Source organism: Oryctolagus cuniculus, chromosome 6 (assembly GCF_051225735.1).
Source record: "Oryctolagus cuniculus isolate XC-2025 breed Fujian yellow rabbit chromosome 6, ASM5122573v1, whole genome shotgun sequence".
NCBI lineage: Eukaryota > Metazoa > Chordata > Mammalia > Lagomorpha > Leporidae > Oryctolagus > Oryctolagus cuniculus.
This window is the reverse complement of record NC_142872.1, coordinates 2,773,152-3,052,605: the sequence shown is the minus strand read 5'-3', so window position 1 is coordinate 3,052,605 and position 279,454 is coordinate 2,773,152. Positions and strand designations below refer to the sequence as shown.

The following is a 279,454-nucleotide window of genomic DNA, read 5'->3' as shown; positions in this document are numbered from 1 at the left end:
GCCTGTCAAAAAAAAAAAAAAAAAGAAATCTTAAAAAAAAAAAAAAGAAGAAGAAGAAGTAAAATAAATCCTAAAGGAAAATATTGGTGGGCTGATGCTGTGGTGTAGCAGGTAAAACCGCTGCCTGCAGTACCAGCATCCTACATGGGCGCAGTTCAAGTCCTGCCCGCTCCGCTTCTGATCCAGCTCTCTGCTATGGCCTGGGGGAGCAGAGGAACATGGCCCAAATGCGTGGGCCTCTGCACCAGTGTGTGAGATGTGGAAGAAGCTCCTGGCTTCCGATGGGCCCAGCTCTGGCTGTTGCAGCCATCTGGGGGGTGAACCAGTGGATAGAAAACCTCTCTTTCTCTCTGCCTGTGCCTCTCTGTAACTCTGCCTTTCAAATAAATTACTTTTTAAAAGGGGGGGGAAAGAAAATGTAAGGGCTGGCATTGTGACACAGCTGCTAAAGCCTCCACCTGCAATGCTGGCAACCCACATGGGTGTCAGCTCACCTGGATGCTCCATTTCTGATCCCGCTTCCTGAAAATGGCCTGGGAAAAGCGGTGCACGTGTTTGAGCCCTGCCACCCTCTGGGAGGCCCCAGTGAAGCTCCTGGCTTCAGCCTGTCCCAGCAGTGGGCACTGTGGCCATGCAGATGGAAAACCTCTCTCTGTCATTTCTCCCTCTCTCTGTAACTTTCAAAGTGAATAAATCTTAAAAAAAAAAAAAAAAAAAGTTAATGTGCCTTCCATATAGTTTGGGTAAAGATCTTTTTCTGACACTTTTTACAATATTTACCACATATATGTAATTTCCAGGTTGTGTCCCAATTAGTGCGAGTGGATCGGTTTACAAAATGAGCACCGTAACACTGAGACAGCATCGTTTTGGTCATCGCTGTCCAAAATCGCGGCACCTTTTGAAACGCAACAGACCCCAGGACTCAACCAGCCCCCAGGGAAGTGAAGGACACGCAGGTAGAGGCAGAAATACCCAGGCCAGACGCCGGGACTTCGCGGGGTCAGATCGACGACCTTAGCGCAGACCAGCTGAGGGCTGGCAGCGGCAGAGGCGGACGAGGGTCGCGGGGCTGGGGAACCCGGGGGTCCGATACGCACCAGAGGCTGCACGGGAAGGCAGCTGCAGAGCTGCTGTCCAGGATGGAACCGCGAGCCCTTACAGGACAACTACGGAGACGCAACCCGCACCGCCGCCGCCGGCCGCAACATCACCCGTCCCCGGCGGAGGAGCAGGTGGGGTCAGGCCGCGCCACACTCGAGGGAGCCACGTTCGCTCTGGGGGTGCGCTCACCCCGGGGCTGGGGAGAGGGCGAGGGGCCGCAGGCCCTCCGGACGGCACGTAAGGGAGCCGGGCGGCGCCCCGCACAGCCCCAGGGTCCGCGCCTTACCCCACCGGACGGGAAGCCGCCCTGGAAACCCACTCGGCGGCTCAGCGCTCAGCCCCTCGCCTCAGGCAGCGGCAGCCCCGGCCACGGCAGCCGGAAGTCACGAGCTCATTTCCGGCGTCGCCCCGCCTTCCTGGGCGTTCCCACAGCCAGCGGCCCGGGGCCGTAAGGCAAGATGGCGGCGTCCGCTCCGCGGCGGCGAGCCGCCCGATGGGCTTTATTTCAAACACTTTCCTACTCCTGATTCCTGCCACTCGCCCGGGTCCTTCTCACAACCGCCAGCCTGTATCTTTATTTCACTCAGCACCGGTGGGAAATGGGCTGCACGCAGCGTAAGCTGAGGCTGAGCGGCGTCCTGTACGGAAAGTACGGCGAAGGCTGGGCGGGGTGCCGCATCCGGAAACCCTCATGAAGCCCCGCGGGCGGGGGCGCGGCAGGGGCGTGGTCACCCAGTGAGGCACTTCCGCTTCCGGCCGGCCCGGTCGTTTTGGTTGGGCCGGCTTGTTGTGAGCAGGGCGGGGGAAGATTGTTTGCAGCCGCGGAGCTCCGCGGCCGGGAAGGTAAACTGAGGTAAGGCTACGAAGGGAGCTTTCGCGGCGCCTATGCGGATTCCTGGGGCAGGGCTTTGGGGGTGCGGAGGGGTTGCGGCGGGAGGCGGCAGGGCTGCTCCGCAGGCTTGGGGCGAGGGGCGTGGGGCGGGGCTGGGGCGCCGGAGAGCGGGCCCCCGAGGGAGGCGTGCAGGTGTCGGTTGGGGTGAGAGGGGCTGGCGCGGGGCCGGGTCGGACCTGAAGTCCTTGGGGGCCCGGAAGGGACGTGGCGGGTGCGCAGGTGGGAATGCAGGGGTGCAGCCCTGGGAGGCGGGAGGTCGGGAGGGGCTGGTGGCCGCGGTTCTGAGGCGGACTGGACCAGACGCCGGCCCTTTGTCTCCCCTGCAGCTCCCCAGAGACGCCCGCCCCGCGGCCTCTGCTGCGGCTCAGCCTTCTCTCCCGCCGCCGCCACAGCCTGGAGGCGCCGCCCGCCTCCACCCTCCCGAATGGTGCTCCTCTTCGCAGGCCTCGGCCCAGGATCCAGGCCGCCTGTGCCCCCTGCCTCGGAGCCGCAGCTCCGGGTCTCCCTGCGTGGACTCCCGGCGGTGAGGAGGGAAGAAGGTCTGCGCGGCCGAGGCGTTAGCTCCAGCAGGCCCGCCGGCAGCGTGACGTTCCGCCTCTAGTCGGCTGCGAGGCTCTGCCTCCTGCCGCCTCTGCCATCCAGAGCCCCCCAGGCCTCAGGCTGGGGCCCTGGTCCCAGCATGGCAGTCCTGCCTTGTGCCTAGGGCCCTGCCCTCTCCCGGGCCGCATGGCGGAGTTCAGACAGGCTCCGGGGGGGCGGGAGACCCCACAGGGGGAGCTGCGGCCTGAGGCCGTGGAGGAGGAAGTCCCCAGGAGCCCAGGCGCAGAGGAGCCGGGAGGAGGCGGAGGCGGCAGCGGCGAGGCCAAGTTGTCCCCCAGGGAGGAGGAAGAACTGGACCCTAGGATCCAGGTGAGAAGAGGGCCAGCTTCGGGCCTGACACCTGTGCCCCCACGTGCCGGGCGGGAAAGGAAATCAAGGTTGTCAGCAGGCCCTTGGGAAGGTCGCGTGGCGTGTCCAGAGTGTGGTGTGCTGCAGAGAGGCCCAGCCGGGGAGCCTGGAGCGCAGGGTGTTCGCGTCCCTGAAGAAGCGGAGCACCCAGTGGACGGCAGAGGCAGAAGCACACTTCTGCGGGTGGGAGTGGGAGTGGGGAGGGGTGGGGAGGGGACGGGAGGGGGCATGGTGGTGTACTTCCCCGCAGCCAGCTGGGCTGGTGATCAGTAATGCTGTGTGAGTCGCTGGGTGGGTGAAGAGGCCGTTTTGAGGCTAAGGGACTCTTCCCACTTCCTGCCTTCTCAGAAGGGAATGTTTACGTCTGTGAATGGTGAGCCTTGCAGCCGCTTCATAGGTAGCATCAGGGTTTGGCCTGTGGAGGTTTGTGTTAGTCATGGTCCATTTTTGCTGCACATTCTCGCCTCTGTGGACAGTGCATCTACCAAGGGAATGCAAGAGCAGTTTTTTTTTGCCTTGGAGTGTTCAGTCTGGTTGGCGGGACAGGCAGGTCCCCGAGGAGGAGCCACCCGGCAGCTGAGGCTGGGCTGTGGTGTCGCAGGATTGGGTGAGAGGGTCCCCGGGGCAGCTGCTGGGGCAGGGGATGACGAGGGGCCCCTGGGTGGTCAGGGCCCGGACTGCGTCTCCACTGTTGTGGAAGTGACTGCCCCTGTGCGGTGAGCGGAGCGTCCTGGGCCCCTGTCAGCAGGCCTGGACTGGGCTCCTCCAGTGAGTCCCAGAGAGCCAGAGGCGGCGTGGGCTCGGCTCTGTGTCCGTGCTGCCGGTGGAGCAGTGGCGAGCCCTCGTCTCTGGAGTGAGTCGGTCACGTATTCTCTGCCGCGCCCCGTGGACACGGTGGAAGAGGACCAGAGGCGGCGTGGGCTCGGCTCTGTGTCCGTGCTGCCGATGGAGCAGTGGCGAGCCCTCGTCTCTGGAGTGAGTCGGTCACTTATTCTCTGCCGCGCCCCGTGGACACGGTGGAAGCAGCGCAGCTTCTCCAGACCTTTCCTTTTGGCCACTGAGGGGAGAAGTGGCCGTGTGCAAGCCTTGGGCTGAGCGTCCGCAGCCTCCAGCCCCGTGGGTTGTGATTTTGGGGCAGCTCCTCGGTCTCTTCATCTGTAGAGGGAGATCCAGCTGCTTCACCCGTTCTCACTCTGCTCTGACGCAGGGCCCTGATTCTTCTCTTCCCAAACCTTTTGCACACAGCTCTTTGGGGAAGAACTGTTCCCGGGGAGGGGGCTGTGTGGTGCACCTGTCGAGGGTCCCTGCAGCATTGGTGGCCTGCCTCACCACGGGGCAGTCTGCAGGGCGGGGCCCTGGGGTCTCTGCTCTCTGCTCCCTGCCTGCTTTTCCAGGGGCCGCTTAGGCAAATGGAAGAGAAGGAAGAGATGTACACTGCGCTGTCAAAAGGTAGCCGCCAGCCGCGTGTGGCCACGTGAATACAATCAATTGAAATTAAATGCGATCCCCTGCACAGTGCTGACAGGGCCGTGCTCAGTGCAGAAGTGGGACGGTCTGGCATCTGGCAGCTCTGCCGGGTGCGGGCTGCCAGTTGCTGGTGCCACTCTCTCCGGCTGACCTCGCGGCCTTGTGTGGAGGTTGGGGGTGGCCTGGGGAGGAAAGGCCTTTTTGCTGCCTCGCTTGTTCAGTGACACAGGCGTGGCGAGAGGGCTGCGCCCTCAACACCTCCCTGCCCAGAGAAGAGGCGGCCGGTGCCAGGGACGCCCTTTGTGGAGGAGGCGGTGGCATTTCACTTTCCTGGTTGGACTCCTGGTCGACTCCGAGATGAGGGTGTGTGTCTGAGGTCCCCTGGTGGTGACAGTGCCCTGATAATGCTGCTCAGCACTCTGAACAGGCACTGCTTCAGGTGTCGGTGCATTTAGTGGGCCCCACCCACGGACCCATCACAGGGAAACTAAAAACCCGCTCTCCTGAGTTCCACACGAGGATGCCCATGGTCTGGGCAGGGTGAGGAGTGGTCCCGTGAGCAGTCAGGGTGGAGCCCACTGGGTCAAGGGCATTCCGAAGGTGGGGGCTGGCTGCCCTTAGGGTCAGACTCCTGAACTCGCAGGCAAGCAGCTCATCCTCCCATGTCTACTGGGAGGCCTCTCGGAGTGGCTGGGAGACCACTGGCCCCTGGCTGCAGGCTGGTGTCCTCCAGGGGAGGTTACGGGCTGTGTCTCCGTGCTGTCGACCTCACTGGGGAGGTCTCTGTGTCCTGCACACTGCTTCCTTAGAGAGGGTGCCAGTGGAAATGGTGGGGGGGGGGGAGTGCTGGCGTGGGCCTGGGGCTGCTGCCCTTCGTGGTGGTCATGCTCTCTCCTTGGCTGTGCGGATGCACACGCTCAGCCGCTTGTCTCCGTTCTACAAGGGACGGTGCAGCAGTGTTGGTGACAGGACAGTCGTGTCACCCCAACCCCACCGGCCTGAGTCTCTTGATGGCTGCAGTAGGTGGGGCCCTGAGCTCCGTGGCCTGGCAGCCATGGAATGCCCTGGTGTGCCCCGGGAAGGTCGCCCTCCCCGCTGGCTGCTGGCTCTCTGCTGACTGGTGCACGCTGACTCAGACTCTGTCCTCCCTGAACTCCATTGTAGCTGGGGGCCAGGAGTCCCTCGTAGAGCGCTCTCCACGGAGTGTGCAGTGGACGCTCCAGATGGTGCTCCACGTGCTCGGTGGCTTCCCCTCGCCCTGCCCTGGGTGTGCTCCAGCCTGGAGCCCCCTCCCCTGCTTCCCTGGCCCTCGGGTTTCTCTGTCCCCGGGCGACCCCCGTGCAGAGCTCCACAGACGGCTGTTCTTCCTTGCTGGGGATGCCGTCGGGGTGCTGGTTCCTGTGGAAGGATCATGCCTGCTCCTGCTGCCGGCTACCTTGTCCTTTTCCAGGGAGGACAGCTGAGGCTGAGACATTCGTGTCCTGGGGTTGAGAACTGGAAGCACTTTGGGCTGTGGAAACGATTGGGCCCTGACCTTCAGAGCTTGGTTTGCTGATGAGAACGCAGCTGTAGTCTCTGTCCACTCCTTGTTTGCCCTGCAGTCAGTGTGTGCCCGTTCCTGAGGCCTGTCCATTTGCAGCACTGCTCTCCCAGGGGTCCGTCCTGGGACAGCCTCCGTTCCAGCAGGTTGGTCACAGTGTCAGAAAAGTGAGACCAGACGCTCACCGCTTGCCAGCACCGTTGTTTCTCATGCGTTGTAAGTGAGTGGATTGGAAAAGTATTCCAGGCAGGGCTGCTGGAGGGACCAGTCCTCTCACAGAGCCCGACACCCAGGCCTGAGCTGCACTGCTGCAGCTGGGCCCACCCCTGATGGGAGCTGCCTATTTGAGGGCCCTGTGGTGTGCGCCCGTCAGCTGATGTGTGGTGGTGTCGGCGCCGCCCCCAGACCTCCTCTAGGGTCTATGGAGTGAGCCCATCAGCTGATGTGATGTGTGGTGGTGTTGGCACTGCCCCCAGACCTCCTCTGGGGTCTATGGAGTGAGCCCATCAGCTGATGTGATGTGTGGTGGTGTTGGTGCCGCCCCAGACCTCCTCTGGGGTCTATGGAGTGAGCCTGTCAGCTGATGTGATGTGTGGTGGTGTCGGTGCCGCCCCCAGACCTCTGGGGTCTATGGAGTGAGCCCATCAGCTGATGTGATGTGTGGTGGTGTCGGTGCCGCCCCAGACCTCCTCTGGGGTCTATGGAGTGCGCCCATCAGCTGATGTGATGTGTGGTGGTGTTGGCACTGCCCCCCTAGACCTCCTCTGGGGTCTATGGAGTGCGCCCGTCAGCTGATGTGATGTGTGGTGGTGTTGGTGCCGCCCCCAGACCTCTGGGGTCTATGGAGTGAGCCCATCAGCTGATGTGATGTGTGGTGGTGTCGGTGCCGCCCCCAGACCTCCTCTGGGGTCTTTGAGCTTTGTGGGCTTCTGTGGTTCAGAGAGGTTTGCTGTCATTCTATGGACTGAGTTGTGTGACTAATCTGGCTTCCCGCCCACACCTCCCACTTCCCCATCGTCCAGTACAGGAGCCACTGTCCAAGCTGAGATGGAAGCTGAGGGCCAAATGCATGTGTTCTGTTGCTGTTGTTTTAAGATTTATTTATTTGAAAGGCACAGAGTGGGGGTCGTGACAGATCTTCCATCCGCTGGTTCGCTCCCCAGATGGCTGCAACAGCTAGAGTTGGGTCAGGAAGAAGCCAAGGGACTCCCTTGGGATCTCATGGGAGTGGCAGGGGCCCAAGCCCTTGGGCCATCTTGTCCTGCGTTCGCAGGTGAATTAGCAGGGAGCTGGATCAGAAGTGGAGCAACCAGGACTCTAACCAGTGCTCTGATAGGGAATGCTGGCTTCACAGGCGGTGGCGTAACCCACTGAACCACAGTGCTGGGCCCTGCATGTGGGTTTTGACTTTTGTAAACAAGTGAAAGCGTGGTTGATAGTATTATTTTATGCTTACTGTATACATAAATGATAATCCTGCGGATGTATATTAGGGTAAATGAAACATTGTTGTGATCTCACCTGTTTTCTACTTTGAGAAATGGCTGCTAGGAAACTGAACGTGGCTGAGTGACTCAGGGTGTCCTGTTGGGCAGCCCCCTGGAGAGCGTCCTGAGCAAAACCTCAGCTGCCCCTCCTGAGGCGCGTTTCCCATCCTCACTCCTGGTCCCTTAGCGATCAACACCTTTTCCTGTAAGGGTGCTGGCTCGTGGCCTGTGTTCTTGCTGACTCAAGGCAGAGCTGGGGATTTAGAAAGGAAAGAACTGAACGGGATCACCAGAGCCTACCCAGCCCCTCTGCAGCCGGCTAGGCAGCCGAGGGAGCCAGGTGGGGGCCCAGGTCACCGCTGCGTGAATGGGACAGGATGGTGGTGTCGGTCATGTCTGGACAGCAGGCTGGGGTGCTTGGAGAGGGTTCTGTAGCTGAGTGCCAGGCATCTCTGGGGCATCACCCTTGGCACAGGGCGGCCTTGTTCCTCTGAGTGTCCTCAGCTCACCAGCAGCTCTGGGAACTTGGGTGTTTTCCCCGGGTGGGGAGGATAACTTGAGGCCAGCATACCCCACCTCCCCCTAGCTCTCTGACTTCATGGAATGTCAGACCAGCCTGGTAACATCTCCCTAAGCCCCTCCCTTCTCCCCGGGGATCTGCTGTGTCAGGGCGTGGGGTTGCCATCACACATGGCTCAAGTAGGCCCAGAGGCCCTTTGGGGCCTGTGCTGTTCTTGGTCTTGCTCTGATGTCCACCAGACCTTGGGATTCTGTGTCCTGCATGTCTGTGGTGTCTGCTCTCTCCCAGCTGGACTACTGCAGGCAGCCTCCACTTCCGTTCCCCAGCCCCCCTGGGCTTTCCTTTCCTAGGCCCGCTGTCTGCCTGTACCATGGCCTGTGTGGCACCTGTGCCGTTGAGAAAGGATGTTGTCTCCTCCCCAGCCTGCTGGTCTCGCCTGCCAGCTTGTCTGCGTCCCTTCCCTGGTACTTCTGTGAACCTCTGTCGAGTCCTGGCTGGGAGGCAGGCGCTCTAGGCTGCTGCTGCCCACAGGGCCCCTCGGCCCCCCACACCCTTCATGCACTGAGAGGGCTTGCTGCCTTCTTGCTGGGCTTCTTCAGGGTCCCTACCTTGTGCCCTCTCTCTCGGTGTCAGGGTCCATGAGCTGATAAGTGTGCAAGAAACTTGGATTGAGGGAGGGGCTCTGCTCTGGGTGGGAGGAAGTGGGAAGAAGTGGTGCCATCTGATAGAGCAGAAGAACTCGTGCCTTTGCATTGTGTGCATAATAGTGTTGCAGGGGCCGGCACTGTGGCTTAGCAGGTAAAGCTGCCGCCTGCAGTGCCAGCATTCCATATGGGTGCCGGATCGAGTCCCAGCTGCTTCCCTTCCGATCCAGCTCTCTGCTATGGCCTGGGAAAGCAGCAGAAGATGGGCCAAGTGCTTGGGCCCCTGTGCCCACGTGGGAGACCCAGAAGAGGCTCCTGGCTTTGGATTGGTGGAACTCCAGCCATTTTGGCCAACTGGGGAGTGAACCAGTGATGGAAGACGTATCTCTGTCTGTCTGTCTCTCTCTCTCTCCCCACCAGCCTCGCTCTCTTCCCCCTCCCTCACTGTCTCTCTCTGCCTCTGCCTCTCTGTAGTTCTGCCTTTCAAATAAATAAATAAATCTTTAAAAAAAAAAAAATTTGCGGCCGGCACCGCGGCTCAATAGGCTAATCCTCCACCTAGCGGCACCAGCACACCAGGTTCTAGTCCTGGTCGGGGTACCGGATTCTGTCCCGGTTGCCCCTCTTCCAGGCCAGCTCTCTGCTGTGGCCCGGGATTCAGTGGAGGATGGCCCAAGTGCTTGGGCCCTGCACCCGCATGGGAGACCAAGAGAAGCACCTGGCTCCTGGCCTCAGATCGGCGCGGTGCACCAGCCATTGGAGGGAGAACCAACGGCAAAAAGGAAGACCTTTATCTCTGTCTCTCTCAGTGTCCACTCTGCCTGTCAAAAAAAAAAAAAATAGTTTGCATTTTCCAAACCTTGCTTTCCTTATCCCTGAAATGGAAAAAAAATGGGTGTTTTACCCCCGATGCGAGGTGGAGCTGTGACGACTCTGACAAGGAGGCCTTCCACATCTCCCTTCCTGGCAGCTGGGTATCCTGCCTGCCATTGCCAAGGCTGTGCAGTTTCGCCAGCACTCTAACTACTCCTCTCGTCTCCATGGCAGGAGGAGCTGGAGCATCTGAACCAGGCCAGCGAGGAGATCAACCAGGTGGAGCTGCAGCTGGATGTGAGTGTTCTTGGGAACGTCTCTCCTGTCCCTCCCACATCGAGACAGCGGTGGGCGGGGGCATGGCTGAGACACAGGAGGGGCCAGGACCCACACCTGCCTTCTCTCCACTCTGTCCCATTGCCAGGAGGCCAGGACCACGTATCGGAGGATCCTGCAGGAGTCGGCAAGGAAGCTCAACGCTCAGGGCTCCCAGCTCGGGAGCTGCATTGAGAAGGCCCGGCCCTACTACGAGGCCCGGCGGCTGGCTAAAGAGGTATGGCCGCTGAGCTGCAACAGAGCCTGGCTCAGACCCTTCATCTCTGTAGGGCTGTGGGGCGGGGTTCCAGACCTGCGTGCAGGGCGCCCTGCAGGCCTGGCTCTGCTCTGAGCCAGCTCTGCAGGCTGAGAGGTTCCTGTATCACCACAGGCCCTGAGTCACGTTCTAGAAAGTGATGGGGCGTGCTCAAGGGTTGGCTCCCTGATGACGCTTGAGAGTCTTGTGTGTGTGTGAGGAACCGGGCTCCATGGTGTATCTGCTTCCCGGATGTCGCTCTGACGTCCTACTGTCTTCATCTTGTCTTGTCCTTTGTTACTTCCCTGTGGGCCATGTCTGTTTCTGCAACATTTTTTTGCTCATGCCTCACCTCTACACAAATTATCTGTGTTCCCCATCGGAAGGCTATAACAAGAAGAAAAACAAAATTGCTTCTAATCCTACCTTGCACATTTCAAGCCTTGTGAACTGGGTCTTGGTTTAATCTGTGGAGTGAGTGACAAGCAGGGTCCCCTCTGCCTTGAAGTTTATTCCCCAGGAAGGGACCTGCTGTGCTTCGCTTGGCCACATGGGGGAGCACCTGGGTCAGTCGGGGACAGCAGCCAAGAAGGAAGCATGGCTCACAGCCTCAGCTGTGGGATGGGGCAGGCAGGCTTTGAAATACAGGGTTGCTGGTTTGGATAACCGGGGTGAGGGCTATAGGGGCAATCTGCTGTCCGTTTCCTGAGCCTGGGAGGTATGGCTTGGTGTGAGCCAGGTAAAGGAAGTGCTGGGGGATCTGGGCTTTGGTCAGGTCAGACTGCCTGTGAAAGATGGAGTCACTGGGGGTTCAGTCTAGGAAGTGATCAGCCCTGCCGGAAGCAGTCCCTCTGGCCAGGGAGGCCTCCCTGGTGTCACAGCATCATTAAATAGAGAAAATTTAAAGAAAGTTAGTACAGCACAGATAACCATTTAATAGGTGATTTTAGCATATATCCTGCCAGAATGGCTCCATGTCAGTAAGTAGACACCCATGCTGTTGGCTGATGAGCGGCTCCCCCTGCTCGGTGCACTGTTGCTCATGTGGCTGGTTCCTGTAGTAGAAGCTTATTTGGGTTTGTGTCCAGGTTTTTGCTTGGTTGGTACAGGTTGAATACCTTTTGTCTGAATGCTTGAGACCAGAGCTGTTTTTGATTTTTTTTTTTAACTTTTTTTATTTTGGAATGTTCATGAGCTATCTTGGGGAGGGGACCTGAGTCTGAACACAGAATTCATTTCTGTTTTCCGTTTCTACACCTTACTCATGCAGCCTGAAGGTAACTTTAGGCTATATTCTCCATAATTCCGTGCATGAAACAGAAATGAATGGAATTATCTGCTGGGGCATCCTGCTGGCGCTCGCAGTCTTGGAGCTGGGAGCATTTCCGAGTTCAGGTGTTTGGATTTCAGACGTGTGGCTTTGTTGAATGTTGCTGGCACTTGTCTGGCTGTGGAGTTGACGGCCCAGGGGCACACTTGCTGTGAGACCAGGCCCGTGTTGTAACCACCTTTCAGCTGCATATGGTCTGGCTCCCCTTGTTCTCCCTGGGCAGAAGGGAGCAGCCTCTGAGCTGGGTTTCACCCCACAACGCGGTGTCTTTCTTTACCCTGTCTGTTTCTCTGCCTACTTCTCCTGGTCCACACCCTTGTGACGTGTCCTTTGGTAGTGTTCTGCCTCGTGGCATTCATCCTGAACACAGTTTGGGAAACAAAGCTAATGTTACCAGTTGGCCTTCCTCTGCCTTGTCCTTACCTCCTTGAAGGGCGGCTGTGGGTGGCGGGAACGCCCCGCCCCCGCCCTGGCGCCCTGTCCTGACGGCCGGTGCCTGCAGGCTCAGCAGGAGACGCAGAAGGCAGCGTTGCGGTACGAGCGGGCCGTGAGCATGCACAACGCTGCTCGGGAGATGGTGTTCGTGGCTGAGCAGGGAGTCATGGCCGACAAGAACCGACTGGACCCCACGTGGCAGGAGATGCTCAACCATGCCACCTGCAAGGTGAGGCCGGCCCTTCCGTGGCATTCATTCCCTTCCTCACCTCGGCTGCCCACGCGTCCCCGTCCCCAACCCTCCCCGCCTCGACTTTGATTCAGTCTCAGGCCGACGCATTCTTAGCCCTCTACCCTGTTTGGCTGTGATGCCTCCCACAGTCCAGGCCCTCTGCCTTTGAGTGCCATCTTGGGCACCACTCGTGCCTGGGCTGCGGGGGTGGCATCAGGCCACACAGTTGATCCCTGGTGGGCACCTGGGCTCAGCATTCTTAGCTGTCAGGATACCTTGACTTCTCAAGCACAGTTTCTGTCTCACTGAGAAGCTTTGGAAAGAGGACCCGGGAGGCAGGGAGCAGCAGGGTCTCTGCCAGTGGCTCCTGCCACCTTTGGTCTGTGCGGGGCGAGTGACTGCTCCTGGCCACGTGTCCTGCATTTCTGCATGCTGCACGCACAGAGCAGCCACTGCTTCCTGGGGCCCCTGCAGGCTGGAGCACAGCAGGTCGGAGGAGGCGTTGAAGGGGGCTCTGGTGCGGGTTTGCCCAGAGTGTGGTGCAGTCAGCTGCTCCACAGACCAGGTGGCAGGTCATCACTTGCTCCCTTGCTCAGGTGTGGCTCTGGACTGCACAGTAAGGTGTGAGAACCCAGTACGTAAGTGACTTTTCATACAGGGACTCCTCCTGCCCTTGAGCCCTAACTGCTGGCACTGAGGGCACCCCCAGGATGTTGGTGGCGGTGACGTGCAAGGTGTTGAGAGTAGAGTGGGTGCGAGTGCCATTCCAAGGCAGCAGCAAAGCTGGGGAGAGGTGTGGGATTGTGCCGGCGACACCTGGCAGAGCCCAGGGAGGAGGTGGCCACCACGCCACGTACCCCAGACCTGGTCCTTGAAGGTCACCTGGTCGCCTGCGGATCCTGAAGGGAAGGAAGGAAGCTCCACCGAGGCTCACCAACGCCGCGTTCCTGTGTCCTGGGCTCGGCAGCCGTCAGGTTCCCTGAGGTGACCTTAGATTGGCACCTGGACCAGAAGCATGGGTCCCTGCTCAGTGATGTGTGTCCTCTGCCCCCCGGGCCAGGTGAATGAGGCGGAGGAGGAGCGGCTTCGAGGTGAGCGAGAGCATCAGCGGGTGACGCGGCTGTGCCAGCAGGCGGAGGCTCGGGTCCAAGCCCTACAGAAGACCCTCCGGCGAGCTATCGGCAAGAGCCGCCCCTACTTCGAGCTCAAGGCCCAGTTCAGCCAGATCCTGGAGGTAGCTGAGTGGGAGGCAGTGGAGGGAAGGGAAGCCAGGTGTGTGGGAAGTGAGGGCAGGTGGAGGGGCTGCTGGTGTGCCCCTCTGGGCCATCCTGGTGGGCTGCGCAGGGCAAGGACAGGGACGCCTGTGCTCAGGGTGACCCTGCAGGAGTAGAGGCTAGACCAGGGCTCGTGCTTGTGGAGAATATACTTGCAGAAGGGAGACAAGCTACAGTGGGACTGGGTGAGGACCAGGGGATTGGTTGAAGCCTTGGCAGAAGTCTCTGAAAGGTGGGACTGGGGTCAGAAGTTGGCAGGATTGTGGCCAGGGACAGCACGGGGAGCCAGGATGGCAGTGAGGTGTTGCAGGCCTGTGGGGATACTCGGGGAGAGGTGGCCACAGATCACGCCCTGCCTCGCTCTCTGCAGGAGCACAAGGCCAAGGTGACAGAACTGGAGCAGCAGGTGGCCCAGGCTAAGACCCGCTACTCGGTGGCCCTGCGCAATCTGGAGCAGATCAGCGAGCAGATTCATGCGCGCCGCCGGGGCCTGCCTCTCCACCAACCTGGCCCACGGCGCTCCTCCCCTGTGGGGGCAGAGGCTGGGCCTGAGAGCGTCGAGGACGGGGACAGCGGGATCGAGGGGGCTGAGGGTGGGGGGCTGGAGGAGGGCAGCAGCCTGGGGCCCGGCCCAGGCCCTGACACGGACACGCTGAGCCTGCTGAGCCTGCGCACTGTGGCCTCTGACCTGCAGAAGTGCGACTCCGTGGAGCATTTGCGAGGCCTCTCGGACCATGCCAGCCTGGATGGCCAAGAGCTGGGACCCCGGAGTGGGGGCCGCCGGGGCAGCGACGGGGGAGTTCGTGGGGGGCGCCACCAGCGCAGCATCAGCCTGTAGCCTCTCGTGCCAGAGTGCAGGCTGGACTCCCCCCAGGGGCTGATGGAGGCCCGCAGGTTTCTCCTCCCTCTGCTCTGGGCCCTGTGTTCCCTGAGGTCTCCTTTCCCAGGGCCCTCAGGAGGCAGCTGTACAATGCCTCGCCCATCCTGCTGGCTCCTGGAGTCCGTCTGACACCATTGCTCTCCCATTCTAGCTTCCCTCTCTCCCTCCATCTGCCTGGTGTCTCTTTCAGGGAGCGTGGTCTAGGAGGCCCAGGAGCGGGCAGAAGAGATGGGTGCAGGGCAGAGTGGAGGGCCAGACATCACAGCTGTGGTCCCTGCCCAGCCATGTGTAAGCGTGAGGTGTGTGCACCTCTGGAAGGTCCTCTGTCCGTGCTCCCCTGCTGATCCGGAGCAGAGCCAGGCCCACACCAGCACAGGGAGGGTTCCCAGCTCCTCAGGGCTGGCAGGTCCCTATGGGGCAGGGTGTGGTGAGGACAGGCTGTGGCCTGCCATCACTCTGGCTGTGGGGCTGCATTTGCCTTTCTTGGGTAGAGGAGCTGAGCCGCAGCTCCAGTCTCCTGCAGGGTGCGTCAGGGAATTTGGTGCTCAACTGCTCTGCCTTGCTCTTCCCCAGCCACACCTGCTCCAGGGTCCTGGAGTGGGGTGCTCAGGTAGGCTGCCAAGCCTCTTGTGTCCCCTGCTGCGGGGGGCAGGGTGGGCTGGACTGTGGGGCTCAACCCTGCTCAGGGAGCTCTTCAGGTGCCCAGTGTGGCTCCAGGGGAGCCAGCAGGCTCTGGGTGCCTTGGGAGAGCCAGTGTGGGGGAAGCCGTGGGCCCTGCATGGGTGCAGCTGTCTCCTGGTGGGAAGAGGGCGGTCACAATGAGAGCCTCAGGGTTTGAGGTGGCCGTGCAGGAGAGCAGGGAGGGGAGGACCTGGCTGTGTGTGGGGATGGTCTGCCCTGGTTTTATTTAAATAAAATAGTTTCTGTAACAGTGATGCTTACTGTCCCTGTTGGGGGAAAGAGGAGAAGGGGCAAAGGTGAGGAGGTGGGCAGGGAGAGAAGAGCAGGCTGAAATGGGGGCTCTCCATGGAGAGGGGCCAAGGGAGGGTGAGGCCCTGATGGAGCCGGCCAGGCCGTGTGAGGGGTGTTAGAGGGCCCCACAGGCAGGTGTAGATGCCGAGGGGTCAGTGCCCCTGGGTGTGCCGTGGGAGGCGCTGGCTTCTGGGGGCGGAGAGTTTGGGGGCTGAGGCACCTGTAGAGCGGAAGAGGGAAAGGGTGAGGCTGCCAGCTGGGTCGCTCCTGGGCATAGCCCTGTGAGCTTGAGGGAAGAGCGGGGTGTGGTGTCCCAGGTAAGTTACAGCTGCCACCAGCTCCTCGGCGTGAGAGACGGCAGCATTTGTCCCTGCCAGAGCTTGGGACGTGCTGAGCTGAAGGGCTCCATCGTGCATCTGAACGTCACACTTCAGCTGGGCTGTCACTGGTTGGAAGTGGGAGGTACTTGAGTGCGCCTGGCCCACAGGGGAGGCACCTGTGCAAGGCGTGGTGGGAGCAGCTTGGGAGGAGCTGCAGGCTTTGGCCCCAGCTGCCCCTTGATGTGCCGTGTGTGCAGCTGGGTGGGGAGGGTCAGCCGAGGGAAAGGGGGGGATGGTACAGCCAGGCAGCTGGTGGGGAAGGCCGCGGGGGGCAGGGTGAAGCCACGATTCAATCCAGGCGGGGCCCCTGTGTGCCCTCGGTGGGAGCCAGCAGGCTCTGAGACCATCTTCCCCGCCACCTCGGAGCCCAGAGGCTCCCTGCCTCACTCTTTCCACGCACTCTGACGGCACAAGGCAAGTGACGGTTTCTGGAGGAGTGCAGTTGTTTGCATTGAAGGGGTACAGCGTGAGGTTTGATGGGCACAGCCAGAGCTGCTGCGCTCAGATCTGCATATTCCTCCCGAGCAGGGCTCTACGCCGCCTTCGTAGTGGCCGGAGCACCGAGGTCTCTGGCGAGTTCCCAGGGTGGGAGGCAGCACCGAGGTCTCTGGCGAGTTCCCAGGGTGTGAGGCAGCACTGTGATTGCAGTTCTCTCCAGGGGAGCTAACAGTTCTGACAGCACCGTCCCTGGCTGGGGTGGCGAAGCTCCGGGTGCAGAGGAAGGAGCCCAGGGAGGGCTGTGCCGTGCGGATGGACTCCAGGTGAGGCAAGAGCCAGTGGTGCTTCCTCCAGTGGAAGGGAGCAGAGGCCCAGCAGGCGTGCCACCCCTTCCCAGCAACAGCAGCTCCTCCTCCCCACGTGCACCCCAAGGGCCCACACACGCCCAGCACATCATGCATCTGGGTGATTCCTGTGTCCTCAACCAACACGATGCTTGCCCCTCACGGATAATGAACAAAGGTGTGGTTGTCCTTTGCCCTTGGGGCCCTATCTGCGGCTTTAGTGTGCTTAACCTGGGAGGGAGGGAGGGCATTCTAGAAGGCTTGCGTCTCCCTCCTGGTCTGCTTACAGCCTGGCCCCGCCTTCAGGATGTACCCCTCACCCCCACCCCGGCCTGGGAGCGGCACGCATGTGACAGTTTATTAGCAACGGCTGACCGGAATCCATCAGTGTTCAGTGCATGGAACAGTGTGGGAGGGCTCGTTAAGAGACCCACAAACTCACGCCGTGGGTGAGGCTTGCAGGTGTGTGCAGGCAATAAAGATGAGGGACTACAGAGGCCTGCCAGTGGAGGGACTGGGAGGAGAGAACTGGGAATTCCAGCAGGCGCAGCTCTGAGCCAGCCCCTCAGTCTGACTGGTCGCAGGAGATCCCCTCCCATGTCTTGGGGGCCCCTGCTCCATGCCCCTTTCTTGGAATCTGTTCTGAACCCGGCATCCAGACCCCATGTTCTCAGGGCTGGGGACTGGGCACTGTTCGCTGAGCCTCTGTCCACTGCCTGCTTCTGCCTGTGCTTCCCTTGGCATGCATCTCCCCCATCCCTGTGCCCCTGCAGCCTGGGGCCTTGGGCACCTGTGCTTCTGACCCAAACTAGTCTCCAGTCCCCATCACTCGTGACCCCTTGCTCGTGTGACTTTACTGAAGCCCAAGGTGTCACTGGCTCGTGTGTTCTGTTGGTCCTGACTCCATCCCACCCAGCATGAATGTGGTACAGTAGACATCATAGGTGCAGTGACCCAGGTGTGCTGTGGTTTGTCATCTAATCAGGACAGTCAGGTGTGGAGGGGCAGGTGTGACCAGGACACCTGGCTGCCCTCCTCCTAGGCTCAAGGAGCGTGGATTAGTTTTGGAAGCACTGATCCCATGTCCTCCGGCCGGGGGGCAGGGCAGGCAGGAGAGCACTTAGGTTCTCTGCCCGCTCAGGGCGCTCAGCTGGCAGTGGGAGACGGGTGTGGGAGGGGCTGGATGCTTCTGGCTGTGTTAGCAGAAAGGGGGAGGAGAGCTGTGAGCAGGGCCGGGGCTGGGGAAGGCCCAGCCTGTGGCCGCGAAAGCTGCTGCGGGTTTGTTGGGTGCCTGGAACCTGGGTCCGGACGGGCCCTCCTTCCCATGGTGGGGGCGCCCAGTGTGGGTGAGTAGGTGATTTCTCTGTGTCCTTGGAGGGCGGGCAGGTGAAAATGGTCTCTGCCCCAGCACAGAAGAGGAGCATTCTAACACAGTGCAGGAGCAGGGCTGGGAGTTGAGTGGAGCAGGCAAAGCCGTCCTTGGAAACATCCAAACATACATGTTTAGCAGAAATTTAAAAAGAAAAACCAACTAAAAATTCATATGGAATATCAGGTGACCCCAAATAGCCAAAGGCATCCTGAAAGTGAAGAGCAAAGGGATCCAAGTATTTGAGCCAACACCTGCTGCTTCCCAGGAGGCACTAGGAGGAAGCTGGATTGGAGCCAGAGGGCTGGGTCTTGAACAGGCAGCCCAAACGGTGGCTTAACCTGCTGTACTATAATGCCAGTCCCTGAGATTCTTTTACAGGTTAACAGAGCGGCCCCAGTATTGTGACACGGGGTTAAGCTCCTGCTTGTGACTCTGCTGTGACGAGTACGGGAGCAGGGCGGGGAATTGAGCAAAGCAGGCAAAGGCTCCTGGCTCATTGCTCCTTCCTGCAGGGTCTGCACAGCAGCTAAGGGCAGGGCCTGCAGAAGGAGCTGTCAGGGCTGCCCTTCCTGCAGGGGAAGCAGGAATCCTCGCAGGGGCTGGGCGGCGGTGCACTGGTTCCCAGGGGACGGGGAGAGGCTGCGGCTGACACCTCCCCTCCCAGCCCAGGATAGCTGCTGTCTCAGCCTGCCCTGCACCCCTGTGGGAGGTGAGGGTCTCTCACTGCCTTCACCTGGCTGCCGCGTTCTCTGGCTAGGACTGCAGAAACTTCTGATCCCCCGCCTCTGTCCCCTCAGAGGGTTGCCGGCAGCAGTAGGGACCATGGCTGCCAAGGTGTGGGGACCTGTCGGCAAGAAAGTGTGGGCCAGGGTGGGCCCAAGAGGGAGCACCCACAAAGCCAAGCTCAAGGTTTCAAAAATATACACCAATATTTTCTCACCTGCTGCTGTGGCTACACATTTTCTTTTTCTCTGAGTATTTTGTTTTTCAAGACTGATTGGTTTATTTGAAAAAGTTTCAGGGGCCGGCCCTGTGGCGCAGTGGGTTAACGCCCCAGTCTGAAGCACTGGCATCCATATGGGCACCGGTTCTAGTCCTGGCTGTTCCTCTTCCTGTCCGGCTCTCTGCTATGGCCTGGGATAGCAGTGGAGGATGTCCCAAGTCCTTGGGCCCCTGCACCCACGTGGGAGACCCGGAGGAGGCTTCTGGCTCCTGGCTTCGGATCTGCATAGCTCTGGCCATCACAGCCAACTAGGGAGTGAACCAGCGGATGGAAGACACCGCCCCCCTCTGTGTGTGTAACTCTTTCAAATAAATAAATCTTTAAAAAAAGAAAAAATGTTTCAGACAGATATCTTCCATCTGCTGTTTTACTCCCAGATGTCTCCAGTGTTTGGGCCTGGGCTGGGCCAAAGCCAAGAGTCAGGAGCTTCACGTGGGTTTCCCGCAGGGCTCCAAGCACTTGGGCCATCCCCCCGTTGCTTCCCCATGCACTTTAACAGGGAGGTGGATCAGAAGTGGGCCAGCTGGAACTCAGTGGCACCCATATGGAATGCTGACGTCACAGGGAATGGCTTTACCCAGCACACCACCTCGCTCTCCCCTTCTCAATGTTTTTAAACCAAAAACTTTAAAGACACATGCAGAGAGAACATGAGAGGAAGAAGACATCGAGAGTCCAGCGGCGTGAACTGGAGGCGGAGATGGAGGTGGTGGAAGAACTGGAGCTTCCGTGAGGGAGTCCCGGAGGATGCTGACAGCGCTGAGGGAGTGCAGCGGCCGTGGACAGAGGGCCCCTTCCAGGACACCCCGATTTCAGCTCTGACAGAAGAGCTCAAGAGTTGTCACTTTCGTCCTCACACCAGGAAAATGCTGGGCCGAACGGAAATAGTGACTTCCTCAAACCCATCAGAGACCAGAATTTGGAAACAGGTAAGTCCAGAAGACACAGCTGAGATCCGCTGAGCTGGAAGGCACAGAGCCACACACTGGTGGGGACCAGGAGCTGCAGGTGGGTGTGGACGAAGGAGAGGGGCAGAGCCTGCTGGGGCTGCAGTGAGGCACCCCCGGAACCCCCCCCCCCCCCCCCGTTCTAGGATGGAGATCCGAGAGTCTCCTCAGTAGTCGGCAGCAGGAGGGGGCAGGTGCCACCGCCCCGAGCATGTTCCTGCCAACTGGCCTCCAGGGGAGGAGCTCCCACAGAGCCTGTCACTCAGGGGTGTTCTCCCATGCCACCCTCTCCTGCCTTCCTGAACACAGAAATTGTTATGTAAGAAGAAAGAAGATCCCGGGGCTGGCTCACTTGGTTAATCCTCCGCCCGGCGCTGGCATCCCATATGGGCGCTGGGTTCTAGTCCCAGTTGTCCCTCTTCCAGTCCAGCTCTCTGCTGTGGCCCGGGAGTGCAGTGGAGGATGGCCCAGGTCCCCTTGGGTCCTGCACCCGCATGGGAGACCAGGAGAAGCACCTGGCTCCTGGCTCCGGATTGGCACAGCACTGACCGTAGCAGCCATTTGGGGGGTGAACCGACGGAAGGAAGACCTTTCTGTTCTCCCTGTCTGTAACTCTACCTGTCAAATAAATTAAAAAAAAAAAAAAATCCTTATGAGTCCTTACAACAAAGAAACTTTAAATAGAGATTCTGACAAGTCAAAAACTAAGGACCAGAGACATAGAAGGCAAGTTAGCACTAAAGAAAGGATACTGGGGCAGTTATACTAATTTCAGACAGGAAAATTCGAGCCATGAATGTTATCTGGGAGAAGGAGGGGCACTGCTTAGCGATGATGGGATGAGTCCTGTGAGAAGCCCCTGCAGTCCTATGTGTGCACATGCTGACAACAGTCACAACGCGTGAACTCTGCCCCAGTTGGAGACTGCAGCACTTCCTGTGAGTGACATCGCGAAGCAGAAAGTGAATGCGGTGTCACTGACCCTGTATTCACTGAGTTGCTGTCAGCTGGATCTGATCGGTGTTCACGGGGTACTCATTGAGTACTCCAAGCTCACAACAGTCACCGGAAGACCACATTCTGGTCGGTAAAGCGTAGCTCGGCGGTGCCACTGCTGAGTGCACAGGCAGATTGGAAGCGGGGTCTGTGGCGGTGTTGGCACACTCAGGTTGACAGCAGCAGTGTCCCAGAGCTGAGGTGTGCATCAGGGCCTCAGCTCGTTCATCTGCTTTGCAGTGAAGCGGGGCCATGGGGCAGGTGGGCCTCCGTGGGTTGGGGGAGGGCCTGGCGTTTGTCTCCAGAAGGCATGTGAGGTGTTCCTGCGCTCTTTCCCCCCTGGGCAGCTGTGAGAGCTTTGGTCTGGAAGACCCAGGCCTGTCCACAAGCACTGGGGCTGCGCGGGGCAGGTCCCCGCGCCGAGGGACTACAGCTCAACCCAGAATGCATGAGCGTCTGAGGAAGAGAATGGCGCCACAGCCCTCTTCTCTCCTGCCAGCTTAGACCAGATCTCTGAGGACAACCGAGCACGGTCAGATGTGTAAGGAGATCCGGTGGTTATTTTCCTTTTATTTGAAGAGAGAGGAGAGTCAGAGATGATCCTGCATCTGCAGATTTAGCCCCTAAATGCCTGCGACAGCTAGGGATGGGTGAAGCCAGGAGCAAGGAAGTCAGTCCAGCTCTCCTACATGGGTGACAGGCCCCAGCTGCTTGAACCATCCCTGCTGCCTCCCAGGGTGTGCATTAACAGGAAGCTGGGTCAGAAGCTAAGCTGGGACTTGAACCAGGCACTGCAGTGTGGATGTGGACAGCCCACTGCTGTGCCAAACGCTTCCTCTCCACCTCCATGATTTTCATCCACAGTGAGGGCTGACACCCTTAGCTGTGGCTCCACACAGTTCCTGCCCTTGAACTCCCACTGCGATCAGCTGTGCAGGAGTGTGTCTGGGAGCCGTCTGTGTCCTCAGTGAGCTGAGAGGGTGTGCAGGTCATTTGCAGAAGGAATCTGAAACTGCATTTCAGGGTTGGGGACCCAGCCCCAACCTTTGCCTCTGGACTAGTCTCCAACAGGAAGGGGCTTACCCCAACGGAGCACCCTCCACGGACCCTGCCCGGTGTGAGGCCTACCCCAACGGAGCACCCTCCACGGACCCTGCCCGGTGTGAGGCCTACCCCAATGGAGCACCCTCCATGGATCCTGCCCCACGTGAGGCCTACCCCAATGGAGCACCCTCCACGGACCCTGCCCCACGTGAGGCCTACCCCAATGGAGCACCCTCCATGGACCCTGCCCCACGTGAGGCTACCCCAATGGAGCACCCTCCATGGACCTTGCCTGGTGTGAGGCTACCCCAAAGGAGCACCCTCCACGGACCCTGCCCCACGTGAGGCCTACCCCAATGGAGCACCCTCCATGGACCCTGCCCCACGTGAGGCTACCCCAACGGAGCACCCTCCATGGACCCTGCCCGGTGTGAGGCCTACCCCAATGGAGCACCCTCCACGGACCCTGCCCCACGTGAGGCCTACCCCAATGGAGCACCCTCCATGGACCCTGCCCCACGTGAGGCTACCCCAATGGAGCACCCTCCATGGACCTTGCCTGGTGTGAGGCCTACCCCAATGGAGCACCCTCCACGGACCCTGCCCCACGTGAGGCCTACCCCAATGGAGCACCCTCCATGGATCCTGCCCGGTGTGAGGCCTACCCCAATGGAGCACCCTCCATGGACCCTGCCTGGTGTGAGGCCTACCCCAATGGAGCACCCTCCACGGACCCTGCCTGGTCTGAGGTCCTGTGGCCGTGGCCATTGATGACTTGGAGTCGACGAAGATCCTGTCTTGGCTTTGCCCTGTTTGAGCCAATGACGGGTAGTTGCAGCTAAAAGAGCACTGACCTGACTGTCCCCTCTCGATTTCTTCCCATCAGCGTGTGAGTCACTCCCGTCACCCAAGCTCAAGGCCGTGGCTCCTTCCTTACTGGGGTTTTCCTGCTCATTTTCTCGCGGTTTCTCCCTGATCCACACCTGCTCACTTCAAAACCCGAACCAGGCTTGCCAAGTCGGTCTCAGCAAAGGCAGTTCACAGACTGACAGCATTTATAGATGAGAGGAAATCTCATATCAAAAGCAATTCCTTGCAGAAAAACTCAGTTCTGAAGTTTGCCTAAATGAATTGACAAGATTATTTACAAAAGCACAAATGGGACTGAATTGCTCTGCTTGCTTGGCGCATGTACTACACAAGTCACACAATTCACACCCACACCTGCTGTTGACATAGGCCTTGCACAAGGTGATGCAGGTATAATCCTTGTACAACATCAAGGTCAGAGGAAGCAGATTACAGGTGGTCCTTTTTCCGTGAGTACCACGTCCACGGTGAGAGCCCTGCCCTGGGAGAGGATTTCTCCTGACCAGACAAGCTGAGCTCAGTTCCTCACGGTGCAATTTTAAAAGGAAACCTTAGGGGTGACTATGCTCAGTGCTTTGGAGCTGAACCGGGGACCCCTTGAATCTGCAGGCTGCCCATGTGAGGACTGAGTGTGCACTCCAGTGTTTACTTTTTTCACACCAAGAAGCTGGAAGTGAGACCCACGTGGCGACAGCCTGAGGCTGGAAGAACACACCAGGCCGCAGAGGAGAGCCTGGATACCAGAAGACCGTGCGTTCCAGAGGGAAATGCAGTTGTGTTTTCCTCGTCCTCCTTTTTAGGCTAACGGAGCAGATCCCAAACTTCCCAGTTCAGTCCAGCTCGTAGCCACGGTAACCAAGGCAGCGTCACTTCCCACTGCACCTGCCGGGGGGGTGGTCACTGCCCACTGCACCTGCTGGGGGCATTGTGCCTCACTCCACCTGCTGGTCCTGGCAGATACTTCCCAACGCCCATCCACCCTGCACCTGCCTCCCCTCTTGGGTCACTTTTCTGCTCAGGAACATAACACTGGCCATATGAAATGGACTTAATGGTTGGTTAATGTGGGGAGCAACTCGGACTAGACTAAGTTACTGGAATTAAGACTTATTCTATGCATCTGCTCTCCCACAATATGGCGCTGGGAGAGGAGGAAACAGCTTCTACGCAGCTGCCTCTTGCCAACTTGAGTGATGACCTCCAGGAGCTGATCCTGCTCCTGATTGGAGGAGAGCAGCGTACTTGGCGTGTGGGTAGCAGAGTTGGGATTGGTGGAAGAGGACTATAAAGGAGGAGAGAGACAACATGCACCAGGAACATCTAAGGGGAACATCTATCTGAAGGAACACCTGTGCAGCCCCCGAGAGAGCCGGCCGGCGGTGTGCCGCTCCCCTGCGGAAGTGGGGAAAGTGGCCAGGGGGAACCGCCCTTCCACGGAGGTGGAAGGGACAGTAGCCAACCCGGGAAGAACCAGCAGCAAACCCGGGGAGGGCTGAGCAGACGAAAGAACAGCGCAGGGTCCTGTGTCGTTCCTCCACGAAGACGGGGAGCGACAGGTTAATGTTTATTTAATTTAGTGTTAATTGGTTAGGTTAATAATTTAATGTATGTCAATGTTAATATTAACAAACTCAACTTGGTTATGGGATCTTGGGACTATTATTTTTTCCTTAAAATTCCTTTTCATGTCCTGCCTGCCTCTTTAAAGACCACCTCAGTGGATAAAGGTTTTTACAGAGAATGTATGTTTGGTCCCAAGCTCAGAGTGTAAAGTTCATAAACTCAGAGCATAGAAGCTCCTAGGCAAAATGTGCAACGAGCCCCAGAGGTCCCACAGCTGGTCTGAGCGTTGCTGGGGAGACAGCCACTTCTATGAGCTGTCGGACGGTTGGGTGTAGGGTTCTGCACCAGGCCAGAGCCTCCCTGCCTGAGTTCACTCCAACCCCTTCTGCAGCCTCTCCTGTGCGCTGTGCTGTTTCCATTCTCAGAGCCTCGGTTGCTCCAGCCGCGGCGGCGGCGACAGCTCCACCACATTGAGTGGTAAGTCTTGGCTGCTGCTGTTATTATTAAGTGCCTTTTTGCCTAGAAGAGGCCTTTGAGCCATGGCAAGGTCAAGGATGTGAAGGACCAACAGGAAGGCGGGCAGGAGAGCGGTGCTGTCGCACAGGTGTGCACAGGGCAGCTCCTTGAGCACGGCCTGGGCCACCGCCTCTGGTGTCTGCCTGCTTCTGCGAGGAGCGTGTGTGGCTGCTGAAGCTCCACCTCTTGAATTAACCCCAAACCCGGGACCGGGGTGGGTGTCCTCATGCTGGTGAGGCCACGCTGGTGGCTTCTGCATACACCTGCAGCACCTCCTGGTTTCCCTGCAGACCCTGGAGGTGGGACTTGGCCAGACAGGGTGGGGCCCAGGCCCATCTGAGTGCCGCTAATGTCCCAGGTCCTTAGCAAGGCAGTCCTGGTGCCCAGAGGGAGAGGACACATCGGGGACTTGGTGCAGGTGCTCAGAGCCCGGGCATCCTGGTCTAGAGCCTTCGTGAGGAAATGTGAGCAGCCTCAGCCCGACGCCGGGTCCTGGTGAGAAGCGCCGCGGCTCGGCTCTCTCCCGTCCAGGCCCTTCCCGGGTGCCTCCCGCTGTGACCGCCTTGTTTGCACCACCTCACAGGACCCAGAAGGGTGTGGTGGTTTGGAGGTGCTGAGTGTGTTTGCAGAGGCTCCACTTCCTCCTCCACCTGTCCTTGGAAGACATTTAAATGCCATCTGCCCTTATCAGGGTGGGACCAGGACACACCCACCCAGAGATCCTGCTCTGTTGTGGGGGACGGGCAAGCCAGGGCCGGACAAGCAGACACATCCATGGGGCTCTGTGGTTCTCACAGTGGGCAGAGGGGAGTGCACCTGGCCGGACAGTGATGACACAGCTTCTCCCTGGCCTGGCGTCTGCCCTCCCTGCCCTCTCTAGAGTGAAAACTTGGGTGAGACCCTTCGTCCTTCTCGCCCATCTCCCAGCCTCCCCCCGAAGCAGCTTCCCTCTGAACAGCGCAGGGGTCGGGTCCCGAGTGTCCCCACCGCCGGGCACAGCCTCTCGCCCATGTTCTGCCCCAGCCTTCCTGCCGCTCCTGCTCCGTCCTGGCCTGCGTGTGGCATCTCGAGGCTGTCGGGGCAGAAGCAGCAAATTCAGGATTCTGCTCTAGCACGAGCCCTCTGGCCGTGGCCAGCAGTGTGGACAGCATGTGGGAGGAAACAGCTGTGTTATCCTGTGTCTCGGGCAGGACAGGCCAGGCTATAGCAAATGACCCCACGGTGCCAGGAGCTACGAGGTGCACAAGTTACTTCCTGCTTATGTCATCTGAGCTGGCTCCATGCCATCTCACCCTGCGACCCAGGCTGGTGGAGAATTACTGCGTGAAGAATTGCCGTGTGTCTCGGTGGAGCCAGAAGAGATCAAGGCAGAGCACACGTGTTCCCTGCGTTTCTGCCCCTACTGCCCGTGTGCCCTGTGCTCATGGCTCACCCCGCAGTGCAAGTCCTGCCGCTAAATCTGACATCAACCTGGAGGGGCCCCAGGGCAAGTCCATGGCTGTTCCTCTGAGAGGACAGTGCTGAACCTTGGCTGGCTGCCCCATGCGGATGGCAGTGGTGTGGGCGCAGTGGGCCCTGGGGGTCAGGACAGTCAGGTCCACTCTCACTTGGCTCTGCTCCAGTTTTTCACCTCGGCGTCTCAGATTCCCGACTGATGATGGCTGCCTGGAGAACTCAGACCTGTCAGGAAAATGGTTCCTGGCCCCATCGGGAAAGGGCAGGCGCCTCTCCCCAGCAGCCCTCCATGGGGACCGGGCGGTCACTCTGCGCCGTGCCCTAATGACTTCCTCCCCGAGCTTGGGTCTCCTCTACTCTGCTTCCTCAGCGTCTGCTGCTGTCTTTCCTTCGAGTTCTCGCAGTAGGGAGAGTGGCTGCCAGTCTTCTGTGCTTGTGTCTTAATTACTTGAAAGAGGAGAGAGGTCGATCTTCCACCTGCTGGGTCACTCCCCAAATGCCTACAGCAGCCAGGGCTGGGCCAGGCAGAAGCTGGGAGCCAGGGTTCCCCATGGGTGGCCCTCACCTGCTGTCTCCCCGGGTGCACATCAGCAGGGAGCCAGGTCAGAAGCAGAGAGCTAGGGTTCAGACTCAGGCACTCGGGTGTGGGACGCAGGTGTCCCAAGCGGCAGCTTAGCCTGCTGTGCCCCAGCGCCCCCTCCAGCCATTGTCACTTTTCAGTGGGAGCTTTAGATGCTGGTGGTTCACCACATCCTCCTGTGGCAGCCACAAGGGTGTGTGTGTGTAAGGCCACGCCTGGTCAGGTGGGCCCTGGGCATGTGAGGGACAAACGGGAGCTGCCACCAGGTCTCGGGTGTTGTGGGGAGGGGTTGCTGCAGCACCGCCCAGACACATGACAGGGACCCAGGGTGGGCTCGGGGGGACTCATGTCCTGGGGCCCCGTGCCATCAACTCCTACCCACTCACCCACCAGTCTGGGTTGCCGGCTACTGGGCTGCTGCTTCCGGGGACCAGCCAGGCCGCATCTGTTAGCAGGGAGGTACCGGCCCCGCCTGCCCCGCCGGGGCCCTAGGGGTTGGGGGCCATCACAGGGAGGGGGAAACCAAGATGTGGGGCAGCCTTGGGGACAGTCCTGTAGGGGTGTCATCCCACAGCCCTGGGAACTCCAGAGTGTCTCCGTGAGTGTGTGACTGTGAGAATGAGTGAGCGTGTATGTGAGAGTGTTGTGTGTGTGAGTGTGGATGTGAGGTGTGAGTGTATGCAGTATGTGGGTGTGTGAGTTTGTGAGTGTGGTTGTGTATGAATGTGAGTCTGTGAGCAGGAATGAGTGTGAATGTATTAGTGTGTGTGTGTGTAGTATGTGGATTGTGAGTGTGTGAGTATGGTTGTGGTTGTGTATGAATGAGTACATGAGTGTGAATGAGTGTGATGTATTTGTGTGTGAGGGTGTGAGTGAGTATGGTTGTGTGTGAGTGAGTGTATGAGTACATGAGTGTGAATGAGTGTGATGTATTAGTGTGTGAATGTGGATGCATGTGTGCACATGCATGGCTCCTGGGTGTGGTCTTTTTGTTCTGTTCCCTGTGTTCTGCCCCCTGGATGCTCACATGGCTGTGGCAGGAGCCCGTGTGGGCACTGGCAGGGGAGGCCCCAGGCACAGCCTTTAGACTGCAGTGGTACCGTGCTGGTCCAGCCTCCAGAGACGGGGCGGGGAAGCCTCTCACCCCCTCTGGTAGCAGTGGGTGTGCCCTGTGGACACTGCTGTCCAGGCCTGGATCTTCCAGGCTGTGGGCCCTGGTGGGTGCCGTGGACCCCATGCCCCGTGGGACTGAGTCAGTGGAGTGACAGGGCCGAGTGCAGCGCCTGCTGCTCAGCACACAGGAGTCCACGTCAGAAACACTGGGCACAGGGAGGGAGAGAGGGCCTGGGGGGGCACGGCAGGGCAGGTGCAGGAAGCCTGGGGGAGAGGCAGGTGCGGTGCTGGCCCTCAGGTTGTGGAGAGAGGCTGCGTGGGTCCTTTCAGAGGTCATCCTGGCAGGACAACAGCGTGGGCTGGCAGGCTGGGGAGGGGGGTTGTCTCCTGCAGGCACCGTGCAGGAGCAGGAGGGGCTGGCAGGGGTGGGGGAATGACCCAGGTCTGGGGTCTTCACCTACCATGGCAGGGAAGGGGCTAGGCTCGCTGGAGTCCAGTGGAGCCTCAGTGGGTGGTCACGTTGGGGCAGGGGGAAGGTAGAGGCGAAGGAGGTGCACTCAGGAATGGGAGAGGTTGAGGGTGGAGACCGTGAGCCACTGGCTCCTTAGTGATTCGTTACAGGGTGTACCCCTGTGTGTATCCCCCTGTGTGTCCCTGTGTGTATCCCCCTGTGTCCATCCCCATTTGTGCCCTTGTGTGTGTCCTGAAGCAGGTCTCTGTGTGTCCCCATGTGGGTCTCTGTGTCCCCGTGTGTGTCCCCATGTGGGTCTCTGTGGGTCCCCGTGTGGGTCTCTGTGTGCCTCCATGTGTGTCCTCATGTGGGTCCCCCTGTGTGTCCCCGTGTGGGTCTCTGTGTGTCCCCATGTGGTCTCTGTGTCCCCGTGTTTATCCCCATGTGGGGTCTCTGTGTCCCTGTGTGTCTCCATGTGTGCCTCCATGTGTGTCCCCATGTGTGTCCCCTAGGTGTTCTGTGGTACCCCATGTGTCTCATGTGTGTCCCCATGTCCTGTGCCATGCAGCACCTTCTCCAGGTCTTCAGTGCCAAGCCTGACATGGCCCAGCCTGGCCCTTGCCACACTTTCCCTTTACACCAGGGCCCATGATTTGATTGTGGGGCTGTGGCCAGGAATTCCCAGAGGAGGCCTTCCCTGTGCCTGGCCCCTGACTTCCCAGTGACTGTTGTAAACGGAGGGGAGAGGCTCAGTGATTAAGTGATTAGCCTGCCCTTCCCACCCTAGGCACGCTCAGGGAGTGGGGGGGGCTGGGCATGGGGCAGGTGTGGGGGCTGCGGGGGGGCTTGGTTGTCAGGGGCCCTGCTCTCCTAGCTCTTCCCTGCAGAGGCCTGGATGTGTCCCGTGTGACGCCCCCGTGCTCAGCAGACACGACCTAGAGTTTGTAGTGGGGGCCAATGCTCTGGAATTGCTTCAGTTCTTTCTACCATGAGAGGAAGCAGGTGAGGCCACAGTCAGCAGGGAGATGTGACCCAGCTGGAGACCACCAGGGCAGGACAGCTGGCGTTAGCCCAGCTCCCAGTGTTGCGCCAGAGCCTCTCATTGCCTGAACCTGCGTGGAAGTGTTACCGGAGAAATTGCAGGGTGCGGCAGGCCACGTGGACTGGATAGAGTGCAGAGAAAGGCCATGGTCCCCCATTTACAGGGAAGACTGCGCATACCGGGGCCTGGCAGGACTGGCCGTGGGGTTGGGTAGGTGCACCTTCACCAAGAGTTCTGGGAACCTCCTATAATTCAACCAAAGCCAGATCAATCAGGACTGCTGCAGACACTCAGTCAATTAAAACAGATGGTTGACTTTAGCTCCTTTCCAGATTCAGTCCTCAGACAATCAAAGCTTAGCAACAGTAACAGTGCACAAAAACGTTAAGACGCACAAGAGCTACCATAAGCTGCAAACCTTCTACCAGGTTGGAAAGGGTTAACTGGTAACAGCTTTTCCCCAGGTGGAGAGACCTGTGGAATTCCCTCTCCCTTTCTCCAGGCCAGCAGTAGAGGAGAGCAAAAGAGTGGGGGAGGGAGCCCCGGGAGGAGGAGGAAGGCAGAAAGTGACAGAGGACAAGATGTGGGCGACTGCCCTCACCTTCCCCTACGAATCTCAGCTGGAGGAGAGCATAGGGAAAGGCCCTGATGTCTGGGGGCTGAGTGGCTATTCGAAATCTCCTATCGCTCAAGATTGCCCTCTACCTAGTTGTCCGAGTTTACCTGGAGGGCAATATTAGCCTCCACCGAAGCTAAGCCCTGCTCGCGTAGCAGTAGGCAGCGTGACCAGGTGTCCCTCCAAGAGAGAGACCTGGTCCTCGGGTTGCATTCCGGCCACCGGGAAGCCAAAGCGAGCTCAGAGGGTCTCCAGGCTCTCAACCAACTGCCCTTCCTAATCTCCCTCCTGTTCCTTACAATCCCTCTGGAGTTTCGGCCGTAGCTAAGCCGTGGCCGGGGGGACTCCATGTTCTCGGAGAGCTGTGGGGTGCTGGACACTCAGTGGTCACTTCCACAGATCCAGTCCCACTTGAGGGAAGGAATACTGACCTCCGATGTCTTCTCAAAATCCCTTCGTGGTTACCAAAATTTTACCGGAGAAATTGCAGGGTTCTTGTCTTTGCGCAAGAAAGAATTCAGGCCTGAGACAGAGTAGTGGAAAGTAAAAGTAGCAAAGTTTATTAGGGAATGGACATCCATAAGAACGGATGGGCACCTCTCCAGACAGGACCTGGGAGAGAGTGCAGTTGCTCGGACTTGGTTGGGGGGGGGGTGAGGAGCAAGGATACAAGGTTGAGTGGAGAGAGTACACCGAGTACACCTGGCCAGACCAGGTGAGCGGCTCTGCAGAGGCAGAGGGCTGAGCAGTCCAGTTGAGGCGGGGGGGGGGGGGGGGGGGGTGTTTAAGGAAATGGGTCTTGCTTCCCCACCTCTGCTCCTCTTGGAACAAAGCGCTTTTTGGATGTAAATAGAAAAACTTCTCAGTTTTCCCCTGAAGGTATCAGACAAGAGGAAGGCTAGCTGGCACCTTCCTGAGTTCAGAGGAAGGGTGAGCAAGACCCCCTGGAGAATGGGGGTCCGGAGCAGGGTGTTTGAAATGCAGGTATTGGGCTGCATCTGGGAGACTGTGGAAGATTTGTCAGGCAGAAGGGGCGGGGACCTCCACCTGGCAGGTTATCAGGTAGAAGGGGGCAGGGCAGGATGTGAATACCGGGCTGCCCCTGAAACATTGTCAGCAGATGCATGTGCTGGACATAGATGTCTTCTCTTTAGGCCTTTATGTCACACACACATAAGCTCATAACTGACTTCCTACCTAACAGAAGTAGTGGGGTAGGATCCCAGGAAACAGACTTCGCAGGGGAGGAGGGAGAGGCTCACAGAGCTAGGGTCTACAGATCCAGGCTTCCGGTGTAGGGTCTGTTGGAAGGAGCTGCAGTGACAGGACGACCAGCACACACCCTGCACCTCATCAACGCACAGGCAGGGAGGGGCACAGCTGCAGGTGACTGTGTGGTCCCTGCCAGCACACCCCAGTGTCGCTCCCCCTCTTCGTGGAGGAACGACACAGGACCCTGCGCTGTTCTTTCGTCTGCTCGGCCCTCCCCGGGTTTGCTGCTGGTTCTTCCCGGGTTGGCTACTATCCCCTCCACCTCCGTGGAAGGGCAGTTCCCCCTGGCCACATTCCCCACTTCCGCAGGGGAGCGGCACACCGCCGGCCGGTTCTCTCGGGGGCTGCACAGGTGTTCCTTCAACTAGATGTTCCCCTTAGATGTTCCTGGTGCATGCCGTCTCTCTCCTCCTTTATAGTCCTCCTCCGCCAATCCTAACTCGGCTGCCCACACGCCGAGTACGCTGCTCTCCTCCAATCAGGAGCAGGTCCTGCAGCTTGTCAAGTTGGTGAGAGGCAGCTGGGTAGAAGCTGTTTACTTCTCTCCCAGCGCCATATTGTGGGAGAGCAGATGCATAGAATAAGTCTTAATTCCAGTAACTCAGTCCAGTCCGGATTGCTCCCCACACCCCAGGTTCCCACCAGCTTCACTGTTGATGTCCTACAGGCTGGGGCTTTGGACAAATGGGCACTGACACTGCTGTTATAGTATCACACATAGTGTCTCTGAATCTTTTTAAAATTGTTGTTTGAAAGGGGACAGAGTACACACTCATATCTGTTGTTTCATTTCCCAAATGCTTGAAACAACCAGGACTGGGACAGGTTGAAACCAGGAGCTGGGCACTAAGTCTGAGTGTCCCATGATGGTGCAGGACCCAACTACTGGAGCCATCACCTGTTGCCTCCCAGGGCTCACAGGTGCAGGGAAGCTAGAATCGGAACAGCAGCTGAGCTCCACCCAGCCCCTCTGATACGGGATTCTGGCGTCACGGATGGCATTTTAACCCCTGTGCTAGTGCCTGCCCCTCTGGAACTTTCTGTTAAACTGCCAGCCCCTTGCAGCTAAGGACGTGGCCTTCCCATGAGCTCTGAACGAGGAGCAGTGTCAGAGCTTGGGCCCCTGCTTCCCAGGCAGCCGGGATAGGAAGGGTTGTTGGGATAACTAAGACAGGCGTCTCGGCTTATGGCTGAGAAGTCTGGGTTTCCAGAGGGCCAGCGGTGGCTCCCAGGCCACCCTGAGAGCCCAGGTGGGCCTTTCCCGGGAACCGTGGAGGCTGTCCACTACTGGCAGGTGTCCACCAACGTCAGTGTTGAGTGTTGGCCAGGGTGTGGGCCCTGATGGCTGGCATGGAGAGCAGCCTCTCCCCATCCCTTGTGTGCAGGTGAGGGCCCACCCAGGTGTTAAAGTCAAACCTCCAGGATGAAAGGTGACAGAGTCCCTACCATGAGCCAGAGGCCAGGCTGGGTCTTCGAGCCTCACCCGGTACTGCCCAGTCTCCCACCCAGCCACTCCCTGGCCGCCATGCCCTTTGAATTCTGCAATTGCTGCCTTTCCCAGCTCCAGGAAGAGGACAGGGGAATGCTGGTGGCCAGGAGGAGGGGCAGCAGCTGGGACCTGTGCATCTCTGCTCCCTGACTGTGAGAGAGAGAAATGAGAACAGCGCCCTCCCATGCCCCACCCCCTGCCACGGCTGGCTCTGGCTGAGGACCTCTGCCAGTGTGTGGCTGGCGCTGGGCAGGACAAGCCCTCCGCCTCCCCTGGGGACCCTGGGGACTCTTCCTTGCAGGTTCTCCCTCTTCCACATCTTGCACGTCCTGGGGTCGGTCAGTGGTGATTCTGTCCGACCCGCGAGTGCACCCTAAGGCCCATTTGCTAATCTGTTGCCAGCAGTTGACCTGGTAAACCACAGGTGCACGTAGGTGTCTGCTCAGGATCTAACAAATGACATTGCCTTTAATATGTCAGTGTCGGCTGTGAAGGAAACAAAACACCTCTCAATATTCCTAGGGACTCCAAGCCAGTCTTACAGCTTCTCCTTCAGCAATGTAACCTCTTCAGTGCTCAGAGAAGGCGCGCAATCTTGGAGTCCACAAAGAAACCCCATAACGCCTAGCTGTGAACCGATTCCCCCAACTCTGTCTGTATGCTTGCCTGCCCTGGGCATGTGGTGTCCGCAGAACCACGCAGTGTGTGGTTCCCCTGTGACGGGCTGGTTTCTCTGATGTTTTCAAGGCTCGTCCACGCCGTACCTTCTGTCAGTAGTTCAGGCTTTTATGTCTGTGTAAGATCCTTTCGCACGATAAGCCACATTTTCTGGGGCTGTCCGACAGTGGATATGTGGGTCGTTTGCACCATGATTACTCCCGTGCGCGTTTTTGTGGGGATGTTTTCAGTTCACCTGGGTGCACACCTGGGTGTGGAATTGCTGGGCTGTGAGGTAGCTCTGACTTCTCGAGGAACTGCCAGGCTGTTTTTCAGAGTGGCTGCACCACTGCGCGTATCTACCAAGGAGAGGAGTTCCCAATTTCTCCAAATCCTGTCCAACACTTGTGTTTCTGCTTTCTCTTCTCTTCCTCCTCGGCCTCCTTCTCCCTCCTCCTCCTCCTCCTCCTCCTCCTCCTCCTCCTCCCCCCTCCTCCCCCTCCCCTTCCTCCTCCTCCTCCTCCTCCTCTCTCCACCCTGGTGGGCATGGAGTGGTATCTTGCTATGGTTTTCATTTGCTTTTTCCTGATCACTAATGCTATTGAGTGTCCTTTTGTGTGTGTTGGCTGTTGGTCTGGAAATGTCTGACTCCTTCGCCTCTTTTGAACTGGGTTATCGTCTTTTGATGGCTGAATGGTGAGAGTCAGTTACACGTTCCGGCTACCAGACCGCAGCAGAAGCATTGCGGACACTGGCCCCTGTCTGTGGGTTTCCTGGAGGCACCGTGAACAACCTTGGATGCAGAGTTCTGCTTGCTGGAGTCCACGTCACACGTGTTTTCTTTTGTTGTCCTTGTTGTTGCTGTTCTATTTGATAAACCCTTGGCCAATACAAGCCCACAAAGGTTTCTACAACTGTTTCTTTCTAAGACTTTTCTAGATTTTGCTCTTACACTTAGGTCTCTGATTCATTTTGAGTCCATTTTTCTATCTTGTATGAGGTATGCATCAGTTAAGTCGTCTGAGTGGAGGGGCCAGTGGTCCTGGCACCCTTTGCTGATGCAGTGTCTTTGCCCTGCTGAGGGTTTGGCACCCTCATCACAGATCATTAGACCGTGCGTGTGGGAGCTGCTTTCTGAGCTCTAGTCAACTCTCTGGTCCGTAAGTTTGAAACCAGGGAATGTTATACCGTCAACTTTCTTCATCGTCATTTTCTGCTTCTTTTTAAGATTTATTTTTTTAAAAGGCAAAGCAATGGGAAAGGGGGAAAGAGATATGTTCCATCAGCTGGTTCACTTCCTAAATGGCCACAAGAGCCAGGTCTGAGCCAGGCTAAAGCCAGGAGCCAAGAACTCCAACCAAGTCTCCCATATGAACCCAAGTGCTTGGGCCATCCTCTGCTGCTTCTCCCAGGTGCATCAGCAGGAAGCTGGCTGGGAAGTGGAGCAGCCAGGACCTGAACTCGCACTGTGATACGAGGCAACAGCACTGTAGGAGGCAACTTTACTTGACTTTACCCTAACACTGGCCCCTGCTCTTCTTTTTCAAACTGTTTCATTCTTCAAGGTCCCTTGAGATTTCCTATGAATCTTAGAAAGGTCAATCTGTATGAAAGATGCAACTTTTAATTTGGTAACCATTGTATCATTTCTGTGGGTCATACTGGATGGTGTTGCTCTTAACAATATTGTCTTCTAATTCATGAGCCTGGGTGTCTTTCCTTTGTTTGTGTTCTCTCTAATCACATCAGCAATGGTGTTTCCAGAGTGCAGTGTTTTCCCTCCTTGGTTGAGTGTATTGCCCAGTGTCTTGTTCCTTTAGATGCCATAATGGAGTTGATTCTCAGTTTCTAATCAGAGTGTTCATTGTCAGGGTGTTATTATTCCTGATATAATTGTAAATTAGATCATTTTATTGTAAACTAGATCACTTTTACTGTCAGACTGTCATTAGTGTTTTGTAAACGACAGTTTCCTGTGTTGATCCTGAACCCTGCAGTTTTGCTGAGCCCTGAGTGGTTAGTGAAGTTTCCTCTACGTCAGGTCACGCCCTCTGTGTACAGATCTGTTGCTCCTCCCTTGCAAGCTGGATGCCTGAATTCTCTGTTTCCTCTCATTGCTGCAGCCAGGACTTCCAGCCCAGGGCACCCTCGAGTGGAAGTGGCCAGAGTGGCCTGAGGTGCCGTGAGCTCTGGCCTGAGCAGGGTCACTGCATTTTGTGTCTGAACGACCTTTAGTCATTGTTTGTCCCTGAGTGTCCTCTGTGTTTCTACCCATTGGCACAACTGCTCTCTGCTCAAACACTGGCCTCTAGGAATGGTATCATGAATTTATCACTCAGTGTTTACATGAAGTGCTGGGATGGTGTGTTCTATTCCCCCTGAGATAAGGGTGATTAACCTGGCTTGTTCTGGCTTCTGGAATTAACTTGGCTTTGTAATGAACTCCCAGCAGATGTGGCTTTTGCCTTTGTAATCTTACCCCTGAGTACAATGAAGGCCACATGATTTGGAGAGCACATGCCCCCCACCTCCCTCCCCACCCCCCTGTGCCCTGAGACTTCGGCGTCTTCTGTAACTCGCTGTGCCACTGTCCCGAGGATCACAGCCTCCTTGGTACCAAGAGCTTCCGTGTGTCTCCAGTGTGCGTTGTTACCTGTGGGTGTCTGTGAGGCCCCACAAAACACACCAGGCACTGGGTTAAGGGAAAGGTTTGTTGTCAGGTGGGGGAAGCTTGAGTTGTGGCGGGGGTGGTGAGAGAATAAGAGAGGGGGAGGGGGAGAGAGGTATCAAGAGAGAGCACGTGTGTGAGGAGCAGGTCCTATTATACCTTTGTGGGGGTGGTGGCAGGGAAATAGGAGCAGCAAATCCCATTAGAGTGAGGGTGAAATTCTAGCAATGGCAGCAGGGCCAGAGCCTAGGATGGTGTCCGGGAAGTGTATCGCGGCACAGATAAGACCTGCCCCATTTTATTAACATTTTCCATAAATGTCTTAAGTTGGATTGGTGAAGGTCATTTTAAAAAAAAAGGTTTATTTATTTATTTTAAAGTCAGAGTTACACGCAGAGAGAAGGAGAGGCAGAGAGAGAGAGAGAGAGAGAGAGAGAGAGAGAGAGAGAGATCTTCCATCCACTGGTTCACTCTTCAAATGGCTGCAATGGCTAGAGCTGTGCCAATCTGAAGCCAGGAGCCAGGAGCTTCTTCTGGGTTGCCCACACGGGTACAGACCCCAAGGATTTGGGCCATCTTCCACCACTTTCACAGGGCATGGCAGAGAGCTGGATCAGAAGCGGACAAGCCAGGACTTGAACTGGCGCCCATATGGGATGACAGCACTGCAGGCCTGGGCTTTAACCTGCTGCGCCACAGGGCCAGTCCCTGAAGCTCCCTTCTATGTGAGTGTGTCACATGATTTTTTTTTTTTTTTAATGCAAGGGAATTGGATTGTGTAAAACAATTTTCCGGGCCGGCACTGTGGCGTAGTGGGTTTCCCTGGCCTGAAGCGCCGGCGTCCCATATGGGCGCCGATTCTAGTCCCAGCTGCTCCTCTTCTGATCCAGCTCTCTGCTATGGCCTGGGAAGATGGCCCAAGTCCTTGAGCCCCTGCACCCACGTAGGAGACCCGGAAGAAGCTCCTGGCTCCTACCTTTGGAGTGGCGCAGCTCCAGCCTTTGCGGCCATCTGGGGAGTGAACCAGCAGATGGAAGATCTCTCTGTGTCTCTACCTCTCTCTGTAACTCTTTAAAATAAACAAAATAAATATTAAAAAAAAATAAAAACAATTTTGCTTTGGATCATTTGAGATTATCGTGTGTTTTTTTTTCCTCAGCTTGTTGTTTTGGTGTATTACCTTCATTTTGAACAATAGTTAACTTGATTTTTTTCAGAGCGTTTTCAGGTGTATGTAAAATGTGAAGAGAAAACATAGAAAGTTCCCTTGTGTCCCTGCCTCCAGGGCACGGACTCCTTCCTCCACTAGGAATTTGCGTCAGGGTGGGAAGGCGCTGTGCTGGATTAATCAGCATTGATGCACTGCTGTTAGCCCCACAGTGTACCATGCTGCTGGACAAACACATGATGCCAGGGGCAGCCATCATGGTGTCCTAGCGGGCTGACTCGGCCTGCGGTCCCAGTGCCCTGCCGCCCCTCCCTCCCCCACCAGACCTGGCAGCTGCGGCCCTTCTTCCTCCTGCAGCTCTGCTTTTCCTGCCACCGCCCTCCGCCCTGCCTTGGCTGCACCTGGACTGTGGATTTTAGCGTCCTAGCAAGTGCCCCACTGTCTTATTTGCAGCTTGTTTGATGTGGGTGTTGTCCTCGGTGCTGAGAGGCCTGATCAGCCCTTTTGCCCACTACTACACTGAGTGCTTCATTTTGTTACTGTTGATTTGTAGACTTTGTTTTTGGTATATTTTTGGGAAAAGTCCCTTATCCGGTATGTTTTTCACAAATATTCACTCCCGGTCTGTGACTTCTCATTCTTTTTACAGTCTCTCGACAAAACAAAAGGTTTTAATTTTAATGAAGTCTGACATCTCTTCTCCCTCCCTACTTCCTTCTCTCCTCCTCTCTGTTTGATTTGGTCAGGTCAGTAGTAATATCCTCATTTTTATTCATTATCTTGGTAATTTGAATATACTTTCCTCTTTTTCTCTCAGTATAGCTAAAGGTTTTTTTTTCCTCCAAGGGCGAATTCCTAGTTTAGTATATTTTCTGCATTCTACACAGTTTTACTAAGCACCATTTGTTTAACTTATACCTTAATTTCTGTTGTGTACTGCCTCCTGTTGCTTTAGGATTAGTTTGCTCTTCTTTTTCCCATTTTTCCTTTTCAAGGTTTATTTATTTAAAGGGCAAAGAGAGAGGAAGAGACAGAGGAGATGTTCTGTCTGCTGGTTCACTCTCCAGCAGCAAAGCCTGGACCAGGATGAAGCCAGCAGCCAGGAACTGCATCCCAGTCTCCATGTGGATAGCAGGGACTCGGGTACTTGGGCCTTCTGCTGCTGCTTTCCAGGCACATTAGCGGGGAGCTGGATGGGAACGAGAGCAGCAGTTGGGTCTCGAACCAGCGCCCATTTGGGATGCCAGTGTGGCCGGTGATGGCCTAACCTGCTGCACCACAAAGCTGGCCCCAATCCATGGAAGTTTTGAGACATCTTGTTTGCATAGCTTTCATTTATTCTTGAACCAAACTAAACTTTCTCTCTCTCTCTCTGTCTCTCTCTCTCTCTGTCTCTGTCTCTCTGTCTCTCTTTCTGTGTCTCTCTCTCTCTGTCTCTGTCTCTCTGTCTCTCTCTGTCTCCCTCTCTCTGTCTCTCTCACTGTCTCTCTCTCTGTCTCTGTCTCTCTCTGTCTCCCTCTCTCTGTCTCTCTCTCTCTGTCCCTCTCTGTCTCTGTCTCTCTGTCTCTGTCTCTCTCTGTCTCTGTCTCTGTCTCTCTCTCTGTCTCTCTCTGTCTGTCTGTCTCTCTCCCCCTCTCTCCCTTATTTACTGTTAAACCAGAGTACTTTTATTTGTAGAGTTCTCAAGTCGAAAGTCGCAGTTTCCCATCCGGATTAGCAGAAAACCCAGACCATCTGCTGAGTGGGCCCTCCTCTGAGGGGACCCGTCTCTCCCTATTTAGGTGCTCAGTGTTGGGGCCCACCACCTACAGAGGGCTCATCCCTTCCAGAAGACATTGTCATGGAAATGCCTAGAATCAGGTCTGACCAAATATCTGGGTGTCCTGGCCCAGCCAAGTCGACACATGGACTCAACCACTGAGGGGTCCGTCCACTTCCGCACATTTATTGGGCACCAAATCTGCGCATTTGTTGATCTCTAGGTGTATTCCCTGTGGTTCAGCAGTGCCGGTCTCCTGGAGCCAGGCCGTGCAGTCCCCTGTTACACAAACACCTTCTCCTGTCAACCTGCACCCACTCCACATGGAGGCGGTGACTCTGGCAGAGCCACCAGAGGAAACTGGCCGAGACCCTGAGCCCGACTCGGCCACCACCCTTGGGGTCCGTGGCCCATGGTCGTTTCCGGCTCCACTTCACCCTCTAGAGGGAGGTGGCAGCTTTCCCTCACCCCAGGGTGGCGGTGGGGGGACCAATTCCGCAGACAGGGACAGCGTGACCCAGGAGAAACGTGCACACACGGCGGTGCACTGCAGCACCAGGTTTGCCAGCAGGCCCTGAGCTCTTTGCCCACTGTGCAGCTGCTGGGGGAAGAACCAGTGTAGGACCTGGAATCAGTACAGGAGGAAGGGTATGAACATGACCTTTTAATTCTTCAATAAACTGGGAATTCTTCCATAAACTTTGAAGTCTCCAATAAAACTTTGGTCCATTCCTAGAGCAAGACACACTGCTCTGTGTCCCGGAGCTGACGGCGCTCATGATCTGGTTCTCTTCCTGGAACTGCCCGGCCTGCCTCTCGCCCGCCCCGTCCCTGCTCACCCTCAGGCAGGGCGCCCCGACACACGCTGCACCACCCCCACCTCAACCCCAAGTTTCCCGCCTCTGCTCCCAGCACACTTCCGTGTGCTTCCTTGGTACTTTTAACTAAAATCTCTTTACTTGTTTTCTATAGTTGTTTTTACTTAACTTCATGGGGTCCAGGGCATCTCCATGCCCGTGCCTGCTGGAAAGGCATGGACACTCCTTTGTTGGATAAATGAGCGCATTTCAGATCCCTGGGGGAGAGGGACAGGAGGGAGGACGCAGGCCTTGGGCTCTGTCTCACACGGAGGTGCTCTCTTAGCCTTTTTGGAATCTCCACCTTGTTTTTCACAAGGGCCCTGTTCACAGGGTACAGTCTGATCTCCACACCCTTCCCAGCAATTAGATTGTTTTTTATTAAAAAAAAAAAGTTTATTTATTTATTTGAGAGATAGTGTGACAGATGGAGAGACAGAGAGGTTGTTGTGCAAAGATCGTCGGACCCCAAATGCCGCCAGAGACTTGAACACAGCGAAATGCAAGAGCAGGGTTTATTTCGGAAATACAAGCTGCAGCAGGGCCCCTGTCTACTCAACCGTGCAGCGGAGGGCAGACGAAGGCCCCGAGCCATGCTTGGGAGCCTCTTTTAGCCCGGTTACGTCATCGAGGTTTGTGGGGTAACAGTGGATTTGCTGGGGTCACCTCTGGTACTTCCTGATCTAACACGGTTGTTCCTGATTGGGTCAGACCTAAGGGCTTTCCTTATATGGTGAACCCTAGCAAGCTGTTCCGTGGTAACTTTCGGTTTCCCCAGAGTGAGGCTGCTTTTGGGGAAGTTGGGCCTGCCTCTCCAAATGGAGGCACTTTTTTGAAACATAGTTACTCCGGCCCTTCAAGGTTCCATCCACTGGTTCACTCCCCAGTGGCCACAGTGGCCAGAGGTCAGCCGATCCAAAGCCAGGAGCCAGGAGCTCTTTCCAGATCTCCCACGTGGGTGCAGGGGTCCAAGCACTCGGGCCATCTTCTACTGCTTTCCCAGGCCACAGCAGAGAGCTGGATTGGAGGAGGAGTGGCCAGGGACACAAACTGGTGCCCATACGGGATGCTGGTGCCACAAGCAGGCAGAGGCTTAGCACTGTGTTGTAGTACTGGCCCCTAGCCATCCTTTTTAAAGATTATTTATTTGAAAGGCAGAGTGCAACAGACACACACACACACACACACACACACACGGACACACACAGAGATCTTCTATCCACTGGTTCACTCCACAAACGCCACAGTAGCCAGGGCCATCAGGGTCTCCCACGTGGGTGGCAGGGACCAAGCACTTGGGTCATCCTCACTGCTTTCCTAGGCCATCAGCAGGGAGCTGGATCCTAACTGAACAGCTGGGGCTCAGCTAGTGCTGCACCGTGGGTGCCCACATTGCAAACAGAGGCTTAGCCTGCCGCGCCATCACACTGCCCGAGAATGGCCGTCCTGAACTGCGGTTTTGACCTGCCTTTCCCTGACACCACCGTGGTGCAGCCTCGGCAGGTCGAGGGGGTCCTGAGGAGGGGAGGCGTTGGTGAAGAAAGAGACGGGAGACGCGGTGTAAGGAGCAAGGGGAGGCCTCGTTCTGCTGCTCATCTCATAGCTTTACTTTACACTCTCTGTACACATAGTTCTCATTAAGCTTTCTTCCTCCTAAGCCTCCGTTCTCTCTGAGAAAAAACACATCACAAGCGTTCTACGTGTCCAAGCAGGGGTGTGACGCCCTAGCCTTTGTCAGAACGGCAGTGCTGTCCACCCACCCACTTGCTGTGATATTAACTACGCACCTACCGTTCTCATCACACACTCCTGGGTGACAGGGGGGCTGTGGGAGCCACTCCTCATCACTCATGGTCCTCATGGCATTGTGCTCTGGACAAAGTTTAGGAGAGTCCCTCTATTTCTCCAGTCACCTCCTGAAACTCATTTTTTTTTTCACAAGGAACAACAAATTCACCTACATGGATGTCCATGATTCCCACACCAAACCCAATGACTACGTCATTGTTAACCCTAATAAAAACAGCAGAGAGATGGCTCAGGTCAGTCAGGGGCTTCCCGCCTTGCGGAGTCCCCCTCTCCAGCTGTGACTGTGTCACACAGCGTGGATGGCATCGCCTCCGCCATGACCTCATTTCCTGAGCGCTGCTGTCCATTTGTTCTGGCAGAGTCGGGAGTGAGGCTGGCACTGCTGCCCTGCCGCCCTCCGCAGCCTGGGTGCAGCTCCGTGGCAGCAGGTCGCACAGACAGTGAGGGGTGCAGCCGTTCTCCAACCCTGCTGTGTGCTTGCAGCCGGGAGAATTTGGGAAATTGCTGTGTCAAACATCTTCTGAGATGAACTCGCGTGGTCACCACACCTGTGGCTGCCACCAAAGAAGCCCAGCTGATGGGACCGTGACCATGACTGGGCCAACGACCCTCACAGCAGAATTTCCTTGGACTGGATTTACCACGTTTCAGTGCTGTACATCGTATGCTTTCTTCTTAATCATTTTTTTTTTTTGTACCAAATTGGCTTGCTCGAAGGTATTGAGCAGCTGCAAGACTTCAAGTGGATGTTTTGGTTCAACTTCTTCAAGTGGCCAACAGCCCCAACACTCTGAGTCTGTGCAGTGCATTGGCTGTGGAAGCCGTCACTTGCTCTTGGGTCAGTACACTGAGTGCAGACACGTCCACCCACCCGAGGTGAGGCCGTGTCCCAGATCCAGGCCAGGGCTGGCGGGGGTGCTGGGTGCTGGCCTCGTTTCTCTCTCTGGACAGTGAGTGGGGAGACCCACAGGTTCCCGGTGCAGCCCTCATTGCGTGTCCCTGGCTTTAATCCCCTCAGTCCTGTCCCTCCACCAGGCCCTGTGCAGCTGTGCAGGAGCCCAGGGCTCAGGGAGCGGGGGCTGTGGCAGGGGTAAGCAGTGTTCGTGGAGCCCCGAGTGACTGATGGCTGCAGGCCGTGTGCCTTCCCAGTCAGAACAGCGCTTCAGAGGTGGGTGGTGGTGTTCGTCCTGTGTGAAGAATGGGGAGTCCAGGACAGGCACATACCTTGTACAGCCGGTCACTCAGCCCGGGACACGTACCTTGTACAGCCGGGCACTGAGCCAGGGACAGGTACACTGAGCCAGGGACAGTCCCACACCTTGTACAGCCGGGCACTCAACCCAGGACAGGCGTGCACTTCTCCAGGGAAAGCTGTGCTGAGCCAGGGATGGTCCCACAACTTGGACAGCTGGGTTCTGTGCCAGGGACAGGCATTCACCTTCTACAGGTACATTGAGTCCAGACAGGTGCTCACCTTGTACAGCCGGGCACTGAGCTCATGCAGGGGCATACTTTGTACAGGTGCACTGAGCTGGGACTGGTGCTCACCTTGTATAGCTGGGAGCTGAGCTGGGATAGGCCTACACCTTGTACAGGTGCACTGAGCCAGGACAGGCACCCACCTTGAACAGCCAGGCACTGAGCCAGGGATAGGAAGGCACCTTGTATAGCTGAGTTTTGAGCCTGAGAGAGGCGTGCACTCAGAGAGGGACAGGCAGACACCTTGTACAGGTGCACTGAGCCCGGGATAGGCAGGCACCTTGTACAGCCGGGCACTACTACAAGCTTTTGTGTAAGGCGCGCACATTTACTCCTTGGTGTGGCCGGGTCGGGAGTCTCAGGCACTGTAACTGCACTGTAGCCGGATCTTATGTTGCTGAGCTGGAGGAATGAGCCCCTGAATGGAAGTTTCCAGAGGAAACCCAGCAGCATGTGGGCAGGCTGCATGCTGGCCATGGGACCTTCTGTGAGTTCTGGGCCTGGACCCTGCTGCAGGCGGGGTTCCTCCTCTGGACGTTCCGCCCCACCCTGCACCCTCTCCGTGTATCTCTGAAATGGGGTAGACACCCCTGACCACCACGTCTGGACTCTGCTGGACAAGCCCACTCCCCACCGTGGCTCCAGGCTCACCCCCAGGCGGACTCTGACCCACTGAGTGCTGGCTTGCTGTGGCCAATCCTCTGCAGGACAGCAGACGGTGGAACTGGGGCCGGATGCCCGAGGCTCTGTGGGGGAAGGGTGACCACGGGGCCTCCCTGGCCTGTACTGTGGGGGGGGGGGCGCCATCCTCATCTGCACCGTTCCCAGGCCCTGGACAGGGAGGGGGTCCAGGATGTCAGAGTCCTCAGTGTCCCTGGTGACCAGTGGCCCCGGGGCCCCACCTGGGAGCAGCTCCACGTGCCGCTATTGAAAGGTCGCCTTGGGAAGCCCTGGTGGAACAGGACGGGAGTCCAGGAGAGAGAAACTCTCAGCAGGTCTCTGTAGTGCCTGGTGTTGCATTCAGGGAGCAGGAGCTCAGGCCAGAGAGCACGGGACGGGGTGGGCCAGGCACTGACGAGTGCAGAGCCGGACTCCCTGCTGGTCTGGGGGATGTTTGTGTTGAGCCTGGCGCTGACCCCATCAGCCTGTCCTTCAGTCCCGCCTCCTGGGGCTGTCAGCTCCTCAGTGGGCTTATGGGACCCCGGGGAGGGCGGGGACCCTGAACCAGAGAGGCCAGGACTCCTGCCCCAGGGGAACTGACCCGCTCTGGAGCTGGATTCTGAGTTCCAGCCTGCCCCTGTGGGTGCCACCGGGACCCTCCCACGTTTCTGTCCTGTACCTGGGGCTGCTCTGGGAGGCCTGAACTGGCTGTGGGACCGCTTCCTGGGCCACAGCACACAGTGGGTGCTGCCAGCCTCACACCTGCCCCCTGGCCTGTTGGCCGCAGCTGGCCTTGACGAGTGTTGCCGGAATCCCTCTGCTCTCAGGTCTCCGAGGGCACAGGACACAGCTGGCAAAGGGTTAAGCTGCCCATGTCCCTGCTGTCGGTCAAGGTACAGTCTGGATGCAAGAGGCCCCTCCCCAGAAGGCAGCACCCTTCCTGACTGTGGGCACTGGCTATATAAGGTCCTCACACCCCTGTACCTCCACAGACCCACCTGGCCCGGGAGTGTCTCTGGCGGGATCATCAGGTGGGGGCTGCATGGCTGGGGCTGAGCCTGGGGGAAGCTGAGACCCAGGATGGGCACCCAGGGCCGGCTCAGGTCCTGTCAGGCTGTGCCCAGACTGGTCATTCTCATGGCTTGTGCTCTGGCCTGTGCTCTGCTGTTAGCAGCTCAGGACAGTGGGAGCTGGAGGGGCGGGAGGGTGTGGGCTGGGGCGTGCTTTGTTGTCATTAACTCTGAGTGCTGTGTGTGCTGTGTGTTCTGTGCTTCCTCTGTGTGCTGCCCGTGTGTGTGTGTGTGTGTGTATGTGTGTGTGTGCCATCTCTATGGGCGGCCCTGTGGGTGCTGCATCCTCACAGCCCCTGAGCTGCACTCCCCTGTGTGAGAGACGCCAGCCTGCGTCATGGTAGGGCCCTGCCGGGTTGTGGGAGAGCTCGGTGATGCAGTTGGTGGTGGGAAGGCATTCTTCTCACCTCCAAAGGGCCTTGCTATGACCTGCAGCAACCCCGTACTCCTCGCTCATGGGGTGGCCGTCAGGGCCCTGGGTCCCACCACACGGTCACCTCTGTCTGCGTGTTGACCATGTGCCCTGGGCTGGGTGTGGCCCCCGGGCCTCTGAGGATGAGGCTGATCAGCAGGTACACACCTGGGGGACACGTCCTGTGCCCTCTAGGCTGGGAGCCCACTCAGCGTGCTCAGGTCTCCTGCACTCAGACGAGACTGCAGAGGCCTGGAGGGGGGCCAGCTCAGAGGGCCAGGGCGTGGCCTGGCCACAGACTGACCACGCGTGCTGTGCCCTCTCCAGGATCCCCACGAGGCAGGGTTTCTTGTGGGGGACAAACGGGACCTCCTGCTGATGGGCTGGGCCTTTCCTCTGCCCTAACCCTCAGTGAGTCAGGGTCACGGTGCAGTATGAACAGCAGGTGTGCGGCTGTGTATAAAGTGTAGGGCACAGCTGTGGTGTGTGGTGTGTGGTATGTGTGTGACATGGATGTAGCATGTGTGGATGTGGCATGCAGTGTGTTGTATGTGTGTGGTGATTGTGGTATGTGTTGGGTGTTTGGTATAGCATGTATATATGTGTGGTGTGTGATGTGTGCATGGCATGATGTGTGTTGTGTGTGGTTCAGCATGTGTGTTGTGTTTGTGGTGTAGTGTGGCATGTGTATGTGTGGTATATGTGGCATGTGTGTGATGTGATCTGTTTGTTGTAGCATATGTGGCATGTTTGTATGATGTGCACGTGCAGCCTGTATGTGTATTTGCATGTGATGAGTGTGCTGTGGTGTCCATCTGTTTGGGGTGTTGTGTGATGTGATTGGTGTGTCTTGTGTGTGTTGAGTGTGACTTGTGTGTTATGCACGTGTGCATACATATGTACATGTGTATGTGGTGTATGTGGTATGGTGTGCTTGTGTGGGATGATGTGAATTTGTGGTGTGGCATGTTATGGGATGTGCATGTGTGGCCTGAATTTATAGCATACACATGTGTGTGTGCTATGGTGTGCATGTGTGGTGGGTGTCATGGGATGTGATTGGTGTGTTTTGTGTTGTGTGTGACATGTGTGTCATGCATGTGTGCATGCATATGTAGATGTGCATGTGATGTATGTGGTGTGTGCATGTGTGGTATGATGTGAGTGTGTGGTGGGGCATGTGTGTGTGGTGTGGATGTGTGTGGTGAGGTGGGAGGGGCTTGTAGCTCCCCAGGGAAGGTGGGCTCCTCTCCAGAGGGGCACAGCTGTCCTGGTCACACTGGACCCGGGATGTGGGAGCAGCACAGCTGGGTGTGTGGCAGTGGCTCTCCCTCCACACTGCGGCTTCCTCACCTGCGGAGCGGGACGAGCAGCCCAAGGACGGCAGCAGCCAGGGGGCTTTCTGCAGTGGTGGGGGTGCTGGGTGCCCCTGCCCACCCCACACAGTGGCTCCTGAGCCCTGGGAATGTGACCTGTGCAGTGGGAAACAGAGCTTCCCATGTAGTGTCGATGAACTTGACCTTGAATATCTGTGTTGCTGTGGCCACAGTTTATGGAGTAAATGAGTAATGAGGCAGAGCACTGCAGGGCCGGCCGCCTGCTCTTCCAGCTGGATGACAGGAGTTGGTGGGCGTCGGGTGGTTGACAGGAGGGGTGGGCGTCAGGTGGGTGACAGGAGGGGTGGGCGTCAGGTGGATGAAGGAGGTGGTGGGTGTCGGGTGGGTGACAGGAGGGGGTGGACAGGTGGGTGACAGGAGGGGGTGGACAGGTGGGTGTCAGGAGGGGGTGGGTGTCTCGTGTTGGAAGCAGTCAGGGCTCAGGAGGTGGGTGCCTGTGGTGGTGGGGACAGAGCTGCTGAGTGCCGAGTGAGTGCAGTGGGGAGATCCCAGCTGAAGACAGACCCTGAGGACAGGGCCAGGGGTCAGTCGCCTGCCCACGTCACACCCGAGTGGCTCCACGGGCCGTGCCCCGGCTGGGTCTCACACGGGCGCGATGCCTCAGCAGCCGTGGAGGCCGGGAGCTCCCGGCGCACGTGAGAGCAGGGTGGATGGGTGTCGGGCTCTGTGCTCCTGTCTGCACCCCTGAGGGCGACAGGCCCCCGCCAGCCCCGGGCTGCCTCCCCTGTCCCTCCAGGCTCCAGGCTCGTGGCCCCGCCCTCAGGAGGCTCAGCTCCAGCACCATGAAGGGCATCCTGGTCCTCGGTCTCCTCGCAGCGCTCGCTGTGGCCCCCGGAGGTGAGAGAAGCTGTGGGGGCCCCACTGGGGGATGACAGGACGGGGGGTGAAAGAAGGGGGGCGTCTGGAGGATGACAGGAGGGGGGCTTCGGGAGGTGACAGGAGGGGGTGGGCATCACCAGGAGCTTGCCTGGGGGCCTGGCCTTCTCAGGCAGTGGCCCGTGGGTGGGTAAGGCACCCCGTGCTCCCCGCCTTTGGAGTGGCCCCGCCTGTGGGATGGTGAACAGATGGGAGCTCCTTGTCTTGTCAGTCTTGGGGTCCCCAGAGGCGGGGGACGTCATCCTCCTTCACCCTGAGTGGGCGTGGTCTCTTTCTCACCAGATTGGAGCCACGTGGGCTCTTTTGTCTCCGCAGGGTCCCTGGACTGTCCGCAGTGCTCCTTATTTGATGCCTCCTGTGACGGCAGTGTTGTCTCTGAGTGTCCCGTGGATGCAAACGCCAGCTGCATCGCTTCCTATGCCGGCTGGCCTGCAGGTCAGCCTGGGCTGTGTGCCCCCCACCCTGGGATTGGCCCTCAGCAGGGTTGGGGAGGGCGGCCAGGCTGGGAGGGAGGCCTGAGATGAGGCCGGGCTGTCATCTCTGATAAGAGCTTTTAAATAGACATGACTAGCGTTCCGTTATCATAGCTAAGACATTAACTGTAACTCTGTCATTTTTCTAATACTTGGGCCATCTTGAGACTCTCTGGGTTGTTTGAAAGACACAGTGATGCTGTGATTAATATGCAGGCTAGGTCTCCGCATTGCCGTTTGCTGTTGGGATTGATTTTTGTAACATCTCCTGTTCCATTCTTGGTTCCGTCCCAGGATGTGTGGCAGAAATGGGTGCATCCGTCCGCAGCCGCCCTGCTCCGACTCTGGCTGGTTGCATCCTGTGCTGTCATTCAGTTGTTCTCCTGTTCTTGGTGTTTCTTCCCACTGGCCCAGGGCCGTCAGCGGTACTGTCTGTAACCATGGAAACATCTACATCAGTGCCATCCTGTACAGTGTCCACGTGCGGCTCCTGAGCGTTGCTGCACATGCGGCTACTATGACCGAGGAACTTAACTTTAAATTTAACTTGATTCATCTAAATTCACCTTATTCAAAAAAGGACTTATTTATTTGAAAGGCAGAATTACTGAGAGGGAGTGAGAGACAGAGGGAGACATTCCATCCATCTGCTGGTTCACTCCCCGAATGTCTGAAACTGCTGGGGCTGGGCCAGGCCAAAGCCAGGAGCCAGGAGCTGCACTTGGGTCTCCCCCGTGGGTGCAAGGGCCCAAGCTGCTCTCCCATGTGAGTTAGCAGGGAGCTGGATTGGAAGTGGAGCAGCCAGGACATGGACTGGTGCCCGCATGGATGCTGGCATTGCAAGCAGCGGCTTAACCAGCTGTGCCACAGTGCTGGCCTCTGGATTTACATTTAAGTGGGCACTTGTGGCTAGTGGGCACCAAACTGGACAGTTCTGGCCCAGGAGCTTGGCTGGATCTGGGTCCAGTTCTCAGGCAGAAACACCTGGGTTTGCACACAAGGTGTAGCAGATATGTTTGATTATTCTCATTTTTTTTTTCACAGGCAGAGTGGACAGTGAGAGAGACAGAGAGAAAGGTCTTCCTTTGCCATTGGTTCACCCTCCAATGGCCGCCATGGCTGGCACACTGTGGCCGGCTGGAGCACCGTGCTGATCCGAAGCCAGGAGCCAGGTGCTTCTCTTGGTCTCCCATGCGGGTGCAGGGCCCAAGCTCTTGGGCCATCCTCCACTGCATCCCGGGCCACAGCAGAGAGCTGGCCTGGAAGAGGGGCAACCGGGACTGAATCCGGCGCCCCGACCCGGACTAGAACCTGGTGCGCCGGCACCGCAGGCGGAGGATTAGCCTAGTGAGCTGTGGCACCAGCTGATTATTCTCATTTTTAAAAAAGATTTATTTATTTATTTGAGAGTCAGCGTTACACACAGAGAAGGAGAGGCATAACAGAGAGTGAAAGAGAGAGAGAGAGAGTGAAAGAGAGAGAGAGGGGTCTTTCATCCACTGGTTCACTCCCCGAATGGCTATAACGGCGGCTGCTGCACCAATCTGAAGCCAGGAGGCAGGAGCTTCCTCTGGGTCTCTCACATGGGTGCAGGGTCACAAGGAACTGGATCTTCTTCTACTGCTTTCCCAAGCAATAGCAGAGAGCTGGATGGGAAGTGGAGCAGCTGGGACTTGAACCTGTGCGCATATAGGATGCTGGCCCTGCAGGTGGCAGCGTTACCCGCTGTGCCACAGCACTGGCTCATTTAGGACTGGAGGGTGGTCTCCAGGCGGTCACTTGGACCGCCCACTTGTAGGGCCCGCCCTCTCCTGGGTCTGCCTGCATTTCTGCTGCTCCCCTGCTGCACAGGTGTGGCTGATGGAGCAGCAGCTTTCTCTTCCCAGGAACCCTCGCCGCTGCGTCCAAACCTGCACTGCGCTGAGGGGAGCGTGTGTGCGCTGGCCAGAAGCCGCTGCTCTTCAGGGTCCCAGGTCCCCACGGCCTCTCCTCCCCAGGGACTAACAGTCTGTGTTTGTCTCTGTGCAGCCTCTCCTCCCACACGTTTCCAGGACCTGGCCTGCTCTGCAATCAACTGCTCACTATTGCCTACGCCTGTGGGCTTTTATGTCCGGGGAGCTGCTGGGCAAACAGCCTGGTTGTCAAGCCAGTGCTGCAATGGAGAAGCCTGCAATAGCACCATCCCCACTCCAACCCCAGGTGGGTGCCAGCCCCATGGTCCCCTTGCTGGGCCACCTGTGCTCCCTGCCCTTGGGGGCCACCTGCAGGCCAGGCCCTCCTGTCACATCTGAATGACACTCACACCTGATTGACAGAGGGGCGTGAGAACTGCAGGGCAGGCAGCACTCCCAGCAGGGACAGACAGGGAGGCTGTGGGGGGGATGTATTTAGTATTCATGTATTTTCATTTTATCTCAGGCGACACAGAGCCAGAGAGAGGTCTTCCATTTGCCTGTTCACGCCCACATTCCCCAACAGCAGAGGCGGGGCCAGGCCAGGCAGGACTGGGAGCATCTAGGTCTCCCCGTGGTGGTGCAGGAGGAATTCTAGTCCTTGAGTCGTCACTGGCTGCTCCACGCTGCTCCTCAGCAGGAACTGGAGTCAGGGTGCAGCAGGTTTAGGGGGTCCAGGCGCTGCGTTAGGGATCAGGCGCCCCCAGAGGGGTCTCCAGGGCTATGCCCACGCCTGCCCCTGGGAGCAGCACCTGGCGCTCCCCAGCAGTTCTCAGACTTCGGGATCCCAGGGCCCTGTTAGGACTCAGGTCTCCCACATTACTGAGGAGTCCAGAGAACTCTGGTTTACGTGCACTCCCCCTGTCAGTATTTACTGTCTGGGAAATTCCAGCTAAGGAAGTTTATAAACCTGCATTAGTTCACCCAAAATAGCAGGCAGCACCTTACCCATCAGCATGTACTTGACAGATAAGCACAGCAGTGAGGAGTGTGGCGTTGTCACATGCTGACGGCTGGAGGCTCACACGTGTGTGCATTCCCGTGTGGACAATCCCATCCTGTGTTTGTGAGGGAGAGAGAACGAGGCACAGGCAGTGTGGTGCTGGCCCGAAGTGGTTAACTCAGCCCCCCGGAAGAGCCCAGGGCTCGGGGTTCCTGAACCCCCGTGTGAGAACCGCTACACTGGTCGGGGCTGAAGTTGTGGTTTGTTTGTTTGTTTTAAGATTTTTATTTATCTATTTGAAACAATTACAGAGAGGCAGAGGCAGAGAGAGAGAGTGAAATCTTCCATCCGCTGGTTCACTCCTCAAATGGCCACAATGGCTTGAGCTGGGCCGATTTGAAGCCAGGAGCCAGGAGCTTCTTCCAGGTCTACCATGTGGATGCAGGACCCTAGCACCTGGGTCATCCTCCACTGCTTTCCCAGCCATAGCAGAGAGCTGGATCAGAAGAGGAGCAGCCGGGACTCATATGAGATGCTGGCTACCCGCTACACTGCAGTGCCTGCACCCCGAAGCCCTGTGTTTTAAAAATGAGGTTTATTTATCTTCTCCTGCTAGAACAGCAGATTTAGCAACAGTCACACACCAGGACACCAGCAGTCGGGACAGGCTGGGCCCACCTTTCTCTTCTCAGCCTAAACCCCACACACTCAGACTGGGTGGGCTGTCGGGGCAGACCTGGGGGTCTGGGTCTTTAGTGGTGACCAGGGTGGTGTGGAAGCCGGGATGCAGTTGGTCCGTCCTGACAGCACGGTCGTGATAAGGCCTCTTCCCTTGCAGACGTTCCGACTGAAGGGACCGGCAACACACAGTGCCCTGGTTGCATAGAGGTTAACGGCACTTCCTGTGAGGAGAGTTTCGTGAGGTGTAACCCAAATGAACAGTGCGTCGATGGGCTTGCAGAAGTCGTGCAAGGTATGTCTTGGGATCCAGTTCCTCCAGGGGTCCTGAGATGCAGGTTCACAGAGAGGTGGGGGGAGGCGGCCTGACACGGGGACGGGGCCAGGATGCCTGTGAGCGGGAGAGAGGCTCCAGTGCTGTCTCAGGGCTGCCTTCTCAGGGCAGGGCTGCTTCCCCTGCTGCTGGCCCAGGGTCTCCACCTGTGCTGGCTGTCAGTCACCAGGCTGCTTCATTCCACAGGTGGGTGTGGGGTGGCCTCTGCACACCTACACTCTTCTACCTGTCACACTTGGTGCAGTGCAAACTTAGCGGGCTGGTTCCCCTAGTGGAAAGTGTCAAATTCGGCTTCCAAATCCAACCAGTCGTCCTTGCCGACGACAGCGAGTGGGTTCTGCTGCTCTACACAACCGACCAGGTCCCACAGCAGCAGGCCTGGACCCTCATGGGTGGGTCCCTGGCAGGGGCAGGTCCTGCAGAGCTCAGAGCCTTGCAGGTCTGCTCCTCACCAGCAGGGGGCGCAGGCTTCCCCAGGGCCATGTGGGCATCAGGCATGGATGTTAATTGCAGTCCTGGATTTCTCAGTGGTCTGCCCGGCTGGCTTCAGCGTCACCAGGTCCTCAGTGCACACGGGGCCTCTCTCCAGCTGGACTCTGGGGTCTGGACAGTGGAGGAGGACCCACAGCTGCCCCCAGGTGTCACCCAGAGCGGCCCGGCCCCCAGCTCCCTGTATATTTCCTGGAATACTGGGAATCCCAGTGGGCATGGCTCTTTGTGCTTTAAACTCCCTGGGATGTCTACACTGCTGTGGGTTTTAACTCTGGGTCTGGGAGCTGGGTGGCCGGGGACTTGGCGTGTCCTGTCCCTGTGTCCTCTGCTCCAGGGCCCTGGAGGTTTTTCCTCACAGAGCTTGGCTTGGGTCAACGCCATCACAAATGTGAACTTTTTTTTGCTTATTTTTGACCAAGGTCACTTTTTAAAATTTTTTTTCATTTATTTATTTGACAAATAGTGTTAGACTGTGAGAGAGAGAGACAGAGAGAAAGGTCTTTTTCACCAGGAGCCAGGTGCTTCCTCCTGGTCTCCCTTGTGGTGCAGGGCCCAAGCACCTGGGCCATCCTCCACTGCAGTCCCGGGCCACAGCAGAGAGCTGGACTGGAATAGGAGCAACCGGGACAGAATCCGGCGCTCCTATGGGATGCCGGCGCTACAGGCAGAGGATTCGCCTAGTGAGCCACTGCATTGGCCCCGCCCAAGGTCACTTTTTACTACACTTGATCTTAGCCAAAAGGAGAGAAGTGATTCCAAGGTCACTTTTTAAAAAACGCAGCAGAGAAATGCACAGGCCCATGTCTTCCTTTTTTTTTTTTTTTAAGATTTATTTGTTTATTCGAAAGGCAGAATCACAGAGAGAGAGAGCAGTGGCAGAGAGAGAGAGGTAGAGACAGATAGAGAGGTCTTTCATTTGCTGTATCACTCCCTAGATGGCCACAATGGCCGAGCTGCGCCAATCTGAAGCCAGGAGCTTCTTCCTGGTCTCCCATGCAGGTGCAGGGGCCCAAGGACTTGGGCCATCTTCTACTGCCTTTGCAGGCCATAGCAGAGAGCTGGATGGGAAGAGGAGCAGCTGGGTCTCAAATTGGCGCCCATGTGGGATGCTGGCACTGCTGGCCGCGGCTTTACCCGCTATACAACAGCCTTGGTCCCCGTGTATTCCTAACACACTAGCCCAGCCCCCAGTGCCCAGGCTCTCAGGCTGATGGCAGTAACCACTTTCCCCGGGGCCTGGTGTCCACCCCCTCTGGGGGTGGCACTGCCCTCCCTTCTTGCTCTGTCTGCATGCGGTTATCACATCCCTTCTGGCTGCTTTTGCTTCTGCTCACGGGAAACTGAGGCAGGTAGCACTCAGGTCCAGAGAGGAGTGGGGTCTGGGCCCGGCCTGGATGAGGACCCAGGCCCGGTCCTCCTGGGTGGGGCAGGAGTGCCTGCCCGTCTACCTTGGGTCGGCCGCACCTGTCTGTCACTGCCCTGATGGCTGACCTGGAGGGGCAGGCGAGTTCCGAGCGCCGCGGCCCTGGCCATGCAGCTGGCTGGGCGCTCAGGTGCCCCCGCCTCTAGGGACCAGAGACACGGAGAACTTCACGAACTTCACGCTGCGGGTCAAAGGCTGCTCCGACATCACCGACGACCTCTGCGGGCTCCTGGCGACGCCGAACATCCAGATAGGGAACATCGTCTTCCGGCAGCTCAGCTGCAGCAAGGCCGCCCAGATCCCTGAGAACACGAACTCGGGCGGGGCCCTGGCCGCCACCCCCTGGGCCCTCACCGCCGGTGTCGCGCTGGCACTGCTGAAGCTGCTCTGAGCCCCGCCCACCCAGGCCACGCCCCTCAAGCACCGGCACCGCCCCCAGCTCCGCCCCGCCAGGCCCAGTCCCCGCCCCCAGATCCGCCCTGTCCCCTACCCCAACCCTCTGGAACCGCGGCCAAGATGCGCCGACCCGGGCGTCCGCCGCAACTGCGTGTGTCCAGCGGGCCTGGCCACGGCGAACGAAGGAGCAGCGCGTCCCCCGCCTGTGTCCCGGAGCCCTGGGTCCAGGGCGGGCGGCCGGCGGGCGTGAGGACCAGGGGCCCCGCGCGCACGGGTGCGGCCTCCACAGAACAGGTTCTCTGCCATTAATAAAAGCCGCGGGCGCGACCCTGCGTGGCTGTCGTCCTGCTCCTCTGCTCGGGGTCACCTCTGTGTGTCCACCCCGGGCCGCCCACGGCCCGGCTCCCGGCTCCCGGTCCACACCGCAGCTGGGAACCTGATGGCCCTCAGTGGGGGGACCTGCGGGAGTGTCCCCAAGTGGGCCGGAGGCTCAGGACGCTTTCCTGAAGGGTCAAGAGCCTGGGTCGTGTTTCTCACCATATCATTCTTATCTTAAAATAATAAGTCTTGCGGAGGGAGAGCTAGAGAGGAAGAGAAAGAGAGAGAGGGAGGAAGCTTTTGTCTGCTGGTTTAGTGGCCAGTGGCCAAAATGCCAGGGCTGCACCAGGCTGCCCCAAGCCAGGAGCCTGGAGCTTCATCCAGGTCTACACATGAGTGCAGGGGCTGAAACACCTGGGCCATCCCCCGCTGCTTCCCCAGGTGCATTAGCAGAGAGCTGGATTGGAAGTGGAGCAGCCAGGACTAGAACAGTGTCCATGCGGGGTGCTGGTGCTGCAGGTGGTGGGTCTACCTGCTATGGCACAGCGCTGGCCCTGAGGTTCTGATTTAACAAACAGATCTTGGTTAGAAGAAGGCGCAGGGTGGACGTCCACGCCTGTGAGTTGGCCTCTGCCCCAGCAGCCCTCCCATCCCAGGGCCCCCGGGGGAGGGTCGTGTATGGAGCCTGGGGGACAGACCAGGGGAAGGGCTGTCCCTCGTGCTCACAGGGCGCTGGCCAGGGCTCAGCACCGTATCCTGGGAGGAGGAAACTCATCCCTGGGCGGCTCCACAGGCCCTGCCGTGGAGACAGTATGGCCAGGGGTCAGGTCAAATCCCAGCCCCAGAACCTTGGCCCACCTGTGGGACAGGTGTAGTCATGATCGGGCCCCAGAGGGTTGTGAGGGTGTCAGCCGGTCTCCCTGGGAGGCACTCAGCTGCCCCTGTGCCCCACCCCCACACCTGCCCCCTTGCTCCTGTTCCTGCTGGCAGCTCCCACCCTGTTCGCCTCCCTTTTCTGGCCCTGGCCTGCAGAGGTGGGCTGACCTCTGCTGGGGCCCCTGCTTCTCAGCCCATCTCTCCAACGGTACTGCTACCTGGGTGGGGGAGGGGTCCTGGCCACGTTTTGCAGTCTAGAAACTCCCAGGCTGGGCTTAGGCAGAGTTGGGGACCCTGGGTCCAGGCAGGAGAGGCCGTGAGCTGGGACACAGTTCTCTGAAGCTGGAGAAGGCACACGTTGGATCCCGTGGTTCCAGGGAGCAGGTGCCCCGAACCCTCCTGTGAGCTGAGTTCATGGAGGTCAGGTGCGGGCTCCAGTCCAGGAAGTGGGGAGAGAGCGGCCATGTGGTCCCTGGTGCCGGTGGCTCTCAGTGGATCACTCCCATTAGCAGTTTGTTTTGGTCAGGGGAGGGGAGGTCTGCTTCCCGACCCCTCAAAGCTGTCTGTGTTCATGGAGCCACACGTGAGGTCAGCACGGCCATGTCCTCAAACCATCATCACGTGTGGGGGAACCACCCCGGCCACTCCCCCCACTCACTCCCTGCCACCCGCCTCTCCCCTCCCAGCCTCTGCTGGCAGCAGTGAGAGCAAGGGTGGCGTGGGACTCCCCAACCCTCACTGTCCACGCTGGCCCCACGCCTGGAGACAGGAGTCCCACGTGAGGGAAAGGGGCTGGTGGCTTTGGGCAGCACGGAGCGGGGATGCTCTCTGCAGAGACTCGCACAGTCTCCCATTCTCCTGGCCCTGCACAAAACCCCTGTTCCCACAGACTGGGCCTGGTAGGGACACCGTGCACTGCCCTGTTGTGGAGACATTCGCCAGGAAGGGTGGGTCCGTGAGAGGGACAGGGAGCTGAGGCAGGCGCATCAGGTTAGGCCCCACCCCCGTGTGACTTGGGTGGAGCAGTGTCCTGTGGGAGGCTGGCTTTGGGCCATGCTTTCCTCTCCCAGCTCCCGGTACCCCAGCTCAGCAAGCTGGGGCCTGCACAGGTGGGGGCCTGCCAAGGGTGGGAGCAGAGGTGCTGTATCCCCCAGCCCCAGGGAAGGCCTGGAGGGAGAGTGGGCCTGGGCCCTCTGCTTCCCCAGTCAGGATCAGTGTGGTGGCGGCCCCTCCCTCCCCATCGGAGTTCCTGATTCAGAACCTCTAGCCCTGGGGGGGGGTGGTGGTGGTGGTTGTGGTCTGTGGGCTTCAGGGTGGGATGAGGGACGTCACAGGGCCAGGAGGAACTCGGCCTCTCAGTGAGTGTGGTGGCCTGGGAGTCTGCACTTGGCCATGCTTCCTCCTCCAGGGTCGGCCTTGGGTGCCCGAACCCCGACCTTGGTTCTGCTGCTGTTGGGAGTGGACCCCGCCACCCATCTTCCTGCCTTCAGGACTTCCTCTGGTTCTTTGTTTACTTGGACTCTGGGGGCCTCATTTGCATCCCCGAGTCCCTCTTTCCCACTTCCACGTTTTCTTCCTCTCTGAATCATTTTTCGTTGTTGGCACTGAGAAGTTTCTTTTTTTTATTTCTGCCGTAAGCTAGTGAGTAGCTTTCTGCCTGGACGCACCAGCTTCTGCCTGTCTGCGTATTGATTTAAGTTGCTGTCCAGGACCAGGTAAAGGATTCTCTCCCCAGCCCCACGCCCTTGAGCCGGAGTGCTGCAGGGAGCCGGGAAGGCCGCACCTGCGTGAGCTCCCACCGCTCGGTCAGCTCCCTGCCGGGCGTCTGTGCTCTGTCCGAGGGGCTCGCTCCCCACACTGAGGGCCCCTGGGGGCTGGGCCACACGGGCGGTCTGTTGTCCCGGGTGCCCTGTCTGGGCACTGCGGGTTTCTGGACAGCTGGGCCACCTCCCAGAGTCACCCACTGTGGACACCTTCCTGCCACGTTGCTTTCCTCACCTCCCATCTCTGCACCGTGTGCGGGCCCTGCCCACTCTGCTATCAGCTGCGTGGGACCCAGGGTGTGTTTTCTCGGCCTCTCTGTGCTGTGGGCACTGGGTTAGCTGCAGTATTTTGCATTCACAAAGAACGCTTCCACAGGTAGAGTGAGCACCCCACTTTCATGCTGTTGGCCATGTGGTTGCTTCTCTGAGCCATTCCTGGGCCAGACTGGGTGAATCCTGGCGGGGCTCTGCTGGGGCTCCCGGACCGCGCTGTGGGGGTGGTGTGACCTGCATTTACAGGCGGGCCTATTTCCTGATGCCCCGCCACACCCCGCACTGTCTTGTATGTTTGACGTCTGCTAATCTGATTGGTTAGAAGTAGTGTTTCAGTGGTGTTAATTTACATTGCTCCAATGATGGAGTTTGAACATTTGTCTTATGTTTAAAGCAAATTATATATATACATATATAATCAATCAATCAATCTTAAATGGCTTTCTGTCTCCTTCTGTGGAGAATCCCCCAGGAATCTCAAAAAGAATCAGGGATCACCGCCTACCTGGAAAGGAGATGAACTGTGGAAACACAGTAAAACACTGAGTTAAGAAGTTACCACTAGCCACAAAAATAAAAGTAAGTGGAGTTGTAAGTCAGGAGCTGAGGCAATGCCTAACGGCTGTTAGGGAGACACTCCTAATCACACCAAGCAGACAACTCTGGTCAGTCAGATAACAGTGTGCTGTGGACAATGCCCCCCTACCCACGCTGACGGACCATTCAAACCTAAGTAAGGCGGGAGCAGTATTGACTGGACTGTCCAACTGCAAGCAAGGAGGAAACAGCGTTGACTGGACAAGAAGTCGGAGGACCGCAAGCTGGAGGACTCCTGGAGAATGAGGATAAAAAGGGAGCCCTGCACCACTCTCCATCCTCTCAGGGATCATGGCCTGGTGTGTGTGTGTGTGAACCTCTGGATCTCCACACATCCAGAGCTGACGAGGCAGCCGCTACTCTGCACGGAGCAGGTAGCAGCACAAGCCGACCTGCAGAGCTGTCCCTGAGCTGTAACCCCACTGTGTGTGTGAGTGTGTGTGTGCGTGGCCCAGTGCTAGTGAACCTCTGGAACTCCTTGCATTTGGAGTCGAAGAGCCAGCCCGCTAGCTTTTGCTACGTGGCCCAAGGTGACGACGGGATCAAGAGGCCATCTGGAGCTGCTGCATTGCTGTCCTGCCTCCGTGCCTGACCAGCCGAGATGCCGCCTCACCGCCTGGCCTGGACTCCTTATCAGCCTGCTGCCAGACCTGACCACAGAGCTGGACCAGGCCTCTCAGCTGGGGACCTCTCCAACTTCTCGCCTGGCCGTCAGCCTGGGAACTTGGAGCCTACTGCAAGAGTGACAGCCTTCCCACGACTTCTTGCCTGTGAGTGACTGATCCAAGATCCGTCTCTGCCGAGACATGGAGCCCTGGACCTTGAACACTGACACTTTTTCCTGACAGTGATAGGAGCCTAGATCACAGCAAACCAATGTTGTGTATTGAATCTTTTGCTGTGCTTGTATTGTTCATTGTGATAGTACTTAAGATTATTTCAATAGTGTTTGTTGTGACTTATGGTATAAGAATATTGATTTTCTGGCCAATAAGTGATATTGTTAAGATTAGCTATATATGTTAAGATAAGTAGTTAATGTTAAGCTAAGTAATTCAGTAAGTGTGTTAAGTTAGCTATAAGTTATGATAAGTGATATTATTGACATTATTGATAGTGATATTAGTGATGTTGATAAGTGTGTTAAGTAATTATGTTAACTTAGGTGATTAGGCCAAGTAGTTAAGCTAAGTGTTACGTTAAGCTAAGCAGCTAAGTTAAGTAGTTAAGTCACATTAAGTAGTGGTGTTAAGTTTAGTGATAAGTGTAAAGTTAGTATAGATTGATAAGTATATTGGTACTGATAAGTGTATTGACCTCAATGAGCATGCTGATGAGAGTGTGATTAAAAACCCCTGGTGTGTAAGCAATAAAACCTCTCATTGGAAAGACAGTCTCTGTCCTGGTGTTCCTTTCTTCCCCTTGACTGACAAGTCCTACGTCGCACTTACTACTGTCGAGCTGTGTGACAGCAGACGTTTGCGACGCCTTCCTACTTTTGTTCTGTGGGAGTTTGGTTCTTTACCCCGCGTTGAGAAAACATTTATAGTTAATTGGGGAAGCCAATATTGTAATACTCTCACCAGGGGTGAGATTCTATGTTTACCAAAACATCATAATATTTTATCTCGCTCAGGTTTTATAACACAATTATGATAGACAGTTAAAGAATTACTCATATTATCAGGGCTCGTGAGGGTTAACAGAACTAATGCACATTTGTAAGCACCACAGCTGAGAAGCCAGTCATCATGAACAGACGTGGACAGGTGCGTGCTGCGGCCTGGCGACTGCTCCGTGTAGGTTTGCAGTTGAAGGTCTGGCATTCCCTGCCTTCAGGTTATGTTGATGGCTTCACTTTGTGTAATTTAACTTTTCCTCACTCCATTTTGATTTGGGAAGATGGAAAAGTTTGTGGAAAATGGAATTAAAAGATAAGTTAGGGACCGGCATTGTGGTGCAGTATGTTAACGCCCTGGCCTGAAGTGCTGGCATCCTATATGGGTGCTGGTTTGAGACCCAGCTGCTCCACTTCCAACACAGCTGTGCTGTGGCCAGGGAAAGCAGTAGAAGATGGCCCAAGTCCTTGGGCCCCTGCACCTGCGTGGGAGACCTGGAAGAAGCTTCAGGCTCCTGGCTTTAGAATGCACAGCTCCAGCCATTGCTACCAACTGGGGAGTGAACCATCAGATGGATGGTTCCATCTCTCTCTGTCTCTCTTTCTCTGCCTCTCCTCTCTCTGTGTAATTCTGACTTTCAAATAAGGAAATCAATCTTTAAAAAAAAAAAAAGCAAGTTCAGGGGGCTGGTGTTGTGGCTTAGCACATATCCCTGGAATGCCGAGACCCCATATGAGTGCCGGCTAGAGTCCTAGCTGCTCCTCTGATGATCCAGTGCCCTGTTAATGTGCCCAGGGAAAGCACTAGAAGCTGACCCAAGTGTTTGGGACTCTGTACCCACAGGGAAGACCTGGAAGAAGCTCCTGGCTCCTGGCTTCAGCCTTGCCCAGCCCAGCCATTGTGGCTATTTAGGGAGCGAAATCAGTGGATGGAAGATCCCCCTCTCTCTATGTCTCTCCCTCCATCCCTGTAACTCTGCCTTTCAAGAAAATAAAAATAAATATGTTTTTAGAAACAGGCACGTTTGTTTTGGCACAAAACATTTTTGAAATCCATGAACAGGGACTGGCACTGTGGTGTAGCAGGTAAAGTGACCTCCTGTAGTGCCGGCATCCCATATGGGCGCCAGCTTGAGTCCTGGCTGCCCTACTTCCCATCAGCTCTCTGCTATGGCCTGGGAAAGCAGTAGAAGATGGTCCAAGTCCTAGGGCCCCTGCACCCACGTGGGAGACCTGAAAGAAACTCCTGGCTCTTGGCTTCAGATCCGCTCGTTGTGGCCATCTGGGGAGTAAACCAGCAGATGGAAGATCTCTCTCTCATTGCCTCTGCCTCTCTGTAATTCAGCCTTTCATATAAATAAATAATATTTTAAAAGATTTATTTATTTATTAATTTGAACGTCAGAGTTGCACAGAGACAGAAGGAGAGGCAGAGACAGAGACAGAGAGAAAGACAGACAGACAGACAGACAGATCTTCCATCTGCTGGTTCACACCCCAAATGGCTGCAATGGCTGGAGCTGCACCGATCTGAAGCCAGGAGACAGGAGCTTCTTCCGGGTCTCCCATGTGGGTGCAGGGGCCCTAGGACTTGGGCCATCTTCCACCACTTTCCAGGTCATGCCAGAGAGCTGGATCAGAAGTAGACCACTGGAACTTGAACTGGTGCGCATATGGAGTGCCAGTAATGCAGCCTGGAGCTTTAACCCACTAGGCCACAGCGCCAGCCCCTGAAGTCCCTTCTAATGTGAGTTTGTCACCTGATCTCTGCTGCTTCTCCCAGGTGCATCAGCAGGAAGCTGGCTGGGAAGTGGAGCAGCCAGGACCTGAACTGGCACTGGGATACGAGGCTCCAGCATGTAGGAGGCAACTTTCCATGGCTTCACCGAACACTGGCCCCTGCTCTTCTTTTTCAATATTGTTTTGTTCTTCGAGGTCCCTTGAGATTTCCCATGAATCTTAGAAAGGTCTATCTGTATGAAAGATGCAACTTTTAATTGGGTCACAATTGTATCATTTCTGGGTCATACTGGATGGTATTGCTCTTAACAATATTGTCTTCTAATTCATGAGCCTGGGTGTCTTTCCCTTTGTGTTCTCTCTAATCACATCAGCACCGTTGTTTTCAGAGTGCAGTGTTTTCCTTCATTGGTTAAGTGTATCGCCCAGAGTCTATGCCTTTAGATGCCATAATGGAGTTGATTCTCAATTTCTAATCAGAGTGTTCATTGTCAGGGTGTTATTATTCCTGATATAATTGTAAACTAGATCGCTTTTATTGTAAACTAGATCACTTTTACTGTCAGACTGTCATTAGTGTTTTGTAAACGACAGTTTCCTGTGTTGATCCTGAACCCTGCAGTTTTGCTGAGCCCTGAGTGGTTAGTGGAAGTTTCCTCTACGTCAGGTCACGCCCTCTGTGTACAGATCTGTTGCTCCTCCCTTGCAAGCTGGATGCCTGAATTCTCTGTCTCCCTCTCATTGCTGCAGCCAGGACTTCCAGCCCAGGGCACCCTCGAGTGGAAGTGGCCAGAGTGGCCTGAGGTGCCGTGAGCTCTGGCCTGAGCAGGGTCACTGCATTTTGTGTCTGAACGACCTTTAGTCATTGTTTGTCCCTGAGTGTCCTCTGTGTTTCTACCCATTGGCACAACTGCTCTCTGCTCAAACACTGGCCTCTAGGAATGGTATCATGAATTTATCACTCAGTGTTCACATGAGTGCTCGGATGGTGTGTTCTATTCCCATATCCCCCTGAGATAAGGGTGATTAACCTGGCTTGTTCTGGCTTCTGGAATTAACTTGGCTTTGTAATGAACTCCCAGCAGATGTGGTTTTTCCCTTTGTAATCTCATCCCTGAGCGCCATGGAGGCCACATGATTTGGAGAACACAAGCCCCCTGTGCAGCTGCTGTCTACGGCCCTGAGACTTCGGCGTCTTCTGTAACTCGCTGTGCCGCTGTCCCGAGGATCACAGCCTCCTTGGTACTGAGAGCTTCCATGTGTCTCCAGTGTGCGTTGTTACCTGTGGGTGTCTGTGAGGCCCCACAAAACACACCAGGCACTGGGTTAAGGGAAAGGTTTGTTGTCAAGTGGGGGAAGCCCAATGGGTGGGGGGAGGGTGAGAGAATAAGAGAGGGGGAGGTGGAGAGATCCAGAGAGAACACGCGTTTGAGCAGCAGGTCCTACTATACCTTTGTGGGTGTGGGGGGCAGGGAAATAGGAACAGCAAATCCCACTGGAGTGGGTGTGACCCTGACACCTGTGGTTGGGCCATCTGGTCACCTGGCTTCTAGCAATGGCAGCAGGGCCAGACCCTAGGATGGTGTTCACGACGTACATCATGGCACAGATAAGACCTGCCCCATTTTATTAACATTTTCCATAAATGTCTTATGTTGGATTGGTGAAGATCATTTTTTTTAAAAAGGTTTATTTATTTATTTTAAAGTCAGAGTACACAGAGAGAGAAGGAGAGGCAGAGAGAGAGACAGAGAGATCTTCCATCCACTGGTTCACTCCCTAGTGGCCACAATAGCCAGAGGTCAGCTGACCTGAAGCCAGGAGCCAGGAGCTCTTTCCAGATCTCCCACATGGGTGCAGGACCCCAAGAACTCGGGCCATCTTCTACTGCTGGCCACAGCAGAGAACTGGAGTGGAAGAGGAGTGGCCAGGGACACAAACTGGTGCCCATATGGGATGCTGGTGCCACAGGCAGGCAGAGGCTTAGCCTACTGTGCCATAGTACTGGTCCCTAGCCATCTTTTTAAAGATTATTTATTTGAAAGGCAGAGTGCAATAGACACACACACACACACACACACAGGACCATGGATGCAGAGAGAGAGGTCTTCTATCCACTGGTTCACTCCACAAATGCCACAGTAGCTAGGGCCATCTGGGTCTCCCATGTGGGTGGCAGGGACCAAGCACTTGGGCCATCCTCACTGTTTTCCTAGGCCATCAGCAGGGAGCTGGATCCTAACTGAACAGCTGGGGCTCAGCTAGTGCTGCACCGTGGGTGCCCACATTGCAAGCAGAGGCTTAGCCTGCCGCGCCATCACACTGGCCAGAGAATGGCCATCCTGAACTGCGGTTTTGACCTGCCTTTCCCTGACACCGCTGCGGTGCAGCCTCGGCAGGTCCAGGGGTCCTGAGGAGGGGAGGCGTTGGTGAAGAAAGAGACGGGAGACGCGGTGTAAGGAGCAAGGGGAGGCCTCGTTCTGCTGTTCCTTCTCATAGCTTTATTTTACAATCTCTTTACACATAGTTCTCATTAAGCTTTCTTCCTCCTAAGCCTCCATTCTCTCTGAGAAAGAACACATCACAGGGACCATCTGTGCATAACCTTTCTCTGTTATCTTGTTTTGCTTCATTTTCCTTCCCTGGCATCGTTGTAACCTTCCATTAATCTTTTTTCGTTGATAATGGATGTGTCAGCTCTATGAAACTTGCTTAACTTACTTAAAAGTGCTAGATAAAAAGTCCAAGGTTCTAAAGGTTAATGGATTTATTTACCAGGTTATAACTGTAAAGAGAAAGTTCCAATGATTATATCCTATGTTTCTCAGGTAAATCACACTCCCACAGCCATGTTTACAGGACCTATTCCATGCCTGATGTAAGAGTTCCTGTCCCTGTGTTCTACGTGTCCAAGCAGGGGTGTGACGCCCTAGCCTTTGTCAGAACGGCAGTGCTGTCCACCCATCCACTTGCTGTGATATTAACTACGCACCTACCGTTCTCATCACACACTCCTGGGTGACAGGGGGGCTGTGGGAGCCACTCCTCATCACTCATGGTCCTCATGGCATTGTGCTCTGGACAGATTTTAGGAGATTCCCTCTTACTTCTCCAGTCACCTCCTATAAGTCTTTTTTTTTTTTTTTACAAGGAACAACAAATTCACCTACATGGATGTCCATGATTCCCACACCAAACCCAATGACTACGTCATTGTTAACCCTAATAAAAACAGCAGAGAGATGGCTCAGGTCAGTCAGGGGCTTCCCGCTGTGCGGAGTCCCCTCCTCCAGCTGTGACTGTCACACAGCGTAGATGGCATCGCCTCCGCCATGACCTCATTTCCTGAGCGCTGCTGTCCATTTGTTCTGGCAGAGTCGGGAGTGAGGCTGGCACATCTGCTGCCCTGCCGCCCTCCGCAGCCCGGGTCAGCTCCGCGGCAGCAGGTCGCACAGACAGTGAGGGGTGCAGCCGTTCTCCAACCCTGCTGTGTGCTTGCAGCCGGGAGAATTTGGGAAATTGCTGTGTCAAACATCTTCTGAGATGAACTCGCGTGGTCACCACACCTGTGGCTGCCACCAAAGAAGCCCAGCTGATGGACCGTGACCGTGACCTGGGCAACGACCCTCACAGCAGAATTTCCTTGTGCTGCGCAAAGAACATCGTATCCTTTCTTCTTAATTTTTCTTTTTTTTTTTTTTTTCATCTAAAATGGCTTGCTCCAAGGAATGGGGCAGTTGCAAGACCTCGAGTGGATGTTTTGGTTCAACTTCTACAAGTGGCCAACAGCCCCAACACCCTGAGTCTGTGAAGCGCATTGGCTGTGGAAGCCGTCACTTGCTCTTGGGTCAGTACACTGAGTGCAGACATGTCCACCTGCCCAAGGTGAGGCCGTGTCCCATAGCCAGGCCAGGGCTGGTGGGGGGGCTGGGTGCTGGCCTTGTTTCTCTCTCTGGACAGTGAGTGGGGAGACCCACAGGTTCCCGGTGCAGCCCTCATTGCGTGTCCCTGGCTTTAATCCCCTCAGTCCTGTCCCTCCACCAGGCCCTGTGCAGCTGTGCAGGAGCCCAGGGCTCAGGAGAGGGGGCTGTGGCAGGGGTAAGCAGTGTTCGTGGAGCCCCAAGTGACTGATGGCTGCAGGCCGTGTGCCTTCCCAGTCATAACCGCGCTTCAGAGGTGGGTGGTGGTGCAAATCCTGTGTGAAGAATGGGGGTCTATTACAGGCCTACACCTTGTACAGCCGGGCACTGAGCCAAGAGAGGCGTGCACTGAGCCCGGGACAGGTGCACTAGCCAGGGATGGTCCCTCACCTTGTACAGCTTTGCACTGAGCCAGGATCAGGAACTCACCTTTTACAGCTTTAAACTGAGCCAGGGACAGGTGCACTGAGCCAGGGACAGGCAGGTACCACGTGCAGCCGGACACTGAGACAGGACAGGTGCAAACCTTCTATAGCTGGGCACTGAGCCTGACACAGGTGCACTGAGCCCAGGACAGACCCATGAGTTGTACAGGGTGTACTGAGCCTGGGTCAGGCACCTTGTACAGCCGGGCCCTAAGCTGGGACAGGCAAACACGTTGTACAGCTGGACAATGAGCCCGGGACAGGCCAACCCCTTGTACAGCTGGACACTGAGCCAGGACAGGCAGGCACCTTGTACAGCCGGGCACTGCTGCAAGCTTGTGTGTCAGGCGCGCACATTTACTCCTTGATGTGGCCGGGTCGGGAGTCTCAGGCACCGTAACTGCACTGTAGCCGGATCTTATGTTGCTGAGCTGGAGGAATGAGCCCCTGAATGGAAGTTTCCAGAGGAAACCCAGCAGCATGTGGGCAGGCTGCATGTCGGCCATGGGACCTTCTGTGAGTTCTGGGCCTGGACCCTGCTGCAGGCGGGATTCCTCCTCTGGACGTTCCGCCCCACCCTGCACCCTCTCCGTGTATCTCTGAAATGGGGTAGACTCCCCCGACCACCACGTCTGGACTCTGCTGGACAAGCCCACTCCCCACCGTGGCTCCAGGCTCACCCCCAGGCGGACTCTGACCCACTGAGTGCTGGCTTGCTGTGGCCAATCCTCTGCAGGACAGCAGGCTGTGGGAATGGGGTCAGGTGCCCGAGGCTCTGTGGGGGAAGGGTGACCACGGGGCCTCCCTGGCCTGTGTTCTGGGTCGGGGGGCCGCCATCATCATCTGCACTGTTCCCAGGCCCTCTGGGGAGGGGGTCCAGGCTGCCAGAGTCCTCAGTGTCCCTGGTGACCAGTGGCCCCGGGGCCACACCTGGGAGCAGCTCCACGTGCCTCTATTGAAAGGTCACCTTGGGAAGCCCTGGTGGAACAGGACGGGAGTCCAGGAGAGAGAAACTCTCAGCAGCTCTCTGTAGTGCCTGGTGTTGTGTTCAGGGAGCAAGAGCTCGGGCCCAGAGAGCACAGGACGGGGTGGGCCAGGCACTGACAGGTGCAGAGCCGGACTCCCTGCTGGTCTGGGGCGCGTTTGTGTTGAGCCCAGTGATGACCCCTGAGCCTGTCCTTCAGTCCCGCCTCCTGGGGCTGTCAGCTCCACAGTGGGCTTGTGGGACCCCGGGGAGGGCAGGAACCCTGAACAGAGAGGCGAGGACTCCTGCCCCAGGGGACCGGACCCGTTCTGGAGCTGGGTTCTGAGTTCCAGCCTGCCCCTGTGGGTGCCACTGGGACCCTCCCATGTTTCTCTCCTGTACCTGGGGCTGCTCTGGGAGGCCTGAACTGGCTGTGGGACCGCTTCCTGGGCCACAGCACACAGTGGGTGCTGCCAGCCTCACACCTGCCCCCTGGCCTATTGGCCACAGTTGGCCTTGACGAGTGTTGCTGGAATCCCTCTGCTCTCAGGTCTCCGAGGGCACAGGACACAGCTGGCAAAGGGTTAAGCTGCCCATGTCCCTGCTGTCGGGCAGGGCACAGTCTGGATGCGAGAGGCCCCTCCCCAGAAGGCAGCGCCCTTTCTGACTGTGGCCACTGGCTATATAAAGTCCTCACACCCCTGTACCTCCACAGACTCACCTGGCCCGGGAGTGTCTCTGGCTAGATCAGCAGGTGGGGTCTGCAGGGCTGGGGCTGAGCCTGGGGGAAGCTGAGACCCAGGATGGGCACCCAGGGCCGGCTCAGGTCCTGTCCGGCTGTGCCCAGACTGGTCATTCTCATGGCTTGTGTTCTGGCCTGTGCTCTGCTTTTACCAACTCAGGAGAGTGGGAACTGGAGGGGCGGGAGGGTGTGGGCTGGGGCGTGCTTTGTTGTCATTAACTGTGCATGTGTGCCACTTGTGTGTTCCATCTGTGTGTGCTATCCATATGTGCCACGTGTGCTGCCCATTTGTGGTATGTGTGTGGATGGATGTAGCATGTGTGGATATGACATGTAGTGTCGATGAACTTAACCTTGAATAGCTCTGTGGTGCTGTGGTCTTAGTTCTTGGGGTAAATGGGTAACGAGGCAGAGCACTGCAGGGCCGGCCGCCTGCTCTCCCCGCTGCTCTGATGCCCAGGCCGCTTGAGTGGGGCCTGGGACCCAGCTGTGCAGGCACCTGTGACCTGGCCTGGATCTGGCAGCTGCCCTCTGCTGGAGACGGTGTGGGGTCCCAGTGAGGGGCCTGGGCCAGATCTTGGAGTGTCTTCGTGATGCTCCTCGGGTTTGATTTCTGCCCTGATGCTCATAACAGTTCCTGCCTGCTCCTGTGGGTGAATTACATAAGGTATCACATGCAGGGTGGTTGACAGAGGGGGTGAGCGTCGAGTGGTGACAGGAGGTGGTGGGGGTCGGGTGGATGAACGGAGGTGGTAGATGGGTTAATGACAGGAGGTAGTGAGCATTCGGTGAATGAAAAGAAGTGGTGGGCATCGGGTGGATGACAAGGGGTGGGGGTCGGGTGGGTGACAGGAAGGGTGGGCGTCGGGTGGGTGACAGGAGGGGGTGGACAGGTGGGTGACAGGAGGTGGTGGGTGTCGGGTGGGTGACAGGAGGTGTGGATGTTGGGTGGGTGACAGTTCGGGTGGGCGTCGGGTGGGTGACAGGAGAGGGAGGAGAGGTGGGTGTCAGGAGGGGGTGGGTGTCTCGTGTTGGAAGCAGTCAGGGCTCAGGAGGTGGGTGCCTGTGGTGGTGGGGACAGAGCTGCTGAGTGCCGAGTGAGTGCAGTGGGGAGATCCCAGCTGAAGACAGACCCTGAGGACAGGGCCAGGGAGTCAGTCGCCTGCCCACGTCACACCTGAGTGGCTCCACGGGCCGTGCCCCGGCTGGGTCTCACACGGGCGCGATGCCTCTGTAGCTGTGGAGGCCGGGAGCTCCCGGCGCACGTGAGAGCAGGGTGGATGGGTGTCGGGCTCTGTGCTCCTGTCTGCACCCCTGAGGGCGACAGGCCCCCGCCAGCCCCGGCTGCCTCCCCTGTCCCTCCAGGCTCCAGGCTCGCGGCCCCGCCCTCAGGAGGCTCAGCTCCAGCACCATGAAGGGCATCCTGGTCCTCGGTCTCCTCGCAGCGCTCGCTGTGGCCCCCGGAGGTGAGAGAAGCTGTGGGGGCCGAGTGCAGGAGACAGGAGGGGGTGGGCATCGGGGGGATGACAGAGGGGGTGGGGGTTGGGGAGATGACAGGAGGGGGTGGGTGTCGGGTGGATGGCAGCAGTTGGTGGGTGTCGCCAGGACCTTGCCTGGGTGCCCGGCCCTTTCAGGCAGTGGCCCGTGGAGTGCGCGAGGCTCCTCTGTGCTCCCTGCCTTCGGAGCGGCCCCGACTGTGGGATGGTGAACAGATGGGCAGCTCCTTGTCTTGTGGGTCTTGGGGGTCCCCAGAAGGCGGGGACGTCATCCTCTTTCCCCCTGAGGTGGGCGTGGTCTCTGCTCTGTGTCACCAGATGGAGCCACGTGGGCTCTTTTGTCTCTGCAGGGTCCCTGGACTGTCCGCAGTGCTCTTCATTTGATGCCCCCTGTGACAGCAGCGTTGTCTCTCCATGTCCTGATGACACCTATACCAGCTGCATCGCTTCCTGTGCCGGCTGGCCTTCAGGTCAGCCTGGGCTGAGTGCCCCCCCACCCTGGGACTGGCCCCGGCAGGGCTGGAGAGGGCGGCCAGGCTGGGAGGGAGGCCTGAGATGAGGCCGAGCTGGGCCAGGGCAGGGGGTCGTGGAGCAGCTCCTGGCCAAGGGGAGACGGGTCAGTCAGGGATCATTCTGGAGCCTTCTCGGGGCTGTGGAAGCAAAGGTGGCTCAGGCGGCCGCTCTTCCCGGGCCTGCATCGCCCTGTTCCACCGCCTCACCGGGGGGGCAGCTCCTGCCTGGTGAGTTCCTCCACACTTCTCACCTCGGACATTTCCACACCAGACAACAGCGGGCAGAAGAGCGCAGGGACTGTGCGTGCCCCTTGTCCATGTCAGCAATGACCGACACTGTTACTTTACTGTAATGTGTTAAAGTAAACATGTACATGATCTGAAATCCATGCATAATTTTTTCAGATTACACAATTTTCATAAACTTTAGAAGACCCATTGTTGCAAGGATTTAAATTTTTTCTGCATTGAAGTAACTAATCTTTTAATTCCATTTCTCAATGCGTTTTGTGAAGTGCCCTCGTGTGCATGTGTGTATGTCTGTGTGTCTGTGTGTGTGGTCATTTTCCCTATAGATACTTCACTTTACTTATACTTTCCCTATAGATACTTAAAAGCTCTGATAAGAGCTTTTAAATAGACATAACTAATATTCCGTTATCATAGCTAAGACATTAACTGTAACACTGTCATTTTTCTAACCCTTGGACCATCTTAAGACTCTGGGTTGTTTGAAAGATACAGTGATGCTGTGATTAATATGCAGGCTAGGTCTCCGCATTGCCATTTGCTGTTGGGATTGATTTTTATAACAGCTCCTGTTCCATTCTTGGTTCCGTCCCAGGATGTGTGGCAGAAATGGGTGCATCCGTCCGCAGCTGCCCTGCTCTGGCTTTGGCTGGTTGCATCCTGTGCTGTCATTCAGTTGTTCTCCTGTTCTTGGTGTTTCTACCCACTGGCCCAGGGCCGTCAGCGGTACTGTCTGTAACCATGGAAACATCTACATCAGTGCCATCCTGTACAGTGTCCACGTGCGGCTCCTGAGCGTTGCTGCAATGCTGCTACTATGACCGAGGAACTTAATTTTATATTTTAGTTTGATTCATCTAAATTTACTTTTTTTTTTAAAAAAAGGACTTATTTATTTGAAAGGCAGAATTACAGAGAGGGAGTGAGAGACAGAGAGAGAGAGACATTCCATCCATCTGCTGGTTCACTCCCCAAATGTTTGAAACTGCTGGGGCTGGGCCAGGCCAAAGCCAGGAGCCAGGAGCTGCACTTGGGTCTCCCCCGTGGGTGCAAGGGCCCAAGCGCTCTCCCATGTGAGTTAGCAGGGAGCTGGATTGGAAGTGGAGCAGCCAGGACATGGACTGGTGCCCGCATGGATGCCGGCATTGCAAGCAGCGGCTTAACCAGCTGTGTCACAGTGCTGGTCCCTAGCTTTACTTTTTTTTAAAAGATTTTTTATTTATTTATTTGACAGAGTTACAGACAGTGAGAGGGAGAGACAGAGAGAAAGGTCTTGCTTCTGTTGATTCACCGCCCAAATGGCCATCACGTCCAGGGCTACGCCAAATCAAATCCAGGAGCCAGGTGCTTCTCCTGGTCTCCCATGGGGTGCAGGCGCCCAAGCACTTGGGCCATCCTCCACTTCCTCCCAGGGCCACAACAGAGAGCTGGACTGGAAGAGGAGTAAACAGTACTAGAAACCCGGCACCCATATTGGATTCCGGCACTGCAGGCGGAGGATTAGCCCAGTGAGCCACAGCGCCGGCCCTAGGTTTACATTTAAGTGGGTATTTATGGCTAGTGGGCACCAATCTGGACAGTTCTGGCCCAGGAGCTTGGCTGGGTCTGGGTCCAGTTTTCAGGCAGAAGCACATGGGTTTGCAGACAAGGTGCAGCGAATTGGCTTGATTATTCTCATTTTTAAAAAAATTATGTATTTATTTATTTCAAAGTCAGAGTTACACAGAGAGAAGAAAGAGAGAGAAAGAAAGGGGGGGAAGAGAGACAGAGGGAGAGAGAGAGAGTCTTTCATCCATGATTCACTCCCCAATTCACCGCAATGGCGGCAGCTGGGCTGATCTGAAGCCAGGAGCCAGGAGCTTCTTCTGGGTCTCCCATATGGGTACAGGGGCCCAAGGACCTGGGCCATCTTCTACTGCTTTCTCAGGCCATAGCAGAGAGCTGAATATGAAGTGAAGTGGCTGAGACTTGTACTGGTGCCCATAGGGGATGCTGGCATTGCAGCCAGCGGCTTTTCTCCTTATGCCACAGTGCCAGCTGGGAGGTCTCCAGGCGGTCACTTGGACTGCCCACTTGTAGGCCCGCCCTCTCCTGGGTCTGGCCTGCATTTCTGCTGCTCCCCTGCTGCACAGGTGTGGCTGATGGAGCAGCAGCTTTCTCTTCCCAGGAACCCTCGCCGCTGCGTCCAAACCTGCACTGCGCTGAGGGGAGCGTGTGTGCGCTGGCCAGAAGCCGCTGCTCTTCAGGGTCCCAGGTCCCCACGGCCTCTCCTCCCCAGGGACTAACAGTCTGTGTTTGTCTTTGTGTAGCCTCACCTCCGACACGTTTCTATGACAAGGCCTGCTCCACAATCGACTGCTCACTGTTGCCTACGCCTGTGGGCTTTTATGTCCGGGGAGCTGCTGGGCAAACAGCCTGGTTGTCAAGCCAGTGCTGCAATGGAGAACCCTGCAGTTGTACCAGCTGCCTCCCCCCAGGTGGGTGCCAGCGCCATGGTCCCCTTGCTGGGCCACCTGTGCTCCCTGCCCTTGGGGGCCACCTGCAGGCCAGGCCCTCCTGTCACATCTGAATGACACTCACACCTGATTGACAGAGGGGCATGAGAACTGCAGGGCAGGCAGCACTGCCAGCAGGGACAGACAGGGAGGCTGTGGGGGGGATGTATTTAGTATTCATGTATTTTCATTTTATCTCAGGCGACACAGAGCCAGAGAGAGGTCTTCCATTTGCCTGTTCACGCCCACATTCCCCAACAGCAGAGGCGGGGCCAGGCCAGGCAGGACTGGGAGCATCTAGGTCTCCCCGTGGTGGTGCAGGAGGAATTCTAGTCCTTGAGTCGTCACTGGCTGCTCCACGCTGCTCCTCAGCAGGAACTGGAGTCAGGGTGCAGCAGGACTCAGGGGGGTGCAGGCGCTGCGTTAGGGATCAGGCGCCCCCAGAGGGGTCTCCCTGCTGTGCCCACGCCTCCCCTGGGAGCAGCACCTGGCGCTCCCCAGCAGTTCTCAGACTTCGGGATCCCAGGGCCCTGTTAGGACTCAGGTCTCCCACATTACTGAGGAGTCCAGAGAACTCTGGTTTACGTGGACTCCTCCTGTCAATATTTACTATCTGGGAAATTCCAGCTAAGGAAGTTTATAAACCTGCATTAGTTCACCCAAAATAGCAAGCAGCACCTTACCCATCAGCATGTACTTGACAGATAAACACAGCAGTGAGGAGTGTGGCGTTGTCACATGCGAGACGGCTGGAGGCTCACACGTGTGTGCATTCCCGTGTGGACAACCCCACCCTGTGTTTGTGAGGGAGAGAGAACGAGGCACAGGCAGTGTGGTGCTGGCCAGAAGTGGTTAACTCAGCACCCCCGGAAGAGCCCAGGGCTCGGGGTTCCTGAACCCCCGTGTGAGAACCGCTGCTCGTGAACAAAGCCCTGTTTTTGCTTTGTGTTCTGAAAATATTTTTATTTATGTATTTGAAAAAGTTACAGAGAGGGGCTGGCTCTGTGGCTTTGTGAGTTAACGCCCTGGCCTGAATTGCCAGCTTCCCATATGGGTGCCGGTTCGAGACCCAGCTGCTCCACTTCTGATCCAGCTCTCTGCTATGGCCTATGAAGGCAGTGGGGGATGGCCCAAGTCCTTGGGCCCCTGTACCCTCATGGAAGACCTGGAGGAAGCTCCTGGCTCCTGGCTTCTCTCGCTGTGTAACTCTGACTTTCAAATAAAAAAATAAATCTTAAAAAAAAAGAAAGAAAAAGTTTAGAGAGCGCGGATAGGGGGGAGGCGGGCAGAGAGGGATAGATCTTACAACCGCTGGTTCACTCCTCAAATCGCTGCAATGGCTGGAGCTGCACCGATCTGAAGCCAGGAGCCAGGAGCTTCTTCCAGGTCTCCCACGTGGGTGCAGGGGCCCAAGCACCTGGGTCATCCTCCACTGCCTTCCCAGCCATAGCAGAGAGCTGGATCAGAAGAGGAGCAGCCGGGACTCATATGAGATGCTGGCACTGCAGGCAGCAGCCCTACGTGCTACCCTACAGTGCCTGCACCCCGAAACCCTGTGTTTTAAAAATGAGGTATATTTATCTTCTCCTGATTGCAAACAGATTTAGTAACAGTCACACATTAGTACAACAGTCGGGACAGGCTGGGCCCACCTTTCTCTTCTCAGCCTGTACTCCACATGCTCAGAGACTGAGCAGGCTGTCGGGGCAGACCTGGGGGTCTGGGTCATCAGTGGTGACCAGGGTGGTGTGGAGGCCGGGATGCAGTTGCTCCATCCTGACAGCACGGTGGTGATAAGGCCTCTTCCCTTGCAGACGTTCCGACTGAAGGGATCGGCGACACACAGTGCCCTGGTTGCATAGGGGTTAACGACACCTCCTGTGAGGAGAGTTTCGTGAGGTGTAACCCAGATGAACGGTGCGTCGATGGGCTTGCAGAAGTTCTGCCTGGTATGTCTTGGGGATCAGTTCCTCTGGGGGTCCTGAGATGCAGGTTCACAGAGAGGTGGGGGAGGCGGCCTGACACGGGAACGGGGCCGGGATGCCTGTGAGCGGGAGAGAGGCTCCAGTGCTGTCTCAGGGCTGCCTTCTCAGGGCAGGGCTGCTTCCCCTGCTGCTGGCCCAGGGCCTCCACCTGTGCTGGCTGTCAGTCACCAGGCTGCTTCATTCCACAGGTGGGGGTGGGTGGCCTCTGCACACCTGCACTCTTCTACCTGTCACACTTGGCGCAGTGCTAACTTAGCGGGCGGGGTCCCCTGGTGGAAAGTGTCACATTCGGCTTCCAAATCCAACAGTCATCCTTGCCAACTAAAGCAATGGGTTCTGCCGCTCTACACAGCCGACCAGGTCCCACAGCTGCAGGCCAAGACCCCCATGGATGGGTCCCTGGCAGGGGCAGGTCCTGCAGAGCTCAGAGCCTTGCAGGTCTGCTCCTCACCAGCAGGGGGCGCAGGCTTCCCCAGGGCCATGTGGGCATCAGGCATGGATGTTAATTGCAGTCCTGGATTTCTTAGTGGTCTGTCCGGCTGGCCTCAGCGTCACCAGGTCCTCAGTGTGCACAGGGCCTCTCTCCAGCTGGACTCTGGGGTCTGGACAGTGGACGAGGACCCACAGCTGCCCCCAGGTGTCACACAGAGCAGCCCCCATCCCCAGCTCCTCAAGTATTTCTGGAATACTGGGAATCCCCGTGGGCATGGCTCTTTGTGCTTTAACCTCCCTGGGATGTCTACACTGCTGTGGGTTTTACCTCCAGGTCTGGGAGCCGGGCAGTGTGGGGACTTAGTGCATCCTGTCCCTGTGTCCTCTGCTGCAGGGACCTGGGAGGTTTTTCCTTGTAGCCCTCGACTTGTGTCAAGGCCATCAAATGTGAACTTTTTTTACTTGTTTTTGCCCAGGGTCACTTTTTAAAAAATGCAGCAGAGAAGTGCACAGGTCCACTTCTTCTTTAAAAAAAAAAGAGATTTATTTATTTATTTTAATAGCACAGTTATACAGAGAGAGGAGGGGCAGAGAGAGAGGGGTCTTCTATCTGCTGATTCACTCACCAATTGGCCACCCCTGCTGGAGCTGAGCTGATCCGAAGCCAGGTGCCAGGCACTTCTTTTTGTCTCCCATGCGGATGCAGGGGCCCAAGGACTTGGGCCATCTTCTACTGTTTTCCCAGCCCTAATAGAGAGCTGGGTTGGAAGTGGAGCAGCCGGGTCTTGAGCTGGCACCCACATGGGATGCTGGTACTGCAGGTGGCGGCTTTACCGGCTATATAACAGCCTCGGTCCCTTGTCTTCCTAACACACTAGCCCGGCCCCCAGTGCCCAGCCTGTCGGTCAAGGGCAGGAGCCGCCCTGCCAGGTTCTGGTGCTCCCCCCCCCCTGCCCCGGGCTGGCACTCCCCTCCCTTCCCCGGCCCCCGCACTTGCTCTGTCTGCATGCGGTTATCACATCCCTTCTGGCTGCTTTTGCTTTTGCTCAGGGGAAACTGAGGCAGGTAGCACTCAGGTCCAGAGAGGAGTGGGGTCTGGCCCGGCCTGGATGAGGAGGACCCAGGCCCGGTCCTCCTGGGTGGGGCAGGGGTGCCTGCCTGTCTACCTTGGGTCGGCCGCACCTGTCTGTCACCGCCCGATGGCTGACCTGGAGAGGCAGGCGAGTTCCGAGCCCCGCGGCCCTGGCCGTGCACATGGCTGGGTGCTGGTGCCGCCCGCTGGGCCGTGGAGCTCAGGTGCCCCTGCTTCTAGCGTCCGGAAACACGCAGAACTTCACGCTGCGGGTCAAAGGCTGCTCCGACATCACCGACGACCTTTGCGGGCTCCTGGCGACGCCGAACATCCAGATAGGGAACATCGTCTTCCGGCAGCTCATCTGCAGCGACCCCGACCCGATCCCCGGTAACCTGAACTCGGGCGCGGCCCTGGCAGCCGCCCCCTGAGCCATTACCGCAGGCGTGGCGCTGGGGCGGCTATGGATGCTCAGAGCCGGCCCGCCCTGGCCCCGCCCCTCGCGCCCGGCCCCGCCCCCACCCCCTCCCCTAGCTCCGCCCTGTCCCCGCCCCCACCCCTCCAGAGTGGCGGTCAAGCTACACTTACCAGGGTCTTGCCCACTTCTGCCTGTGTCCCGCGGGCCTGGCAGCGGGGAACGAAGGAGCCGGCGGGCGTGAGGAGCAGGGGCGCCGCGTGCACGGGTGCGGCCTCGAGGGAACTGGTTCTCCGCCTGAAGAGCCAAAGTGACTCCTTTAAAAAAAATAAAAGAAAAAGCAGCCTCCGTTTCCTGCAGCAGACCCAAGTCCTTGTAAAAGCAGGCATCCAGGCATTCCGGAGACATCAAAGCTGACCAGGGACAGCTCAGCAGACCACGGGCAGCTCATAGAGGTTACAAACGAGGTACCTCCCTGACCCTAGGCCAAACGGAGACCCCACCACCATACCCCCGGCCCGTTCAGCTGAGAGCAACCCCGGGCAGCCCCGTCCAGTCACCAAAGCCCCGTGCTGTAAGCCCCCGCTGATGTAACCCTTGGGTTTTCCTTTAAAAGCGCTCCCAGACAAAGGCTGGGCCTTCCTCTGACCTCCGCTGCATGGCTGGTCAGACGAAGTCCCTGCCGCGCTTGTACTTCCAAATAAACCTTGCTTTTGCATTTCTGTGTGATCGGGTCCTGGTAGCTTCTTGGGGATCCACTTATCTGGACATAGTACGCCATAAATAAAAGCCGGGGGGCAACCTGGCATGGCTGTCGTCCTGCTCTTCTGGTCGTGGTCACCTCTGCGTGTCCACCCTGGACCGCCCACAGCCCAGCTCCCAGCTCCCGTAGCCACACTGTGTCTGGGCATCCCAGGTGCCGCTTCGTGGGAGTTCCAGGACCCGCTCTAGGTCTAAGTCTACAGGCAGCTGGGCCCCTGATGACCCTCAGTGGGGCACCCTGCGGGAGTGTCCGCACATGGCAGGGGCCTGGTGACCCGTTCCTGAAGGGTCAGGAGCCTTGGCCACATTTTTTACCATATCACTCTTCTCTTAAAAATAATAGCTCTTGCAGAAGGGGAGATAGAGAGGAGGAGAAAGAGAGAGAGGGAGGAACCTTTTGTCTGCTGGTTTAGTCCCCACATGTCCACAGCAGCCAGGGCTGGGCGAGGCGTAAGCTGGGAGCCCAGAGTTTCATCCAGGTCTCCCACATGGCTGCAGGGGCTCAAACGCCTGGGCCATCCCCCACTGCTTTCCCAGGTGCATGAGCAGGGAGCTGGATTGGAAGTGGAGCAGCCAGGACTAGAACAGTGTGCATGCGGGGTGCTGGTGCTGTAGGCAGTGGGTCTACCTGCTATGGCACAGCGCCGGCCCTGAGGTTCTGATTTAACAAACAGAGCTTGGTTAGAAGAAGGCGCAGGGTGGACGTCCACGCCTGTGAGTTGGCCTCTGCCCCCGCAGCGCCTCCCATCCCAGGGCCCCCGGGGGAGGGTCGTGTGTGGAGCCTGGGGGCCAGGCCAGGGGAAGGGCTGTCCCTCGTGCTCACAGGGCGCTGGCCAGGGCTCAGCACCGTATCCTGGGAGGAGGAAACTCATCCCTGGGGGGCTCCACAGGCCCTGCCGTGGAGACAGTGTGGCCAGGGGTCAGGTCGAATCCCAGCCCCAGAGCCTTGGCCCACTTGTGGGACAGGTGTGGTCAGCATCCGGCCCCAGAAGGTTGTGAGGGTGTCAGCCGGTCTCCCTGGGAGGCGCTCAGCTGCCCCTGTGCCCCACCCCCACACCTGCCCCCTTGCTCCTGTTCCTGCTGGCAGCTCCCACCCTATTCACCTCCCTTTTCTGGCCCTCGCCTGCAGAGGTGGGCTGACCTCTGCTGGGGCCCCTGCTTCTCAGCCCATCTCTCCAACGGTACTGCTACCTGAGTGGGGGAGGGGTCCTGGCCACGTTTTGCAGTCTAGAAACTCCCAGGCTGGGCTTAGGCAGGGTTGGGGACCCTGGTCCAGGCAGGAGAGGCGGTGAGCTGGGACACAGTTCTCTGAGCTGGAGAAGGCACACGTTGGATCCCGTGGTTCCAGGGAACAGGTGCCCCGAACCCTCCTGGGAGTGAGTTCATGGAGGTCAGGTGCAGGCTCCAGTCCAGGAGGAGGGGGATGGCGGCCAGTGTGGCCCCTGGTGCCGGTGGCTCTCGGTGGATCACTCCCAGAGGCAGGTTTTTTTTTCTTTCTGGTCAGAGGAGGGGAGGTCTGCTTCCCGACCCCTCAAAGCTGTCTGTGTTCATGGAGCCACACGTGAGGTCAGCACGACCATGTCCTCAAACCGTCATCAGGTGTGGGGAAACACCCCAGGTCCCTCCCCCCACTCTCTCCTGCCCCCGCCTCTCCCCTCCCAGCCTCTGCTGGCAGCAGTGAGAGCAAGGGTGGCGTGGGGCTCCCCAACCCTCGCTGTCCACGCTGGCCCCACGCCTGGAGACAGGAGTCCCACGTGAGGGAAACGGGCTGGTGGCTTTGGGCAGCACGGAGCGGGGATGCTCTCTGCAGAGACTCGCACAGTCTCCCATTCTCCTGGCCCTGCACAAAACCCCTGTTCCCACAGACTGGGCCTGGTAGGGACACCGTGCACTGCCCTGTTGTGGAGACATTCGCCAGGAAGGGTGGGTCCGTGAGAGGGACAGGGAGCTGAGGCAGGCGCATCAGGTCAGGCCCCACCCCCGTGTGACTTGGGTGGAGCAGTGTCCCGTGGGAGGCTGGCTTTGGTCCGTGCTTTCCTCTCCCAGCTCCTTCTCCCTGTACCCCAGCTCAGCATGCTGGGGCCTGCACAGGTGGGGGCCTGCCAAGGGTGGGAGCAGAGGTGCTACATCCCCCCGCCCCAGGAAAGGCCTGGAGGGAGAGTGGGCCTGGGCCCTCTGCTTCCCTGGTTGGGATCAGTGTGGTGGCGGCCCCTCCCTCCCCATCGGAGTTCCTGATTCAGAACCTCTTAGCCCTGGGGGTGGGGGGGTCTGTGGGCTTCAGGGTGGGATGAGGGACGTCACAGGGCCAGGAGGAACTCAGTCTCTCTGTGAGCGAAGTGGCCTGGGAGCCTGGACTTGGCCATGCTTCCTCCTCCAGGGATGGCCTTGGGTGCCCGTCACCGTGAGACCTTGGTCCTGCTGCTGCTGGGAGTGGACCCCGCTGCCCATCTTCCTGCCTTCAGGACTTCCTCTGGTTCTTTGTTTACTTGGACTCTGGGGGTCTCATTTGCATCCACCCAACCCCCTATCTCCAACTTTCACATTTTTTTCCCTGTGAACCGTTTAAAATAAAACTGCATTTGGTCTTTTTCGTTGTTGGCATTGAGAAGTTTCTTTCTTTTTATTTCTGCCATAATATCAATAAGTAGCTTTCTGCTGGACACACCAGATTCTTCCTGTCTGGGTATTGATTTAAGTTCCTGTGGAGGACCAGATAAAGGATTCTCTGCCCGTGCCCCACATGGCTACTTCTTGGAGCCATTCCTAGGCCAGACTCATGAATCCCGGGTGGGGCTCTGCTGGGGCTCCCAGGCCTCCCTGTGCGGATGGTGATATCTGCATTTTACAGGCCGGCCTCTTTCCTGATGCCCTGCCACACCCTGCACTACCTTGTATGTTTGACGTCTGCTGATCTGATTGGTGAGAAGTAGTGTTTTAGTGGTGTTAATTTGCATTTCTCTAATTATGGAGTTGGAACATTTGTCTTATGTTTAAGGGAAACTATATATATACATATAAAATCAATCTATTGATAATCTCTTTGTGTCTCCTTCCTACATTTGTTCTGTGGGAGTTTGGTTCTTTACCCCTCATTGAGAAAACATTTATATTTAATTGGGGAAGCCAATATTGTAATACTCTCACCAGGGGTGAGATTCTATGTTTACCAAAACATCATAATATTTTATCTCGCTCAGGTTTTATAACACAATTGAGATAGGAAGTTAAGTAAATACTCATACTATCAGGGCTCGTGAGGGTTAACAGAACTAATGCACATTTGTAAGCCCCACAGCTGAGAAGCCAGTCATCATGAACAGACGTGGACAGGTGCGTGCTGCGGCCTGGTGACTGCTCCGTGTAGGTTTGCAGTTGAAGGTCTGGCATTTCCTGCCTCAGGTTATGTTGATGGCTTCACTTTGTGTAATTTAACTTTTCCTCACTCTGTATTGATTTGGAAAGATAGAAAAGTTTGTGGAAAATGGAATTAAAAGATAAGTAAGGGAGCAGCTCTGTGGCGCAGTGTGTTAACGCCCTGGCCTGAAGCGCCGGAATCCCATATGGGCACCGGTTAGAGACCCAGCTGCTCCACTTCCAATCCAGCTGTGCTGTGGCTTGGGAAAGCAGTAGAAGATGGCCCAAGTCCTTGGGCCCCTGCACCTGCGTGGGAGACCTGGAAGAAGCTTCAGGCTCCTGGCTTTAGATCGCCCAGCTCCTGCCATTGCTACCAATTGGGGAGTGAACCATCAGATGGAAGACCTCTCTCTCTGTCTCTCTTTCTCTGCCTCTCCTCTCTCTGTGTAATTCTGACTTTCAAATAAAGAAATCAATCTTAAAAAAAAAAAAGGCAAGTTGAGGGGTCAGTATTTGGCTTAGCACATATCCCTGGAATGCCGAGACCCCATATGCTTGCCAGCTAGAGTCCTAGCTGCTCCTCTGATGATCCAGTGCCCTGTTAATATGCTCAGGGAAAACACCAGAAGCTGGCCCAAGTGCTTGTGCTTCTGTACCCACGTGGGAGACCTGGAAGAAGCTCCTGGCTCCTGGCTTCAGCCTGGCCCAGCCCAGCCATTGTGGCCATTTAGGGAGTGAAATCAGTGGATGGAAGATGCCCCTCTCTCTATGTCTCTCCCTCTATCCCTGTAACTCTGCCTTTCAAGAAAATAAAAATAAATATGTTTTTTAAAAATAGGTACATTTGTTTTGTTGCAAAACTTTTTTGAAATCCATGAACAGGGACTGGCACTGGGCGAAGCAGGTAAAGTGGCCGCCTGCAGTGCCGGCATCCCATATAGGCGCCAGCTTGAGTCCTGGCTGCCCCACTTTCCACCCAGCTCTCTGCTGTGCCCTGGGAAAGCAGTAGAAGATGGCCCAAGTCCTTGGGCCCCTGCACCCACGTGGGAGACCTGGAAGAAGCTCCTGGCTCTTGGCTTCAGATCCGTTCGTTGTGGCCATCTGGGGAGCAAACCAGCAGATGGAAGATCTCTCTCTCATTGCTTCTGCCTCTCTGTAATTCAGCCTTTCAAATAAATAAATAATATTTTTTAAAAGATTTCTTGAAATCTTTACTTAATGCATACTAAACTGATCCTCTGTAAAAAAAAAAAAAAAAAAGAAATTATCAACTCCCAACTTGACTCTCACTGGGATTAAACATGACAATAGGTCTGATCTGATTTCATCATCATTTAAAAAAATCATCTATTATTTTTCACTTTATGTTTCTGTGTGGGAGCAAACTGTTGAAATCCTTACTTAATGTATACTAAGCTGATCTTCTGTATATTAAGATAATCGAAAATGAATCTTGATGTGAATGGAAGGGGAGAGGGAGTGGGAAAGGGGAGGGTTGTGGGTGGGAGGGACGGTATGGGGGGGAAGCCATTGTAATCCATAAATCGTACTTTGGAAATTTATATTCATTAAATAAAAGTTAAAAAAAGATTTCTTTATTTATTTATTTGAATGTCAGAGTTGCACAGAGAGCAGGAGAGGTAGAGACAGAAAGATTGAGAGAGATCTTCCATCTGCTGGTTCACACCCCAAATGGCTGAAACAGCTAGAGCTGCACCAATCTGAATCCAGGAGCCAGGAGATTCTTCTGGGTCTCTGACATGGGGTGCAGGGGCCCTAGGACTTGGGCCAACTTCCACCAGTTTTCCAGGCCATGGCAGAGAGCTGGATCAGAAGTCCCAGAACAACCGGGACTTGAACCAGTGCCCATATGGGATGCCAGCACGGCAGGCCGGGGCTTTAACATGCTGGGCCACAGCGCCAGCCCCTGAAGTCCCTTCTAATGTGAGTTTGTCACCTGATCTCTGCTGCTTCTCCCAGGTGCATCAGCAGGAAGCTGGCTGGGAAGTGGAGCAGCCAGGACCTGAACTGGCACTGGGATACGAGGCTCCAGCATGTAGGAGGCAGCTTTCCATGGCTTCACCGAACACTGGCCCCTGCTCTTCTTTTTCAATATTGTTTTGTTCTTCAAGGTCTCTTGAGGTTTCCTATGAATCTTAGAAAGGTCTATCTGTGTGAAAGATGCAACTTTTAATTGGGTCACAATTGTATCATTTCTGGGTCATACTGGATGGTGTTGCTCTTAACAATATTGTCTTCTAATTCATGAGCCTGGGTGTCTTTCCCTTTGTGTTCTCTCTAATCACATCAGCACCGTTGTTTTCAGAGTGCAGTGTTTTCCCTCATTGGTTAAGTGTATCGCCCAGAGTCTATGCCTTTAGATGCCATAATGGAGTTGATTCTCAATTTCTAATCAGAGTGTTCATTGTCAGGGTGTTATTATTCCTGATATAATTGTAAACTAGATCACTTTTATTGTAAACTAGATCACTTTTACTGTCAGACTGTCATTAGTGTTTTGTAAACGACAGTTTCCTGTGTTGATCCTGAACCCTGCAGTTTTGCTGAGCCCTGAGTGGTTAGTGGAGTTTCCTCTACGTCAGGTCACGCCCTCTGTGTACAGATCTGTTGCTCCTCCCTTGCAAGCTGGATGCCTGAATTCTCTGTCTCCCTCTCATTGCTGCAGCCAGGACTTCCAGCCCAGGGCACCCTCGAGTGGAAGTGGCCAGAGTGGCCTGAGGTGCCGTGAGCTCTGGCCTGAGCAGGGTCACTGCATTTTGTGTCTGAACGACCTTGAGTCATTGTTTGTCCCTGAGTGTCCTCTGTGTTTCTACCCATTGGCACAACTGCTCTCTGCTCAAACACTGGCCTCTAGGAATGGTATCATGAATTTATCACTCAGTGTTCACATGAGTGCTGGGATGGTGTGTTCTATTCCCATATCCCCCTGAGATAAGGGTGATTAACCTGGCTTGTTCTGGCTTCTGGAATTAACTTGGCTTTGTAATGAACTCCCAGCAGATGTGGCTTTTGCCTTTGTAATCTCACCCCTGAGTCAATGAAGGCCACATGATTTGGAGAGCACATGCCCCCACCTCCCTCCCCACCCCTCTGTGCCCTGAGACTTCGGCGTCTTCTGTAACTCGCTGTGCCGCTGTCCCGAGGATCACAGCCTCCTTGGTACTGAGAGCTTCCGTGTGTCTCCAGTGTGCGGTGTTACCTGTGGGTGTCTGTGAGGCCCCACAAAACACACCAGGCACTGGGTTAAGGGAAAGGTTTGTTGTCAGGTGGGGGAAGCCCAATGGGTGGGGGGAGGGTGAGAGAATAAGAGAGGGGGAGGTGGAGAGATCCAGAGAGAACACGCGTTTGAGCAGCAGGTCCTACTATACCTTTGTGGGTGTGGGGGGCAGGGAAATAGGAGCAGCAAATCCCACTGGAGTGGGTGTGACCCTGACACCTGTGGTTGGGCCATCTGGTCACCTGGCTTCTAGCAAAGGCAGCAGGGTCAGAGCCTGGGATGGTGTCCAGGATGTACATCTGGCACAGATAAGACCTGCCCCATTTTATTAACATTTTCCATAAATGTCTTTTATTGGTTTGGTGAAGGTCATTTTTTAAAAAAGTTTATTTATTTATTTTAGAATCGTAGTTACACAGAGACAGAAGGAGAGGCAGAGAGAGAGACAGAGATACAGAGAGATCCTCTAACCACCTGTTCACTCCCCAAATGGCTGCAATGGCTGGAGCTGTGCCAATCTGAAGCCAGGAGCCAGGAGCTTTTTCTGGGTCTCCCACACGGGTGCAGGGGCACAAGGACTTGGGCCACCTTCCACCAATTTCCCAGGCCGTGGCAGAGAGCTGGGTCAGAAATGGAGCAGCTGGAACTTGAGCTGTCTTCCATATGAGATGCCAGCACTGCAGGCCGGGGTTTTAACCCGCTGTGCCATAGAAGTTTTTAATTTTAACGAAGTCTGACATCTCTTCTCCCTTCCTACTTTCTTCTCTCCTCCTCTCTGTTTGATTTGGTCAGGTCAGTAGTAATATCCTCGTTTTTATTCATTATCTTGGTAATTTGAATATACTTTCCTCTTTTTCTGTCAGTATAGCTAAAGGTTTTTTTTTTTCCTCAAAGGGCGAATTATTAGTTTAGTATATTTTCTGCATTCTGTATAGTTTTACTAAGCACCATTTGTTTAACTTATACCTTAATTTCTGTTGTGTACTGCCTCCTGTTTGCTTTAGGATTAGTTTGCTCTTCTTTTTCCCATTTTTCCTTTTCAAGGTTTATTTATTTATTTATTTTTTTCAGATAGAGTTAGAGAGAGAGAGAGAGAGAGAGAAGGAGAGAAAGGTCTTCCTTCTGTTGTCCCCCCCGCCCAAATTGCTGTGACGCCTGGAGCTATGCCAATCGAAGCCAGGAGCCAGTTACCTCCTCCTGGTCTCCCATGTGGATGCAGGGGCCCGAGTACTTTAGACCAACCTCCACTGCCCTCCTGGACCACAGCAGAGAGCCGGACTGGAGGAGGAACAACCGGGCCTAGAATCCGACGCCCATATGGGGTGCCGGCACCACAGGTGAGGGTTAACCAAGTGAGCCATGGTGCTGGCCCTATTTATTTATTTATTTAAAAGGCTGGATGGGAACGAGAGCAGCAGCTGGGTCTCGAACCAGCGCCCATTTGGGATGCCAGTGTGGCCGGTGATGGCCTAACCTGCTGCACCACAAAGCTGGCCCCAATCCATGGAAGTTTTGAGACATCTTGTATGCATGGCTTTCATTTTTCCCTGCCAAACTAAACTTTCTCTCTCTCTCTCTCTGTCCCTCTCTCTCTCTGTCTCTGTCTCTCTTTCTCTTTGTCTCTCTGTCTCCCTCTCTCTCTCTCTGTCTCTCTCACTGTCTCTGTCTCTGTCTAGCGTCTTTCTCTATCTGTCTCTGTCTCTCTGTCTCTCTGTCTCTCCCTTATTTACTGTTAAACCAGAGTACTTTTATTTGTAGAGTTCTCAAGTCGAAAGTTACAAACAAGGCCGGCGCCGCGGCTCACTAGGCTAATCCTCTGCCTTGCGGCGCCGGCACACCAGGTTCTAGTCCTGATTGGGGCGCCGGATTCTGTCCCGGTTGCCCCTCTTCCAGGCCAGCTCTCTGCTGTGGCCAGGGAGTGCAGTGGAGGATGGCCCAAGTGCTTGGGCCCTGCATCCCATGGGAGACCAGGAGAAGTAACTGGCTCCTGCCATCGGATCAGTGCGGTGCGCCGGCCACAGCGCGCTGGCTGTGGCGGCAATTGGAGGGTGAACCAATGGGAAAGGAAGACCTTTCTCTCTGTCTATCTCTCTCACTGTCCACTCTGCCTGTCAAAAAAAAGAAAAAAGAAAAAAAGAACGTCACAAAACAGTTTCCCATCCGGATTAGCAGAAAACCCAGACCGTCTGCTGAGTAGACCCTCCTCTGAGGGGATCTGTCTCTCCCTATTTAGGTGCTCAGTGGTGAGGCCCACCACCTACAGAGGGCTCATCCCTTCCAGAAGACATCATCATGGAAACATCTAGAATCAGGTCTGACCAAATGTCTGGGTGTCCCGGCCCAGCCAAGTCAACACATGGACTCAACCATTGAGGGGTCTGTCCACTTCCGCACATTTATTGGGCACCAAGTCTGCGTATTTGTTGATCTCTAGGTTTATGACCTGTGGTTGAAGAACGCACTGAGCTTTCCAGCGTGTCCTGGCCCACGCTCTGCCTGGAGGCTCCCGCACTCGTGAGCAGGTGTGCTCTACGGATGCTGGCTGGGGGGCTCTGTGTGCATCTGGAGACAGCTGGCTCTGGAGTTCTGGCCCCAGCGCCCTTGTGGCCTCTGGACAGGTTCTGCTGTGGACACTGGGGCCTCAGGGGCTCTGCTGCCAGTGAGTTGTCCCTTTCCCCTCATTGTTGTCAGCTTTCGCTCGTGTGGGGGAGGCACGTGTCTTGTTATCACTGCTGCTGACACTTTCACAGTTGCAGAGTGTTCCTGCACATCTTTTTCCCTCTAAGTTCCTCTATCTGACATTAGGATAGCCATTCCACCCCATTTATGGTTCCTACTGGCATGAAATATTTTTTTTCTAATCTTCCTGTTGTTAAACTATTTGTATATTTTAATTTGATGTGTTTCTCCTGTGGACAGCATCTGGTTGGATGTGTTTAATGAGGGTTTGTTTAAGCTGTTGGCATCAGTGTTGTTATTGGTACAGTTGGTGGGTGCATGGAGGAAGGGAGCCCTGGGCCTCTGCTACAGGTGGCCGTGGGGAGCGAGAATGCCGGCTGCCAGCCCCCACCCCACCCCTGGTGGACCCCGAAGCCTTCTGTGGGAGCTGGGGAGGGGAGTCCCTGTTCTCAGCGGGCCCAGCTGGAGTTGCGTTTTCCTCGTGCGGAACTTCAGGAGGGACGAATGGCTTGTAGGTCAAACGCTGCTCTTACTGGTTCAAACATATTTTTTGTGTGTGTGCATGTATGTTTAGAGATTCATACTTTTTTTTCGATTTATTTATTCATTTGAAAGTCGGAGTTACACACAGAGAGAAGGAGAGGCAGAGAGAGAGAGAGAAAGAGAGAGAGAGAGAAATCTTGCTTCTGCTGGCTCACTCCCCAATGGACCTCAATGGCTGGAGTTGTGCCAGTTCGAAGCCAGGAGCCACAAACTTCCTCCAGGTTTCCCACACAGGTGCAGTGGCCCAAGGACCTGGACCATCTTCCACTGCTTTCTCAGGCCATAGCAGAGAGCTGGATCAGAAGTGGAGCAGCCGGGACTTGAACCGGCGCCCGTATGGGATGCCAGCACTGCAGTTAGCAGCTTTACCTGCTATGCCACAGTGCTGGCCCCTCTAACAGATTTTTTGGCTATTTCTTCATTTGCTGTGTGTCCATAGTAAATTTCAGCAATCTTTGTTTGGCGTTTTTGTTTGCTTTTCTAAATAAATTTCACCAGTTACACTTCTGTCATGGGGGAATGTGTGCAGAGCCCTGCTAGTCCGGCCCTTCCAGGGTAGAACTGGCTGCTACAGGATTGGCTTCCTTGGGGACAAAACGCCGAGCACGGGTGATTTATCTGTACTCGTCCTGTGACTGTTTCAAGCACATTTGAGCCTGCGAAGCAGTTTCTTGGCCTCACACAGGCTGCATCAGAGCAGCTTGCCCAATCCCAGGGATTGTGTTTGACTCAGAAACAGACCTGAACTTGGCCTGAGGTCTCAGAGGAGCTGACGCTGACAGAGTCCACACCTGCAGTGAGGCTGACTCTGGATTAGCCCCCGGGGACAAGAAGCAGGAGGACTTTGGTCCAAGCCACACAGCTTGTAAGAACCCGGAATGGAAACAGGCTTTATTCCATGAGCCCTCATTCCCAGAAACACCGATCCAGGCCCCTGCAGTCCTGCCTGTGGGCAACTCCACACACAGCAGAGGCCAGCCTGGGAGCAGACACGGGAGCCCCTCCTGCACCGTCTGTCTCAGCCGCCTTACACTCAGTCTTCTCTCAGCCCTGCTGGGTCTCACATTCTCCCGTCCTTACGACAGGGAACGAAGTGCGTGTCTCAGTGGCTCCTGAGCACATACTCGGAGCTCTGATGGGATTTCCAAGGCTTCTGAGGAGCGAGCACTGAAGAACAACCCAGAGAAGCAACACTCCCGACTGCAGGCGCGGTCCCGGGCTCTGAGCACCCGTCTCGCCCGCCGGCGGAAAACCTGGCCTGGCTGTCACAGGGGAGCAGGAGGACAGGCGAGGCCACACCTTTCTTCTGCTTCTCCACCTCCCCTTGCTCTTCCCGGTTCTCCTCCCTCTGACTCCCTGCTGTCCTGTCTCTGTGCTCCCCTTCCCACCCCCAGGGAAACGCCACCATGTCCAATGGGCACTGAGCCTCAACCCCGAGTTTCCTGCCTCTGCTCCCAGCACACTTCCGTGTGCTTCCTTGGTACTTTTAACTAAAATCTCTTTACTTGTTTTCTATAGTTTTTACTTAACTGCACGGGGTTCGGGGCATCTCCATGCCCGTGCCTGCTGGAAAGGCATGGACACTCCTTTGTCAGATAAATGAGCGCATTTCAGATCCCTGGGGGAGAGGGACAGGAGGGAGGGCGCAGGCCTTGGGCTCTGTCTCACACGGAGGTGCTCTCTTAGCCTTTTGAGGAATCTCCACCTTGTTTTTCACAAAGGCCCTGTTCACAGGGTACAGTCTGATCTGCACACCCTTCCAGCAATTAGATTGTTTTTTTTAAAAAACAAAAGTTTATTTATTTATTTGAGAGATAGTGTGACAGACAGATGGAGAGAGATAGAGGTCTTCCATCCACTGGTTCACTCCCCAATGGCCACAGTGGCCAGAGGTCAGACGAAACAAAGTCAGGAGCCAGGAGTTCTTTCCAGATCTCGCACATGGGTGCAGGGGCCCAAGCACTTGGGCCATCTTCTACTGCTTTCCCAGGCCACAGCGAGAGCTGGATTGGAAGAGGAGTGGCCAGGGACACAAACTGGTGCTCATATGGGATGCTGGTGCCACAGGCAGGAAAGGCTTAGCCTACTGTGCCATAGTACTGGCCCCTAGCCATCCTTTTTAAGATTATTTATTTGAAAGGCAGAGTGCAATAGACACACACATGTATACACTCACGCACACACAGACACGGACGCAGAGGGAGAGATCTTCTATCCACTGGTTCACTCCACTAATGCCACAGTAGCCAGGGCCATCTGGGTCTCCCACGTGGGTGGCAGGACCCAAGCACCTGGGTCATCCTCATTGCTTTCCTAGGCCATCAGCAGGGAGCTGGATCCTAACTGAACAGCTGGGGCTCAGCTAGTGCTGCACCGTGGGTGCCCACATTGCAAGCAGAGGCTTAGCCTGCCGTGCCATCACACTGGCCGGAGAATGGCCATCCTGAACTGCGGTTTTGACCTGCCTTTCCCTGATACCGCTCGGTGCAGCCTCGGCAGGTCCAGGGGGTCCCGAGGAGGGGAGGCGTTGGTGAAGAAAGAGACGAGGAGACACGGTGTAGGGAGCAAGGGGAGGCCTCGTTCTGCTGCTCATCTCATAGCTTTGCTTTACACTCTCTGTACACATAGTTCGCATTAAGCTTTCTTCCTCCTAAGCCTCCATTCTCTCTGAGAAAGAACGCATCACAAGCGTTCTACGTGTCCAAGCAGGGGTGTGACGCCCTAGCCTTTGTCAGAACGGCAGTGCTGTCCACCCATCCACTTGCTGTGATATTAACTACACACCTACCGTTCTCATCACACACTCCTGGGTGAGGCGGGGGGCTGTGGGAGCCACTCCTCATCACTCAGGGTCCTCATGGCATTGTGCTCTGGACAAATTTTAGGAGATTCCCTCTTATTTTTCCAGTAACCTCCTGTAACTCATTTTTTTTTTCACAAGGAACAACAAATTCACGTACATGGATGTCCCTGATTCCCACACCAAACCCAATGACTACATCATTTTTTTTATTTATTTATTTTTATTTAGTAAATATAAATTTCCAAAGTACAGTTTATGTATTACAATGGCTCCCCCCCCAATAATTTCCCTCCCACTCGCACCCCTCCCATCTCCCGCTCCCTCTCCCATTCCATTCACATTGTTTCATTTTCAATTATCTTTATATACAGAAGATCGATTTAGTATATATTAAGTAAAGATTTCATCAGTTTGCACCCATACAGAAACACAAAGTGTAAAATACTGTTTCAGTACTAGTTATAGCATTGCTTCACATTGGACAACACATTAAGGACAGATCCCACATGAGAATTAAGTACACAGTGACTCCTGTTGTTGACTTAACAATTTGACACTCTTGTTTATGGCGTCAGTAATCTCCCTAGGCTCTAGTCATGAGTTGCCAAGGCTATGGAAGCCTTTTGAGTTCGCTGACTTCGATCTTATTCCGACAGGGTCATAGTCAAAGTGGAAGTCCTCTCCTCCCTTCAGAGAAAGGTACCTCCTTCTTTGATGGCCCCGTTCTTTCCACTGGGATCTCACTTGCAGAGATCTTTCATTTAGGTCTTTTTTTTTTTTCCAGAGTGTCTTGGCTTTCTATGCCTAAAATACGCTCATGGGCTCTTCAGCCATATCTGAATGCCTTAAGGGCTGATTCTGAGGCCAGAGTACTGTTTAGGACATCTGCCATTCTATGAGTCTGCTGTGTATCCTGCTTGCCATGATGGATCGTTCTCTCCCTTTTTGATTCTATCAGTTAGTATTAGCAGACACTAGTCTTGTTTGTGTGATCCCTTTGACTCTTAGACCTATCAGTGTGATCAATTGTGAACTGAAATTGATCACTTGGACTAGTGAGATGGCATTGGTACATGCCACCTTGATGGGATTGTATTGGAATCCCCTGGCATGTTTCTAACTCCACTCTTTGGGGCAAGTCCGATTGAGCATGTCCTAAATTGTACATCTCCTCCCTCTCTTATTCCCACTCTTATATTTAACAGGGATCACGTTTCAGTTAAAATTTAAACACCTAAGAATAATTGTGTGTTAATTACAGAGTTCAACCAATAGCACTAGAACAAAACAAAAAAAATACTAAAATGGATAAAGTATTACATTGTACATCAACAGTCAGGACAAGAGCTGATCAAGTTAGTGTTTCTCATAGTGTCCATTTCACTTCAACAGGTTTCCCCTTTGGTGCTCAGTTAGTTGTTGCCGATCAGGGAGAACATATGATATTTGTCCCTTTGGGACTGGCTTAATTCACTCAGCATGATTTTTTCCAGATTCCTCCATGTTGTTGCAAATGACCGGATTTCATTGTTTTTGACTGCTGTATAGTATTCTATAGAGTACATGTCCCATAATTTCTTTATCCAGTCTACTGTTGATGGGCATTTGGGTTGGTTCCAGGTCTTAGCTATTGTGAATTGAGCTGCAATAAACATTAATGTGCAGACAGCTTTCTGGTTGCCAATTTAATTTCCTTTGGGTAAATTCCAAGGAGTGGGATGGCTGGGTTGCATGGTAGGGTTATATTCAGGTTTGTGAGGAATCTCCAGACTGACTTCCATAGTGGCTTAACCAGTTTGCATTCCCACCAACAGTGGGTTAGTGTCCCTTTTTCCCCACATCCTCGCCAGCATCTATTGTTGGTAGATTTCTGAATGTGAGCCATTCTGACCGGGGTGAGGTGAAACCTCATTGTGGTTTTGATTTGCATTTCCCTGATTGCTAGTGATCTTGAACATTTTTTCATGTGTCTGTTGGCCCTTTGGATTTCCTCTTTTGAAAAATGTGTATTGAGGTCCTTGGCCCATCTCTTAAGTGGGTTGTTTGTTTTCATGTTGTGGAGTTTCTTGATCTCTTTGTAGATTCTGGTTATCAACCCTTTATCTGTTGCATAGTTTGCAAATATTTTTTCCCATTCTGTCGGTTGCCTCTTCACTCTCCTGACTGTTACTCTTGCAGTACAGAAACTTCTCAATTTGATGCAATCCCAATAGTTGATTTTGGCTTTGACTGCCTGTGCCTCCAGGGTCTTTTCTAGGAAGTCTTTGCCGGTACCTATATCTTGCAGGGTTTCTCCAATGCTCTCTAATACTTTGATGGTATCAGGTCGTAGATTTAAGTCTTAATCCATGTTGAGTGAATTTTTGTGTAAGGTGAAAGGTAGGGGTCTTGCTTCATGCTTCTGCATGTGGAAATCCAATTTTCCCAGCACCATTTATTGAATAGACTGTCCTTACTCCAGGGATTGGTTTTAGATCCTTGATCAAATATAAGTTGGCTGTAGATGTTTGGATTGATTTCTGGTGTTTCTATTCTGTTCCATTGGTCTATCCCATCTGTTTCTGTAAGAGTACCATGCTGTTTTGATAATAACTGCCCTGTAGTATGTCCTGAAATCTGGTATTGTGATGCCTCCGGCTTTGTTTTTGTTGTACAAGATTGCTTTAGCTATTTGAGGTCTCCTGTGTCTCCATATGAATTTCAGCATCATTTTTTCCAGATCTGAGAAGAATGTCTTTGGTATTTTGATTGGTATTGCATTGAATGTATAAACTGCTTTCGGGAGAATGGACATTTTGATGATATTGATTCTTCCAATCCATGAGCATGGAAGATTTTTCCATTTTTTGGTATCCTCTTCTATTTCTTTCTTTAAGGTTTTGTAATTTTCATTGCAGAGATCTTTAACGTCCTTGGTTAAGTTTATTCCAAGGTATTTGATTGTTTTTGTAGCTATTGTGAATGGGATTGATCTTAGCAGTTCTTTCTCAGCTGTGGCATTGCCTGTGTTTATAAAGGCTATTGATTTTTGTGCATTGATTTTATATCCTGCTACTTTGCCAAACTCTTCTATGAGTTCCAATAGTCTCTTAGTAGAGTTCTTTGGGTCCCCTAAATAAAGAATCATGTCATCTGCAAAGAGGGATAGTTTGAGTTCTTCCTTCCCAATTTGTATCCCTTTAATTTCTTTTTCTTGCCTAATAGCTCTGGCTAAAACTTTGAGAACTACATTGAATAGCAGTGGTGAGAGTGGGCATCCCTGTCTGGTACCAGATCTCAGTGGAAATGCTTCCAACTTTTACCCATTCAATAGGATGTTGGCTGTGGGTTTTTCATAAATTGCTGATTGTATTGAGGAATGTCCTTCCAAACCCAGTTTGCTTAGAGTATTCATCATGAAAGGGTGTTGTATTTTATCAAATGCTTTCTCTGCATCTATTGAGATAATCATATGGTTTTTCTTCTGCAGTCTGTTAATGTGGTGTATCACGTTGATTGTTTTGCAAACATTGAACCATCCCTGCATACCAGGGATAAATCCCACTTGGTCTGGGTGGATGATCTTTCTGATGTGTTGTTGCATTCTATTGGCCAGAATTTTATTGAGGATTTTTGCATCTATGTTCATCAGGGATATTGGTCTGTAATTCTCTTTCAATGCTGCATCTTTTTCCGGCTTAGGAATTAAGGTGATGCTGGCTTCATAAAAAGAATTTGGGAGGATTCCCTCTTTTTCGATTGTTCTGAATAGTTTGAGGAGAATTGGAGTTAGTTCTTCTTTAAATGTCTGGTAGAATTCAGCAGTGAATCCATCTGGTCCTGGGCTTTTCTTTGTTGGGAGGGCCTTTATTACTGTTTCACTTTCTGTCTCAGTTATGGGTCTGTTTAGGTTTTCTATGTCTTCCTGGTTCAATTTAGGTAGGTTGCATGTGTCCAGGAAGCTATCCATTTCTGATAGGTTTCCCTGTTTGCTGGCATGCAAATCCTTTTAGTAATTTCTGATGATCCTTTTTATTTCTGTAGTGTCTGTTTTTACGTTTCCTTTTTCATCTCTGATTTTATTGATTTGGGTCTTTTCTCTTCTTTTTTTAGTTAGCTGGGCCAATGGGGTGTCAATTTTGTTTATTTTTTCAAAAAACCAGCTCCTTGTTTGGCTGATTTTTGGTAATTTTTTTTGGATTCAATCCTGTTGATTTCTTCTCTGATTTTAATTATTTCTCTTCTCCTACTAGATTTGGGTCTGGTTTCCTGAAGATTTCCTAGATCCTTGAGATGAATTGAAAGGTCATTTATTTGGTGCCTTTCCAATTTCTTGATGTAGGCACCTATTGATATAAACTTTCCTCTTAACACTGCTTTTGCTGTATCCCATAAATTTTGGTATGTTGTGCTGTTATCCTCATTTACTTCCAGAGAGTTTCTGATTTCTCTTTTGATTTTTTATATGACCCATTGTTCATTCAGGAGCATGTTGTTCAATCTCCATGTGTTTGCATATGTTCTAGGGATTCCTGAGTTGCTAATTTCCAACTTCATTCCTTTATGGTTTGAGAAGCTGCATGGTATGATTCTAATTCTTTTGAATTTGCTGAGACTTGCTTTATGGCCTAGTATGTGGTCAATCCTAGAGAAGGTTCCATGTACTGCTGAGAAGAATGTAAAATCTTTAGCTGTATTATTGAAAGTTCTGTAGATATCTATTAGATCCATTTGGGCTATAGTGTCGTTTAAATCTACTTTCTCCTTGTTGATCTTCTGTCCTGTTGATCTGTCTATTTCTGAGAGTGGAGTATTGAAGTCCGCCAGTACTTTTGTATTGGAGTCTAAGTCTCCCTTTAAGTCCCTTAACAAATGTTTTAAATAAACCGGTGCCCTGTAATTAGGTGCATATACATTGATAATCGTTATATCTTCCTGTTGAATTGATCCCTTAATTGTTATATAGTGCCCCTCTTTGTCTCTCTTAACAGTTTTTGTGTTAAAGTTTATGTTGTCCAATATTAAGATGGCTACGCCCGCTCTTTTTTCATTTCTGTTGGCATGGTATATCTTTTTCCAGCCTTTTACTTTCAGTCTGTATGCATCTGTGTTGGAAAGATGTGTTTCTTGTAAGCAGCAAATAGATGGGTTTTGTTCCTAAACCCAACCAGCCAATCTGTGTCTTTTAACTGCACAGTTCAGGCCATTAACGTTCAATGTAACTATTGATAAGTAGTAACTTTGCCCTGCCATTTGCCAAAGATATTTTCTAATATATGCTTTGAACTTCCTGTGATCTTTTGCTGTGAGGTTTCCTTTGTTTACCTTCTTTCATACTGATGACCGTGTTTCTGTGTGTAACACATCTTTAAGCATCTTTTGCAGGCTGGACGAGTGGCGACAAATTCTTTCAATTTCTGTTTGCCGTTAAAAGTCTTTATTTCACCTTCATTCACAAATGAGAGCTTTGCAGGATATAATATTCTGGGCTGGCAGTTTTTCTCTCTTAGTACCTGGGCTATGTCTTGCCATTCCCTTCTAGCTTGTAGGGTTTCTGATGAGAAATCTGCTCTGAGTCTAACTGGAGATCCTCTGAGAGTAATCTGACGTTTCTCTCTTGCACATTTTAGGATCTTTTCTTTGTGTTTCACTGTGGTGAGTTTGATTACAACGTGTCATGGTGAGGATCTCTTTTGGTCATGTTTACTAGGGGTTCTAGGAGCTTCCTGTACTAGGATGTCTCTGTCCTTCTCCAAATCCAGGAAGTTCTCTGCAAGTATCTCACTAAAAAGGCCTTCGAATCCTTTCTCTCTCTCCATGCCTTCAGGAACTCCTAGAACCCGAATGTTGGGTTTTTAAATAGTATCCTGTAGATTCCCAGCAATATTTTTTAGATTTCTAATTTCCTCTTCTTTGGTTTGACTGTATACTTTCCTGTGCTCTGTCTTCTAAGTCCAATATTCTCTCTTTTGTTTCACTGACTCTGTTTTTAAGGCTCTCTAATGTGTTTGTCATTTGATCTATTGAGCTCTTCATTTCATTTTGATTTCTCTTCACTATCACACTTTCCTGTTCTACTAGTTTTTGCGTTTCATTTTGATTCTCCCTTAAGATTTCATTTTCTCGAAGGAGATTTTCTATCCTGTCCAGTAAGGAATTCCGTACCTCAAGCATTTGTTTTTGAAAAATTCTAATTGTTCTTATCATAAATTTTTTGAAATCCGTATTTTGCATTTCTTCCATCTCATCATCTTCATAGTCTTGGCTTGGGGTGTCTTGTTCATTTGGGGGTGCCATAATGTCTTCCTTGTTCTTGTTTCCTCGGTTTTTGCATTTGTTGCTTGGCATTGTGGAGATATTCTTTGGATTCTTCTTCCCTCGCTGTGGTGTTTTTTCTTGTTATACTATGACTGTATTAAGTGGACTGTCTGCTTTTGATGGAGCCTTAGAGGCTTGAGGTGGGTGTGGCCTTAGAGCTCTGTTTGGTTCCTCAGGGTTAAGGGTGTGCCAGAGGTGACACTCCCAGGTTAGGCGTGGTAAATCTCTCTCTCTTTCTTTCTTTTTTTGATTCAGAAGGGAGGTAATTCCGCACAGCTGAGCGGAATTGAAGGTAGTTAGCAGGTGAATGATATACCCACAGGAGCCAGAGATCGGAAGCTCTTTCCCAAGGACCACACAGGGAATCTGTGCTGCCCTCAGTGTGGGCTCAAATTCTCCTGCAGTCTCCCACTGGGTTGCCAAGGTTACCGGATTGTAGCGTCTCTGGAGAGTACTCACGTGAACTCCCTGAGTTCTTGCCCTCACCATCTCTTTTTTCACAGTCTCAGTTCATTAGCACCACACATTCACTAGGTCCTAATCTCCTGTTATTTCACCCCCCTCCCCCGAGTTAGGTTTTTCTGCTTGGCTGAGGGCTGGTGCAGACCTGAGGTCGCCCTGCTTATGACGTATGTCCAAAATGGTGCCTGCTCTTTGTCTTGCTCGCTTTTGAGAGGTGAGCAGAGAGAGAGAAACTCATGTCCGTATTGGTCACTTTTTCTTTCCCTCTCTCTTCTAGTTAGGCTGGTGAACTTCTCCCCACGGGGTTTCAAGCCTTGTTCCCTCTAGTCTCCTCTTTCCACTTGCCCTCCAGTGTCTTGGGCTATCGAGGTTTGGCTCACCTCGTGTACCAGCGCTGGTGTGTTGATTCTGCCGCTGGTGTCCCTGTGGGCTCCCAAGCTCTCCATGCATCCACGCAGGTCCACCGTGAATCACTAGTTCCGGAAGAGTTTCCTCTGCTGTTTCTTCCCCTACGCTTCCTTGAACCTGCAGTATCTCCACTTTTATTAAACTATCTCTTCCTGGACTATCAGTGTGCTCCCTTCCTATTCCTCCATCTTGCTGCTCTCCCCTACATCATTGTTAACCCTAAGAAAAAAAGCAGAGAGACGGCTCAGTTCAGTCAGGGGCTTCCCCCTTTGTGGAGTCCCCTCCTCCAGCTGTGACTGTGTCACACAGCGTGGATGGCATCGCCTCCGCCATGACCTCATTTCCTGAGCACTGCTGTCCATTTGTTCTGGTGGAATCAGGGGCAAAGCCTGGCACATCTGCCGCTCTCTGTAGCCCGGGTCAGCTCTGAGGCAGCAGGTTGCACAGACAGTGAGGGGTGCAGCCGTTCTTCAACCCTGCTGTGTGTTTACAGCCGGGAGAATTTGGGGAAATTGCTGTGTCAAACATGTTCTGAGATGAACTCACTTGATCCCCACACCTGTGGCTGCCACCAAGGGACCGTGACCATGACCGGGCCAACGACCCTCACGGCAAAATTTCCTTGGTGCTGTGCAAAGAACATCATATGCTGTCATCTTGATTCTTTTTTTTTTTCTTTTTGGTACTAAAATGTCCTGCTATAAGGAATGGAGCAGTTGCAAGACCTCGAGTGGATGTTTTGGTTCAACTTCTTTTTTTATTATTTAATTTTTTTTTAAAATTTTTGACAGGATGAGTGGACAGTGAGAGAGAGATAGAGAGATAGAGAGAAAGGTGTTCCTTTACCATTGGTTCACCCTCCAATAGCCACTGCGGCCGGAGCACCACACTGATCCAAGGCAGGAGCCAGGTGCTTCTCCTGGTCTCCCATGGGGTGCAGAGCCCAAGCACGTGGGCCATCCTCTACTGCCCTCCTGGGCCACAGCAGAGTGCTGGTCTGGAAGAGGGGCAACCGGGACAGAATCCGGTGCCCTGACCGGGACTAGAACCTGGTGTGCTGGTGCCATAGGTGGAGGATTAGACTATTGAGCCGCACTGCCGGCCTTGGTTCAACTTCTACAAGTGTCCAAGCAGCCCCAACACTCTGAATCTGTGCAGTGGATTGGTTGTGGAAGCCGTCACTTGCTCTTGGGTCAGTACACTGAGTGCAGACATGTCCACCTGCCCGAGGTGAGGTCGTGTCCCAGAGCCAGGCCAGGGCTGGCTGGGGGGCTGGGTGCTGGCCTTGTTTCTCTCTCTGGACAGTGAGTGGGGAGACCCACAGGTTCCCGGTGCAGCCCTCATTGCGTGTCCCTGGCTTTAATCCCCTCAGTCCTGTCCCTCCACCAGGCCCTGTGCGGCTGTGCAGGAGCCCAGGGCTCAGGAGCGGGGGCTGTGGAGGGGTAAGCAGTGTTCCTGGAGCCTCAAGTGACTGATGGCTGCAGGCCGTGTGCCTTCCCAGTCAGAACAGTGCTTCAGAGGTGGGTGGTGGTGCTCATCCTGTGTGAAGACTGGGGAGTCCAGAACAGGCCCACACCTTGTACAGCCGGTCACTCAGCCAGGCCAGGCACTCACCTTGTACAGGTGCACTGATCCCAGACAGTCATTCACCTTGTACAGCCAGGCACTGTGCCAGGGACAGGCGTGAACTGAGCCAGGGACAGGTGTACTGAGCCTGGGACAGTTGTACTGAGCCTGGGACAGGCAGGTACCGTGTATGGCCGGGCACTGAGCTGGGACAGGTGTACACCTAAAAGCAAGGCACCAAGACAGGACAGGCAGGCACCTTGTACAGGTACACTGAGCCCGTGAAAGGCTCTCACCTTGTACAGTCGAGCACTGATCAGGGACAGGCAGGCACCTTGTACAGCCTGGCACTGCTGCCAGCTTGTGTGTCAGGCGCACACATTTACTCCTTGATGTGGCCGGGTCGGGAGTCTCAGGCACCATAACTGCACTGTAGCCGGATCTTATGTTGCTGAGCTGGAGGAATGAGCCCCTGAATGGAAGTTTCCAGAGGAAACCCAGCAGCATGTGGGCAGGCTGCATGCTGGCCATGGGACCTTCTGTGAGTTCTGGGCCTGGACCCCTGCTGCAGGCGGGGTTCCTCCTCTGGGCACCCCACCCCACCCTGCACCCTCTCCGTGTATCTCTGAAATGGGGTAGACGCCCCTGACCACCACGTCTGGACTCTGCTGGACAAGCACACTCCCCACTGTGCCTCCAGGCTCACCCCCAGGTGGACTCTGACCCACTGAGTGCCGGCTTGCTGTGGCCAAGCCTCTGCAGGACAGCAGACGGTGGAACTGGGGCCAGCTGCCCGAGGCTCTGTGGGGGAAGGGTGACCACGGGGCCTCCCTGGCCTGTGTTCTGGGTGGGGGGCCGCCATCGTCATGTACACTGTTCCCAGACCCTGGACGGTAGGGGGTCCAGGCTTCCAGAGTCCTCAGTGTCCCTGGTGACCAGTGGCCCCGGGGCCACACCTGGGAGCAGCTCCAACTGCCGCTATTGAAAGGTTGCCTTGGGAAGCCCTGGTGGAACGGGACGGGATTCCAGGAGAGAGAAACTCTCAGCAGGTCTCTGTAGCGCCTTGTGTGTGCACGGAGCAGGAGCTCGGGCCCAGAGAGCATGGGACGGGATGGGCCAGGCGCTAACGGGTGCAGAGCCGGACTCCCTGCTGGTCTGGGGCATGTTTGTGTTGAGCCCGGCGCTGACCCCGTCAGCCTGTCCTTCAGTCCCGCCTCCTGGGGCTGCCAGCTCCAGAGTGGGCTTGTGGGACCCCGGGGAGGGCAGGGACCCTGGACCAGAGAGGGGAGGACTCCTGCCCTAGGGGACCTGACCCGTTCTGGAGCTGGGTTCTGAGTTCCAGCCTGCCCCTGTGGGTGCCACAGGACCCTCCCACATTTCTGTCCTGTACCTGGGGCTGCTCTGGGAGGCCTGAACTGGCTGTGGGACCGCTTCCTGGGCCACAGCACACAGTGGGTGCTGCCAGCCTCACACCTGCTCTCTGGCCCGTTGGCCGCAGCTGACCTTGACGAGTGTTGCTGGAATCCCTCTGCTCTCAGGTCTCCGAGGGCACAGGACACAGCTGGCAAAGGGTTAAGCTGCCCATGTCCCTGCTGTCGGGCAGGGCACAGTCTGGATGCGAGAGGCCCTCCCCAGAAGGCAGCGCCCTTTCTGACTGTGGGAACTGGCTATATAAGGTCCCACACACCTGTACCCTCCACAGGACCCACCTGGCCCGGGAGTGTCTCTGATCAGATCATCAGGTGGGGGCTGCAGGGCTGGGGCTGAGCCTGGGGGAAGCTGAGACCCAGGATGGGCACTCAGTACTGGCTCAGGTCCTGTCAGGCTGTGCCCAGACTGGTCGTTCTCATGGCTTGTGTTCTGGCCTGTGCTCCTCTGTTACCAGCTCAGGACACTGGGAACTGGAGGGGCAGGAGGGTGTGGGCTGGGACGTGGTTTGTGTGTCATTAACTGTGCACCGTGTGCCACCTGTGTGTGTGCTCTGTGTGCTGTGTGTGCCATCTGTGTCTGCTGCCCGGTGTGTTGTCTGTGTGTGCACTGTGGCACCCTGTGTGTGCTGTCCATGCATGTGTGTGTTTGTGTGTGTGTGTGCCATCTCTATGGGCGGCCCTGCGAGTGCTGCATCCTCACAACCCCTGAGCTGCACTCCCCTGCATGGGAGACGCCAGCCTGTCATGGTAGGGCCCTGCCGGGTTGTGGGAGAGCTCGGTGATGCAGTTGGTGGTGGGAAGGCGCTCTGCTCACTACACAGGGCTCTGACGTGATCTGCAGCGTCACGCACTGCTCACCCATGGGGTGGCTGTCAGGGCCCTGGGTCCCACCACACGGTCACCTTGGCTCTGCGTGTTGGCCGTGTGCCCTGGGCTGGGTGTGGCCCCCGGGCCTCTGAGGATGAGGCTGATCAGCAGGTGCGCACCTGGGGGACACGCCCTGTGCCCTCTGTAGGCTGGGAGCCCACTCAGCGTGCTCAGGTCTCCTGCACTCAGACGAGGCTGCAGAGGCCTGGAGGGGGGCCAGCTCAGAGGGTCAGGGCGTGGCCTGGCCACAGACTGACCACGCGTGCTGTGCCCTCTCCAGGATCCCCACGAGGCAGGGTGTCCTGTGGGGGACAAACGGGACCTCCTGCTGATGGGCTGGGCCTCGTCCTCTGCCCTAACCATCAGCGAGTCAGGGTCACGGTGCAGTAGGAGCAGCAGGTGTGTGGCTGTGTGCGATGTGTAGGGCACATGTGTGTGGTGTGTGGTGTGTGTGTGACATGGATGTAGCATGTGTGGATGTGGCATGCAGTGTGTTGTATGTGTGTGGTGATTGTGGTATGTGTTGGCTGTGTTGTGTAGCATCTACATATGTGTGTATGTGATATGTGCATAGCCTGATGTGTGAGTTGTGTGTTGTTTAGCATGTGTGTTGTGTTTGTGGTGTGGTGTGGCATGTGCATGTGTGTTATGTGTGGCATGTGTTGATATGTTTGTGACCCGTATGGTGTGGCATATGTGGCATGTTGTATGATGTGCACATGTATGTGTATGTGCACATGATGAGTGTGATATGGTGTGTATGTGTGGTGCGTGTTCTGTGTGTGTTGTGTGTGTTATGTGTGTTTGTTATGCATGTGTGGTAAATGTGGATGTGGTGTATGTGCTATGGTGTGCATGTGGGTATGATGTGAATGTGTAGTGTGCATGTTGTGTGATGTGCATGTGTGGCCTCTATGTACAGCATGCACACGTGTGTGTGTGATATGGTGTGCATGTGTGGAGAGTGTTGTGGAATGTGATTGGTGTGTTTGTCTTGTGTGTGACATGTGTGTGTCATGCATGTGTGCATGCATATGTAGATATGTGTGTGGTATATGTGGTCTGTGCATGTGTGGTGGGCATGTGTGTGTGGAGGGGAAGTGTGTGGTGAGGTGGGAGGGGCTTGCAGCTCCCCAGGGAAGGTGGGCTCCTCTCCAGAGGGGCACAGCTGTCCTGCTCACCCTGGACCCGGGATGTGGGAGCAGCGCAGCTGGGTGTGTGGCAGTGGCTCTCCCTCCACACTGCGGCTTCCTCACCTGCGGAGCGGGACGAGCAGCCCAAGGATGGCAGCAGCCAGGGGGCTTTCTGCAGGGGTGGGGGTGTTGTGTGCCCCTGCCCACCCTACACAGTGGCTCCTGAGCCCTGGGAATGTGACCTGTGCGATGGGAAACAGAGCTTCCCATGTAGTGTCGATGAACTTGACCTTGAATATCTGTGTTGCTGTGGCCACAGTTTATGGAGTAAATGAGTAATGAGGCAGAGCACTGCAGGGCCGGCTGCCTGCTCTCCCTGCTGAATGACAGCGGGTGGTGGGAGTTGGGTGGGTGACAGGAGGGGTGGGCGTCAGGTGATTGAAAGGAGGTGGTGGGTGTCGGGTGGGTGACAGGAGGGGGTGGACAGGTGGGTGTCAGGAGGGGGTGGGCGTCGGGTGGGTGACAGTTGGGGTGGGCGTCAGGTGGGTGACAGGAGGGGTGGGCGTCAGGTGGATGAAGGAGGTGGTGGGTGTCGGGTGGATGACAGGAGGGGGTGCGTGTCAGGTGGGTGACAGGAGTTGGAGGACAGGTGGGTGTCAGGGGGTGGGTGTCTCGTGTTGGAAGCAGTCAGTGCTCAGGAGGTGGGTGCCTGTGGTGGTGGGGACAGAGCTGCTGAGTGCCGAGTGAGTGCAGTGGGGAGATCCCAGCTGAAGACAGACCCTGAGGACAGGGCCAGGGAGTCAGTCGCCTGCCCACTTCGCATCCGAGTGGCTCCACGGGCCGTGCCCCGGCTGGGTCTCACACGGGCGCGATGCCTCAGCAGCTGTGGAGGCCGGGAGCTCCCGGCGCACGTGAGAGCAGGGTGGATGATGTCGGGCTCTGTGCTCCTGTCTGCACCCCTGAGGGCGACAGGCCCCCGCCAGCCCCGGCTGCCTCCCCTGTCCCTCCAGGCTCCAGGCTCGCGGCCCCGCCCTCAGGAGGCTCAGCTCCAGCACCATGAAGGGCATCCTGGTCCTCGGTCTCCTCGCAGCACTCGCTGTGGCCCCCGGAGGTGAGAGAAGCTGTGGGGGCCGAGTGCGGGAGACAGGAGGGGGTGGGTGACAGGAGGGGGGGTGACAGGAGGGGGGGTGACAGGAGGGGGGGTGACAGGAGGGGGTGGGTGACAGGAGGGGGTGGGTGTTAGGGGTCCCCAGAAGGTTGGGATTTATCCTCTTTCCCCCTGAGGTGGGCGCTGTCTCTGCTCTGTGTCACCAGATGGAGCCACGTGGGCTCTTTTGTCTCTGCAGGGTCCCTGGACTGTCCGCAGTGCTCTTCATTTGATGCCCCCTGTGTCGGCAGCGTTGTCTCTCCATGTCCTGATGGCACCTATACCAGCTGCATCACTTCCTGTGCCAGCTGGCCTGCAGGTCAGCCTGGGCTGTGTGCCCCCCCACCCTGGGACTGGCCCCGGGCAGGGCTGGAGAGGGCGGCCAGGCTGGGAGGGAGGCCTGAGATGAGGCCGGGCTGTGCCAGGGCAGGGGGTCGTGGAGTAGCTCCTGGCCAAGGGGAGACGGGTCAGTCAGGGATCATTCCGGAGCCTTCTCGGGGCTGTGGAAGCAAAGGCGGCTCAGGCGGCCGCTCTGCCTGGGCCTGCATCGCCCTGTTCCACTGCCTCACCGCAGGGCAGCTCCTGCCTGGTGAGTTCCCCCACACTTCTCACCTCGGACATTTCCACACCAGACAACAGCGGGCAGAAGAGCGCGAGGACCGTGCGTGCCCCTTGTCCATGTCAGCAATGACCGACACTCTTACTTTACTATAATGTGTTAAAGTGAACATGTACATGATCTGAAATCCATGCTTTTTATCTCTCAGATTACACAATTTTCATAAACTTTGTGAAGACCCTTTGTTGCATGGATTTAAAATTTGTGTGCACTGAAGTAACTAATCTTTTAATTCCATTTTTCCATGAGCTTTGTTAAGTGCCCTCGTGTGTGTGTGTGTGTGTGTGTGGTCATTTTCCCTATAGATACTTCACTGTCATCTGTGATACCAGCTTTTAAATAAACATAACTAGCGTTCCGTTATCATTAATAAGGCATTAACTGCAACTCTGTCATTTCTTCTAACACTTGGGCCATCTGAGACTCTCTGGGTTTGAAACACACTGTGATGCAGTGGGTAACCTGCTGTGCCGCAGGGCTGACCCCTAGATTTATGTTTAAGTGGGCTTCGTGGCTAGTGGCCGCCAAACTGGACAGCTCTGGCCCAGGAATTTTACTGGGTCTGTGCCCAGTGTTTAGGCAGACCATGTGGGTTTGCAGACAAGGTGCAGCAAATTTGCTGGATTATTGTAATTAAAAGAAAAAGATTTATTTATTTATTTGAAAGACACACAGAGAAGGATAGGCGGGGGATGGGGGTGTCTTTGATCTGTTGGTTCACTCCCCAATTGGCCACAATTGCGGGAGCTGTGCCGATCTGAAGCCAGGAGCCAGGAGCTTCTCCCCTGTCTCCCACGTGGGTAAAGGGGCCTAAGAACCTGAGCTATCTTCCACGGCGTTTCCAGGCACATATAACAGACCTGGATGGTTAGTGGAGCAGCTTGGACTTGACCTGAGGCCATATGGGATGCTGGCACTGCAGGTGGTGGCGTTAGCTGCTATGGTACAGCGCCGGCCCCATTATTTTCTCTCTCTCTGTCTTTTTAAAAAAATTTATTTGTTTCTTTGTTTTGTTTTGTTTTTGACAGACAGAGTTGGATAGTGAGAGAGAGAGACAGAGAGAAAGGTCTTGCTTCCATTGGTTCACCCTCCAGATTGTCGCTATGCCCGGTGCTGTGCCAATCTGAAGCCAGGAGCCAGGTGCTTCTCCTGGTCTCCCACATGGGTGCAGGGGCCCAAGCACTTGGGCCATCCTCCACTGCCCTCCTGGGCCATAGCAGAGAGCTGAATCGGAATTGGAGGAGCTGGGACTTGAACCTGTGCTCACAGGGGATGCTGGCACTGAAGGTGGCGGCGTTAGCTGCTGTGCCACAGCACTGGCCCTGATTATTCTTATTTAGGACTGGAGGGTGGTCTCCAGGCGGTCACTTGGACCGCCCACTTGTAGGGCCCGCCCTCTCCTGGGTCTGCCTGCATTTCTGCTGCTCCCCTGCTGCACAGGTGTGGCTGATGGAGCAGCAGCTTTCTCTTCGCAGGAACCCTCGCCGCTGCGTCCAAACCTGCACTGCGCTGAGGGGAGCGTGTGTGCGCTGGCCAGAAGCCGCTGCTCTTCAGGGTCCCAGGTCCCCACGGCCTCTCCTCCCCAGGGACTAACAGTCTGTGTTTGTCTCTGTGTAGACTCACCTCCCACACGGTTCTATGACATGGCCTGCTCCACAATCGACTGCTCACTGTTGCCTACGCCTCTGGGCTTTTTTGTTCGGGAAGCTGCTGGGCAAACAGCCTGGTTTAAAAGCAAGTGCTGGGGACGGCGCCGCGGCTCACTAGGCTAATCCTCCACCTTGTGGCGCCGGCACACCGGGTTCTAGTCCCGGTTGGGGCGCCGGATTCTGTCCCGGGTGCCCCTCTTCCAGGCCAGCTCTCTGCTGTGGCCCGGGAGTGCAGTGGAGGATGGCCAAGTGCTTGGGCCCTGCACCCCATGGGAGACCAGGAGAAGCACCTGGCTCCTGCCTTCGGATCGGTGCGGTGAACCAACGGCAAAGGAAGACCTTTCTCTCTGTCTCTCTCTCTCACTGTCCACTCTGCCTGTCAAAAAAATAAAAAAACAAAACAAAACAAAACAAAACAAAAAAAACAAGTGCTGGAATGGAGGACCCTGCAGTTGTACCAGCTGCCTCCCCCCAGGTGGGTGCCAGCCCCATGGTCCCCTTGCTGGGCCACCTGTGCTCCCTGCCCTTGGGGGCCACCTGCAGGCCAGGCCCTCCTGTCACATCTGAATGACACTCACACCTGATTGACAGAGGGGCGTGAGAACTGCAGGGCAGACAGCACTGCCAGCAGGGACAGACAGGGAGGCTGTGGGGGGGATGCATTTAGTATTCATGTGTTTTCATTTTATCTCAGGCGACACAGAGCCAGAGAGAGGTCTTCCATTTGCCTGTTCATGCCCACATTCCCCAACAGCAGAGGCGGGGCCAGGCCAGGCAGGACTGGGAGCATCTAGGTCTCCCCGTGGTGGTGCAGGAGGAATTCTAGTCCTTGAGTCATCACTGGCTGCTCCACGCTGCTCCTCAGCAGGAACTGGAGTCAGGGTGCAGCAGGACTTAGGGGGGTCCAGGCGCTGCGTTAGGGATCAGGCGCCCCCAGAGGGGTCTCCCTGCTGTGCCCACGCCTCCCCTGGGAGCAGCACCTGGCGCTCCCCAGCAGTTCTCAGACTTCGGGATCCCAGGGCCCTGTTAGGACTCAGGTCTCCCACATTACTGAGGAGTCCAGAGAACTCTGGTTTACGTGGACTCCTCCTGTCAGTATTTACTGTCTGGGAAATTCCAGCTAAGGAAGTTTCTAAACCTGCATTAGTTCACCCAAAATAGCAAGCAGCACCTTACCCATCAGCATGTACTTGACAGATAAACACAGCAGTGAGGAGTGTGGCGTTGTCACATACGAGATGGCTGGAGGCTCACACGTGTGTGCATTCCCGTGTGGACAACCCCACGCTGTGTTTGTGAGGGAGAGAGAATGAGGCACAGGCAGTGTGGTGCTGGCCAGAAGTGGTTAACTCAGCATCCCCGGAAGAGCCAAGGGCTCGGGGTTCCTGAACCCCCGTGTGAGAACCACTGCTTGGGACCAAAGCCCTATTTTTGTTTTGTTTTTTTGAAAAGATTTTTAATTATGTATTCGAAAATGTAACAGAGAGTGTGGTTGGGGGTGAGGTGGACAAGGGATAGATCTTCCAACCGCTGGTTCACCTCTCAAATGGCTGCAATGGCTGGAGCTGGGCTGATCTGAAGCCAGGAGCCAGGAGCTTCTTCCAGGTCTCACAGGTGGGTGCAGAGCCCAAGCACCTGGGTCATCCTCCACTGCCTTCCCAGCCATAGCAGAGAGCTGGATCAGAAGAGGAGCAGCCGGGACTCATATGAGATGCTGGCACTGCAGGCAGCAGCCCTACGTGCTAGTCTACAGTGCTGACACACGTAGCCTGTGTTCAAAACGAGGTTTATTTATCTTCTCCTGCTTGAACAGTAGATTTAGCAGCAGTCACACACCAGGACACCAACAGTCAGGACAGGTTGGGCCCACCTTTCTCTTCCTAGCCTTTACCCCACAGGCTCAGAGACAGGATGGGCTGTGGGGCAGACCTGGGGGGTCTGGTCTTCAGTGGTGGCCAGGGTGGTGTCGAGGCCGGGATGCAGTTGCTCTGTCCTGTCTAACTGCATGGTCGTGATTACGCCTCTTCCCTTGCAGACTTTCAGACTGAAGGGACCGGCAACACACAGTGCCCTGGTTGTATAGCGGTTAACGGCACTTCCTGTGTAGAGATAAACCTGCCATGTAACCCAGGAGAACGCTGTGTCGATGGGCTTGCAGAAGTCGTGCAAGGTATGTCTTGGGATCCAGTTCCTCCAGGGGTCCTGAGATGCAGGTTCACAGAGAGGTGGGGGAGGCGCCCTGACACGGGGACGGGGCTGGGATGCCTGTGAGCGGGAGAGAGGCTCCAGTGCTGTCTCAGGGCTGCCTTCTCAGGGCAGGGCTGCTTCCTCTGCTGCTGGCCCAGGGCCTCCATCTGCGCTGGCTGTCAGTCACCAGGCTGCTTCATTCCACAGGTGGGGTGGGGTGGCCTCTGCACACCTGCACTCTTCTACCTGTCACACTTGGCGCAGTGCTAACTTAGCGGGCGGGGTCCCCTGGTGGAAAGTGTCAAATTCGGCTTCCAAATCCAACAATCGTCCTTGCCGACTAAAGCAATGGGTTCTCCTGGGGCTACACAGCAGACCAGGTCCCACAGCTGCAGGCCTGGACCCTCATGGGTGGGTCCCTGGCAAGGGCAGGTCCTGCAGAGCTCAGAGCCTTGCAGGTCTGCTCCTCACCAGCAGGGGGCGCAGGCTTCCCCAGGGCCATGTGGGCATCAGGCATGGATGTTAATTGCAGTCCTGGATTTCTCAGTGGTCTGCCCGGCTGGCCTCAGTGTCACCAGGTCCTCAGTGTGCACAGGGCCTCTCTCCAGCTGGACTCTGGGGTCTGGACAGTGGACGAGGACCCACAGCTGCCCCAGGTGTCACGCAGAGCAGCCCCCATCCCCAGCTCCTCACATATTTCCTGGAACACTGGGAATCCCCGCGGGCATGGCTCTTTGTGCTTTAACCTCTCTGGGATGTCTACACTGCTGTGGGTTTTACCTCCAGGGCTGGGAGCCCGGCGGTGGGGGGACTTGATGCGTCCTGTCCCTGTGTCCTCTGCTGCAGGCAACCTGGGAGGTTTTTCCTTGTAGAGCTCAACTTGGGTCAATGCCATCAAATGTGAACTTTTTAGATTATTTTGCCCAGGATCACTTTTTAAAAAACTCAGCAGAGAAGTGCACTGGTCCACTTCTTCCTTTCAAAAGATAAAAAGATTTATTTATTTAATTGAAAGGCAGAGTTACACAGAGAGAAGAGAGGCAGAGAGAGAGAGAGAGATGTTTTCCACCCACTGGTTCGCTCCCCAATTGGTTGCCCCTGCTGGAGCTGAGCTGATCTGAAGCCAGGAGCCAGGAGCTTCTTTTTGTCTCCCATGTGGATGCAGGGACCCAAGGACTTGGCCCATCTTCTACTGCTTTCCCAGCCCTAATAGAGAGCTGGATAGGAAGTGGAGCAGCCAGGGCTTGAGCTGGCACCCACATGGGATGCTGGCACTGCAGTCAGTGGCTTTACTTGCTAATCAACATCAGTGGTCCCATGTCTTCCTAACACACTAGCCCAGCCCCCGGTGCCCTGTCTGGTAGCCAAGGGCAGGAGCCGCCCTGCCAGGTTCTGGTGCTCTCCCCCCAGGGCAGGTGCCCTGCCCCCTCCCCCCGGTCCGAATCTTGCTCCTCTGCACGAGGTTACGGAGTCCCTTCTGCCTGTTTTTGCTTCTGCTCAGGGGAAACTGAGGCAGGTAGAATCAGGTCCAGAGAGGAGTGGGGTCTGGCCCGGCCTGGATGAGGAGGACCCAGGCCCGGTCCTCCTGGGTGAGGCAGGAGTGCCTGCCTGTCTACCTTGGGTCGGCCGCCCCTGTCGGTCACAGCCCGGATGGCTGACATGGAGGGGTAGGTGAGTTCTGAGCCCTGCGGCCCTGGCCATGTAATTGGCTGGGTGCTGGTGCCGTCCGCTGGGCCATTGCGCTCAGGTGACCCCACCTCTAGGGACCACTGTGGTGTTCACGTTCCGGGTCAAAGGCTGCTCCGACATCACCGAAGAACTCTGCCAGTTCCTGTCGACACCGAACATCAGGATAGGGAACATCGTCTTCCGGCAGCTCATCTGCAGTGACCCCGACCCGATCCCCGGTAACCTGAACTCGGGCGCGGCCCTGGCAGGTGCCCCCTGAGCCATTACCACAGGCCTGGGGCTGGGGCAGCTGTGGCTGCTCAGAGCCTGTGCTGCCCTGGCCCCGCCCTTCCTAGCCCCGCCCCAGCTCCGCCCTATCCCTGCCCCCCACCCTCCAGAGCTGCGGTGAAGCTACACCTACTAGGGCCTTGGCCACATCTGCCTGTGTCCCGTGGGCCGGGCCGTGGTGAATGAAAGAGCCCAAGTGGGCGAAGACCAGGGGCACCGGGCGCACGGGTGTGGCCTCGAGGGAACGGGTTCTCCGCCTGAAGAGCCAAAGTGACGCCATTTAAAGAAAATAAAATAAAAAGCAGCCTCCGTTTCCTGCAGCAGACCCAAGTCCTTGTAAAAGCAGGCATCCAGGTGTTCCAGAGACCTCAAAGCTGACCAGGGACAGCTCAGCAGACCAAGAGCAGCTCATAGAGATTACGAAATGAGTAACTCCCTGACCCCAGGCCAAATGCAGACCCCCCCAACCCCATCCCTCGCCCATTCAACTGAGAGCAACCCGGGGCAGCCCCGTCCAGTCACCAATGCCCCGTGCTGTAAGCCCCCGCTGATGTAACCCTTGGTTTTTCCTTTAAAAGCGCTCCCAAACAAAGGCTGGGCCTTCCTCTGACCTCTGCTGCGTGGCTGGTCAGACGAGGTCCCTGCCGCGCTTGTACTTCCAAATAAACCTTGCTTTTGCATTTCTGTGTGATTGGGTTCTGATAGCTTCTTGGGGATCCACTTATCTGGACACAACAACACGCCATTAATAAAAGACGCGGGCGTGACCCAGCGTGGCTGTCGTCCTGCTGGTTTGCTCGTGGTGACCTCTGCGCGTCCGCCCTGGGCCGCCTATAGCCCAGCTCTTGCTCCCAGCTCCCAGCTCCAGAGCCACACTGCTCTGGGAGTCTCAGGTGCCGCTTCGTGGGAGTTCCAGGACCCGCTCTAGGTCTAAGGCGACAGGCAGCTCGGCCCCTTATGGGCCTCAGTGGGGTGCCCTGCAGGAGTTTCCCTACATGTCAGGAGGCCCAGGGACCCAGTTATGAAGTTGTCAGGAGCTGTTGAAATGAAAAAAATCTAGAACTGATGCTAACTATCAATTGCTTTTTGCTTCTGTACTGCTCTGCTTGCTCAATGACTTAATGCGGGATGCCCAGCGTAAGAAAAGGTGTGTGTGGGGGGGGATAATTGTACCTGCATGCCAGGCTTCACACACTCCAGGAAGACGGGAAGCCCCAATTCTTAGAAAACAAAACTTAGTAAATACTTCCTGGAATTAATGGTCTCCTGCTTCCTTGTGTGACCACTTCCTTGTGTGACGCGTAGTCCCCAGACTGTTGCGATACACCAATAAAATGCTCAAATGTAGGTAATTGCCATATGGAGAATAAGGAACTAGCATATGTGTGTGATGACGGATGTACTTGTTACTCATGCGTATGAAAACGCTGAGAAGGAGAGAGGCGGGGCTTCTCACCCTGCACTGCACTGTGTTGTATGTGTGGTGGGAGCCCCAGTTCCTGGCAATAAAACCATCAATCCTCTTGCCCCTGCATCTGTGACTGTCTTTTGTGGGATAATTGGGAAAGGTCTCGTATCCCATATTTCAACATCTGGGGGCTCGCCCGGGATTGAGACCCTCCCAGCTAACTCGGGAAGCACAGGAGGACAGGAGGATTTTTCTGTGTGTGTGTGTTTGTCTTAGTTCTGTCCTAGTGTCCATGAAACTGCCAGGATTGTAGGAGCTCCATTTGCATTGTCCCTGCAGGTGAGTTTGGAAAAGGGATTGGATAACAGGCAGACATGCTGGGAGTCGTCCCTGGCCGATTTGGTCGACCTTGGGCTTATCAGAGTGAACTTGTTTGGTGCCAACCTAAGGGGGTTGCTCCCCTGAACCCGGTGTAGTTCTCTTTTTTTTTTCGGCCACACTGTTTGTGTCTCTGTGTCTTGTTTGTTGTGTGATTGTACTAACCCTTATCATTGGAGAAACAGGACTGCAGGTAAGTATCCCTCTATCCTTTGTAACTGACCATTTTTCTGAGTTCTGATCCAGGGCTTCAGAATTGTCCGTTTCAGTGAAAAAGAGTAAGTTAATAAAATTTTTGTAAAGTTAAATGGCCCTCTTTTGATGTTGGATGGCCTGCAGAGGGACGTTTTCATCTGGCCTTAGTCCAAAAGAGGAAAGAGTAAAAATTCTCAATGAAGCCAGAAAGTAGGTTCCAGATGATGACAGACTACCCACCACCAAACAGAGCCTCACTGATGAGAGTTTCCCTTTGATGCGCACTGGCTGGGATATGAACACGACGGCAGGTGGGGAGTGTCTCCGAATTTATAACCAGACTCTAATGCCGGTCTCTGGGCAGCGGCTAGGAAGCCAACAAATATCTCTAAGGCACATTCTTTGTGCCAGGAGCCAGAAGAGAGTCCCTCTGTTTTTCCAGTAAGGCTGTCTGAGTCCTTCAGACACCGGCCACTCCCCCCACTCACTCCCTGTGGAGAATCCCCCAGGAATCTCAAAGAATCAGGGATCACCGCCTACCTGGAAAGGAGATGAACTGTGGAAACACAGTAAAACACTGAGTTAAGAAGTTGCCACTAGCCACAAAAATAAAAGTAAGTGGAGTTGTAAGTCAGGAGCTGAGGCAATGCCTAACGGCTGTTAGGGAGACACTCCTAATCACACCAAGCAGACAACTCTGGTCAGTCAGATAACAGTGTGCTGTGGACAATGCCCCCCTACCCACGCTGACGGACCATTCAAACCTAAGTAAGGCGGGAGCAGTATTGACTGGACTGTCCAACTGCAAGCAAGGAGGAAACAGCGTTGACTGGACAACAAGTCAGAGGACCACAAGCTGGAGGACTCCTGGAGAATGAGGATAAAAAGGGAGCCCTGGCACTGTTAGGCAGGAATTTAGGTATGAATTATGTGTGTGTGACAAAGGCCTGCAGAGAACACTTCTACGTCCAGCATATGCATCTACATCTCAAAGTTATCCCGATAATGCTTCAGGGGCAGCCCAGTGTTCGCATCCTGCCCTGCCCCCTTCTACCTGATAACCTGCCAGGCGGAGATCCCTGCCCCTTCAGCCTGACAAATCTTCCACAATCTCCCAGATGCAGCCCAGTATCTGCATTTCAAACACCCTGCTCCGGATCCCCATTCTCTAGAGGGTCCTGCTCACCCTTCCTCTGAACCCAGGATGGCACCAGCTAGGCTTCCTCCTGTCTGATACCTTCAAGGGAAAACTCAGATAGGAGCTTCTTAATATTTACAGCCATAAAATCCTTTGTTTCAGGAGGAGATGTGTGAAGACAAAGACCCATCTCCTTAAAAACCCCCAGCCTCAACCGTACTGCGCGCTCAGCCCTCTGCCTCTCTGCTGAGCCGCCCGCCTGGCCTGGTCAGGTGTAATCTCTCTACTCAATCATGTAACCACCTCGCTCCTTCCCCCCTCAGTCTCTCAGGCTCTGTCTGAGGGGTGCCCATCCATCCTTACGGATGTCCCTTCCCTAATAAACCTTGCTATTTTTCCTCCCATTACTCTGTCTCACGCCTGAATTCTTTCTTGCGCGAAGACAAGAACCCTGCAGTTTCTCCGGTAACAGCACCACTCTCCATCCTCTCAGGGATCATGGCCTGGTGTGTGTGTGTGTGAACCTCTGGATCTCCACACATCCAGAGCTGAAGAGGCAGCCGCTACTCTGCATGGAGCAGGTAGCAGCACAAGCCGACCTGCAGAGCTGTCCCTGAGCTGTAACCCCACTGTGTGTGTGAGTGTGTGTGTGCGTGGCCCAGTGCTAGTGAACCTCTGGAACTCCTTGCATTTGGAGTCGAAGAGCCAGCCCGCTAGCTTTTGCTACGTGGCCCAAGGTGACGACGGGATCAAGAGGCCATCTGGAGCTGCTGCATTGCTGTCCTGCCTCCGTGCCTGACCAGCCGAGATGCCGCCTCACCGCCTGGCCTGGACTCCTTATCAGCCTGCTGCCAGACCTGACCACAGAGCTGGACCAGGCCTCTCAGCTGGGGACCTCTCCAACTTCTCGCCTGGCCATCAGCCTGGGAACTTTGAGCCTACTGCCCAGAGTGACAGCCTTCCCACAACTTCCTGCCTGTGAGTGACTGATCCGAGATCCGTCTCTGCCGAGACATGGAGCCCTGGACCTTGAACACTGACACTTTTTCCTGACAGTGATAGGAGCCTAGATCACAGCAAACCAATGTTGTGTATTGAATCTTTTGCTGTGCTTGTATTGTTCATTGTGATAGTACTTAAGATTATTTCAATAGTGTTTGTTGTGACTTATGGTATAAGAATATTGATTTTCTGGCCAATAAGTGATATTGTTAAGATTAGCTATATATGTTAAGATGAGTAGTTAATGTTAAGCTAAGTAATTCAGTAAGTGTGTTAAGTTAGCTATAAGTTATGATAAGTGATATTATTGACATTATTGATAGTGATATTAGTGATGTTGATAAGTGTGTTAAGTAATTATGTTAACTTAGGTGATTAGGCCAAGTAGTTAAGCTAAGTGTTACGTTAAGCTAAGCAGCTAAGTTAAGTAGTTAAGTCACATTAAGTAGTGGTGTTAAGTTTAGTGATAAGTGTAAAGTTAGTATAGATTGATAAGTATATTGGTACTGATAAGTGTATTGACCTCAATGAGCATGCTTTATTTCATGACTGTGATACGAGCCTTGAAAATGCAGCTTTTACAAATAATGGTAGTCATGTGTAATATAATATAACTATGCTTTGACCCTATGCGAGGTATCTGTAAATAATGCTGGAGACCTTGATGTACATACACTATTATAATTGGATAGCCCTCAAAGTTTCTTTAACACTGTATACTGTGATCTGAGGAGTAATGAGTAAGTTCAAGTAGTATTATCGTTATTGATATTAATGGTATTGATCCCAGTAGTCCTCTAACCATTAAGGAAATAGTGTTATTCTGATAGTTAAGTGTTATTATAGTAAGGAAGTTAAGTAGAAGATAAGTAGTTATGTTAAGCTAAGTAGTGAAGTAGTTAAGTCACATTAAGTAGTGGTGTTAAGTTTATTGATGTGCATTAAATAGTATAGATTGATAAGTATATTGATATTGATAAGTGTATTGACATCAATAAGCATGCTGATGAGTAGTGTGATAAAAACACCTGGTGTGTAAGCAATGAAATCTCTCATTGGAAAGACAGTCTTGTGTCCTGGTGTTCCTTTCTTCCCATGACTGACAAGTCGTACGTCACACTTGCTACTGTCGAGCTGCGTGAGAGTAGGTGCTTACGACACTCCCTGCCACCGGTCTCTCCCCTCCCAGCCTCTGCTGGCAGCAGTGAGAGCAAGGGTGGCGTGGGGCTCCCCAACCCTCACTGTCCACGCCGGCCCCATGCCTGGAGATGGGAGTCCCACGTGAGGGAAAGGGGCTGGTGGCTTTGGGCAGCACGGAGCGGGGACGCTCTCTGCAGAGACTCGCACAGTCTCCCATTCTCCTGGCCCTGGACAAAACCCCTGTTCCCACAGACTGGGCCTGGTAGGGACACCGTGCACTGCCCTGTTGTGGAGACATTCGCCAGGAAGGGTGGGTCCGTGAGAGGGACAGGGAGCTGAGGCAGGCGAATCAGGTCAGGCCCCACCCCTGTGTGACTTGGGTGGAGCAGTGTCCTGTGGGAGGCTGGCTTTGGGCCATACTTTCCTCTCCCAGCTCCCTGTACCCCAGCTCAGCAATCTGGGGCCTGCACAGGCGGGGGCCTGCCAAGGGCTGGGAGCAGAGGTGCTACATCCCCCAGCCCCAGGGAAGGCCTGGAGGGAGAGTGGGCCTGGGCCCTCTGCTTCCCCAGTCAGGATCAGTGTGGTGGTGGACCCTCCTCCCTGTCCTAGTTCCTCATTCAGAACCTCTTAGCTTGGGCAGCATGGTCTGTGGGCTTCAGGGTGGGATGAGGGATGTCACAGGGCCGGGAGGAACTCGGCCTCTCCATGAGCATGGTGGCCTGGGAGCCTGCCCTTGGCCATGCTTCCTCCTCCAGGGACAGCCTTGGGTGCCCGTCACCCCAACCTTGGTTCTGCTTCTGCTGGGAGTTGACCCTGCTGCCCATCTTCCTGCCTTCAGGACTTCCTCTGGTTCTTTGTTTACTTGGACTCTGGGGGCCTCATCTGCATCCCCGAGTCCCTCTCGCCCACTTCCACATTTTCTTCTCTCTGAACCGTTTACAAATGAAACTGCATTTTGTCTTTTCCGTTGTTGGCATTGAGTATTTCTTTCTTTTTATTTCTGCCGTAAACTAGTGAGTAGCTTTCTGCCTGGACGCACCAGCTTCTGCCTGTCTGCGTATTGATTTAAGGTGCTGTCCAGGACCAGGTAAAGGATTCTCTGCCCCAGCCCCACGCCCTTTAGGCCGGAGTGCTGCAGGGAGCCAGGAAGGCTGCACCTGCGTGAGCTCCCACCGCTCGGTCAGCTCCAGGCCGGGCGTCTGTGCTCTGTCCGAGGCTCGCTCCCCACACTGAGGGCCCCGGGGGGCTGGGCCACACGGGCGGTCTGTTGTCCCGGGTGCTCTGTCTGGGCACTGTGGGTTTCTGGATGCTGTCCAGCTGGGCCGCCTCCCAGAGTCGCCCACTGTGGACACCTTCCTGCCACGTTGCTCTCTTCACCTCCCATCTCTGCACCGTGTGCGGGCCCTGCCCACTCTGCTGTCAGCTGCGTGGGACGCAGGGCGTGGTTTCTTGGCCTCTCTGTGCTGTGGGCACTGGGTTAGCCGTGTATTTTGCATCACAAACAACGCTTCCATGGTAGCTGTGAGCACCCCACTTTTGTGCTGCTGGCCACGTGGCTGCTTCTCTGAGCCATTCCTGGGCCAGACTCCTGAATCCCGGGCAGGCTCTGCTGGGGCTCCCAGACCGCCCTGTGCGGGTGGTGGGACCTGCATTTTATAGGACGTCCTGTTTCCTGATGCCCCGCCACACCCCGCACTGTCTTGTATGTTTGACGTCTGCTAATCTGATTGGTGGGAAGTAGTGTTCCAGTGGTGTTTAACTTGCATTTCTCTAGTTATGGAGTTGGAACATTTGTCTTATGTTAAAGCAAATTATATATACATATAAGATCAATCAATCTATGTATAATGTCTTTGTTTCCCCTTCCTACTTTTGTTCTGTGGGAGTTTGGTTCTTTATCCTTCATTTGGAAAGCATTTATATTTAATTGGGGAAGCCAATATTGTAATCTCTCACAAAGGATTAGAGTCTAAGTTTACCAAAACTTCGTAATATTTTATCAAACTCAGGTTTTATGACACAATTATGATAGACAGTTAAGGAAATACTCATGTTATCAGGGCTCGTGAGGGTTAATAGAATAATGCACATTTGTGACTAAGTCCCACAGCTGAGAAATCAGTCATCATGAACAGACGTGGACAGGTGCGTGCTGCTCCGTGTAGGTTTGCAGTTGAAGGTCTGGCATTCCCTGCCTCCAGGTTATGTTGATGGCTTCACTTTGTGTAACTTAACTTTTCCTCACTCTGTATTGACTTGGGAAGATAGAAAAGTTCATGGAAAATGGAATTAAAAGTTAAGTTAAGGTGCTGGCGCTGTGGCGCAGTTGGTTAACGCCCTGGCCTGAAGTGCTGGCATCCCATATGGGCACCGGTTTGAGACCCAGCTGCTCCTCTTCCAATCCAACTCTGCTGTGGCCCGGGAAAGCAGTGGAAGACGGCCCAAGTCCTTGGGCCCCTGCACCTGCATGGGAGACCTGGAAGAAGCCTCAGGCTCCTGGCTTTAGACCACGCAGCTCCTGCCATTGCTGCCAATTGGGGAGTGAACCATCAGATGGAAGACCTCTCTCTCCATCTCTCTTTCTCTGCTTCTCCTCTTTCTGTGTAATTCTGACTTTCAAATAAAGAAATTAAAATTAATCTTTTTTTTTTTAAATAAAGATAAGTTGAGGGGGTCGTTGTTGTGGCTCAGCATTGTAGAGCTGGAGTCCCTAGCTTGCTAAATGCCGGTTCTGCTTCTGCACTCTGGCTGCTTGCTTGCCTGCTATGCCCCCCTGGAATTTATGACCTCCTGCCCCCCAAGAGCTCCCCTGGGATTTATGGCCCGTTGCTTACTTCTCGCCGGTTCTACCCTTGCCGTCTCTTTGTGTGGCCTTCCCAGCACATAACATATATAGTCTTTGCATTTACATGAACCAATGAACATGTTAGGTCCCAATACCTTGCCATATAGAGAGTTAGAAGGTAACCTAGGTAGGAGATGACCTGCAGGCTTAGAAGTGTGAGGCTATAAACACCTCCCTTATGCAAAGGAGGGGGCCTTTTGGCTGTGCATTGCTAAAGGACTGTGCGGGTAGGGGGTCCCAGCCAGCTGGTAACAAATAAACCTCTGCTTTTGCATCCACAACTGTGCCTTGTGCAATGATTGGGAAATATGGACACAACAAACACATATCCCTGGAATTCCGAGACCCCATATGAGTGCCGGCTAGCGTCCTAGCTGCTCCTCTGATGATCCAGTGCCCTGTTAATGTGCTCAGGGAAAACACCAGAAGCTGGCCCAAGTGCTTGGGCCCCTGTACCCTCGTGGGAGACCTGAAAGAAGCTCCTGGTTCTTGGTATCAGATCATCTCAGCTCCGCTCCTTGTGGCCATCTGAGGAGTAAACCAGTAGATGGAAGATCTCTTGTCTCTCTCTGCCTCTGCCTCTGTGTCATTCAGCCTTTCAAATCAATCAATAAATAATATTTTTAAAGATTGATTTATTGATTGATTTGAATGTCAGAGTTGCACAGAGAGAGAAGAGGAGGTAGAGAGAGAGAGAGAGAGAGATCTTCCATCTGCTGGCTCACACCCTAAATGGCTGAAACAGCTGGAGCTGCACCAATCTGAAGCCAGGAGCCAGGAGCTTCTTCCAGGTCTCCCACACAGGTGCAGGGGCTCAAGGACTTGGGCCATCTTCTACTGCTTTCCCAGGCCATAGCAGAGAGTTGGATCAGAAGTCCTTGAGCAACCAGGACATGAACCAGTGCCCATATGGGATGCCAGCACTGTAAGCCAAGGCTTCAACCCGCTGGGCCACAGCTCCAGCCCCTGAAGTCCCTTCTAATGTGAGTTTGTCACCTGATCTCTGCTGCTTCTCCCAGGTGCATCAGCAGGAAGCTGGCTGGGAAGTGGAGCAGCCAGGACCTGAACTGGCACTGGGATACGAGGCTCCAGCATGTAGGAGGCAGCTTTCCATGGCTTCACCCGAACACTGGCCCCTGCTCTTCTTTTTCAATATTGTTTTGTTCTTCGAGGTCCCTTGAGATTTCCCATGAATCTTAGGAAGGTCTATCTGTGTGAAAGATGCAACTTTTAATTTGGTAACAATTGTATCATTTCTGTGGGTCATACTGGGTGGTATTGCTCTTAACAATATTGTCTTCTAATTCATGAGCCTGGGTGTCTTTCCTTTGTGTCCTCTCTAATCACATCAGCAATGGTGTTTCCAGAGTGCAGTGTTTTCCCTCATTGGTTAAGTGTATCGCCCAGAGTCTGTGCCTTTAGATGCCATAATGGAGTTGATTCTCAATTTCTAATCAGAGTGTTCATCGTCAGGGTGTTATTATTCCTGATATAATTGTAAACTAGATCATTTTATTGTAAACTAGATCACTTTTGCTGTCAGACTGTCATTAGTGTTTTGTAAACGACAGTTTCCTGTGTTGATCCTGAACCCTGCAGTTTTGCTGAGCCCTGAGTGGTTAGTGAAGTTTCCTCTACGTCAGGTCACGCCCTCTGTGTACAGATCTGTTGCTCCTCCCTTGCAAGCTGGATGCCTGAATTCTCTGTCTCCCTCTCATTGCTGCAGCCAGGACTTCCAGCCCAGGGCACCCTCGAGTGGAAGTGGCCAGAGTGGCCTGAGGTGCCGTGAGCTCTGGCCTGAGCAGGGTCACTGCATTTTGTGTCTGAACGACCTTTAGTCATTGTTTGTCCCTGAGTGTCCTCTGTGTTTCTACCCATTGGCACAACTGCTCTCTGCTCAAACACTGGCCTCTAGGAATGGTATCATAAATTTATCACTCGGTGTTCACATGAAGTGCTGGGATGGTGTGTTCTATTCCCATATTCCCCTGAGATAAGGGTGATTAACCTGGCTTGTTCAGGCTTCTGGAATTAACTTGGCTTTGTAATGAACTCCCAGCAGATGTGGTTTTTCCCTTTGTAATCTCATCCCTGAGCGCAATGGAGGCCGCATGATTTGGAGGTGCTAGATAAAAAGTCCAAGGTCTAAAGATAATCGATTTATTTTACAAGGTGATAACTGTATAGAGAAAGTTCCAATGATCATGTCCTATGTTTCCCAGGTAAATCACTCTCCCACAGCCATGTTACAGGACCTATTCCATGCCTGATGTAAGAGTTCCTGTCCCTGTGTTCTACGTTTCCAAGCAGGGGTGTGATGTCCTAACCTTTGTCAGAACGGCAGTGCCTGTCCACCCATCCACTTGCTGTGATATTAACTACGCACCTACCGTTCTCATCACACACTCTGGGGTGAGCTGGGGGGCTGTGGGAGCCACTCCTCATCACTCATGGTCCTATGGCATTGTGCCCTGGACAAAGTTTAGGAGATTCCCTCTTATTTCTCCAGTCACCTCCTGTAACTGATCTTTTTTACGAAGAACAAGAATTTCATGTACATGGATGTCCATGATTCCTACACCAAACCCAATGTCTACATCATTGTTAACCCTAATAAAAACAGCAGAGAGAAGGCTCAGTTCAGTCAGGGGCTTCCCGCTGTGCGGAGTCCCCTCCTCCAGCTGTGACTGTGTCTCACAGTGTGGATGGCATCGCCTCCGCCATGACCTCATTTCCTGAGCGCTGCTGTCCATTTGTTCTGGCAGAGTTGGGAGTGAGGCTGGCACATCTGCTGCCCTGCCGCCCTCCGCAGCCCGGGTCAGCTCCGCAGCAGCAGGTCGCACAGACAGTGAGGGGTGCAGCCGTTCTCCAACCCTGCTGTGTGCTTGCAGCCGGGAGAATTTGGGGAAATTGCTGTGTCAAACATCTTCTGAGATGAACTCGCGTGGTCGCCACACCTGTGGCTGCCACCAAAGAAGCCCAGCTGATGGACTGTGACCAAGACTGGGCCAACGACCCTCACAGCAGAATTTCCTTGGTTCTGTGCAAAGAACATCGTATCCTTTCTTCTTAATCTTTGTTGGATTTTTTTTTTTTTGGTACTAAAATGTCTTGCTTGAAGGAATGGAGCAGTTGCAAGACCTTGAGTGGATGTTTTAATTCAACTTCTTCAAGTGTCCAAGCAGCCCCAGCACTCTGAATCTGTGCAGTGGATTGGCTGTGGAAGCCGTCACTTGCTCTTGGGTCAGTACACTGAGTGCAGACACGTGCACCTGCCCGAGGTGAGGTCGTGTCCCAGAGCAAGGCCAGGGCCGGCAGGAGGGCTGGGTGCTGGCCTCGTTTCTCTCTCTGGACAGTGAGTGGGGAGACCCACAGGTTCCCGGTGCAGCCCTCATTGCGTGTCCCTGGCTTTAATCCCCTCGGTCCTGTCCCTCCACCAGGCCCTGTGCGTCTGTGCAGGAGCCCAGGGCTCAGGAGTGGGGGCTGTGGAGGGGGAAGCCGTATTCGTGGAGCCCCGAGTGACTGATGGCTGCAGGCCGTGTGCCTTCCCAGTCAGAACAGCGCTTCAGAGGTGGGTGGTGGTGCTCATCTTGTGTGAAGCATGGGGAGTCCAGGACAGGCGCACACCTTGTACTGCAGGGCACTGATCAGGGATAGGCACTCACTTTGTACAGGCAGGCACTAAGCCAGGACCAGGCTCATGCCTTGTACAGCCGGGCACCCAGCCGGGACAGGCACACAACTTGTACTGCCAGGCTCTGAGCCTGAGACAGCCATACACTGAGCCAGGGACAGGTGCACTTGAGCCAGGGATGGTCCCACACCTTGTACAGCTGGGCACTGAACAGGAACAGGCATTCAGCTTGTACAGCTTTGCACTGAGTCTGGGACAGGCCAACACCTTGTACATGGTGCACTGAGCCAAGGATAGGCAAGCACCTTTTATAGCTGGGCACTCAGAGTCTCAGGCACTGTAACTGCACTGTAGCTGGATCTTATGTTGCTGAGCTGGAGGAATGAGCCCCTGAATGGAAGTTTCTGGAGGAAACCCAGCAGCATGTGGGCAGGCTGCATGTCGGCCATGGGACCTTCTGCTGTGTCCTGGGCCTGGACCCCTGCTGCAGGCGGGGTTCCTCCTCTGTGCACCCCACCCTGCACCCTCTCCGTGTATCTCTGAAATGGGGTAGACTCCCCTGACCACCATGTCTGGACTCTGCTGGACAAGCCCACTCCCCACCGTGGCTCCAGGCTCACCCCCAGGCAGACTCTGACCCACTGAGTGCCGGCTTGCTGTGGCCAAGCTGCTGCCAGGTCAGCAGGCTGTGGGACTGGGGCCAGGTGCCCGAGGCTCTGTGGGGGAAGGGTGACCACGGGGCCTCCCTGGCCTGTGTTCTGGGTCGGGGGGCCGCCATCGTCATCTGCACTGTTCCCAGGCCCTCTGGGGAGGGGGTCCAGGCTTCCAGAGTCCTCAGTGTCCCTGGTGACCAGTGGTCCCCGGGGCCCCACCTGGGAGCAGCTCCACGTGCCGCTATTGAAAGGTCACCGTGGGAAGCCCTGGTGGAACAGGACGGGAATCCAGGAGAGAGAAACTCTCAGCAGCTCTCTGTAGCGCCTGGTGTTGTGTGCACAGAGCAGGAGCTCGGGCCCAGAGAGCACGGGACGGGGTGGACCAGGCACTGACAGGAGCAGAGCCGGACTCCCTGCTGGTCTGGGGCGCGTTTGTGTTGAGCCCAGTGATGACCCTGTCAGCCTGTCCTTCAGTCCCGCCTCCTGGGGCTGTCAGCTCCACAGTGGGCTTGTGCGACCCCTGGGGGGGGGGCGGGGACCCTGGAACAGAGAGGCGAGGACTCCTGCCCCAGGGGACCTGACCCGCTCTGGAGCTGGATTCTGAGTTCCAGCCTGCCCCTGTGGGTGCCACCAGGACCCTCCCACGTTTCTGTCCTGTACCTGGGGTTGCTCTGGGAGGCCTGAACTGGCTGTGGGACCGCTTCCTGGGCCACAGCACACAGTGGGTGCTGCCAGCCTCACACCTCCTCCCTGGCCCGTTGGTCATATCCGGCTTTGACGAGTGTTGCTGGAATCCCTCTGCTCTCAGGTCTCCAAGGGCGCAGGACACAGCTGGCAAAGGGTTAAGCTGCCCATATCCCTGCTGTTGGGCAGGGCACAGTCTGGATGGGAGAGGCCCCTCCCCAGAAGGCAGCGCCCTTCCTGACTGTGGCCACTGGCTATATAAGGTCCTCAAACCCCTGTACCTCCACAGACTCACCTGGCCTGGGAGTGTCTCTGACCAGATCATCAGGTGGGGTCTGCAGGGCTGGGGCTGAGCCTGGGGGAAGCTGAGACCCAGGATGGGCACCCAGGGCCGGCTCAGGTCCTGTCCGGCTGTGCCCAGACTGGTCATTCTCATGGCTTGTGTTCTGGCCTGTGCTCTGCTGTTAGCAGCTCAGGAGAGTGGGAGCTGGAGGGGCGGGAGGGTGTGGGCTGGGACGTGCTTTGTCTGATTTTTAACTGTACTCCGTGTGCCACCTGTGTTGTGTGCTGCCCATGTGTGTTGGTTGTGTGTGCCATGTGTGCCACCTGTGTGTGCTGCCTCTGTGTATGTGTGTATATGTGTGTGTGGGTGGCTCTGTGGGTGCTGCATCCTCACAGCCCCTGAGCTGCACTCTCCTGTGTGGGAGACGCCAGCCTGCATCATGGTAGGGCCCTGCCGGGTTGTGGGAGAGCTCGGTGATGCAGTTGGTGGTGGGAAGGCGCTCTGCTCACTACACAGGGCTCTGACGTGAACTGTAGCGTCACGCACTGCTCGCCCATGGGGCGGCTGTCAGGGCCCTGGGTCCCACCACACGGTCACCTCTGTCTGCGTGTTGGCCGTGTGCCCTGGGCTGGGTGTGGCCCCCGGGCCTCTGAGGATGAGGCTGATCAGCAGGTGCGCACCTGGGGGACACGCCCTGTGCCCTCTGTAGGCTGGGAGCCCACTCAGCGTGCTCAGGTCTCCTGCACTCAGACGAGGCTACAGAGGCCTGGAGTGGGGCCAGCTCAGAGGGCCAGGGTGTGGCCTGGCCACAGACTGACCACGCGTGCTGTGCCCTCTCCAGGATCCCCACGAGGCAGGGTTTCCTGTGGGGACAAACGGGACCTCCTGCTGATGGGCTGGGCCTCGTCCTCTGCCCTAACCCTCAGTGAGTCAGGGTCACGGTGCAGTATGAGCAGCAGGTGTGTGGCTGTGTATAATGTGTAGGGCACATGTGTGTGGTGTGTGGTGTGTGTGTGGATGGATGTAGCATGTGTGGATGTGGCTTGCAGTGTGTTATATGTGTGTTGTGATTGTGGTATTTCTTGGGTGTTTGCTGCAGTATGTACATATGTGTGTTTTTTGATGTGTGCATAGCATGATGTGTGAGTTGTATGTGGTTCAGCATATGTGTTGTGTTTGTGGTGTGGTGTGGCATGTGGATGTGTGGCATGTGTGTGATGTGTGTTGTGATCTGTGTGGTGTGGCTCATGTGGTATGTTGTGTAATGTGCATATATTTCCTGCATGTGCATGTGCATGCGATGAGTGTGATGTGGTGTGCATTTGCGGTGGGTGTTGTTTAATGTAATTGGTGTGTTGTATGTTACATGTGTCATGCATGTGTGGCATGAATATGTTGTTGTGCACATGGTGTATGTGGTGTGATGTGCATGTGTGGCCTGATGTTAATGTGTGGTATGGCATTTGTGGCATGTTGTGTGATGTGCACGTGTGGATTATACAACTACTATGCACATTAGTGGGATATGTGTGCATGTGATGTGATTATGTTGTGTGTTGTTTGTGACATATGTGTGGCATGCATGTGTGGCATTACATATGTAGCAGGTGCACATGGTCTATGTGGTACGGTATGGATGTGTGGTTTGATGTGATTGTGTGGTGTAGCATGTTGTGTGATGTGCAACTGTGGCCTGTATGTATAGCATACACATGTGTGTGTGTTATATGGTGTGCATGTGTGGTGGGTATTGTGGGATGTGATTGGTGTGTTTTGTTTTGTGTGTGACATGCATGTGTCATGCATGTGTGTCATGCATATGTAGATTGCATTGGTGTATGTGGTGTGTGATATGTAGTATGATGTGAATGTATGGTGGATCATGTGTGTGCTATGGTGTGAATGTGTGGTGAGTGCTGTGGGATGTGATTGGTGTGTTTTGTGTTGTGTGTGACGTGTGTGTCATGCATGTGTGTCATGCATATGTAGATGTGCATGTGATGTATGTGGTCTGTGCATGTGTGGTATGATGTGAGTGTGTGGTGGGGCATGTGTGTGTGGTGTTATGTGCATGGTGAGGTGGGAGGGGCCTGCAGCTCCCCAGGGAAGGTGGGCTCCTCTCCAGAGGGGCACAGCTGTCCTACTCACCCTGGACCCGGGATGTGGGAGCAGCACAGCTGGGTGTGTGGCAGTGGCTCTCCGTCCACACTGCGGCTTCCTCACCTGCGGGGCGGGACGAGCAGCCCAAGGGCGGCAGCAGCCAGGGGGCTTTCTGCAGGGGTGGGGGTGCTGGGTGCCCCTGCCCACCCCACACAGTGGCTCCTGAGCCCTGGGAATGTGACCTGTGCAGTGGGAAACAGAGCTTCCCATGTAATGTCAATGAACTTGACCTTAAATATCTCTGTGTTGCTGTGGCCACAGTTTATGGAGTAAATGAGTAACGAGGCAGAGCACTGCAGGGCCGGCCGCCTGCTCTCCCCGCTGCTCTGACGCCCAGGCCGCTTGAGGGACCTCCGACCCAGCTGTGCAGCCACCTGTGACCTGGCCTGGATCTGGCAGCTGCCCTCTACTGGAGACGGTGTGGGGTCCCAGTGAGGGACCTGGGCCAGATCTTGGAGTGTCTTAGTGATGCTCCTCGGGTTTGATTTCTGCCCTGATGAGCATAAGTCCCTGCCTGCTCCTGTGGGTGAATTACATAAGGTATCACATGCAGGGTGGGTGACAGGAGGTAGGGGTGTTGGGTGGGTGACAGCAGGTGGTGGGCGTCGGGTGGGTGACAGGAGGGGGTGGGCATCGGGTGGGTGACAGGAGGGGGTGGGTGTCAGGTGGATGAAGGAGGTGGTGGGTGTCGGGTGGGTGTCAGGAGGTGGTGGGCGTCGGGTGGGTGACAGGAGTTGGAGGACAGGTGGGTGTCAGGGGGTGGGTGTCTCGTGTTGGAAGCAGTCAGTGCTCAGGAGGTGGGTGCCTGTGGTGGTGGGGACAGAGCTGCTGAGTGCCGAGTGAGTGCAGTGGGGAGATCCCAGCTGAAGACAGACACTGAGGACAGGGCCAGGGAGTCAGTCGCCTGCCCACGTCACACCCGAGGGGCTCCACGGGCCGTGCCCCGGCTGGGTCTCACACGGGCGCGATGCCTCAGCAGCCGTGGAGGCCGGGAGCTCCCGGCGCACGTGAGAGCAGGGTGGATGGGTGTCGGGCTCTGTGCTCCTGTCTGCACCCCTGAGGGCGACAGGCCCCCGCCAGCCCCGGCTGCCTCCCCTGTCCCTCCAGGCTCCAGGCTCGTGGCCCCGCCCTCAGGAGGCTCAGCTCCAGCACCATGAAGGGCATCCTGGTCCTCGGTCTCCTCGCAGCGCTCGCTGTGGCCCCCGGAGGTGAGAGAAGCTGTGGGGGCCGCAGTGCAGGAGACAGGAGGGGGTGGGTGACAGGAGGGGGGCGTCTGGTGGGTGACAGGAGGGGGGGTGACAGGAGGAAGGTGACAGGAGGGGGGAGACAGGAGGGGGGAGAAAGGAGGGGGGGTGACAGGAGGAAGGTGACAGGAGGGGGGATGACAGGAGGGGGATGACAGGAGGGGGCAATTGGGGGGATGACAGGAGGGGGGGTGAAGGGAGGGGGGTGACAGGAGGGTGTGGAGGGGGTGGGGGGGTGACAGGAGGGGGTGGGTGTGTTGGGTGGGTGACAGGAGGGGGTGGTGGGTGTCGGGTGGGTGACAGGAGGGGTGGGCATCACCAGGAGCTTCCTGGGTGCCCGGCCCTCTCAGGCAGTGGCCTGTGGGGTGTGCAGGCTCCCCGTGCTCCCTGCGTTTGGAGCGGCCCCGCCTGTGGGATGGTGAACAGATGGGAGCTCATTGTCTTGTCAGTCTTGGGGGTCCCTAGAAGGTGGGGACATGATCCTCCTTCACCCTGAGGTGGGCGTGGTCTCTGCTCTGTGTCTCCAGATTGGAGCCATGTGGGTTCTGTCTCCACAGGGTCCGTGGACTGTCCACAGTGCTCTTCATTTACCCCCTGTGACGGCAATGATGTCTCTCCATGTCCTGATGACACCTATACTAGCTGCATCTTTTCCTATGCCAACTGGCCTTCAGGTCAGCCTGGGCTGTGTGCCCCCCCACCCTGGGACTGGCCCCCGGCAGGGCTGGAGAGGGCGGCCAGGCTGGGAGGGAGGCCTGAGATGAGGCCGGGCTGTGCCAGGGCAGGGGGTCGTGGAGCAGCTCCTGGCCAAGGGGAGACGGGTCAGGCAGGGCTCATTCCGGAGCCTTCTCGGGGCTGTGGAAGCAAAGGTGGCTCAGGCGGCCGCTCTGCCTGGGCCTGGATCGCCCTGTTCCACTGCCTCACCGCGGGGCAGCTCCTGCCTGGTGAGTTCCTCCACACTTCTCACCTCGGACATTTCCACACCAGACAACAGCGGGCAGAAGAGCGCGAGGACCGTGCGTGCCCCTTGTCCTTGTCAGCAATGACCGACACTGTTACTTTACTGTAATGTGTTAAAGTGAACATGTACGTGTGTCTGAAATCCATGCATAATTTTTGTCAGAATGCACAATTTTCATAAACTTTAGAAGACCCCTTGTTGCATGGATTTAAAATTTTTCTGCACTGAAGAAAACTAATCTTTAATTCCATTTCTCCATGAGCTTTGTGAAGTGCCCTCCTGTGTGTGTGTGTGTGTGTGTGTGTGTGTGGTCATTTTTGCTATAGAAACTTCACTGTCATCTCTGATAAGAGCTTCTAAAAAGACATAACTAGCGTTCCGTTATTGTAACTAAGACATTAACTGTAACTCTGTCATTTCTTCTAATACTTGGGCCATCTTGAGACTCTCTGGGTTGTTTGATAGACACAGTGATGCTGTGATTAATATGCAGGCTAGGTCTCCGCATTGCCGTTTGCTGTTGGGATTGATTTTTATAACAGCTCCTGTTCCATTCTTGCTTCAGTCCCAGGATGTGTGGCAGAAATGGGTGCATCCGTCCGCAGCCGCCCTGCTCTGACTCTGGCTGGTTGCATCCTGTGCTGTCATTCAGTTGTTCTCCTGTTCTTGGTGTTTCTACCCACTGGCCCAGGGTCATCAGCAGTACTGTCTGTAACCATGGAAACATCTACATCAGCGCCGTCCTGTACAGTGTCCACGTGCGGCTCCTGAGCGTTGCTGCAATGCTGCTACTATGACCGAGGAACTTAATTTTAAATTTTAGTTTGATTCATCTAAATTCACCTTTTTTTTTTTTTTTTTTAAAAAGGACTTATTTATTTGAAAGGCAGAATTACAGAGAGGGAGTGAGAGACAGAGAGAGAGAGACATTCCATCCATCTACTGGTTCACTCCCCAAATGTCTGAAACTGCTGGGGCTGGGCCAGGCCAAAGCCAGGAGCCAGGAGCTGCACTTGGGTCTCCCCCGTGGGTGCAAGGGCCCAAGCTGCTCTCCCATGTGAGTTAGCAGGGAGCTGGATTGGAAGTGGAGCAGCCAGGACATGAACTGGTTCCTACATGGGATGCAAGCATTGCAAGCAGCGGCTTAACCAGCTGTGCCAAATTGCTGGCCCCTAGATTTACGTTAAGTGGGCACTTGTGGCTAGTGGGCACCAAATTGGATAGCTCTGGTGTAGGAGTTTGGCTGGGTCTGGGTCCAGTTTTCAGGCAGAAGCACATGGGTTTGCAGACTAGGTGCAGCGGATCTACTTGATTGTTCTCATTTTTAAGAAATTTTTTTTTTGAAAGTGAGAATTACACACACAGAGAGAAGGAGAAACAGAGAGAGAATGAGAAAGAGAGAGAGAGAGAGAGAGTGAGCTTCATCCACTGGTTCACTCTAGAATTGGCCACAACAACGGTAGCTGTCCTAATCCAAAGCTAGGAGCCATGAGCTTCTTCCGGGTCTCCTATGTGGGTGCAGGGGCCCTAGGACTTAGCCACCTTTTACTGCTTTCCCAGGCACATATAACAGAGAGCTCAATTGGAGTTGGAGCAGATGGGACCACAACCAGCACCCATGTGCGATGCCAACACTGCAGGTGGCAGCTTTACAAGCTACTCCAAAGTGCTTTCCCAAGTTATTCTCATTTAGGACTGGAGGGTGGTCTCCAGATGGTCACTTGGACCGCCCACTTGTAGGCCCCGCCCTCTCCTGGGTCTGCCTGCATTTCTGCTGCTCCCCTGCTGCACAGGTGTGGCTGATGGAGCAGCAGCTTTCTCTTCCCAGGAACCCTCGCCGCTGCGTCCAAACCTGCACTGCGCTGAGGGGAGCGTGTGTGCGCTGGCCAGAAGCCGCTGCTCTTCAGGGTCCCAGGTCCCCACGGCCTCTCCTCCCCAGGGACTAACAGTCTGTGTTTGTTTTTGTGTAGTCTTACCACCCACAAGTTTCTATGACATGGCCTGCTCCACAATCGACTGCTCACTGTTGCCTACGCCTGTGGAGGTTTATATCCGGATAGCTGATGAAGAAACAGCCTGGTTGTCAAGCCAGTGCTGGAATGGAGGACCCTGCAATAGCACCATCCCCCCTCCAACCCCAGGTGGGTGCCAGCCCCATGGTCCCCTTGCTGGGCCACCTGTGCTCCCTGCCCTTGGGGGCCACCTGCAGGCCAGGCCCTCCTGTCACATCTGAATGACACTCACACCTGATTGACAGAGGGGCGTGAGAACTGCAGGGCAGACAGCACTGCCAGCAGGGACAGACAGGGAGGCTGTGGGGGGGGACGTATTTAGTATTCATGTATTTTCATTTTATCTCAGGCAACACAGAACCAGAGAGAAGTCTTCCATTTGCCTGTTCATGCCCACATTCCCCAACAGCGGAGGCGGGGCCAGGCCAGGCAGGACTGGGAGCATCTAGGTCTCCCCGTGGTGGTGCAGGAGGAATTCTAGTCCTTGAGTCGTCACTGGCTGCTCCACGCTGCTCCTCAGCAGGAACTGGAGTCAGGGTGCAGCAGGACTTAGGGGGGTCCAGGTGCTGCGTTAGGGATCAGGCGCCCCCAGAGGGGTCTCCCTGCTGTGCCCACGCCTCCCCTGGGAGCAGCACCTGGCGCTCCCCAGCAGTTCTCAGACTTCGGGATCCCAGGGCCCTGTTAGGACTCAGGTCTCCCACATTACTGAGGAGTCCCAAGAACTCTGGTTTACGTGGACTCCTCCTGTCAGTATTTACTGTCTGGGAAGTTCCAGCTAAGGAAGTTTCTAAACCTGCATTAGTTCACCCAAAACAGCAGGCAGCACCTTACCCATCAGCATGTACTTGACAGATAAACACAGCAGTGAGGAGTGTGGCGTTGTCACATACGAGATGGCTAGAGGCTCACACGTGTGTGCATTCCCGTGTGGACAACCCCACCCTGTGTTTGTGTGGGAGAGAATGAGGCACAGGCAGTGTGGTGCTGGCCAGAAGTGGTTAACTCAGCCCCCCGGAAGAGCCCAGGGCTCGGGGTTCCTGAACCCCCGTGTGAGAACCGCTGCTCGTGAACAAAGCCCCGTTTTTTTTTTTTTGGAAAAGATTTTTAATTATGTTTTTGAAAAAGTTACAGAGAGCATGGTTGGGGCGAGGTGGGCAAGGGATAGATCTTCCAACCGCTGGTTCACTCCTCAAATCGCTGCAATGGCTGGAGCTGGGCTGATCTGAAGCCAGGAGCTAGAGGCTTCTTCCAGGTCTCCCACGTGGGTGCAGGGGCCCAAGCACCTGGGTCATCCTCCACTGCCTTCCCAGCCATAGCAGAGAGCTGGATCAGAAGAGGAGCAGCCGGGACTCATATGAGATGCTGGCACTGCAGGCAGCAGCCCTACGTGCTAGTCTACAGTGCTGGCAGTCCGTAGCCTGTGTTAAAAATGAGGTTTATTTATCTTCTCCTGCTTGAACAGCAGATTTAGCAACTGTCACACACCAGGACACCAACAGTCAGGACAGGCTGGGCCGACCGTCCTCTTTTCAGCCTATACCCCACAGACTCAGAGACTGGGTGGGCTGTCGGGGCCGACCTGGGGGGTCTGAGTCTTCAGTGGTGGCCAGGGTGGTGTGGAGGCCAGGATGCAGTCTCTCCGTCCTGTCTGACAGCATGGTCGTGACAAGGCCTCTTCCCTCCCAGACTATCCACCTGTAGGGACCGGTGACGCACAGTGCCCTGCTTGCATGGTGGTTAACGATACCCCCTGTGGGGAGAGATTCGTGAGGTGTAACCCAGATGAACGGTGCATCGATGGGCTTGCAGATGTCATGCTAGGTATGTCTTGGGGATCAGTTCCTCCAGGGGTCCTGAGATGCAGGTTCACAGAGAGGTGGGGGAGGCGGCCTGACACGGGGACGGGGCCAGGATGCCTGTGAGCGGGAGAGAGGCTCCAGTGCTGTCTCAGGGCTGCCTTCTCAGGGCAGGGCTGCTTCCCCTGCTGCTGGCCCAGGGCCTCCACCTGTGCTGGCTGTCAGTCACCAGGCTGCTTCATTCCACAGGTGGGGGTGGGTGGCCTCTGCATACCTACACTCTTCTACCTGTCAGTCTTAGCACACTGGGTCCCCTGGTGGAAGTGTCACATTCGGCTTCCAAATCCAACAATCATCCTTGCTGATGAAAGCAATGGGTTCTCCTTGGGCTACACAGCAGACCAGGTCCCACAACTGTAGACCAGGACCCTCATGGATGGGTCCCTGGCAAGGGCAGGTCCTGCTGAGCTCAGAGCCTTGCAGGTCTGCTCCTCACCAGCAGGGGGCGCAGGCTTCCCCAGGGCCATGTGGGCATCAAGCATGGATGTTAATTGCAGTTCTGGATTTCTCAGTGGTCTGCCTGGCTGGCCTCAGCGTCACCAGGTCCTCAGTGTGCACGGGGCCTCTCTCCAGCTGGACTCTGGGGTCTGGACAGTGGACGAGGAACCACAGCTGCCCCAGGTGTCACGCAGAGCGGCCCCCATCCCCAGCTCCTCACATATTTCCCAGAACACTGGGAATCCCAGTGGGCATAGCTCTTTGTGCTTTAACCTCCCTGGGATGTCTACACTGCTGCAGATTTTAACTCTGGGGCTGGGAGATGGGCAGTGCAGGGATATGGCACGTCCTGTCCTGTGTCATCTGCTGCAGGGACCTGGGAGGTTTTCCCTCGCACAGCTTGGCTTGGGTCAATGCCATCACAGATGTGAACTTTTTTAAATTGTTTTTGCCCAGGGTCACTTTTTAAAAAACACAGCAGAGAAGTGCACAGGTACACTTCTTCTTTTTAAAATATAGAAAGACTTATTTATTTATTTGAAAGTCAGAGTTACACAGAGAGAAGAGAGGCAGAGAGAGAGAGATGTCTTCCACCCACTGGTTTGCTCCCCAATTGGCCGGCCCGGCTGGAGCTGAGCTGATCTGAAGCCAGGAGCCAGGAGCTTCTTTTTGTCTCCCCTGTGGATGCAGGGGCCCAAGGACTTGGCCCATCTTCTACTGCTTTCCCAGCCATAGCAGAGAGCTGGACAGGAAGTGGAGCAGCCAGGTCTTGAGCTGGCACCCACATGGGATGCTGGCACTGCAGTCAGTGGCTTTACTTGCTAATCAACAGCTGTGGTCCCGTGTCTTCCTAACACACTTGCCCAGCCCCCGGTGCCCTGCCTGGTAGCCAAGGGCAGGAGCCGCCCTTGGTGCTCTGGTTCTGGTGCTCTCCCCCCAGGGCTGGCGCCCTGCTCCCTGCTCCCCGGCCCGTGTTCTTGCTCTGTCTGCACGTGGTTACCGAGTCCCTTCTGGCTGCTTTTGCTTATGTTCAGGGGAAACTGAGGCAGGTAGCACTCTGCTCCAGAGAGGAGTGGGTTCTGGGCCCGGCCTGGATGAGGAGGACCCAGGCCCGGTCCTCCCAGGTGAGGCAGGAGTGCCTGCCTGTCTACCTTGGGTCGGCCGCCCCTGTGGGTCACAGCCCGGATGGCTGACATGGAGGGGCAGGCGAGTTCTGAGCCCCGCGGCCCTGGCCATGTAATTGGCTGGGTGCTGGTGCCTCCTGCTGGGCCGTGGAGCTCAGGTGACCCCACCTCTAGGGACTGGAGACTTGGTGCGGTTCACGCTGCGTGTCAGAGGCTGCTCCAACATCCCCGACGACCTCTGCGGGTTCCTGTCGACACCGAACATCAGGATAGGGAACATCGTCTTCCGGCAGCTCATCTGCAGTGACCCCGACCCGATCACCAAGAACCTGAACTCGGGCGCGGCCCTGGCAGGTGCCCCCTGAGCCATTTCCGCAGGCCTGGGGCTGGGGCAGCTGTGGCTGCTCAGAGCCTGTGCTGCCCTGGCCCCGCCCTCCCTAGCCCCGCCCCCAGCCCCGCCCTCCTGCCCCTGCCCCGCCACTCCGTGTCCACCCCGTCCCCGCCCCCAGCTGCGCCCCATCCCTGCCCCACCCCTCCAAAGCCTCTGTGAAGCTACACCTACTAGGGTCTTGCCTGCATCTGCCTGTGTCCTGCTGACCTGGCCCTGGTGAATGAAAGAGCCTGCGCGGTGCAGACCAGGGGCGCTGCGTGCACGGGTGCGGCCTCGAGGGAATGGGTTCTCCGCCTGAAGAGCCAAAGGGACTCCATTTAAAAAAAAAAAGAAAAGAAAAGAAAAAGCAGCCTCTGTTTCCCCCAGCAGACCCTAGTCCTTGTAAAAGCAGGCATCCAGGCATTCCAGAGACATCAAAGCTGACCAGGGACAGCTCACCAGACAAGGGCAGCTCATAGAGGTTACGAAATGAGTAACTCCCTGACCCCAGGCCAAATGCAGACCCCCCCCACCTGACCCCCGCCCGTTCAACTGAGAGCATCCCAGAGCAGCCCCGTCCAGTCACCAAAGCCCCGTGCTGTAAGCCCCCGCTGATGTAACCCTTGGTTTTTCCTTTAAAAGCGCTCCCAAACAAAGGCTGGGCCTTCCTCTGACTTCCACTGCGTGGCTGGTCAGACGAGGTCCCTGCCGCGCTTGTACTTCCAAATAAACCTTGCTTTTGCATTTCCGTGTGATTGGGTCCTGATAGCTTCTTGGGGATCCACTTACCTGGGCATACACGCCATTAATAAAAGCCGGGGGGTGACCTGGCATGGCTGTCGTCCTGCTCTTCTGGTCATGGTCACCTCTGTGCATCCACCTCGGGCCGCCCACAGCTCAGCTCTTGCTCCCGGCTCCCAGATCCACACTGCTTTGGGAGTCTCAGGTGCCGCTTTCTGGGAGTTCCAGGGCCCACTCTAGGGGCACAAGGGGACAGGCAGCTGGACCCCTGATGGTCCTCAGTGGGGTGCCCTGCGGGAGTGTCCCCATGTGGTGGGAGGCCCAGGGACCCCGTTATGAAGTTGTCAGGAGCTGTTGAAGTGAAAAAAATCTAGAACTGATGCTAACTATCAATTGCTTTTTGCTTCTGTACTGCTCTGCTTGCTCAATGTTAATGCGGGATGCCCAGCGTAAGAAAAGGTGTGTGTGTGGGGGGGATAATAGTACCTGCATGCCAGGCTTCACACACTCCAGGAAGACGGGAAGCCCCAATTCTTAGAAAACAAATCTTAGTAAATACTTCCTGAAATTAATGGTCTCCCACTTCTTGTGTGACCACTTCCTTGTGTGACGCGTAGTCCCCAGACTGTTGAGATACACCAATAAAATGCTCAAATTTAGGTAATTGCCATATGGAGAATAAGGAACTAGCATACATGTGTGATGACGGATGTACTTGTTACTCATGCGTATGAAAACGCTGAGAAGGAGAGAGGCGGGGCTTCTCACCCTGCACTGCACTGTGTTGAATATGTGGTGGGAGCCCCAGTTCCTGGCAATATAACCATCAATCCTCTTGCCCCTGCATCTGTGACTGTCTTTTGTGGGTTAATTGGGAAAGGTCTCGGAGCCCATATTTCAACATCTGGGGGCTCGCCCGGGATTGAGACCCTCCCAGCTAACTCGGGAAGCACAGGAGAACAGGAGGATTTTTCTGTGTGTGTGTGTGTTTGTCTTAGTTCTGTCCTAGTGTCCGCGAAACTGCCAGGATTGTAGGAGCTCCATTTGCATTGTCCCTGCAGGTGAGTTTGGAAAAGGGATTGGATAACAGGCAGACGTGCTGGAGAACCATCCCGTGGCAGGGAGACGTCCCTGGCCGATTTGGTCGACCTTGGGCTTATCAGAGTGAACTTGTTTGGTGCCAACCTAAGGGGGTCGCTCCCCTGAACCCAGTGTAGTTCTCTTCTTTTTTCGGCCGCACTGTTTGTGTCTCCATGTCTTGTTTGTGGTGTGATTGTACTAACCCTTATCATTGGAGAAATAGGACAGCGGGTAAGTATCCCTCTATCCTTTGTAACTGACTGACCATTTTTCTGAGTTCTGATCCAGGGCTTCAGACTTGTCTGTGTCAGTGAAAAAGAGTAAGTTAGTAAAGTTTTTGTAGAGTTAAATGTCCGTCTTATGATGTTGGATGGCCTGCAGAGGGACGTTTTCATCTGGCCTTAGTCTAAAAGAGGAAAGAGGAAAAATTCTATTTTAAAAAAATTTTTTTTGACAGGCAGAGTGGACAGAGAGAGAGACAGAGAGAAAGGTCTTCCTTTGCCATTGGTTCACCCTGTAATGGCCACCACGGCTGGCGCACCACGCTGATCTGATGACAGGAGCCAGGTGTTTCTCCTGGTCTCCCATGGGGTGCAGGGCCCAAGGACTTGGGCCATCCTCCACTGCACTCCCGGGCCACAGCAGAGAGCTGGCCTGGAAGAGGAGCAACCGGGACAGAATCCGCTGCCCTGACCGGGATTAGAACCTGATGTGCCGGCGCTGCTAGGCGGAGGATTAGCCTAGTGAGCCGCAGCGCCAGCCCAAAAAATTCTCAATGAAGCAAGAAAGCAGGTTCCAGATGATGACAGACTACCCACCACCAAACAGAACCTCACTGATGAGAGTTTCCCTTTGATGCGCCCTGGCTGGGATATGAACACGGTGGCAGGTAGAGAGTGTGTTAGGGTCTGAAAAAGCCCACCGCCCGAGGAACGACTCCAAGAGACTTATTCTCTCATGCAACCAGCAAAGGGTTAAATTTATTGATCCAACATGTTGGGGCCCTCTGCCAAGGACAGAGGAGCCGTGAGGAACTACAGCATAGGGTTTATAAAGGCAAAAACCACAAAATCGGGAGGGGGGAGAGAATACATGGTTGCTAAGCGGTTGCTAAAATTTTACAATCAGCAATTATGATTTTAAGACATAGACAAATCACATCTTCATTATTAGCCCAGGTAACCCAGGTGCAACCTTTCTACTTTTAAGCTTGAGCAATCATGCTAGGGGGTTTTTGTGTGTTGCCAAGGGTGATGTTGTGCACTGCTATTGTCTGACTATTTGAGATCATAGTTTCAGACCAGAGTCTCACGGGGGGGGGGGTTGCTTTCCCAGAATGCAGTCTCAAGTGCTCCAAAATGGAGTCCCTACTGTCAAGGTGCTACTTTACTCTGCTTTATTTTCACAGCTGCACCAGGAAGGTTTAAACCTGTAAGCTTAAGCTTAACTTTTTACACCCGCACATATACAATTTTAACTCTTCATTCCCCACTCCTTGTTGTGAGGATCTCTAATCTTAGCGATTATTCGTTTTTGTCTCTTTTAATGTGACATATTATTGTCTTATGACCATGAGTTTAACATTTTTAACTTGTTTCCACATGAAGGTGATGAGTCTATTTAACACACAAGGTCCTATGGTTACAATTTGGAGTAGAACAATTAAGGGTCCTGCTAGGGCTGACAGTAGGGTAGTAAGCCATGGGGACCGGCCGAACCATGACTTAAACCATCCCTGTTGAGTTTCCCTCTCCCGTTGCCGTTTTTCCAGTTGTTTTCTGAGTTTGGCCATGGTGTTTTTAACCACCCCGTTTTAGTCGGCATAAAAACAACATTTTTTCTTTAGGGCCACGCATAACCCACCCCCATGAAAATGAGATTCAACCCCCGCCTGTTCTGTAATACTGAAATGCAGATACTGGGCTGCATCTGGGAGATTGTGGAAGATTTGTCAGGCAGAAGGGGCAGGCATCTCCACCTGGCAGGTTATCAGGTAGAAGGGGGCAGGGCAGGATGCAAAGGCCAGGCTGCCTGTGAAACATTGTCTGGATGACTGAGATGTAGATGCATATGCTGGACACATTAGGCCTTTATGTCACACACACATAAGCTCATAACTGACTTTCTGCCTAATATTTTTCCCTCAAGAGGTAATACCCAAAATTCTTCTTTGGGATTATGGATGGAGTTCCGTTTTCTGTAACTTCTTCAAAGCTGGCATGTGGGCGTCGAAGGGGATTTGGGTATTTCCTCTTGCTACCTGTCTTATGGTGTGCAACAGTGGCCTTGGAAAGACTGTGCTGCTCGGTCCAGAGGGCTGCTCAGGTCGTCCAGTGGAATGGGCTGGAAGTCTTGCCTGATGACCATTTGGAGTTCAACAGCTTTTAGTCTGTTAGAGACAAAACGAGCAAGGGCATTAAAAACACACGGTGCAAAGAGAAGCATCAAGATTGCAGAAGTTAGTGGGCCAAGGAGAGGAAATAGCCAGGATTTTTATGATTAGATGTTAGGCCAGAAATCCCAGCCCTGCTTGGCCTGGTCCTGGAGCTGTTTGGCTTTTTCCAGGAAAAGTACAAATTTGGGTTTGTGTCTGTCCAGTCTGATTGACCCAGAGACAAAATTTTTATTTTATTTTATTTTATTTTTTATATTTAGTAGCCAGTTTTGCTAGGAAGTTAAGCCAATGTACAAGACTATAGTCTCAGGCTGGGAAAAAGACAGACTAATGAATTATTTACATTTAATCATTTATATTATGGATTATTGTGCACCCCCCTCAAGAGATAGGCCCTTTAAGTCCTCAGTGAGGACCTGTCCAAATCGGTGTAGGGCTATCTGAGTTAGCTGTTACTGAAAGCCCTCTTTTTAGGAACTGGCAGGGAGGGCTTTCTAAGCTTAATGTTATTGGATAGACTTTTAAGGCCTGGCTGGGTGTGTGAGGCCCAGACCTATCCATGGGGTGCTGGAAGAGAATTGAAAGAGATGCAAATCTCCTTTAAGGGAGGCACCCTGTTGACTTGCATTACATGGCTGGACTAGGAGGAGAGCTGAATAGGAGGCTGATAGAAATAGGCAACTTGCATTTCACTGACCCTAGGCCATCCCCTCAATAGCAGTGGCTGGAGCTGGAAGCTGGGCAGAGGCTGGGCAGAGCCAAAGGCTTTTTAGCTTGGGGCCACAGGGTCTGTGGTTCTGAACCAGGAGTCCTTCAACACCCAGCCCTGGGGTGGGGGCTCTGCCTAGAGATATTTGGCTATGCCTGCCTGGGTGCGGCAGGCCACATGGACTAGAATAGAGTGCAGAGAAAGGCTGTGGTCCCCCATTTACAGGGAAGACTGCACACACCAGGGCCTGGCAGGACTAACCGTGGGGTTGGGTAGGTGCGCCGTTTTACCAAGAGTGTTGGGAACCTCCTATAATTTAACCAAAGCCGGATTATTTAGGACTACTGCAGACACTCAGTCAATTACAACAGATAGTTAACTTTAGCTCTTTTTCAGATTTAGTTCTCAGGCAATCAAATCTTAGCAACAGTAATAGTTTACAAAAAATTTTAAGACACACCAGAGCTACCATAAGCTGCAAAGACGGAAAACTTTTTACCAGGTTGGAAAGGGTTAACAGGTAACAGGTAACAGCTTTTCCCTAGGTGGAGAGACTTGTGGAATTTCCCTCTCCCTTTCTCCTGGCCAGTGGTATAGGAATGGAGATGAGGAGAGCAAAAGAGTGGGGGAGGGAGCCCCCGGAGGAGGAGGAAGGCAGAAAGCAATGAAGCTCCTCATGTCTGGGGGCTGAGTTGGGTTTGAAATTTCCTATCGCTCAAGGTTACCCACTACTTATGTAGGACCCCAAAAACGGTGTCCTCTTGTGACGACCCCAGAAACACAGACTCCAGACCAGACGATGCAATAGAACAGGAGGTAATTTTATTTCATTTGTGCAAATGGGCCCTCTACTGCTGCAAGCAGCGAGCAAGCGAGAGGAGCCCCGAGCAGCTATCTCACACAGCTTTTAAGGGGCAAAACCACAAAATTAACATACCATGGGGTGGCGTAAGTTTATTGGGTAACTACAATGGGAGGAGGTCGTCGAGGAGGAGGAGAAACGGGGGCTACGTGCCCTACGTGTCTAAGCTTGGACAAGGGGAGGTTGTCCTTGAAGAGCAGAAAGGGATGGCTACGTGCCCTACGTGCCTCACGGTTTCTTTGTTAAGCTTGAACAAGCACAGGGGAGGGGGCTTAGGTGCATACCAGGATGTTCTGTCGCCCTTATCTCTGGGTAGTAGCCCTTATCTCTGGGTAGTAGCTATCTGCTTTCTCTGTGAACTTAGTTTACTCCCCATTTCCCAGGACTGTTTTATTAAGGCCATTTTTTTATGGCGGCTCTTGGCTCCTTTCACTTAGTTGTCTGAGTTTACCTGGAGGGCCAATATCAGCCTTGACTGAAGCTAAGCCCTGCTCACGTAGCAGTAGGCAGCATGACCAGGTGTCCCTTTTGAGAGAGAGACCTGGTCCTCGGGTCACAGTCCAGCTGCCAGGAAGCCGAAGTGAGCTCAGGGGGTCTCCAGGCTCTCAGCCAACTGCCCTTCCTAATTTCCCTCCCGTTTCTTACAATCCCTTTGGAGTTTCAGCCGTAGCTAAGCCATGGCCCGGGGGGACTCCGCGTTCTCGGAGAGCTGTGGGGTGCCGGACACTCAGTGGTCACTTCCACAGATCCAGTCCCGCTCAAGGGAAGGAATACTGACCTCTGATGTCTTCTTAAAATCCCGGTCCGGGTGCCCACGACGGCCAGGCTGGAGAACTCCTCTCACTCAGCAAATGAGTGGTAAATGGAATGAGCCCTCCGGGGGGCCAATCCACTCCCAGAGCAGGCCATTCAGAGGCACAGAAAGACTGCCACTTTACCTTTTTGACTGACAAAGAAAGGTTATGAGCCTAGTGGCTTACCTCCCACCAGTGATTCAAAGTTAGAGACAAAGATGTAGACACAGTCTGGCCCATGTTAGCAAACAACACAATGTACACAAACAGACAAACAGCTTAGAGAAGCAGCACACAACGACCACACAAAGTGTCTACCAAACAGGAGCCCTCATGGCGTCCCATACAAATGTTAACAAATACAAAAGACTAACCAGCTCCATCAAATACCAAAGTTTTGGCAGTACAAACAAAACGTGAGTCTCTGCAGTCTATTTCCCGACTGCAGGCAACCCACCAAACAGGAAACACTGGGCGTCCCCAGTTCTCCCTTTCTCCCGGGGCATCCCCCCGGGATGTGGTCTGTGGCTCTGGAGCACGTCTGCCCGCCACAGTCGGGTGGAGCTCTCGCTCGAGCCCTACAACCATGCTGCCGATTACAAACAAATAACAAACCTCACCAAACAACAGATCAAAGTGTACACGTTCAATCAAAACAATAGGCGCATACTCACCCCAAAGATATCCACTGGAGGCGTCCACAGGCAGCAGTCAGATCTCAGTGGAACCTCCAAATGTTAGGGTTTGAAAAAGCCCACCGCCCGAGGAACGACTCCAAGAGACTTATTCTCTCATGCAACCAGCAAAGGGTTAAATTTATTGATCCAACATGTTGGGGCCCTCTGCCAAGGACAGAGGAGCCGTGAGGAACTACAGCATAGGGTTTATAAAGGCAAAAACCACAAAATCGGGAGGGGGGAGAGAATACACGGTTGCTAAGCGGTTGCTAAAATTTTACAATCAGCAATTATGATTTTAAGACATAGACAAATCACATCTTCATTATTAGCCCAGGTAACCCAGGTGCAACCTTTCTACTTTTAAGCTTGAGCAATCATGCTAGGGGGTTTTTGTGTGTTGCCAAGGGTGATATAGTGCACTGCTATTGTCCGACTATTTGAGATCATAGTTTCAGACCAGAGTCTCACGGGGGGGGGGGTTGCTTTCCCAGAATGCAGTCTCAAGTGCTCCAAAATGGAGTCCCTACTGTCAAGGTGCTACTTTACTCTGTTTTATTTTCACAGCTGCACCAGGAAGGTTTAAACCTGTAAGCTTAAGCTTAACTTTTTACACCCGCACATACACAATTTTAACTCTTCAAGTGTCTCCGAATTTATCACCAGACTCTAATGGCCGGCCTCCAGGCAGTGGCTGGGAAACCAGCAAATATCTCTAAGGTACATTCTTTGTGCCCGGAGCCAGAAGAGAGTCCCTCTGTTTTTCCAGTAAGGCTGTCTGAGTCCTTCAGACAGTATACAGCTTTGGATCCAGGAAGAGAGGCACGGGCAGCTGTGGTATTGGCTTTTGTGAACCAGTCAGCCCCTGATATTAAAAGCAAGTTGCAAAGCTAGAAGGGGTGACAGAAAAGGGGATTCAAGATTTGCTTAAAGTGGCAGAGAAGGTGTATCACACTCAAGAGACTCTCAAGGAGAGACAGGATAGGTTGCATCGGGAGGACCTAGAGAGGGAAGAGGAACACAGGGCAGAGGAGAAAGAGAAAGAAAGGAGAGGCGATGGATAGAGGAGGAAGAGAGGCGAGAGAAAGCTGCAAGCTTCAGGCTAAAGAGATGAGAAAGAATCAGAGAGAAATGGCTAAAATATTCCTGACTACAGAATCAGGAAGGGGGAGGGAGAGAGAGAGAGGCAGTACCGTCCTTGGCAGGGTAAGCAGCGGCCAAGACTTAATAGAGAACAATGCACCTTCTGTAAAGAAAAGGGACACTGGGAAAATAAATGCCCTAAACTAAAGGGAAAAAGAGATAAACCTAAGAACAATAGGTTCCTTGTCCACAGGGGAGAGGAAAGACAGCAAATAGGGGAGATGGGACCCAGACCCCCTCCCCGATCCAGGGTAACCCTAAAGCTGGAGGGGACTCCAGTTGATTTCTTGGTTGATACAGGAGCACAATTCTTGGTGGTAAACCAAGATAAAGGTAAAATGACCAATAAAATCAGTATCTTCCAGGGGGCTACTGGATCAAAGGCTTACAAATGGACTACAAAAGGAACTGTGGATTTGGGACAAAAACAAATAAAACACTCATTTCTGGTGATTCTGGAATGCCCCACTCCTCTGATTGGAAGAGACTTGCTCACTAAATTACGTGCTCACATCTATTTTCTCAGAGGATGGAGTCAGGGTGACTGACGGGGTGGGGATGGTGGATGACCTATACAAGTCCTCAACATAATGGCCCAAGATGAATACAGACTGTACCAGCCGGTAACATTGTCAAAAGGATGGGCCCCAGAGGTCTGATATCTGGTTGAGAGATACCTGCATGCTTGGGCAGAGACAGTGGGTATAGGACCGGTTAGTCACTGAAGCCAGGAGCGGAGCCTGTGAGAGTGCACCAGTACTGATGCCTGCCGAGGCAAGGCAAGGGATAACACCTCATATACAGAGGTTATTGCGGGAAGGCATCTTGAGATGGTGCAGATCCCCTTGGAACATGCCCTTGTTGCCTGTATGCAAGCCAGGGGAAAGGACTATAGACCAGTGCAGGACCTCCGGGAGGTCAACAGAAGAATGGAGGACATTCATCCAACCTTCCCCAACCCACACAGTCTCCTTAGCAGCCTGATCCCAACGTAGTTATGGTATACTATTTTAGACTTAAACGATGCTTTGTTGAGTCTACCCCTCACTGCCAAAAGGCAAGAGATATTCACCTTTGAGTGGTGGGATGAGGAAACTGGACAACATGGACAGCTCACCTGGACTCTGCTCTCACAGGGATACAAAAACAGTCCCACACTGTTTAACGAGGCCTTGAGCGAAGACCTGAGTGAGTATCAGATGACCCACCCATCTGTGACTCTGTTGCAATATGTAGATGATTTGTTAATAGCTAATGAGACCCAAGAGGAATGTATGAAGGGCACTCGAGTTGCTTGAGGCCCTTGGACGACTGGGCCATCGGGCTAGTGTGAAAAGAGCTCAGATTTGCCGACCAGAGGTAACATACTTGAGATATAACTAAGAGCAGGCCAGAGATGGCTCATGCAGCAATGAAACAAACAGTATTAAGGATTCCCAGACCTCAAAGTCTGAGGTGGGATGGGAATTCCTAGGCTCAGTGGGCTGCTGCTGGCTGTGGATTCCCCAGTTTGTGGAAATAGCCCGACCCCTATATGAGGGCAGCCGAGAGGGTCAAAATTGGACACGGACTGATGAGATGGAAGAGGCTTTTAAGACATTAAAGACAGCCCTCCTCTCGGCCCCAGCATTGGCACTCCCAGATCCCACCAAAGACTATTACCTGTTCGTAGATGAACCCAAGGGAGTTGCAGAGGGGGTGCTAGCCCAAGCCAGGGGACCCTGGAAATGCCCTGTGGCTTATCTATCAAAGAAACTGGACCCAGTAGCGGCCGATGGCCGGCATGCCTGAGAGTCATAGCCGCTACAGCTGTCCTGGTGAAGGACGCGGATAAATTGACTTTTGGCCAACCTCTCAGTATCATCACCCCCATGCCATAGAGGGAGACCTGTGACAACTGCCGGGTAAGTGGATGACCAATGCCCGACTCACTCGTTACCAAGGCTTGCTGCTAGATGTGCCCCGAGTCAGATTCCAAGGGCCCCTCCAGTTCAATCCTGCCACTCTGCTGCCAACACTAGATCTCGATGAACCAGTACATGACTGCCTGGAGATTTTGGCGGAAACTGCTACCATCCACGAGGATCTCAAGGATCGGCCCCTACCACAATGTGACCTAATATGGTTCACCGACGGGAGCAGCTTTGTGGAAAATGGTAAGAGGCATACAGGGGCAGCCATGGTTGATGGGCAAGGCAACATCATTTTCCAACAGCGTCTGAGTGGAGCCGCTTCAGCACAGAGAGCTGAGCTGATGGCCCTGACAGCTGCCCTTAGACTGGCAGAAGGAAAGAGAGTGACTATATGCACTGACAGCCGTTATGCGTTTGGCACAGTGCATATCCACGGGGCGATCTATAGGGAAAGAGGCTTCCGAACCTCTGGGGGAGCGGAGGTCAAGAACAAGGCTGAGATGATAGCCCTACTACAGGCGTGAGTAAACCTAAAGAAGTGGCGGTGGTGCCTATTCTGGGACATCAAAAGGGAAGAGACTTTGTGTCTAAAGGGAATCAGCTGGCAGACAGGGCGCTAGGGAGGCGGCTCTGCTAACCAAGGCCCCGTGCGCTGGAATAAAATTGAATGTAGACGAGAGACAGCTTGCTGACTATGGATTGACACACAGTGACTACGTATGGCTGGCTGTCGGGGACAGTTTCAGATCCCCCGGGAAAAATGGATGGGTGAGACTCGCGGCAGCCGCTGCAGTGGACAAAGAACTCAGAACTATTTGGCATTCCTCAATAAACCGGGAGGCTGTGGATGTGGAGTACAGTCTTCACCAGGCCTCCTTGGTGGCCGCGAGGGTAGCCTTGGAGATGGCCAAAGAAAAAAGATTGACTCTCTCTATAAATATACTTGGAGAGTCTACCAAGTACTACGAGGAGAAGGGGACTTCTTGCAACTATGGGAGACCTGCTCCAGAGAGGAAGTTATGGCCTTCCAGAGGGTCCTTGAGTTACCCTCCAAACCGGCTATCTTGCATACCAGAGCGATGGGACAGAGAGATGACCTACATAAGATGCTAGAAGTCGGACTGGTCACTGTTAGAGAGAATGCATTTGTACCAACACCAGACTGTGATCATGCTTTGACTGTTGCATTGCCCCAGTATGGAATAGGAGACCTTCCCCCAGAACCCCTCCACACTGAAGAAGATTTGCAATGGATAAAATCTAGTAAATACCCAGTGCACCTGGGCAAATGGGCGAGAGATGGGGAGAGCCTCATCTTGCTACAGCGCCCGGGCCTACACACATCAGTCACAACCTACATCGATCCACCCATTTGGGAGAAAATAAAGTAAAACAGCTCCTCTCTGCTGCCCGAGTAAAATTCTGCCACCAGGGACACTTGATTCGAGAACTTGGGAAAAATTGTTGAGCGTGTCAGGTGATGACGGCTAGCTGTAAGATAGAAGCACATTCCGGAAAGAGGGAAAGGGGGTGGAGACCAGGGTGGTTCTGGGAGGTGGATTTCACTGAGGTGAGGCCAGGCAAGTACGAACACAAATACTTATTAGTATTTATAGACACGTTTTCGGGATGGGTGGAGGCTTTCCCGACAAAGGAAGAGACCACAGAGACCGTGGCCAGAAGTTTTACTAGAACAAATCATCCCCAGGTTTGGGACTCCTAATGTGATTGGCTCTGATAATGGACTGGCTTTTAGTAAATTGATACAAAATTAGCCCAAGTTTTGGGGACAAATTGGAAACTGCATTGTGAATACAACCCCCGAAGTTCGGGTCAAGTAAAACGCGTGAGCCGGACGCTAAAGGAGACGGTAACTCAATTGGCAGTGGAGACTGGCGAAAACTGGGTGATGCTCCTTCCATATGCTTTGTTCCAGGTGTGAAACACCCCCTATAAACTTAATTTAACTCCTTTTGAAATCATGTATGGGTCCCGTTCTCCAGTGTATCCAGATCACCCAGAATTCGAGATGAAACTAATAACAGGAACCTACTTAAGGGAATGCAGGCTCTTGTGGCCTGTGCTGGCTGCACTGAGCCAGGAGGAAGAGTCAGGCCCAATGCCAATGCCTCTACATCGCTGGGAACCAGGGGATTGGGTACGGGTTAAAAGACACAATGCAAAGTCATTAAAACCCAAACAAAAAGGCCTTATGTTGTGTTTGTCACGTAAGGTGGTTAAGGTAGATAGAATAGGAGCCTGGCTACATCATTCCCACATCCAGAGAGCAACGGGACTGGAAGGGGAAGCAGCTGAGCAGTAAGCCGTTCACGGGGACCGAGACAACCCCCTCCAATTAAAGCTGACTCGGCGAGATGACAGCACTGCAAATCCTGAGCCTGCTCCTCGTTAGTCAGATGAGAATGGCAAAAGAATCTACACCGACCCCATAAATGGGTACTGAGCAGGCAGGGCGAAGTTGTTAAGTCACAAACTGGAGCGCCTGGGGAGTCAACAGCCACATCTTTCATAACAACCCTCTGCAAACTGGTCCCTGTGTGCGATCAAATCTGGACTAGTGATAAAGCTAACCGTCTCTTATTCTATATGTGCCCTGACATGGGACCATCATATTGTAACAACCGCAGTCACTATTACTGTGGTTACTGGGGCTGCGAAACGATAGCACCCCAGTGGATATACGGGACTGGGAGAGACCCGAATATCTAAATAAGATATTACCCACCAGACTGTAAACCTTTATACACCTGGCAACAGTGGGAGGCTGGCTGGCGACCAGGAAGGGACCACAATCCCAACCAACTATGTGGAAAAATCCAAATTAATGTAACAGCTCCTGAGGACACTAGGTGGGACTATGGTAGGAGCTGGGGATTAAGGTACTACCAAGAGGGAACGGATAGAGGGGGGATATTTCTCATTCAAAGGTTCTGAAAGCAGTAGGCCCCAGTAAAATTTTGGCCTCCCTGAAAGAGGATAAAAGCCACAAATCAGTTTCTCCAACGACCAGGAGGCAGCTTGTGTCGGGCCCTTTGACTCCTAGCTACGATTCACTCCTCCCTCCCTCCACTGGGGCACTCCTCACACTCCCACTCACAGGCCAATAGTCTCTGAAACACACCCACCCACTATGGGACCTGCCGCAAGCTGTATATCAGGCTCTTAATGCTACTAACCCTAATGCAACTCAGGCTTTGATATGACACGCAATTGCCCTTTGTGAGGCTGGGGGACCATGGGGAACTCTACTGTTATCCGGGATCCACAAGGATGTCGATGGAAGCAAAAAGCACAAACGGGACTAACCGTGCCATCAGTCAATGGAAAGGGATTGTGCGTTGTTGAAGTAAATGGCCAGAACCCCTCTGCCACCGATCCCAGCCTGTAACCCAGGAGGGATACTTTCTACCCCCAGACAATAGCTGGTGGGCATGTTAAAGTCGGGACTTACCCCCTGTTTCAATGGCAAGATAGCCGTCCAATCCAAGGAATATTGTGTATTGGTTCCGATATTTCCTAAAGTGTATTTCCATCCAACAGATGAAATGCTAAACCTCTTTGAGAGGAACAACCACTTGGAGGGCCCTCATATACACAAAAGAGAGGTCTTCACGGCTGTTCCAGTGGCCACTCTACTTGGATTGGGAATCGCTGGGACAGGCACTGGAATAGCTTCTCCGGTCCAACAAAACCAGAACTTCTCTGGTTTAAGAGCAGCCATAGATATAGACATTGAAAGAATAGAATCCTCCACCAGTCATTTGGAAAAATCTCTCACTTCCCTAGCAGAAGTGACTCTACCAAACAGACGGGGATTGGACCTCCTTTTTCTCCAACAAGGTGGATTGTGTGCCGCGTTGTGACATAACTACCATCCTGGGGTAGTACATGACTCAAGGGCTATGGTGGGGGAAGGCCTAGCTACAAGAAAAAAGGGAGCCGGCGCCGTGGCTCAATAGGCTAATCCTCCACCTTGCAGCGCCGGCACACCGGGTTCTAGTCCCGGTTGGGGCGCCGGATTCTGTCCCGGTTGCCCCTCTTCCAGGCCAGCTCTCTGCTATGGCCAGGGAGTGCAGTGGAGGATGGCCCAGGTGCTTGGGCCCTGCACCCCATGGGAGACCAGGAAAAGCACCTGGCTCCTGGCTCCTGCCAGGATCAGCGCGGTGCGCCGGCTGCAGCGGCGGCCATTGGAGGGTGAACCAACGGCAAAAGGAAGACCTTTCTCTCTCTGTCTCTCTCTCTCACTGTCCACTCTGCCTGTCAAAAAAAAAAAAAAAAAAAAAAAAAAAGAAAAAAAAAAAAAGAAAAAAGGAACGCGAACAACAAGAAGGATGGTTTGAGTCCTGGTTTAATGTCTCCCCTTGGCTAACTACCTTGGTATCAGCTCTAACAGGGCCACTTGTAATCCTGCTACTGTTGCTAACTCTTGGACCTTGCATCCTTAACTTGTCAAGGAAGGATCAACGCTGTCTCAGTCATGATACTGCACCAGGACTTTGCAAATGTTCCACATGAGGAGGATTCCTCATGTTGAGAAAGAAAAGGGGAGAATGTTGAAATGAAAAAAATCTAGAACTGATGCTAAATATCAATTGCTTTTTGCTTCTGTACTGCTCTGCTTGCTCAATGACTTAATGCGGGATGCCCAGCGTAAGAAGGGGGGGAGATAATTGTATGTCCATGACACTCCAGGAAGACGGGAAGCCCCAATTCTTAGAAAACAAAACTTAGTAAATACTTCCTGAAATTAATGGTCTCCCACTTCCTTGTGTGACCACTTCCTTGTGTGACGTGTAGTCCCCACACTGCTGTGATGCACCAATAATGCTCAGGGTGTCAGCCAGTCTCCCTGGGAGGCGCTCAGCTGCCCCTGTGCCCCACCCCCACACCTGCCCCCTTGCTCCTGTTCCTGCTGGCAGCTCCCACCCTGTTCGCCTGCCTTTTCTGGCCCTGGCCTGCAGCAGTGGGCTGACCTCTGCTGGGGCCCCTGCTTCTCAGCCCATCTCTCCAATGCCCACTGTTACCTGGGTGGGGGAGGGGTCCTGGCCACTCTTTGCAGTCCGGAAGCTCCAGGCTGGGCTTAGGCCTGAGAGTTGGGGACCCTGGTCCAGGCAGGAGGGGCTGTGAGCTGGGACACAGTTCTCTGAGCTGGAGAAGCCACACGCTGGGTCACGTGGGTCCAGGGAGCAGGTGCCCCGAGCCCTCCTGCGAGCTGAGTTCATGGAGGTCAGGTGCGGGCTGCAGTCCAGGAAGTGGGGAGACGGCGGCCCGTGTGGCCCCTGGTACCGGTGGCTCTTGGTGGATCACTCCCAGAAGAGGATTTTGTTTTTCTTTCTGGCCAGGGGAGGGGAGGTCTGCTTCCTGACCCCTCACAGCTGTCCGTGTTCATGGAGCCACACGTGAGGTCAGCTCAGCCATGTCCTCAAACCATCATCACGTGTGGGGGAAACACCCCGGCCACTCCCTCCACTCACTCCCTGTGGAGAATCCCCCAGGAATCTCAAAGAATCAGGGATCACCGCCTACCTGGAAAGGAGATGAACTGTGGAAACACAGTAAAACACTGAGTTAAGAAGTTGCCACTAGCCACAAAAATAAAAGTAAGTGGAGTTGTAAGTCAGGAGCTGAGGCAATGCCTAACGGCTGTTAGGGAGACACTCCTAATCACACCAAGCAGACAACTCTGGTCAGTCAGATAACAGTGTGCTGTGGACAATGCCCCCCTACCCACGCTGACGGACCATTCAAACCTAAGTAAGGCGGGAGCAGTATTGACTGGACTGTCCAACTGCAAGCAAGGAGGAAACAGCGTTGACTGGACAAGAAGTCGGAGGACCGCAAGCTGGAGGACTCCTGGAGAATGAGGATAAAAAGGGAGCCCTGGCACTGTTAGGCAGGAAGTTAGCTATGAATTATGTGTGTGTGACAAAGGCCTGCAGAGAAGACTTCTACGTCCAGCATATGCATCTACATCTCAAAGTTATCCCGATAATGCTTCAGGGGCAGCCCAGTGTTCGCATCCTGCCCTGCCCCCTTCTACCTGATAACCTGCCAGGCGGAGATCCCTGCCCCTTCAGCCTGACAAATCTTCCACAATCTCCCAGATGCAGCCCAGTATCTGCATTTCAAACACCCTGCTCCGGATCCCCATTCTCTAGAGGGTCCTGCTCACCCTTCCTCTGAACCCAGGATGGCACCAGCTAGGCTTCCTCCTGTCTGATACCTTCAAGGGAAAACTCAGATAGGAGCTTCTTAATATTTACAGCCATAAAATCCTTTGTTTCAGGAGGAGATGTGTGAAGACAAAGACCCATCTCCTTAAAAACCCCCAGCCTCAACCGGACTTCGCGCTCAGCCCTCTGCCTCTCTGCTGAGCCGCCCGCCTGGCCTGGTCAGGTGTAATCTCTCTACTCAATCATGTAACCTCGCTCCTTCCCCCCTCAGTCTCTCAGGCTCTGTCTGAGGGGTGCCCATCCATCCTTACGGATGTCCCTTCCCTAATAAACCTTGCTATTTTTCCTCCCACTACTCTGTCTCATGCCTGAATTCTTTCTTGCGCGAAGACAAGAACCCTGCAATTTCTCCGGTAACAGCACCACTCTCCATCCTCTCAGGGATCATGGCCTGGTGTGTGTGTGTGTGAACCTCTGGATCTCCACACATCCAGAGCTGACGAGGCAGCCGCTACTCTGCACGGAGCAGGTAGCAGCACAAGCCGACCTGCAGAGCTGTCCCTGAGCTGTAACCCCACTGTGTGTGTGAGTGTGTGTGTGCGTGGCCCAGTGCTAGTGAACCTCTGGAACTCCTTGCATTTGGAGTCGAAGAGCCAGCCCGCTAGCTTTTGCTACGTGGCCCAAGGTGACGACGGGATCAAGAGGCCATCTGGAGCTGCTGCATTGCTGTCCTGCCTCCGTGCCTGACCAGCCGAGATGCCGCCTCACCGCCTGGCCTGGACTCCTTATCAGCCTGCTGCCAGACCTGACCACAGAGCTGGACCAGGCCTCTCAGCTGGGGACCTCTCCAACTTCTCGCCTGGCCGTCAGCCTGGGAACTTGGAGCCTACTGCAAGAGTGACAGCCTTCCCACGACTTCTTGCCTGTGAGTGACTGATCCGAGATCCGTCTCTGCCGAGACATGGACCTCTGGACCTTGAACACTGACACTTTATTTCATGACTGTGATACGAGCCTTGAAAATGCAGCTTTTACAAATAATGGTAGTCATGTGTAATATAATATAACTATGCTTTGACCCTATGCGAGGTATCTGTAAATAATGCTGGAGACCTTGATGTACATACACTATTATAATTGGATAGCCCTCAAAGTTTCTTTAACACTGTATACTGTGATCTGAGGAGTAATGAGTAAGTTCAAGTAGTATTATCGTTATTGATATTAATGGTATTGATCCCAGTAGTCCTCTAGCCATTAAGGAAATAGTGTTACTCTGATAGTTAAGTGTTATTATAGTAAGGAAGTTAAGTAGAAGATAAGTAGTTACGTTAAGCTAAGTAGTGAAGTAGTTAAGTCACATTAAGTAGTGGTGTTAAGTTTATTGATGTGCATTAAATAGTATAGATTGATAAGTATATTGATATTGATAAGTGTATTGACATCAATAAGCATGCTGATGAGTAGTGTGATAAAAACACCTGGTGTGTAAGCAATGAAATCTCTCATTGGAAAGACAGTCTTGTGTCCTGGTGTTCCTTTCTTCCCATGACTGACAAGTCGTACGTCACACTTGCTACTGTCGAGCTGCGTGAGAGTAGGTGCTTACGACACTCCCTGCCACCGGTCTCTCCCCTCCCAGCCTCTGCTGGCAGCAGTGAGAGCAAGGGTGGCGTGGGGCTCCCCAACCCTCACTGTCCACGCTGGCTCCACGCCTGGAGATGGGAGTCCCACGTGAGGGAAACGGGCTGGTGGCTTTGGGCAGCACGGAGCAGGGACGCTCTCTGCAGAGACTCGCACAGTCTCCCATTCTCCTGGCCCTGCACAAAACCCCTGTTCCCACAGACTGGGCCTGGTAGGGACACCGTGCACTGCCCTGTTGTGGAGACATTCGCCAGGAAGGGTGGGTCCGTGAGAGGGACAGGGAGCTGAGGCAGGCGAATCAGGTCAGGCCCCACCCCCGTGTGACTTGGGTGGAGCAGTGTCCTGTGGGAGGCTGGCTTTGGGCCATGCTTTCCTCTCCCAGCTCCCTGTACCCCAGCTCAGCACGCTGGGGCCTGCACAGGCGGGGGCCTGCCAAGGGTGGGAGCAGAGGTGCTACATCCCCCAGCCCCAGGGAAGCCTGGAGGGAGAGTGGGCCTGGGCCCTCTGCTTCCCCAGTCAGGATCAGTGTGGTGGTGGTCCTCCCTCCCATCTGAGTTCCTGATTCAGAACCTCTTAGCCCTGGGGGGGTGGTCTGTGAGCTTCAGGGTGGGATGAGAGAGGTCACAGGGCTGGGAGTACTCATCCTCTCCATGAAAACAGTGGCCTGGGAGTCTGAACTTGTCCATGCTTCCTCCTCCAGATGGCCTTGGGTGCCCGTCACCCCAACCTTGGTCCTGTTGCTGCTGGGAGTTGACCCCGCTGCCCATCTTCCTGCCTTCAGGACTTCCTCTGGTTCTTTGTTTACCTGGACTCTGGGGGCCTCATTTGCATCCCCGACCCCCTCTCGCCCACTTCCACATTTTCTTCTCTCTGAACCGTTTACAAATAAAACTGCATTTTGTCTTTTCTGTTGTTCACATTGAGTCTTTCTTTCTTTTTATTTCTGCCGTAAGCTAGTGTGTAGCTTTCTGCCTGGACGCACCAGCTTCTGCCTGTCTACGTATTGATTTAAGTTCCTGTCCAGGACCAGGTAAAGGATTCTCTCCCCAGCCCCACGCCCTTGAGGCCGGAGTGCTGCAGGGAGCCGGGAAGGCCGCACCTGCGTGAGCTCCCACCGCTCGGTCAGCTCCCGGCCGGGCGTCTGTGCTCTGTCCGAGGCTCGCTCCCCACACTGAGGGCCCCTGGGGGCTGGGCCACACGGGCGGTCTGTTGTCCCGGGTGCTCTGTCTGGGCACTGCGGGTTTCTGGATGCTGTCCAGCTGGGCCGCCTCCCAGAGTCGCCCACTGTGGACACCTTCCTGCCACGTTGCTCTCCTCACCTCCCATCTCTGCACCATGTGTGGGCCCTGCCCACTCTGCTGTCAGCTGCGTGGGACGCAGGGCGTGGTTTCTCGGCCTCTCTGTGCTGTGGGCACTGGGTTAGCTGTGTATTTTGCATCACAAACAACGCTTCCATGGTAGCTGTGAGCACCCCACTTTCCTGCTACTTGTAATGTGGTTGCTTCTCCGAATCATTCCTGGGCCAGACTCGTGAATCCTGGGTGGGGCTCTGTTGGGGCTCCCAGACTGCCCTGTGGGGGTGGTGGGACCTGCATTTTACAGGCGGGCCTGTTTCCTGATGCCCCGCCACACCCCGCACTGTCTTGTATGCTTGACGTCTGCTAATCTGATTGGTGAGAAGTAGTGTTCCAGTGGTGTTTAACTTGCATTTCTCTAGTTATGGAGTTGGAACATTTGTCTTATGTTAAAGCAAATTATATACACATAGAAGATCAATCAATCTATGTATAATGTCTTTGTTTCCCGTTCCTACTTTTGTTCTGTGGGAGTTTGGTTCTTTATCCTTCATTTGGAAAGCATTTATATTTAATTGGGGAAGCCAATATTGTAATCTCTCACAAAGGATTAGAGTCTAAGTTTACCAAAACTTCATAATACTTTATCTCACTCAGGATTTATAACACAATTATGATAGACAGTTAAGGAATTACTCATATTATCACGGCTTGTGAGGGTTAATAGAACTAATGCACATTTGTGACTAAGTCCCACAGCTGAGAAATCAGTCATCATGAACAGACGTGGACAGCTGCGTGCCGTGGCCTGGCGACTGCTCCGTGTAGGTTTGCAGTTGAAGGTCTGGCATTCCCTGCCTCCAGGTTATGTTGATGGCTTCACTTTATGTAATTTAACTTTTCCTCACTCTGTATTGATTTGGGAAGATAGAAAAGTTCATGGAAAATGGAATTAAAAGTTAAGTTAAGGTGCTGGCGCTGTGGTGCAGTGGGTTAATGCCCTGGCCTGAAGTGCTGGCATCCCATATGGGCACCGGTTTGAGACCCAGCTGCTCCTCTTCCAATCCAACTCTGCTGTGGCCCGGGAAAGCAGTGGAAGACGGCCCAAGTCCTTGGGCCCCTGCACCTGCATGGGAGACCTGGAAGAAGCCTCAGGCTCCTGGCTTTAGATCACGCAGCTCCTGCCATTGCTGCCAATTGGGGAGTGAACCATCAGATGGAAGACCTCTCTCTCCCTCTCTCTTTCTCTGCTTCTCCTCTTTCTGTGTAATTCTGACTTTCAAATAAAGAAATGAAAATTAATCTTTTTTTTTTTAAATAAAGATAAGTTGAGGGGGTCGTTGTTGTGGCTCAGCATTGTAGAGCTGGAGTCCCTAGCTTGCCAAATGCCGGTTCTGCTTCTGCACTCTGGCTGCTTGCTTGCCTGCTATGCCCCCCTGGAATTTATGACCTCCTGCCCCCCAAGAGCTCCCCTGGGATTTATGGCCCGTTGCTTACTTCCCGCCGGTTCTACCCTTGCCGTCTCTTTGTGTGGCCTTCCCAGCACATAACATATATAGTCTTTGCATTTACATGAACCAATGAACATGTTAGGTCCCAATACCTTGCCATATAGAGAGTTAGAAGGTAACCTAGGTAGGAGATGACCTGCAGGCTTAGAAGTGTGAGGCTATAAACACCTCTCTTATGCAAAGGAGGGGGCCTTTTGGCTGTGCATTGCTAAAGGGCTGTGCGGGTAGGGGGTCCCAGCCAGCTGGTAACAAATAAACCTCTGCTTTTGCATCCACAACTGTGCCTTGTGCAATGATTGGGAAATATGGACACAACAAACACATATCCCTGGAATTCCGAGACCCCATATGAGTGCCGGCTAGCGTCCTAGCTGCTCCTCTGATGATCCAGTGCCCTGTTAATGTGCTCAGGGAAAACACCAGAAGCTGGCCCAAGGACTTGGGCCCCTGCACCTGCATGGGAGACCTGGAAGAAACTCCTGGATCCTGGCTTCAACCTGGCCCAGCCCTAGCCATTGTGGCCATTTGTGGAGTGAAATCAGTGGATGGAAGATCCCCCTCTCTCTATGTCTCTCTCTATCCCTGTAACTCTGCCTTTCAATACAATAAAAATAAATATTTTTTTAAAAACAGGTACGCTTCCTTTGGTGCAAAACATTTTTGAAATCCATGAACAGGGACTGGCGCTGTGGTGTAGCAGGGAAAGTGGCCGCCTGCAGTGCCGGCATCCATATGGGCACCAGCTTGAGTCCTGGCTGCCCACTTCCCATCAGCTCTCTGCGATGGCCTAGGAAAACAGTAGAAGATGGCCCAAGTCCTTGGGCCCCTGTACCCTTGTAGGAGACCTGAAAGAAATTCCTGGTTCTTGGTATCAGATCATCTCAGCTCCGCTCCTTGTGGCCATCTGAGGAGTAAACCAGTAGATGGAAGATCTCTTGTCTCTCTCTGCCTCTGCCTCTGTGTAATTCAGCCTTTCAAATCAATCAATAAATAATATTTTTAAAGATTGATTTATTGATTGATTTGAATGTCAGAGTTGCACAGAGAGAGAAGAGGAGGTAGAGAGAGAGAGAGAGAGAGAGAGAGAGAGAGAGATCTTCCATCTACTGGTTAACACCCTAAATGGCTGAAACAGCTGGAGCTGCACCAATCTGAAGCCAGGAGCCAGGAGCTTCTTCCAGGTCTCCCACACAGGTGCAGGGGCTCAAGGACTTGGGCCATCTTCTACTGCTTTCCCAGGCCATGGAAGAGAGCTGGATCAGAAGTCCTGGAGCAACCAGGACATGAACCAGTGCCCATATGGGACCAGCACTGTAAGCCAAGGCTTCAACCCGCTGGGCCACAGCTCCAGCCCCTGAAGTTCCCATATAAAGTGAGTTTGTCACCTGATCTCTGCTGTTTCTCCCAGGTGTATCAGCAGGAAGCTGGCTGGGAAGTGGAGCAGCCAGGACCTGAACTGGCACTGGGATACGAGGCTCCAGCATGTAGGAGGCAGCTTTCCATGGCTTCACCCAAACACTGGCCCCTGTTCTTCTTTTTCAATATTGTTTTGTTCTTCAAGGCCCCTTGAGATTTCCCATGAATCTTAGAAAGGTCTATCTATGTGAAAGATGCAACTTTTAATTTTGGTACCAATTGTATCATTTCTGGGTCAAACTGGATGGTGTTACTCTTAACAATATTGTCTTCTAATTCATGAGCCTGGGTGTATTTCCTTTGTTTGTGTTCTCTCTAATCACATCAGCAATGGTGTTTCCAGAGTGCAATGTTTTCCCTCATTGGTTGAGTGTATTGCCCAGTGTCTTGTTCCTTTAGATGCCATAATGGAGTTGTTTTCTCAATTTCTAATCAGAGTGTTCATTGTCAGGGTGTTATTATTCCTGATATAATTGTAAACTAGATCACTTTTATTGTAAACTAGATCACTTTTGCTGTCAGACTGTCATTAGTGTTTTGTAAACAGCAGTTTCCTGTGTTGATCCTGAACCCTGCAGTTTTGCTGAGCCCTGAGTGGTTAGTGAAGTTTCCTCTACGTCAGGTCACGCCCTCTGTGTGCAGATCTGTTGCTCCTCCCTTGCAAGCTGGATGCCTGAATTCTCTGTCTCCCTCTCATTGCTGCAGCCAGGACTTCCAGCCCAGGGCACCCTCGAGTGGAAGTGGCCAGAGTGGCCTGAGGTGCCGTGAGCTCTGGCCTGAGCAGGGTCACTGCATTTTGTGTCTGAACGACCTTTAGTCACTGCTTGTCCCTGAGTGTCCTCTGTGTTTCTACCCACTGGCACAACTACTCTCTGCTCAAACACTGGCCTCTAGGAATGGTATCATGAATTTATCACTCAGTGTTCACATGAAGTGCTGGGATGGTGTGTTCTATTCCCATATCCCCCTGAGATAAGGGTGATTAACCTGGCTTGTTCAGGCTTCTGGAATTAACTTGGCTTTGTAATGAACTCCCAGCAGATGTGGTTTTTCCCTTTGTAATCTCATCCCTGAGCGCCATGGAGGCCACATGATTTGGAGAACACAAGCCCCCTGTGCAGCTGCTGTCTACGGCCCTGAGACTTCGGCGTCTTCTGTAACTCGCTGTGCCGCTGTCCCGAGGATCACAGCCTCCTTGGTACTGAGAGCTTCCATGTGTCTCCAGTGTGCGTTGTTACCTGTGGGTGTCTGTGAGGCCCCACAAAACACACCAGGCACGGGGGTTAAGGGAAAGGTTTGTTGTCAAGTGGGGGAAGCCCAATGGGTGGGGGGAGGGTGAGAGAATAAGAGAGGGGGAGGTGGAGAGATCCAGAGAGAGCACGCGTTTGAGCAGCAGGTCCTACTATACCTTTATGGGGGGCAGGGATATAGGAGAAGCAAATCCCACTAGAGTGGGGGGCGCTGACACCTGTGGTTGGGCCATCTGGTCACCTGGCTTCTAGCAAAGGCAGCAGGGTCAGAGCCTGGGATGGTGTCCAGGATGTACATCTGGCACAGATAAGATCTGCCCCATTTTGTTAACATTTTCCATAAATGTCTTTTGTTGGTTTGGTGAAGGTCATTTTTTAAAGGTTTATTTGTTTAAATTTAAAGTCAGATTTACAGGAGAGTGAAGGAGAGGCAGAGAGCGACATAGAGATCTTCCATCCACTGGTTCACTCCCTAGTGGCCACAACAGCCAGAGGTCAGCTGACCTGAAGTCAGGAGCCAGGAGCTCTTTCCAGATCTCCCACGTGGGTGCAGGGGCCCACGCACTCGGGCCATCTTCTACTGCTTTCCCAGGCCACAGCAGAGAACTGGAGTGGAAGACGAGTGGCCAGGGACACAAACCGGTACACATTTGGGATGCTGGTTCACAGGCATGCAGAGGCTTAGCCTACTTTGCCCTAGTACCGGCCCCTAGCCATCCTTTTTAAAGATTATTTATTTGAAAGTCAGAGTGCAACAGACACACACACACATAGACATGGATACAGAAACACAGATATCTTCTATCCACTGGTTCACTCCACTAATGCCACAGTAGCCAGGGCCATCTGGGTCTCCCACGTGGGTGGCAGGACCCAAGCACTTGGGTCATCCTCACTGCTTTCCTAGGCCATGAGCAGGGAGCTGGATCCTAACTGAACAGCTGGGGCTCAGCTAGTGCTGCACCGTGGGTGCCCACATTGCAAGCAGAGGCTTAGCCTGCTGCACCATCACACCGGCCCAAGAATGGCCGTCCTGAACTGCGGTTTTGACCTGCCTTTCCCTGACACCGCTGCGGTGCAGCCTCGGCAGGTCCAGGGGGTCCTGAGGAGGGGAGGCGTTGGTGAAGAAAGGAGACGAGGAGTCGTGGTTCAGGGAGCAAGGGGAGGCCTCGTTCTGCTGTTCATCTCATGGCTTTATTTTACACTCTCTTTACACATAGTTCTCATTAAGCTTTCTTCCTCCTAAGCCTCCATTCTCTCTGAGAAAGAACACATCACAGGGACCATCTGTGCATAACCTTTCTCTGTTATCTTGTTTTGCTTCATTTTCCTTCCATGGCCTCGTTGTAAACGTCCATTAATCTTTTTTCTGTTGATAATGGATGTGTCAGTTCTATGAAACTTGCTTAACTTATTTAAAGGTGATAAATAAAAAGTCCAAGGTTAAGGATTTATTTACCAGGTTATAACTGTAAAGAGAAAGTTCCAATGATTATATCCTATGTTTCTCAGGTAAATCACACTCCCACAGCCATGTTTACAGGACCTATTCCATGCCTGATGTAAGAGTTCCTGTCCCTGTGTTCTACGTGTCCAAGCAGGGGTGTGACGCCCTAGCCTTTGTCAGAACGGCAGTGCCTGTCCACCCATCCACTTGCTGTGATATTAACTACGCACCTACCGTTCTCATCACACACTCCTGGGTGAGGCGGGGGGCTGTGGGTGCCACTCTTCATCACTCATGGTCCTCATGGCATTGTGCTCTGGACAGATTTTAGGAGATTCCCTCTTACTTCTCCAGTCCTCTCCTAACTCATTTTTTTTTACAAGGAACAACAAATTCACTTACATAGATGTCCATGATTCCCACACGAAACCCAATGACTACGTCATTATTAACCCTAAAAAAAACAGCAGAGAGATGGCTCAGGTCAGTCAGGGGCTTCCCGCTGTGCGGAGTCCCCTCCTCCAGCTGTGACTGTCACACAGCGTGGATGGCATCGCCTCCGCCATGACCTCATTTCCTGAGCGCTGCTGTCCATTTGTTCTGGCAGAGTCGGGAGTGAGGCTGGCACATCTGCTGCCCTGCCGCCCTCCGCAGCCCGGGTCAGCTCCACGGCAGCAGGTCGCACAGACAGTGAGGGGTGCAGCCGTTCTCCAACCCTGCTGTGTGCTTGACGCCGGGAGAATTTGGGGAAATTGCTGTGTCAAACATCTTCTGAGATGAACTCGCGTGGTCACCACACCTGTGGCTGCCACCAAAGAAGCCCAGCTGATGGGACCGTGACCGTGACCTGGGCAATGACCCTCACAGCAGAATTTCCTTGGTTCTGTGCAAAGAACATTGTATCCTTTCTTCTTAGTCTTTGTTGTTGTTGTTGTTTTTGGTACTAAAATGGCTTGCTCCAAGGAATGGGGCAGTTGCAAGACTTCAAGTGGATGTTTTGGTTCAACTTCTTCAAGTGGCCAAGCAGCCCCAACACCCTGAGTCTGTGAAGCGCATTGGCTGTGGAAGCCGTCACTTGCTCTTGGGTCAGTACACTGAGTGCAGACATGTCCACCTGCCCAAGGTGAGGCCGCGTCCCATAGCCAGGCCAGGGCCGGCAGGGGGGCTGGGTGCTGGCCTCGTTTCTCTCTCTGGACAGTGAGTGGGGAGACCCACAGGTTCCCGGTGCAGCCCTCATTGCGTGTCCCTGGCTTTAATCCCCTCGGTCCTGTCCCTCCACCAGGCCCTTTTGCGGCTGTGCAGGAGCCCAGGGCTCAGGAGTGGGGGCTGTGGAGGGGGAAGCAGTGTTCGTGGAGCCCCGAGTGACTGATGGCTGCAGACTGTGTGCCTTCCCAGTCAGAACAGCGCTTCAGAGGTGGGTGGTGGTGCTCATCTTGTGTGAAGCATGGGGAGTCCAGTACAGGCACATACCTTGAACATCCGGGCAGTGAGCCCGGGAGAGGTGTGCACTGAGCCAGGGACAGGTGCACTTGAGCCAGGGACATTCCCACACCTTGTACTGCTGGGCACTGATCAGGGACAGGCACTCACCTTGTACAGGCAGGCACTGAGCCAGGGCCAGGCTCATACCTTGTACAGCCGGGCACCAAGCCGGGACAGGCACACAACTTGTACTGCCAGGCTCTGAGCCTGAGACAGCCATACACTGAGCCAGGGACAGGTGCACTTGAGCCAGGGATGGTCCCACACCTTGTACAGCTGGGCACTGAACAGGAACAGGCATTCACCTTGTACAGCTTTGCACTGAGCCTGGGACAGGCCAACACCTTGTACAGGGTACACTGAGCCTGGGACAGGCAGGCACCTTGTACAGCCGGGCACTGCTACAAGTTTGTCTGTCAGGCGCACACATTTACTCCTTGATGTGGCCGGGTCAGGAGTCTCAGGCACCGTAACTGCACTGTAGCCGGATCTTATGTTGCTAAGCTGGAGGAATGAGCCCCTGAATGGAAGTTTCCAGAGGAAACCCAGCAGCATGTGGGCAGGCTGCATGTCGGCCATGGGACCTTCTGTGAGTTCTGGGCCTGGACCCTGCTGCAGGCGGGGTTCCTCCTCTGGGCACCCCACCCTGTACCCTCTCCGTGTATCTCTGAAATGGGTAGACACCCCTGACCACCACGTCTGGACTCTGCTGGACAAGCCCACTCCCCACCGTGGCTCCAGGCTCACTCTCAGGCTGACTCTGACCCACTGAGTGCTGGCTTGCTGTGGCCAAGCCTCTGCAGGACAGCAGGCGGTTGGACTGGGGCCAGGTGCTTGAGGCTCTGTGGGGGAAGGGTGACCACGGGGCCTCCCTGGCCTGTGTTCTGGGTGGAGGGCCTGCCATCCTCATCTGCACCGTTCCCAGGCCCTGGACGGGGGCGGGGGGGGTCAAGGCTGCCAGAGTCCACAGTGTCCCTGGTGACCAGTGGTCCCCGGGGCCCCACCTGGGAGCAGCTCCATGTGCCACTATTGAAAGTTCGCCTTGGGACCCTGTGTGGGATGGGATGGGAGTCCAGGAGAGAGAAACTCTCAGCAGGTCTCTGTAGTGCCTGGTGTTGCGTTCACGGAGCAGGAGCTCGGGCCCAGAGAGTACGGGACGGGGTGGACCAGGCACTGACAGGTGCAGAGCAGGACTCCCTGCTGATCTGGGGCGTGTTTGTGTTGAGCCCAGCGCTGACCCCATCAGCCTGTCCTTCCGTCCCGCCTCCTGGGGCTGTCAGCTCCACAGTGGGCTTGTGGGACCCCGGGGAGGGCGGGGACCCTGAACCAGAGAGGCGAGGACTCCTGCCCCAGGGGACCTGACCCGTTCTGGAGCTGGGTTCTGAGTTCCAGCTGCCCCTGTGGGTGCCACCGGGACCCTCCCACGTTTCTGTCCTGTACCTGGGGCTGCTCTGGGAGGCCTGAACTGGCTGTGGGACCGCTTCCTGGGCCACAGCACACAGTGGGTGCTGCCAGCCTCACACCTGCTCCCTGGCCCGTTGGCCGCAGCTCGCTTTGACGAGTGTTGCTGGAATCCCTCTGCTCTCAGGTCTCCGAGGGCACAGGACACAGCTGGCAAAGGGTTAAGCTGCCCATGTCCCTTCAGGTGGGCAGGGCACAGTCTGGATGGGAGAGGCCCCTCCCCAGAAGGCAGCGCCCTTCCTGACTGTGGCCACTGGCTATATAAGGTCCTCACACCCCTGTACCTCCACAGACTCACCTGGCCTGGGAGTGTCTCTGGTGGGATCAGCAGGTGAGGGGCTGCATGGCTGGGGCTGAGCCTGGGGGAAGCTGAGACCCAGGATGGGCACCCAGGGCCGGCTCAGGTCCTGTCCGGCTGGGCTCAGACTGGTCATTCTCATGGCTTTTGCTCTGGCCTGTGCTCTGCTGTTACCAGCTCCGGAGATTGGGAGCTGGAGGGGCGGGAGGGTGTGGGCTGGGATGTGGTTTGTGTGTCATTTAACTGTGCACCGTGTGCCACCTGTGTGTTATATCTGTGTGTGCCTTGTATGCTAAGCATGTGTGCCGCCCTGGTATGCTGTTTGTGCCATGTGTGCTGTCCATATGTACCCGTGTTTGTGTTTGTATATGTGTGTGTGCCATCTCTACGGGCGGCTCTGTGGGTGCTACATCCTCACAGCCCCTGAGCCACACTCCCCTGTGTGGGAGACGCCAGCCTGCGTCATGGTAGGGCCCTGCCGGGTTGTGGGAGAGATCGGTGATGCAGTTGGTGGTGGGAAGGCATTCTTCTCACCTCCAAAGGGCCTTGCTATGACCTGCAGCAACCCCGTACTCCTCGCTCATGGGGTGGCTGTCAGCCCCCTGGGTCCCACCACACGGTCACCTCTGTCTGCGTGTTGGCCGTGTGCCCTGGGCTTTGTGTGGCCCTCGGGCCTCTGAGGATGAGGCTGATCAGCAGGTGCGCACCTGAGGGACGCGCCCTGTGCCCTCTGTAGGCTGGGAGCCCACTCAGCGTGCTCAGGTCTCCTGCACTCAGACGAGGCTGCAGAGGCCTGGAGTGGGGCTGGCTTGGAAATGCCAGGGCATGGCCTGGCTACAGACTGACCACGTGTGCTGTGCTCTCTCCAGGATCCCCACGAGGGTGGGTGTCCTGTGGGGGACAAAGGGCACCTCCTGCTGATGGGCTGGGCCTTTCCTCTGCCCTAACCATCAGTGAGTCAGGGTCACGGTGCAGTATGAGCAGCAGGTGTGTGGCTGTGTATAAAGTGTAGGGCACAGCTGTGGTGTGTGGTGTGTGTGTGGATGGATGTAGCATGTGTGGATGTGTGTGGTGATTGTGGTATGTGTTGGCTGTGTTGTGTAGCATGTACCTACGTGTGATATATGATGAGTGCATGGCACGATGTGTGATTTGTGTGTGGTTTAGCATGTGTGTTGTGTTTATGGTGTGGTGTGGCATGTGCATGTGTGGTACGTGTGGCATATATGTGATGTGTGTGATCTGTGTGGTGTGGCATATGTGGCATGTTGTGTGATATGTCTGTATGTGCATGTGCATGCAATGAGTCTGATGTGGTGTGCATGAGTGGTGGTTGTTATTGGTGTTTTGTGTTGTGTGTGACTTGTGTGTCATGCATTTGTGTCATGCATATATAGATGTGCATGTGGTATATGTGCATGTGGTATATGTGGTGTGGTGTGCATGTATGGTATGATGTTAATGTGTGCTGTGGCATGTTGTGTGATTGCATGTGTGGCCTGTGTGTATAGCATGCGCATGTGTGTGTGTGATATGGTGTGCATCTGTGGTGAGTGTTGCGGGATGTGATTGTGTTGTTTGCTGTGTGTTTTTTGTAATATGTTTGTGGCATGCATGTGTGGCAGGTGCATGTGTAGCATGTGTGGCATATGTTCGATGTGTTTTGTGATCCATGTGGTGTGGCGTGTGTGGCACGTTGTATGATTTGCATGTGTGGCCTATATGTGCATGTACATGTGATGAGTGTCTGCTGGGTGTTGTGTGATGTGATTGATGTGTTTTGTGTGTGTCGTGTGTGACATGTGGTCATACATGATTGGTATGCATATGTAGGTATGTGTTGCATATATTTAGATAAATGTGTGGTGTGACATGTGTGGCATCTTGTATGATGTGCATGTGTGGCCTGTATGTATAGAAGGCAACTGTGTGTATGGTGTTATGTGTGCAAGTGTGTTGTGTTTTCTGATTGTGTTGTTTGCTGTGTGTTGTGTGTGACGTGTGTGTCATGCATGTGTGCATGCATATGTAGATGTGATGTATGTGGTGTGTGCATGTGTGGTGTGGTATGATGTGAGTGTGTGGTGGGGCATGTGTGTGTGTGTGTGGATGTGTGTGGTGAGGTGGGAGGGGCTTGTAGCTCCCCAGGGAAGGTGGGCTCCTCTCCAGAGGGGCACAGCTGTCCTGCTCACCCTGGGCCCGGGATGTGGGAGCAGCACAGCTGGGTGTGTGGCAGTGGCTCTCCCTCCACACTGCGGCTTCCTCACCTGCAGAGCGAGACAAGCAGCCCAAGGATGGCAGCAGCCAGGGGGCTTTCTGCAGTGGTGGGGGTGCTGGGTGCCCCTGCCCACCCCACACAGTGGCCCCTGAGCCCTGGGAATGTGAGCTGTGTGATGGGAAACAGACTTTCCCATCTAGTGTCGATGAACATGTCCTTGAATATCTCCGTGTTGCTGTGGCCAGAGTCTGTGGGGTAAATGAGTAACGAGGCAGAGCACTGCAGGGCCGGCCGCCTGCTCTCCCCGCTGCTCTGATGCCCAGGCCGCTTGAGGGGGCCTCCGACCCAGCTGTGCAGCCACCTGTGACCTGGCCTGGATCTGGCAGCTGCCCTCTGCTGGAGACGGTGTGGGGTCCCAGTGAGGGACCTGGGCCAGATCTTGGAGTGTCTTAGTGATGCTCCTCGGGTTTGATTTCTGCCCTGATGAGCATAAGTCCCTGCCTGCTCCTGTGGGTGAATTACATAAGGTATCACATGCAGGGTGGGTGACAGGAGGTAGGGGTGTTGGGTGGGTGACAGGAGGGGGTAGGCATCAGGTGGGTGACAGGAGGCGGTGGGCATCAGGTGGATGACAGGAGGGGGTGGTGGGTCAGGTGGTTGACAGCAGGTGGTGGACAGGTAGGTGAGAGAAGGGGGTTGGTGGACGATGGGTGGATGACAGGAGGTGGTGGGCGTCGGGTGGGTGACAGGAGGGGGTGGACAGGTGGGTGACAGGAGGTGGTGGGTGTCGGGTGGGTGACAGGAGGTGTGGATGTTGGGTGGGTGACAGTTCGGGTGGGCGTCGGGTGGGTGACAGGAGAGGGAGGAGAGGTGGGTGTCAGGAGGGGGTGGGTGTCTCGTGTTGGAAGCAGTCAGGGCTCAGGAGGTGGGTGCCTGTGGTGGTGGGGACAGAGCTGCTGAGTGCCGAGTGAGTGCAGTGGGGAGATCCCAGCTGAAGACAGACCCTGAGGACAGGGCCAGGGAGTCAGTCGCCTGCCCACGTCACACCTGAGTGGCTCCACGGGCCGTGCCCCGGCTGGGTCTCACACGGGCGCGATGCCTCTGTAGCTGTGGAGGCCGGGAGCTCCCGGCGCACGTGAGAGCAGGGTGGATGGGTGTCGGGCTCTGTGCTCCTGTCTGCACCCCTGAGGGCGACAGGCCCCCGCCAGCCCCGGGCTGCCTCCCCTGTCCCTCCAGGCTCCAGGCTCGTGGCCCCGCCCTCAGGAGGCTCAGCTCCAGCACCATGAAGGGCATCCTGGTCCTCGGTCTCCTCGCAGCGCTCGCTGTGGCCCCCGGAGGTGAGAGAAGCTGTGGGGGCCGCAGTGCAGGAGACAGGAGAAGGGGGTCGGGGGGGGTGACAGGAGGGGGGGTGACAGGAGGGGGATGACAGGAGGGGGATGACAGGAGGGGGGGCGTCGGGTGGGTGATAGGAGGGGGTGGGCATTGGGTGTTACAAGAGGGGTGGGCGTCCAGTGGGTGACAGGAGGGGGTGGGTGACAGGAGGGGGGGTGACAGGAGGGGGGGCGTCGGGTGGGTGACAGCAGGGGGTGGGTGACAGGAGGGGTGGGCATCACCAGGAGCTTCCTGGGTGCCCGGGTCCTCTCAGGCAGTGGCCCGTGGGTGTGCGAGGCTCCCCGTGCTCCCTGCCTTGAAGCGGCCCCGCCTGTGGGATGGTGAACAGATTGGAGCTCCTTGTCCTATCTGTGTTGGTGTCCCCAGAAGGCGGGGACTTCATCCTCCTTCACCCTGAGGTGGGCGTGGTCTCTGCTCTGTGTCACCAGATGGAGCCACGTGGGCTCTTTTGTCTCCGCAGGGTCCCTGGACTGTCCGCAGTGCTCCTCATTTGATTCCTCCTGTGATGGCAGTGTTGTCTCTGAGTGTCCTGCGGACGCCAGCACCAGCTGTGTCGTTTCCTATGCCGGCTGGCCTGCAGGTTAGCCTGGGCTGCGTCCACCCCACCCTGGGACTGGCCCCCGGCAGGGCTGGAGAGGGCGGCCAGGCTGGGAGGGAGGCCTGAGATGAGGCCAGGCTGTGCCAGGGCTGGGGGTCATGGAGCAGCTCCTGGCCAAGGGGAGACGGGTCAGGCAGGGCTCATTCCGGAGCCTTCTCGGGGCTGTGGAAGCAAAGGCGGCTCAGGCGGCCACTCTGCCTGGGCCTGCTTCGCCCTGTTCCACTGCCTCACCGCGGGGCAGCTCCTGCCTGGTGAGTTCCTCCACACTTCTCACCTCGGACATTTCCACACCGGACAACAGCGGGTAGAGGAGAACGGGGACCGTGCGTGCCCCTTGTCCTTGTCAGCAATGACTGACACTGTTATTTTACTGTAATGTGATAAAGTGAACTTATACATGTATCTGAAATCTATGCATAATTTTTTTCAGAAGACAATTTTCATAAACTTTAGAAGAACCTTTGTTGCAAGGATTTAATTTTTCTGCACTGAAGAAAACTAATCTTTAATTCCATTTCTCCATGAGCTTTGTGAAGTGCCCTCCTGTGTGTGTGTGTGTGTGTGTGTGTGTGGTCATTTTTGCTATAGAAACTTCACTGTCATCTCTGATAAGAGCTTCTAAAAAGACATAACTAGCGTTCCGTTATTGTAACTAAGACATTAACTGTAACTCTGTCATTTCTTCTAATACTTGGGCCATCTTGAGACTCTCTGGGTTGTTTGATAGACACAGTGATGCTGTGATTAATATGCAGGCTAGGTCTCCGCATTGCCGTTTGCTGTTGGGATTGATTTTTATAACAGCTCCTGTGCCATTCTTGGTTCCGTCCCAGGATGTGTGGCAGAAATGGGTGCATCCGTCCGCAGCCGCCCTGCTCCGACTCTGGCTGGTTGCATCCTGTGCTGTCATTCAGTTGTTCTCCTGTTCTTGGTGTTTCTACCCACTGGCCCAGGGTCATCAGTGGTACTATCTGTAACCATGGAAACATCTACATCAGCGCCATCCTGTACAGTGTCCACGTGTGGCTCCTGAGCGTTGCTGCACATGCGGCTAGTATGACCGAGGAACTTAATTTTAAATTTTAGTTTGATTCATCTAAATTCACCTTTTTTTTTTTTTAAAAAAAGGACTTATTTATTTGAAAGGCAGAATTACAGAGAGGGAGTGAGAGCCAGAGAGAGAGAGACATTCCATCCATCTGCTGGTTCACTCCCCAAATGTTTGAAACTGCTGGGGCTGGGCCAGGCCAAAGCCAGGAGCCAGGAGCTGCACTTGGGTCTCCCCCGTGGGTGCAAGGGCCCAAGCTGCTCTCCCATGTGAGTTAGCAGGGAGCTGGATTGGAAGTGGAGCAGCCAGGATGTGGACTGGTGCCCACATGGATGCCGGCATTGCAAGCAGCAGCTTAACCAGCTGTGCCACAGTGTTGCCCCTTAGATTTCTGTTTATGTGGGCACAGAGGCTAGTGGGCACCAATCTGGACAGTTCTGGCCCAGGAGCTTGGCTGGGTCTGGGTCCAGCTTTCAGGCAGAAGCACATGGGTTAGCAGACAAGGTGCAGCAAATCTGCTTGATTATTCTCATTTTTTAAAAAATAGTTATTATTTATTTAAAGTCAAAGTTACCTAGAGAGAAAGAGGGAGAGAGAGAGAGAGGGAGAGAGGGAGAGAGGGAGAGAGGGAGAGAGGGAGAGTTCTTCCATCCACTAGTTTGCTCTCCAATTTGCCTCAATGGCAGCAGCTGCGTGGTTCCAAGCCAGGAACCAGGAGCTTCTTCCGGGTCTCCCATGTGGGTGCAGTGGCCCAAGGACCTGGGTCATCTTCTACTGCTTTCCCAGGCACATACAGCAGAGAGCTGGATTGGAAGTGGAGCAGCCGGGACTTGAACTGGCGTCCATATAGGATGCTGGCACTGCAGGTGACGGCTATCCCACATGGCCAGCCCCGATTATTCTCATTTTAGGGCTGGCGGGTGGTCTCCAGGCGGTCACTTGGACTGCCCACTTGTAGGCCCCGCCCTCTCCTGGGTCTGCCTGCATTTCTGCTGCTCCCCTGCTGCACAGGTGTGGCTGATGGAGCAGCAGCTTTCTCTTCGCAGGAACCCTCGCCGCTGCGTCCAAACCTGCACTGCGCTGAGGGGAGCGTGTGTGCGCTGGCCAGAAGCCGCTCCTCTTCAGGGTCCCAGGTCCGCACGGCCTCTCCTCCCCAGGGACTAACAGTCTGTGTTTGTCTCTGTGCAGCCTCACCTCCCACACGTTTCCAGAACCTGGCCTGCTCCGATATCGACGCCGCATTGTTGGCTACGACCAGAATCGAGGCTTTAGTATCCTTCTATGTCCGGGTAGCTGCTGGGCAAACAGCCTGGTTCTCAAGCCGTATCTGCAATGGTGGACCCTGCAATAGCACCAGCCCCTCCCCCCCAGGTGAGTGCCAGCGCCATGGTCCCCTTGCTGGGCCACCTGTGCTCCCTGCCCTTGGGGGCCACCTGCAGGCCAGGCCCTCCTGTCACATCTGAATGACACTCACACCTGATTGACAGAGGGGCGTGAGAACTGCAGGGCAGACAGCACTGCCAGCAGGGACAGACAGGGAGGCTGTGGGGGGGATGTATTTAGTATTCATGTATTTTCATTTTATCTCAGGCGACACAGAGCCAGAGAGAGGTCTTCCATTTGCCTGTTCATGCCCACATTCCCCAACAGCAGAGGCGGGGCCAGGCCAGGCAGGACTGGGAGCGTCTAGGTCTCCGTCTAGGTCTTCCCGTGGTGGTGCAGGAGGAATTCTAGTCCTTGAGTCCTCACTGGCTGCTCCACGCTGCACCTCAGCAGGAACTGGAGTCAGGGTGCAGCAGGACTTAGGGGGGTCCAGGTGCTGCGTTAGGGGATCAGGCGCCCCCAGAGGGGTCTCCCTGCTGTGCCCACGCCTCCCCTGGGAGCAGCACCTGGCGCTCCCCAGCAGTTCTCAGACTTCGGGATCCCAGGGCCCTGTAGGACTCAGGTCTCCCACATCACTGAGGAGTCCAGAGAACTCTGGTTTACGTGGACTCCCCCTGTCAGTATTTACTGTCTGGGAAGTTCCAGCTAAGGAAGTTTCTAAACCTGCATTAGTTCACCCAAAATAGCAAGCAGCACCTTACCCATCAGCATGTACTTGACAGATAAACACAGTAGTGAGGAGTGTGGTGTTGTCACATGCGAGACGGCTGGAGGCTCACACGTGTGTGCATTCCCGTGTGGACAACCCCACCCTGTGTTTGTGAGGGAGAGAGAATGAGGCACAGGCAGTGTGGTGCTGGCCCGAAGTGGTTAACTCAGCCCCCCAGAAGAGCCCAGGGCTCGGGGTTCCTGAACCCCCGTGTGAGAACCGCTACACTGGTCGGGGCTGAAGTTGTGGTTTGTTTGTTTGTTTTAAAATTTTTATTTATCTATTTGAAAGAATTACAGAGAGGCAGGGGCAGAGAGAGAGAGAGAGAGAAATCTTCCATCCGCTGGTTCACTCCTCAAATGGCCACAATGGCTTGAGCTGGGCCGATTTGAAGCCAGGAGCCAGGAGTTTCTTCCAGGTCTCCCATGTGGATGCAGGACCCTAGCACCTGGGTCATCCTCCACTGCCTTCCCAGCCATAGCAGAGAGGTGGATCAGAAGAGGAGCAGCCGGGACTCATATGAGATGCTGGCTACCCGCTACACTGCAGTGCCTGCACCCCGAAGCCTGTGTTTTAAAAATGAGGCTTATTTATCTTCTCCTGCTTGAATAGCAGATTTAGCAACTGTCACACACCAGGACACCAGCAGTCGGGACAGGCTGGGCCCACCTTTCTCTTCTCAGCCTATACCCCACACACTCAGACTGGGTGGGCTGTCGGGGCAGACCTGGGGGTCTGGGTCTTCACTGGTGGCCTGGGTGGTGTCCAGGCCAGGATGCAGTCTCTCCGTCCTGTCTGACAGCATGGTCGTGACAAGTCCTCTTCCCTCGCAGTCTATCCACCTGTAGGTTCTGGTGACACACAGTGCCCTGGTTGCATAGCGGTTAATGATGCCCCCTGTGAGGAGATAGAACTGCCATGTAACCCAGACGAACGGTGCGTCGATGTGCTTGCAGAAGTCGTGCAAGGTATGTCTTGGGGATCCAGTTCCTCCAGGGGTCCTGAGATGCAGGTTCACAGAGAGGTGGGGGAGGCGCCCTGACACGGGGACGGGGCCAGGATGCCTGTGAGCGGGAGAGAGGCTCCAGTGCTGTCTCAGGGCTGCCTTCTCAGGGCAGGGCTGCTTCCCCTGCTGCTGGCCCAGGGCCTCCACCTGTGCTGGCTGTCAGTCACCAGGCTGCTTCATTCCACAGGTGGGGTGGGGTGGCCTCTGCACACCTGCACTCTTCTACCTGTCAATCTTAGCACACTGGGTCCCCTGGTGGAAGTGTCACATTCGGCTTCCAAATCCAACAATCATCCTTGCTGATGAAAGCAATGGGTTCTCCTTGGGCTACACAGCAGACCCAGGTCCCACAACTGTAGACCAGGACCCTCATGGATGGGTCCCTGGCAGGGGCAGATCCTGCTGAGCTCAGAGCCTTGCAGGTCTGCTCCTCACCAGCAGGGGGCGCAGGCTTCCCCAGGGCCATGTGGGCATCAGGCATGGATGTTAATTGCAGTCCTGGATTTCTCAGTGGTCTGCCTGGCTGGCCTCAGCGTCAACAGGTCCTCAGTGCACACGGGGCCTCTCTCCAGCTGGACTCTGGGGTCTGGACAGTGGACGAGGACCCACAGCTGCCCCCAGGTGTCACACAGAGCAGCCCCCATCCCCAGCTCCTCACGTATTTCTGGAATACTGGGAATCCCCGCGGGCATGGCTCTTTGTGCTTTCACCTCCCTGGGATGTCTACACTGCTGTGGGTTTTACCTCTGGGATTGGGAGCTGGGCGGTGTGGGGACTTGGCGTGTCCTGTCCCTGTGTCCTCTGCTGCAGGGACCTGGGTGTTTTTTCCTCGTAGTGCTTGAATTGGATCAATGCCATCAAATGTGAACTTTTTTTTTACTTGTTTTTGCCCAGGGTCACTTTCTAAAAATGCAACAGAGAAGTGCACAGGTCCACTTCTTCCTTTTAAAAGATAAAAAGATTTATTTATTTATTTGAAAGTCAGAGTTACACAGATAGGAGAGGCAGAGAGAGATGTCTTCCACCCACTGGGTCACTCCCCAGTTGGCCGGCCCGGCTGGAGCTGAGTTGATCTGAAGCCAGGAGCCAGGAGCTTCTTTTTGTCTCCCCTGTGGATGCAGGGGCCCAAGGACTTGGCCCATCTTCTACTGCTTTCCCAGCCATAGCAGAGAGCTGGACAGGAAGTGGAGCAGCCGGGTCTTGAGCTGGCACCCACATGGGATGCTGGCACTGCAGGTGGCGGCTTTACCGGCTATATAACATCCTCGGTCCCGTGTCTTCCTAACACACTAGCACAGCCCCCAGTGCCCAGCCTGTCGGTCAAGGGCAGGAGCCGCCCTGCCAGGTTCTGGTGCTCTCCCCCAGGGCTGGCGCCCTGCTCCTTCACCCCCAGCCCGTGTTCTTGCTCTGTCTGCATGTGGTTACCTAGTCCCTTCTAGCTGCTTTTGCTTCTGCTCAGGGGGAACTGAGGCAGGTAGCACTCTGCTCCAGAGAGGACTGGGGCCTGGGCCCGGCCTGGATGAGGAGGACCCAGGCCCAGTCCTCCCAGGTGAGGCAGGGGTGCTGCCTGTCTACCTTGGGTCGGCTGCATCTGTCGGTCACAGCCCAGATGGCTGACCTGGAGGGGCAGGCGAGTTCCGAGCCCCGCGGCCCTGGCCATGCAGCTGGCTGGGTGCTATCGCCGCCTTCTGGGCCATGGCACTCAGGTGACCGAACCTCTAGGGACCACCGTGCTGTTCTCGCTGCGGGTCGAAGGCTGCTCAGACATCACCGATGAACTCATCCAGTTCCTGTCGACACCGAACATCAGGATAGGGGACATCGTCTTCCGGCAGCTCAGCCGCAGCAACGCTGTCCGGATCACCAAGAACCTGAACTCGGGCGCGGCCCTGGCAGCTGCCCCCTGAGCCATTACCGCAGGCCTGGGGCTGGGGCAGCTGTGGCTGCTCAGAGCCTGTGCTGCCCTGGCCCCGCCCTCCCTAGCCCCGCCCCCTGCTCCGCCCTGTCCCTGCCCTCATCACGCCAGAGCCATGGTCAAGCTACACCTACCAGGGCCTTGGTCACATCTGCCTGTGTCCCGAGGACCTGGCCTTGGTGAATGAAAGAGCCCACGGGGGTGAAGACCAGGGGCGCCGGGTGCACGGGTGCGGCCTCGAGGGAACGGGTTCTCCGCCTGAAGAGCCAAAGTGACGCCATTTAAAGAAAATAAAAGAAAAAGCACCCTCCATTTCCTGCAGCAGACCCAAGTCCTTGTAAAAGCAGGCATCCAGGCGTTCCGGAGACATCAAAGCTGACCAGGGACAGCTCAGCAGACCAAGAGCAGCTCATAGAGGTTACGAAATAAGTAACTCCCTGACCCCGGGCCAAAGAGAGACCCCCCCACCCCACCCCACCCCCTGCCCGTTCAACTGAGAGCATCCCAGAGCAGCCCCGTCCAGTCACCAAAGCCCCGTGCTGTAAGCCCCCGCTGATGTAACCCTTGGTTTTTCCTTTAAAAGTGCTCCCAAAGGCTGGGCCTTCCTCTGACCTCTGCTGCGTGGCTGGTCAGACCAGGTCCCTGCCGCGCTTGTACTTCCAAATAAACCTTGCTTTTGCATTTCCGTGTGATCGGGTCCTGATAGCTTCTTGGGGATCCACTTACCTGGGCATACACACCATTAATAAAAGCTGCGGGCGCGACCCAGAGTGGCTGTTGTCCTGCTGGTCTGCTCGCGGTCACCTCTGTGCATACTCCCTGGGCCGCCCACAGCCTGGCTCCCGGCTCCCGGAACCACATTCCTCTGGGAGTCTCAGGTGCTGCTTCCTGAGAGTTCCAGGGCCCTCTAGGTCTAAGGCGACAAGCAGCTGAGCCTCTGATGGCCCTGAGTGGGACGCCCTGCGGGAGTGTCCCCACGTGGCGGGAGGCCCAGGGACCCAGTTATGAAGTTGTCAGGAGCTGTTGAAGTGAAAAAAATCTAGAACTGATGCTAACTATCAATTGCTTTTTGCTTCTGTACTGCTCTGCTTGCTCAATGACTTAATGCGGGATGCCCAGCGTAAGAAAAGGTGTGTGTGGGGGGGGGATAATAGTACCTGCATGCCAGGCTTCACACACTCCAGGAAGACGGGAAGCCCCAATTCTTAGAAAACAAAACTTAGTAAATACTTCCTGAAATTAATGGTCTCCCACTTCTTGTGTGACCACTTCCTTGTGTGACGCGTAGTCCCCACACTGCTGTGATGCACCAATAAAATGCTCAAATGTAGGTAATTGCCATATGGAGAATAAGGAACTAGCATACGTGTGTGATGACGGATATACTTGTTTACTCATGTGTATAAAAACGCTGAGAAGGAGAGAGACGGGGCTTCTCACCCTGCACTGTACTGTGTTGTATATGTGGTGTGAGCCCCAGTTCCTGGCTATAAAACCATCATTCCCTTGCCCCTGCATCTGTGACTGTCTTTTGTGGGTTAATTGGGAAAGGTTTCGTATCCCATATTTCAACATCTGGGGGCTTGCCCGGGATTGAGACCCTCCCAGCTAACTCGGGAAACACAGGAGAACAGGAAGATTTTTCTGTGTGTGTGTGTTTGTCTTAGTTCTGTCCTAGTGTCCGGGAACTGCCAGGATTGTAGGAGCTCCATTTGCATTGTCCCTGCAGGTGAGTTTGGAAAAGGGATTGGATAACAGGCAAAATGCTGGGAGTCGTCCCTGGCGGATTTGGTTGACCTTGGGCTTATCAGAGTGAACTTGTTTGGTGCCAACCTAAGGGGGTCGCTCCCCTGAACCCGGTGTAGTTCTCTTCTTTTTTCAGCCACACTGTTTGTGTCTCTGTGTCTTGTTTCTTGTGTGATTGTACTAACCCTTATCATTGGAGAAATAGGACAGCGGGTATGTATCCCTCTATCCTTTGTAACTGACCATTTCTCTGAGTTCTGATCCAGGGCTTCAGACTTGTCCGTGTCAGTGAAAAAGAGTAAGTTATTAAAATTTTCGTAGAGTTAAATGGCCCTCTTTTGATGTTGGATGGCCTGCAGAGGGACGTTTTCATCTGGCCTTAGTCAAAAAGAGGAAAGAGGAAAACTTCTCTCTTTCTTTTTTAATTTTTTTGACAGGCAGAGTGGACAGAGAGAGAGACAGAGAAAAAGGTCTTCTTTTGCAGTTGGTTCACCCTCCAATGGCCGCCGCGGCCGGCGCACCACGCTGATCCAAAGGCAGGAGCCAGGTGCTTCTCCAGGTCTCCCATGCGGTGCAGGGCCCAAGGACTTGGGCCATCCTCCACTGCACTCCCGGGCCACAGCAGAGAGCTGGCCTGGAAGAGGGGCAACCGGGACAGAATCCGGTGCCCTGACTGGGACTAGAATCTGGTGTGCCAGTGCCGCTAGGCAGAGGATTAGCCTAGTAAGCCACAGCGCCAGTCCAAAAAATTCTCAATGAAGCAAGAAAGCAGACTACCCACCCCCAAACAGAACCTCACTGATGAGAGTTTCCCTTTGATGTGCCCTGGCTGGGATATGAACACAGTGGCAACTAGAGAGTGTCTCCGAATTTATCACCAGACTCTAATGGCCGGCCTCCGGGCAGTGGCTAGGAAACCAGCAAATATCTCTAAGGCACATTCTTTGTGCCAGGAGCCGGAAGAGAGTCCCTCTGTTTTTCCAGTAAGGCTGTCTGAGTCCTTCAGACAGTATATAGCTTTGGATCCAGGAAGAGAGGCGCGGGCAGCTGTGGTATTGGCTTTTGTGAACCAGTCAGCCCCTGATATTAAAAGCAAGTTGCAAAGCTAGAAGGGGTGACAGAAAAGGGGATTCAAGATTTGCTTAAAGTGGCAGAGAAGGTGTATCACACTCGAGAGACTCTCGAGGAGAGACAGGATAGGTTGCATCGGGAGGACCTAGAGAGGGAAGAGGAACACAGGGCAGAGGAGAAAGAGAAAGAAAGGAGAGACGATGGATAGAGGAGGAAGAGAGGCGAGAGAAAGCTGCAAGCTTCAGGCTAAAGAGATGAGAAAGAATCAGAGAGAAATGGCTAAAATATTCCTGACTACAGAATCAGGAAGGGGGGAGGGAGAGAGAGAGAGGCAGTACCGTCCTTGGCAGGGTAAGCAGCGGCCAGACTTAATAGAGAACAATGCACCTTCTGTAAAGAAAAGGGACACTGGGAAAATAAATGCCCTAAACTAAAGGGGAAAAGAGATAAACCTAAGAACAATAGGTTCCTTGTCCACAGGGGAGAGGAAAGACAGCAAATAGGGGAGATGGGACCCAGACCCCCTCCCCGATCCAGGGTAACCCTAAAGCTGGAGGGGACTCCAGTTGATTTCTTGGTTGATACAGGAGCACAATTCTTGGTGGTAAACCAAGATAAAGGTAAAATGACCAATAAAATCAGTATCTTCCAGGGGGCTACTGGATCAAAGGCTTACAAATAGACTACAAAAGGAACTGTGGATTTGGGACAAAAACAAATAAAACACTCATTTCTGGTGATTCTGGAATGCCCCACACCTCTGATTGGAAGAGACTTGCTCACTAAATTACGTGCTCACATCTATTTTCTCAGAAGATGGAGTCAGGGTGACTGACGGGGTGGGGATGGTGGATGACCTATACCAGTCCTCAACATAATGACCCAAGATGAATACAGACTGTACCAGCCGGTAACATTGTCAAAAGGATGGGCCCCAGAGGTCTGATATCTGGTTGAGAGATACCTGCAGGCTTGGGCAGAGATAGTGGGCGTAGGACTGGCTAGTCACAGGGTGCCCCTTCTAATACAACTGAAGCCAGGAGTGGAGCCTGTGAGAGTGCACCAGTACCCGATCCCTACCGAGACCAAAGCCCTGTTTTTGTTTTTTTGTTTTTTTTTGAAAAGATTTTTGTTTATGTATTTGAAACAGTTACAGAGAGTGTGGTTGGGGGGGAGGTGGCAGAGAGGGATAGATCTTGCAGCTGCTGGTTCACTCCTCAAATGGCTGCCATGCCTGGAGCTAGGCTGATCCCCAGCAAAGAGCCAGGAGCTTCTTCCAGGTCCCCACGTGGGTGCAGGGCCCAAGCACCTGGGCAATCCTCCACAGCTTTCCCAGCCATAGCAGAGAGCTGGATCAGAAGAGGATCAGCCGGGACTCACATGAGATGCTGGAATTGCAGTTGGTAGCCCCACGTACTACACTACAGAGCCTGCACCCAGAAGCCCTGTGTTTTAAAAATGAAGTTTATTTATTTTCTCCTGCTTGAAAACAGATTTAGCAACAGTCACACATCAGTATGACACAGTCAGGACAGGCTGGGCCTACCTTTCTCTTCTCAGCCTATAGCCCACACACTTAGAGACTGGGCGGGCTGTCGGAGCAGACCTGGGAGTCTGGGTCATCAGTGGTGGCCAGGGTGGTGTCGAGGCCGGGATGCAGTCGCTTCATCCTGTCTGACAGCACTGTGTGATAAGCCCTCTTCCCTCGCAGAGTATCCAACTGTAGGGACCGGCGACACCCAGTGCCCTTCTTGCATAGGAGTTAATGATGCCCCCATGTGTAGAGATAAATCTGCCATGTAACCCAGGAGAACGGTGCATCGATGGGCTTGCAGAAGTCGTGCAAGGTATGTCTTGGGATCCAGTTCCTCCAGGGGTCCTGAGATGCAGGTTCACAGAGAGGTGGGGGGAGGCGGCCTGACACGGGGACGGGGCCAGGATGCCTGTGAGCGGGAGAGAGGCTCCAGTGCTGTCTCAGGGCTGCCTTCTCAGGGCAGGGCTGCTTCCCCTGCTGCTGGCCCAGGGCCTCCACCTGTGCTGGCTGTCAGTCACCAGGCTGCTTCATTCCACAGGTGGGGGTGGGTGGCCTCTGCACACCTGCACTCTTCTACCTGTCACACTTGGCGCAGTGCTAACTTAGCGGGCTGGTTCCCCAGGTGGAAAGTGTCAAATTTGGCTTCCAAACCCAACGAATCGTCCTTGCTGATGACAGCAAGTGGGTTTTGCCACTCTACACAGCCGACCAGGTCCCACAGCTGCAGGCCAGGACCCTCATGGATGGGTCCCCGGCAGGGGCAGGTCCTGCTGAGCTCAGAGCCTTGCAGGTCTGCTTCTCACCAGCAGGGGGAGCAGGCTTCCCCAGGGCCATGTGGGCATCAGGCATGGATGTTAATTGCAGTCCTGGATTTCTCAGTGGTCTGCCCGGCTGGCCTCAGCGTCAACAGGTCCTCAGTGCACATGGGGCCTCTCTCCAGGTGGACTCTGGGGTCTGGACAGTGGAGGAGGGCCCACAGCTGCCCCCAGGTGTCACCCAGAGCAGCCCTGCCCCCAGCTCCCTGTATATTTCCTGGAATACTGGGAATCCCAGTGGGCATGGCTCTTTGTGCTTTAACCTCCCTGGGATGTCTACACTGCTGCGGGTTTTAACTCTGGGGCTGGGAGCCGGGCAGAGCGGGGACTTGGAGCGTCCTGTGCCTGTGTCCTCTTCTGCAGGGACCTGGGAGGTTTTTCCTCACAGAGTTCAACTTTTGTCAATACCATCAAATGTGAACCTTTTTTTACTTGTTTTTGCCCAGGGTCACTTTTTAAAAAATGCAGCAGAGAAGTGCACAGGTCCACTTCTTCCTTTAACAAAAAGATTTATTTATATTTAAAAGTCAGAGTTACACAGAGAGAGGAGAGGCAGAGAGAGAGATGTCTTCCACCCACTGGTTTGCTCCCCAATTTTCCGCCCCAGCTGGAGCTGAACTGATCTGAAGCCAGGAGCCAGGAGCTTCTTTTTTGTCTCCCACGTGTGTGCAGGGACCAAGGAGTTGGCCCATCTTCTACTCCTTTCCCAGCCATAGCAGAGAGAGTGCTGGATCAGAAGTGGAGCAGCCAGGACACAAACTGGCACCCTTATGAGATGCTTGCACTGCAGGCGGCAGCTTTACTCACTATACAACAGCCTCGGTCCCATGTCTTCCTAACACACTAGCCCAGCCCCCAGTGCCCTGCCTGTCGGCCGAGGGCAGGAGCCACCCTGCCAGGTTCTGGTGTTCTCCCCCCAGGGCTGGCGCTCTCCTCCCTTCCCCCAGCCCGTGCTCTTGTTCTCTTTGCACGCTGTCACTGCGTCCCTTCTAGCTGCTTTTGCTTCTGCTCAGGGGGAACTGAGGCAGGTAGAATCAGGTCCAGAGAATTGGGGTCTGGGCCCAGCCTGGATGAGGAGGACCCAGTCCCGGTCCTCCTGGATGAGGCAGGGGCGCCTGCCCATCTACCTTGGGTTGACCGCACGTGTTGGTCACAGTCCGGTGGCTGACCTGAAGGGGCAGGCGAGTTCTGAGCCCCGCCGTCGCCCCGCGGCCCTGGCCATGCAGCTGGCTGGGCACTGGTGCCGCCCGCTGGGCCATGACGCTCAGGTGACCCCACCCCTAGGGACCACCGTGGTGTTCACACTGAGGGTCAAAGGCTGCTCCGACATCACCAACGACCTCGGCCAGCTCCTGTCGTCACCAAACATCAGGATAGGGAACATCGTCTTCCTGTGGCTCATCTGCAGCGACCCCGACCCTGATCATCAAGAACCTCAACTCGGGCGTGGCTCTGGCAGGTGCCCCCTGAGCCATTACCGCAGGCCTGGGGCTGTGGCAGCTGTGGCTGCTCAGAGCCTGTTTGCCCTGGCTCCGCCCTTCCTAGCCCCAGCGAAGGTCCATCCTCCTGCCCTGGCCCCATCCCCAGCTCCGCCCTGTCCCCGCCCCCACCCCTCCAGAGCCATGGTGAAGCTACACCTACAGGGCCTTGGACACATCTGCCTGTGTCCCGAGGACCTGGCCTTGGTGAATGAAAGAGCCCACGGGGGTGAGGAGCAGGGGCGCCGGGCGCACGGGTGCGGCCTCAAGGGACCGGGTTCTCCGCCTGAAGAGCCAAAGGGACTCCATTTAAAAGAAAATAAAAGAAAAAGCAGCCTCTGTTTCCTGCAGCTGACCTGAGTCCTTGTAAAAGCAGGCATCCAGGCATTCCCGAGACATCAAAGCTGACCGGGGACAGCTCAGCAGACCAAGGGCAGCTCATAGAGGTTACAAACGAGGTAACTCCCTGACCCCAGGCCAAACGGAGACCCCCCACCCCATCCCCTGTCCCTTCAACTGAGAGCAACCCGGAGTAGCTCTGTCCAGTCACCAAAGCCCCGTGTTGTAAGCCCCTGCTGTAACCCTGTGGGTTTTCCTTTAAAAGCGCTCCCAAACAAAGGCTGGGCCTTCCTCTGACCTCCGCAGCGTGGCTGGTCAGACGAGGTCCCTGCTGTTCTTGTACTTCCAAATAAACCTTGCTTTTGCATTTTGGTGTGACCAGGTCGCTGGTAGCTTCTTGGGGATCCACTTATCTAGACACAACAACACGCCATTAATAAAAGCCGCGGGCGCGACCCAGCGTGGCTGTCGTCCTGCTGGTCTGCTCGCGGTCACCTCTTCGTGTCCACCCCGGGCCACCCACAGCCTGGCTTTTGGCTCCCGGAACCACATTCCTCTGGGAGTCTCAGGTGCCTCTTCCTGAGAGTTCCAGGACCCGTGCTAGGGGCACAAGACGACAAGCAGCTGGGCCCCTGATGGCCCTCAGTGGGGCGCCCAGAGGGAGTGTCCCTACATGGCGGGAGGCCCAGGGACCCAGTTATGAAGTTGTCAGGAGCTGTTGAAGTGAAAAAAATCTAGAACTGATGCTAACTATCAATTGCTTTTTGCTTCTGTACTGCTCTGCTTGCTCAATGACTTAATGCGGGATGCCCAGCGTAAGGGGGGGGGGTAATTGTACCCCCATGCCAGGCTTCACACACTCCAGGAAGACGGGAAGCCCCAATTCTTAGAAAACAAAACTTAGTAAATACTTCCTGAAATTAATGGTCTCCTACTTCCTTGTGTGACCACTTCCTTGTGTGACGCGTAGTCCCCACACTGCTGAGATACACCAATAAAATGCTCAAATTTAGGTAACTGCCGTATGGAGAATAAGAAACCAGCATACGTGTGTGATGACGGATGTACTTGTTTACTCATGCGTATGAAAACGCCGAGAAGGAGAGAGGCGGGGCTTCTCACCCCACATTGCACTGTGTTCTATGTGTGGTGTGAGCCCCAGTTCCTGGCAATAAAACCATCAATCCTCTTGCCCTTGCATCTGTGACTGTCTTTTGTGGGATAATTGGGAATGGTCTCAGATCCCATAATTCAAGAGAGCCTGGGCCACATTTCTCACTATATCACTCTTCTCTTAAGAATAATAGGTCTTGCAGAAGCAGAGATAGAGAGGAGAGAAAGAGAGAGAGGGAGGAAGCTTTTGTCTGCTGGTTTAGTCCCCAAATGTCCATGACAGCCAGGGCTGGGTGAGGCTTAAGCCAGGATCCTGGACCTTCATCCAGGTCTACACATGGGTGCGCGGGCTCAACACCTGGGCCATCCCCCGCTGCTTTCCCAGGTGCATTAGCAGGGAGCTGGATTGGAAGTGGAGCAGCCAGGACTAGAACAGTGTCCATACGGGATGCTGGTACTGCAGGCGGTGGGTCTATCTGCTATGGCACAGTGCCGGCCCTGAGGTTCTGATTTAACAAACAGAGCTTGGATAGGAAAAGGCGCAGGGAGGAAGCTGTGCTTGTATGGTTCATTGTGATAGTACTTAAGATTTTTTTAATAGTGTTTGTTGTGACTTATGGTATAAGAATATTGATTTTCTGGCCAATAAGTGATATTGTTAAAATTAGCTATATATGTTAAGATAAGTAGTTAATGTTAAGCTGAGTAATTCAGAAAGTGTGTTAAGTTAGCTATAAGTTATGATAAGTGATATTATTGACATTATTGATAGTGATATTAGTGATGTTGATAAGTGTGTTAAGTAATTATGTTAACTTAGGTGATTAGGCCAAGTAGTTAAGCTAAGTGTTACGTTAAGCTAAGCAGCTAAGTTAAGTAGTTAAGTCACATTAAGTAGTGGTGTTAAGTTTAGTGATAAGTGTAAAGTTAGTATAGATTGATAAGTATATTGATACTGATAAGTGTATTGACCTCAATGAGCATGCTGATGAGAGTGTGATAAAACCCCCTGGTGTGTAAGCAATAAAACCTCTCATTGGAAAGACAGTCTCTGTCCTGGTGTTCCTTTCTTCCCCTTGACTGACAAGTCCTACGTCGCACTTGCTACTGTCGAGCTGCGTGACAGCAGACGTTTGCGACGCCTTCCTACTTTTGTTCTGTGGGAGTTTGGTTCTTTACCCCTCATTGAGAAAACATTTATAGTTAATTGGGGAAGCCAATATTGTAATACTCTCACCAGGGGTGAGATTCTAAGTTTACCAAAACATCATAATATTTTATCTCGCTCAGGTTTTATAAAATAAATATGATAGAAAATAAGGAATTCCTCATATTATCAGGGCTCGTGAGGGTTAACAGAACTAATGCACATTTGTAAGCCCCACAGCTGAGAAGCCAGTCATCATGAACAGACGTGGACAGGTACGTGCTGCGGCCTGGCGACTGCTCCGTGTAGGTTTGCAGTTGAAGGTCTGGCATTCCCTGCCTTCAGGTTATGGTGATGGCTTCACTTTGTGTAATTTAACTTTTCCTCACTCTGTATTGATTTGGGAAGATAGAAAAGTTCGTGGAAAATGGAATTAAAAGATAAGTTAAGGGGCTGGCACTGTGGCGCAGTGTGTTAACACCCTGGCCTGAAGCGCCGGAATCCCATATGGGCGCCGGAGTGAGGCCCAGCTGCTCCACTCCAATCCAGCTCTGCTGTGGCCTGGGAAAGCAGTAGAAGATGGCCCAAGTCCTTGGGTCCCTGCACCTGCATGGGAGACCTGGAAGAAGCTCCTGGCTCCTGGCTTTAGAACACGCAACTCCAGCCATTGCTGCCAATTGGGGAGTGAACCATCAGATGGAAGACCCCTCTCTCTGTCTCTCTTTCTCTGCCTCTCCTCTCTCTGTGTAATTCTGACTTTCAAATAAGGAAATCAATCTTTAAAAAAAAAAAAAGCAAGTTCAGGGGGCTGGTGTTGTGGCTTAGCACATATCCCTGGAATGCTGAGACCCCATATGAGTGCCGGCTAGAGTCCTAGCTGCTCCTCTGATGATCCAGCGCACTGTTAATGTGCCCAGGGAAAGCACTAAAAGCTGACCCAAGTGCTTGGGCCTCTGTACCCACAGGGAAGACCTGGAAGAAGCTCCTGGATCCTGGCTTCAGCCTGGCCCAGCCCTAGCCATTGTGGCCATTTAGGGAGTGAAATCAGTGGATGGAAGATCCCCCTCTCTCACTATGTCTCTCCCTCTGTCCCTGTAACTCTGCCTTTCAAGAAAATAAAAATAAATATTTTTTAAAACACAGGTATATTTGTTTTGGCACAAAACTTTTTTGAAATCCAGTAACAAGGACTGGCACTGTGGCATAGCAGGTAAAGTGGCCGCCTGCAGTGCCGACATCCCGTATAGGCACCAGCTTGAGTCCTGGCTGCCCCACTTCCCATCCAGCTCTCTGCTATGGCCTAGGAAAGCAGTAGAAGATGGCCCAAGTCCTTGGGCCCCTGTTCCCACGTGGGAGACCAGAAAGAAGCTCCTGGCTCTTGGCTTCAGATCAGCTCAGCTCTGCTCATTGTGGCCATCTGGGGAGTAAACCAGTAGGTGGAAGATTTCTCTCTCTCTCTCTGCCTCGACCTCTCTGTAACTCAGCCTTTCAAATAAATAAATATTTTTAAAAAGATTTGGTTATTTATATATTTGAATGTCAGAGTTGCACAGAGAGAGAAGGCAAGGCAGAGAGAGAGAGAGAGAGAGAGAGAGAGAGATCTTTCATCTGCTGGTTCACACCCCAAATGACTGAAATGGCTGGGGCTGCACCAATCTGAAGCCAGGAGCCAGGAGCTTCTTCTGGGTCTCCCACACAGGTACAGGGGCTCTAGGACTTGGATCGTAATCCACCACTTTCCCAGGCCATGGCAGAGAGCTGGATCAGAAGTCCCGGAGCAACCGGGACATGAACCAGTGCCCATATGGGATGCCAGTACGGCAGGCCGGGACTTTAACCCGCTGGGCCACAGCGCCAGCTCCTGAAGTCCCTTCTAATGTGAGTTTGTCACCTGATCTCTGCTGCTTCTCCCAGGTGTATCAGCAGGAAGCTGGCTGGGAAGTGGAGCAACCAGGACCTGAACTCACACTGGGATATGAGGTTCCAGCATGTAGGAGGCAACTTTCCATGGCTTCACCGAACACTGGCCCCTGTTCTTCTTTTTCAATATTGTTTTGTTCTTCAAGGTCCCTTGAGGTTTCCTATGAATCTTAGAAAGGTCTATCTGTGTGAAAGATGCAACTTTCAATTTTGGTACCAATTGTATCATTTCTGGGTCATACTGGATGGTATTGCTCTTAACAATATTGTCTTCTAATTCATGAGCCTGGGTGTCTTTCCTTTGTTTGTGTTCTCCTTAATCAGATTCAGCAATGTTGTTTTCAGAGTTAAGTGTATTTCCAAGTGTCTTGTTCCTTTAGATGCCATAATGGAGTTGATTCTCAATTTCTAATCAGAGTGTTCATCGTCAGGGTGTTATTATTCCTGATATAATTGTAAACTAGATCACTTTTATTGTAAACTAGATCACTTTTGCTGTCAGACTGTCATTAGTGTTTTGTAAACAGCAGTTTCCTGTGTTGATCCTGAACCCTGCAGTTTTGCTGAGCCCTGAGTGGTTAGTGGAGTTTCCTCTACGTCAGGTCACGCCCTCTGTGTACAGATCTGTTGCTCCTCCCTTGCAAGCTGGATGCCTGAATTCTCTGTTTCCTCTCATTGCTGCAGCCAGGACTTCCAGCCCAGGGCACCCTCGAGTGGAAGTGGCCAGAGTGGCCTGAGGTGCCGTGAGCTCTGGCCTGAGCAGGGTCACTGCATTTTGTGTCTGAACGACCTTTAGTCATTGTTTGTCCCTGAGTGTCCTCTGTGTTTCTACCCATTGGCACAACTGCTCTCTGCTCAAACACTGGCCTCTAGGAATGGTATCATGAATTTATCACTCGGTGTTCACATGAGTGCTGGGATGGTGTGTTCTATTCCCCCTGAGATAAGGGTGATTAACCTGGCTTGTTCAGGCTTCTGGAATTAACTTGGCTTTGTAATGAACTCCCACAGATGTGGCTTTTGCCTTTGTAATCTTACCCCTGAGCGCAATGAAGGCCACATGATTTGGAGAGCACATGCCCCCCACCTCCCTCCCCACCCCCCTGTGCCCTGAGACTTCAGCGTCTTCCCGAAACTCGCCATCCCGCTGTCCTGAGTATCACAGCCTCCTTGGTACTGAAAGCTTCTGTGTGTCTCCAGTGTGCGTTGTTACCTGTGCATTTTCCTTGAGGCCCCACAAAACACACCAGGCACTGGGTTAAGGGAAAGGTTTGTTGTCAGGTGGGGGAAGCCCAATGGGTGGAGGAGGGGGTGAGAGAATAAGAGAGGGGGAGGCGGAGAGAGAGATCCAGAGAGAGCACGCGTGTGAGCAGCAGGTCCTAGTACACCTTGCGGAAGTGGGGGCAGGGAAATAGGAGCAGCAAATCCCATTAGAGTGGGGGTGACCCTGATACCTATGATTGGTCATCTGGTCACCAGGCTTCTTTCTAGTGGGAGCAGGGTCAGAGCCTAGGATGGTGTCTGCGATGTACATCACGGCACAGATAAGACCTGCACCATTTTATTTACATTCTCCATAAATGGCTTTTGATGGATTGGTGAAAATCATCTTTTAAAGGTTTATTTATTTATTTTAAAGTCAGAGTACACAGAGAGAGAAGGAGAGGCAGAGAGAGAGGCAGAGAGATCTTCCATCCACTGGTTCACTCCCTAATGGCCACAATGGCCGAGGTCAGCCTGATCCGAAGTCAGGAGCCAGGAGATCCAGATCTCCTACATGGGTGCAGGGGCCCACGCACTCGGGCCATCTTCTACTGCTTTCCCAGGCCACAGCAGAGAGCTGGATTGGAAGAGGAGTGGCCAGGGACACAAACTGGTGCCCATATGGGATGCTGGTACCACAGGCACACAGAAGTTTAGCCTACTGTGCCATAGTACTGGCCCCTAGCCATCCTTTTTAAGATTATTTATTTGAAAGGCAGAGTGCAACATACACACACGTGTACACACTCACACACATACAGACACGGACGCAGAGGGAGAGGTCTTCTATCCACTGGTTCACTCCACTAATGCCACAGTAGCCAGGGCCATCTGGGTCTCCCACGTGGGTGGCAGGGAGCTGGATCCTTATTGAACAGCTGGGGCTCAGCTAGTGCTGCACTGTGGGTGCCCACATTGCAAGCAGAGGCTTAGCCTGCCGCGCCATCACACCGGCCCAAGAATGGCCATCCTGAACTGCGGTTTTGACCTGCCTTTCCCTGACACCGCTGCGGTGCAGCCTCGGCAGGTCCAGGGGTCCTGAGGAGGGGAGGCGTTGGTGAAGAAAGAGACGGGAGACGCAGTGTAAGGAGCAAGGGGAGGCCTCGTTCTGCTGCTCATCTCATAGCTTTACTTTACACTCTCTTTACACATAGTTCTCATTAAGCTTTCTTCCTCCTAAGCCTCCGTTCTCTCTGAGAAAGAACACATCACAAGCGTTCTACGTGTCCAAGCAGGGGTGTGACGCCCTAGCCTTTGTCAGAATGGCAGTGCTTGTCCACCCATCCACTTGCTGTGATATTAACTACGCACCTACCGTTCTCATCACACACTCCTGGGTGAGGCGGGGGGCTGCAGGAGCCACTCCTCATCACTCATGGTCCTAATGGCATTGTGCCCTGGACAAAGTTTAGGAGAGTCCCTCTTACTTCTCCAGTCACCTCCTGTAACTGATCTTTTTTACGAGAAACAAGAATTTCACGTACATGGATGTCCATGATTCCCACACCAAACCCAATGACTACATCATTGTTAACCCTAATAAAAACAGCAGAGAGATGGCTCAGGTCAGTCAGGGGCTTCCCGCTGTGCGGAGTCCCCTCCTCCAGCTGTGACTGTGTCACACAGCATGGATGGCATCGCCTCCGCCATGACCTCATTTCCTGAGCGCTGCTGTCCTTTTGTTCTGGCAGAGTTGGGAGTGAGGCTGGCGCATCTGCCGTCCTGCCGCCCTCCACAGCCCGGGTCAGCTCCGCGGCAGCAGGTCGCACAGACAGTGAGGGGTGCAGCCGTTCTCCAACCCTGCTGTGTGCTTGCAGCCGGGAGAATTTGGGGAAATTGCTGTGTCAAACATCTTCTGAGATGAATTGGCTTGGTCACCACACCTGTGGCTGCCACCAAAGAAGCCCAGCTGATGGACCGTGACCATGACCTGGCCAACGAACCTCACAGCAGAATTCCTTGTGCTGTGCAAAAAACATAGTATTCTTTCTTGTTAATCTTTGTTGTGTTTTTTTTTTTTTTTCTGGTACTAGATTGGCTGCTCCAAGGAATGGGGCAGTTGCAAGACCTCAAGTGGATGTTTTGGTTCAACTTCTACAAGTGGCCAACAGCCCCAACACTCTGAGCTGTGAAGCGCATTGGCTGTGGAAGCCGTCACTTGCTCTTGGGTCAGTACACTGAGTGCAGACATGTCCACCCGCCAGAGGTGAGGTCGTGTCCCAGAGCCAGGCCAGGGCCGGCGGGAGGGCCGGGTGCTGGCCTCGTTTCTCTCTCTGGACAGTGAGTGGGGAGACCCACAGGTTCCCGGTGCAGCCCTCATTGCGTGTCCCTGGCTTTAATCCCCTCAGTCCTGTCCCTCCACCAGGCCCTGTGCAGCTGTGCAGGAGCCCAGGGCTCAGGAGCGGGGGCTGTGGCAGGGGTAAGCTGTGTTCGTGGAGCCCCGAGTGACTGATGGCTGCAGGCCGTGTGCCTTCCCAGTCAGAACAGTGCTTCAGAGGTGGGTGGTGGTGCTCATTCTGTGTGAAGCGTGGGGAGTCCAGGACAGGCACACACCTTGTACAGCCGGGTACTCAGCCCGGGACATGTACCTTGTACAGCCGGGCACTGAGCCAGGGACAGGTACACTGAGCCAGGGACAGTCCCAGACCTTGTACAGCCGGGCACTCAGCCCAGGACAGGCGTGCACTTCTCCAGGGAAGGCTGTGCTGAGCCAGGGATGGTCCCACACCTTGTACAGCTGGGTTCTGTGCCAGGGACAGGCATTCACCTTGTACAGGTACATTTAATCCGGACAGGTACTCACCTTGTACAGGCAGGCACTGAGCTCAGGCAGGGGCATACTTTGTACAGGTGCACAGAGCTGGGACTGGTGCTCACCTTGTATAGCCAGGCACTGAGCCCAGGAAAGGTGCACTTCTCCAGGGACAGGTGCACTGAGCCAGGGACAGGTGCATGAGGCAGGGACAGTCCCACACCTTGTACAGCCGGGCACTGAGCCAGGAACAGGCACTTTGTTCAGCCAGGCACAGAACTGGAACAGGCCAACACCTTGTACAGTCGAGCACTGATCAGGGACAGGCAGGCACCTGTACAGCCATGCACTGATGCAAGTTTGTCTGTCAGGCGCACACATTTACTCCTTGGTGTGGCCGGGTCGGGAGTCTCAGGCACCGTAACTGCACTGTAGCCGGATCTTATGTTGCTGAGCTGGAGGAATGAGCCCCTGAATGGAAGTTTCCAGAGGAAACCCAGCAGCATGTGGGCAGGCTGCATGCTGGCCATGGGACCTTCTGTGAGTTCTGGGCCTGGACCCTGCTGCAGGAGGGATTCCTCCTCTGGGTGCCCCGCCCTGCCCTGCACCCTCTCCGTGTTTGCTCTGAAATGGGGTAGACTCCCATGACCACCACGTCTGGACTCTGCTAGACAAGCCCACTCCCCACCGTGGCTCCAGGCTCACCCCCAGGCTGACTCTGACCCACTGAGTGCCAGCTTGCTGTGGCCAAGGCGCTGCCAGGACATCAGGCTGTGGGACTGGGGCCGGGTGTCCGAGGCTCTGGGGTGAAGGGTGACCACGGGGCCTTCCTGGCCTGTGCTGTGGGTAAGGGGCCGCCATCCTCATCTACACGGTTCCTAGGCCCTCCACGGCGGGGGGGGGGGTCCAGGCTTCCAGAATCCACAGTGTCCCTGGTGACCAGTGGCCCTGGGGCCCCACCTGGGAGCAGCTCCATGTGCCGCTATTGAAAGTTCGCCTTGGGAAGCCTGGGTGGAACGGGATGGGAGTCCAGGAGAGAGAAACTCTCAGCAGGTCTCTGTAGTGCCTGGTGTTGCGTTCACAGAGCAGGAGCTCAGGCCCAGAGAGCACAGAACGGGGTGGACCAGGCATTGACAGGTGCAGAGCCTGACCTCCCTGCTGGTCTGGGGCGCGTTTGTGTTGAGCCCAGTGATGACCCCTGAGCCTGTCCTTCCGTCCCGCCTCCTGGGGCTGTCAGCTCCACATGGGCTTGTGGGACCCCGGGGAGGGCGGGCACCCTGAACCAGAGAGGCGAGGACCCCTGCCTCAGGGGACCTCACTCGTTCTGGAGCTGGGTTCTGAGTTCCAGCCTGCCCTTGTGGGTGCCACCAGGACCCTCCCATGTTTCCCTCCTGTACCTGGAGCTGCTCTGGGTGGCCTGAGTTGGCTGTGGGACCGCTTCCTGGGCCACAGCACACAGTGGGTGCTGCCAGCCTCACACCTGCCCCCTGGCCCGTTGGCCGCAGCCGGCCTTGACGAGTGTTGCTGGAATCCCTCTGCTCTCAGGTCTCCGAGGGCACAGGATACAGCTGGCAAAGGGTTAAGCTACCCATGTCTGTGCGACGGGCAGAGCACAGTCTGGATGCGAGAGGCCCTCCCCAGAAGGCAGCGCCCTTCCTGACTGTGGGAACTGGCTATATAAGGTCCTCACACCCCTGTACCTCCACAGACTCACCTGGCCTGGGAGTGTCTCTGGTGGGATCAGCAGGTGAGGGGCTGCAGGGCTGGGGCTGAGCCTGGGGGAAGCTGAGACCCAGGATGGGCACCCAGGGCCGGCTCAGGTCCTGTCCGGCAGGGCCCAGACTGGTCATTTATTATTTCTGCTTTGGCCTTGTGCTCTGCTGTTACTAGCTCCGGAGATTGGGCGCTGTAGGGGAGGGAGGGTGTGGGCTGGGACGTTGTTTGTCTGTCATTTAACTGTGCACCGTGTGCCACCTGTGTGTGCTGCCCATGTGTGTCACGTGTGCTACCTATGTGTGCCACCTCTGTGTGCCGTGTGTGTTACACATATGTTCCACCTGTGTGTGCCGTGTGTGTGTGTGTGTGTGTGTGTGCCATCTCTATGGGCAGCTCTGCGGATGCTGCATCCTCACAGCCCCTGAGCGCCACTCCCCTGCATGGGAGACGCCAGCCTGCGTCATGGTAGGGCCCTGTGTGTTCTAGGAGAGATTGGTGATGCAGTTGCTGGTGGGAAGGCGCTCTGCTCAGCCACACATGGCCCTACCATGACCTGCAGTGTCCCCCACTGCTAGCCCATGGGGTGCCCGTCATCCCCCTGGATCCCTCCACACGGTCACCTTGGCTCTGCGTGTTGGCCATGTGCTCTGGGCTGGGTGTGGCCCCCGGGCCTCTGAGGATGAGGCTGATCAGCAGGTGCTCACGTGGGGGACATGCCCTGTGCCCTCTGTAGGCTGGGAGCCCACTCAGCCTGCTTAGGTCTTCTGCACTCAGATGAGGCTGCAGAGGCCTGGAGTGGGGCCAGCTCAGAGGGCCAGGGCGTGGCCTGGCCACAGACTGACCACACATGCTGTGCCCTCTCCAGGATCCCCACGAGGCAGGGTTTCCTGTGGTGGATAAACGGGACCTCCTGCTGATGGGTTGGGCCTCGTCCTCTGCCCTAACCATCAGCGAGTCAGGGTCACGGTGCAGTAGGAGCAGCAGGTGTGTGGCTGTGTGCGATGTGTAGGGCACATGTGTGTGGTGTGTGTTGTGTGTGTGGATTGATGTAGCATGTGTGGTTGTGACATGCAGTGTGTTATATATGTGTGGTGATTGTGGTATGTGTGTGGTGTAGCATGTGCATATGTGTGGTGTGTGATGTACGCATAGCATGAGGTGTGAGTTGTGTGTGGTTCAGTATGTGTTTTATGTTTGTGGTGTGTTATGGCATGTGCATGTGTGGTATGTGTGGCATATGTGTGATGTGTGTTGTGATCTGTGTGGTATGGCATCTGTGGCATGTTCTATGATGTGCATGTGTGGCCTGTATGTGCATGTGATGAGTGTGATGTGGTGTCCATGTGTGGTGGGTGTTGTATGATGTGTTAGGTGTGTTTTGTGTTGTGTGTGACATATGTGCCATGCATGTGTTTCATGCATATGTAGATGTGTATGTGGCATATTTGCTATGGTGTGCACATGGGTATGATGTGAATGTGTGGAGTGGCATGTTGCGTGATGTGCATTTGTGGCCTGTATGTATATTATACATGTGTGTGTGTGCTATGGTGTGCATGTGTGGTGGGTGTCATGGGATGTGATTGGTGTGTTTTGTGTTGTGTGTGACGTGTGTGTCATGCATGTGTGCATGCATATGTAGATGTGCATGTGATGTATGTGGTGTGTGCATGTGTGGTATGATGTGAGTGTGTGGTGGGCATGTGTGTGTGGTGTTATGTGCATGGTGAGGTGGGAGGGGCTTGTAGCTCCCCAGGGAAGGTGGGCTCCTCTCCAGAGGGGCACAGCTGTCCTGCTCACCCTGGACCCGGGATGTGGGAGCAGCACAGCTGGGTGTGTGGCAGTGGCTCTCCCTCCACACTGCGGCTTCCTCACCTGCGGAGCGGGACAAGCAGCCCAAGGACGGCAGCAGCCAGGGGGCTTTCTGCAGGGGTGGGGGTGCTGGGTGCCCCTGCCCACCCCACACAGTGGCTCCTGAGCCCTGGGAATGTGACCTGTGCAGTGGGAAACAGAGCTTCCCATGTAGTGTCGATGAGCTTGACCTTGAATATTTCTGTGTTGCTGTGGCCAGAGTCTGTGGGGTAAATGGGTAACGAGGCAGAGCACTGCAGGGCCGGCCGCCTGCTCTCCCCGCAGATCTGATGCCCAGGCCGCTTGAGGGGCCTCCGACCAAGCTGTGCAGCCACCTGTGACCTGGCCTGGATCTGGCAGCTGCCCTCTGCTGGAGACGGTGTGGGGTCCCAGTGAGGGACCTGGGCCAGATCTTGGAGTGTCTTAGTGATGCTCCTCGGGTTTGATTTCTGCCCTGATGAGCATAAGTCCCTGCCTGCTCCTGTGGGTGAATTACATAAGGTATCACATGCAGGGTGGGTGACAGGAGGTGGTGGGCGTCAGGTGGATGAAGGAGGTGGTGGGTGTCGGGTGGATGAAGGAGGTGGTGGGCGTGGGATGATGACAGGAGAGGGTGGACAGGTGGGTGACAGGAGGTGGTGGACGATGGGTGGGTGACAGGAGGTAGGGGTGTTGGGTGGATGAAGGAGGTGGTGGGGGTCGGGTGGGTGACAGGAGGGGGTGGACAGGTGGGTGTCAGGAGGGGGTGGGTGTCTCGTGTTGGAAGCAGTCAGTGCTCAGGAGGTGGGTGCCTGTGGTGGTGGGGACAGAGCTGCTGAGTGCCGAGTGAGTGCAGTGGGGAGATCCCAGCTGAAGACAGACCCTGAGGACAGGGCCAGGGGTCAGTCGCCTGCCCACGTCACACCCGAGTGGCTCCACGGGCCGTGCCCCGGCTGGGTCTCACACGGGCGCGATGCCTCAGCAGCCGTGGAGGCCGGGAGCTCCCGGCGCACGTGAGAGCAGGGTGGATGGGTGTCGGGCTCTGTGCTCCTGTCTGCACCCCTGAGGGCGACAGGCCCCCGCCAGCCCCGGCTGCCTCCCCTGTCCCTCCAGGCTCCAGGCTCGCGGCCCCGCCCTCAGGAGGCTCAGCTCCAGCACCATGAAGGGCATCCTGGTCCTTGGTCTCCTCGCAGCACTCGCTGTGGCCCCCGGAGGTGAGAGAAGCTGTGGGGGCCGTACTGGGGGATGACAGGAGGGGGTGGGTGACAGGAGGGGGGGTGACAGGAGGGGGGGTGACAGGAGGGGGGGTGACAGGAGGGGGGGTGACAGGAGGGGGGGTGACAGGAGTGGGATGACAGGAGGGGGATGACAGGAGGGGGGTGACAGGAGGGGGGGTGACAGGAGGGGGGGCGTCAGGTGGGTGACAGCAGGGGGTGGGTGACAGGAGGGGTGGGCATCACCAGGAGCTTCCTGGGTGCCCGGGTCCTCTCAGGCAGTGGCCCGTGTGTGTGTGAGGCTCCCCGTGCTCCCTGCCTTGGAGCGGCCCTGCCTGTGGGATGGTGAACAGATTGGAGCTCCTTGTCTTGTCAGTCTTGGGGTCCCCAGAAGGCGGGGACATCATCCTCCTTCACCCTGAGGTGGGCGTGGTCTCTGCTATGTGTCTCCAGATGTGGAGCCACGTGGGCTCTTTTGTCTCCGCAGGGTCCCTGGACTGTGCAGTGCTCCTCATTTGATTCCTCCTGTGATGGCAGTGTTGTCTCTGAGTGTCCTGCGGATGCCAGCACCAGCTGCGTCGTTTCCTGTGCCGGCTGGCCTGCAGGTTAGCCTGAGCTGCGAGCACCCCACCCTGGGACGGCGGCCAGGCTGGGAGGGAGGCCTGAGATGAGGCTGGGCTGGGCCAGGGCTGGGGGTCGTAGAGCAGCTCCTGGCCAAGGGGAGACGGGTCAGGCAGGGCTCATTCCGGAGCCTTCTCGGGGCTGTGGAAGCAAAGGCGGCTCAGGCGGCCACTCTGCCTGGGCCTGCATCGCCCTGTTCCACTGCCTCACCGCGGGGCAGCTCCTGCCTGGTGAGTTCCCCCACACTTCTCACCTCGGACATTTCCACACCGGACAACAGCAGGCAGAAGAGCGCGGGGACCGTGCGTGCCCCTTGTCCATGTCAGCAATGACCGACACTGTTACTTTACTGTAATGTGTTAAAGTGAACATGTACATGATCTGAAATCCATGCATAATTTTTTCAGAATGCACAATTTTCATAAACTTTGTGAAGACCCTTTGTTGCATGGATTTAAAATTTTTCTACATTGAAGTAACTAATCTTTTAATTCCATTTTCCATGAGGTTTGTGAAGTGCCCTCCTGTGTGTGTGTGTGTGTGTATGCGTGTGTGTGTGTGTCTGGTCACTTTCCCTATAGAAACTTCACTGTAATCTCTGATAAGAGCTTTTAAAAAGACATAACTAGTGTTCCGTTATCGTAACTAAGACATTAACTGTAACTCTGTCATTTCTTCTAATACCTGGGCCATCTTGAGACTCTCTGGGTTGTTTGAAAGACACAGTGATGCTGTGATTAATATGCAGGCTAGGTCTCCGCATTGTCGTTTGCTGTTGGGATTGATTTTTTATAACAGCTCCTGTTCCATTCTTGGTTCCGTCCCAGGATGTGTGGCAGAAATGGGTGCATCCGTCCACAGCCGCCCTGCTCCGACTCTGGCTGGTTGCATCCTCCTGGGTCATTCAGTTGTTCTCCTGTTCTTGGTGTTTCTACCCACTGGCCCAGGGCCGTCAGCGGTACTGTCTGTAACCATGGAAACATCTACATCAGTGCCGTCCTGTACAGTGTCCACGTGCGGCTCCTGAGCGTTGCTGCACATGCGGCTAGTATGACCGAGGAACTTAACTTTAAATTTAACTTGATTCATCTAAATTCACCTTATTCAAAAAAGGACTTATTTATTTGAAAGGCAGAATTACAGATAAGGAGTGAGAGACAGAGGGAGAGAGACATTCCATCCATCTGCTGGTTCACTCCCCGAATGTCTGAAACTGCTGGGGCTGGGCCAGGCCAAAGCCAGGAGCCAGGAGCTGCACTTGGGTCTCCCCCGTGGGTGCAAGGGCCCAAGCTGCTCTCCCATGTGAGTTAGCAGGGAGCTGGATTGGAAGTGGAGCAGCCAGGACGTGGACTGCTGCCCACATGGATGCCGGCATTGCAAGCAGCGGCTTAACCAGCTGTGCCACAGTGTTGCCCCTTAGATTTCTGTTTATGTGGGCACAGAGGCTAGTGGGCACCAATCTGGACAGCTCTGGTGTAGGAGTTTGGCTGGGTCTGGGTCCAGCTTTCAGGCAGAAGCACATGGGTTAGCAGACAAGGTGCAGCAAATCTGCTTGATTATTCTCATTTAAAAAAATATTTATTTTTTATTTTAAAGTCAAAGTTACTGAGAGAGAGAGAGAGAGAGAGTTCTTCCATCCACTAGTTTGCTCTCCAATTTGCCTCAATGGCAGCAGCTGCGTGGTTCCAAGCCAGGAACCAGGAGCTTCTTCCGGGTCTCCCATGTGGGTCAGTGGCCCAAGGACCTGGGTCATCTTCTACTGCTTTCCCAGGCACATACAGCAGAGAGCTGGATTGGAAGTGGAGCAGCTGGGACTTGAACTGGCGTCCATATAGGATGCTGGCACTGCAGGTGACGGCATTACCGGCTATCCCACAAGGCCAGCCCCAATTATTCTCATTTTAGGACTGGAGGGTGGTCTCCAGGCGGTCACTTGGACCGCCCACTTGTAGGCCCCGCCCTCTCCTGGGTCTGCCTGCATTTCTGCTGCTCCCCTGCTGCACAGGTGTGGCTGATGGAGCAGCAGCTTTCTCTTCGCAGGAACCCTCGCTGCTGCGTCCAAACCTGCACTGCGCTGAGGGGAGCGTGTGTGCGCTGGCCAGAAGCCGCTGCTCTTCAGGGTCCCAAGTCCCCACAGCCTCTCCTCCCCAGGGACTAACAGTCTGTGTTTGTCTTTGTGCAGCCTCACCTCCCACAAGTTTCTATGACAAGGCCTGCTCCGATATCGACGCCGCATTGTTGCCATGACCGGAAGCGAGGATTTAGTATCCTTCTATGTCCGGATAGCTGATGGAGAAACAGCCTGGTTCTCAAGCCGTATCTGCAATGGTCGACCCTGCAATAGCATCAGCCCCTCCCCCCCAGGTGGGTGCCAGCCCCATGGTCCCCTTGCTGGGCCACCTGTGCTCCCTGCCCTTGGGGGCCACCTGCAGGCCAGGCCCTCCTGTCACATCTGAATGACACTCACACCTGATTGACAGAGGGGCGTGAGAACTGCAGGGCAGACAGCACTGCCAGCAGGGACAGACAGGGAGGCTGTGGGGGGATGTATTTAGTATTCATGTATTTTCATTTTATCTCAGGCGACACAGAGCCAGAGAGAGGTCTTCCATTTGCCTGTTCACGCCCACATTCCCCAACAGCAGAGGCGGGGCCAGGCCAGGCAGGACTGGGAGCATCTAGGTCTCCCCGTGTGGTGCAGGAGGAATTCTAGTCCTTGAGTCGTCACTGGCTGCTCCACGCTGCTCCTCGGCAGGAACTGGAGTCAGGGTGCAGCAGGACTCAGGGGGTCCAGGTGCTGCGTTAGGGATCAGGCGCCCCCAGAGGGGTCTCCCTGCTGTGCCCACGCCTTCCCTGGGAGCAGCACCTGGCGCTCCCCAGCAGTTCTCAGACTCCGGGATCCCAGGGCCCTGTTAGGACTCAGGTCTCCCACATTACTGAGGAGTCCCGAGAACTCTGGTTTACGTGCACTCCCCCTGTCAGTATTTACTGTCTGGGAAATTCCAGCTAAGGAAGTTTATAAACCTGCATTAGTTCACCCAAAATAGCAAGCAGCACCTTACCTATCAGCATGTACTTGACAGATAAACACAGCAGTGAGGAGTGTGGCGTTGTCACATGCGAGACGGCTGGAGGCTCACACGTGTGTGCATTCCCGTGTGGAAAACCCCACCCTGTGTTTGTGAGGGAGAGAGAATGAGGCACAGGCAGTGTGGTGCTGGCCCGAAGTGGTTAACTCAGCACCCCCGGAAGAGCCCCAGGGCTCGGGATTCCTGAACCCCTATGTTGAAACCATCAAGATACGGAGGCAGAGAGAGAAAGATCTCCATCCGCTGGTCCACTCCCCAAATGGCTGCAATGGCTGGAGCTGGGCTGACCCGAAACCAGGAGCTAGGTGCCTTTTCCAGGTCTCCCCCGTGGGTGCAGGGCCCAAGCACCTGGGTCATCCTCCACTGCCTTCCCAGCCATAGCAGAAAGCTGGACTGGAAGAGGAGCAGCCTGGACCCATATGAGATGCTGGCACTGCAGGCAGCAGTCCTACGTGCTACCCTACAGTGCTGGCTCCCTGAAGCCCTGTGTTTAAAAATGAGGTTTATTTGGCCTCGGTGGCCATTGGAGGGTGAACCAACGGCAATGAAAGACCTCTCTCTCTCTCTCTCTCTCACTGTCTACACTTCCTGTCAAAAAAAAAATAAGGTTATTTATCTTCTTTTGCTTGAACAGTAGATTTAGGAACAGTCAGACAACAGTCGACAAGAGTTGGGACAGGCTGGGCCCACCTTTCTCTTCTCAGCCTAGACCCCACAGGCTCAGAGACTGGGCGGGCTGTTGAGGCAGACCTGAGGGTCTGGGTCTTCAGTGGTGGCCAGGTCTCGAGTCCAAGATGCAGTCGCTCCATCCTGTCTGACAGCATGGTTGTGATAAGTCCTCTTCCCTTGCATATGTTCTAACTCTTGAGACCGGCGACACCCAGTGCCCTTCTTGCATAGGGTTTAATGTCACCTCCTGTGAGGAGATAGAACTGCCATGTAACCCAGGAGAACGGTGCATCGATGGGCTTGCAGAAGTCGTGCAAGGTATGTCTTGGGATCCAGTTCCTCCAGGGGTCCTGAGATGCAGGTTCACAGAGAGGTGGGGGAGGCGCCCTGACACGGGGACGGGGCCAGGATGCCTGTGAGCGGGAGAGAGGCTCCAGTGCTGTCTCAGGGCTGCCTTCTCAGGGCAGGGCTGCTTCCCCTGCTGCTGGCCCAGGGCCTCCACCTGTGCTGGCTGTCAGTCACCAGGCTGCTTCATTCCACAGGTGGGGTGGGGTGGCCTCTGCACACCTACACTCTTCTGTCATTCTTAGCAAACTGGGTCCCCTGGTGGAAGTGTCACATTCGGCTTCCAAATCCAACAATCGTCCTTTCTGATGAAAGCAATGGGTTCTCCTTGGGCTACACAGCAGACCAGGTCCCACAGCAGCAGGCCAGGACCCTCATGGATGGGTCCCTGGCAAGGGCAGGTCCTGCAGAGCTCAGAGCCTTGCAGGTCTGCTCCTCACCAGCAGGGGGAGCAGGCTTCCCCAGGGCCATGTGGGCATCAGGCATGGATGTTAATTGCAGTCCTGGATTTCTCAGTGGTCTGCCTGGCTGGCCTCAGCGTCACCAGGTCCTCAGTGCACACGGGGCCTCTCTCCAGCTGGACTCTGGGGTCTGGACAGTGGAGGAGGACCCACAGCTGCCCCAGGTGTCACGCAGAGCGGCCCCCATCCCCAGCTCCTCACATATTTCCCAGAACACTGGGAATCCCAGTGGGCATGGCTCTTTGTGCTTTCACCTCCCTGGGATGTCTACACTGCTGCGGGTTTTAACTCTGGGGCTGGGAGCCGGGCGGTGCGGGGACTTGGCCCATCCTGTGCCTGTGTCCTCTTCTGCAGGGACCTGGGAGGTTTTTCCTCACAGAGCTCAACTTGGGTCAATGCCATCAAATGCGAATTTTTTTACTTGCTTTTGCCCAGGGTCACTTTTTAAAAATGCAGCAGAGAAGCGCACAGGCCCACGTCTTCCTTTTAAAAGAGAAAAAGATTTATTTATTTATTTGAAAGTCAGATTTACACAGAGAGAGGAGAAGCAGAGAGAGGGGTCTTCCAACCACTGGTTCACTCCCCAGTTGGCCGGCCCGGCTGGAGCTGAGTTGATCTGAAGCCAGGAGCCAGGCGCTTCTTTTTTGTCTCCCATGTGGATGCAGGGGCCCAAGGACTTGGCCCATCTTCTACTGCTTTCCCAGCCATAGCAGAGAGCTGGACAGGAAGTGGAGCAGCCGGGTCTTGAGCTGGCACCCACATGGGATGCTGGTACTGCAGGCGGCAGCTTTACCGGCTATATAACATCCTCGGTCCCATGTCTTCCTAACACACTAGCCCGGCCCCCAGTGTCCAGCCTGGAGGCTGTGGGCAGGAGCTGCCCTGCCAGGTTCTGGTGCTCTCCCCACAGGGCTGGCGCTCTCCTCCCTCCCCCCCAGCCCTTGTTCTTGCTCTGTCTGCATGTGGTTACCGTGTCCCTTCTGGCTGCTTTTGCTTCTGCTCAGGGGAAACTGAGGCAGGTAGCACTCTGCTCCAGAGAGGAATGGGTTCTGGGCCCGGCCTGGATGAGGAGGACCCAGGGCTGGTCCTCCTGGCTGAGGCAGGGGTGCCTGCCTGTCTACCTTGGGTCGGCCGCACCTGTCTGTTAGGGACCTGATGGCTGACCTGGAGGGGCAGGCGAGTTCTGAGCCCCGCAGCCCTGGCCATGCAGCTGGCTGGGTGCTGGTGCCGCCTGCTGGGCTGTGGAGCTCAGGTTCCCCCGCCTCTAGGGACCAGAGACACGGAGAACTTCAAGCTCCGAGTCAAAGGCTGCTCCGACATCACAGACAAACTCTGCCAGCTCCTGTCGACGCCGAACATCAAGATTGGGAACATCGTCTTCCAGCAGCTCATCTGTAGCGACGCCGCCCAGATCCCAGATAACCTGAACTCGGGCGCGGCCCGGGCAGCTGCCCCCTGAGCCTTTACCTCAGGCCTGGCACTGGGCCTGCTCTGGCAGCTCAGAGCCAGTCCTGCCCTGGCCCCGCCCCTGTCCCCGCCCCCACCCCTCCAGAGCCACAGTGAAGCTACACCTACAGGGCCTTGGCTGCATCTGCCTGTGTCCTGCAGGCCTGGCCCTGGTGAATGAAAGAGCCCGGGCGGTGCAGACCAGGGACACCGGGCGCATGGGTGCAGCCTCGAGGGAACGGGTTCTCCACCTGAAGAGCCAAAATGACTCCATTTAAAAAAAAATTAAAAGAAAAAGCAGCCTCCATTTCCCGCAGCAGACCCGAGTCCTTGTAAAAGCAGGCATCCAGCATTCCAGAGACATCAAAGCTGACCAGGGACAGCTCAGCAGACCAAGGGCAGCTCACAGAGGTTACAAACGAGGTAACTCCCTGACCCCAGGCCAAACGGAGGACCCCCCCAACCCGTTCAGCTGAGAGCAACCCGGAGCAGCCCCGTCCAGTCACCAAAGCCCCGTGCTGTAAGCCCCCGCTGATGTAACCCTTGGTTTTTCCTTTAAAAGCGCTCCCAAACAAAGGCTGGGCCTTCCTCTGACCTCCGCTGCATGGCTGGTCAGACGAGGTCCCTGCCGCGCTTGTACTTCCAAATAAACCTTGCTTTTGCATTTCTGTGTGATCGGGTTGGTAGCTTCTTGGGGATCCACTTATCTGGACATAGTACGCCATTAATAAAAGCCGGGGGGCAACCTGGCATGGCTGTCGTCCTGCTCATCTGCTCGCAGTCACCTCTGCGTGTCCACCCCGGGCCGCCCATAGACCGGCTCCCGGCTCCCGGCTCCCGGAGCCACACCCCGTCTGGGCGTCCCGGATGCCGCTTCCCGGGAGTTCCAGGACCCGCTCTAAGTATAAGGCAACATGCAGCTGGGTCCCTGATGGCCCTCAGTGGGGGGCACTGTTGGTGTGCCCGCACATGACGGGGGCCCAAGGACCCGTTCCTGAGGGTTTAGGAGGCTGGGCCAAATTTCTCACCATATCACTCTTCTCTTAAAAATAATAGGTCTTGCAGGAGAGACAGGAGAAGAAAGAGAGAGGGAGGAAGCTTTTGTCTGCTGGTTTAGTCCCCACATGTCCACAGCAGCCAGGGCTGGGCGAGGCGTAAGCTGGGAGCCCAGAGTTTCATCCAGGTCTCCCACATGGCTGCAGGGGCTCCAACACCTGGGCCATCCCCCCGTGGCTTCCCGAGGTCCATGAGCAGGGAGCTGGATTGGAAGTGGAGCAGCCAGGACTAGAACAGTGTCCATGCGGGGTGCTGGTGCTGCAGGCGGTGGGTCTACCTGCTATGGCACAGCGGCGGCCCTGAGGTTCTGATTTAACAAATAGATCTTGGTTAGAAGAAGGCGCAGGGTGGGATCCACGCCTCTGAGTTGGCCTCTGCCCCAGCAGCCCTCCCATCCCAGGGCCCCCGGGGGAGGGTCGTGTGTGGGGCCTGGGGGACAGGCCAGGGGAAGGGCTATCCCCCGTGCTCACAGGGCGCTGGCCAGGGCTCAGCACCGTATCCTGGGAGGAGGAAACTCATCCCTGGGCGGCTCCACAGGCCCTGTCTTGGAGACAGTGTGGCCAGGGGTCAGGTCGAATCCCAGCCCCAGAGCCTTGGCCCACCTGTGGGACAGGTGTGGTCAGGATCCGGCCCCAGAGGGTTGTGAGGGTGTCAGCCGGTCTCCCTGGGAGGCGCTCAGCTGCCCCTGTGCCCCACCCCCACACCTGCCCCCCTTGCTCCTGTTCCTGCTGGCAGCTCCCACCCTGTTCACCTCCCTTTTCTGGCCCTCGCCCGCAGAGGTGGGCTGACCTCTGCTGGGGCCCCTGCTTATGAGCCCATCTCCCCAATGCCCACTGTACCTGGGTGGGGGAGGGGTCCTGGCTTGAATGTGCAGTCCAGAAGATCCAGGCTGGGCTTAGGCAGGGTTGGGGACCCGGGTCCAGGGCAGGAGGGGCCGTGAGCTGGGACACAGTTTTCTGAGCTGGAGAAGCCACACATTGGATCCCGTGGTTCCAGGGAACAGGTGCCCTGAGCCCTCCTGCGAGCTGAGTTCATGGAGGTCAGGTGCGGGCTCCTGTCCAGGAGGAGGGGAGACGGCGGCCAGTTTGGTCCCTGGTGCTGTTGGCTCTTGGTGGATCACTCCCAGAGGCAGGTTTGTTTTTTTTTTTCTTTCTGGCCAGGGGAGGGGAGGTCTGCTTACTGACCCCTCAAAGCTGTCCGTGTTCATGGAGCCACACGTGAGGTCGGCTCAGCCATCATCACCTGTGGGGGAAACACCCCAGGTCCCTCCCCCCACTCTCTCCTGCCCCCGCCTCTCCCCTCCCAGCCTCTGCTGGCAGCAGTGAGAGCAACGGTGGCGTGGGGCTCCCCCAACCCTCGCTGTCCCCACTGGCCCCACGCCTGGAGACGGGAGTCCCACGAGGGAAAAGGGGCTGGTGGCTTTGGGCAGCACGGAGCAGGGATGCATTCTGCAGAGACTCGCACAGTCTCCCATTCTCCTGGCCCTGCACAAAACCCCTGTTCCCACAGACTGGTCCTGGTAGGGACACCGTGCACTGCCCTGTTGTGGCGACACTCGCCAGGAAGGGTGGGTCCGTGAGAGGGACAGGGAGCTGAGGCAGGCGCATCAGGTCAGGCCCCACCCCCGTGTGACTTGGGTGCAGCAGTGTCCTGTGGGAGCTACGTCCCCCCAGCCTCAGGGCAGGCCTGGAGGGAGGGTAGGTCTGGGCCCTCTGCTTCCCCAGTCGTGGTCAGTGTGGTGGTGGCCCCTCCTCCATGGTCCATTTCCTCATTCAGAACCTCTTAGACTGGGTAGCTTGTTCTGTGGGCTTCAGGGTGGGATGAGGGATGTCACAGGGCCGGGAGGAACTCGGCCTCTCAGTGAGCGCGGTGGCCTGGGAGCCTGAACTTGGCCATGCTTCCTCCTCCAGGGACAGCCTTGGGTGCCCATCACCCCGACCTTGGTCCTGCTGCTGGCTGGGAGTGGACCCCCCCCCCATCTTCCTGCCTTCAGGACTTCCTCTGGTTCTTTGTTTACTTGGAGTCTGGGGGCCTCATTTGCATCCCCGACCCCCTCTCGCCCACTTCCTCGTGTTTTCGTCCCCTCTGAACCATTTACAAATAAAACTGCATTTTGTCTTTATCATTGTTGGCATTGAATAGTTTCTTTCTTTTCATTTCTGCTGTAAACTCATTGAGTACCTTTCTGCCTGGACGCACCAGCTTCTGCACCGTGTGGGCCCTGCCCACTCTGCTGTCAGCTGCGTGGGACGCAGGGCGTGGTTTCTCGGCCTCTCTGTGCTGTGGGCACTGGGTTAGCCGTGTATTTTGCAATCACAAACAACGCTTCCATAGTAGCCGTGAGCACCCCACTTTCGTGCTGCTGGCCACGTGGCTGCTTCTCTGAGCCATTCCTGGGCCAGACTCGTGAATCCTGGGCGTGCTCTGCTGGGGCTCCCAGACCGCCCTGTGGGGGTGGTGGGACCTGCATTTTACAGGCGGGCCTGTTTCCTGATGCCCTGCCACACCCTGCACTATCTTGTATGTTTGACGTCTGCTAATCTGATTGGTGGGAAGTAGTGTTTCATTGGTGTTAATTTGCATTTCTCTAATTATGGAGTTTGAACATTTGTCTTATGTTTTAGGGAAACTATATATATACATATATACTCAACCTATCTATTGACAGGTTGTCTTTGTGTCTCCTTCGTACTTTTTTTCTGTGGGAGTTTGGTTCTTTACCCCTCTTTTAGAAAGCATTTATAGTTAATTGGGGAAGCCATTATTGTAATGCTCTCATCAGGGGTGATGTTGGGGTCTTAAGCCTGAGGCTGACCCCTGAGCAGCAGGGGACAGTACAGACACTCCCGGACAAGGCGAACGGGAGAGGTAAGGTCGACGGGTCAAGCACACCGCAGCAAGCACCCGTGAGTTCTGTTGACACAGGAACTGCTTTATTGAGGCAGTGCACAGGCTTATAAAGCTCACCTAAGACACACGCAGGTGGGGAGCCAGTCAGCAAAAAGGTCATGTAGGCGTGGGTGGACCACGCATAGAGGCATCTTAAGCAAAGTATAGGGATCACGCACTGTCCACATGTCTGGAACTAAAGTGGACCTATCCCTGCTGTTGGTCTGATCTTACATAGCCTAACTGTGGCAGCCGCAGACACGCCCCTGGAACATCCACCAGGCGCCATATTGTAATGCAGATTTTAGGCAAAGCCCAATAGTGTGAGATTCTAACGTGATAATATTTTATCTCACTCAGGTTTTATAATACAATTATGATAGAAAGTTAAGGAGATAAAATGAAAATATATGAATAGTAACTAAATCACCTCCCACAGCCTCCCTGTCTGTCCCTGCTGGCAGTGCTGTCTGCCCTGCAGTTCTCACACCCCTCTGTCAATCAGGTGTGAGTGTCATTCAGATGTGACAGGAGGGCTGGCCTGCAGGTGGTCCCCAAGGGCAGGGAGCACAGGTGACCAAGGACGGGCCAAATCTCAGCCCAGCAAGGGGACCATGGCGCTGGCACCCACCTGGGGGGAGGCAGCTGGTACAATTGCATGGTCCTCCATTGCAGCACTTGCTTTTAAACCAGGCTGTTTGTCCAGCAGCTACCGGGACATAGAAGGATATTGAAGCCTCGCTTCCGGTCGTAGCCAATACTGAGCAGTTGATTGCGGAGCAGGCCATCTCCTGGAAACTAGTGGGAGGTGAGTCTACACAAAGAAAACACAGACTGTTAGTCCCTGGGGAGGAGAGGCCGTGGGGACCTGGGACCCTGAAGAGCAGCGGCTTCTGGCCAGCGCACACACGCTCCCCTCAGCGCAGTGCAGGTTTGGACGCAGCGGCGAGGGTTCCTGGGAAGAGAAAGCTGCTGCTCCATCAGCCACACCTGTGCAGCAGGGGAGCAGCAGAAATGCAGGCAGACCCAGGAGAGGGCGGGGCCTACAAGTGGGCAGTCCAAGTGACCGCCTGAGATCACCCACCAGTCTTAAATGAGAATAATAAGGGTTGCCTTGTGGGATAGCCATCACCTGCAGTGCCTGCATCCTATATGGACGCCAGTTCAAGTCCCGGCTGCTCCACTTCCAATCCAGCTCTCTGCTATCTGTGCCTGGGAAAGCAGTAGAAGATGACCCAGGTCCTTGGGCCACTGCACCCACATGGGAGACCCGGAAGAAGCTCCTGGTTCCTGGCTTTGGATCAGCCCAGCTGCCGCAGTTGTTCTGATCCAAAGCCAGGAGCCAGGAGCTTCTTCCGGGTCTCTCACATGGGTGCAGGGTCCCAAGGACCTGGATCATCTTCTACTACTTTCCCAGGCCATAGCAGAGAGCTGGATGGGAAGTGGAGCAGCTGGGACTTGAACCTGTGTGCATATAGGATGCTGGCCCTGCAGGCAGTGGTGTTAACCGGTACAACACATAGCTGGCCCCAGTTATTCTCTGACCGCTGACGGCCCTGGGCCAGTGGGTGGAAACACCAAGAACAGGAGAACAACTGAATGACCCAGGAGGATGCAACCAGCCAGAGTCGGAGCAGGGCGGCTGTGGACGGATGCACCCATTTCTGCCACACATCCTGGGACTGAAGCAAGAATGGAACAGGAGCTGTTATAAAAATCAATCCCAACAGCAAATGGCAATGCGGAGACCTAGCTTGCATATTAATCACAGCATCACTGTGTCTTTCAAACGATGGAGAGACTTAAGATAGGCCAAGTATTAGAAAAATGACAGTTACAGTTAACGTCTTTGCCATGATAACAGTATGCTAGTTATGTCTTTTTAAAAGCCTTTATCAGAGATGTACAGTGAAGTATTGTATGAAAAATGACCACACACACACACACACACACACACACACAGGAGGGCACTTCACAAAGCTCATGGAGAAATGGAATAAAAAGATTAGTTTACTTCAGTGCAGAAAAATATTAAATCCATACAACAAGGGGTCTTCACGAAGTTTATGAAAATTGTGTAATCTGAAAAAATTATGCATAACAATTGTGCTGTCCCCGTGGTGAGGCAGTGGAACTGGGCGATGCAGGCCCGGGCAGAGCTGCCGCCTGAGCTGCCTTTGCTTCCACAGCCCCGAGAAGGCTCCGGAATGAGCCCTACCTGACCTGTCTCCCCTTGGCCAGGAGCTGCTCCACGACCCCCTGCCCTGGCACAGCCCGGCCTCATCTCAGGCCTCCCTGCCAGCCTGGCCGCCCTCTCCAGCCCTGCCGGGGGCCAGTCCCAGGGTGGGGGTTCATGCAGCCCAGGCTGACCTGCAGGCCAGCTGGCACAGGAAACTACACAGCTGGTGCTGGCGTCCGCAGGACACTCAGACAATGCTGCCATCACAGGAGGAATCAAATGAGGAGCACTGCGGACAGTCCAGGGACCCTGCGGAGACAAAAGAGCCCACGTGGCTCCATCTGGTGACACAGAGCAGAGACCACGCCCACCTCAGGGTGAAGGAGGATGAAGTCCCCGCCTTCTGGGGACCCCAAGACAGATAGGACAAGGAGCTCCCTTCTGTTCACCATCCCACAGGCGGGGCTGCTAAAGGCAGGGAGCACGGGGAGCCTCGCGCACCCTGATGCCCACCCCCTCCTGTCACCCACCCAATGCCCACCAACTCCTGTCATCCAGCAGGGAGAGCAGGCGGCCGGCCCTGCTGTGCTCTGCCTCATTACTCATTTACCCCATAAATTTGTCACAAGAAACAGAGATATTCAAGGTCAAGTTCATCGACACTACATGGGAAGCTCTGTTTCCCACTGCACAGGTCACATTCCCAGGGCTCAGGAGCCACTGTGTGGGGTGGGCAGGGGCACACAGCACCCCCACCACTGCAGAAAGCCCCCTGGCTGCTGCCGTCCTTGGGCTGCTCGTCCCGCCCCGCAGGTGAGGAAGCCGCAGTGTGGAGGGAGAGCCACTGCCACACACCCAGCTGTGCTGCTCCCACATCCCGGGTCCAGAGTGACCAGGACAGCTGTGCCCCTCTGGAGAGGAGCCCACCTTCCCTGGGGAGCTGCAAGCCCCTCCCACCTCACCACGCACATCCACACCACACACACATGCCCCACCACACCCCCACATCATACCACACATGCACAGACCACATACATCACATGCACATCTACATATGCATGCACACATGCATGACACACACATCACACACAACACAAAACACACCAATCACATCCCATGACACCCACCACACATGCACACCATAGCACACACACATGTGCATGCTATAAATTCAGGCCACACATGCACATCCCATAACATGCCACACCACAAATTCACATCATCCCACACAAGCACACCATACCACATACACCACATACACATGTACATATGTATGCACACGTGCATAACACACAAGTCACACACAACACACACAAGACACACCAATCACATCACACAACACCCCAAACAGATGGACACCACAGCACACTTATCACATGCAAATACACATACAGGCTGCACGTGCACATCATACAAACATGCCACATATGCTACAACAAACAGATCACATCACACACATGCCACATATACCACACATACACATGCCACACTACACCACAAACACAACACACATGCTGAACCACACACAACACACATCATGCCATGCACACATCACACACCACACATATATACATGCTATACCAAACACCCAACACATAACACAATCACCACACACATACAACACACTGCATGCCACATCCACACATGCTACATCCATGTCACACACATACCACACACCACACACATGTGCCCTACACATCGCACACAGCCACACACCTGCTGCTCCTACTGCACCGTGACCCTGACTCGCTGAGGGTTAGGGCAGAGGAAAGGCCCAGCCCATCAGCAGGAGGTCCCGTTTGTCCCCACAGGAAACCCTGCCTCGTGGGGATCCTGGAGAGGGCACAGCACGCGTGGTCAGTCTGTGGCCAAGCCATGCCCTGGCCCTCTGAGCTGGCCCCACTCCAGGCCTCTGTAGCCTCATCTGTGTGCAGGAGACCTGAGCACGCTGAGTGGGCTCCCAGCCTACAGAGGGCACAGGGCGTGTCCCCCAGGTGTGCACCTGCTGATCAGCCTCATCCTCAGAGGCCCGGGGGCCACACCCAGCCCAGGGCACATGGCCAATACGCAGAGCCAAGGTGACCGTGGTGGGGAACCCAGGGCCCAGACGGCCACCCCATGAGCGAGCTGTGCATGACGCTGCAGATCACGTCAGAGCCCTGTGTAGTGAGCAGAGCGCCTTCCCACCACCAACTGCATCACCGAGCTCTCCCACAACCCGGCAGGGCCCTACCATGATGCAGGCTGGTGTCTCCCATGCAGGGGAGTGCGGCTCAGGGGCTGTGAGGAAGCAGGACCTGCAGAGCCGCCCATAGAGATGGCACACACAGACATACAAACACATACACACACATGGGAAGCACACACAGGTGGCACACATAGCACATACAGACGCACACATGGGTAGCACACATAGGTGGAACACATGGACAGCACAGGTGGCACACATGAACAGCACACATGGATGGCATACAAGGTGGCACACAGGGCACAGTTAATGACAGAAAAACCACATCCCAGCCCACACCCTATCATGCCTCCAGCTCCCACTCTTCTGAGCTGGTAACAGCAGAGCATGAGGCCAGAGCACAAGCCATGAAACCACCAGTCTGAGCCCAGCTGGACAGGACCTGAGCCGGCCCTGGGTGCCCATCCTGGGTCTCAGCTTCCCCCAGGCTCAGCCCCAGCCATGCAGCCCCTCACTTGCTGATCCCGCCAGAGACACTCCCGGGCCAGGTGGGTCTGTGGAGGTACAGGGGTGTGGGACCTTATATAGCCAGTGGCCACAGTCAGGAAGGGCGCTGCCTTCTGGGGAGGGTCCTCTCCCATCCAGACTGTACCCTGCCCGACAGCAGGGACATGGGCTGCTTAACCCTTTGCCAGCTGTGTCCTGTGCCCTCAGAGACCTGAGAGCAGAGGAATTCCAGCAACACTCGTCAAGGCCGGCTATGGCCAACGGGCCAGGGAGCAGGTGTGAGGCTGGCAGCACCCACTGTGTGCTGTGGCCCAGGAAGCGGTCCCACAGCCAGTTCAGGCCTCCCAGAGCAGCCCCAGGTACAGGAGAGAAACGTGGGAGGGTCCCGGTGGCACCCACAGGGGCAGGCTGGAACTCAGAACCCAGCTCCAGAGCGGGTCAGGTCCCCTGGGGCAGGAGTCCTTGCCTCTCTGTTCAGGGTCCCTGCCCCCCCCCAGGGGTCACACAAGCCCATGTGGAGCTGACAGCCCCAGGAGGCGGGACTGAAGGACAGGCTGGTGGGGTCAGCGACGGGCTCAACACAAACGCGCCCCAGACCAGCAGGGAGTCCTGCTCTGCACCTGTCAGTGCCTGGTCCACCCCGTCCTGTGCTCTCTGGGCCTGAGCTCCTGCTCCGTGAACGCAACACCAGGTGCTACAGAGAGCTGCTGAGAGTTTCTCTCTCCTGGACTCCCGTCCCGTTCCACCAGGGCTTCCCAAGGCGACCTTTCAATAGCGGCACGTGGAGCTGCTCCCAGGTGGGGCCCCGGGGCCACTGGTCACCAGGGACACTGAGGACTCTGGCAGCCTGGACCCCCCCTGTCGAAGGCCTGGGAATGGTGCAGATGAGGATGTTGGCCCTTCCACCCATAGCACAGTTCAAGAAAGCCCGGTGGTAACCCTTCACCCCAGAGCCTCGGACACCCGGTCCCAGTCCCACCACTTGCTGTCCTGGCAGCGCCTTGGCCACAGCAAGCCGGCACTCAGTGGGTCACAGAGTCAGCCCCCATGGGGGTAAGCCTGGAGCCACGGTGGGGAGTGGGCTTGTCCAGCAGAGTCCAGACGTGGTGGTTGGGGGAGTCTACCCCATTTCAGAGCAAAGGGGGAGAGGGTGCAGGGTGGGGCGGGGCACCCAGAGGAGGAACCCCGCCTGCAGCAGGGTCCAGACCCAGAACTCACAGAAGGTCCCATGGCCGACATGCAGCCTGCCCACATGCTGCTGGGTTTCCTCTGGAAACTTCCATTCAGGGGCTCATTCCTCCAGCTTAGCAACATAAGATCCGGCTACAGTGCAGTTACGGTGCCTGAGACTCCCGACCCGGCCACACCAAAGAGTAAATGTGCGCGCCTGCCACACAAGCTTGCAGCAGTGCCTGGCTGTACAAGGTGCCTGCCTGTCCCGGCTCTGTGCACCCTGTACAAGGTGAGCACCTTAAATAGGCTCAGTGTGCCTGTACAGGGTGCTGGCCTGTCCCGGGCTCAATGCAAGGCTGTATAAGTGAGTGCCTGTTCCTGGCTCAGTGCCCCGCTGTACAAGGTGTGCGCCTGTACTGGATGCCCCAGTCTTCTCACAGGATGAGCACCACCACCCACCTCTGAAGCGCGGTTCTGACTGGGAAGGCACACGGCCTGCAGCCATCAGTCACTCGGGGCTCCACGAACACGGCTTCCCCCTCCACAGCCCCCACTCCTGAGCCCTGGGCTCCTGCACAGCTGCACAGGGCCTGGTGGAGGGACAGGACCGAGGGGATTAAAGCCAGGGACACGCAATGAGGGCTGCACCGGGAACCTGTGGGTCTCCCCACTCACTGTCCAGAGAGAGAAACGAGGCCAGCACCCAGCCCTCCCGCTGGCCCTGGCCTGGCTCTGGGACGCGGCCTCACCTCGGGTGGGTGCACGTGTCTGCACTCTGTGTACTGACCCAAGAACAAATGACGGCTTCCACAGCCAATCCACAGAAAGACTCAGAGTGCTGGGGCTGTAGGCCACTTGTAGAGGTTGAACCAAAACATCCACCAAGGTATTCAACTGCTCCATACCTTCAATCAGCCATTATAGTACCAACAAACAAAACAAACAAAGATTAAGAAAGCATATGATGTTCTTTGCACAGCACTGAGAGCGTGCTAAGTACAGTCTAAGGAAATTCTGCTGTGAGGGTCCCTGGCCTGTTCACGGTCACAGTCCCATCAGCTGGCTTATTTGGTGGCAGCTACAGGTGTGGTGACCATGCGAGTTCATCTCAGAACATGTTTGACACAGCAATTTCCCCAAATTTTCCCAGCTGCAAACACACAGCAGCGTTGGAGAAAGGCTGCATCGCTCACTGTCTGTGCACCCTGCTGCCCCGGAGCTGACCCAGGCGATGGAGGGCGGCAGGGCAGCAGATGCGCCAGGCTTCGCCAGGTGTGGCGTTGTCACATACCAGATGGCAGGAGGCTCACATGTGTGTGCATTCCTGTGTGGAAAACCCCACCCTGTGTTTGTGAGGGAGAGAGAATGAGGCACAGGCAGTGTGGTGCTGGCCAGAAGTGGTTAACTCAGCCCCCAGGAAGAGCCCAGGGCTTGGGGTTTCTGAACCCCCGTGTGAGAACCGCCGCTCAAGACCGAAGCCCCATTTTTTTTTGAAAAGATTTTTATTTATGTATTTGAAACAAAGAGAGCGTGGTTGGGGGGGAGGGAGCAGAGAGGGATAGATCTTGCAGCTGCCGGTTCATTCCTCAAATGGCTGCAATGGCTGCAGCTGGGCTGATCCAAAGCCAGGAGCCAGGAGCTTCTTCCAGGTCTCCCTCATGGGTGCAGGGCCCAAGCACCTGGGTCATCCTCCACAGCTTTCCCAGCCATAGCAGAGAGCTGGATCAAAGAGGAGCAGCCGGGACTCATATGAGATGCTGGCACTGCAGGCGGCAGCCTTACGTGCTACACTACAGTGTCGGCACCCTGAAGCCCTGTGTTTTAAAAATGAAGTTTATTTATTTTCTCCTGCTTGAAAACAGATTTAGCAACTGTCACACACCAGTACGGCAACACTTGGGACAGGCTGGGCCCACCTTTCTCTTCTCAGCCTAGACCCCACAGGCTCAGAGACTGGGCGGGCTGTTGAGGCAGAGCTGGGGGTCTGGGTCTTCAGTGGTGGCCAGGTCTCGAGGCCAGGATGCAGTCGCTCCGTCCTGACAGCATGGTTGTGATAAGGCCTCTTCCCTTGCATATGTTCTAACTCTTGAGACCGGCGACACCCAGTGCCCTTCTTGCATAGGGTTTAATGTCACCTCCTGTGAGGAGATAGAACTGCCATGTAACCCAGGAGAATGGTGCATCGATGGGCTTGCAGAAGTCGTGCAAGGTATGTCTTGGGGATCCAGTTCCTCCAGGGGTCCTGAGATGCAGGTTCACAGAGAGGTGGGGGAGGTGGCCTGACACAGGGACGGGGCCAGAATGCCTGTGAGCAGGAGAGAGGCTCCAGTGCTGTCTCAGGGCTGCCTTCTCAGGGCAGGGCTGCTTCCCCTGCTGCTGGCCCAGGGCCTCCACCTGTGCTGGCTGTCAGTCACCAGGCTGCTTCATTCCACAGGTGGGGTGGGGTGGCCTCTGCACACCTACACTCTTCTACCTGTCAGTCTTAGCAAACTGGGTCCCCGGGTGGAAGTGTCACATTCGGCTTCCAAATCCAACAATCGTCCTTTCTGATGAAAGCAATGGGTTCTCCTTGGGCTACACAGCAGACCAGGTCCCACAGCAGCAGGCCAGGACCCTCATGGGTGGGTCCCTGGCAGGGGCAGGTCCTGCAGAGCTCAGAGCCTTGCAGGTCTGCTCCTCACCAGCAGGGGGCGCAGGCTTCCCCAGGGCCATGTGGGCATCAGGCATGGATGTTAATTGCAGTTCTGGATTTCTCAGTGGTCTGCCTGGCTGGCCTCAGCGTCAACAGGTCCTCAGTGCACACGGGGCCACTCTCCAGCTGGACTCTGGGGTCGGTGCAGTGTATGAGACCCACAGCTGCACCCAGCTCCCCGCAGTATTTCCCAGAACACTGGGAATCCCAGTGGGCATGGCTCTTTGTGCTTTCACCTCCCTGGGATGTCTACACTGCTGCGGGTTTTAACTCTGGGGCTGGGAGCCGGGCGGTGCGGGGACTTGGCCCATCCTGTGCCTGTGTCCTCTTCTGCAGGGACCTGGGAGGTTTTTCCTCACAGAGCTCAACTTGGGTCAATGCCATCAAATGCGAATTTTTTTACTTGCTTTTGCCCAGGGTCACTTTTTAAAAAATGCAGCAGAGAAGCGCACAGGCCCACGTCTTCCTTTTAAAAGATAAAAAGATTTATTTATTTGAAAGTCAGAGTTACACAGAGAGAGGAGAGGCAGAGAGAGAGAGAGAGAGAGAGAGAACAGAGAGAGGGGTCTTCCACCCACTGGTTCACTCCCCAATTGGCTGCCCCGGCTGGAGCTGAGCTGATCTGAAGCCAGGAGCCAGGCGCTTCTTTTTTGTCTCCCTTGCGCATGCTGGGGCCCAGGGACTTGGCCCATCTTCTACCTCTTTCCCAGCTGTTGCTCCCCCTCTTCGCGGAGGAACGACACAGGACCCTGCATTGTTCTTTTGTCTGCTCGGCCCTCCCCGGGTTTGCTGTTGGTTCTTCCCGGGTTGGCTACCATCCCTTCCACCTCCGTGGAAGGGTGGTTCCCCCTGCCACTTTCCCCACTTCCGCGGGGGAGCGGCACACCACCGGCCGGCTCTCTCGGGGGCTGCTCAGATGTTCCTCAGGTGTTCCTGGTGCATGTTGTCTCTCTCCTCCTTTATAGTCCTCTTCCACCAATCCCAACTCTGCTACCCACACGCCGAGTATGCTGCTCTCCTCCAATCAGGAGCAGGATCAGCTCCTGCAGTTTGTCAAGTTGGTGAGAGGCAGCTGCGTAGAAGTTTACTCCTCTCCCAGCACCATATTGTGGGAGAGCAGATGCATAGAATAAGTCTTAATTCGAGTAACTTAGTCTAGTCCGAGTTGCTCCCGACACCCAGCCATAGCAGAGAGCTGGATCAGAAGTGGAGCAGCCAGGACATGAACTGGTACCCATATGGGATGCTGGCACTGCCGGCGGCAGCTTTACTTGCTATACAACAGCCTTGGTCCCGTGTCTTCCTAACACACTAGCCCAGCCCCCAGTGCCCTGCCTGTCGGCTGAGGGAAGGAGCCACCTAGCCAGGTTCTGGTGCTCTCCCCCCCAGGACTGGCGCCCTGCTCCCTCCCTCACCCCCCGGGCTCTTGCTCTGTCTGTACGCAGTCACTGGGTCTCATCTGGCTGCTTTTGCTTCTGCTGAGGGGAAACTGAGGCAGGTAACACTCTGCTCCAGAGAGGAGTGGGGTCTGGGCCCGGCCTGGATGAGGAGGACCCAGGCCCGGTCCTCCTGGGTGGGGCAGGGGTGCCTACCTATCTACCTTGGGTCGGCTGCACCTGTCTGTCACTGCCCGATGGCTGACCTGGAGAGGCAGGCGAGTTCCGAGCCCCGCGGCCCTGGCCATGCAGCTGGCTGGGTGCTGGTGCTGCCCACTGGGCCATGGCGCTCAGGTGACCCAACTTCTAGGGACCACCGTGGTGTACACGCTGCGGGTCAAAGGCTGCTCCGACATCACCGATGAACTCAGCCAGCTCCTGTCGACGCCGAACATCAGGATATGGAACATCGTCTTCAGCCAGCTCAGCCGCAGCAACGCTGTCCGGATCACCAAGAACCTGAACTCGGGCGCGGCCCTGGCAGGTGTCCCCTGAGCCATTACCACAGGCCTGGGGCTGCAGCAGCTGTGGCTGCTCAGAGCCTGTGCTGCCCTGGCCCCGCCCTTCCTAGCCCCGCCCCCCCGCCCCTGCCCCGCCATTCTGAGACCAGCCCGGCCCCGCCCCCACCCCTCCGGAGCCGCAGTGAAGCTACACCTACCTGGGCCTTGGACACATCTGCCTGTGTCCTGCAGGCCGGGCCTTGGTGAAAGAAAGAGCCCACGGGGGTGAAGACCAGGGGCGCCGGGCGCACGGGTGTGGCCTCGAGGGAACGGGTTCTCCGCCTGAAGAGCCAAAGGGACTCCATTTAAAAAAAATTAAAAGAAAAAGCAGCCTCCGTTTCCCGCAGCAGACCCGAGTCCTTGTAAAAGCAGGCATCCAGGCGTTCCGGAGACATCAAAGCTGACCAGGGACAGCTCAGCAGACCAAGGGCAGCTCATAGAGGTTACAAACGAGGTACCTCCCTGACCCTAGGCCAAACGGAGACCCCCCACCCCCGCCCGTTCAACTGAGAGCAACCCGGGGCAGCCCCGTCCAGTCACCAAAGCCCCGTGCTGTAAGCCCCCGCTGATGTAACCCTGTGGTTTCGTTTAAAAGCGTTCCCAGACAAAGGCTGGGCCTTCCTCTGACCTCTGCTGCGTGGCTGGTCAGATGAGGTCCCTGCCGCGCTTCTTTCTTTCTTCCTTTCTTCCTTTCTTCCTTTCTTCCTTTCTTCCTTTCTTCCTTTCTTTCTTTCGACAGTGAGAGAGAGACAGAGAGAAAGGTCTTTCTTTGCTGTTGGTTCACCCTCCAATGGCCGACGTGGCCGGTGCGCTGTGGCCGGCGCACCGCGCTGATCCGAACAAGGAGCCAGGTGCTTCTCCTGGTCTCCCATGGGGTGCAGGGCCCAAGCACCTGGGCCATCCTCCACTGCACTCCCTGGCCACAGCAGAGAGCTGGCCTGGAAGAAGGGCAACCGGGACAGACTCCGGCGCCCCAACTGGGACTAGAACCCGGTGTGCCAGCGCTGCAAGGTGGAGGATTAGCCTAGTGAGCCGCGGCGCCGGCCAATGGCTTGTACTTTCAAATAAACCTTGCTTTTGCATTTCCGTGTGATCGGGTCCTGATAGCTTCTTGGGGATCCACTTACCTGGGCATACACGCCATTAATAAAAGCCGGGGGGCGACCTGGCATGGCTGTCGTCCTGCTCTTCTGCTTGTGGTCACCTCTGCGCGTCCACCCTGGGAGACCACAGCCCGGCTCCCGGCTCCCGGCTCCCGGCTCCCGGCTCCCGGAGCCACACTCCTCTGGGAGTCTCAGGTGCCGCTTCCTGGGAATTCCAGGGCCCACTCTAGGTCTAAGGTGACAAGCAGCTGGGCCCCTGATGGCCCTCAGTGGGGCGCCCTGCGGGAGTGTCCCCACGTGGCGGGAGGCCCAGGGACCCAGTTATGAAGTTGTCAGGAGCTGTTGAAGTGAAAAAAATCTAGAACTGATGCTAAGTATCAGTTGCTTTTTGCTTCTGTACTGCTCTGCTTGCTCAATGACTTAATGCGGGATGCCCAGCGTAAGAAAAGGTGTGTGTGGGGGGGATAATTGTACCTGCACGCCAGGCTTCACACACTCCAGGAAGACGGGAAGCCCAATTCTTAGAAAACAAAACTTAGTAAATACTTCCTGAAATTAATGGTCTCCTGCTTCCTTGTGTGACCACTTCCTTGTGTGACGCGTAGTCCCCAGACTGTTGAGATACACCAATAAAATGCTCAAATGTAGGTAATTGCCATATGGAGAATAAGAAACTAGCATATGTGTGTGATGACGGATGTACTTGTTTACTCATGCGTATAAAAACGCCGAGAAGGAGAGAGGCGGGGCTTCTCACCCCGCACTGCACTGTGTTGTATGTGTGGTGGGAGCCCCAACTTGCTGGCAATAAAACCATCAATCCCTTGCCCCTGCATCTATGACTGTCTTTTGTGGGATAATTGGGAATGGTCTCGGATCCCATAATTCAAGAGAGCCTGGGCCACATTTCTCACTATATCACTCTTCTCTTGAGAATAATAGGTCTTGCAGAAGCAGAGATAGAGAGGAGAGAAAGAGAGAGAGGGAGGAAGCTTTTGTCTGCTGGTTTAGTCCCCACATGTCCACAGCAGCCAGGGCTGGGCGAGGCGTAAGCTGGGAGCCCAGAGTTTCATCCAGGTCTCCCACATGGGTGCAGGGGCTCAAAACCTGGGCCATCCCCCACTGCTTTCCCAGGTGCATTAGCAGGGAGCTGGATTGGAAGTGGAGCAGCCAGGACTAGAACAGTGTCCATGAGGGGTGCTGGTACTGCAGGCGGTGGATCTACCCTCTATGGCACAGCGCCGGCCCTGAGGTTCTGATTTAACAAACAGATCTTGGTTAGAAGAAGGTGCAGGGTGGACGTCCACGCCTGTGAGTTGGCCTCTGCCCCAGCAGCCCTCCCATCCCAGGGCCCCCGGGGGAGGGTCCTGTGCGGGGCCTGGAGGCCAGGCCAGGGGAAGGGCTGTCCCTCGTGCTCACAGGGCGCTGGCCAGGGCTCAGCACCGTATCCTGGGAGGAGGAAACTCATCCCTGGGCAGCTCCATGGGCCCTGCCGTGGAGACAGGGTGGCCAGGGGTCAGGTCGAATCCCAGCCCCAGAACCTTGGCCCACCTGTGGGACAGGTGTGGTCAGGATCAGACCCCAGAGGGTTGTGAGGGTGTCAGCCGGTCTCCCTGGGAGGCGCTCAGCTGCCCTTGTGCCCCACCCCCACACCTGCCCCCCTTGTTCCTGTTCCTGCTGGCAGCTCCCACCCTGTTCACCTCCCTTTTCTGGCCCTGGCCTGCAGCATGGGCTGACCTCTCCTGGGGCCCCTGCTTCTCAGCCCATCTCCCCAATGCCCACTGCACCTGGGTGGGGGAGGGGTCCTGGCTTGAATGTGCAGTCCAGAAGATCCAGGCTGGGCTTAGGCAGGGTTGGCCGTGAGCTGGGACACAGTTCTCTGAGCTGGAGAAGCCACACGCTGGGTCACGTGGGTCCAGGGAGCAGGTGCCCCGAGCCCTCCTGCGAGCTGAGTTCATGGAGGTCAGGTGCGGGCTCCCGTCCAGGAGGAGGGGGATGGCGGCCAGTGTGGCCCCTGGTGCCGGTGGCTCTCGGTGGATCACTCCCAGAAGCAGTGTGTGTTTTTTTTTTTTTTTTTTTTTTTTTTGTTCAGGGGAGGGGAGGTCTGCTTACTGATCCCTCAAAGTTGTCCGTGTTCATGGAGCCACACGTGAGGTCAGCACGGCCATGTACTCAAACCATCATCACATGTGGGGGGAAACACCCAGGTCCCTCCCCTCACTCACTCCCTGCCTCCCGCCTCCCCCCTCCCAGCCTCTGCTGGCAGCAGTGAGAGCAAGGGTGGCGTGGGGCTCCCCCAACCCTCACTGTCCATGCCGGCCCCACGCCTGGAGACGGGAGTCCCACGAGGGAAAAGGGGCTGGTGGCTTTGGGCAGCACGGAGCGGGGACGCTCTCTGCAGAGACTCGCATAGTCTCCCATTCTCCTGGCCCTGGACAAAACCCCTGTTCCCACAGTTGGGCCTGGTAGGGACACCGTGCACTGCCCTGTTGTGGCGATGCTCGCCAGGAAGGGTGGGTCCGTGAGAGGGACAGGGAGCTGAAGCAGGCTCATCAGGTCAGCCCCCCCCCCCCCCACCGTGTGACTTGGGTGGAGCAGTGTCCTGTGGGAGGCTGGCTTTGGGCCATACTTTCCTCTCCCAGCTCCCTGTACCCCAGCTCAGCATGCTGGAGCCTGCACAGGCGGGGGCCTGCCAAGGGTGGGAGCAGAGGTGCTACATCCCCCCGCCCCAGGGAAGGCCTGGAGGGAGAGTGGGCCTGGGCCCTCTGCTTCTCCAGTGGGGATCAGTGTGGTGGTGGCTACTCCTTACCTCCTCATTCAGAACCTCTTAGCCCTGGGGGTGGTCTGTGGGCTTCAGGGTGGGATGAGGGATGTCACAGGGCCGGGAGGAACTGGGCCTCTCAGTGAGCGCGGTGGCCTGAGAGCCTGAACTTGTCCATGCTTCCTCCTCCAGACGGCCTTGGGTGCCCGTCACCCCGACCTTGGTTCTTTTGCTGCTGGGAGTTGACCCCGCTGCCCATCTTCCTGCCTTCAGGACTTCCTCTGGTTCTTTGTTTACTTGGAGTCTGGGGGCCTCATTTGCATCCCGACCCCCTCTTGCCCACTTCCACATTTTCTTCCCTCTGAACCGTTTACAAATAAAACTGCATTTTGTCTTTTCTGTTGTTGACATTGAGCCTTTCTTTCTTTGTTTTTATTTCTGCCGTAAACTACTGAGTAGCTTTCTGCCTGGACGCACCAGCTTCTGCCTGTCTACGTATTGATTTAAGTTCCTGTCCAGGACCAGGTAAAGGATTCTCTCCCCAGCCCCACGCCCTTGAGGCCGGAGTGCTGCAGGGAGCCAGGAAGGCCGCACCTGCGTGAGCTCCCACCGCTCGGTCAGCTCCCTGCCGGGCGTCTGTGCTCTGTCCGAGGCTCGCTCCCCACACTGAGGGCCCCTGGGGGCTGGGCCACACGGGCGGTCTGTTGTCCCAGGTGCTCTGTCTGGGCACTGTGGGTTTCTGGATGCTGTCCAGCTGGGCCGCCTCCCAGAGTCACCCACTGTGGACAACTTCCTGCCACGTTGCTTTCCTCACTTCCCATCTCTGCACCATGTGGGCCCTGCCTACTCTGCTGTCAGCTGCGTGGGACGCAGGGCATGGTTTCTCGGCCTCTCTGTGCTGTGGGCACTGGGTTAGTCGTGTATTTTGCATCACAAACAATGCTTCCATAGTAGCTGTGAGCACCCCACTTCATTCTGCTGGCCACGTGGCTGCTTCTCTGAGCCATTCCTGGGCCAGACTCGTGAATCCTGGGCGTGCTCTGCTGGGGCTCCCAGACCGCCCTGTGGGGGTGGTGGGACCTGCATTTTACAGGCGGGCATGTTTCCTGATGCCCTGCCACACCCTGCACTATCTTGTATGTTTGACGTCTGCTAATCTGATTGGTGAGAAGTAGTGTTTCAGTGGTGTTTAACTTGCATTTCTCGAATTATGGAGTTGGAACATTTGTCTTTTTTTAAAGGAAATTATATATATATACATATGTAATCAATCAACCTATCTATAATGTCTTTGTTTCTCCTTCGGACTTTTGTTCTGTGGGAGTTTGGTTCTTTACCTCTTGTTTAGAAAACATTTATAATTAATTTGGGAAGCCAATATTGTAATACTCTCACCAGGGCTGAGTATCTAAGTTTACCAAAACGTCATAATATTTTATCTCGCTCAGGTTTTATAACATAATTATGATATACAGTTAAGGAATTACTCATATTATCAGGGCTCGTGAGGGTTAACAGAACTAATGCACATTTGTAAGCCCCACAGCTGAGAAGCCAGTCATCACGAACAGATGTGGACAGGTGCGTGCTGCGGCCTGGTGACTGCTCCGTGTAGGTTTGCAGTTGAAGGTCTGGCATTCCCTGCCTTCAGGTTATGGTGATGGCTTCACTTTATGTAATTTAACTTTTCCTCACTCCGTAGGATTTGGGAAGATAGAAAAGTTTGAGGAAAATGGAATTAAAAGACAAGTTAAGGGGCTGGCACTGTGGCGAGTGGGTTAACGCCCCGGCTTTAAGTGCAGGCATCCTATATGGGTGCTGCTTTGAGACCCAGCTACTCCACTTCCAATCCAGTTCTCTTCTGTTGCCTGGGAAAGCTTTAGAAGCTGGTCCAAATCCTTGGGCCCCTGCACCCATGTGGGAGACTTTGAAGAAGCTCCTGGCTCCTGGCTCCTGGCTTCAGCATGGACCAGCCCTGCCATTGTGGCCATTTAGGGAGACCCCCCTCTCTGTGTGTGTCTCTCCCTCTACCCTTGTAACTCTGTCTTTCAAGAAAATAAAAATAATTAAAAAAAAATTTACAGGGCCAGTGCCATGGCTCAACAGGCTAATCCTCCGTCTTGCGGCGCCGGCACACCGGGTTCTAGTCCCAGTTGGGGCGCCGGATTCTGTCCTGGTTGCCCCTCTTATAGGCCAGCTCTCTGCTGTGGCCCGGGAGTGCAGTGGAGGATGGCCCCAGTGCTTGGGCCCTGCACCCCATGGGAGACCAGGAGAAGCATCTGGCTCCTTGTTCGGATCAGCGCGGTGCACTGGCCGCGGAGGCCATTGGAGGGTGAACCAACGGCAAAGGAAGACCTTTCTCTCTCTCTCTCTCTCTCTCTCTCTCTCTCACTATCCACTCTGCCTGTCAAAAAAAAAATTACGTTTGTTTTGGTGCAAAACGTTTTTGAAATCCATGAACACGGACTGGCGCTGTGGTTTACGACGAAAAGTGGCCGCCTGAAGTGCCAGCATCCTATATGGGCACCTGTTTGAGACCCGGCTTCTCCACTTCCAATCTAGCTCTCTGCTATGGCCTGGGAAAGCAGTAGAAGATGGCCCAAGACCTTGGGCCTCTGCACTCCCATGGGAGACCCCGAAGAACATCCTGGTTCCTGGCTTCAGATCAGCACAGCTCTGGCTGTTGCAGCCATGTGGGAGTGAACCAGTGGATAGAAGACCTCTCTCTTTCTCTGTCTCTCTCTCAGCCTCTGCCCTTTTGTAATTCTGCCTTTCAAATAAATAAATATGGCCTTGCTGAATTTCTTTTTTAAAAAAGATTTATTTATTTATTTGAAAGTCAGAGTTACACAGAGAGAGGAGAGGCAGAGAGAGAGGGAGAGGTCTTCCATCGCTGGTTCACTCCCCTGATGGCTGCTACGGCTGGAGCTGAGCTGATCAGGAGCCAGGAGCTTCCTCCAGGTCTTACAATATGAGTGCAGGGGTCCAAGGACTTGGGCCATCTTCTACTGCTTTCCCAGGCCACAGCAGAGAGCTGGATCAGATGTGGAGCATGCGGGACTCCAACAGTCACCCATATGGGGTGCCGGCACTGGAGGCAGCAGCTTTACCCGCTACGCCACGGCGCTGGCCCCATTAATAATTTTTTTTTTAAAAAAGAAATCCATGCCCAGTTTTCCCAGAGCATTCATTTTCCACGGACTTTTTGAGAGCTCCTGGAATGCCTACATTTCCAAGGTTCTCTTGCTCCCCCCAGACTCACTTTCTGAAGTACTCGTGGTATTGGGAGACCCGCCACTAGGTGGCACCATTGCCTTCTGCTAAGCGGAAATCTCCTAACCTGGAGTTACACTTGGCGGACCACCAAGCGGTAAGTGCACCTGCTGATATAAATGCGGTCACCGTCGGGGTGCCGACGACCTCCCCGCTCCCTGGACAAACTCCTCCGCGCTCTCCTGCCCATCACCCACCTTGCTGTCGACACCGCGGACCAGACCCGGGCCCACCCGGCTGAGTGCGGGCGGCAGCTGTCCTGGGCAGCGCTCTTCTCCCGGAAGCCGGCAGACCCTGGTTGAGACAACCGCAGCGTGTCCAGCAGGCCCCCGGGTCCCGTCTAGGACGGCTGCGGTCGGTGGCCGGGCCTCTGAGGCCCTCACAGAAACTCGGCTATGCCGGGCGCGTTGCTCTGGGCGCGGGTCACTCGCTCGCCCCCCAGGGACCGAGCGCAGCTTGCTCGTGGATACTGTCGCTGACCTTCATCCAGCCGAGGGTTTCTGGTCTTTTGTGCCAGCACGGTGGCTCCAGGGTGACTTTCTGGACAGGTGTCCGCTGGGTCCCTCCGGCCGCTCTGAAGCAGCCACTGTCGCCCTTTTGCTGGTCGGTCAGTCTGCTGGCCGGCTCAGGGCCGAGCCCAGCGGGCCGGCTTGTTCAGCGTCTTGGGCACACAAGGCCCCGCAGCAGGGGCGCTGCTGTTGGGTCAGGTGTTGCGGGGAGTGTAGAGAAAGTCGTCTCTAAGCAGCGAAAAATCTGGGGCTATTTTAAGATTGAGAACCTCAGGCTTGCGAGCGAACGACTCGCAGCTGCAGGGAAGCAATAAGGAACGCAGGGGCGTGCACAGGGCCCACCTGCGCTCCTCCGTGCTCACGGGGCACTGCAGGCCGCCGCCCTCCTCACTGGCGCCCCCAGGGGCTGCTCCTGCCGCCGGGAGCTGTCAGTCTGTGGCTCCGTAACTCCCCCAGCCCCCGTTTCCTAATCTGTGAAGTGGGAGTCACGGCAGAACTCACCCGGGGGTTGCTGCGAGACGAGAGGTGGGGGGTTAATGCGGGGCAGTATTTAGAGCAGATGTTCAATACATTAACTGAACGGTCATTCTGCTAAGGACATCAGAAAACAAGACTGCCATCACCTTCTGTCCCGTCTGCGCTCCGGGTCCCTCACTTGTCTCCTGCGGGGCCAGGGGGCTCCCTTGGGGCAGACCTCCCAGAGGCGCGAAATACACCCCGGCCCCGCCCACACCCCCGCCCCGCCCACACCCCAGGCTCCTCCCACACCCTCGGCTCCGCCTGGTTCCGCACCGCCGCCCTCCGCGCTGCGGCTTCTTGGCTACCAGGGAGCAGCCCTTGCTGCCCGCTGCTCCGGGCCTCTGCTAGAACGTTCTTCCCGCGTTCTGTGGCCTCGGCCCCCTGGTTCTGAGCTCTGCTCCACAGCCCCTTTCCCAGAGGCCCGGAGGAAGGGGTGGTCTGGGGGCCCCGGGGCCGCTCCCCGCCACCTGGGTCTCGCCCTGCCCTCTCCCACGTCTCCTGGACGCCTCTGGCTTTGTGCTTGCACGCTGCTGGCGTGTCCTGCTCCCGGCCTCTGGAGGGGACGTTTGTTGATGGACGTCCCCAGCCCTCAGAATGCGCCTGGTGTGCACGGGGGACGGCACCCGCCTTCTGAGCCTCCAGCCTCGGCCGGGCTGGACGCCGACACCCCGGGTCCCTGGCCTGCCTTGCCGCCTGTGGCAGCGTGGTGTGGGACCGCCCAGCCCCGGAGTCCCCACTGCTTGCCGCGTTTCTGGGCGCCGTTCCCCCACAGGTGTGCTCCTTCGCAGCTCTCGCCCCCAGTGCGCCTGGACTGCCGACGCCTGAGCTCCCTGGTATTTCGCTTGTAGATAAATCCACACACACACACACACACACCCGGCGTCGAGGTGGCTGCTCCTGTACACCGGTCTGGGGCACTGTCACTTAAGATGCACCGCACCTTTGGAGGGAGGCAGACGGCCTGGGCTCCCCCTCAGGCTCAGGATTCCAGGGTGAATCTCGGTGCTCATCCAGAGCGCCTGGTGTGAGTTTCGGCCCTGGCTCAGACTCCAGTGCAGACCTGGGAGGCGCTGGCGGTGGCCTGGGTGAGTGGGTGCCTGACACCCACCAGGGACACCTGGGCTGAGTTCCCGCCCTGTCAGCAGTGTCCGTACCACCCAAGTATTCTTAAAGGAAGGGGTTTGCAGTCTCAAAACGCACGCCTGGAGAGCAGCTCGCTCACTCCCTGTCTTGTGTTAGTTTTACTTTTCTGAGTTTCATTTTCCTCCAGGAATGACAGTGATGTCCGAACGGGCGGCCTGTGTGGGCTAACTGCTGAGCTGGGACGCCGCAGCCGGCGGCAAAGGGCAGAACCACAGGAAATCGGCGCACCCGGCGGCCTTGCTGCTTCCTGCTTCCCCGGGCACAGCCTCAGGAGCTGCTGGGCCCCCGCTCAGGCTTGGTGTCTGCAGCCGGTGTTTCCTGGAGGGCCGCTGGGCCCCCGCTGGCCTTCCGGTGCTGGTCAGGTCTTCCTCTAGAGGCCACCTTTAAAGCTGCCTTCCAGCCGTCTGTTTACCGAGTCACGCCCACAAGACCCCCAGCGGCTGCCGGGCTCCAGCCAGTCTACCCATGTGCACCAGCTGTGCCGCAGCAGCCCTGGGCAGACGCCCCGCCCTGCGCCACAGCCCGGAAATCTGTACCCACACAGCGATTTCGCTGCGTTCTGCTTAATTTCACCCGCGTGTGCCCTCCTGATCCCCCGGCACCTAGTTCCTCGCAACAACATCATTGAAAGCCCTGCTGAGAGCCTCGCGTCCTATGGCCTGGTTTTCTTCATCCAGCCGTTCTTCTGCCGTCCCAGACATTTTTATGGCTGGCACTCTGTCAGACACACATGTGATGGTGCAGCCAGCTCGGCTGTAAGGAGCTGTTAGCAGACAGAAAGCCTTTTCCCCATGAAAGGGCTGGGGGAGCCGGGGCTGCTGCCGGTGTGGAAACTGCGGTTCCCGTTTTGCAGTCTCTTGTGCAAGTTCTGCAGGACCCTGGAAAGATGACACACGCTCAGCGCAGCCCCAGGAGATCCTGGCTTTAAACTGCCCCAGAGATGAACAACTGCGCTGTCACTCTCAGCAAAGCTCGGGCACGGTGTGATCTCTGTGTTGCGCTGCTCCGAGGGTCAGGTGCACAGGTGCCTGGCGCTCCTGAGATCAGAGCAGAAGGAGCTTGGTGGAGAATGAGTGGGACCCCGTCTGATTTTGATGTCCCTGTGTCTTCTAAAGCGTTGCTTTGTTTTCGATAAGGCTTAATTTTAATCTGGAACATGACCTATTGAGAGAGAGAAAAAAAGAAAATTAGTTGGCAGAAGACTATGGTATTTCCAAAGCAGAAGCACACATGGGCAATAAGCCTGGGAACGATACTCAACATCCTCGGCTGACAGGGAAATGCAAACCAAAACCACAATCACTTTACCCCAGCAGGGACAGCTCTGAGAAGGGCAGATGGCATGGTGCTGTGAGGGCGGGGAGAGGCCGAACCCTCCTGCACTGCCTGGATTACCAACGCGGCAGCCACGCTGGGAAACAGCCCAGTGTAGAGCCGCCTCTGACACAGCAGGTCCACTGGGGGGTTTAGAAGGCATCTGTCACAGACACCTGCACGTGTGCACGAGAGAACACTCGCAGCGCAGCACAGAGCAGCACCTCGTAATCACACAGAAACAACTCTGCTCCTGCACCCTGGGCATAGACGACTATTTGTCTAGGGCTGGGGATGGGCTGAGGGGTCAGATGGAGAGGTGAATGTCCCTTTTACACTGATTTGTGAACATACTGCACACCATTCAACTGAGCGTTTTGTTTTTAAATTTTTTACTTGTTTTGTGTGTGTGTGTGTGTGAGAGAGAGAGAGAGAGAGAGAGAGAGACTAATGTGCTGGTTCACTCCCAAAATATGTACTAAGGCTGGGTCAAGCTGAAGCCAGGAACCTGGAACTCCAGTCAGGTCTCCCATGTGGGTGGCAGGCACCCATCTCTTGAGTCATCACCTGCTGCCTCCCAGGGTGTGCATTAGCAGGAAGCTGGATGGAGGGCTGGAACCCAGGCACCAGAAATGGATATGGGTGTCCCAAGCAGTGTCAACCATTATGCCAAGTGCCTTCCCCAAATTGTGTGTTCTCAATGGGTGAGTGACATGGCAGATGGCATATTTCTGTGAAATCATGGCTCGTATTACTCTATGCATCGAGAACTATGAGAAAATAACAGGAGATAAGAAGTCAGCATGTCAGGTTTCAAGGTTGTCAGAGCAGGGCAAGGGTGGAGGGACTCCTGCTGACTGAGCAGTGCTACCTGCTTCTGCTGTCTGTGCACCTGAGACCCGGGCTTCACGGGGAGGAGCCGTTGCCAGGAAAGGTGAAGAGAAACCCAGAATCCACAGGCTCCTGTTGCCACCTGCTTCTGCTGTCTGTGCACTTGCAGCCTCGGTGACAGGTACCTCTAGGTTGGTCAGTCCTGTAGCAGAGTGCAGCAGGAGCCACATAGGCACAGCAGCCCACGTCCCCTGTGGTGCTGGGATTCATGGAATGTTCTAGACAAAACTCAGGCAGCCCAGGAACACCCAGCCTTCCCTGTAATCTCCCAGCTTCAGCTCCTTATGGCAGCTCCATAATGGCCATGATGTTCTCACAGACTGGCCCAGAGATGTGGCTCCACTGCCCTAGCCCCGCTGTACTGACTGTAGGGAAATGGGGTCTTGTGGCACACAAATGAATACATCAGCAGCTGCCTGATGGTGCCTCCGTTGGACCCCATGCACCTTCCCAGCCTGGTCTGTGGACTCCTTGTCCTACGCAGACCCAGGCAGTCCTGTACCTGCCCGTACTCCACAGCCACCAAAGTTCACCGATCTTGTGGCTCACAAGCTTCCACCATCAGCAAATTTCACTCAGAATATTTCAACAGAAGTTTCAAAAAAGCCAGGTTGAAGTAAGACTTGAACTTGCACAAGGAAATAATTGCTAAAATGGCATTTCTCTGGACTCTGTATCTCTGGCATGTTCTCTTTTGTTATCAGCAAGACCTTAACAGAAGTCAGCCACTGGGCACACAGCTGCCATTCCCCACACACTAGTGAGGCAATGGCCGGTCCTCAAGGAGATTCCTTATCTCAGCTGCAGCCATTAAAACAGCCCACACCCCTCCTCTCCATAAAGCGTGAGCAACACCTGGCTCCCAAACTCGTCCAGACAGGTGAGTGTGGATTCCTCCTTGTCCTACACCCAACTATATTCACAGTGGACAGCTGCTGTGCACCCCACCCCCATACCACACACCCATCTCCTTGGAATGCAGACCCTGGGCCTGACATTCCAGCTGCTGTGTGTGCCCGGTATTCTAGAGCATCCTGCTTGTGGTGCAGAGACAGACGCAGTCGGCAGCTCATGGTTCTCACGTGTGTCCTGGTTAACGTGTGTTCCTAAAACATTCACGTGTGGAAGGTCTAATCCCCACTACGTCAATGTGACCATACTTGGAAACAAGGTTTTTCCAGCTCTACTCACACTGAGAACAGGGGATTAGGTCACAGAGGACGGCTATGTGAAGCACAGGAAGAGAGGCCGCAGGGAGACCAAACCTGCGGATGCTGGGATCACACCCTCCAGCCTCAGGATTGTGGGAGAACAAATTTCTGCTGTTTATGGCCCTTCACTCAGACATCCCCAGCAATCTAATGTGTTGGAAGATCAGAAGACCAAGTTTTCCAAGAAAACTTGAGATTAAGAAAGCAGCTAGACGAGGTAAAATGTGGAAGATGACTAACTCACAGGTGTGTGTGAAGCTAGGACTCTGTCACAGACATCTTCCTCAGAGACGTGTCCGTGGTGCTGAAGCTGCCGTAGACACTCGGGGTTGAAGGTCTAACAGAAGGGATTATCGCATTTCATCCCAAGGACAGGGATGACTTTGCTCTCTCTAGTCATGAAACCTGGGGTGGGGGAGTGTCAAAGGCTCACCGCCCATCCTGGAGCCTCGAGACCTAGTGTGTTTTAGAGGAGCTCAGTGCAGGGAGCTGCCTCCTCCTGGCCACCCAGCCTGCGTCCACGGGAGCAGTGTGAGCTCCGAAGGATTTTCTGAGCCACGAGACCCAGTACATGACCTTTAGGAACCCGGTGCGGGGAGTTTCACGCATGTGAAGGGCTTTGCCATCGGAAGAGGGAATGAGACAGTGTCAGCCCTCAGAGCTGCTCACGCTGCTGGGCATTTTGTGGGCAGGTGCCTGGCTTGACAGGTTTTCCACTTGCAAAGCTTTCACAAGGCTCCACAGGTGCACGCTGAGAACCAAGGTCCCGTGGTCAGGCTGTTTGCAGATGCAGATGCCAATGGGCGGGCAGGAACAGTGTGACTCTGTGGGATTCTTGGTTTCTCTCTGCCTTTCCTGGAAATGGCTCCGTTCTGAGAAGCTGGGATCTAAAGCACACAGACCCCAGGGAAATGGCCTTCCCCTCCCTTATGCTGCTGAACTTCGGAACCTGCTGAGGTGACTTCTTTTCTCATATTTCTAGGTATATGGGGCAATAATGTTTAAACAGGCACACTATATAATTCACTGGGTTAAATGCGCAGATGCACGGTGTGTGGTATCTTCCCCAGAGTTGTGTGTCAGCACCCCAGCAGCCCCTGCTGTGGAACCCACCCCTCCATCAGACTGCTGGTCAGAGAGCAGCGCTCAGCCTCACACCCCTTCTGAATACACACTCTTCAGTAAGCCTCAATGGCTACGTGGATTCTGCCAACCCAGGGAGGAATCTTAGGCCCTGACCTTGTGAAATTCCATGAGCCCACTTCTTCTCCAAAGTCCAAGGGCAAACTTTATGTCAAAAAGGTAGCAGCAGTATCTTTGTTTCAGGAAATACTGATTGTGTTTTATCTTCTTTCACGTCATGTCAAAGTGCACAACAAGAAGAAAAGGCCAATGTCAAGAAATGCATCCCATAATGCTGAAGTCTGCCGTCATACGCTACTCCTTCTGTCACCTGTTCTAAGAGTTAACAGAGAACCCTACACAACGGAAATTGCATTCTTAGGTCTATGTAACAGGAGCAGTCATTCACCAGCCAATACCATCCAGTGCCAAGCAGGGGTCAGCCCGGTGGGCTCTGAGCCTGCAGCGTGAACCAAGCAGATAGAAATCCCATGCCCCAGTGTGCTGAAGGGGAACCCACAAGATTTGTTTATGTAACAGTTAAATTCATTTTAATTAGAAAAACCGCCTCCCAAACTGAATGCTGAACAGTAGACCAAGAACCACACATCAGACGACAAAAGATGGACACCTTTCCATCAGAGGCACAGAGGCAGTTGATATAGATACAAAGGGCTCCGAAACGCTGGGGAGAAAGGAAGTTCATTTTGGTTCAACAATTTTGAAATCCACGCATCGTTTTCTCACACTATACTTTCTCCAAGAGCTTCTGGCAGGGCCCTCGGATGTGTTTTGCATATGAATGTGAGTCCATATGTATGAGTTGCACAGACATAATGATGGCCATGGCTTTTACTAAAAAGGCTGGATGCTAATCCGTGGACTGCCAAAGGGCCTGGACATGGCTCTGATGGGAGCCCCACAGCCCAGTAAGCAAAAGCGAAACCTCTGCTGACAAGACCAGCCCTGCCCTGCCCCACCAGGGCTGTGACCCACCCCCATCTTGGCTTTTGGTTTCTGAGGCACTCAGCCCTCCACCTGTAGCCACAGCCACTGCCCTGGAAAGGGTGAGACAAGGCAGGCCCTGGCACGGCACCTCTGCCACGTTCCCGCTGGCACTCCTGCCTCCGGAGGCTCTCCTGAGGGCCCCACCGTGGGCCTAGGGGCACCACTTCCCCTTCATCCTGGGGCTCACCCTGAGCCCTGTTGCAGCCTGAGAGGGCTGGAGCAGGGCCGGTGCTCCTCAGGCGGTCCCTTGCCGCAGCAACACCTCTCCGAGACACAGACACTGACACTCCAAGATGACAGCCTGCAGACCCGCGGTGTCCTCAGTCCCGGATCCCACCCATGCTTCTGGGCACTGGGACCAACTGAGAGCCAGGAGCCATTCCATCCCAGACACCTGCCTGCACCCGCTGTTCTCAGAAGCCCCTACTGCCTCTGATTCCACCTGCCCTGGGAACCTCCAGCCTCAGTCCCTAAACCTTAACCAGCAGCTGGGTGCCGAGTCCCACTGAATCCTTAACCAGCGGCTGGGTGCTGGATCCCACTGAGCCCCAGGAATGGGGTGGAGCAGAGGTGAAGACTGGGGCCTGCTGCGTTTGTCAGCAGCTCTGCCTTAGCTGTGGCCCATCTCTCGGCTCCTCCCGCTGCCATCAGTGCTTCCACACCGTGCACTGGCAGGGTTCAGCTTCTGATGAGAATTGGATTGGCTTCAGCCTTACCCGCATGGCAGCAGGGGTGTAGAAGCAGGTGGCATCCGACCTGGTGGAATGTTCTGCCAGAACACGAGACAGGCAACTGTCAGGGTGACCAGACAAGGCATGGAGCCCTGGACCGGGCACCAGCCCCACTGAGACAGTCCCTTTCCTCCCCTGAGAAACAGTCCTCAAGTCCAGCAGAGCCACCGCTGTGGGAAGTCGCGAGGCCTCCTGCCGCATCTGCCTGTCTCTCTGTGTGTCCTCTGCACTCTGCTGGCTTGGACTGTGTCCTCACGAGTCTCCCGGGGAAGAGCTGATGACTACAGCGGTGTAAAGAAACAGCTCGGCTGCTCCCCCACGCTTCAGCAGGTTCTAGACTGGATTCCAACACAGCCGTGACCTGTGCAGCTCCATAGGCCCCACAGGCGGCCCCTGTCCGGGGCACTGACAGGGCTGATGCCCTGTCGGAAAGCAGCCAGCACACTGCCCCCTCCCTGATCCCTGCACAGCAGGCAGCCACGTTGGACTGCAGGGGACCCAGCAGCTGCCCAGGCCCCTTCCCCATGGACACTTGATCTTATCCTGTCACCCGGAGAGCCTCAGGCTGGAGGGGGCTCTGGCGGCAAGGAATCCTGAGGAGCTGTTCCTGGGCAGGAGCCCCTCCCTTGAGACAGTCCTGTGGGGAGGGATCTGATGCCCTGGCCGTCAGTCCTCAGTGGCCTCAGCAGGAGGAGGGGCTGCATGTGCTCATCCTCCAGGGTGCCCCACTGTCCAGGAGGCCCAGCCTGAGCCTGCCAAGGGCTATGAGACATTGACGCTGGTGCCCAGTGTGCGGGATGAGCCCACCCTCCCTCGACAGTGAGATCCAGCAGTGAGTTCAAGCTGTGATCTGTCTCTGGCTGCCATGCTGGGTGAGGGTGCAGCCCCGTGCCAGCTGCCCTGCACCGGGACAGGCACGGCCCACACGCCCTGAGTCTTCCCCTCCGGGCATCACCACATGCCCAGGAAACCGAGGCCCAGGGCAGTGGGCGCAGCCTGGCTCCCCGTGGGCCTGGTCTGTGGCATGCTCGGCTCCACGTCAGGCCGGCTCCAGAGCCTGCCATGCCCGCATCCCCCGGCTCTCTTCATGCAAACAGTTCTCATGTGAAGAAGGAATAGACAAGAGTGTGCTTGCTGTCTCGAGGCCATGAGAAGCTAAGAATGTGGTGGAGGGGGTCCCTGGAGGGCTGTATCTAGTGTGTGGGTGTACACACACACACACACATCTGTCTCTGAGGCAACTTGTGTTGGCTGAAGGCTACTCTGGAAAACGAGGTATGAATTCAGAGTGAAACAAGCGCTCCCATTTCCTGAGCTGCACCCTCTACCGGCCATCTGTTGCAACAGAGGCTGGGCTCCCTCTCGGGGCTGCCCCTCCCTCACTTCCTGCTCTGGACTTCAGCAAGGCCCAGTCCCCCTCTGCTCTCCACCCGGGCCTCCAAGGAGCGTCCCCGGCTGCAGGTCAGGGGAGTGGCTGTCCTCATAGATCAGGAGACCTGCTGGACTTGGGGCTGGGCCAGTTCTATTTGCCCAGAGCCCTTTACCTACAAGGAAATTTAGTGGACCTGGTGCTGGGCCAAGATTGTAACTCTCCACAGTGCTGGGGGGATGCTGGGCCTATAAAGGTAAGAGTGACTGAGGGGTGGGGGAGAAGCTCAGCAGCCTGGTCCTGTCCACTCTAGGCCAGTGCATCCTGCTCCCCCGGCTCAGAGACCTTCTCTCGGAAGCCTTGAAGAAACCAGCGGTGAGCATTTCCAGTGGTGGGTGGGGGGCTATACAGGAGGGCAACTTTGAAACTGGAAACCTGTGCTGTTGGCTGAGGCCCCAGCCCTGTCCTGGCACCCAGAGAGCTGCTGTCACCCCCTCCTCAGAAGCGTGACTGCCCCCTAACAGCTCCCACACCTGGGCAGGGGCTCTGCGTCCTTTCCCTTTCCATGTCCCCCACGAGAGCCAAATATAGCACAGAGCTGGGGCTCCACCAGTTCTCCCCTGCTGAACGAATGGAGGGGGGAGGGACGACTGGGCGGCACTGGCTGGGCACCTGGGTCGCTGGATAGCCCTGACCCCTGCGCTCTCACTTGGGCTTTGAGCAGGTGTCCAAGGAGCTGCTATGGCTTCGTCCCCCACCAGGGCATGTGTCATCACCACCTGCATCCTCACCACCTTCCTTTTCAGCACCGTGGGTAAGGAGTGCATCGAGGGCCCCTTTCTCCTGGAGCAAAGGGTGGGGTGGGAAACAGGTTCCTTGGGGGTGCCTTGGCCCGGCTTGGGACTTCAGGACCCCAGGCCCATTGTCAGAAGGCACAGCTGCTAGAAGTGTTACCTGATTGGGGGTGGCTTCCGCCGCTGAGTGACTGTTTGGCCATTGTCTCCTTGGGTAGAGAGTTACAAGTGCACAGAATGCTCTCCACTGCAGTGCACTTCCGGCTTGCAGGCAACATGTGAAGCCACTCAAGGCTGCTTCCACTACAAGCAAGAATTTAATGAATCAGGTAGGTCCTAGCCCTGCCCACGTCGGGACATGCTCAGAGCAGCCGGAGCGGGTGCTCAGAGGCAGGGGTGCCTTGCTCAGAAGCAGGATGCAGGGGCTCTGCCCTTGACCTCGTCTGTGCCCTCTGACCTCCTCACAACATGTCCAGCCTGGATCAGGGTGTGGGGTGGGGTCCTGGGCAGTCCAGAGGCCTCCACTCCTTTTCCAGCAATTCTCTCAAGTCATCCCTCCACTGCTTCCTCCTACAAAACGGACGATGCGGAAGGGCCTTGGAGGAGTGGAAAGGCCGGGGTGGAGAGGGGGGCGACAGAGTCCCTGCGGACACGGGTCCTGCTGTCTGCGGCTCAGACAGGAGCTCTCCTGGGGTTCGGTTCCGTGCAGGGAAAGTCCAGCAGTCCTCCCAGGAAAAAGGCTGTTCTTCCAACACCTGCACCCCACTGGCCTTCTCAGCAACTCTGGGGAATGAGCGGACATTCGGGTACGACCTCCAGTGCTGTAGCAGCGAGCTTTGCAACCAAAAGGACGTGTTCGGTGCGTGCCACTGCCCGCCCTGCTCCCCACCCGCCTATCCCCATCCACGGCTTTCAGCCTCCGTCCTCTGGGCTCCTTCCTGCCACCCAGTCGCCCACTGACTGCTGCCGATGGCCTCTCCTCCTTGGAGCAGTGTGGATGGATGCTCTGAGTGCAGGCTCTGGGACCCCTGGGGGCGTCCTCCCATGTGAGTCTGCAGCTCTGCCACTGGTCAGGGGTCTCCTCTCCTCATCACAGAGACTGTCTCCAGCCAGGGCAGGCAGGAAGAGGGAGAACTCCTTCTGATTACATTCTCCTACCCAACACCGCCCACGCCATCCTAGCCATCCTAGTTAGACACTTTCCCTAGTTTTTTATTTTTTTGGTGGGAGAAGCCCAGAAGAGTCCTGATCTGGGAGGTGGCAGACACAATGCTCCTGGCCCACTTTCCCAGTCCACTCCGTTGGGAAACATGCGTCTCTCTTCACCCAGTGTCTCAGAAGTCACCAGACCCCAACGGTGTCAAATGCCCTGCCTGCTACAGCGAGGAAAGTGTCTTCTGTGGCACCACTGACCTGCCCTGCACAGGGCGGGAGACAAAGTGCGTGGAGGTTGTCGCCACAGGTATGAGCACTCCCTGGGCAGGCTGGGGTTCACCTTCCTGAAGAACAGTGCCTCAGCTGTCTGTCACTGGGTAACCAAGCATCCTCAAATGTGGCAGCGTCAACACAACACCTTGTCTGCAGGTCCAGAGCCTGGCAGTGGCACAGGTGGGCAGTGCTAGCCCAGGGTCACTCCCGAGGTTGTCATGAAAGAGTGAGCAGGGGATGCGTCCTTGGCTCACTCATCTGGACCTGGGCTTCTTCACCAGGCCTGCCATGTGTCCTATGACCTTTCAGCTGGCCTCCTGCACAGCAAGTGATAGGAGACACGGAGGGAGAGAGTGAGAGGGGACTGCAGTTTTAAAAACCCAACCTCAGAAGTGACTTCTGTTTGTGCCCTGTTAAACACACAGACCAACTGTATACAACTCGAGAGGGGTCTGCACAGGGAACGATCTGAGCACCGAGGGGTGGAACAACTGGGGTCCTGAGAGAGGCCGACCACCACACCAAGCAAGGGGTGGTGCTGGGCAGAGAGCTTGGATGTCCCTCCAAGGTTGGAAGGAAACGCTTTAGCAGGAGGGGGAAGGGGGAAGAGAGGGGAGAAGTAGAGGGGAGAGAGGAAGTGAGAGGGGAGGAAGAGAGGAGAGGGAGGAGGAATAGAGGAGAGGAAGGGAAGAAGGGAGGGCAGGGTAGAGGAGGGCAGGGCAGGGGAGCAGAGGAGAGGGGTGGAGGGGCACACAGCTGCCGCTCCCCACTGCAGACTGAGGCCTGGTATGGAACCTTGGCTCACCGGCAATGAGAGGTAACACTACCTCACTTCTAGTTGCCTTTGTCACTGCCACTGCCCCTCCCAGCCCCTCGACGAGGCCCTAAGTTTTGGCCTGGTGTCATTCTGAAATCCATAGGAGTAATGTTCTGAGTTTCAGAGTGTGGTGAAGGATGTGTGTCCCATGCAGGCAGGAATTTTTCCTCTAGTATTTCCATGGTCTTTTTTCTTTCTAGACCATGCACCTCAATGGGACACTGTCTCTGCTTGTCTCTGACCAACTTTTAAAATGTTTTGTGGAATTGTGGTGTTTCAGGAGATGGCTAGACGATGGAAGAGAGTGTGGTGGGAATGAAGGCTAGTTAATGCTTTTCTTATGGATATTTTTTAAACTTCTTTTTAAAAAGATTTATTTATTTTAAATTTAGAGGTACACAGAGGAGAGGCAGAGAGAGAAAGGTCTTCCATCTGCTGGTTCACTTCCCAATTGGCTGCAATGGCCAGAGCTGTGCCGAGCCAAAGTCAGGAGCCAGGAGCTTCCTCTGGGTCTCCCATGCGGGTGCAGGGGCCTAAGGACTTGGGCCATCCTCCACTGCTTTCCCAAGCCACAGCAGAGAGCTGGATCGGAAGAGGAGCAGCCAGGGCTCAAACCTGTGCCCATATGGGATGCTGGCACTGCAAGTGGTGGCTTTACCTATTATGTCACAGTGCTGGCCCCAGAAAATGTTGAAGGAGGGCTTGAGACTGGCTCTTTGGCAAGAAGAGCTGCGATGGAGGAGGAAGGTGGGGCATCACTCAGGATGCCGAGGGTTAGGGCTGCCGCAGAGGCACAGTCTCTCCACCCCAACCCTCTGCACGAAGTGCACCCTGTGCACACACACAGGTCCCCTAGCCCGACCTTCCAGGAAGCGTGCAGCCTGGGGAGAAGGGGTCTGAGGGGCAGGAGGATCTGCAGACCTCCGGTTTTAGCAAACACACCAGACCTGCCCTGTGGCCTTGTTCCCCCCTCACTTCTCTCCCCTCGTCGGGCCCCCAAGGCCTCAGTCTCAGCCCAGCTTCAGAGAGCGGCATCTATTTAGGGCCACTCCTAAACTGGGGAGGCGCTGGGGCCAGAAGGAAATAAGACTTGGTCGGGGTGGGACTGGAGCCATAGCTGCTGCCTTTCAGGGAACTGTGAGTGCATCTGCCTTCACCAGAGGGAGCAGGAGTGACCTGGGATGTAGGTGCGGCCGGAGGAGAGGGACACTGACTCCTGACTTTCTCCTAGCGTTTGACGGCTTAGCCATGTACGGTATGGGCTGTGCCACTGAGAATGCTTGCAACTTGAAGGGTCAACAAGTGTTGTCTGGCATAAAGATCTGGACCCGCTGCATAGACCCCAGCAGTGGGGGCCCCGCCCTGCTGTCTGCCACCTCATCGATGCTGTCCAGCCTCTTCCTGCTCAAAGTCTTCCTGTGAGCTCTCAGGCACTGCCAAGCCCATGATCCTACAGATCCAGCCTGTTCAAGCCAGCAGATGTCCCCTACAGATGTCTCCCTTCCCCGACGTCTACCCCTCCGGGCAGAATTAAAGAGCCGGTACTTCTGTGCATGTGTGTGTGATGGCTTGTTTGTACTTCAGTCAAGGAAAAAGAGGCCTGCTCTCTCTTCTAATGGCTTCTTCACCTCAAGCAGCCCCACTCGAGGGCTCTGGGTTCCTGGCATTTACAGGAGTCTGAGTCTCCACTTTGTCACTCAACCCTCATCCTCGGCACACGTCCCGGGATGCACCTCTGTCCTGGTATTCTTGGTTTCTGCTCCCAATCTTGGACTGCGTTCCCGGGAGACTCATTCTGATCGAACGCTTCAGAGCCCAGGGGTCCCTGCTCGCAGCTCATGAAGCCCCAGGCATAACCGCATCCCCACCGCCTCAGCACCTCGTGTGTAGAAGTCTCCCCATGTGCTCTGCGACCCTCTGCTCCCCGGGATGGGTGGCCACTGGGGAGGACACAGGCAGAGGCAGTCGCTTTAGCATTAAGTTCAAAGAATGGGGGTGGTCCCCTCAGGAGCCCAAAGAGCTGTGCCCTCACTCACAGGGCTGGAACCATGGCAGCCACAGCTGCGCTCCCCATGGTGCCTGTGAAGAGGGTTCAGCAGGGCAGGCCCTTGCAGGCCTCAAGCCAGTGCTGAACCCCAGTGAAGGAACCCTTGATCTGCTCACAGGGACCCTGGCTTCTGCAGTTTCCCACACAGGAGCTACCCCCTGTTGTTGCATCAAAGAAAGGAATGCCCCAAGGCTGCTCCTCCTCTGTGGGTCTGTAAGACTGGGGCTGCCTCTCTCCCTCCCAGGCCGGGTCTCACCCTGAAGCCCCCTAGGCATGCAGCTGGATGGCATCCCTCTGCCCACCGAGGTTCTGTGGCCCAAGGGAGAGCTTGGCTCCAGGACTGGGTCACCGTGTCCTTCCTGCATGGCCCTCTGTGCTTGGTGACTGTGTAAGGTGGCCCTTGTCCCTAGGGGGACTGAGTCTCGGTATCAGTAAGATCAGCCCTCGGGGCTGGCGCTGTGGCACGGGTTAGGCCTCCACCTGCAGGGCTGGCATACCATGTGGGCACCTGTTCGAATGGAAGATGGCCCAGGTGCTTGGGCCCCTGCATCCACTGGATCTGGAGGAGGCTCCCGACTTCAGATCGGCTCAGCTCCGGCTATTGAGGCCACTTGGGAAGTGGATGGGGGACCTCTCTCCTTGTCTCCCTCATTCTGTCTATAATTCTCTCAAATAAATAAATAAATCTAAAAAAAAAAAAAAAAAAAGAGATCAACCCTTCACTGATGACTAGAGCGTCCATTCAAAACACTGTCCCAAACAGGAATGCCTACATGGACCACACTGTCAGCAAAAAGATAAGCTCTTTGTGAACCACTGAAAGACCAAGGGCTTCGTTACGCTGAGCAGCCAGTCCTGACTCAATTCATGGCAAGAGCAGCAGAGACCAGCCAAAGGAGTGGCTCGATCGTCCAAGAAACGCAGCCTCAAGGAACCCCCCAGACTCATGGTTCTTGTCTTCTGCCTGAGAGGGGACGTCTGCTGGCTTGAACAGGCTGGAGCATCCAGAACACACGTAGTCCACCTGGGCTCTAAGCCAGGGAGTGGGCAGAGGGCTTCTCTTAGCCAGGCCCTTCTGCCGAGACTGAGGGACACCCGATATGGGAACAGCATGTGGTTTGACCGCTTTTGCTGGTTTCTCCAGAGCAGAGACGGCAGCTCTGTGATGGTACCAGGTCCCACGCCCAGCTCCTCTTTGTTTTCCAGCCACAGAGCAGCTGATCTGGGTGGTGTGGTGGTCCTTGCAGTCTTCTGTCTGTCCCCCTGGGAGTCAGCTCCTCTTTCCCGGGAGGAGGGGGCTGGACTGAGGGCCGCTGACCATTCCTGGCATGCCAGGAAGGTTGAGTGGGTGCCAGACTCTCTTCTAAGCACTTGACCAGGATCAACTCAGGTGAGCGTCAGAAAAGTCCAATGACCACTTTACAGATGGGGCAACTGAGGCACCAAGAGGCCAGTGACCCAGCCCAGCTGGGAGAGTTGAACCCAGTTTCCTAGAAAGAAGCAGGCTGCCCAGTTCACTGGCTGCATACGTTTAGAATGCAGTAACATTTTTTTAATAGCTTGTATTTGTTTTTCATTTACGTGATAACAAATTATCACAAACTCTGTGGCTTAAAGGAACACAGATGTGCCACTTCAGGGTCCTGGAGGCCACCGACGCGGATCACACGGTGGCTTCTTGGAGCTCCAACGCCAGAGCTTTCAGGGTGCTCTGGGCCGGGCCACGCGCTGCTGGCCAGGAGTGGCTGCGGCCGACTGTATCGCTGGGGCGCGAGCTCTCAGTGCACGGTGGGGTGGCCACGGGAGCTGGCCAGACCTCGGCTCTGGGATGTGCGCAGCAATGGAACGGACCGGCGGCTGTACCATGTATGGACAGCCACCGCGGAAGGCACAGGTGCCCGCCGAGCAGCCCCGGAGCAGAGCGCGCTGCGTGGGCTCGTGCAGTTACAGTGGGTCAGGAGCTGGAGCTGGAGCTCTGGCACCGGTAGAAAGACTCGGGCACGCTGTGGTGTCGGCGTTACCAGTCCATATGGACTGGGCCAGTGTAGCTACCTAAGCAGATCTACAGTCTGGTGTGTGCGGGTCGGCGCATGCTGGGGCCGGGAGAAGGGGCAGCTCCCTTCCTGAAGCTGCTCCTGGGCGCAGGAGGGTGGCTGCGTCTCCCTCGCTAGGGTTCCCTGGCAGGAGTGGCTGTTGGTGAGCATATTAGTCTGCTTTTTTATAGCCAAGAGCAGAATACCACAGACTGGGTAAGTTTTAATGCAGAGGTTTATGGTGGCTCAGAGATCCTGAGACCCCAGGACGAAGGGCTGTATTTGGTCCCAAGGTTCATGACCTGGTGAGAGATGGGGAGCACAAGTGACCAGCAGCTGGTGTGTCCTCTGTGGTCTCTCTGTTCTTACAAAGCCACCAGGATTCAGTCACTCCTGATGACCTCGGCGAATCCAACTCATGTTCCAGAGGCCACCCTCTGTTTCCACCCTCCTGCTGCCTCACAATGTGGATTAAACTTCGGCCCATGAAACTCTGGGGCCCTCATTCACATCATATCCAAGCCCAAGCAGTCATCTGGCAGCAAAAGATGCTGGTGCCTGCTGCTGGAGACCCTAGGGTCCCCAGCACATGGGTGACGCCAAAGCCCCCATATTCCTTCCTTGTTTCTAGCCATCTCCTGGCATCTCAGGCGGGCTGAACCCACCAGTGGCCATTTATTTGTAGATATTCTCTATTTTTTCCTCCTTTGCATTTCTGAATGGGCCTCTGGGAGTCATTATGATTAGTGGATAGCAGTCTACATTTGGTTTTGTGTGAGGGCAAAGAAGGTTGTTCTATTTTGCCATCTTGTGGACATCTCTCTCCTGATGAGACTTTAAAGTGAAATTCATCCAAACTAAGTTACTTAATTCTTGTGTCTACTTGGCATCATTTTTTTTTTGTTTTTAAAGATGTTTATTTATTTGGAAGGTAGAGTTACAGAGAGGCAGAGGCAGAGAGAGAAAGAGAGAGGTCTTCAATCTGCTTGTTCACTCCCCAGATGGCCACAACAGCCAGAGCTGTGCCAATCTGAAGTCAGGAGCCAGGAGCTTCTTCTAGGTTTCCCACATGGGTACAGGGGCCCAAGGACATGGGCCATGTTCTACTGCTTTCCCAGACCATAGAAGAGAACTGGATTGGAAGTGGAGCAGCCAGGACTTGAACTGGTGCCCAAATGGGATGACGGCACTGCAAGGAGCGGCTTTACCCACTACGCAACAGCACCAGCCCCTATTATTTTTTCTTCAATATTTATTGAGTCAGAGTTCCCATACATCAGTTAACTCCCTAAATGGAGGGTTGGGCAAGCCAGAGCCAGGAGCATGGAATCTGATGCTGGTCTCTCATGAGGTTGGCAGGAATCAGCATACTTGAGCCACCATCTGCTGCCTTCTGGGATGTGTGTTAGCAGGAAGCTGGAATTAGGAGCCAGAGCTGGGTATAGAATCAAGGAACTCAGATGCAGGATATGGGTATACTAACTGGTGGCTTACCTGCTTGCTAGGTCAAAGGACTACCCCATCCATTTAGTAACATAATGAAACAGCTATTGCAAATTTTGAAAACCCATGTGTAACTTTAACAATATCAGCAAAGTGTTTTAATGTTTGTATTGCCACCTTACATATATTATTTATTATAATAAAAATCTTCTGGAGCTGGCCTTGTGGTGTATTGGGTAAAACCATGACCTGCAATGCTGTCATCCCAATATGGGTGCTGGTTCATGTACCCACTGCTCTACTTCCAATCCACTTCCTGCTAATGGCCTGGGAAAAGCAGTGGAAGATGGCCCAAATGCTTGGGCCCCTGTACCCATGTGGGAGACCCAGAAGAAACTCTTGTCTCCTGGCTTTGGCCTGGCCCAGCCCTAACTGTTGCAGCCATTTGGGGAGTGAACCAGCTGACAGAAGATCTCTCTTTCTCTCTGTGTATATCTCTCCCTCTTTCTCTGTAACTCTGCCTTTCAAATAAATAAATAAATCTTTAAAAATAGTGGCTGAAAATTAGACTACCCTGGGAGCGAGGAATTAAAATAAAAGCAAGCAAAGGCCAAAAACAAAGGGTGGTGGCGGTAGGACCAGCCTACACCCAGATCAACTGATTCCAAATTTCTGGCAGAGGGCCTGTGATGAGGATGCTAGTTTCAGGCTCTCTGATGATTCTAATGAGCAGCCAGGGGGTGATAACCAGAGAATACCGCTTTCAGACCATGGAGCAAAAGGAACTGCTTTCTACCACAGAGCAAGCCTTTGCTCAGCACAAGTCCTCTGTGTGCTCCCAGGGGTAGCACCTTCCACGGCTCACAGAAAGACACATCCAGTCAGGCCCATCTAGGAGTATTTACCAATACTCACGGACTACCCACTGCCATCCACCTCAGCTACTGCCCCTTGGCTTCTGCCCACTTCCCCATCTCCATGTCTCAAGTCATACAACTCCTGCTGCCATGTAGTGCAGGTCTTCTCAAGGTCATCCAAAGTCTCAACTTTTCCCCAAATCCTTATCCTCCTATCTTGTGTCCAAAGCAATGACCCTTGGCTACTTGAGCAGCATCCTACTGTTCTTGTTGGTGCTTCATGTGTTGCTCTCTAAGCATTTTACCTGCATGTGTCCTCAGTTTCTGAAGGTAAAGGCCCAGTACTGACTGATTTTCACCCTGACTGACTTTGTGTGAGGCTGAGTACACAGCTAGATCTTGCTGAGTTAATGCATGCACAACAGATACACCTATGGAGAAGTTAACAGTCATTAACAATCTACGAGTATAAACAAACAATGCAAGTTTAATTCACAAATGCAGGTGGCTGGGTCCTTGCAGGAGCTCAGTGAAGCAGCTTCCCCAGGAAGAGAACAAGGAAGATGGGAGCTGCTGGTCTGCCTCTGGCCCCATTTTTGATGGCTGATTTGCAATTCCTAGTCCCATTAGTAACTGGAAAACCCACATAATAAGTTATCTTCTCTTCACATAGTTCTGCTCGTATGCACTTCTTCACTTCAATAGTCATGTTGCTAATACCTGTAAGAAACCATACATGAGACTTCCACTCTCTTCCTCCCTCCTTATCCTTTGCCTTTACCCAGACTGGTATGGATCAAAATATAAATGAAAGCACACTCCTGTGTGAGTGGCAAGAGTGACCTGGTTATCTCTAGCAGGGACATGAGTTGGAATGGTATTCTCCAAACACTGGGCCTCAAAATCCTCACACCCTCTCACAGCTCCTCACAGTGAATCAGATAGTGGGGGTATTTTCTAAGCTTTATGTAGATGAATGCATTTCCAGCTCCCGCCATCAGTTGGCAACCCAGCCTCTGTTTTCTAATCTTCTCTAATTCTAGGTCTGAGTTATCATTTAAGAATACCAATGGCCACGAAGAAGGCCTAGTTCAGACTGTGTTTCCTTTCTACACCATCTTTCCCACGGCTGGGACTCTGCTGTTGATGCTTTCACCTCACCTCTATTGTTGTTTTAAAGCAAAGACTTGGTGTTAGGCAAATTGTGCAAAGTACAAACATGAGGATGCAAGAGGCAAATAACATGGCTGGGCACAGCAGTTACCTCCCAGTGAGGAACTTGAGGAAGGCAGAGCTCCCCCAGAGTGAGCAGAAGGAAGTGGAAACAACCCAACCCTCACGGAACTTTGCCCACTGCACTTCAAGCTATCCCATGCTACCAGTTTTCATTCACTTAGAACATTCATATCTTCAGTTAATTTAGAATTTTGTACCGGGTTTTCTTAAGTGAGCATAGTGAAGCGTTCTCCTTTGATTCCTTTGAAGAAAGCTTAAGTTCAATCATCCCCTGTCTCCAAACATTTTACGCTGAAAATGAAAATAATCCAGAGGCAGGAAAACACAAATTGCCTATGTCTTAAAAACAAACAAAAACTACTCAAAGTTTGCAGAAGATGAAGGCTAAGCAGTATGTTGAACTAACTCCCTCAAAACTATGGAGCCCATCAATAAATCCATGTATAAAGCCATAAGTCAATTACTGTGAGAAAGCAATTGGCCATATTTTCAAAGTCAGGATACTGCTCTGTCCTCATTTCTAAGCTATTTGTACAAAAGCTGGTTTCCCCTCAACTTTGCTGTGTGCCCCGTAAGGTTGTGACAGTGTCACACGCTCAGCATCTACAAAATAGCGCCTCCTAGAAAAGTACCTGTGTTTATGATGCCCAAGAATTCAAAACAGTTTATTTGATCTGCTGCACACCATTTGAATTCTACATGACATTTTCTTCCCTGTACTGCAATACAAGTTGGGCATTTAAAACCACTGGAACTGAATTCATCAACATCCTTCTCCTCTAGGTCACGCATCTGAATCTCCCAAGAGACTGTTAGGAAAACAAAAGACAGAAAACTGAATGGCTTTTGCCGCGGGCAGGCAAACGTTCCCACCCTCTCAGAACAACTCCAGAACCAGAGCTACCCCGCCATCCTCCCCCGTTCCCGACCCCTGCACTCACAGGAACCAGGAGCTGGCGGGAATGTGGGCCGCGCACGCCGATGCCGGCTGCACGTGGGAGCGAGGGGCGGGAAGACCCCGGTCTCTCACCTGCCAGCAGGGGCCCGAGGGCCAGGCTGCAGGCCAGCAGGAGGCGGGGCGCAATGGCGACGGGGCGCATGGCCGCGCGGTCCCGACGCTCTGTGGACAGAAGCTGCTCGGCTCAGCGCGGCCGTGCGAGGGCGCGAGGCGCCGGCCCTTCGCTGTCCCCACGCGTGCTCCTCGCGAAAGACTGCTCCCACCTGTGCCGGGGAACCTCCGCCCACCGGCTCCTTTCCACAGGGCGTGAGGTGCAGGCCACGCCGGAGCCAGCAGAGCGAGCGGCCGCCCCGTCTGCTGCCACGGCTCCGCCAACCCAAACCCGCCAACCTGCCCAGATACACTGCGCACGCGCAAATCGTGGGGGCGGGCCTCGCGGCTGGCTAGCTAGCTCCCATTGGCCGTCACTTCCGGCTCTTCCTGCTCTCTCGGAGCTTGGGCCAATGAAGTTCCGGCGGCTACAGGCCCACGTGACGGAAGAACCTGAAGGGCTGTTTCCTGAGCTGTGAGAGCTGGGCGGGCTCGCAGGGCTTCGAAGCCCTGGCTCGCGGGCGCCGTTCCCCTCCGCCCTCGTGAGGCCGGCCTGTTCCCTGCCCGCCCTTAGCGCCTGAGGAGAGGGTGCCTGGGAAGTCCGGTGCTGGCCTCTCAGGGGTCAGTGTGCGCAGCGCGGCTGTGGGCCGCGGAGGAGCTCGTCAGGCCCACCCGGCCGGCCTGCTCAGCTGGTCCGCAGCCGCGCGGTGCCTGGGACAGACGCGTGTCGCCCGCGGGCGTCGAAGCCGGCAGGACCCCCGTGGACGGGAGTGCAGGAGTGTAGGAAGCCTTCCTGTTCCCATGGCTGCTGTGAGGCCTCGCTTCTCCGGCGGTTGTGGAAACCGTGCTCCTTTGTGGAAGCACCCTGAGTATCTATGGAAAGGTAAGTGGGAGCAGAGCGTGCGATATATTTATAGAGCAGTGTAATCGGCCCGTAAGCGGAGGGAGCTCTCGTCACAGCCTCCGCCATGGCCGAACGTGAGGACGTGATGCTGATGCCGTCAGTCAGTGACGAACACCGACGCTGCAGGATTAGACTTGCGGAGGTGTGGGGAGCAAACCGGACTAGACTGTTACTGGAATTAAGACTTATTCTATGCATCTGCTCTCCCACAATATGGCGCTGGGAGAGAAGTAAACAGCTTCCGCACAGCTGCCTCCAGTTCAACCAATTAACTGTAGGACCTACTCCTGATTGGAGGAGAGCAGCGTACTCGGCGTGTGGGCAGCCGAGTTGGGATTGGCGGAGGAGGACTATAAAGGAGGAGAGAGACGGCATGCACCAGGAACATCTATGGGGAACATCTAAGGGAACCCGTGCAGCCCCCGAGACGAGCCGGCCGGCGGTGTGCCGCTCCCCTGCGGAAGTGGGGAATGCGGCCAGGGGGAACTGCCCTTCCACGGAGGTGGAAGGGATAGTAGCCAACCCGGGAAGAACCAGCAGCAAACCCGGGGAGGGCCGAGCAGACAGAAAGAACAGCGCAGGGTCCTGTGTTGCTCCTCCACGAAGAGGGGGAGCGACACGGAGGGAGCTAAAGAAGTCGAACGTTCAAAAAACTAGGATGGCAGCTGCCAGGGGCTGGAAGGGGAGGAGACGAAGAGGAGTTGAATTCGATGGGTGCAGTTTCAGTTTTGCAAAATGAAAAACTTTTAGAACTGTAGAACACACCTAGCAAGTAGAACCAGCAGTGCTCTAAACATCCTGCAGCGCATAATACAGCCCCTTCCCAACCGCAAGAAAGAATTACCTGGCCCAGTGTGAAGAAGGCCCACCTTGAGAAACCCTCTGTTTGCCCAGTCAACTCAAGACCACTGAGGACAAAGCTGTAGGCTGATACAGTGATGTTTCTTGGTTCGAGGAACTGTGGGGGCACCTCCCTAAAGACTTAGGACAGCATAATAATGTGACTGTATAGCGAGTGTGTGCAGACAGCCTCTGTTTGTCTCTTTAACCATCACCTTTACTCAAATTCACAGTAGAGCCCATGGCAGGGAGGGGAAACATACAGTGAGCGCAGCTGAAAGCGGTCCAGGAGAGTAGAGTTAAATGGCGGCACATTTCTAAAAGGTTAGGTGGTAGATGCTTCAGTCTTGGGGAAGGTTTTGGTAGTTGTTCAGGGATTTTTTTTTTTTAGCCTTTTCTGAGTCTTCCCCATATACCCCCCATCCCCTCATTTTCTTCTTAGGAAGAAGTATCTTCTGTGCCTGAAGTTTGCAGTTCAGTGGTTTCTGGAGTTCAGCTTCCTGCATCTTTAGATCTTGGCATTCCCCATCTGTAAGAGAGCTAGGATTCCCCATGTTTCTTCTTTTCTTCTTTTTTTTAAAGTTTTCTGTTTTGTTTCTATTTTATTTATTTATTTATTTGAAAGTCAGAGTTACACAGAGAGAGGAGAGGTGGGGGGAGGGGTGTCTTCCATCTGCTGGTTCACGCCCCAGATGGCCGCAACGGCTGGAGCTGCACCGATCCAAAGCCAGAATCCAGGAGCTTCTTCCGGGTCTCCCACGTGGGTACAGGGGCCCAAGGACTTGAGCCATCTTCCACTGTATTCCCAGGCCACGGCAGAGAACTGGATTGGAAGTGGAGTAGTCAGGTCTCGAACCGGCGGCCATATGGGATGCCGGTGCTTCAGGCTAGGGCATTAACCCACTGTGCCACAATGCTGGACCGCTACTGTTTTTCCTACTTTGTATGTGATGTTTTCTGTGTGTTCTTCAATTTATGCTGACTTTGCTACAGTCTGTATGGACTGAGATTCATCATTTAAAGCTTTGTACCAAACCTCTTTCGTAATCAAAATAATTAATATTTGGCTGTATATTTCTACTCTCACCTAATGTCAAGCTGGAATGGTCCTCAGAGACGGCTAAGACACTCAGCATCCTGTACCAACCTAAGACAGGGCTCTAGGCCAAGCTGCCAGAGTTACCAATGACGGGTAAGGACAGAGATGACTGAGGGCAACCTAAGACAGAGGCCATTCTCAATTGAATAAAAAAGGGGGAGATGTAGGCAGCCCATAAACAAGTCATAGACAAGTCAAGGTCAATCTTGGCTTGTGGAATTCCTGGGATGAGACAGTCACGTACTCCCATGTTGAAGGAGAATGATCAAAAAAGAACACTCTGCTAAAATTAACTATGCTATGACTGTGCTGCAGAAAGCCCGATAAGTTGCTTGCATGTGTTGTTAACGTCTGTATTGCCTTGAGCTGCAGCTAGTTATGTATAAAATATCGCTGAGACTAGAATGAACGAGCCTTGATCAGCTTTGTTGTCTTGGTTCCATTCTCTGAGCCCTTGTCCCTCTTTTCATTCCCACTCCCTCCTTCAGGTTCTGTTCGACTGGTGCAGCTGGCCCGCACAGTTAGGGATATATTAAGGTAGTTGAAACTGATTATGGCATCTCTTTTTGGCATCTGCTTTGTGTCACTCAAGCCTTGGAGAAGTAAAAGCATGGCCTATTTTGGAGGTCCGAGGCTGTGTTCAGGGACTATCCGTTCCTCCTCCCTTCTTTTTCCTCTTTCATACCCACCTAACATTCCTTCCTCTCCTCCATGTTTTCTTTTCTTTGATATTGGTTGAGACACTGCAGTGTGCCCATACAATATCAGGCACTATAGAATATGGTAAACTGAGAAACATAGACTCCCTGCTCTCATGAAGCTTACTGTACCATGAGAATATAGATTTAATTGAGGGACTGAGAGCTAGGAAGGAACAGGGAACATGTGGAAAGGAATCTGCTTTCGTTTGGATGTCACGTATGGCTGCCTTGAGGGGACAATACCTGAGCTTAGAAGGGAGGATGTGTAGTACTTAAGCACAGAAGAGTGAGCAGTATCCCAGACAGAGGATCAGCTCTTGTAATGACCTGGAAGCAGAAAGGAGCAGGGGAGAGAACTATGGAGGAGTGAGATGAGGACAAGGAGGCTGAGCTCTGCTGGACTTTGTAGACAACAGAAAATATGATATGCAATAGTATAGTTGTTCTTTAATGACTAATGTATTTGTACTATGTGTGAAATGCAAGCACAAAACTACTTGCCCTCATGGAGCTTACTTTGTCATGGGGGAAGGTGGGCAGGAAGTTAATAAAGAATATGTTAGCTGGTGATATATGTTAAGAGCCATGCTAATGGGATTTATTTATTTTTCCAAAGAAACCTTTTATTTAAGAAACACAAACTTCATGCATTTCATAAGTACAGCTTTAAGAATATAGTGATTCTTCTCACCATACCCACCCTCCCTCCCACCCACACACCCACCTGTCCTCTTCTTCCCTCTCCCATTCCCAGTCCCATTCTCCACTAAGATTTATTTTCAATTAACTTTACACATGGAAGACCAACTCTGTACTAAGTAAAGGGTTCAACAATTTTCACCAAAAAAAAAAAAGAAAGAAAAATGCTCAACAGTCAAGACAAGAGCTGTTCAAAATCATTGCATCTTGAAGTTAATTTCACTTCTTTTTTTTAGACACTTAATTAATTTTAAAGAAGCACCAAGAATGATAACATCTTTTACAAGCACTGACATAACTATAACTTATGAGACAATAGAATTTCCTCCACTTAATACATTAAAAGAAAGTAAGTCCTTGAGAACAAGTTTTACCATTAAGGAAGCACCTAGGGAAACAAGCAATGGAGTTGGACACTTAGGCATAACTAATAAATTGGAGCTCACCAAACATCAGAGAATTCACATGGGGGAGAAACCTTATGAATGCAGTGACTGTGGAAAAATCTTTTTTTATAAATCAAAACTCATTAGACATCAGAGAATGCACACAGGGGAGAAACCTTATGAATGTGGTGACTGCGGAAAATCCTTTGGCCATAAGTCAGGCCTCATTAAACATCAGACTTCACACAGAGGAGAAATCTTATGCTATGGAAAAGATGTTTTGTGCAAATCAGATCTCAGAAAACAGAATTCACACAAAATAGAAACCTTATGAATGTAGCGACTGGAAAAACCTTGCACCATAAGTCACAACTCAGAATGGATCAGAGAATTCACACAGGGGAGAAACCTCATAAAAGCCCTTTTGGGCAAATCAGACCTCAGCAAACATCAGTTTACACAGGGAGAAACCTTATGAATGTAATGACTGTGGCCTTTGCCCATAATTCACAACTCAGAATGCATCAAAGAATTCACACTGGGGAGAAACCTTATGAATGTAATAACTATAGGAAAGCCTTTGGCCTTAAGTCAGACCTCATCAAACATCACACAGTTCACACAGCAGTGAAACCTTATGAATGTAATGACTGTTGAAAAACCTTTTGCTATAAATCACACCTCATAAGACACTAGAGAATTCACACAGGAGATAGACTTCATGAATATAACAACTGTGGCAAAGCCTGTGGCAATGATACACAACATACATCAGAGAATTCATACAGGGGAGAAACTTCATTTATGTAATGACTTTGGAAAAGCCTCTTTATGCAAATTAAATCTCAGCAAACATCAAAATTCACACAGGGGAGAATGTTTTGAATGGAACAAATGTGGACAACTCTTGGTGCAAATCATTATCAAACATAAGAACATTATAAATGTAATGATTTGGAACACCTTCAGCCATAATTTAACCCTCATTTCAGATAATCAAATTCATATTTGAAAAAAACCCTTTGAATATAATGCATGTGGAAAAGCTTTTATCCAGAAATCAGAGCTTATAAGAAATCAAAGAATTCATATGGCAGAGAAACCTTATGAATGTAATGCGTATTGGAAAGCTCCTTGTAACATCAGAAAATTCACAAGGTAGAAGTGTTATGAATGTAATGAATGTTGGAAATCCTTTTGTCAGAAACAGTGCCTCAACACATTATGGGAGTCAAACAAGGGAGAGAGTTTAAGAATATAATGAATGTGAAGTGCTTTTTCCCAAAATCAGTGTAGTTAGTGTGACAAAGCCGTTCCCTTGAAATCATACCCCAAACAACAGGGACCCATGGAAGGGAGAAAGGTTATAAATATTATAATGTGAAAAAAGCCATTTGTCAGAAATCAGTCATCAAAGAATTTACATAATGTGTTTCTTAAGATTGTAATGAATGTGGAAAAGTATTTTCCTGTAATTAAGGCCTGCATAGATACAGAATTCACAATAGCTTATATCCTTCAAATGCAGTAAATTTGAGAAAACCTTTAGTCAGCAATTAGACATCAGCAGATGCCGGGGAATTCATAAAGAAAATAAATCAATTTAATGAACATGAAATTCCTCTTCCATAAATCAGTCATCAGCTCACATGAAGAGACTCAGAAATTAGAAAACATGTATTCATCGAAAAGTTTTTGTATCATAAGTCATCTCAGTGGGTAACTGAAAGCTCACACTTAGGAAAAATCCTGTCATTGTAATGTGGTTGGAAAAACCTTTATTGTAAGGTGAACTTTTGCAAAATTTAACAAGATTATAGAGAGAGAAGTCCCTTAAATATAATGTGTCTGGAAGAACTCTTGGTGGAATCACACCTCAGGAAGTATTAGACAATTCACATGATGAATTGTGACAGAGTCTTGTTAACCGTTCTTCCTTTACACAACCTGTGTTTTTGGTTTCCCATTATTGTGAGTGGGACCAAGTATATGAACTGTACTTACATATATAAATTTTGCAAAGAAATATCCAAAAGTTACAACAGTTAGTACAGCAGTTATTTGGTATCCCATCTTCATCAATTACAAAGTTATTTGTTGTATAGCAATTTTGTCCACCCAGTGTTCTTTCCCCACATTATTGTGCATACTGGTGATGTGACCACAGGCATGTCAATTAGCATATATTCCAGCCATAATACTGTACTCCAGCAGTGGATGGTGGGTGTTGTGTCTAGCTAAAGGGAATGAGCTTATGGTGTTCTATATACTCATGAGGATTTCCAGTTCATCTGTGTTAGAGTACACTATCTGGATTAGAGTACACTACGTGAGATCAATTTGAATATTCAAATAGGTGTTGTCCAGCACATTATTCTCGTTCCATAAAGAGACTACCTCAAATCCTATGAGTTGGGGCCAGCACCGTGGCTCACTTGGTTAATCCTCTGCCTGCGGCCACAGCATCCCAGATGGGCCCCGGCTTCTGGTCCCAGTTGCTTCTCTTCCAGTCCAGCTCTCTGTTGTGGCCTGGGAAGGCAGTGGAGGATGGCCCAAGTCCTTGGGCCCCTGCCCCTGCATGGGAGACCAGGAGGAAGCACCTGGCTCCTGGCTTCAGATCGGCATAGTTCTGGTTGTAGTGGCCCTTTGGGGGGTGAACCAATGGAAAGATCTTTCTGTCTCTCTTTCACTGTAACTCTGTAAAAAAAAGAGAGATTAAAAAAATCCCATGAATTGTAACACTCATCTCCTGAATTTTTCTTTATTAATGAGCATACAATCCCTTTTAAAATCTTTCATTCATTATCCCCTTTTCCTACTTTTCTTCCTTCAATTCCTTCTTGCCCAGAGACAAGAACTTGGAATGAAATCTGGGTGGTACCCATTGCATCAGAAGTGGTGACTCAAATGTAGTACACTTTTGTGTTAATGTAACTTTACAATGATTTATTTTGTTACAATCTTTTTGGTTGTATTACTCCTTACTTCTACCAGACTCTCAGTTTGTTGAAAATGTATGGTTTCATCCCTTCCCAGTTTTCACAGACCTTTTTGGATTTTCATCATCTCATTTACATTTACATTCATCTCAGACCTCAGGATATACTCAGGATGAACAGTTATCCAGGTTCCATAGTGACTGGACTAGAAATGCTGTGATGATCATATAGCTGCAATAGTTCTTTTATTTTCCATCCAGAGGACAATCCTGCAAGTCATTCCTTCCACCTCCATTACTACCTATTGGTAATAGGGACTTCTTCAAGTCCCCTTGGCTTGTTACAAGTGTTCATCAAATCAAATCTCAATCAGAGATTTAATAGAAAATGCATGGTGTATCTGTTGGCAATTTCATGGAGCTGAGCAATTATTACCTTATCATCATTATTGAAAAAAAAAGTGGTGTGCCTTTAAGAGCCATTTTTTAAGTCTAGATGGAGTGTTCTTTCTGCTTTTGCAATGTTTGTAATTACTAACTAAATTCCTTTCTTCTAAAACTCAAAAAAAAACTTATGAGACAAAGAATATCTTCCACTTAATACACTGAAATGAAATAAAGCTTTGAGAACAAGTTTTACTGTTAATTCTCAATTATAACTCTTTGAGGACACAGATCCTGCATGGGAAGTTAGTGCACAGTGACTCCTATTGTTAATTTAACAATTAACACTCCTGTGTATGATGTCAGTGATCATCCGAGGCTCTTGACATGAGCTGCCTAGGCTATGGAAGCCTTTTGAATCCACAAATTGTTAGTGTTTAGACAAGGCCATAAGCAAAGCGGGAGTTCTCCCTTGAGAGAAAAGTACCTCCTTCTTTGATGACCATTTTTTTCCTCTGGGGTCTCACTCAGTGAGGTCCTTCATGTAGGACAGTTTTTGCCATAGTGTCTTGGCTTTCCATGCCTGAAATGCTCTTGTGGGCTTTTCAACCAGACCAGAATGACTAAAATGCTGATTCTGAGGTCAGGGTATATTAGCTAGCGATGTTTGGTTAGAACCATGTTAAAGGGATTTAGTGAAGGTTAAAGAGTAGGGTTGGTACATGCATTTAGATTTGTATTTAGAGATCCTTTTGATTACTTCTTGGAAAATAAGCTGTGTATGTATATGTGAGGGTGAGGAAAGAAAAGAGGCAGGAAGACCTGTTTGGAAATTCCCACATCATCCCAGTGTAAGGAATGACTAGAAATTCTTGCATCATTTGGGTAAGGAATATTTGGATCATGGTGTGAGTGGCAGTGTTCTTGAGGAGTGCACCCTATGGAAAGGAAGGCATTTGCATGGATACGACTTGGCAAGGGTTCAGCTATGGGAGGTGATGGAAACCTGTTGACTTTGCAGGACATTGACTTGGTTACCAGCTCTAGGCTTGAGTTTGAAGGTGAGGTTAGAACTTTGATTCTTGGCATGATGGATTTGAAATGCTTTTGAGACATCCAGTAGGCACACTGATGTGGAGTCGGGCACGTGGTGAGAAGTTTGGAGGAGACATCTGGCTGGTCTCTCTGCATGACTGACTTTGGTGTCAGAAGTGAAGTGAAGCCATGAACTTGAATGGGATAGACCAGAGAGAGTGTGGGCTGAGAAGAGAAGTGTCTAGCAGAGAAATGGGAAGACCTTCATCACTTAGTAGGAAAAAGTAGACCAGTGGTAAGAGGAAAACCAGGAACATGGTGTCACTGCCAACGAGAGAAGATTTTCAAGAAGGATAAGCTAAAAATATAACTGGTACTGTTAGGATTATTTAAGAAAATATTCTTTGAAATCATCTCTTCATTGAACAAGTGTTTATTAGTTAGACTTCATGTCCCAGCCATGCTTCTCAGAGCCCAGAATACAGCATTTACAAAGCAATGCCTTGGCCCTCCTGAACAGAGCATTATAATGGAGAAAATAAATGATAAATCTATAAATGGGATTGGGGGAAACTGGTCGGATGGGGCTGGAATGCCTTCTTGGACAGAGTAATCCATATGGTCACACTTGAGTGGTTCCTAAATGAAGTGAAGGAGAAAGCCCCCAGGCCTAGTGTCTCTGTGTTGAAGGACCCTGAAATTGCAATGTGTTTAGGAATGTTGAGCAACAGTAGCTCATTCATGGCATGACTGGAGGAGAGTGAAGAAGGAGAGGGTGCTAGGAAAGAAGATTGGGGAAGTGATCAGGGATAAAGGGCTTTTAGGGCCCTTTGGATTTTACTGTGTTGAGAAGGGAAGCTGTTGTGCATCCATTGTACCAAAATTATGAGCTACACTGCAGTGCTCAAGGGAGGGCTGAAGCTGAACTCAACTGGAGTTTCTTGATGGAGAGGAGTAAGGGTGGATTCAGGTCTTTGGGATAACTCTGAGGAAGGAGCAGGATGGTGACTGAAGGGAGGCAGGGCTACCGCTTTTACTTCTCTGCACGTGGACTTGGGGCTTGGCTTCTTGTTCAGGTCGGAAATCCTAGAACAGGATTCTGGAGTCACGGAGGATCTTCTGTCTCTGTACTCGTGCATGTGACTGAACTGAGGACTGAAGTGTTTGTTTCCAGCCTCTCTCCTGGTTTTTTGATTTTTAATTTAATTTAATGTTTTTATTTGAAAGGCAAAGAGGAGAGTGGCAGGGAGGGAGAGGAGGAGAGGGAAGAAGAAGCGAGAGATCTTCTATCCACTGGTTCATGGTCAAAGCCAGGGCTTGAAGCTCCATGGGGTCTCCTGCATGGGGGCAGGGGCCTCCCCAGGTGCGTTAGTAGGGAGCTGGTTTGAAAGTAGAGAAGTCAGGGCTTGCACTGTTGCACCTGTGGGATACTGACCTAGCAAATGGCCGCTGGTATGCTGCAGCACAGTGGCAGCCCTCCCTGTTCCCTGGTTCTAACCCTGCCCTTTGCTAGCACTTTCTTCATTGCCCCCATCACTTCCTTGTTCCTGAGGCTGTAGATGACAGGGTTGAGCATGGGCGTGAGAACAGTATAGAAGACAGACACTACATTATCCTGGCCAGGTGAGTGGTAGCGTGCAGGCAGCATGTAGGTGTAGACAAGGGGCCCATAGAAGAGGTTGACAGCTGTTAAGTGGGAGGAGCAGGTGGCCAGGGCCTTCTGACGCCCCTCTATAGAGTGCATTCGGAGCACAGCTGCCAGGATGAGGGCATAGGAGATGGTGATGAATGTAATGGGCACCAGGAGCACTACCACCCCGGTCACGAAGAGCACCTGCTTGTAAGCCTCGGTGTCTGCACAGGCCAACATCAGCAGTGAGGGCACTTCACAAAAGAAGTGGGCAATTTTCCGTGAGCCGCAGTAGGGAAATTGCAGGGTCATAGAGGTCTGGATAGAGGCATTGAGGGACCCTCCAAGCCAGGAGGCCACAACCATGAGCAGACAGACCTGGTGGTTCATGAGCACTGGGTAGCGCAGAGGGTTGCAAATGGCCACATAGCGGTCATAGGCCATGAGGGCCAGCAGGAGGCACTCTGCAGCTCCCAGGAACATGAAGAAAAACATTTGTGCCCCACAGCCCTCAAACGAGATGCTCGTCCAACCAAAGAGGAAGCCCACTATCATCTTGGGGACAGTGACTGAAGTAAAGAAGATGTCCAAGAAGGACAGCTGGCTGAGAAGGAAGTACATGGGCGTGTGGAGCCGGGAATCGGCCCAGATCCGGAGGACCATGGAGGTGTTGCCGGCCATGGTGAGGAGGTAGATCAACACTACCATGCCGAAGAGGAACAGGTGCATCTGACTGTTGTTAAAAAGGCTGGTCAGGACAAAGCCAGAGGCAGAGGAGTAGTTCCAGGGCTGTCTGCCCACTTCCTGCCAATCCTCACTGTGGGGAGGAAAGTGAACCGGCTCACAAAGGGCAGAAAAATAGTCACTCAGAGACAGGGAGGGGTGATGGATGAAGATGCAGAGGGTCAATGGCTGGGGAGGCTGACAAGAGCAGCAGAAGTCCTCTGAGATGCTCTTGTGCATTTCTGTGGGGTCGACATTATTTTGTAATGAAAAATTACATGAAAACATGATTGCAGCAGAGCAGTGCTCAGAGGGAAATTTATAACTTCATGTGTGGGCTAGAAAGAGGAGACAGTGAAAACCAGTGACCTAAATTTCCACTTCCAAAAGCTAGAGAAATAACAGCATATTATAGTGCTCTGAGTTTTGTAAAATATGCAGTGATATTTCTGGTACTTAAATAAGCAAGTGAATGCACAAATAAAAATTAAAACCCTTGTTCTTATGCCTAATTGGAAAACTACACCCACAAACATGCAGATTATTTTGTTGAAAGTCTTATTTATGTGAGGGTCTAGGTGGTAGATTTCTCTCACAAATAGATGGAATCTGGAGACTGGTGCTGTGGCACAGCAGATTAAGCTGATGCTGCAATGCTGACATCCCACATCTGAGCATTGCTTTGAGTGTTGGCTACCCCATTTCTGATCCAGCTCCATGCCGAGGTGCCTGGGAAAGCAATGGAAGGTGACCCAATTACTTGGGTCCCTGACTCCTACACAGGAGACGGGATAGAATCCTGGGCTCCTAGCTTCTGCTTAACCCAGTCCCAGTTATTGTGGCCATTTAGGGAGTGAACCAGAATATAGAATGTCTCGTTCTCTGTCTTTCCCTCTCTCTGTCACTTCACTTTGCCTTTATAATGGATACAATACATCTTAGAAAAATAGTTGGAACCATTGTGTCGGGCCAGCAGGTGAATTTTACCAGCTGGAAGACTCGTGCTGTGCACTTTCCTCTTGTTGCCTTGGTTCTCTGGAGTCTCAGCCTTGCACTTCTGTGCTCAGGTGCAGAAACTTGCCCTCTGAAAGTGTGCCTTGCATGTGCAATCTGATGGATCCCATACCAACCGCACCTTCCTGCCTCCTTTCCCCCTGTGTTTTAACTTAAACTTTCTTGAAATGACCGTGATATTTTTACATGTTAAAGAGGCATAGTATAAATCTATACATGTATCAGTGTGCAACGTTCGAATAAAGGTAGCTAGTATTTTCCTCTCCTCGAATGTTTATCATTTCTAGGCCTTGTTTTATTAGGTTCCTGCCATCTGAGACACTACCCCTGCCCTCAGTCACCCCATATAGCCTAGAATCTGCCAACATCGTCACACTGTCCTCACTCCTCCCTTCCTTACTGTGAAAACCACAGAACAGGCTTTTGCCTGCCGCGTCTCCACTCTTCTGCCTCCTGACTGCCCCTCCTGCTTTCCCATGCAGCCTGTGTGGCATGCCATGCTGCTTCCTCTTAGGGGCCCTGACTGACAAACCATCTCCATGGCATTGTCTTCCGAGTTGCTGCCCTCACCATATCTGAATGAAGGCAAAATCCCAGGTTCATTTTAAAATATTTTCCCAAAAAGAATGTCCTTGCATCATTCTGGTTTGGGCTCCTTGTAGGCGCATGTCTTGCTTGGTGTCTCAGATGACTCAGAACCAGTGGATTTTGTGTCCAACACCTTCCCCCACCACGATTTTATTATTGAGGAGTGTGGGCCTTGTGCAGAAAACGCTTCCATTTAATTATTTTTGGATCAACAAACACTGACTTTCTAGGCAAGATCCAAAGTCCTCTGACTGTTCTGGCACAATTGGCATTTTGCAGTGGGTGGTTTCATGCACAGTCCTGCACCTTGCAAGGTATTCAGCAGCATCCGACGGCCTTACTTTCTAGATGCTAATAGAAACCCTCTGGCTATGACAACCAAAATGGTCTCCAGACATCCCCCAATGTCCCCATCAGGCCACAGTCACCCTTGGTGGGGAACCTCTGCATCCTATTTGTCACCTTCCCCATCATTTCATTTCCTTCTCCCCCTCTCCTCTGAGCCACCTGTTTGATGTCTGTAATATTTTGACCTTTATTTCGCCGAATGTTCTTTGCTGGCTTTACCCAACTTAAAGCACTAAGATTCAGCACCTACTCTCTGGAGCCTGGCTGCTGGGGTAGAAGCCCCAGCTCCACCATTTCCAAACTATTTGGTTGGACAGGCCCCTCAGCCTCAGGTTCTCTATCTTGAAAATTGTTAGGGGTGTTGGATGCGCCAAGTGGTTAATGCATGTGGAGTGCTTGGGGGGAGCCATGTGCCATTTGGGAAGAACTGCTAGTAGTATCAGTACTGTTACCACTATAACCCCAGCTTCTGCCTGGCCCTATAAAAGAGATCCTCGTGTCCACTTCTCAGGGTTATCCTGAGTATTGAGTGAGAATGGTGATGCTGTGCCTTTCCTGTAACAGGTGTACAATAAACATCAGAACTCTTCCTTTCCTCATTTAAGCAAATGTGTGTTGCACAATAATCACACAATCCACACGTATACCTCCATGCAAAAGTCCCCTAGCCTCTCCCTCCTAGAGATCTTTTAGGAGAGGGGAGTGTTTGTTGTGATTGGGTGGGTTCCTCTGCTGCACATGGAATCTCTCCATGTAGACTGCAGATTTCTTGCAGCAAGGGACTGTTTCCTGCTTTCTGTGACCTTCTGCATACAATGTGGTACACAGTGGCCTCAGCCATTGCTGGAGGACTGACTGTAAGTGTGTGTGGTGAGCAGGCAAAAGAAACACGCTTACCAGAAGGAACATCACCACCTCTGTCGCTGCCCTCTGCCTTGGCCATCTGCACCCAACACCCGCTCTGCAGGGCGGTGCCTTGGTGCATGATCTCAGAAATGTTTCCTCAGTTGTCTTGGCACTGTTGAGTTTTCCTCTCATGGCAGTTTCTCAGGATTGCAATGAATGTAGGATGTGTGCCTGTGCAGGTATGTATGTGTGAGTTTACATGTACATTTTGTGTGTACATATGTGTGCATGGGGTGTCTCTGAATCATATTTAGGTGGGTTCGCTTTCTTTCTCACTGTCTTTCAGAGGAAGAGAATATGTGTTTCTACCCCAGTGTCTTTCAGCATGCACAGATCAGAAATGGCAATAGTTGGCACTGAAGTGCTCTAGAATGAAGGAAAAGGAAGAAGTCCTGGACACAAATGATCGATTCTGGGTGGGGAGTTATATCCAGCACCAGACTTTCCTTTTTACCCTCTGGCTTTCCTGTTATGATTCAATTATATTTTATGTCCCTACAGTTTGGCTGATTTTCGTAAAGCACAAACTTAATTTTTCAACTGAGGATATATCTCTATGGGAAAGGCAGTGATAACCTAAAAAAAAAAAGTCACCTTTTAGATGGCCAGAGACTCTAACTGCTGGGAGTTCGACAGAAGAGAAGCTATGGAATTGCCTTTCCGTGACTTCCCATGGTGGTCAGTTTTGGGGCTGCAAGCACAGGGCACAGGGCAGGGGTTGAGTGACTGCCCATCTCTTGTACCTCCCACTGTGTACTCACCTCACATTGACCTGATCCACAGCCTCCATCAGGAATCTCTGTCTCTTGTTGGTGTTTTTCTTTCTTTTGTGTCCTTCTTGTTCTCCAGGCTGGGGCTCAGAAGCCTGGTGAGGTCCCTGGGGAAGTTCACATGGAAACTGTGACATTTGTCTCCTACACAGAGCACCTCCAGAATCTTCCCACTTTCCTCCTAGGGCTGCCTCTTCTCATGGTACCGCTTTTAGGGGAGCTACAGCCTGTTTAGTGTTCCTATTTGTAATTGTGTTTGCCCCCTTTCCCTACGTGAGGACAGTAGGAGTACCTGGTCCTGAGGAGTGCTCACGATTAGCCCTGCTGTTGAGCCCTAGAGGATGCATGTGCTGGGACCTCATGTCCCTTAGTCCCAAATCTTCACATCACAGACGAGGTAAAGGTGTCTAGAGCAGAGGTGTCCAGACCTGTCCATTCCAATGATCTGGGGAGCTCAAAATAATAATAATAGCAAAGCCTACTCTTCACTGTTTGGAAGAGTTGAAAGATTTCCGGGTGATTCTAACCTGCAGCTAATCTGGGAACGGCTGACTTAGGGATCACAATGACACAGGAACACAGGAACAACAGCCGTGCCAACCAGACGCACCCCCTAGGCACCTTAGGCTCTACCTTGGGCCAGCAATTCTGGAACTCTGGGTGTGGCTCAGGAGGTGGAGAGCACAAGCCCTCCAGGTGAAATGATTGAGAGCAGTTGTGGGGACCAGGACTGTAGCCCAGAGGTTCTTAGTGAGGATGGGTTTGCCCCAGGGAACACTTGTGAGGGTCAGAAGACAATTTTGGTTGTCACAGTGAGGTCATGGGGGTTGATAATGGCACTGAATGAGAAGAGGGCAGGATGTTGTTAACACCCTGCAATGCACGGAATAGGCACACAGCAAAATTAACCAGCCCAAAGATGCACAGTACCATAGCTGAGAAAGCCAGCTTTTGACCTGCTCTTGTTTCCTTGAGTGAATTTTGTCTCCCCCAAGCTGGTGTTTGCCAAGGGTATTTCTGTTGTGTGTGCAACAGTCTGCTGAGAAATGCATGTTGTGGCAGCTGAGTAAGGCTGCATGGGGTTCATTGAAGGAAACCTTTGCTAACTCTAGATGAAAAGGAAAGACTGGAGCTCCTTTAGTGAGTCAAAGGAGATTCTTTGGAAGGCACAAAAACTTACATCATTCATATAAACAAAACAACCTGAGCTTGGAGTTTGAGGATGCATTCAGACATGGTGAGGTGTTCCGTAAAGCAACTAAGCAACTTGGCACAAGCAGCCAACTCTCTGAAGAATATCTGGGACTGTGAGAAGATTGGCCTTCCTTTCACTTGGTTGCACACATGGCACTGGGCTCCTATGCATGGAAACTCAGTCTCTCTAGGATAGCAGTAGCTGCCCTGTTGTCACTTGCTATTGGCAGGCAAACACCTGGTTTGTGGGTGCAATTTCCACAGTTCTGCTGACTTGCTTGGTGTCTACAACCACGGCCAAAATCAGAACTCAGTGCCAGGTTGACAATAAGGATGACTGACCTGTAAGTCATGTCATCTGTGAAACAGGGCTGGGAGAGGGGAGGTAGGCATCTTTTTGTTCCATAATTTAAGCTGGCATTGGGATTTCTCAGCTCTGCAGTCTCTGGACACACAGACGGCTCTAATACATCCACTAGCCAGCCTACTGTGTGCTGGGACTGTGCCAGGTGTGACTTTTACAGATGAACAGAAAGCCAGCATTCAGAGGTTGCAGAGGCGTGAGTTCAAGCTCCTTCTGACCCCATGCCAGTACTTGTTTGACCCCATTTCAACTGCTCTGATATCTCACATCTGCAAAATTGGTGAGGGACTGGCCACTAAGTGGCAGTCTAGTTCAAATAATTATTTTAAAGATTACAATTAGCTTCATTTAGCTCCATGCTACATAATTCCAGATGCTGCTCAGGTAAAACCTAAAAGGAAACATCTAAAGGAACTGCACACACAGCACCAAGAAGAAGTGGACCACAGCCCAGTCCTTGTCTCCCGACCCCCAGCTTAGTTCTGGAGCAGAGGCCCTGTGGTTAATGAGCGTGAGGGCGATGCTTACAGGGAGAAGGGGCTCTGGCACAGAGGACTGTCTCTAATGTAGGACATGGAGGAAGGCAATGGCTGTTCGTCCTTTGAGAATCTTTACAATTGTGGGTGGGGGGTCCTCACCTGGGCAGACACCTGGGGCCCTGCTGTTCTTCTGGATGAGTTTTTCAAAACTGAAAGCCACTCATTCTCTCTCCCAGGTTCCCAAGTGTTTCCTAGGGTTTTCTGTGCAGGTAGTTACATAACTTCAGAAAGGAGGCACAGCATAGATTTTAGTGACTTCTAGATAGGAACCAGTGTCAAGATCTGAGGCAAAGTCTGTGGTTTCTGGAGAAGCTGGGGCTCCACTGGAAACAGTGCCCCAGCTGTGTGCCATGCCTTTGGGGTGCCAGGGCCCCCAGGCTATTGTTCCAAGCCATTATATACGCCAGGTTCTTTGGGATGGGCTTGGTGCATATAAACAGCTTCATCAGCACACATGGCATCTTGGCGTCTGGGGGAAACTGCAAGCCACCTGCCAATTAGATGGGAAGGGCCTGTCTCCTGCCCTCTCCCCTTCTTTTGTGGCATCTACTAAAACTGGTTTCAGTTCTAGTTTTGTTTTGGTCCTGTTGTTTTATTTCTTAATTGGAAGTGAGTCAGAATGGGAAGCAAGCAAGTATTTATTTTCCATTTTGTGTTAGATGTGTAAGTAATATTATGCAAGAAGTAATTGTTCATTACTTTGTACATGAAGACACAAAAATTTGGACAGTTAACGAGCTTAATGGTCAAGATCATGATTTCAGCAAATGGTGGCTCTGAGAATGAGCCCAGATCTGGGTCACCACAAACTCCATGGCCTCATGGTCTGCTGAGTGGCCAGTGTGTGTTACACCTGTGCCAGACTTACACTTGGGAATGCCAGCTATGTCAGCATGCATGGATGCCCACAACATGACTTTGGTGGCATGTATACACAGACCTAGTAAATTGACATTTTAGATCAAGTCAACACATTAATTCAGTGAAAAAATATGACCTTGGCCTTTTTCTCAAAATCAGATGCATGGTTATTTTATGAACAATAAATGGTACCCTGTGTTTGAAGAGTACAAAAGAGATGACAAAATGTGGCCCATACCCAGTGCCTCGTTCTCAATTGCTCTGTCATTCTCAAAGCAGCCGTGCATCATATGGGCAAACCCTCCCTACTCCCAAGCCTTGTATACCAAGATGATCTGGGTGACAATTCTTTCCCACATCTGCCAAGTGTATTCATTTTTTAAAACCACATTTAAGCTTGTTCTGTCGCTGTAGAATTTTTATTTGTTGATACTTTTATTCACTCAACCTGTATTTATTGATCATTGTGTTCTGATGGCAGTGTTGAACTTCTGATTCCTAGAGCCTGAAGCTGCATATGGGCCATCCTCCTTTGGAACATATGGGATCCAGTAACAACCACCATGTTTCTCTTTAAACATCATTGTTGAGAGATTCTTGTTGAACCCTGGGTTCCAGGTGCCTAAATAGTCCCAGGAAGTGTGCAAGCAAAACCCAGGAAGAAAGACACTCTCTTCCTGTCCAAACGTGGACCTGGCCAGGGCTGCCTTCTGTGGTCTCCTGACCCTAATGTATTGTCCTATCAGAAACCTAGTCAACATCTGCTACATCTGTTTCCAAGGAGCCACCAGGGATTTAGAGAGGGAAAAGGAATAATATGACTTTCTTTTTAAAAAGCTCTCATCTTACCCAGGTGTCAAATTTAGGTTCATGGCTGAAGTACTTTATATTCATTTTTCAGTTGTATTATTTTTCATTTTATTTGAAGGGGAGGGGGGAGAGATTGATTGATCTTCCATCCACTGGTCATGGCCCAAATGCCCACAACAGATGGGGCTGGGCCTGGCAAAGCTAGGTGTGGCAAACTCCATCTGGGTTTCTCTCATGGGTAGCAAATTTCCAAGTATTTGAGACATCATCTGTTGCCTCCTAGGGTGCACATTAGCAGGAAACTGGAATTGGAAGCAGAACTGGGACTTGAGACCAGGTACTCTGATATGGGTTGCTGTGTCCCAAGTGGTGTCTTAACCACTGTGCCAAATGCCTGGACCTCACTTTATGTTTAAAGGCAAGGCCATGACATCGATGTTCTCCTTGGTCCACTTTTTTTCTATTCCCTTAAATTCCTTCCTTGCCACCCTCACTGGTTCTTCTGTCTGCAGCTGTCAGCCACCTCTACCATCACTGCCTAATCACAGATTCAAAGAACTGACTTTTGGGGAGATGCATGTGACTGGGCTTCATATATGCCCTGTGCCCAAGAGATTGGTGCGGGGATCACATTCAGTCCCACTGAATAGGGCACCTGAACATATGTGTAAGGTGGTTTCCTGCTAAAGTCAGGGAGAACCTTGTTGCTGCTTTTGTGCTTGATGCTCTGTGTTTGTTATCAATGTTATTGTTTTGTATTATTTTCTCTAACTACAGTCCTTTAGGGAGGTTTGTCTGTCTGCCTGTCTCTCCAGTAAATAATAATACTAATCATAGCTGCTATTTGTTGTACACTCACTTGTGTCAATCATTGAGGCAGGAGTCTTACAGTCTCACATTAACCTCATGAAATCTAGATTATTACCTGTGGGGGCCATAGAGAGGCCAGGAAGTTTAATCTATTTTCTGAGCTACATGATTAGTGAGGGCAGAGTCAAGAGTTAAACCAAAGAAAGCCATTCCCCAAAGCCTCAGATTTTAAGAATGTGATTTCAAATACGCGACTCTAGAATATCGTAAATATTTGTGGATAAATATTTCCCAAAACAAATCAGAAAATAACTTGTCTACCACTGCCTCCATAAGTGAAACCATTTACTCAAACCACTGGGGAAGAGTTGGGTGTTTCCAACAGCAGTTACTGCCTTCCCATGTTGGCTGGTTAGTGTAAGTGCTGGAGGGGTCAGACCCATCAGCCTTTCAGTTGGGTAGATTGTTGGAGAGCTGAGTGGGTCAAAAGTCAGGGTCTTTCAAAGAAGCCTACAGAAGAAACCCTCCCAAATGTGTTTTTTTTTAGAAGATCAAACTACAGGTTGTGCATACCAAAATTTTGTGTGCACATCAATCTTTGTAACTGTGTAAATTAAATTAATTATTTCTGGGTATTTAAGTGAAAGCAATTGTAAGATACAGAATCAACCCAGATGTCCATCAACTGATGACTGGATGTAGAAATTATGGTGTGTATACACACAAACACACACACACACACACACACTATGGAATACTACTCAGCTGTAAAATAGAAAATGAAATCCTGTCTTTTGCAACAAAATGGATGCACCTGGAAACCATTATACTTAGTGAAATAAGCCAGTCCCAAAAAGACAGATACCATATGTTTTCCCTTATCTGTGGTAACTAATAGAGTAAGTAGCTAAAATGTAATGTATTGGAGTGAAATTGACATTTTGAGACCTGATGGTTGTTTACAGCCCTTGTCTCTACTGTTGAGGAACAGTGTTTTTTTCTTCAGAATATTTGTTGAACTTTTTACTTAGTGTAGGGTTAACCTTATGAGTATGAAGTGAAATGAAATAGATCTTTGTGAAAATTAGGAGCGGGAATAGGAGAGGGAGGAGGAAGAAGGGTGGGAGCATGGGGGGGGCAGGAGGGTAGGGTGGGAGTATCACTATGTTCCTAAATCTGCATATATGGAATTCATGAAATGTGTTTACCTTAAATAAAATTTAAAAAAGAAAAAAGTTAAAGTAATTATTAATAAAGAGAGTAAAGATGTATACGCCCATATCTTCATGTAGCTGACATTTTATCAGTAAGAAATTAGAAAAAAATGTCCAGTTACAGAGAAACATATAAATGCATTTTGTTAAGTCCACTTCACGGAGCATTATTAATCCCCTGAGAATTATGTAGGCATACGTAAAATATGTAGCTTCATGGAGGATATCTTCTGTCAGTGATAAAACGCCAAAGCAGAATATAAAGCTACATAATGACTGGGGTTGGTTCTGTGGTGTAGCTTCTGGTAGGGCTGCCACTGGTGCCCGTATCCCATATGGGAGCTGGTTTGAGTCTCAGACACTGTACTTCTGATCCAGCTCCCTGCTGGTGCCTGGGAGGGCAGAGGAGTGTGGCTCACGTGCTTGGGCCCCTGAACCCATGTGGGAGACCCAGGGAAGCTCCTGGCTCTGGCTTTGGATCAGCCCAGCTCCAATTGTTGTAGCTGTTTAGGGAGTGAATCGGCAAATCGAGGACTTTTCTCTCTCTCTGCCTCTCTGTAACTGCTTTTCAATGAATGAATGAATCTTAAAAAAGAAAAAAGCTACATAATGATTAAACCAGTAAAAATGATGCTTTTATACATGTAGAAAAGAAATGGAAGAAAATTTGAATTTTGGGGTGGTATTCCTTTTACTTCTTATTTCTATTATCACTGTAATACTTCTTAAAAATATGCTACAGCTCATCCCTAAGGAATTGTTGGGATCTTGAAGCTGGTTTCCATACTCCCCTGCACTGGATACAGCAGAGATAATCACTTTTATCTGTCTGACATCATTCTCCAGACTTTGAGTTATGGTGGGGAGCACTGAACCCCAGAAGGTGAAGCACCTTCCTCTGGGTGGTGCAGGTGGTGTCTACTGAGAGCTCAGGATGCTGTCTCTCTGTGTTGTCTCTGATGGATGGAGGAAGGAGATGGACCAATCGCCCAGCCATGTCCTGTAGATTGTGAAGCTGTTCTCAGTCTGTGCTCTTTGGAGAAGTCACGGGGTGACCTTAGTATTGCCTGACCTTGGCACTTCTTTCCTGGTCACCTTGCCAGAGCCACAACTTGTGGGAGGCTTGAGCAACAGGAAGGGTCCCTGTGCAGATGGTGAAATTCAGGTAATCAGCTACAGCTGATAACCACACTGTTGGATGGCCTCTGGGACCCACCATCATCAGGGACCTGGGGACCACGGTGCGGAATTGCAAGGCTCTCCTGGGTATTTGTACAATTAGAGAACTTACTACATGCTCACACTTCCATGTAGGGAATCTTTTTAAAGAAAAACACACAATTATTCTATACTTTGACCCCCACAGTTGCACCATTTTGCTTTGGGAGAGTCTCATTCCTCCTCCAGTAGAGGGGTGTGTCTCATGGCTGCCTAGAGAACATGTGCATCTTTGTGTCACTTTTCTCTCTACTGAGTCTTTTAACAACCCTTCAAAAATGTTTTTTGCATTGGGCATATATAAATTTCTTGTTTTGTAACTTTATAGAAAAAATTGAAATTATAAATTGGCAAATTACAGTCATGTGTATTTATAGGGTACATAATGATGCTGTAATTTATTTTTTAAATGAAAGATTTATTTATTTATTTGAAAGTCAGAGTTACACAGAGAGAGAAGGAGAGGCAGCTTTGGTGGAGGACATTTGTCAACAACATTCAAAGGCAAATGCACCACCTGCTGTCATCAGAAACAAGGACCTGTCAGCTGGGGCAAACAACAGACAGGGCAGGCTGAGGGAGGGAGAGGCTTTCAGGAATAAGGATGTGAAACTCTCCATGGCACCCTGAGAAATCAGGCAGAAGTGCTCATATATTTTAAAAATTTATTTATTTATTTGAAAAGCAGAGCTACAGAGAGACAGAGGCAGAGAAAGACAGACAGAGAGAAGGTGTTCCATCCACTGACTCACTCCCCAGATGGCCACAACAGCCAGAGCTGCACCAATCCAAAGCCAGGAGCCAGGAGCTTCTTCCAGGTCTCCCACATGGGTGCAGGGGCCCAGGACTTGGGTCATCTTCCACTGCTTTCCCAGGCCACAGCAGAGAGCTGGATTGGAAGTGGAGCAGGTGGGACTCGAACTGGCACCCACATGGGATGCCAGCACTGCAGGCGGCGGCTTTATCTATGCCATAGCACCAGGCCCTGATAATGTAATTTATGAGTACAATGTAGAATAATTAAATCAGGCTGGCACCACAACTCACTAGGCTAATCCTCCGCCCACGGCGCTGGCACTCCGGGTTCTAGTCCCGGTTGGGGTGCCGGTTCTGTCCTGGTTGCTCCTCTTCTAGTCCAGCTCTCTGCTGTGGCCTGGGAAGGCAGTGGAGGATGGCCCAAGTGCTTGGGCCCTGCACCCACCTGGGAGACCAGGAGGAAGCACCTGGCTCCTGGCTTCGGTTTGGCGCAGCACACTGGCCATAGCAGCCATTTGGAGGGTGAACCAACAGAAGGATGACCTTTCTATCTGTTTCTCTGTCTAACTCTGCCTGTCAAAAAAAAAAAAAAAAAAAAAAAAAAAAAAGAAAAGAAAAGAAAAGAAAAAAGGAAACAGAGTAATTAAATCAAACAAAGAAGCTTATCCATCACCTGAAATATACTGATCACATTTTGTGATGAGAACATTTGAAATTTATTTCCAGTGATTTTGTTCAATACATTATTGTTTACTGTGTTCACCACACTGTCAACATGTCTAAAGGAAAAACCCTATTATTCTTCTTGCCTCTGATGGCAACCATTTAGATTCCACATTTAAGTGAGAACTTGCAATATTTGTCATATTATCTGTGTCTGGCTTATTTCATTTGGCATACTGTTCTCTGATTCTAACAATGTAGTTTCAAATGACAAAATTTCTTTCTTTTTAAAAGCTGAATAGTGGCCAGTGTTGTGGCAGAGCCAGTAAAACCTCCAGCTGTGGTGTCGGTGTCCTATATGGGTGCTGGTTCATGTCCTGGCTGCTCAGCTTCTGATCCAGTGCCCTGCTGGTGGCCTGGTAAATCAATGGGAGATGAACCAAGTGTTTGGGCTCCTGTTACCCACATGGGAAACCTGGAAGAAGCTCCAGGCTCCTGGCTTTGGCCTGGCAGCCATCTGGGGAATGAACCAGTGGATAGAAGATTCCTTTCTCTGTGTCTTCCTTTCTCTCTATAAATCTGACTTTCAAAATGAATCTTTAAAAAGGCTGAATAGTATTTTATTCAGTATATTATACATTTTTATCCATTCACTTATTATATAATGTAATATTGATATATTCCATAACTATGGCTATTGTGAACAGTACTTTGGTTAACATGGAAGTGCAGACTTGTCTGACATACTGATTTCAGATTTTTGGATAAATACCTGGTAGTAGGATTTCCTGGTCATATGGTAATTCCTATTTTTAGTGTTTTTGAGGAAATGGTACCATTTTGCATTATGGCTCTAGTAACTCACATTTCTCCCAACATGGTGAAAGGGTTCCTTTTGCTTCTCACCATTACCAACGCGTGTTAGCTTTCGTTTTTTGGATAATAGCCATTCTAACTTGTGTGAAGTGATATATCATTATGGTCTTAATTCGCATTTCCCTGATGAGCATTTTTGTGGCCATTTGTGTGTTTTTTGAAATGTCTATCAGGTTTTGTAGCCATTTTTTTTTTTTTTTGGAATCAGGTTGTTTATTTTCTTGCTATTGACTTGAGTTCCTTATATGTTTTGAATATTAATACCTTATCATGTTATGGCTTATAAATGTTTTCTCCCAATCCACAAGTCATTCTTCACTGTATTGTTTCCTTTATCATGTTGAAGCTTGTTAGTTAGATGTGATCTCATTGATCTTTTTTTGTTTTTAGTACCTGCCCCTTAGGGGTCAAACCTAAAAAAAAATCATTATCCAAACAATGGAGTATAGTTTTTTCCCTGTGTTTTCCTTTGGTAGTTTTGTAGTTTTTGGTCTTAGATTTAAGTCTTTAATCCATTGGGGCTGATTTTCATATATATATATATGCATATATATGAATGTATTTGATAAGTGTTATATATAGCTAGCAATTTTTCTACATTTGCATATTCAGTTTTCTCCAAACAATTCACTGAAGAGATTGTCATTTCCACAGTATGTGTTCTTGCCATCTTTGTGGACAATGATTCATACGTGTGTAGGTTTATTTCTGGGTCCTTAGTCTCTTCCATTTGTTGATGAGTCTGTTTTAATTACAATGGCTTTGTAATATGGGTTGAAATCAGCTAATGTGATGCCTCCAGTTTTGCCCATGATTGCCTTGACTGTTTGGGATATTTTGTGATTCCACATGATTTTTTAGGATTGTTTTTCCTATTTCTATGAAAAATGGTATTGGAGTTTTATTTTGAAGAAATTTCACTGAATTTGTAAATCATTTTAGGTAGTTTAGACATTTTAATAATATGAACACGGGGGCGGCGCTGTGGAGTCATAAGTAAAGCTGCCTCCTATGGTGTGGGCATCCCAAATGGGCACCGGTTCGAGTCCCAGCTGCTCCATTTCCAATCCAGCTCTCTGCTGTGGCCTGGGAAAGCAGTTTTCAAATAAATTTCTCAGGGTGCCTTCGATTGTTTCACATCCTTATTCCTGAAAGCCTCTCCCTCCCTCTGCCTGCCCTGTCTGTTGTTTGCCCCAGCTGACAGGTCCTTGTTTCTGATGACAGCAGGTGGTGCATTTGCCTTTGAATGTTGCTGACAAATGCCCTCCACCAAAGCTGCCCTTGCTGAGGGAGTTCCAGGACTGGGTCCTCAGGGAGTCTCCAGACAGATCAAAGAACACAAACACAGTTCCTGGGAGTGAGGTTCCCTCTGCCTCTGAGGACTCAGCTGCTGTCCTGGAGTCCACCACCCTAGTGGTGAGAGAGGCCGGGCAAGGAGACCTCACAACGCTGCAAGTCTCACCTGCTGCAGTCACCTACACTGGCTCTCTCACCCCCTACTGCACACTCTAGGTCTGTATGTTTTCTCTGGGAAGACATCAGTGGAGTGCGTGGGTAGGGGCCTTGTGTCTCTCCTTAAAGGGAGACATCAGAGGTTGTGCCAGGTCTCGCAGCTCAGAAGCACCCTGTGCCCTGCCTGAGCATTCCTGACCTCTGTGGCCTTGGATGCAGCACCCACATATCTGATCTGTACCCTCCAAGTCCCTCCCACTTGGTTAGGCAGTTCCTCCTGAATCTGGAAGAAATTCAAGCAACTCTCAAGAGAAAAGTTAATTAATGCCTGGGGGTAGAATTCCTAATGGGCAAAGGTGATTGGAGCCCCCAGAAGTGATTACATAACAGCAGTGTTTCATTTCATCAGGCAGTTCCTTTACTGATGCACAAGCTCACATTTGTTTCTCATTTCCTGCATTGCCATAGCTCCCCAGCAAGGGGACATGCATGTATCCCCACAGTGTTTTCTTTGTAAATATCAACTCAGGCGTCTGGGGTGATTTTCTGTGAAGAATGTGCCTGATTCCCTTTGGGGAGGTCAGTTTCCAAGGTTGATAGTGACTGGCTGGAACAGCTTCATAAACTTGAGGTTTAGTTGGGATCAGTCATCTGGTTCTTGCCAGGAGTGAAGGGAAGCTCACTTCCAGGTCAGTTCTTTCAAAGTGTGTAAATTTGAATCCTTCAGCAATTTATGAGAGTTTCATTTCCACAGGACCTGAAACCTACACGTGGGGGATCCCAGACACTGAGAGCCAGAAGGGATTGCTGGGTCTGCATGGAAGCAGGGCAGAGAAGAGTTACCTGGGTAAGGCTTGGACTGGGAGACAGGCACTGGTGTTGACAGAGGACAGGCCACCGGGTGACACTGTTCTCCACCTGCCCACCGTCTGAGATGCTTGTTTCCTGACTTGGTTCTCATCAAGGTGAGAGATGGGAGCAGGATTCTGAGTGTGGGTGTCAGTAGGTTTGTGTGTGTGAAGGGGTGTGGGAGCTGGAGGGCAGAGGAGAAGTCTGGATGGGAGGGGATAAGATGCTCAGTCATCACCCACAGGTAAGAGATGGCACATGGACTCTGAATCAGCCTGTCTAGGTTCAAATCCAGATTCTGTACTTTTTACCCATTTCATCTTGGACAAGTGAGCAAACCTCTCTGCTGGGGTCCCTTATCTGTAAAATATGACATAGCAAACTGCCCATGAGGGTAATTACTAAGTGCAAGGTACTTAGAACTGTGACCTCTACTTAGCATGTATGTGTTACCCATTGCTGTTTCAAGTACGACCTATCTTACAGATTAACTTTTGTTCAGAAATATATCTTTTAGAAAAGATTTATTTATTTCAAAGGCAGAGTGACAGAGAGGTGGAGAGATCTTCCATCTGCTAGTTCATTCCCTAAATGGCCACAACAGTTGAAGCTCTGCCAGACTGAAGCCAAAAACCTGGAACTCTATCTGGGTGTCCCACATGGGTAGCAGGAGCCCAAGTACTTTGGCCGTCTTCAGCTGCCTTCCCAGGCACATTAGCAGGGAGCTGAATTGGAAGTGGAACAGCCAGGACTTGAATCAGCTCTTTGATATGGGATGCTGGCATTGTAAGTGACATCTTAACCTTCTGTGCTACTACACCAGTCCCCCAAAATATACCTTAAATGTAACAAATTAGTTATTCTCTAATGTTTAGATTTTAGTGAAAAATGGTGTAATGCTGGAATCATCTGGTTAAAGAGAACTGGAAGAACTGAAGCTATACTATCCAAGTCTGATGGAGATCAGTCTCCCGGGAAGATGAAGCAGACCTGGTCAGGTGTCCACCCTGGGCAGGCTCACCAGGTCACCCACCAAGCTGGGAGGCCCCCGATGGGGATGCTCTGAGAGAACCAGGGATATTCTTACCCCACAGTTTACCCTCTAGGTTTGATGAGTATAAAGGCAAATGTAGCACCTCACTTATCATGTACCCTAGTGAGCAAATGAGATGGCACCCTTGGGATTCCCTGCAGGACCTGGGTCCCAGGGGTGGGGGGCTCCTTGTTGCTCCTTCACTCCCTCTTGCCCCCCCCTTTCTGTTTCCCTTTCTGTGCTGCATAGTCTTGGGTGCTGGACACTCAGTCTTAGTACTGAGATTAAACACAAGAATAAGACAATGAAGTTTCTCCCAAGCAAGGGATGGGAAAAGAGATGAAGGAGGAGACGGTCATGGGTACCTATTACAGGGGCAGTGAGGCTGTGTGAGGGTCCAGGCGCAGACTGTGTTGATACTGAGTCCAGTACCTCATTTAGTCACTGCAAATGCTCATCCACCAAAAAAATCTGTGATTCTAAAACCGGTGAGTTTTTAAGACCAAAATTAGTTTCCTTTGCAATTTTGAAAGCATCCTCCATAAAGGATGTCTATGGCCTTCCCACATCAACATCTGAAAACAGATGCAATCCTTGAGGGAGTTACCCCTCCATTCCCTCTCTAGGGCGATGACGGCCTCCTGTGGGTCCTGAAGCCAAGGAGCAGAGAGCTTGAGGCTGTGCTGGGGAGGCGTCCTGCAGGCGCTGAGTAGACACCAGGGAGGACACCGAGACCAGCCCCCCGCACCCCCTATTCCGTGGCTGAGAAAGGGGTCAGCAGTGAAGTGCTGCATCTCCCCTCAGATCAGCTCTAGGGAGCCCCATGATCACACACAGGACTGTGGGAAAATCTTGGTGCTCATTCATGTGGTTCTGATGACCCAAGGGTTCATAGTACCCAGATGCATCCACTAGAAGTTTTATTTTTTCTTCTGGATATTCCACTATAATGTGGCGCATGAGTTCCAAACTCATGTGTTTTTATGGATTGGCAGAATAAAGAAAACCAAAAGTTGTGAGGCTGGAGGAGCAGTGGGAGAGTGAGGGAAAGGAAGCGCGCAGGGCCTCTTCACACGGAGTCAGGGTACACATTAAGATGAGCTGGCTAGATGTAACGTGTGAGCATAGGAGCACTGTCATATCTGGCCCTTAGCAGCTTAGTTGAGTGCCTGCTGTTGGAGAATTATCCATTTTCTCACTGAAATTAACAATATCTGGAAAGGCACTGTAGCTGAAGTGATTACTGTGGAGCATTATTCACCCTTATCTGGAAGAAAATATCCCTGAAATGACATTGGTGCAAATGAGCTGAAGCTTCCAATGCCCCAGGTTTCTCAGAGAGAAACCACTCACAGTCTAAGTGATAATGGAACTTACAAGTGCCATTCTCCCAGATGTAAGACACGGGCAAGGCTTCTCTGTCCCTCAGGTGTGTTTCATGACCCCCCCCCCCAGGTTTGTTATGGGTTTATGTGTTTTCTTAAGGCCTCCTCTCATCTAAATAATTAGTGATGTGGTCATCATGAGAATGATAAGCCAGGCTTATTTCTGTCCCTGTTGCTCAAAATTGCTTGGCACAGGAGACTTTTATTTCTGTTTCTGTGATTTTGGAGGCTGGGGGCAATAGATATTCTCCAACTGGAATACAGGCACAGTCTAATTTCTCATTTGCAGTTCATAGAAGCTGATTCAGTGGTTGTTCATGATTTTTTCTCATATGATTTATCATTTTTTATGACTATTTCCAAAGAAATGCACAACATTGGCTACTCAGGAAAATCACTGGCTGATGTGTCATGCTCTCGAGTTTCCATCAAAGGACAGGGATCATGGATTTATTTTATTGTAATTTATTGCACATTCATCTATGGTTCCTGCATGCGTAGACTTAAATCAGCCCATAGGGAGAAGTCCATATGTGAAAAGAATTCATGAATTTACCTAGTGCAGGTCTAGCCAGTGGCATATCCAAGGGCTACCTGTGATCTCAAACAATTGGTTGTAGTTTTATTTGTAGTCACAAGAAACCCATGAATCTCCATTGTTGGGGCTTAACAGACCACATTAAGTAGAGGACTGATGATTTAAACCATGAAATATCTGAAAATTCAGAATGAAATATATAAGCGTTGAGAAGATTGGTGAATAGGATCCTGTTGGCTGTCTTCAGTCCCTCCTTATTTGCCCAGTCTCGTGTTTGACTGTGAATGGAGTTTACTTCCCTACCATGTTGGAATGTGGATGACAGTGATAGGTCACGCTGAGCTCAGATCATCACAGGAATCACATGACTCTACTTGCTCCTTTTTGTGTTTCTTCTGGCCTCCCTGAGGATAGCAAGTCCCAGAGGTGGGCTTTTGGCCTAGTGATTAAGATGCTTGTTAAAGCTCTCGAGTCTCATATTGAGTAACTGGATTCAATTCCTAGTTCCAGCTCCTTTGATTCTACCTTCGGGCGAGTGCAGACCATGGGAGGCAGTGCTGATGGCCCATGTAGTTGGTCCCTGCCATGCATGTGGGAGACATGGATTGAGTTCATAGCTCCTGACTCCAGCCTGGTACCAGCCCTGGCCATTGCAGGCATTTGGGAAGTGAATCAGCAAATGACTTTCTCTCTCTGTCTCTGTTCTCAGTCTCTACCTCTCTCCCTTCCTCCCTCCCTCTCAAATACATATTAATAATTTCTTTAAAAGTAAAAAACAGGGACCAGCTCTGTGGTGCAGCAGGTTAACGCCCTGGCCTGAAGCGCCAGCATCCCACATGGGCACTGGTTCTAATCCCAGCTGCTCTTCTTCCAATCCAGCTCTCTGCTGTGGCCTGGGAAAGCAGTGGAAGATGGCCCAAATCTTTGTGCCCCTGCACCCACGTGGGAGACCCAGAAGAGGCTCCTGGTTCCTGGCGTTGGATCGACACAGCTCCAGCCATTGCGGCCAGTTGGGGAGTGAACCAGTGGATGGAGGACCTCTCTTTCTGCCTTTCCTAACTCTGTGTAACTCTTTCAAATAAATAAAAAGGCAAAGAACAAGCCCCAGGTACCTACTGATCCCAGAGTGAAAGATGTCTGAATTACACATGTACTTGTCTTGCAGCCTAAAACAAAATGTTCCATTTGACCCACAGATGTGGGAGCAAGAAAATTAGTGTCTATTTTCAAAAGTCACTCAGATTCAAGGGGTTGTTGTTACATCAGATTAATTTAGTGACTGCTGACTGATAGAAACGTTTGGAAAATTTTTATACAATTCCACTTGACTTTTCTTCTCATCTTCTTTTTGTTACCTCAATCAGACCAGTCAAGGCAATGGAGAACGGAAATGAGACATTAATGGCAGATTTTATTCTCTTGGGACTCTTCCCCCAAATGAAATATGTCAGTGTCCTCATCCACATTATCATCTTGGTTTACCTGGCTTCATTCGCTGGGAACCTCATCCTGCTCCTCCTGATATGGATGGACCTGAAGCTCCATACCCCAATGTACTTTCTCCTCAGCCAGCTTTCTGTTGTAGACCAGGCCCTCATTAGCACCACTGTTCCAAAGATGGCAATAAACTTTTTCTCTGGAAGGAAGAACATCACACGTCTTGCTTGTGGAACCCAGTTATTTTTCTTCTTTACTCTTGGGGGTGCTGAGTGCATCTTGTTGACTTTCATGGCCTATGACCGTTATGTAGCTGTCTGTAAGCCCCTGAGATATGCAGTCATTATGAACCATGCAGTCTGTTTACAAATGGCTGTGGTGTCCTGGATAGGGGGCGTTCTAGCTTCCACAGCTCATACTTCTTACACTATGAGTCTGCCAATGTGTGGCTCCAGAGAGATCCACCATTTCTACTGTGAGATGCCAGGGATCATGAAGATCTCATGTGCAGACACTTCCACCTATGAACTGGTGGTCTTTGTGATGGGCATTGCATTTCTAGTTATCCCCTTTGGACTCATTATGTCTTCTTACACCCTCATTTTCCTCAGTGTCCTTCGTATGAAATCCCCCCAAGGTAGGAACAAGGCCTTGGCTACGTGCTCCTCCCATCTTCTGGTGGTGAGTCTTTACTTAGGACCATGTGTTTTCATGTATATGACACCGGGTTCATCCCACACCCCTGAGCAGGAGCAGGCTGTATCTGTATTTTGCACTGTCCTCACACCCATGCTAAACCCCCTTATCTACAGCCTGAGGAACAAGGATGTGGTAGGGGCTTTTCAGAGAGTTGTGGGGAAACATTTGATCTCTGAACAGAAGACATAAGTGCCAAGAAGATAAACAACTACATGGAGGACCAATAGGCAAAACTCCAGGAGCATCCACAATCCTATTTTCTGGCATGAGGAGCTCTGCTCCATTCCCTGTGAAAAAAATCACATGGTTTAATTCCATCGACAATGTTAAAAAGTTTTTAATGGAAATTTGTATTTAAAAATTTTTGATCAGAGTGGGCAAACTCAAAAGGCTTCCACAGCCTTGGTAACCCATGACAAGAGCCTAGGGTGATCACTGATGCCATACACAAGAGTGTCAATTGTTAAGTCAAACACAGGAGTCACTGTGCACTTACTCCCTATGTAGGATCTCTGTCCTTAATGTGTTGTACAATGTGAATTAATGCTATAACTAGTACTCAAACAGTACTTTATACTTTGTGTTTCTGTGTGGGTGCAAACTGTTGAACTCTTTACTTAAAATATACTAAATCGATCTTCTGTATAAAAAGATAATTGAAAATGAATCTTGATGTGAATGGAATGGGAGAGGGAGCAGGAGATGGGAGGGTTGCAGGTGGGAGGGAAATTATGGGTGGGGGAGCCACTGTAATCTAAAAGCTGTACTTTGGAAATTTATATTTATTAAATAAAAGTTTAAAAAATTTAATAGACATATAAAATTTGTACATATTTATGAGGTACTGTGTGATATTTTGATACATGTGCCCAGTCAAGGTAAATATATCTATCTAGTCAAACAGCTAGTATATCTTCATGGTGAAAACATTAAAAAATTCTATCCTTTAGTTTTTCTTATAGAGTAAATTAGCTATCTATAGTTACCCTACAGCGCAATAGGATGAAATAGAATCCCAGAACTTCTTATTCCTGTTTGTCTGTCACTTTGTACCTGCTAATCAGCCTTTCCCCATCCCTCTCTCTTCCTTTTCCTCTCCAGTCTCTGATAACCACCATGATACTTTTAACTTCTATGAGATCACCTTTTTTTGTAAGAATCCACATGGTTGAGATTGTGTGAACTTGTATTTCTTTTTCTGTTTTCAGGATTTATTTATTTTTTGAAAGTCAAAGTTAGAGGGACACACACACACAGACGCACACACACAGATCTTCCATCTGCTAGTTTGGTTCCTAGTTGGTTGCAGCAGCTAATGCTGGACCAGCTGAAGCCAGGAAACAGGAGCTTCATCTAGGTCTTCCATGTTGATGGAAGGAACCCAAACATTGGGGCCATCTTCCTCTACCTTTTCCAGGCCATTAGCAGAGAGCTTGATGGGAAGTGGAACAGCTGGGTTACAAATCAGTGCCCACATGGGATGCCCGTGTTGCAGATGGTGGCTTTACCTATTAGGCCATGATGCTGGTCTCAGATACTTGTCTTTCTATTTCCTGGTTTATTTCACTTAACAAAATGACCTCAAGTTCCTCATGTTCCACTTATTTTGTTGAAAATGACAAAATGTCATTTTTAATGTCTGGGAAGTATTCCATTGTGGCTCTGAACCACATTTTCTTTGGCAGTGTATCAGTTGATGGATATTCAGGTTGTTTCTGTTTCTTGACTATTGTGAATGGTGCTTCAGTCATCAATAGTGTAGATATCTTTTCAACAAATTGATTTAAATTTTATTGGGTATACACTCAATAGTAGAGATGCAGATCTTACAGTAATTCTACTTTGAGTTTTCTGAACAACCTCCATGCTGTTGTCTACAATGGCCATATTAACTTACATTCCCACAACAGGGTGCAAGTGTTCCCTTTTCCTCAGGTTCTTGCCAACAATACTTGTTGCTAACCTAACTGGAGTGAGGTGATCTCTCCTTGCGGTTTTGATTTGCATTTGTTTGCAAGTCAAATAAGTGATGTTGAGCATTTTTCACATATCTGTGGGTCATTTGTATATATCTGCCTTTGAGAAATGTTGTTTTAATTGGCCTATTTTTAATTAGATTATTTGTTATTTTTGCTGTTTGAGTTTCTGACATAATCAGTTATTAACCCTTTGCCAGATATGTAGCTTACAAATATTTTTTCCATTCTATAGATTATCTTCACTCTTGATTATTTCCTTTGCTGTGCTGAAGTTCTTTTATATGATGAAATTCTACTTGTCTATTTTTGCTTTCTCTTCTATGCTCTGGTGTCTGATCCAGAAAATCCTTGCCCAGTCCAATGTTCTGAAGTCTTTACCCAGTCCAGTGTTCTGAAGTATAATGATGTGTGCAGGATCTGACATGGAGGAGTATGCTACCCTTCTTCTTCATGTCTCCTGTGTCCCTCTATTGATGCCTGTCCATCTGGTGTATTCCTCCCTTCTTCAAGGAGTAGGTTTTAGTGGAAAAGAGCTTATGGTTCAGATGAAATACAATACATTACTTGGCTTGTTGCTTTGGTTTTTGTTTTAGGTGAACCCAGGAGCATAGTCTCTGAGTGATTTCTTTTTGTCTTAATGTCAGCTGTGCCTGTAAGTGACAGTGGAGTAGTCAGTGGCAGTTTGTAGGGCTATTAGTGTGGCTTTGTGATAAACAAGTTTCCCTTGGGTGTGCATCTTTGGCCCACAGAGGTCTCAATGTCAATTTCCCCGGTGAATGTGATAGCCAGGGCCTTGATCTTGGTGCTGAGGGGGACAAGGATGGGTGCCCCTTGGTCCTACGGCAAGCCTGAGTGATGCCAGGGCTTGTTGCACAATGGCTGTGGCTCTAGGACTGTGTGATACAGATGGACCCTTCCTTAGTTCCTGCTAGTCCAACTGGTGCTGTGGCTTATAGTACCGACAGTCCTAATCCTAGAACTAGAGGATGTGAACTGAACCCTGTCCCAGTCCTTCAGGGTGACTACAGGGCACACAGGAGCTTTTTACTCTGGAGCCCAGAGAGGTGGAATACAGGTAGGTTCTTTCCCATGTCCACCAGGTAGATTTCCAATGGCACCGAGAAATTTAGAATGAGTTGTTACAGTCCTGATGTTGCATGGTGTAGTGGGGTCATTATGCAGATCTTCCAGGTGGGAGTGGATTTTGCTTATGGGCTGCTTCTGGTGTTAGCTCTCATTAGCTTAGGGGAATCCTCCTAGTTTACACAGAGTGCATTAGCGTAGCTCTGGGGCTAATGCCCTACAGCTCCCACAGTTGCAGGATGCAGGGAACCTGTCCATTGCCCCACGTGTTTCTGTGATGCTGACTATGACGCTGGTAGGAGAATGGAGGTGCTGTGCGACTTTTCGCTGTCACGTATGGTGCTTTGTGGGAGTGGGAGAGGGGAAGGAAGCAGGGCAGCTTCCCCGCTGCAAGCCTGGCAGTTGCTGAGACCCCACTCAGCTCTCCAGGCTGAAGTGAAAGCCGGTGGGTGCGTGTGGAATTCCCTCTCAGGTAAAATGTGAGCATCAGGGTGCACGGCGATTTCTCCCAACCTTGACGTGGTAAGAAGGCAGCTCACAGCTGCAGCTGGCTGCACCGCATGGCTATAGGGGTCTCTGTCTCCTCTCCTCTTGTCCCACAGAGCCTGCATTTTTTATCGCTTATTCAAGAAATTTTCCCAGTAGTCAGACCCCTGGGAACGTATTTCTTCCTTTGTTCTTTTAGTTTCCCAGAGCAGTTTAAGTTAGAGTGGCTTCCCCTATTCAGCCATCTTCAGCACTGAACATATTGCCCACCCTCAAGTCCCTCTTAAGCCTCAATATTTGCTCTTTTCATGCTCCCAGATTTCTTGAAAATTTTGTTCATTCCTCTTGATTGTTTTTCTCCTCCAACTATATGGTGTTGTTCAAATAGTCAGTCTTGAAAAGGACTGATTCTTTCTTCCATTTGATCAATTCTGTTATTGATGCATTTTAAATTTTGCTTGGTATATTTTTCAGTTAAAGGATTTGTTTGATTTTGTTTAATCACTTCCATGTCTCTCATTTCTTTCTGTTAAAGTACTAAACCATTTTCTGTGTTGTCTTGAATTTCATTGAGTTTCCTTAAAACAACTATTCTGAAATTTTCAAGCAAACACTTGGAAATTTCAGTTCCCAGGCAGTTGTTCTCTGGGACCTTATTTTGCTCTTTAGGCGAGGTTGTGGTTCCTTGGACATTCCTGCTGTTTATTGGTGTATGGCATTGCCTGTACATTGAGGGATCTATTACAGTAGTCTGACTTTGTCCTTCCAGAAATTTTAAGCAGTCTGTTTTCTCTGAGCCTATGGACAGTTCTATGACATCAAATCCCAAGATGAGTTTTGCATTGGGTTTGCTGTTAATGTTTGTTTACTTTTTTAGTCCTACAATACTCAGGCCCAGATCTGTCCCAAATTTACAGCTGATATGTTGTTCAGAATGAACTTAAAAGTCCCTAAAATGGTGTAATCAATCCCCACAAGCCTCTTCCTGGTACTGGAGTAGGCTCAGACTTCTGGTCTTCTGTCCTCTAGTGCCATAATGCCAGATCATATCCTGAGCCCAGAGCCCACTGAAACTAGGGAAGCCAGGCTAGGACCTAAAGCCACCCTCTCTGCTCTGGTCTTTGTGCTGCTGAGGTGGACTCATGGCCTGATGCTGCTCCTACCCCACTAGTGATGCTGCATGAGGTATCAGAGTGGTCAGCAGGAGCCTCGGTGCTCCACTTGGCACTGAAACTGCTCTAGAGACTCTGTCTTCTGGCACTGGCCTGGGCACAGGGGCCATTAGGATCTGCTCACACTGGGTTTTCCTGGCCTGAATAACCAGTCCTGTGGTTCCTTGCTGATGGCCACAGGCTGTAGGAGGGGAGGTAGGAGGCCACATCTGGGGCTCTGTGCAGTCTTGAAGATACCCAGCAGGCCCAGGTGAGGCCAACAGTGACACATGCTGATACAGGTCTACCCTACCTTACCCTACCCGCCTCATACTGGGGCAAGTCCCGAGACTCCATACACAAGCACTTGCGCAGAGATGGGAGCCATTAGAACCTTCCGTGTTGGGCTTTGCCAGCCGATGCAAGTTGTGCTATTTATGAAAGACTGTAAGAGGTTGATAAAGGCTTCTGCTTCACTATCCAGACTGGCACCCAGCTGGACTACACCTGGGTCCCACAGTGGATGGGCCCTTGGGGTACTTGCCAGGCCTCCAAAGACTGGTGATGACACGTGCTGTAAGGAGTCCCTCCCCCTGGAGTGTAGGCCTCCACACAAGGCCTGGCAAGTCAGAGGCTTAGTCAATGAGGACTGGCCCGTGTGTAGATGCCTTTACCTATACCTGGTACTGGTCTTATGGGGGTGGGCTCTAGCTCTGAGCTCCACTGCAGGGTCCTGCACTCCCTCTGCTGCCCTACTGTGCACCTGATCTTAGCCAAAAGGCTGAGAAGTGATCCTGCCCTACTCTGCAACAACCAGGGTCTTGCTGCAGTTCCAGCTGGCAGTTGGGGAAAGGGTGGTGGAGTTGGCCTGGCTGTGGAGGTCCAAACACTCAGTCTGCAGGTGTGGGCTGCTGGACTCCACCCGAGTCTGAAGTTGGTGATGGTGACGGTGGGCCTGGCATGGGGATTCTGTCTCCTCTCTCCCTCCCCCAACCAAGAGCTGACTGTCCATACTGTACTACTTGGGGCCAGGGCAGGGGTGACATGGCACCTCTTTCTTCCTGCTTTCTTCAATGCAACTTTCCCAACTATTCTACTAAACCAGGCACTGTGTGGTCTCTATCCTAGCTTCCATAGTTGTGTGACGGCAACTTGCTCTGTGGATAGCTGTTCAAACTGTAGTCCTCGTGGAGGTGTTTGCTGGGGCACCTTAGTCAGCCACAATCTTTCTTCCAGCCTATCATATTAATTTATCCACAAGAAAAGCTGAAGAAATTTTAATCAGTTTCTAAATAGTTGTTTCAACATAGTGGAATTCAACTGTTTCTCCTTGACACCAGTGATAAGCGAAGCCAAATGCCCAAACTTCTCACTTCCTCCTGGGTAGAAGTTTCTCAGTGTCCCTTGAGGTGGGACTCATTCAGTGTCATGGGTGGTTCAGGTGTTGTCACTTTGGAAGCACTGACTTGTCAGACAAAAGTGTGCCTGTGGTGGCAGTTACAGCGGTCCCAACATGGCGATGCTGTTTTCCCTTCTGGCCCTGGGTGGAGACGTCCCCAGTGATTCTCAGACAAGCAGTTACTTGCACAGCAGTGATACACAGTGGAGGGAGCCTTCCTCCTGTAATGAGGGTACCCAGTTCTGAGTACAATAGCAGGGCTGCTGTGGGTGAGAATGAAAACATTAGTTTTGTTACCAAGACTTTGACTTATTGTATTAGAGATGGGGCATGGAACCCAGCATGATGAAGTTGGTCTAGGGAAAAGAGTTTAGCCTATGAAGCAGAGAAAACCCCTTGGACAAAAGTAACCCCTGGCCTGGTCCATGACTTCTATGATTCTCCAGACTTCAGGGTGAATGAGGAAGGACTACAAAATTTCCAAATGTTTTAGGGACCTGGAGAAGGAAGTATTTCACCTGAAACTGTAGGTATTGTAAACTCTGAGCCAAGTCCTTGCTATGACTCACTAGCATGGAGTAGATTTAACTCATTTATTTTGTGATTCTTTACTAAAAGGTCAAGAAATGAGACTTTTAAAGATGTA

The 279,454-nt window shown here is 53.7% G+C and overlaps 6 protein-coding genes, 6 long non-coding RNA genes and 1 other non-coding gene across 20 annotated transcripts; 10 read left to right on the top strand and 3 right to left on the bottom strand.

The window, feature by feature from the left end:
- Window positions 1-1,801: 1,801 nt before the first annotated feature.
- Window positions 1,802-15,068, top strand: SH3BP5L (SH3 binding domain protein 5 like). Of its 3 annotated transcripts, XM_002723747.6 has the most exons (7): window positions 1,802-1,957; window positions 2,323-2,905; window positions 9,650-9,712; window positions 9,840-9,968; window positions 11,819-11,980; window positions 13,044-13,217; window positions 13,628-15,068. In XM_002723747.6, exons 2-7 carry the CDS (start codon window positions 2,723-2,725, stop codon window positions 14,093-14,095), a joined length of 1,179 nt encoding a protein of 392 aa, XP_002723793.1. In that variant the 5' UTR covers window positions 1,802-1,957; window positions 2,323-2,722; the 3' UTR covers window positions 14,096-15,068. The 3 variants fall into 3 exon arrangements, with proteins under 3 accessions (XP_002723793.1, XP_089190873.1, XP_051686764.1); XM_089334747.1 differs by lacking the exon at window positions 2,323-2,905 and having other exon boundaries at window positions 1,852-1,957; XM_051830804.3 differs by lacking the exons at window positions 1,802-1,957; window positions 2,323-2,905 and adding an exon at window positions 3,205-4,774.
- A 29,554-nt stretch (window positions 15,069-44,622) lies between these two features.
- Window positions 44,623-54,435, top strand: LOC127486808 (ly6/PLAUR domain-containing protein 8). Its single transcript, XM_070075778.2, has 6 exons — window positions 44,623-44,688; window positions 47,273-47,373; window positions 47,728-47,847; window positions 49,914-50,084; window positions 51,619-51,753; window positions 53,854-54,435. Exons 2-6 carry the CDS (start codon window positions 47,319-47,321, stop codon window positions 54,096-54,098), a joined length of 726 nt encoding a protein of 241 aa, XP_069931879.2. The 5' UTR covers window positions 44,623-44,688; window positions 47,273-47,318; the 3' UTR covers window positions 54,099-54,435.
- A 14,195-nt stretch (window positions 54,436-68,630) lies between these two features.
- Window positions 68,631-74,046, top strand: LOC127486807 (uncharacterized). Of its 2 annotated transcripts, none has more exons than XR_011389409.2 (3): window positions 68,631-68,805; window positions 69,186-69,305; window positions 71,906-72,073. It is a non-coding gene; the product is annotated as an uncharacterized LOC127486807 (long non-coding RNA). The 2 variants fall into 2 exon arrangements; XR_016234997.1 differs by lacking the exon at window positions 71,906-72,073 and adding an exon at window positions 73,906-74,046 and having other exon boundaries at window positions 68,648-68,805.
- A 32,942-nt stretch (window positions 74,047-106,988) lies between these two features.
- LOC149125939 (uncharacterized) lies at window positions 106,989-198,434 on the top strand. The gene is made up of 2 exons (XR_016234998.1): window positions 106,989-107,122; window positions 197,593-198,434. It is a non-coding gene; the product is annotated as an uncharacterized LOC149125939 (long non-coding RNA).
- LOC149125940 (uncharacterized) lies at window positions 110,103-134,207 on the top strand. Its single transcript, XR_016234999.1, has 2 exons — window positions 110,103-110,242; window positions 133,821-134,207. It is a non-coding gene; the product is annotated as an uncharacterized LOC149125940 (long non-coding RNA).
- LOC149125941 (ly6/PLAUR domain-containing protein 8-like) lies at window positions 122,458-133,364 on the top strand. Its single transcript, XM_089334746.1, has 7 exons — window positions 122,458-122,500; window positions 124,877-125,155; window positions 125,723-125,823; window positions 126,417-126,533; window positions 128,791-128,961; window positions 130,519-130,653; window positions 132,425-133,364. The coding sequence occupies exons 2-7, from the start codon at window positions 125,112-125,114 to the stop codon at window positions 132,613-132,615; spliced, it is 759 nt and encodes a 252-aa protein (XP_089190872.1). The 5' UTR covers window positions 122,458-122,500; window positions 124,877-125,111; the 3' UTR covers window positions 132,616-133,364.
- LOC108175948 (uncharacterized) lies at window positions 160,923-171,882 on the top strand. Of its 3 annotated transcripts, none has more exons than XR_016234995.1 (5): window positions 160,923-160,965; window positions 164,387-164,487; window positions 165,003-165,122; window positions 167,377-169,248; window positions 171,009-171,882. It is a non-coding gene; the product is annotated as an uncharacterized LOC108175948 (transcript). The 3 variants fall into 3 exon arrangements; XR_011389408.2 differs by having other exon boundaries at window positions 164,359-164,487; XR_016234996.1 differs by having other exon boundaries at window positions 160,923-163,677.
- Window positions 198,435-209,289: 10,855 nt separating the features above from the next.
- LOC127489502 (uncharacterized) lies at window positions 209,290-212,899 on the bottom strand. Its single transcript, XR_011389407.2, has 3 exons — window positions 212,549-212,899; window positions 212,097-212,329; window positions 209,290-210,920 (listed from the first exon to the last, which is right to left on the bottom strand). It is a non-coding gene; the product is annotated as an uncharacterized LOC127489502 (long non-coding RNA).
- A 1,812-nt stretch (window positions 212,900-214,711) lies between these two features.
- On the top strand, window positions 214,712-223,419 carry LOC149125938 (uncharacterized). The gene is made up of 4 exons (XR_016234994.1): window positions 214,712-214,804; window positions 216,714-216,779; window positions 219,511-219,624; window positions 221,826-223,419. It is a non-coding gene; the product is annotated as an uncharacterized LOC149125938 (long non-coding RNA).
- A 6,655-nt stretch (window positions 223,420-230,074) lies between these two features.
- Window positions 230,075-233,935, top strand: LOC127482769 (protein RoBo-1). The gene is made up of 5 exons (XM_051841076.3): window positions 230,075-230,158; window positions 230,357-230,467; window positions 230,848-230,997; window positions 231,469-231,600; window positions 233,615-233,935. The coding sequence occupies exons 1-5, from the start codon at window positions 230,086-230,088 to the stop codon at window positions 233,803-233,805; spliced, it is 657 nt and encodes a 218-aa protein (XP_051697036.1). The 5' UTR covers window positions 230,075-230,085; the 3' UTR covers window positions 233,806-233,935.
- Window positions 233,936-239,234: 5,299 nt separating this feature from the next.
- Window positions 239,235-241,169, bottom strand: LOC127489504 (uncharacterized). Of its 2 annotated transcripts, none has more exons than XR_007917420.3 (3): window positions 241,030-241,169; window positions 240,632-240,808; window positions 239,235-239,483 (listed from the first exon to the last, which is right to left on the bottom strand). It is a non-coding gene; the product is annotated as an uncharacterized LOC127489504 (long non-coding RNA). The 2 variants fall into 2 exon arrangements; XR_016234993.1 differs by having other exon boundaries at window positions 240,941-241,070.
- Window positions 241,170-241,790: 621 nt separating this feature from the next.
- LOC108175951 (olfactory receptor 2T27) lies at window positions 241,791-273,018 on the top strand. Of its 2 annotated transcripts, none has more exons than XM_089334745.1 (3): window positions 241,791-241,930; window positions 267,524-267,616; window positions 271,454-273,018. In XM_089334745.1, the coding sequence occupies exon 3, from the start codon at window positions 271,952-271,954 to the stop codon at window positions 272,897-272,899; it is 948 nt and encodes a 315-aa protein (XP_089190871.1). In that variant the 5' UTR covers window positions 241,791-241,930; window positions 267,524-267,616; window positions 271,454-271,951; the 3' UTR covers window positions 272,900-273,018. The 2 variants fall into 2 exon arrangements, with proteins under 2 accessions (XP_089190871.1, XP_089190870.1); XM_089334744.1 differs by having other exon boundaries at window positions 267,524-267,734.
- Window positions 251,328-252,858, bottom strand: LOC100352628 (olfactory receptor 2Z1-like). Its single transcript, XM_008251345.4, has one exon. The coding sequence runs from the start codon at window positions 252,672-252,674 to the stop codon at window positions 251,469-251,471; it is 1,206 nt and encodes a 401-aa protein (XP_008249567.4). The 5' UTR covers window positions 252,675-252,858; the 3' UTR covers window positions 251,328-251,468.
- Window positions 273,019-279,454: the final 6,436 nt, after the last annotated feature.

Coding starts and splice junctions, on each gene's coding strand:
- SH3BP5L (XM_002723747.6), top strand. CDS start 2,723: ATGGCGGAGTTCAGACAGGCTCCGGGGGGGCGGGAGACCCCACAGGGG. Junction 9,713..9,839: donor AGGTGGAGCTGCAGCTGGAT/GTGAGTGTTCTT, acceptor TCCCATTGCCAG/GAGGCCAGGACCACGTATCG. Junction 11,981..13,043: donor TCAACCATGCCACCTGCAAG/GTGAGGCCGGCC, acceptor CCCCCGGGCCAG/GTGAATGAGGCGGAGGAGGA.
- LOC127486808 (XM_070075778.2), top strand. CDS start 47,319: ATGAAGGGCATCCTGGTCCTCGGTCTCCTCGCAGCGCTCGCTGTGGCC. Junction 47,374..47,727: donor GCTCGCTGTGGCCCCCGGAG/GTGAGAGAAGCT, acceptor TTGTCTCCGCAG/GGTCCCTGGACTGTCCGCAG. Junction 50,085..51,618: donor CATCCCCACTCCAACCCCAG/GTGGGTGCCAGC, acceptor CTTCCCTTGCAG/ACGTTCCGACTGAAGGGACC.
- LOC149125941 (XM_089334746.1), top strand. CDS start 125,112: ATGAGCATAAGTCCCTGCCTGCTCCTGTGGGTGAATTACATAAG. Junction 125,824..126,416: donor GCTCGCTGTGGCCCCCGGAG/GTGAGAGAAGCT, acceptor CTGTCTCCACAG/GGTCCGTGGACTGTCCACAG. Junction 126,534..128,790: donor CTATGCCAACTGGCCTTCAG/GTCAGCCTGGGC, acceptor GTTTTTGTGTAG/TCTTACCACCCACAAGTTTC.
- LOC127482769 (XM_051841076.3), top strand. CDS start 230,086: ATGGCTTCGTCCCCCACCAGGGCATGTGTCATCACCACCTGCATCCTC. Junction 230,468..230,847: donor GCAAGAATTTAATGAATCAG/GTAGGTCCTAGC, acceptor GGTTCCGTGCAG/GGAAAGTCCAGCAGTCCTCC. Junction 230,998..231,468: donor CAACCAAAAGGACGTGTTCG/GTGCGTGCCACT, acceptor CTCTTCACCCAG/TGTCTCAGAAGTCACCAGAC.
- LOC100352628 (XM_008251345.4), bottom strand. CDS start 252,674: ATGTTTTCATGTAATTTTTCATTACAAAATAATGTCGACCCCACAGAA.
- LOC108175951 (XM_089334745.1), top strand. CDS start 271,952: ATGGAGAACGGAAATGAGACATTAATGGCAGATTTTATTCTCTTGGGA.